At 48.3% G+C, this 264,540-nt stretch overlaps 3 protein-coding genes and 1 long non-coding RNA gene across 9 annotated transcripts; 3 read left to right on the top strand and 1 right to left on the bottom strand.

Annotated features, from left to right (window-relative positions):
- The first annotated feature begins 36,595 nt into the window (after positions 1–36,595).
- HSF5 (heat shock transcription factor 5) lies at positions 36,596–105,795 on the top strand. 3 transcript variants are annotated; one of them, XR_006574459.1, is made up of 7 exons: positions 36,596–37,277; positions 41,663–42,037; positions 44,391–44,488; positions 60,625–61,152; positions 65,169–65,346; positions 65,957–66,052; positions 81,889–81,903. XR_006574459.1 is itself a non-coding variant. In XM_044994335.1 (6 exons), exons 1-6 carry the CDS (start codon positions 36,647–36,649, stop codon positions 105,730–105,732), a joined length of 1,815 nt encoding a protein of 604 aa, XP_044850270.1. In that variant the 5' UTR covers positions 36,596–36,646; the 3' UTR covers positions 105,733–105,795. The 3 variants fall into 3 exon arrangements, 2 of the variants coding, with proteins under 2 accessions (XP_044850270.1, XP_044850269.1); XM_044994335.1 differs by lacking the exons at positions 65,957–66,052; positions 81,889–81,903 and adding an exon at positions 105,665–105,795 and having other exon boundaries at positions 36,596–37,214; XM_044994334.1 differs by lacking the exons at positions 65,957–66,052; positions 81,889–81,903 and adding an exon at positions 105,665–105,795.
- A 3,226-nt stretch (positions 105,796–109,021) lies between these two features.
- RNF43 (ring finger protein 43) lies at positions 109,022–225,122 on the top strand. Of its 4 annotated transcripts, XR_006574457.1 has the most exons (10): positions 109,022–111,237; positions 173,559–173,681; positions 193,137–193,211; positions 195,138–195,269; positions 195,745–195,846; positions 200,722–200,877; positions 202,093–202,195; positions 204,034–205,536; positions 220,369–220,518; positions 220,661–225,122. XR_006574457.1 is itself a non-coding variant. In XM_044994331.1 (9 exons), the coding sequence occupies exons 1-9, from the start codon at positions 111,007–111,009 to the stop codon at positions 220,410–220,412; spliced, it is 2,469 nt and encodes an 822-aa protein (XP_044850266.1). In that variant the 5' UTR covers positions 109,022–111,006; the 3' UTR covers positions 220,413–225,122. The 4 variants fall into 4 exon arrangements, 3 of the variants coding, with proteins under 3 accessions (XP_044850266.1, XP_044850267.1, XP_044850268.1); XM_044994331.1 differs by having other exon boundaries at positions 220,369–225,122; XM_044994332.1 differs by lacking the exons at positions 220,369–220,518; positions 220,661–225,122 and adding an exon at positions 208,584–210,023.
- On the bottom strand, positions 223,407–230,929 carry LOC123353316. Its single transcript, XR_006574460.1, has 3 exons — positions 230,419–230,929; positions 229,880–229,977; positions 223,407–223,540 (listed from the first exon to the last, which is right to left on the bottom strand). It is a non-coding gene; the product is annotated as an uncharacterized LOC123353316 (long non-coding RNA).
- A 189-nt stretch (positions 230,930–231,118) lies between these two features.
- Positions 231,119–239,780, top strand: SUPT4H1 (SPT4 homolog, DSIF elongation factor subunit). The gene is made up of 5 exons (XM_044994336.1): positions 231,119–231,528; positions 232,098–232,204; positions 236,971–237,026; positions 237,387–237,440; positions 239,253–239,780. Exons 1-5 carry the CDS (start codon positions 231,460–231,462, stop codon positions 239,318–239,320), a joined length of 354 nt encoding a protein of 117 aa, XP_044850271.1. The 5' UTR covers positions 231,119–231,459; the 3' UTR covers positions 239,321–239,780.
- Positions 239,781–264,540: the final 24,760 nt, after the last annotated feature.

The raw sequence follows: 264,540 nt of genomic DNA, 5'->3' as shown, positions 1-264,540 counted from the left end.
CCGGAGAAAGAATGAGACTCACTCTATAGTCTGGGGGTTATGGCACTCATCTGAGAGGTGGGAAAATCCCTTCTCATCAGGCAGAAGGGGCAATGGAAGTGGGGTACCTAACCACGGGCTCAAGGGCTCATCTCCCCTTCCTCAGCCATTGGGTGCAGGCCTAAGCTATTCTCTGAAGAAGACACCTCATCTGCCTGACTCCAGGAGAGGGGATCCTGGATGCGGGGCTCAATCAATCAGACATTGGTGCTTCTTGGCAGCCTGATGTGAAGAACTGAACTGTGAGAAGAGTGGGGCTTAGGACACACCCCTCTTGGCAGCATCTCCCATGGGTGAGCTTAGATGGCATCCCACCTAGTAGGCTGGCTTTTGTGGATCCCTTCCTCAGATGCCCTTCTCCCCCATGCACTGTGTAGGGAGCCTAGTTACCTAATTTAGGCTTTGTGGATTCCAGGGGTTAGGTGTTGACACAGCATCACAATGCCAAAGTCCATTGGTGGATCTGAGCCTTAGGCTTTGCAAAACATGACTTAGGGGCCCTGCTGCCCATTGGAATTCACAGCCCAGGCTCCCTATACAGTGCACGTGGAGAGTTAGGTACCTAAGAACTGGATTATCACAAGCCAATACGATGAGCAGAAAGCAGCTTAAGGTAGCTAGTAGGAAATGCTGATGAGAGGAGCCCCTCTCTCCAGTCAGGATCCACCCTTTCCTGGGTTTAGGTGCCTAAGTCAGGTCAGCCCTTTCTCACAGGGGCAGACACACCCACATCTGGCCCATCTAACATTTCTGGCCAGCCTCCTCTGCCCCCTCGCAATCTTCGACTCCAAGCTGCTAAAAGTCCTGCAGCGCAGCGGGGCACTCAGGCAGGCTGCCTGCCTGCTGTGGCTTCATGCTGCTCCTGGAAGTGGCTGGCTGCTGCTGGCACATCTCTGCGCACCCCTGGTGGTGGGGAGGCGCCTCCATGTGCTGCCCCTGCCCTCAGCACCATCCTCATGCTTGTGGGCATGGGCAGTGCACTGAGACCTGCTGTCCCCCTTCCCCAAAGGGGCATGCAGAAACATGCCAGCCACTTCTGGAAACAGCGTGGGGCCATAGCATGCAGGCAGCCTGCCTGAGCCCTGCCGGCCAGCAGCCACCTGTGATGAACCTCTCCCAGCCAGAGCCTGCATCTTGTACCTCTTCCTGCACCAGAACACCCTCCTGCACCCAAACTCCCTCCCAGACCCTGCACCCCCTCCTGCCCCAGCCCAGAGCCCCCTCCTGCACCAAACATCTTCCCAGACCCCTCACCCTCTCCTGCACCCCAATGCACTGCATCAGCCCGGAGCCCCCTCCTGCACCAAACTCCCTCCCAGACCCTGCACCCCCGCCATTAATATAATAGAAATATGCGGCCCGTGATGACTTACCAAAATTCATGGAGTAGCCCCCCTGTGAAAATTATTGCCCACCCCTGGGTTAGAGCATTTTAAATCCCTACTCTGGAGCAGGGACTTGAGTCTGCTACCTGCCAGGTGTATGCCCTAGCCCTGGGGCTACAGAGTCCGTCTCACTAGCCCTCTGAATATTTAGTTCTTTAGACCAAGTGGAACAGCTTTCACAGGTGAGAGAGATAGACCCACCTCCATATGTCCCAGGGGTTAGGGCTCAAGTGGGATGTGGGAAACCTGGGTTTCAACTTCCTGATCCATATCAGTCAGCGTGAGGATTTGAAAAAGGGGGACACACATCTTAGCCGAGTGCCTCAAATCACTGGGTTATAGGCTATTCTAGGACGCACACTCTCCCAATCTCGTGTGTGACACCTAATCTGAGAGGCATGATCAGAGCATGTCTATCAGATCAGGCAAGATCAGTGGGGGAATGCTTAGTTGGACAATTCCACCAGGGCTTAGATGTGAGTGAGGGCACTGAGCAGTTCAGGGTGATAGGACTTAGGTGAGAGTTAGGCAACAGCGGTGCAGAGGTTTTGAGGCTCTCAGTAGTACCTAAATGTCAGCACCCAAAGTGTCAATTATGCACTTATGTGGCTTTCTGGCTCTAGCTTGATGTGATTATGGGGAGTTCTTCAAGTGCTTGCTCATATCAATTCCGGTTAGGAGTGTGCATGCGGCATATACACACCTATTGGAAACTTTTCCCTAGCAGCTACCCGTCGGGCTGGCTGTGGAGGCCCCTGGAGTGGCGCCGGCATGGCACTCTATATACAACCCTGCTGGCCTGACCCCACTTCATTTCCTTCTTACCACCAGTGACGGTTGTTGAAACAGTCGTCTCTTGATTGCAAGTGTCCCACTAATCCCTAGCTCTTCTGCTTATCTTTGTTTATAGTTATCCATTGTTAGTTCTCTATGTGTTAATTGTAGTCTTTAGTGGTTGGGTAGATTTCGCCTCTGAGTGCCCCATGGGGCATGCCATCCCAGGGCTTCAAACCCTGTAGCTCCTGTGCCAAACCTATGCCCATAGGCGACCCCCATAACTCCTGCCTCCGGTGTCTGGGAGAAGCCCATCAGTTGGATAAGTGCATGATCTGCAAGGCCTTCAAGCCTTGCACCAGAAAAGAGAGGGACATTCGATTAAAACAACTCCTCATGGAGTCTGCCCTCCATCTGCAGCAGGACCCGGCCCTGAGCGCCTCATTGCGGAGCGCTCCTCCAGCGGTGCTGTCCGCGGTACCGAAAAAGGACTCAGCACACCTACCCAGGGGCTGGCGGTCTCCCAGGCCCCAGAAGCATTCCCCTTGGCACCGCACCCACTCACCAGCTGCCCACAAGAAGCAGGCTAAGGGCAAGTCTCCCCTATGTCCTGTCATGGACACTGCACCCCTGGCAGGGGACGGTGCGGAATAAAGGCCTACGGCCAGCAGATGCTCGGGACGAACTCAACCCTCGCGGGCCCCTGTGTCCCCAGGAAGGCCCATGCTCCTGGGCTCACCGCGGCTGCAGGTGGGGGAGGTCATGTTGCCTTCCATGCCAGACACTGTCAAGACTGCTAGGGGGCTCATTGAGATGATGGTACCCAAGTCTCCAGTCTCGAGACCTCCACTACTTCGAGGTCTGGCCATGTTCAGACAGTCTGCTCCACAACCCGGATCTCTGCACCGCTCTGAGTCCCTGCATTGCACCTATGCCCCATGCTGGTCTGACTCACGGCACCGGTCCGACTCATGGTACTGGCCTCGCAGCCCTGACTCTTGGAGCCGTTCCTGCTCAAGGTGGTTATCGGTGGATAGGTCGTGGTCCCGCTTGACGTCCAGGTCCCACTCTGTGACCTCACGGCACCACTCGTAGCATCGACCTCAGCCTGCACTTTCCCGTCATTACTCAACAGACCTGCACCACTCTATGCATCGGTATCACTCTACGTTGCGGCACCAGACCCCATTTCGGCACCGCTCCCTGGCATGGCACCGGTCCTGCTTGCGGCACTGCTCCCAATCCCCTCCAGGCACCGGCCTCCATCGCAGCACCACTCCCAACCAAGGCAAAGCTCCACGTCGCAGCGCTGCTCGACTTCCCGGCACCGCTCCGCATCTCGCCGTTGCTCCCTGCAGCAGCACCGCCCTGCATCGTGCCACCGGTCACTGTCCAAACCTCACTACCCTTCTTGGCATCCATCCCGTCCGTTGGAGGAGGCAGCCTCCCTGGTGCAGTCTCGCACCACTCCCCCTTGGCCATCACACTCGAGATCACCCTCCCTCAGATCAGGCAGGGGATCAGGAGCGCCCAGATCAGGGGCGCCCAGATCAGGGCCGTGGAGTCTTAGGAAGGATGCTTCAGCACCCCATTGGCAGCCCCAGTGGCAATTTTGGACCCTTTGAATGTACCATCAGGCCCAAGGTGCCCCTCCCCCTCCCGGTGTACCGCCACTGTCCCATTCAGGGTCTCGCCTCCCTGAGGCAACCCTCAGCCACCCATCTCAGGACCCATCACAAAACCTGGATCCAACCCCACCCCCGATGGAGGCTACACCCGGTGTTCGGGAGGAACCGGTTCCGGAGGATCAAGAGACCGTCACGGAACCGGTCCTGCCGGTGGCTTCATCCTCGTCATCCCGACGAGGCGGTGGCAGGTACCTCCGCATCCAGACCACAACCCAGGGACTATAGGGCCCTGCAGGAACTCCTGGGTGGCCCTGAATATGAACCTCCAGGTGGAGGAGGTGGTTGAGGAGAAGGACCCTATGGTGGACATCCTTGCACCAGAGGGGCCCTCTCAGGTGGCCTTACCCATGCTAAAAACCATCCAGTCTAATGTTAAGACTATTTGGCAAACGCCTGCCTCCATTCCCCTTACGGCCAAAGGGTCTGAACAAAAATACTTTGTCCCCACTAAAGGGAGGAGTATCTCTTCACCCACCCTTCCCCGTTCTCCTTTGTGGTGGAGGCAGTGAATGAGAAAGAGAGGCAGGGTCAGCAGGGCCCTGCACGCAAATCAAGAGATGCTAAATGCCTTGATTTGTTTGGAAGAAAAGTTTATTCTACGGGGGGGCCTCTCTCAGGATTGCTAATCAACTCGCGATCCTGAACAGGTATAGTTACAACTGCTATTCAAAAATTCAAAGAGCTGCTTCCATTGGAGTCACAGGCAGAATTGGAGGCCACTGCCGAAGAGGGCAGAGTCGTAGCCCGGACTTCCCTCTAGGGCTCTTTAGATACCCTGGACTCAGCAGCACATACTCTAGTGTCTGGAATCACAATGAGACGCAAAGCCTGGCTCCAATCCTTGGGTCTCACTCTGGAGGTTCAGCACACAATTCAAGACCTTCCGTTCGATGGCCAGGGCCTGTTTGCTGAACATACAAACTCCAGATTGCATAGCCTGAAGGACTCCCGGAACACGATTAAGTCCCTTGGCATGCATACTCCAGCAACCCAAAGGAAGTCCTTCAAACCGCAGACCACCCAGCAGCAGTCTTTCCCCTCTAGGCCCAGACAGGACTTCTCCCGTAGGAGAAACAGATATAGTCAGCATAGGCCATCGCACCCTCCTCCTGGGCAGGGCCAGGGACAGTCCAAGCCCCCTCTGGGCCCTAAGACCCCTTTTGAAGGTGCACATGAGGATGGATTACCAGTCCACAACCTGGCCAATTATCCTCCCTTCCTGAACCATCTATCCTGCTTCTACTGTGCATGGTCCCTTATTACATCGGACCAGTGGGTATTCCGCACAGTAGAGACGGGATATTCTATCCACTTTTGCTCCCTCTCATGAGCAACTTCTCATCCAGGAGGTTCAGACCCTCCTCACTCTAGGAGAGAACATAAGAAAGGCCGTACTGGGTCAGACCAAAGGTCCATCTAGCCCAGTATCTGTCTACCGACAGTGGCCAATGCCAGGTGCCCCAGAGAGAGTGAACCTAACAGGCAATGATCAAGTGATCTCTCTCCTGCCATCCATCTCCATCCTCTGACGAACAGAGGCTAGGGACACCATTCTTACCCATCCTGGCTAATATCCATTTATGGACTTAGCCACCATGAATTTATCCAGTTCTCTTTTAAACATTGTTATAGTCCTAGCCTTCACAACCTCCTCAGGTAAGGAGTTCCACAAATTGACTGTGCGCTGCGTGAAGAAGAACTTCCTTTTATTTGTTTTAAACCTGCTGCCTATTAATTTCATTTGGTGACCCCTAGTTCTTGTATTATGGGAATAAGTAAATAACTTTTCCTTATCCACTTTCTCAACATCACTCATGATTTTATATACCTCTATCATGTCCCCCCTTAGTCTTCTCTTTTCCAAGCTGAAGAGTCCTAGCCTCTTTAATCTTTCCTCGTATGGGACCCTCTCTAAACCCTTAATCATTTTAGTTGCCCTTTTCTGAACCTTTTCTAGTGCTAGTATATCTTTTTTGAGGTGAGGAGACCACATCTGTACACAGTATTCGAGATGCGGGCGTACCATGGATTTATATAAGGGCAATAATATATTCTCAGTCCTATTCTCTGTCCCCTTTTTAATGATTCCTAACATCCTGTTTGCTTTTTTGACCGCCTCTGCACACTGCGTGGACATCTTCAGAGAACTATCCACGATGACGCCAAGATCTTTTTCCTGACTCGTTGTAGCTAAATTAGCCCCCATCATGTTGTATGTATAGTTGGGGTTATTTTTTCCAATGTGCATTACTTTACATTTATCCACATTAAATTTCATTTGCCATTTTGTTGCCCAATCACTTAGTTTTGTGAGATCTTTTTGAAGTTCTTCACAATCTGCTTTGGTCTTAACTATCTTGAGTAGTTTAGTATCATCTGCAAACTTTGCCACCTCACTGTTTACCCCTTTCTCCAGATCATTTATAAATAAATTGAATAGGATTGGTCCGAGGACTGACCCTTGGGGAACACCACTAGTTACCCCTCTCCATTCTGAGAATTTACCATTAATTCCTACCCTTTGTTCCCTGTCCTTTAACTAGTTCTCAATCCATGAAAGGACCTTCCCTTTTATCCCATGACAGCTTAATTTACGTAAGAGCCTTTGGTGAGGGACCTTGTCAAAGGCTTTCTGGAAATCTAAGTACACTATGTCCACATGTTTGTTGACCCCTTCAAAGAACTCTAATAGATTAGTAAGACACAATTTCCCTTTACAGAAACCATGTTGACTATTGCTCAACAGTTTATGTTTTTCTATGTGTCTGACAATTTTATTCTTTACTATTGTTTCAACTAATTTGCCCGGTACCGACGTTAGACTTACCGGTCTGTAATTGCCGGGATCACCCCTAGAGCCCTTTTTAAATATTGGCGTCACATTAGCTAACTTCCAGTCATTGGGTACCGAAGCAGATTTAAAGGACAGGTTACAAACCTTAGTTAATAGTTCCGCAATTTCACATTTGAGTTCTTTCAGAACTCTTGGGTGAATGCCATCTGGTCCCGGTGACTTGTTAATGTTGAGGTGGAGGAGTTTCCCCAGGAACTCAAAGGCAAAGGTTTCTACTCCTGTTACTTCTTCATCCCCAAAGCAAAGGGGGGGGAGGCACTAAGACCCATTCTTGACCTGAGGGAACTCAACAAATTCATCATCAGCTTGAAGTTCGACATGGTCTCCCTGAGCATAATCATCCCTTCCCTGGATCCGGGAGACTGGTATGCTGCCCTCAATATGAAGGACGCCTATTTCCACATATCTATCACCCTGTCTCACAGACGGTTCGTCCCTCCACTTTGTAGTGAAAAAGGTGCATTATCAGTTCACGGCCCTCCCATTCTGGCTGTGCACAGCTCCTCACATCTTCACTAAATGCATGGCGGTCGCCACCACCACATGCATGTTTATCCTTACCTGGACGACTGGCTCCTTCGAGGTCACTCTCTCCAGCAGGTGGAGTAGCAGGTGCAAATGATCAGAGACACGTTTGAATGCTTAGGTATCATTCTTAACGTCAGCAAATCTGTCCTCACCCCGACTCAAAGAAGAGTTCATCGGGGCAGTCCTGGATGCGAATCAAGCGAGAGCGTTCCTCCCAGAGACGCGGTGCCTGGCCCTCTCGCAGATAATCAGCGGCCTTTGCAGCTTTCCCACCACCACAGTGAGGCAGTGTCTCAGGCTGCTGGGCCATATGGCATCCTGCACTTACATGGTTCAGCATGCCAGGCTACGACTCAGGCCTCGGCAAGCGTGTACTGCCCAAGCTGCGACAGTCTGGACATGGTGCTGACCATTCCGAGGCACATCCTTGATTCCCTACAGTGGAGGCTGGATCCCCACGATAGGTGCCGGGGTTCCTTTCCATCCTCCCCAGCCCACTTTGACTCTGGTAATGGATGCATCCACGCTGGGCTGGGGAGCGCATCTCGGGAGCCTGATGACTCAGGGCTTGTGGCAGGTAGAGAAACTGGCTTTGAATATCAAAATCAAAGAACTCAGGGCGGTCTGCCTCGCCTGCCAAGCGTTTCTGTTCCACTTGCATTGCCACTGCGTAGCGGTACTGATGGACAATACCATGGCCATATTTTTATATATACAGGTAAGGCAGAGCCTGATCGTCTCCTCTCTGTCAGGAAGCCCTCCTACTGTGGGAATTTTGTCTAGCCCACTCCATCCTTCTCTAGGCTTCATACCTGCTGGGTATTCAGAACATGCTGCTGGACAGCTTGAGCAGACGGTTCCTCACGCACGAGTGGTCAATTTGTTCAGACATCATCCACTCCATCTTCTGCAGCTGGGGGTTTCCCCAAATCGATCTGTTCACCGTGTGGGCCAACAGGAAGTGGCTAACTTTCTGCTCCTTCAGGGGCCACAGTCCAGGCTCGATTGCAGATGCATTCATGATTCCATGGTCCAGTCAACTGCTATACGCCTTCCTGCCATTTCCGCTCATCCACAAGGTGCTCCTCAAGATCCGCAGGGACAAAGCAGACATCATACTGATGGCTCCAGCTTGGCCTTGCCAGTGCTAGTACCTCACCCTCATGGACCTATTGGTTCAGTCACTGGTACGTCTACCTCTCACTCCCGACCTCATCTTGCAGAATCATGGTCATCTCCTTCACCCGGACCTTCCATCGCTCCACCTCATGGCCTTGAGGATCCGTGGCTGAACCAGGCAGAGTTTGCCTGTTCAGACCCGGAGAGGCGGGTGCTTCTGGAAAGCCGCAAGCCGTCTACTAGGGCCACATAGAGAGCGAAATGGAAAAGGTTCTCTATCTGGTGTGCCCAAAGGCAGGTGCTTCCACTCCAGGCTTCCATTCCTTGTATCCTGGATTATCTTCTGTACCTGAAGGACCAGCATCTGGCATTCAGTTCTCTCAAGATCCACCTTTAGGCCATCTTGGTGTTTCCAGGTGCTCGGTGTTCGCGCACCCCATCATGGGACGTTTCCTAAAAGGTTTGGAAAAGATACATCCCCCAGTGAAGCCCCCTGTTCTGGCCTGGGACCTAAACCTAGTCCTCTCCCACTTCATGGGACCTCCTTTTCTGGTGGCTATCACCTTGGCATGACACGTGTCTGAACTGCAGGCCCTCACGTCTGAACCTCCATACACTATCTTTCATAAGGTCAAGGTGCAACTTAGGCCTCACCTGACCTTCCTTCCTAAAGTGGTGTCCTGCTTCCATGTTAACTGGGACATCTTTCTGCCAGTTTTCTACCCAAAACTGCATGCCAGCTCTTGTGAACAGTAGTTGCATTCGCTGGATGTCAGGAGGGCACTCACTTTTATGCTGACCACACAAAGCCGTTCTGCAAGACAACCCAGTTGTTTGTTGCCTTCGCAGAGAGGATGAAAGGGTTGCCAGTCTCTTCCCAGCAGATCTCCTCCTGGACTACAGTCTGTATCCACACTTGTTATGACTTGGTGAAGATTCCTCCGCCTGCCATCACGGCTCACTCCACGAGGGCGCAGGCCTCGTCAACAGCCTTCCTGGCCCACATACCGGTACTTCTCCAGGAAATCTGCAGGGCTGCCACATGGTCTTCAGTGCATACTTTCACATCGCACTACGCCATCGTCCACCAATCTCAGGATGATGCAGCCTTCGGCAGAGTGGTACTTCAGTCAGCGATACCTTGACTCCGACCCCACCTCTGAGGTAAGGCTTGGAAGTCACCTAACTGGAATTGATATGAGCAAGCATTCAAAGAAGAAAAAATGGTTACTCACCCTTTTTGTTACTGTTGTTCTTCGAGATGTGTTGCTCATATCTATTCCATTCCCCCCCCCCCCGGTCGGAGTTGCTGGCAAGAAGGAACTGAATGAGGGTTGGGTCGGCAGGGTAGTATATAGAGCGCCATATTGATGCCACTCCAGGGGGCTCCACAGCCAGCCCGACGGGCAGCTACTAGGGAAAAGTTTCCGACAGCCATGCACGCGGCGCACACGCACACCTAAATGGAATAGATATGAGAAACAACAGTTACAAAAAGGGTGAGTAATGTTTTTTTTTCTGTTTTGTTTTAAGAGATGGCTGGGATGGGAATGCCATGAACCTGGTACTACCCCAGCCCCAGAAAGTCCATGTGGGTAACTAAAGAACCTGACATAATACAGGCTGTGAAGCCCATAATATGACCAAACAGCTCCTCCACTACCTCCTCTGTACTTTCCAAAACCCCATACAGCTTGCCTCCCTCACAGCCTTGAACTGTGCCTCCAGAAGTTCTGCTTTAAGTGACCTTTTCAACATTACAAAGCAAGAAAGAGTCCTGTGGCACCTTATAGACTAACAGACATATTGGAGCATGAGCTTTCGTGGGTGAATACTCACTTCATCAGACACGTGGTGGAAATTTCCAGAGATAGGTATAAATATACAGGCAAGAATCAGTCCAGAAATAACAAGGTTAGTTCAATTAGGGAGGATTCAATCAGTGGGGGAGGTCTAGTTTGGATATTAGGAAAAACTTTTTCACTAGGAGGGCGGTGAAACACTGGAATGGGTTACCTAGGGAGGTGGTGGAATCTCCTTCCTTAGAGGTTTTAAGGTCAGGCTTGACAAAGCCCTGGCTGGGATGATTTAGTTGGGGTTGGTCCTGCTTTGAGCAGAGGGTTGGACTAGATGACCTCTTGAGGTCCCTTCCAACCCTGATATTCTATGATTCTTTGATCTGAAGAAGTGGGTTTTTTACCCATAAAAGCTTATGCCCAAATAAATCTGTTAGTCTTTAAGGTGGCATTGAACGCCTCATTGTTTTTGTGAATTCAGACTAACACAGCTACTCCTCTGATAAGGTACTTATATAGCTCCCACCACCATGGTATCTGAATAGCTCACAATCTTTAATGTACTGAGCATCACAATACTCCTGAGGTAGGAAATACAATTATCCCCATTTTACACTTGGGGAACTGAGCTCCAAAGAGGCCAAGTGACTTGCCGAAGATCACAAAGGAAGTTGGTAGCAGAGCACGGAACAGAACCCAGGTTTCCTAACTCCTAGGCTACTGCAGAGATGCCAACCTTGCTCTGAGATTTTTAGTGATGTTTATGCAAATAAATGGAGAGGTTACTGGAACCTCTCTTCCTCCCCTCTCCAGGTCAAAGGGGGCCTGAGCTCGCTGTGCTGCGCCCCGCCCCCCCCAACACATGGTATCAAACTATCATCACCAAGGGCGAAAGGGAGGATCTGCCCCAGGAAAGTTGCCCTCATGCCCCCTAAGGCCCTTAATCACCTTGAAAAGTCCTGGGCCTGGACCTCCTTCCCGGGATGATCCTCCCACTCTGCCACTGCTGCCTCCTCTTCCCCAGAGACTGTGCAGGTAGGGTCTGATAGGAAGCAAGCTGCAGTGATTATCAGTGAGGTTTGGGGCATTCAATTCACCACTCAAGCCACAGGCTGCATGCTGCACTTTACCTACCCTGTGTGAACCCTGATGGTATGCTCTAGGTATGCAGAGCACATTAACATAGTCCAGCAGGGCCCACACAGAGCAGTGAAGCTCTGGGAGACATGGGTTTGTCAATCTAGCCAAGATAAGGTACCCAGTTTTGAGTGTGCGACTCTGGATGAGGTAACTATATTTTCAAAATAAAAAATATGGACACTTTTGAGGCAACTTTTTAGGGTCATGAAATACTTAGGTGCTCTAGATTCTGGCTCCTTTTTTTGATCTGCTCTGCCTGGACCCTATCCTTTGCATCTCTCTGTCCTTTATCATAGAATCATAGAACTTAAGATCAGAAGGGACCATTATGATCATCTAGTCTGACCTCCCGCAAGATGCAGGCCACAAAAGCTGACCCACCCACTCCTGAAATAATTCTCTCCCTTGACTCAGCTGTTGAAGTCCCCAAATCCTGATTTAAAGACTTCAAGTAGCAGATAATCCTCCAGCAAGCGACCCCTGCCCCATGCTGCGGAGGAAGGCGAAAAACCTCCAGGGCCACTGCCAATCTACCCTGGAGGAAAATTCCTTCCCAACCCCAAATATGGCGATCAGCTGAACCCCGAGCATGCGGGCAAGACTCTCCAGCCAGACACTCAGGAAAAAGACTTTCAATATCCCAACATTGACCCTCGGTACTAATTACCAGTGGTCGCACGTTATTGACCTATTGACTAAATCACGTTATCCTATCAAACCATTCCCTCCATAAACTTATCAAGCTTAAATAAACTTATCAAGCTTTATTGGTGACTATAGAGTCAAGGGAAGCAAAGGACAGAGAGATGAACCATCAGATCCCCAACTCCTCCTCCCTCTCCATCTTTTCCTCCTTTGGGGCCACAGGAGGAGTTCTGCACTGACTAGACAAGGTCATTGAACCATCAGTCTTACATTGCAATATTGTTGCCTGACACGTTATGACAAAAGGTGGCCTTGAACAATGGTTAGCACAGAACTCAATCTTGTTAGGTGATAAGCATGTGTAGAGCATTTTATATCAGGGCAGAAACACACCTGGAACAAACACTTTACAGTTACTGAAAACACGAACATTTTAATTTATAACAAAACTAGATACTTAAGGCTTTTTGAAAGCAGCTCTTTGAAGGGTGGAACAGCATATAAGAACGGGATCTGTGGTCACTTTACTTCTGGGGTACATGTTAGTGATATTGGATGGCACAGAATTACAGAAATATAAGGCTAGAAAGTACCTCAAGAGGTCATCTAGTTCATCCCCAGCACTGTCTAATATACCTAGACCATGCCTGAAAGATGTTTGTCTAACCTTTTCTTAAAGCCTCAGATGACAGGGATTCCACAACCTTCCTTGATAACCTAGTCCCGTACTGAACTCTCTTTACAGTTAAAGTTTTTCTAGTATCTAACCTAAATCTCCTTTGCTGCACATTAAGCCCATGAATTCTTGTCCTACCTTCAGTAGATATGGAGAACAATTAATCACCATCCTCTTTATAACAGCCTGTGATGCTGTATGGAATGTGGATGATCATTTATATTATTGATACCAATATTACAAAATTGCACTAACTCTTATACATGCCATGTGAGGTATCAGTGGAAAAGACATGATTTGCTAAATATGATAAGCGTGTTTATATGTATCATCTTTGCATTGTGAGTGATAAGTATGTGTGGTATATTGATATCTCAAACTTGTGCTGTGGGTCACACCCCCAGACAGATTGGTATCAGCATTACCCAGCCTACTTGATGGCCCATCAAAGAGAATTAGCTGTACAATGAACCCACTGAAAGAAGCCATGGGCTATGCCTATGAGTCAGCAGGATATGTCTATGGACAGCGGACTCCAAATACATTTCCATGCCTATGTGCTGTGAGCTTGTGTTTGGGACAAAGGATGTACAAGCCACATGGCAGAGAATGCAGGAAGCTGCATCACCTCCATGTTGTCTTCAATCCTGCTTCTCACCTCTGAAGTAACTTCTCTACAACCTGAAGCTTTGAACAAAGGACTGATAGATCAATCCAAGCTTTGGATGTATTCCAGAGAGACTTTACAAGCCAGCAACCTCACCAATGTTTCTAATAACCTGATGTATGGACTCTGAAGTCATATGGATGTATCTGATTGCTTTGACAATTTAACAACTCTCTTCTCATTCTTTTCTTTTCTAATAAACGTTTGGTTTTAGATATTAAAGGGTTGGCTGGCAGCTCACAATCAGCCATAAGCATGTAAGTCACTCCCAGATGTGTATAACTGCAGCACACCAGTCCCAACCTTGCTCTCACCAGCCTCGGTTATACTGCAGGTGCCCCCAACACACTCCTAGTCACGGACTTTCCCCCAGAATTGTATATTTTGTATTGCCCAATCCTTTCCTGGACAGTCTAAACATATTAAGTCTGTATTCCTTTAATGGGATAAGGGATAACTACCCTGTTATCAGAAACAGAATTATCCAGATTCATCTAATCCAGTATGTTTAAATGGTTGTAAGTAGTAATTAACTTGATAGTATTCATCACCATGCAATTTTGACAGGTTTCCACGCCCCTTTTAGGACTTATGTTCCGCCTTCCCACCCCGTTTCCATTGGCGCCGAAGTGTGGCGCCGACAGCCATTTTGAAAAAATGTGTGTGTGTGTATGTGTTTGACTAGGGGAAGTGTTGTGTATGTTTGTGCTTGGGTACATGGAGAGAAAAAGGTTGAAAGAAGAGTGTGAGAGAGTGTAAAGATGAAAAAAAAGTTTGAGTAAGGTTTAGAGGAGAAAAAGGAAATTTGAAAGAAGAGAGGTAAGTTATTGAAGAAAAGAGGCTGGTAAAGGCAGGTTATGAAAGAATAGAAAGATTTTTGTTTTTAAAGGGTTAGTTTGAAAGAAGAGATTTTTAGTGAGTTTGAGTAGGGAGAGATGATGGTAAAGGCTTAGTTTAGTAGGCTATTAAAGAATAGAAAATTTTGAGATAAATGTAAAAGGTGTATTTAAATATCAGGGTGGGTTGAGAAAAAAAAGTTAAATAATATTGAAAACTAGGTTTAAAAAGGGAATTTACTAAGGCAAAACCTGTTTAGTAAGCCCCTGGTAAAAACTATAAAGAGTGGCTAAGAAAAATACAATTAAACTATTAAATACCAGTGTAGGGTAAGAGAAAAGCTTTTAAAAACATTAATACTAGGTTTATAAAGGGAATTTACTAAGGCAGAGCCTGTTTGGTAAGCACAGGGTAAAAAAGTGAATACAAATGCATTGAAACTATTCAATACCAGTGTAGGTTAAAAAAAAGAGCCCCTTTGCAAAGGGCAATGATAGACAGCACATGGTGGAATCAAAAAGAGAGAGAGAGAAAAAATGATGTTGGCACCAAAGTTTGGCGCTGTCGGTCATTTTGAAAAAAATGTGTGTGTATTTGAATAGGGGATGTGTTGTGTGTGCTTGTGCTTGGTTACATGGAGAGAAAAAGGTTGAAAGAAGAGAGTGAGAGTGTAAAGATGAAAAAAGAAGGCTTGAGTAAGGTTTAGAGAAAAAAGGAAAGAAAGGTTATTGGATGTGATTGAGTAAGGAGAGAGGCTGGTAAAGGCAGGTTATTCAAAAATAGAAAGATAGAACTTAAAGAAAAAAAAGGAAATATTTGTTTTTAAAGGCTTAGTTTAAGAAAAAAGTTAAATAATATTGAAAACTAGGTTTAAAAAGGGAAAGACAAAACCTGTTTAGTAAGCCCCTGGTAAAAAAAAGTGAATAAAAATGCATTTAAACTATTCAATACCAATGTAGGTTAAGAAAAAAGCATTAAAAACATTAAAAACTAGGTTTTAAAAGGGAATTTACTAAGGCAGAGCCTGTTTGGTAAGCACATGGCCAAAAACTATAAAGGAGTACTAAGAAAAAAGCATTTAAAATTATTAAAAACTAAGTTTAAAAGGGGAATTTACAAAGGCAGAGCCTGTTTGGTAAGCACAGAGTAAAAAAGTGAATAAAAAAGGCATTTAAACTATTCAATACCACTGTAGGTTAAGAAAAAAAAAGAGAGGTTAAAAGAAAGAACAGGACAAGAAAAGAGAGCCCTCTTTGCAAAGAGCAAAGATAGAGAGCACATGGTGGAATCAGAATGAGAGAGAGAGAGAAGCAGGCAGAGCCTGTTTAGTAAGCACAGGGTAAAAAAGTTAATAGAAAAGCATTCAGAATCAGGGTAGGTTAAGAAAAAAAGAGATTAAAAGAAAGAACAGGGCAAGAAAAGAGCCCCCTTTGCAAAGGGCAAAGATACACAGCACACGGTGGAATCAGAAAGAGAGAGAAAACGAGAGAAAGAGAATTCTCACCTTTTAAGTCTTTCTGTCCCTGGTTCAGACCCTCTTGTTATCACTGCCCTTGGATCGGCCCAATCAGAGGTTGTTTTACAGCAGCATCATAGAATTCATTTTCCTGAACCAATCCTAGAGTCCCAAGATTTTAAACAAGAGCCAACTCCCTCCTTTCCCCCGTCCCTTTTAACTGTTTTTAGTCTTGAAACAGACCCCCAGCATTTTCCCGTCATGTAGCCCTTTTACAGAGGGGTTTTTATAAAAGTTAAATCCATAAGCTTTTAGTAACACACCATTTTTTAAAGTTTTCCCCCTAGGTTTTAGACTAACAGGTGTTATTTTTTTAGTAAGCACAATGTGAAGCTGCAGCAAAGCTCCTGTTAGCAAAGCAGCCTCTGTGAGTGAGTGGATCACAGAGAAGGAGTTTGCTTCTTTACCTGCTTTTTAACAAACACAGGCTAAAGTTACATTACGTTTTGCAAAGGGATAATGACTTTAAAAGACAAACCTAAAACACATCCCTTTTGTATGTGTTGTAATAAAAAAAGAGCAGGCAGAAGCACCCTAGGCTTAAAACCCCAGGTTTTTTAGTAAAAGACAGTTTATATACCCCTTATTTTGTAAACCAGTGGATTAGAAAGACAAAGAAGGAAAAAGCAGCCTCTGTGAGTCAGTGGATCAGAGATAAGAAGGCTGCTTCTTTCCCAAACTTTTAAACAAACAAGTTAAAGTTACATTGAAAAGACAAACCTAAGACACATCCCTTTTGTATGTGTTGTAATAAAAAATTATGCAGAAGCACCCTAGGTTTAAAACCCCAGGTTTTTAGTGACAGACAGTTTATATTCCCTTTATTTTGTAAACCAGTGGATTAGAGAGAAGATTGCTTCTTTACCAGCTTTTTAACAAAGAGGGGTGAAAGGCTTGTAAAGGAATAAACAATTGAAAAGACAAGCCTACCTGAAGACCCATAACCTTCATTTAGTCCCTTAGGCATAGGTGTTTCAATAACATGTAAGTCTGCAAAAACAACCCAGGCTTAAAAACACAAAGCCTGTTTATAAAAGTTTTCCCCTAGGTTTTAGGCTAGCACTGGTCATTTTTTTAGTAAGGACAGCAGGCTTTTGCAGCAAAGCAGCTGTCAGCAAAAACAGCATCTGTGAGTCAGTGGATCACAGAGAAGGAGTTTGCTTCTTTACCTCCTTTTTAACAAACACATGTTAAAGTTACATTAAGTTTTGCAAAGGGATAATGACTTGAAAAGACAAACCTAAAACACATCCCTTTTGTATGTGTTGTAATAAAAAAAGAGCAGGCAGAAGCACCCTAGGCTTAAAACCCCAGGTTCTTCTTCGAGTGGTTGTTCATGTCCATTCAAAGTAGGTGTGTGTGCGCCGTGTGCACACCAGCCGGAAGATTTTCCCCTAGCAGCGTCCGTAGGGTCGGCCCTGGCGCCCCCTGGAGTGGCGCCACTATGGCACCCTATAAAGGGGCCCGCCGACCCTCCACCCTCTCAGTTCCTTCTTACCACTGGTGATGGCTAGCTGGAACTTCGCTTGCTGATAGCAAGTTTAGCAGTGTCCATAAACCTTGTGTATATAGTTAGTCTATCTAAATTAGTTGTACATAGTTCTTTGCTGTTGGGGGTTCCTGCCCCCCCTACTTGTCGCCCCGCCGGGGCATGCCCGGGTCTCCCGGGTTTAAACTCTGTAAGGACTGCGGAAAGTTCATGCCAAAGAGTGATCCGCACTCCACTTGTCTGCGGTGCCTCGGGGAGAGCCACCAAAGGGACCGGTGCACTATTTGCAGGGGCTTCCATCCCAGAACTCTCAAAGACAGAGCTCAAAGTCTTAGAGTTCTTCTGATGGAGGCTGCTTTGCGGCCACCTTCAGACCCGGAGCCGGCCGACGCGGTGCCCAGCACGTCATCTTCAGTGCGGAGCGCCCCGGCACCGGCATCAGGACTTAGAACCCAGCCCAAATCCTCCAAAACCCGGCACCGGAGGGAGTCGGGTCATAAGAAGTCGGCCTCAGTGCGGCACCGCTCGTCCTCCCCGGTGCCCGCTAAGAAGAAGAGGTCGGAGAGGGAGTGATCGCCCCACCAGGACCTCCACAGGCCGACGCCGTCCGCTGGTACAAGTGGACAGGCTGGGCTACAGCCCACGGCTGCTCCGTCGACTCCCGCACCGGAGAGTGACGGTTGAGTCCGGAGCGACCATCATCCCTGGGCCTTAGCAGAGACGTGCGTCCCCCCTCGACGCCAGAGGCATTCGAGGCGGCCTCAGACCTGCTGAGACTCCCGGTACCGGCCTCCCCGCATTGGGGCAGGGAGTTGCCGACCATAGCTCGTCCCCCAGTACAGTCTAGGGGCAAGCCGGCCATGCTGTCGCCTCCCTCTCTGTCCCGCGCCACCTGGGCGGCATCGGACTAGAGAGACAGCTCCCCGCCTCTGCGACGCTCCCCGGTGACTATGGGTGCCGCTCCCCCTAGGTCCTCTTATTCAGACTCAGAGGCGGACTCCTATCGCTCCAGCCGGTTGCTGAGCGGGAGATCGACTTCGGGGGTGAGCCATCAATGGCACCCACCACAGTGGCAGCAGCAATGGCAACCGCCCTCCCAGTGGCCGTTTTGGACCCCCTGGGCCTACCACCAGTCGGTGAGCCAGGCGTTTGGTCCTCACTCCAGGTCGGCCTCGATCTCCTCAGCATCGATGGCCCCGGCACAGTTGCCTTCTCCACCGTCGCCGGGCAGGGGTGTGCCGCATCTAAGTTCAGCACCCCCTAGCCAGACATCGGCACCGGCGGCGACCACGGTTCATGCTCATCAGGTGCCACCAGACACGCCAAGCCGTTCGTTGGCGACCCTGGTACCGGCCAGGGTGCCGCATTGGGAGCCGGCACCGGCACCGCAACCTCGGTACCGTGTGCCGCCGGACCCCGAAGGGCTGGCAACGCCGGAGGACGGGCCGATCCAAGTCATTTCCTCCTCTTCTTCCCCAGATGAGGCTGTCGCGGGCACAGGCACGGCCATGGCACCGGCCCTGGAAGACATTAGGGTCCTTCAGCAACTGCTCAGGCGAGCGGCTCAGAACCTCTCAATCCAAGCTGAGGAAATTGAGGTGGACGTAGATCCGGTAGTGGACATCCTGCCCCCATCGGGACCATCCAGGGTGGCCCTACCATTGATCAAGACCATAGAGAACACGTCCCGCACCTTATGGCAAACGCCAGCCTCATTGGCCCCTACCGCCAAGAAAACAAGAGGCGTTATTTCGTGCCCTCGAAGGGGCATGAGCATTTGTATACCCACCCTTCCCCAGACTCCCTGGTGGTAGATGCGGCCAACCAAAGGGCGCGTCAGGGGTTTCAAGGGTCGACGCCAAAGAACTGGGACGCCAAAAGGCTCGACCTCTTTGGTAGAAAGGTGTACTCCATGGCAGGCCTTCAACTACGAATAGCCAACCAACAGGCCGATATGGTCATAACACATGTTCTGCCATGTCGAAGTTTACCGAGCTCCTTCCCCAGGATTCGAGGGCAGAGTTTTCAGCCTTGGTGGAGGAGGGGAAGCTCATCTCCCGAGCCTCCCTTCAGGCTGCCCTAGATGCTGTGGACTCAGCCTCACGCTCCATGGCAACAGGTCTGGTCATGAGGCGGGGAGCCTGGCTCCAGGTCTCGGGCCTCCCCTATGAGGTCCAGGAGACTATCCAGGACCTCCCTTTCGAGGGGCAGATGCTGTTTTCGGACAAAATGGATAAGCGTCTGCATAGTCTAAAGGACTCGAAGGCCACGCTTCGCTCGCTAGGCCTGCATACCCCAGCAACCCAACGTAGGCAGTTTAGGCCACAAGCAGCCCCGCACCCTTACCAGCCTCAGAATCGTCCAGAGGTTGGGCACAGACGGGGTAGGAACGGGCGGAGGCACCACAAGCACCACCCCACCGGCCAGACATCTGGCCAACCGAGACCGCCGTCGGGGCCTAGGCCCCCTATTTTATGGTACGGTCGAGGTCGACCTACCGATCAGGAATCCGGATCCTTCTTTCCCTACCTTTGGGTCATGTCTCTCCCACTTCTACCATGCCTGGTCCCGAATCACGTCGGACAGTTGGGTGCTTCGCACGGTAGAGAGGGGATATTCTATCCAGTTCTCCTCCCTCCCGCCCCACCAGCCCCTCTCCCCTTCCCTCTTCAGGGACCCCTCTCACGAGCAACTTCTAATTCAGGAAGTGCGGTCCCTCCTCGCAGCGGGGGCGGTGGAGGAAGTTCCTCAGGAGCAGAGGTTTTTACTCCCGGTATTTTCTAATACCGAAGGCAAAAGGGGGCCTCAGACCCATTCTGGACTTGTGGTGGCTGAACAAGTTTGTGAAAATGCTCAGGTTCTGCATGGTCTCCCTGTCTTCGAACATTCCCTCCTTGGATCCAGGAGATAGGTATGCCGCCCTCAACTTAAAGGACGCATATTGCCATAATCCCCCGACACCGTCGGTACCTCAGGTTTGTCGTGGCCGATGCCCATCTGCAGTTCATAGTGCTCCCGTTTGGCCTATTGGCGGCACCAAGGTTCTTCACGAAGTGCATGGCAGTCATGGCGGCCTTTCTACGCAAGTGGGGTATCCAGGTATTCCCCTACTTGGACAACTGGCTTATAAAAGGCTGCTCCAAGGAGCAGGTGGAAGCTCAGGTGCTTTTCATCAGGCGGACCTTCCTCGAGCTCGGCCTCCTCTTAAACGAGGCCAAGTCCACCCTGTCTCCTACCCAAAGGATAGAATTCATAGGGGCGGTTCTGGACTCAACATACGCCAGAGCGTATCTTCCGGAGTCCAGGTTCCGGTCCATGTCCAAAATCATTCTCGATCTGCACCGCGCCCCAACCACCACGGCAAGAAACTGCCTCAAGCTGTTGGGCCACGTGGCGGCGTGCACCTATGTGATGAGCCATGCCAGACTCCAGCTCCGCCCACTACAATCCTGGCTGGCAACGGTATACCGCCTGGCCAGGGATCCCCATGACTCAGTGGTGACTCTTCCCCAGGTGGTGCTGGGCTCTCTCCAATGGTGGCTTGACCTACAGAAGGTGTGCTTGTGTGTTCCCTTCACCACCCCTCAACCCTCCCTCTCCCTGGTGACGGATGCCTCGGATCGGGGATGGGGAGCACACTTGGGAGATCTCAGGACACAGGGCTTGTGCTCGCCGAAGGACCTCAAGTTACATATCAATGTCAGGGAGCTGAGAGCTGTTCGCCTGGCTTGTCTTACCTTCCAATCCCACCTGGCCGGCAGATGTGTCTCAGTCCTTACGGACAACACGTCAGCGGTCTTCTATATCAACAAACTGGGCTGTGCACGCTCCTCTCCCCTGTGCAGGGAAGCCCTCGCGCTGTGGGACTTTTGCGTTCAGAATGCTACCCACCTGATGGCGTTCTACCTCCCGGGGGAACAGAACGGCCTGGCGGACACCCTCAGCCGCTCTTTCCAGGGCCACGAGTGGTCCCTCCGTCAGGACGTAGAGCGCTCAATCTTCTGGCTCTGGGGTCATCCCCAGTTAGACTTGTTTGCTTCAAAGGAAAACAAGAAGTGTCGTGGTTTTGCTCCCTCCGGGGCCACAGCCCGGGGTCTCTGTCGGACGCCTTCCTCCTGTCGTGGAAGGAAGGGCTGCTCTTTGCCTTTCCTCCATTTCCCTTGATACACAGGGTAATTCTCAAGATCTGCAGGGATCACGCCCATGTAATCCTGATAGCACCGGCGTGGCCGCGCCAACATTGGTACACGTCGCTCTTGCACATATCCACCCGAGCGCCTGCTGCCGGACCGGATCAGGCAGGACCAGGGCTGCATTCGCCACCCAAACTTACAATCTCTCCACCTTACAGCCTGGTTGCTCCATGGTTGAACCCGGTGGAGATGCAATGCTCCCAACAGGTCAGACAAGTGCTGCTTGGTAGCAGGAAACCCTCGACCAAGGCCACCTACCTGGCCAAATGGAAACACTTCTCCATCTGGTCCGGTCAGCGAGGGCAGGAACCGTTGCGGGCCCCGATTCCCGTTATCTTAGACTATCTGCTCCACGGGAGACACTTGGGCCTTTCCCTCTCCTCAGTTCGAGTTCACTTAGTGGCCATCTCAGCTTTCCACCCGGGAGAAGGGGGCACCTCGGTATTCGCAAACCCGCTGGTTGGTCGTTTCCTTAAGGGCATGGACAGGCTATTCCCGCATGTCCGTCAACCAGCTCCTACCTGGGACCTGAACCTGGTCCTCTCCGCCCTCACGGGTCCTCCTTTTGAGCCCCTGGCTTCATGCTCACTGCTGTACCTGTCATACAAGGTCGCTTTTCTTGTAGCGATCACATCGGCAAAGAGGGTATCAGAGCTCAGGACGCTGACATCCAAACCCCTGTACACCATCTTCTATAAGGACAAGGTCCAACTCAGACCTCACCCGGCTTTCCTTCCCAAGGTCGTCTCCCAATTCCACATGGGTCAAGATATCTTCCTACCGGTGTTTTATCCAAAGCCACACTCTTCCATTAAGGAGCGGAGGCTGCATTCCCTGTTGTCCGCAGGGCCCTAGCCTTTTATGTTGAACGGACAAAGCCGTTTAGACGATCGACCCAACTCTTCACTGCGGTGGTAGATAGCATGAAGGGGCTTCTGGTCTCCTCTCAGAGGATCTCTTCGTGGATCGCAGCCTGCATACGGGAGTGCTATCGTATAGCCAAAACCCCTACTCCTTGTGGATTCCTCTGTGCTAACCCCAGGTGCCTTTGTTTTGCTTGTAACCTTTAAGCTGGACCTCAAGAAAGCTATTTTTGGTGATTAATCCTTGTAGTTGCTCTTTTAAAATCTAGCAATAGGCTGACTTTCCAGATGTATTTTCTTTCTATTAATAAAATGTACCTTTTTTAAGAACAGAATTGGATTTTTGTGTCTTAAAAAATTTGTGCACGTTGTTTAATTAGCTGGTGGCAACAGCTGATTTCCTTCCCCCTCCCTTTCTCAGCTCTTGGGGGGGGGGTTTGAAAGGCTTGAGGGTACCCCCCAGGAAGGAATTCCCAAGTGCGCCTTCCTGGGCTCTCAAAGGGGTTCTGCACTTGGGTGGTGGTAGCGTTTACCAAGCCAAGGTCAGAGAAAAGCTGTAACCTTGGGAGTAGCCTGGAGTGGCAAGTACTAATTGTTAGAATCCTTGTGGGTACCCACCTTCTGCACTCTTAGTGCCAGAGTGGGGAAATCAGCCTTGACATGGCGGCAGAGCGGTGGGATTATTTTGAACCATAAGCAGAGACCGCAGGATTTTAAAAGGACACATTTTTCCTTTCGGCTGCTTGAAAGCCAGGGAGGTTTTTTTTCCTTTCTTTTCTTTGCTGCCTGAGGGGGAACAGGCACGCCAAAGGATTAGCCTGCAAAGCCAGGGAGTCCAACAAGCAGTTTATTTTGTTTTTTCTTTTCTAGCTTTGTGGCAACAAAATAGGCTACAGTAGGGCAGCCCTGTGCATAAGGTTTCAGTTGGGCGCTGAAACCCTAGAGAAACCAATCTTCCCAAAGCGGCACGCCACGGAGAAGACAGACCCAGATCAAGCCCAGACATCCAGCTCCATGACAGAAATGCAGGGAGGGGATTGGGGACCAGAGATTTCCTCAAAGGGAATGGTCAGCCCTCCCCAACCCAAGATCCAGGTGCCAAGATGGAGGGATGATGCCCTTAACCCAGACCAAGTTCTAATGGCAGAAGTCAGGAATTTCTTCCTACAGATGAAGCACTTGGAGGCAGAGGAGAGGAGAGAGGCAAAGCACTTGGAGGCAGAAATGGAGGCGAAGTGCTTAGAAGTGGAGCCAGAGCTGAAGCGCTTAGAGCTGGAAAGGGCTAACCTGGGTCAGTCACATAGCCCTAACAGTCCTCCTCCAGGTATCGCTCCCCATTCCAAGAAATTCCCCACATACAAGGTAGGCGATGATACAGAGGCCTTCTTAGAAAATTTCAAAAGGGCCTGCCTTGGGCACAACACCCCTACAGACCAGTATATGGTGGAGCTGAGGCCACAGCTCAGTGGACCCTTAGCAGAGGTGGCAGCTGAAATGCCTAAAGAACACAAACAAGTACAAACTTTTTAAACAAAAGGCCAGAATTAGAATGGGGCTAACTTCTGAACATGCCCGTCAGCGGTTCAGCGCCTAAGGTGGAAACCAGACGTGGCATTTTCCCAACATGCCTACCACATTGTAAAAAATTGGGATGCCTGGATATCAGGAGCAAGTGTTACATCTCTGGAAGATCTGTCTCTCCTAATGCAAATGTAGCAGTTCTTAGAGGGTGTTCCTGAGGAAATAGAAAGGTATATCCTAGATGGGAAGCCTGAAACTGTAAATGAGGTGGGGGAGACTAAAACTAAATGGGTGGAGGTGGCAGAGAAGAAGAAAGCTAGTAGCAGTTGGAGCGGATACCAGAAGGGGCAATCTGAGATGACACCCCACCATTGGGGTCAGCCCAAAGCCCCACCTCGCAAGGAGGAGCCCTCCACACAGCCAAGGAGACCCCAGATGCCCTCTTGTCCCACCATTCCACTCTCCAACCACCAGCCTCGCCCCAGCCCACAATCAGCTGGGCGATGCTTCAAATGTAATGAGCTGGGGCATGTGAAGGCCAACTGTCCCAAGAGCACCAGCTGACTAGAACTAATCACCAAGAGCCCTCAGGGCCAGATGTCTCGCAAATACCCCCAGAGAGAAGGGAAACTGTAAGTGTGGGCGGAAGGAAGATTACTGCGTGGAGACACTGGTGCACAGGTGTCAGCTATCCACCAATCCCTGGTGGACCCCAAATTCGTCGACCCAGAGGCACAAGTGATGGTGCAACCCTTTAAGTCCAACTCTTCTAACTTGCCTACAGCCAAGTTGCCTGTCCAATACAAGGGTTGGTAAGGACTATGGACTTTTGCAGTCTATGACGATTATCCGATTCCCATGCTGCTGGGAGAAGACTTAGCCAACCTTGTGAGGCTAACAAAAAGGGTGGGGATGGTAACCCACAGCTAGGCTAAACAGGACTCCACACTTAACTCCATTCCTGAGCCTCCTACAAGGACCCAGTCTGTGTCCCCTGATACCACAGTTCTGGGGACCCAGTCAGAGTCTATGGCAGCGGTTGTAAATCCAGTTCCTGAAACCCAGCCAGAACCAGCCCAAGAGTCAGAACTGGTGGAGCGGTCAGCATCAAAGCCTGTGCTTGCAACCCCCCTTCCAGAGTCAGGGGAGCCAGCACTAAAGGGCGCCACAGAGCCTGCACCTGCAGCTCAACCGGAGCCTGAAATACCACCTCTCAGCTCTTCTAATAGGTCCAGGTTTGTTATAGAAGGAGGACTCTGTCACGGAGTCCCTGGGCGATGCTCTGGAACTGCTCCCCACAAAGCCAGGCAGGACTTTGGGGAGCCTCCTCTCCCTTGGAGCAGACTTTTTCAGGGCAAGAAGCTCACATGTCTTCACCTCCCGGGTCTCTCCTGAGAGTATTCAGCATCCTCTGCCCCTCCGTGTGCTTCCCACAGCGAGCCCGCTCCAGCGAGGTCCTGGGGAAGCCACAGGGTCCTGCACCCCCACTTTGCAGTCAGACGTGACTCTCAGCCAGCCAGTAAAACAGAGGTTTATTTGATGACAGGAACACTGTCTAAAACAGAGCTTGTAGGTACCGTGAACCGGACCCCTCGGCCGGGTCCATTCTCGGGGGCAGTGAGCCAGACCCCCACATCTGCCCTCACTCCTTGTCCCCAGCCAGCTCCAGACTAACAACCCCCTCAAGCCCAACAACCCCCTCCAGCCCCTCCTCCTCTGCTCAGTTCCTTTCCTGGGCCAGGATGTCACCTGGTCTCTTTGTCTCCAACACCTTCAGTTGGCACCTTTGCAGAGGAGGGGCCCAGGCCATCAGTTGCTAGAAGACAGGGTCAGGCATTTAGGTGCACTGGCCCTTTGCTCTGCAGCAATCACACCCCCTTATTCCACCACCTAGATACTTAAGAACTGCAGAGGGGACACTGAGGCACCAACACCATATTCAGAGAAAACATTAAGAACATTCCCAGTTCATCACAGACTCATATACAAGACGACCCTTTCTGGTGGGCACAAGGAAGACTGGCACCCTCAGAGACAGTTGGTAGTTCCAACTAAGTATAGGGAAAAGCTCTTGAGCTTAGCCCATGATCACCCTAGTGGCCATGCTGGGCTGAACAGGATCAAGGACCGTTTGGGGAGGTCATTCCACTGGGAGGGGATGGGCAAGGACATTTCTACCTATGTCCAGTTTTGTGAGGTGTTTCAGAGAGTTGGAAAGCCCCAAGACAAGGTCATGGCCCCTCTCCAGCCACTCCCCATCACTGAGGTTCCATTTCAGCATGTAGCTGTGGATATTCTGGGTCCTGTCCCTAAGACACCAGGAGGAAAGCTGTACATACTGACTTTCATGGATTTTGCCACCCAATGGCCAGAAGCAGTAGTTCTAAACAACACCAGGGCTAAAAGCGTGAGCCAGGCATCGGCAGACATTTCTGCCAGGGTAGGTTGGCCCTCTAACATCCTTATGGATTTGGGGACTAACTTCCTGGCAGGGACCATGAAACGTCTTTGGGAAGCTCATGGGTTGAACCACTTGGTTGCCACCCCTTACCACCACCAAACAAATGGCCTAGTGGAGAAGTTTAATGGGACTTTGGGGGCCATGATATGTACATTTGTGAATGATTCACTCCAATGATTGCGACCTAGTGTTGCAGCAGTTGCTCTTTACCTACAGAGCTGAACCACATCCGTTTGGGGTTTTCACCCTTTGAACTTGTTTATGGCCACGAAGCTAAGGGGCCATTACAGTTGGTGAAGCAGCAACGGGAGGGGGTTATAGCTTCTCCAGGAACTAACATTTTGGACTTTGTAGCCAACCTGCAAAACACTCTCAAAGACTCTCTAGCCCTTGCTCAAGAAAACCTACAGGATGCTCAACAAGAGCAAAAGGCCTGGTATGATAAACATGCCAGAGAGCATTCCTTCAGAGTAGGATACCAAGTCATGGTCCTGAAAGCACTCCAGGCCAGTAAGATGGAAGTGTCGTGGGAAGGGCCATTTATGGTCCAAGAGTGCCTGGGAGCTGTTAGTTACCTCATAGCATTCCCAGACCTTAACCTAAACCTACAGTATACCATGGTAATTCTCTAAAGCCCTTTTATTCCTGAGAAATCAAGGTTCCCCAGTTTACAGCCCAGGAGAGAGACGATGCTAAGTGGCCTGAAGGAGTCTACTATGACGCAAAAAGCAACAGTGGCATGGAAGAGGTGAGCCTTTCCATGACCCCTGGGCACAAGCAGTGACAGCAAATCCAGGAGCTGCGTACCAGCTTTGTGCCAATGTTTTCAGCCACCCCAGGATGGACAGAACGGGCGTACCACTCCATTGACACACGAGATGCTCGCCCAATTAGAGCCCAACCCTACCGAATGGCTCCTCAAGCCAAAACCGCAATAAAAAGGGAGATCAAGGACATGTTACAGATGGGTGTAATCCGCCCCTCTGAGAGTGCATGGGCCTCTCCAGAGGTTCTGGTTCCCAAACCAGATGGGGAAATCTGCTTTTGGGTGGACTACCATAAACTAAATGTCATTAACTAGCCCAGAAAAACTATCCAATGCCATGCACAGATGCACTATTGGAGAAACTGGGACATGACCAATTCATCTCCACCTTAGACTTAACTAAGGGGTACTGGCAACAAGTTCTGCTACATGACCCCACTAAGGAAAGATCGGCCGGGTCATTTAGTGGTACTTGCCAGTACCCCTTAGTTAAGCCCAAATTAATGGTGTTAAATCTGCAAATGAATTGTAGCTCTGCAGTTTCTCTTTGAACTCTGTTTTTAAAAATTTTTTTGTTGAAGTTGGCTACTTTTCAATCTGTTATAGAATGTCCAGGGAGACTGAAGTGTTTTCCTGCTGGCTTTTGTATGTTACCGTTCCTAACGTCTGATTTGTGTCCATTTATTCTTTTACATAGAGAGGACTTGAATAGGGACTGGCTCACTACAAAAGCAATTTTCCCTCTCTTGGTATTGACACCCCCTCATCAATTATTGGGAGTGAACCACATCCACCCTGACTGAATTGGCCCTGTCAACACTGGTTCTCCACTTGTAAGGTAACTCCCTTCTTTTCATGTGTCAGTATATTTATGCCTGCATCTGTAATTTTCACTCCATGCATCTGAAGAAGTGGGTTTTTTACCCACGAAAGCTTACGCCCAAATAAATCTGTTCGTCTTTAAGGTGCCATCGGACGCCTTGTTGTTTTTATGGATACAGACTAACACGGCTACCCCTCTGATACTTGACATGCATGTGAAATACAGATACATAGTCAATATTCATAACTTCAGATACAAAAATGATACATGCATACAAATATGAGCATATTCAGCAAATCATAACTTTTCCAATGACACCTTACATGACCCATCTTGTATAAAATGTATAATTGTCATATCATAATCATACAACTATGAAGAATATGGGGTGCAGTGTCATAGTATACATTTACCCATATTAAAATGCATATTGTTTGCTTGTGCACCATTTACCAAGTAATCCAGACCTCTGACCTGTCCTCTTCATTCTTTACAACTCCCCCATTTTTTCTGTCCTCTTACTCCAGGGGGAATTCTGTGACAGTATGCAACGCAGAATTTGTACAGAACATTAATTCTACTGAAGAACATTTTTCCCTGGAGAATTGGTGCTATAGAGCTGCTGGCCTCCAGTAGGGGCCGCTGGAACCAGCAGTGCCTACCTCCCCAGCTCACAAATAGAGGACACTGCCAGGGGGAAGGGGAGGGAGAGCTGGAGGGTTCCCAGCAGCTGCAGTTCTCAGCACATCCTGAAGTAAGGAGGTGGCATTCAGGAAACGCCATACAAGCCGAGTCTGACCAGCATCAGGCTGTTTCTCCCTCTGGATCCCTGGGAGGGAGGGCAGGCGGGGGTGGATGGGGGTCTGGCACCATGGCTGGGCTCTGAGGGGTGGGGGTGTCTGGCACCGCAGCTGGGCTCTGGGAGAGCAGGGTGGAGGGTGTCTGGGCCAGGGGATGCCCCACGGCTGGGGTCTGGAGGCAAGGGGGTGGGGGTGTCTGGGCTGGGCAGCTCCAAACAACTCCCTCCAGTACCCCCCAAATACCCTCTCCCAGTACATACACGCCCCACCAGCACCCCTTCAACTGCATCCCTCTCCTCCAGTTCCCTCTCCCCAGCCGTGTCCCCTATTAGGAACCTCTGTATAGTAACCCTACGGGTGCAGGGCAAAAAAAGAGAATCAACTAAGAGACCAGAGGTGCAGATTTTTCCCTCAAGATGTGCCCAGCTGGCATGTGTGACACACCCAGATGGAGGTGCCTAACAACAGCATAACAGAAACAGGAACTAGGTGGTCATAGCGGTTTCTTTAACTCTCTACTCCTGGGGGAATCTTTTTTTTTGTCTGTATTGATACAGACATATTTGCTGACAGTATTTTGAAATAAATTACCAAAATAACTGAAACTAGCAATTATATTGTATTATTTTGCAAAAAAATAAAATATTGTGCACAGAATTTTTAATTTTCTGGCAAATAATTTCCCCAGTTGTTGTCATCTGCAAACTTTATCAGTGATGTCCTCCAAACTGCGTGCAACCCCTCCCTGTTTCGTGTCATCCATGTATTTTATAACCATACTGTCCACACCATCATCCAAATCATTAATGAAAATACTAAATTGTAGTGGAGTCAGAACAAACCCTACTAGATACATCCTCCCAGTTTGACAGCACACAATTGATAACTACTCTTTGAGTATGGTTTTTCAACCAGTTGTGCCTCCATTTAACAATATTTTTATCTAGTCCACATTACTCTAATTTGCTTAACAGAATGTTGTGTGGGACTGTGTCAAGAGCTTTACTAAAATCAAGATATACTTTGTCTACTGCTCCCCTCCATCCACTAGGCCAGTGTTTTTCAAACTTCGGGTTGCGGTGGCATGTCAGGCACTGGGATGCTCTGGTAAGCACCGCCGACCGGGACGTTAGAAGTCCCGTTGGTGGTGCTGCCCAGCTAAGGCAGGCTAGTGCCTACCTGTTTCAACACCACGCTGCGCCCCAGAAGCAGCCAGTAGCGGGTCCGACTTCTAGGCAGGGGGGCCACAGGACTCCGCGCGCTGCCCCCCGCCCTGAGCACCGGCTCAGCACTTCCATTGGGCAATGGGAACGGGGGTGGGGTGTGTGTGCCTGCGGGCTAGAGTCGCGTGCCTCTGCCTAGGAGCTGGACCTGCTGCTGGCCACTTCCAGGGCGCAGTGCAGTCCGCGGTGCCAGGACAGGCAGGAAGCCTGCCTCTGCACCCCGGCTGCACCACTGACCGGGAGCCACCTGAGGTAAGTCTGTGCCACAATCCCCTGCCCCAGCCCTGAGGCCCCCCCCAACCTGGAACCCATTTCTGTACCCCAAACTCCTTATCTCCAGCCTAACCCCAGAGCATGCACCCCAAGACAGAGCCCTGAGCCCCCTCCAACCTGGAACCCCTTCCTGTACCCCAAATCCCTTATCCCCATTCCAACACCAGAGCCTGTGCCTCCAGCCAGAGCCCTGCCCCCTCCCACACCCCAACCTCCTGCTCCAACCCTGAGCCCCCCCAAGCCTCTTCCTGCACCCCAAACCCCTCATCCCCAGCCCCACCCCGTGGCCCCACCCCATAGCCTGTACTCCCAGCCCTGACCCCTTCCCGCACCCCAACCCTCTGCTCCAGCCAAGCCCTCCCCCCAAAGCCCCTCATCCCCAGCCCCACCCCAGAGCCTGCACCCCCAGCCCAGATCCCTGACCCCCATCACATCCCAAACCCCTGCCCCAGCCCCTCAAGCCCAGAGCCCCTCTTGCATCCCAAACCCCTCATCCTCATTCCCACCCCAGAGCCTGCACCCCCAACCCAGAGTCCTGACCCGCTCCCATACCCCATCCCCCTGCGTCAGCCCAGAGTCCTCTCCCACACCCTGAGCCCCTCATTCCCAGCCCCACCCCAACCCTGAGACCCCCCCCCACACCCTAAACGCCTCATCCCCACCTATACTGGGTTGCGGGCATCAACAATTTTCTTCCCCAGAAAAAAAGTTTGAAAACCACTGCACTAGGCCAGTAACCCTGTAAAAAAATTTTTTTGAATTGGCATGATTTGTTCTTGACAAATTCATGTTAGCTACTGTTTATCACTATTATTCACTAAGTACTTACCTTTTTTTTTTTTTTGCTTAATAATTCGTTCCAGTACTTTTCAAGGTCTCAAAGTTAGGCTGACTGGTTTTTAAATCTCTGGATCCTCTTTATTCCCCTTTTTAAAAGCAGGTACTATGTTTGTCCTTCTCCAACCCTCTGGGACCTCCCCCATCCTCTTGAAGATAATCACTAATACCTCCAAGGCTGATTCAGCTGTTCCTTAAATATCTCAGGATGAATTTTGTCAGGGCTTGTTGAGTACAATGCATCTAATTATCTAAATATTCTTTAACCTGTTCTCTCCCCCTTGTTAATAATTATGTTAAGCGTCTCATCACAATTAACTCTCTTAGGGTATGTCTACACTACAAGAGTAGTTCGATTTAACTTAGGTCGAATTTGTGGATTCGACCTGATGAATTCGAATTTGTGTATCCACACTAAGGACACTAATTCGACTTTGTGAGTCCACACTAACGGGGCAAGCGTCGACATTGGAAGCGGTGCATTCTGGGCAGCTATCCCACAGTTCCCGCAGTCCCCGCTTCCCATTGGAATACTGGGTAGAGCCCCCAATGCCTTCTGGGGGAAAAATGTGTCGAGGGTGGTTTTGGGTAACTGTCATCATTCAACCGTCACTCCCGCCCTCTCTCCTTGAAAGCGCCGGCGGGAACTCTGTTCGCGCACTTTTCTGGTCAGTGACAGCGCGGACGCCACAGCACTGTGAGCATGGAGCCCGCTGCGATCATCGCTGCACTTATGGCCGTTGTCAACTCCTCGCACCTTATCGAACACCTCTTCCAAAGTCAGCTGCTGAGAAATCGGGCGAGGAGACTCCGGCAGCGCGGTGAGGACGTGAAGTGTGAGAGTGGCACAGACCTCTCACAAAGCACGGTACGCCGCGCCGTGGAGATTATGGTGGCAATGGGTCACGTTCATGCTATGGGACGGCGATTCTGGGCCCGGGAAACAAGCACGGACTGGTGGGACCGCATAGTGCTGCAGGTCTGGGATGAATCACAGTGGCTGCGAAACTTCAGGATGCGTAAGGGCACTTTCCTTGAACTGTGTGACTTGCTGGCCCCTGCCCTGAAGCACCAGGACACCCGGATGCGAGCAGCCCTGAGTGTGCAGAAGCGAGCGGCCATAGCCCTCTGGAAACTTGCAACGCCAGACAGCTACCGGTCAGTAGCGAACCACTTTGGCGTGGGCAAATCTACCGTGGGGGTTGCTGTGATGCAAGTAGCCCATGCAATCGTTGACCTACTGCTCTCAAAGGTGGTGACCCTGGGAAACGTCCAGGTCGTCATAGATGGCTTCGCCGCGATGGGATTCCCAAACTGCGGTGGGGCTATAGATGGCACTCACATCCCTATCCTGGGACCGGCCCACCAGGCCAGCCAGAATATTAACCAAAAGGGCTACTTTTCAATGGTGCTGCAAGCACTGGTGGACCATAGGGGACGTTTTACCAACATCTACGTCGGGTGGCCGGGCAAGGTTCATGACGCACGTGTGTTCAGGAACTCTGGTCTGTTTAGACGCCTGCAGGAAGGTAGTTTCTTCCCGGACCACAAAGTAAGTGTTGGGGATGTGGAGATGCCTACAGTGATCCTCGGGGACCCAGCCTACCCGCTAATGCCCTGGCTCATGAAGCCCTATACAGGCGCCATGGACAGTGACAAGGAGCTCTTCAACTACCGGCTGAGCAAGTGCAGAATGGTGGTGGAGTGTGCTTTCGGACGTCTCAAGGGGAGATGGAGGAGCTTACTCACTCGCTCGGATCACAGCGAAACCAATATCCCCATTGTTATTGCAGCTTGCTGTGTGCTCCACAATCTCTGTGAGAGCAAGGGGGAGACCTTTATGGCGGGATGGGAGGTTGAGGCAAATCGCATGGCTGCTGATTACACTCAGCCAGACACCCGTGCGATTAGAAGAGCTCAGCGGGAAGCGCTGTGCATCCGGGAGGCTTTGAAAGCTAGGTTCCTCAGAGAGCAGGGTAACCTATGACTGTCCAGTCTCTTTACAGAGAAGCTGAACCTGCCCCTGTTTCAGTTACTATTGACTTTTTTCAGCGGTTACATACCCCGTTCACCAGGTTTCCCCCCTTCCAACAGACGTTTAAAAATAAAGTTATTGGAACATTTTTAATTAACAAAGTTTTCTTTACTAACGAATTCTCGTTCAAGGGTTCCAACAGGGACGCAGACTGTGGTGGGTACGGTGTGCAGTGATGTACAGACCGCTTCTACACTCGAGGACTGACAGGCTCCTGCTCCTACAGCGGTCTCTGGGGGGAGGACGGTTACCGGAGGGTGTACAGGAAGGGGTGGGTTTGCAGGAAGGGGTGAGGGGTGTGTGGGAAGGGTGAGTAGGTGTGGGGGGATGATGGCTCTGGCTGGGGCTCAGGGCATCGGAGAGGTTCATGGCTAGGGTGGAAGGGCATGGTAAGGGCAGCCTGCCTTGCCATTTGTGGATGCCAGGCGCTCGGACCCTGGGGCAACATACACCTCCCAGACTGACCTGGGGCAGCAGACACCTCGCAGAGTGACCCGGGTGCCTAGTGACTGCACTCTGTGTGTGTGACCTGCTGTTGATCCTGCCCCCATGTCTGTACCCTGTTAATGGTGGCTGTCCTATGCAATTAACAAACCCCTCCCCCCCCCCTTCACACAAAGTCTTCTGCAAAGAAACATGACGGAAACAGTAATGAACAGCAAACTATTTTTAATACTCAACTACACAGTTGGGGGATGAAACTGGGATTTGGGATCGGGTGAGCCAGGAAGGGAAGCACTTCTCATACTTTAGGGAATGAGAGCTGTTTGGTACATGAGCGCTCTGCTGGGGTGGAGTGACAGTTTTCACGGCCCCTAGCGCCCCTCCTTCTTGTGATTTTGGGTGAGGGGGGGACAGGACTGTGTGGCGGGGGAGGGCGGTTGCAGATACAGTTCAGGGGGGCTCTCTGCTCCTTCCTGCGGTCCTGCAGAACATCCACAAGGCGCCGGAGCGTGTCCGTTTGCTCCCTCATTAGTCCAAGCAGCGTTTGAGTCGCCTGCTGGTCTTCCTGCCGCCACCTGTCCTCCTGTTCGCTGTGTGAGCGCTGCTGTTGAGAGAGGGTCTCCCTCCACTGGCTCTGCTGGGCCGCCTCGGCTCTGGAGCAGGCCATCAGTTCAGCGAACATCTCGTCCCGAGTCTTTTTCTTTCGCCGCCTAATCTGCGCCAGCCTCTGTGAGGGGGATGCCGGGGCAGTTCGGGAAAGAGCCGCAGCTGTGTGATGGGAAAAAGGAAGTGATTTCCTTCCAAAGATACATGTTTGCGAACACTGAACACAGTCTACTCAGTTTCTGTGAACAAGACCATACAGGGCACCTAATCTCATGTGCTCTCAGGACAAGTTCGAATTTTCGGCATTCGCTTTCATTGCCTGGGGTCTTGCACTGGAGATCGGACAAGCGGGGCAGGACAGCAGAATCCGTGTAGCAGCCAGGCCTGGTAAGCCGTAAACTTTAGGCTGCTTAACAGTTAATGGATAGCAGTGCCCTCCTGCTGCAGGCAATCTGGAAAGCATAAAGTCTGACCCTGTTCCAGCCCCTCGCGGCTGTCCCCGTGAAAGATCCCTGTATGCTTTTCCTCTGCAGCCTACAACACGTGGCTGTTAAACGACGGTCATTGTTATGCAAAGGAAAAGTCAAGCATTCACAATAGTAACATTAAAGTAATTCCCCTAATTAGATGCAGCAGTCGCCGAGCGAGATCACCCTGAGGCGGGTCTCCAGGAGAAACAGAGAGCGCATGCTGCGTGAATCCCTGCACAGACCAGGGCCCTATGCTGCCATGCTGGTCGAGGCGATGCTCCCATTATACCTCCTGATGGCCTGGCGCGGAAGAGTGTGCTTCCACGGAGCACCCAACAAGGCACCTCTCCCCAGGAACCTCCTGCGGAGGCTTTTCGAGTACCTCTCAGAGAGCTTCGTTGAACTGTCCCAAGAGGATTTTTGTTCGATCCCTATATGCATTGACCTTCTTTTTATATAGTTTTTATTCCTGTTTTGTTAAGAAATAAATGTTTACATGTTTATAGCACTTACCGACTGATCCTTCCCCTGATTCGGAGTCCGGGTTAACGGCCGGGGAGGGTTGGTAGGGGATCTCTGTGAGGGTGATGAAGAGATCCTGGCTGTTGGGGAAAGCAGTATTGTAACCGCTGTCGCCTGCCTCGTCCTCCACAAACCCTTCCTCATCTTCCCCATCGGCGAACATCGCCGAGAAACTGCCCCTCGACACTATCCCATCCTCAGAGTCCACGGTCACTGGTGGGGCAGTGGTGGCAGACCCACCGAGAATGGCATGCAGTACCTCGTAGAAGCGGCATGTCTGGGGCTGGGCTCCGGAGCGTCCGTTTGCCGCTTTGATTTTTTGGTAGCCTTGTCTCAGGTCCTTGATTTTCACATGACACTGCGTTGCATCCCGGCTGTATCCTCTGAGTGCCATGGCTTTGGAGACCTTCTCGAAGGTCTTTGCATTCCGCTTGTTGGAGCGCAGCTCCGACAGCACAGACTCCTCGCCCCACACAGCGATCAGATCCAAGACTTCCCGGTCAGTCCATGCTGGGGCCCTCTTTCTACTCTGAGATTGCATGGACTCCTCTGCTGGAGAGCTCTGCATCGCTGCCAGTGCTGCTGAGCTCGCCACGACGTCCACACAGGAAATGAGATTCAAACTGGCCAGACAGGAAAAGGAATTCAAATTTTCCCGGTGCTTTTCCTGTATGGCTGATCAGAACATCTGAGCTCGGACTGCTGTCCAGAGCGTCAACAGAGAGGTGCACTGTGGGATAGCTCCCGGAGCTAGTAAGTTCGATTTGCATCCACACCTAGCCTAATTCGAGCTAGCCATGTCGAATTTAGCGCTACTCCCCTCGTCGGGGTGGAGTACCGAATTCGAACTAAAGAGCCCTCTAGGTCGAATTAAATGGCTTCCTGGTGTGGACGGGTGCACGGTTAATTCGAATTAACGCTGCTAAATTCGAATTAAAGTCCTAGTGTGGACCAGGCCTTAGCAAATCAGCATTAAACAGTTTACCCATCTTGGTGGTGCTGTTAGCTCTTTGCCCACCGGGTAGTGGGCCTACACCTTCCTTCAGCCTTCTCTTGCTCCGAACCTATTTTAGAACCTCTTCTTATTGCCTTTTATGTCAACTGCTAGGTGCAACCCAGGTTGTGCCCTGGCAAGAACAGGGTGCTGATACTACAGCAATTTGGGCCCCAAAGTTGTGAAAGCTCAGGGGCCCTGAGTCCCTACAGCACCCAGCCACGCTCCAACCCAGCACACAACCCCACTGCCTGGGCAGGGGACGCCCCAGCAGCACCTCAAATCCACCAAGCCCCCCCAGCCAGCCCCCAGCTCTCCCACTACCGGCTCAGGGCCGTCAGCTCTGCCTCCCCACCCGCCCGGCGCTCCGGCTCCCCCTCACCTTTTCCCGGTGAGTGTGCGGGGCTCGGGGAGCCCGCCGGCGGAGCGCGCTGCAGAGCCGGCTCCCCGCGGCCCGGCGCCGCTAGCTGTGGCCGGCACACGGCCCGGCGAGTGGCGCGCTGAGGGCCGGCACACGGCCCGGCGAGTGGCGCGAGGCCGGCGCGTGCCGAGGGCTGCTGGGCCTCGCGGCCGGCGCTGATTGGCGGCCGCCACGGTTGGCCGCTGAGCTCGCGCGGCGGCGGTTGGGTGTGATGTGACGCGCCCCTCGGCCCCTGCCCGCCATGGAGGAGCCTCTGCTGGTCGCCCCCATCAACCCCAACAACTTCCCGGCCAAGCTGTGGCGCCTGGTGAACAGCCCGCGGTTCCGCTCCATCCGCTGGGACACCCGCGGCGAGGGGCTGCTCATCGACCAGCCGCTCTTCGAGGCCGAGTTGCTGGGCGCCGGGCCGGGCCTTGGGGCGGGGCCGGGGGGCGACGGGGGCGCGGCCGCCTCGGCCGAGCTCTTCAAGACCACCAACTTCACCAGCTTCATCCGGCAGCTCAACCTGTACGGCTTCCGCAAGGTGGTGCTGGGCCCGCCGGGCGGCTCCTCGGCCGCGCCCGGGCCAGCGGGCGGCGGCGGCGGCTCCTCCGGGCCCCTGCACCACTTCCACAGCCCGCACTTCCGCCGCGACCGCCCCGACCTGCTCGTCCACCTCAAGAGACTCACCAGTGCCAACAAGGCCAAGCTCGCGGCCGGCCTGGAGGTGACCAGCCGCCCGCCCAACCGCTTCCAGCGGCTGCTCAGCACCTCGCTGCACGGGGACCCGCTCGTGTCGCCGCCGGGGCCCGGCAAGGCCGAGAAGCCCGGTGAGGCTGGGGGCGGTGCATGGAGAATGTCAGCTCAGCAACCGGGAACATGGGGAGGGCCAGGTGGGTCAAGATATTTACACTGGGGCAGTGCAGGGCCTGATGGTAGCAACATCCGTTTGGCCTCCCTCATCCCGAGGGTTGTTTAGACGGCTAGTTAGTTACCTGCATGAAGGTGGGAGAACCTGTGCAAAGAGAGGTGATGGTTTTGAGGGAATAGTGAATTGGGCAATCTGAACAGATTTAGAGTTCTCCAGTGTGTTTCTGTGCTGACCATAAAAATTGTACTTTACCAATTGGTATTTCTGTGTATTCAAACACCTGTCTACAGACTAAAACCCTTATCATATCCATAAGCATGAGTAGCTTTATGCACATGACGTTGGGTTCAGGATTGTTTCTCATGTACATAAAGTTACTTGTATGCAGGGCCGCTGCAACCATTTAGGCGACGACCGGCACTAGGATTTGGGGGCACCATTTTCTTCCGCAGCTACAGCGACGGCAGGATCTTCGGCTGCCCCGGTCGCCGCGGGCATTTAGGCGGAGGGAGCTGGGGCAGGGGAGCACGGGGAGGGCCATCTGCAGCAAGTAAGGGGTGGGGGAGGCACGCAGGGGAACTCCCCGCCCCAGCTCACCCCTGCCCAGCCTCCTTCCCGAGCACGCCATGGCTGCTTCACTTCTCCCATCTCCCAGGCTTGTGGCGCCAATCAACTTAGGCGCTGCAAGCCTGGGAGGCGGGAGAAGTGAAGCAGCGAGGGCGTGCTCGGGGTGCTCATGCTCGTGCGTGGAGCAGGGATGAGTTGAGGGGGGTGCCTCAGGGTGGGGGGTGGGGAGCTGCCGCAAAGGGGGACGCCTCAGGGCGGAGGGGGGTAGCTGCCGGGGGGGGGGCTCAGGGTGAGGGCGAGGGGGGGAGGGCGCAAGGTGGAAGTTTCGCCTAGGGAAAGTTTTGAACTCCAAGCGAAGTTTTGACGAGCTCCCCAATTCTTGCTTTTTCCACCCCCCCAAAGATGACAGGCAAAAGTGAAAAAAATGGGTGGTTTTGATGTGTAAAGAAGGCTTGAATTTCTTTTGGTTGAAGTTTTTTGTTGTTGTTTTGGGTGGGGTTTTGTGTTTTTTTTGGTTGGTTGGTTTACAATATCAATTGAAAACTTGTTCATTCTGTGTTTTCTGGAAGACTCAATGGACGACTGGAAAACTATTAGGATTACAATACCTTAGATACCCAGGAAGTAAAACTTGAGAAGGGAAGGAACTCCTAAATCAAACTTCTTGTTTATTTTTTTGTTTTGTTTAACATAAAAGATCTTTGTTAAAGATTTAAAAGATAGAAGGAACCATTGTAATAATCTAATCTGACCTCCTCTATAATACATCATAGAATTTCACATCATAATTCCTGCATCAAGCCCATGACTTCTGGGCTGAGTGCTCTTATCCTTTCAACTAAGGACTGAGAGAGCTCCCACTCCAGATCTCTGGTTCTCCAAGAGCACCTCCAGAAAAAACAGGGAAGACAAAGCTGGATAGTCTTGATTTTTCCCCCCCTAAGATAATAAATAAGCAAGATAAATACTACTTGAGTTTTCTTTGTACTTCATAAAGAAATAATAAAAGGGCACAGACAATCGCTAAAATCCTCCCATTCTTTTCTATCCTTATTGCTAAAATATTTTTTCCAAGCTGTTTTATAATTCTTATAATGTCTTATAATTCTGCAAGTCTGGGTGGATTTTCATAGAGGCAACAAAAAACAACTGTCTTACCTCAAGGTGTTTCCCCACCTGGATAAATTTCAAGTTCCTAAATTAAAGCCTGGGTATGCTAGAAGCTCTAAACAAAAAAACTTGCTTTGCTTGAATTAAGATTCTTAGAACATTTTTGTAAATGACTTAGAGGAGGTTTTGGAACAAATTGATAAACTAAATAGTAATAAGTCACCAGGACCAGATGGTATTCACCCAAGAGTTGTGAAGGAACTCAGATGTGAAACTGCAGAACTACTAGCTGTAGTTTGTAATCAGTTTCTGTACCAAATGACTGGAGGATAGCTAATGTGACACCCGTTTTTAAAAAGAGCTCCAGAGGTGATCCGAGTAATTACAGGCCGGTAAGCCTGACTTCAGTACCAGGCAAACTGGTTGAAAATATAGTAAAGAACAAAATTGTCAGACACATAGCTGAACCTAATTTGTTAGGGAAGAGTCAACATGGTTTTTGTAAAGGGAAATCATGCCTCACCAATCTACTAGAATTCTTTGAGGGGGTCAACAAGCATGTGGACAAGGGGGATTCAGTGGATATAATGTGTTTAGATTTTCAGAAAGCCTTTGACAAGGTCCCTCACCAAAGGCTCTCAAGTAAGGTAAGCTGTCATGGGATAACAGGGAAGGTCTTCTTATGGATTGGTAACTGGTTAAAATATAGGAAACAAAAGGTAGAAATAAAGGGTCAGTTTTCAGAATGGAGAGAGGTAAATATTGTTATTCACCAGGGGTCTGTGCAGGGCCCAGTCCTATTCAATATATTCATAAATGATCTGGAAAAAGGAACAGTGAGGTGGCAAAATTTGCAGATGATACAAAACTACTCAAGATAGTTAAGTCGCAGACAGACTGTGAAGAGCTACAAAAGGATCTCTCAAAAGTAGGTGACTGGGCAACACAATGGCAGATGAATTTCAGTGTTGATAAATGCAAAGTAATGCACATTGGAAAACATAATCCCAACTATACATATAAAATGATGGGGTCTAAATTAGCTGTTACCACTCAAGAAAGGGATCTTGGAGTCATTGTGGATAGTTCTTTGAAAACATCCACTCAATGTGCAGTGGCAGTCAAAAAACCGAACAGAATCTTGGGAATCATTAAGAAAGGGGTAGATAATAAGACATAAAATATCATATTGCCTCTATATAAATCTATGGTACACCCACATCTTGAATACTGCATGCAGATGTGGTCGCCCCATCTCAAAAAAGATATATTGGAATTAGAAAAGGCAATAAAAATGATTAGGGATACGGAATGGCTGCCATATGAGGAGAGATTAATAAGACTGGAACTTTTCAGCTTGGAAAAGAGATGACTAAGGGGGGATATGATAGAGGTTTCTAAAATCATGACTGGTGTGGAGAAAGTAAATAAGGAAGTGTTATTTACTCCTCATAACACAAGAACTAGGGGTCACCAAATGAAATTAATAGGCAGCGGTTTAAAACAAACCAATTTTTTTCACACAACACACAGTCAACCTGTGGAACTCCTTGCCAGAGGATGTTGTGAAGGCCAATACTATAACAGGGTTCAAAAAGGGACTGATAAGTTCATGGAGGATAGGTCCATCAATTAATATTAGCTGGGATGGACAGGGATGGCGTCACTAGCCTCTGTTTGCCAGAAGCTGGGAATGGGTGATGGGATGGATCACTTGATGATTACCTGTTCTGTTCATTCCCTCTGGGGCACCTGGCATTGGCCACCGTCAGAAGACAGGATAGACCTTTGGTCTGCCCTGTATGGCTGTTCTTATGTAACTGTTTTTGTGGAAACTTTCTACAAAAAATTCAGCCTGGGGCAGACTCCCACCATTGAAAATTTCCACCTAAATGGTTAAATTCAGCAAAGTTTAAAAAAAAATTAAAACAAGGTTTTGTAGTGGGAAGAGTTGGACAACCGTAGCTGTAGTCGCATTGCTGCCAGCTCTGCCTGTTATAAAATAAACATCTCTTTTGCAGGTCACGTTTAACACCTATTCCCTGTATCACTATCACCACCTCCTATCTACAGTCTATTCCTTAGATTGGTTGAGTGATTTGCAGCTCTCCCTTTCTACAGTGCTGATTGTGCTTCCAAACCTTACTTCCAGAGAGCAAAAGGCTGGTACCGAGAGTCCTGGGATGTCAGACATGGAAGCAGAGTGTTGTATTCTCTAAAGCCCAGTGTTTAGAGTTTATTATTAACTCTTCCATCTTTGGATTTTTCTCTGTTCTTTCCATCAGAAAGTTTGTGATAAAGCAATTAAGGTAAGATTGTCAAAGCCGACTAGAGGATTTGGACACCCAGTTTCCAATGGCCTCTTTTAGATGGCTTTGAAAATCTCATCCTAGGAATCTTGTACTCCATCTTGTCTGACATATTACTTCATGCTTGTCTGCTATACCATATGGCTTACCAAAATTCAGATTCTAAGTAACTCCGATTTGGTTTGCTGACTTACTGTGCAAAAAACTACTTTCCAAGTAATGGGGCTGAGAACTGGCTACTGAATGATTTTTTTTTTTAAACAAGGGATTGAAATGCTGCATTGGCAACATTAAGAGCCAGATATTACTTTATCTTCATATGGTGAAATACAATCTGTGTGTGGATTGAGTGCTATATTTTATGATCCTTTATTTATTTCATAACCATGTAATCCTAGTAAACATTTTCTTTTTAATGCAGGAGCACTGACAATAGGACAGTTTCATCGGTCTTTTCGGCGAGACAGTTTATCTCCTTACTCCTATGTATCTGCTTCATCCCACAACCACAGCACTTTATCATCGAAAGGTTCAGATCGGACTCCAATCCCTCCCAGAACATGGCAGAACTCCCTTGGGATGCTTCCAGGGCAGGTGGAGACTTCCCCAACATTTTCAGACAAAGGGGTTCCATTTCCTGTACTCCAGAGGTTTCCAACAGAGGTCACGTACACTCTCCAACCCAGTGCCACGTCTATGCACATACAACAAGGACCTCAGACAATGGCCACTTCTTCCCAGAAATATAGCAACTACACACCTTCAGCACAGTACTCCCAAACCTACTACCCAACAGGTATGGTAAGGGTCTAGCATTTGCTTTTCATCAAGATATTTTAAATCAACAAATTATTTTTCTGCAATGCACTTTAATGTATACATATTAAACAAGACTTAGAATTGAAAGAAGAGTATCAAACCTAAAGGATCTCATAACAATCACTGATAGGATATTTCATCCTGCTTGAAAATCTGTGCCACCATTTTTGCATTTTCTCAAATTCTTTCCTATTGAGCCATTCATATTGTAATCTCTGTTTACCTCCATATGGAAAGTGACATCTATCTCTCCATCTTTCTTGTAGTACCATAGTTAAGGTTGCATGCATTCCATTCTAAGTTTTATTTTTAACTTCTTTCTTCTTCCCTCTTCCCCCGCCCCAAAAGTATTGCCTCAAAAATTCTATATGTATCTTCAGACAAGAGCAGATGTTTTGTCCAGACAATTTGAAGCAAATTGTCTAAGACCCTTGTTTGAATTATAGGAAAAGAGAAAATTTCATTTTTGTAAATGTTACAAATAGAGGTATTCCATTTTGGAGCGTATGTAACTCAGACTTCTGGGTTTTAAGAGTTCCAATTTCTTGTGCTTTCATAGCCTTTTAGTTAATTGGGGTGCAAAATGCCCAAGCTACTGATCCCTGGTTCAGTCTCTTAGGTGGCTGCTTAAGGAATCGTTTCAGATATTTGAAATTGGTGAGGCACTCAGAGAGAGATACTGATCTGGGCTTTAATAAAAAATCTTCCTAAGTATAATCACAACACAGTTAAGGCATCCAAAGTATAAAAGAATGACTGCATATGCATACTCACAAAACTAATATGGAACACCTGTGTCAAGTAGAGGATTCCCAGGGTTGGGGAAGTGGTCCCAGGTTCCACACACGCACCTCTAAGCAAACATCAGACCTCCCTCTTAGGGGAGGCCAGAGTTAATCCCTGGATCAAGCACCACAGTAACAATAGAAAAACACTTTTATTTAACCGAGGCAAAGCCAGAAGTAGACTGAGGTCTGGATTTCTAGCAGGAGTTATGCAGACTTCCTTGCCCTCTTACAGCATGTAGCACATAACCCGTGCCCCCACACTTGGCTAGACTCTCTGCCCCATGCCAATGCAACCCTCTCTTTCTCCTCCCCACTCAGGTCACTCCAACCTGTCTGTGCACTCTCGTGCTTGTATACATTGTTCAGCTCAGACTGGTATATACAGACTTGCTGTATAGTCCCAGCCGAATTTTCAGCTCCAGGCTGTGCATCTATAAGAGTTGCAAGCACCAGTGCAGCAGCTGGCTCTCAAGCAGCTCCTCATTCACACACTGCACCCTGGTGTCTCTCTGCCCCAGCTCAGTGCTGCTGCTTCTCAGCTCTTTTTTTGTTCTCTCTACATCTTCCTGGGCTTGTTTCCTGTCCCGTCCCATCTGTTCATTGGCTCAGACCATCCCAGAAGGTCCACAGTTAATTCTGCGTCCTTGTTTTGGAGTGGCACTCTCCTACCAATCAGGTTTGTGAAGAGTAGCGGGGAGAGAGGGAAAGGGGCTCTCTACTCAGTCCCATGTCTGCGACGAGGAAAGGAAGAAGGAGCCTATCTTCCCTGGGGTTAGTATTAAGCTTTCCACAGTGCAACCTTCCCAACTAAGTTGGGAATACACCTTTCCCTTACACCCTCGTGTGTCTGGGACCATAATTTATTAAGTGTCAGCCCTCTGCCCATGTTTGCTATTCCAGGGACCGATTTTAAGGTTTTTGCCTCTTGTATGGCCAATTTGCATCAATGCATTTAACAATGGTTTCAACATGTCAATGTAATTTCAGGTGTATCCGGAAAGTACATAAAATATGCTATTTTAAGCCCAGACTATTGTTATTGTGTCTTATGTGTTTATAACATGATACATATTGCTAAATCTTACGACCTTTGTATCAACCACTCATGCAACTATTCAGGCCTTCTGTTAAATGCCTCAAGTGTATTTCTAAGCCTGTTTTAAGACAGTCCTTTACTTTGTGTACTCCTAATTGCTTAAAGGCTATAATGATTATTCATTACTGATTTCTTAAGCATCTTAACTTTTCCTAAAGGTATAGTCCATTGCCCACATGTGATTGACTTCTCAGGAGACACACATCAGACATAGACCCAAAGCAATAGATTCTGGATAGCCTAAATACATAGAATAAGCATTATTATTAAGATAATAGAAGTGAATCTTGTATATTTTAAATCCCTTAAGGAGGTAATACTAGATTTCGGGAAGTGAGCTGGCAGTGCCAATATTGAAATGTTTTTGTCAGGGTAGGATGTAGAACTCTTTACATTGAACAGAGGTTCTAGAAATTTGATAACTTTTCTGTTTGGATTCTTTCCAGCTGTGTTACAGTGCTGCTCACCTACGGCTCACCTAGATCCTCTTAGTGGCTGTGGCAGTCCTACAGCCTCAACCTACGCACACTGCAGCTATTTCCAGGTAAGTGCACTAAGTTGAAACAAGAGGAAGTCATGTGACCTAACTTCCCTCTAAGCCATGCGGCTGCGCAGCAGGCTATCAAGTGCCGTGCCCCTTCCCTAGCCCAGCCAGAGCTGCCGCAGCCATGGAGAGGCGCCTCTCCCTCAGCTTGGCCCAGCCCAGCGCAGATGGTTGCAGCTATTGAGGGGTGCTCCTCACCCGGCCCCAAGCTGCTGTGGTGACAGAGGGCTGGGGAACCCCAGAGAGAGGGCACCCCCAGCCAGAGCCTTCACCACCCCAACCCTCTGCCCCAGCCCTGAGCCCCGTCCTGCACCCTGAACTCCTCATCTCCAGCCCCACCCCAGAGCCCTCACCGCCCCTATACCCCCTACCCTCTGTCTTAGCCCTGAGCCCCCTCCTGCACCCTGGCCCCATCGTCCCCGTCCCCACCCCAGAGTCCACACTCCCAGCCAGAGCCCTCATCCCCTGCACCTCTGCCCTCAGCCCCCTCCCACACTCCAAACCCCTTGGCCCCACCGCCACCGCACATCACCTCCATATTGGTGCACATAACAAAATTCATTCCACGCATGGACATAAAAAAATTATAGGGAACACTGCATGTGACCACGGAGTACAGTACTATGAACTCTTGGGGAAGGGGATATAGAATTGAAAGAGGATGACTTTGAGAATACATAAGATTAACTTGACTGTAAAAATACCTGCAAGGATAGCTGTATATAAATGTGTGGTTTTTGTAACTCTCTGAATAGTCCTCGGGTAAACACCATGTCAGGGGTTCCACTCTGTGGAGCTACTTGCTCTGAGGCAACCACAATATAAAAGAAAACATAGTTGACTTCTCCAAAGTTTCTATTTGTCTTTGTTAGTGAACCTCAATATTTCAGATTTCAATATTAATCTTGATAAATCTGGAGTATTAGCAGTCCTCCAGGGATTTCCTAGGTTGGACAATGAGTTTTTCATAACACTGTGAAATCTCTTTAGTCTGCATACCAAGTGGGTTTCTGATTTGCATTTCTGCAACTTTATCTCATGCTTAGCAAAATCAAAGATGACTTATCAAGTTCCTTTCTTCCCCAAATTAAAATGTCAATATTACCTAAAATACTATATTTACTGAAAATGCCCCATCTGATTCTAACAAAGAGGGAAGCATCTGACTTGGAGGGCCTGTGCTTATTGGATATCAAAAGGTCTAAAATGGAAGGAGACCTTGTACTTTTTCGTATGAGACTAGCGAAGTGAGTTGTATATGCCTCTGTGTTCTGAAAAGGGGTTGGCTTCTCCAAATCTGATTATCTGGTTGTCTTTTTTGCCATATACACAAATCCCCATATATATCAATTCTAATCCTCCAGTCAAGGGCCTTTATATGGTCTTCATGGGTGGTGTGAATGCAGCCCCCCTTGCCCCCCTCCCAAGAGCCGGACGAGCGGCGTGGCCATAGTCCCGGAGCACCGGGAGGGCAGGCGGTGTGGCCCCAGCTCCAAAGCCGCGCTGAACAGAAGTGTGTGTGGGGGGGGGGGAGGGGGTGGCTAGGGGTGGAGCATGGGCGGAGTTACACTTGGCTGTTTGGGGAGGCACAGCCTCCCCCAGCCTATGATACCCGCCACCGCCACCCATGATGGTCTTACAGAAATTTATGTAAATTTAAGGCCAAATTGTGGTCTGATTAATGTAGTGGTGGAGGAGTATAAAGAGACACTGATTAATCACATCATGGGTAGCAATGCAGAAGTAGGCCTGGACTACACTGTGAGGTTAGGTCAAATTTAGCTGCGTTAGCTAACCAACCCCGTTCTGCCGACCTAAAGATCTCTTAAAGTCGACTGCTGTACTCCTCCCTGACGACGGGAGTAGCGCTAAAATCGACCTTTCTGGGTTGAATTTGGGGTAGTGGAGACGCAGCGCTGTGCAATTTGATAGTATTGGCCTCTGGGAGCTATCCCAGAGTGCTCCAATATGACAGCTCTGGACAGCACTTTCAACTCTGATACACTAGCCAGGTCCATAGGAAAAGCACCGGGAACTTTTGAATTTCATTTCCTGTTTGGTCAGCGTGGCAAGCTCAGCAGAACAGGTGACCACGCAGTCCCAGAATCGCAAACGAGCTCCAGCATGGAGCAAATGGGAGACACTGGATCTGATTGCTGTATGGGGAGAAGAATCTGTGCAGGCAGAACTCTGATCCAGCAGAAGAAATGCTGATATTCATGCCAAAATTACACAGGGTATGGTGGAGAGAGGCTACACCAGGGATTCACAGCAGTGCCACGTGAAAATTAAGGAGCTCAGGCAAGCCTACCAAAAGACAAAGGAGGAAAACAGTCACTCTGGGTCAGAGCCCCAGACATGCCAATTCTGTGATCAGCTGCATGGCATTCTAGGGGAGGACCCTACCAGTACCAACACTCTCATAGACTCAGACTTTAAGGTCAGAAGGGACCATTATGATCATCTAGTCTGACCTCCTGCACAATGCAGGCCACAGAATCTCACCCACCCACTCCTGTAACAAACCCCTAACCTATGTCTGAGTTATTGAAGTCCTCAAATTGTGGTTTGAAGACCTCAAGCTGCAGAGAATCCTCCAGCAAGTGACCCATGCCCCAGGCTGCAAGAGGAAGGCGAAAAACCGCCAGGGCCTCTGCCAATCTGCCCTGGAGGAAAATTCCTTCCCGACCCCAAATATGGCGATCAGCTAAACCCTGAGCATGTGGGCAAGACTCACCAGCCAGCACCCAAGAAAGAATTCTCTATAGTAACTCAGATCCCACCCCATCTAACATCCCATCACAGACCACTGGACATACTTACCTGCTGATAATCAAAGATCAATTGCCAAATTAATTGCCAAAATTAGGCTATCCCATCATAGCATCCCCTCCATAAACTTATCAAGCTTAGTCTTGAAGCCAGATATGTCTTTTGCCCTCACTACTCCCCTGCTGTTCCAGAACTTCACTCCTCTAATGGTTAGAAACTTTCATCTAATTTCAAGTCTAAACTTCCTAGTGTCCAGTTTATATCCATTTGTTCTTGTGTCCACATTGGTACTAAGCTTAAATAATTCCTCTCCCTCCCTAGTATCTCCCTCTGATATATTTATAAAGAACAATCATATCCCCCTTCAACCTTCTTTTGGTTAGGCTAAACAAGCCAAGCTCTTTCAGTCTTCTTTCATAAGATAGGTTTTCCATTCCTCGGATCATCCTAGTAGCCCGTCTCTGTACCTGTCCCAGTTTGAATTCATCCTTCTTAAACATGGGAGACCAGAACTGCATGCAGTATTCCAGATGAGGTCTCACCGGTGCCTTATATAATGGTACTAACACCTCCTTATCTTTGCTGGAAATACCTCGCCTGATGCATCCTAAAACTGCATTAGCCTTTTTAATGGCCATATCACATTGGCGGCACATAGTCATCCTGTGATCAACCAATACTCCGAGGTCCTTCTCTGCCTCTGTTACTTCCAACTGATGTGTCTCCAGTTTACAAGGTCATCCAGATCTTCCTGTATGATATCCCGATCCTTCTCTGTATTGGCAATACCTCCCAGCTTTGTGTCATCCGCAAACTTTATTAGCACATTCCCACTTTTTGTGCCAAGGTCAGTAATAAAAAGGTTAAATAAGATTGGTCCCAAAACTGATCCCTGAGGAACTCCACTAGTAACCTCCTTCCAGCCTGACAGTTCACCTTTCAGTACGACCCATTGTAGTCTCCCCTTTAACCAGTTCCTTATCCACCTTTCAATTTTCATATTGATCCCCATCTTTTCCAATTTAACTAATAATTCCCCATGTGGAACCGTATCAAATGCCTTACTGAAATCGAGGTAAATTAGATCCACTGCGTTTCCTCTGTCTAAAAAAATCTGTTACCTTCTCAAAGAAGGAGATCAGGTTGGTTTGGCACGATCTACCTTTTGTAAAACCATGTTGTATTTTTGTCCCAGTTACCATTGACCTCAATGTCCTTAACTACTTTCTCCTTCAAAATTTTTTCCAAGACCTTACATACTACACATGTCAAACTAACAGGCTTTTAGTTACTCATATCACTCTTTTTCCCTTTCTTAAAAATAGGAACTATGTTAGCAATTCTCCAGTCGTGCGGTACAACCCCTGAGTTTACTGATTCATTAAAAATTCTTGCTAATGGGCTTGCAATTTCATGTGCCAGTTCCTTTAATATTCTTGGATGAAGATTATTTGGGCCCTCCGATTTTGTCTCTGTGGACACCTGCAAGGTGGCAGCCTCAGGCAACACGGATGAGGATTTTGTGCATGAGGAGAAGGAGAATGCGCAGCAGGCAAGCAGAGAATTCGTTCTCCTGGCAGCCAGTACCTTTTCCTCACCCTGGAGCCAATACCCTCCCAGTGCCTATTGTTCCCGGACCCTGATGGCGGAGAAGGTGAGTGCACATTTGTAATGACACTACAGGGGTTAAAAGCAATTGTGTTTAATGTTTGATTTGCCCTAAACAATTGGGAGGCATTCGCAGCCAGTACAGCTGAATGGAAAAGTCTGTTGACGTGTCTGAGGATGGAGCGGGAATCCTCCGGGGCATCTCCATGAAGCTCTCCTGGAGGTACTCTGAAAGCCTTTGCAGAAGGTTTCTGGGGAGATCTCCTCCATGGTACCACACCAAGACAGTAGCAAGTGGTCTGGAATCATTGCAGCACAAAGCATGGCAGCGAATGGTCCTGGGTTTTGGTTGCATTCATGCAACATTCAGTCGTTTATCTTTCTGTGTCAGTCTCAGGAGAGTGATATCATTCATGGTCACCTGGTTGAAATAGGGGAAGTTTTTTGTAAGGGAACAGTAATCCCCTCTGTTTGGTGATCCCCGACACATTAGACCCCAGGCATGCTGGGCTGCTTGCGCTTGGCTAAAAGGGATCATCCTGGAGAATAACTACACTGGGGGGGAGGGGTGTGCTGCACATCCACCCCAAAACCAGAGCCCCACCTTTTAAGCGGCAACCACAGCCCCTCCTTTTAAATGGCAAACACAACTGACATTGGCTGCTATGGGAAAGGAGGGTTCTGCAGTTTGAAATCATTCTCATATGTTATGAACGCGGAAGAAGCAGACCCCACGTACCCTTTTGCTTACCATGGCTGCTTGCAAACTGAATTCTGTTGCCCAGCTGTGTGTGATGTCATCATACCAGCAGGCGCTCAATATAAAAGGCAAAATGTGACCTTGTACCTAAAACACATGTGCTGTCTGCTGTGAATTGCTTGCTTCATTGTGAAAGTCTCCCTTTTGTTCTCAGAAATGTATCTTCTGTAAAGTCTGCTCTCCCTTTTTTTCCCCCCTGCAGCTGCAAATGTTTCTGTGCTCTCTGAAGGTGAAAAAAACGCACTCGTGATGACATGTTTTCAGAGCTCATGCAATCCTCCCGCACTGATAGGGCACAGCTGAATGTATGGAGGCATTCAGTGGCAGAGGCCAGGAAAGCAAACAATGAGCGTGATTGTAACACACAGGAGGAGATGCTGAGTCTAATGGGAGAGCAAACGGACATGATGAGGTGTCTGGAGGAGTTGCAGGAAAGGCAACTAGACTACAGACCCTTGCTGCAGCCATTGTGTAACCGCCTGCCCTCCTCACCCAAACGCCCAAGAACGGGGGGGGAGGGGCGGGGGCGGGGGGAGGTGCTCCGGGCATCCTGCCACTCAACTCCAGGGGATGGCCCAAGCAACAGAAGGCTGTCATTCAAACAGCTTTGATTTGTAGTGTGGCTACAATAAGCAATGTGGCCCTGTCCTTCCCTCCTCTCCAACCCCACCCCGTTATGAAACTCTTTGTACACTCGGGCTTCCTTTTACTAGTCAGCATTGCCAGTGATCTCAGCTTTTTTTGAATGAATGAATGAATGGATTCAGAACAACAGGGACTTTATTTCCTGTGCCAGCTATGGTCAAATGGGGGATGGGGGAAAACCTATAATGGCAACAGGCCGTAAAAGAGACCCAGTTTGGGAATATTGTAATGAAGTTCCTCTAACTGTGGGTAAGACAGGCATGCATGCAAAATGCAAACAGTGCAACAAAGAAATGCAAGGTCTGGTAGCCTGAATGAAACAACATCATGAGAAGTGTTCCTTCTCAGGAGGAAGCTGCGTTGAAGATGATGAAAGGAACATGTCGGCACATGCAGAATCTTCAGGTTGGTAAACTTTTTTTTTTTATTTCATACTTCTGTCTTCCTTCTGGACTATTCTTGAATTCTCATGTTTGAGCAAAAAATATAGTTGTTACTCTATGGTACTATCATTTTAGATGCAGCTGTGATAAAAAATTAATAGCTGAAATAGGCAGATCTTCCTTTTACAGTTTCACCTTTAAAGTAGTACTGAGTATCAATGAATGCAATGAGTAATACTAAATGAGCAGTATGGTAATAATAACTGAATAACTGCATTGATTTATTTTGTTTAGGAGAATCCATCCTCAACATACAGGATTCTGAAGACTATCCACCTTCAAGATCACCATCATTTTCTATAGTTTCAGAGTTATCTGCCAATGATAGTGTTTGTCACATCATGTATGTCACATAGCCACAGTATATCACCTGTAGCAAAAAGGAAAAAAAAATCTCCATCATCCAGAAACAACCATAGATAAGTTTTTGTGCTAAGAACCAGCAGATTACAAAAAGAGGTAATTGATGAAAAAATTTGCCTGGTTTGGTTACGCAACAAACTCTCCTTTCTGTATGATTGAGAACCCACACTTCATTAACATGGTTCAGTCATTAAGACCAGGATACAGTCTGCCCAACAGAGCAGATATCACAGGCAAATTGCTGGATAAAGTGTATGAAAGAGAAATTGAGCAGCGTGCAAAAGGTCTACAGGGTAAAATTGTTAACCCTGACTCTTGATGGGTGGAGCAATGTCCACAGTGATCCTGTTATATGTGCTTGTGTGACAACAGACAAAGGGAATGTCTTCCTTACAGAAACAATTGATGCATCAGAAAATGCACACACAACAGAATACTTACAAGAAGTAGCAGTAAAAGCTATAACAAACTGAAAAAAAATTCAAATGTCTAATATGCAGCTTGGTCACAGACAATGCTGCAAATGTATCCAAGATAAGAAGAAATTTAGAAGAGTCCCAAGCTAATAACATACAGTTTCAGTACTCATTTGAGGCACCTCCTAGCCAAAGACTTCAGTGTTCCAGAAATAAAGGCCAATGTTGTTGAAATTGCAAAATACAACCATTTTGCAGCAGCTGCTCTGAAAAAAGTGGGAGGAACCAAGCTAACTCTCTCACAAGACGTGCAATGGAACTCAGTAGCTGTTTTATTGCTGATGCTGTTGAAATTTGGAAGGAATTGAGTGAGAACTTAAAAAGAGAAATATGCAATGACAGAGTTAAATTACAAGCATTAAAAAATGAATGGGACAAGCACTGTCTCCAGGTCATTTTCTTGCAAATATTTTCAATATTCAGTACCAGAGTCAAACCTTAATTGCTGAAGAAGAGGAGTTGGCTATGACATGGACATCCAGCAATCATCCCTCGATAATGCCAACCATAATAAACTTCAGAGCTAAGGGTGAACCATTCAAGAAATATATGTTTGCTGCTGATGTTTTAAAGCAAGCTCTTGGATTCAGAGACTATTGAAGTGATAATCTCACTTTTAACAGCAGCAGTTTCTTCTGCCAGTGTAGAAAGAATATTTTCTTCCTTTGGACTAATTCATTAAAAAATTGAGAAATCATTTGGGACCTGAAAAAGCAGGAAAGCTTGTTTTTCTTTTCCAGTTTATGAACAAACGGGAAAATGAAGGTGAAGACAACTGAGTTAGCTGCAGAAGCCAATATTTTAAGTTTCTCATGTTGACCTAATCAATTTAATTTTTGTTTTTTAAAAAAGACTATTTCATTTAACTATTTTAGTTAAAAACAATTTTAACAAAAACATTTAAAAAAACTTGAATGTTTAACTAAATTCAAAAATTCATATGCTTGTTTTGTTAAAATATTATGTTTCCTGTTGAAGAAAAAAATTCCAGAATACCTAACTTTGTTGTTTTAGTTAAATAAAACATTTTAAATGTCTGTCTGGTGGTGATCTCCTCCTAATACAGCATGGCAAGAAAATCCTCCAAATATTAATGATTAACCTGTTGAATTGGAATGATTAACCTCCCAATGACTTCATAAATATCTGCTTCAGTTACCTTTGGTAAATGAAATAACCAAACAATCATTCATTTTCTGATATAGCTATAAAACTAATTTGAAAAGTTTTTTTCAAAAAAAATCACTTTAAAAATGTATAGTGTGTACCTTCTAAAAATGAAACCTACATCTATCTCTGAGTTGGGAAGAATATGTATTAAGGTTATAACCACCAACAAGAATGCACTTTTATGTAGAAATCCATGATTAAATCGAGTCTTCCTGACTAGTGATTTAATCATGATTAAATCAATTTAATTTAAATGGATAGTGTTATGCACCGTAAATATAGGAGTTACTACCAGCTACTGCTAATGTTTATGCACACATGGTGGTGGTATAGCTGTGGGGGCCAGGTTTTCCAAAGGTATTCAGGTGCCTACTGGGATGTTTGAAAAGTGATTAAGCAGGTTATGCACTTAACCCGTTTAGGTGTTTTTAAAAATCCCACTAGGCACCTATCTGCATCTTTAGGTTCCTAAATACTTTGAAATCTGGCTTATAGTGCCTAGTAACAGATAGAATTATGATTGCCTGCGCATCTCCATTCCAAAAGTCCTGTTTTCGATTTCTTACAACTTTGTCTGACTTACCTAGAAAATTTTAGCCTGAAAAGTGTTTTTCTCTACCTGGAGGAGAATATTCCTGTGGCGTTTAAGCAAAAACAGTTTTAATGGTTCTTGGTTTTTATTTCCTTCTTTAGAAGGAAGTGAGTGACAAAAATTGTTGGTTGTAGGTTTTTTCCCTTAAAAAACAAACAAAAAACAACGTCTACCATCTCATAGAGAAAGTAGAAACTTGAAATTTGGTACAGTGGTAGTCCATAGATTGGATATATGCCTTTCAGTGGTCTAGTAAAAATCTCTGATTTGGCTGACTAGAAGGACCTGTTGGACACAGACACACACAGTTAAGTTTTTTTTTAAATAATAAGGGTCTTTTTAATAATGATATCCTAATATTCTGTTCACACTTCGTGTATAATGATGCTATGTGGAATTTTGTATCTCCTATCTGTACTCAAGTACCCCTGTTTCCAAAAACTCTCAGAATGTGATAAGGACAGCTTCAGTGCTCAAGGTTTGACACTGTTTGTCCAATATTTCCTGTCTTGCATATTACTTGTGCAAGACAATACCTTGTTTTTTCTGAGGTTATATTATGCCTGGAATGCTGGATCAAGTTTCTCTCATTTTATGTATTAGAAGTCTTTCTTTTTCAAAAATATAAGAGCCTATGCTCTCCTTTGTATTTTTCCACTGATGCTGAAACAGGGTTGTAAAAGTCTTCAAAAGACCAAGAACAATGACTGGTGCTTGAAAAATATATCTGACACCTCCAGTTAGACTTATGGTGACTGAATCTTTGGGCCATTCTAAAATTTAAAAGAAAGAAGCTATTTCATCCCATACTGATCGCTTTGGCTTTAGGGTGGATAGAGAGTAAGAGAACCTTAGCTTACCCATTGTTGGTCAAGCCTAAGTTGTAAGTATGGTGCATTCTTTCCAGAGCAAGACCTTGGAGTTCACTGACCACAAGGATTCAAAGATCTGAGATCTTGGTTCTACAGCTTTTCAGAGTGGACCTTTACACTTCCGGAGGGGAAAAGGGTGATAAGGATAAGTAGGAAGACTGTAGGTCCGGGTTACATATTGTCAGTTGTCAATTTTTGTATTAGTGAGGATGGCATCTAGTACTTGAATTAAACCAAGATACCCTAAAATAGCTTTAAAAATATTAAATTTTCTTATAGGGGTCCACATTGCCTTCAAAGGACTTTTGAGATTTCCCCCTCTTAGAAAAACGTACAGAATGAAAAAATATGATAACATGGGTCAGGATGATGATATCCTTCACTGGTAGAATCACAATGGTAAAAATGATCCTTTTTCCTAGGATTACATTTTTACTGCAAACAGTTCTAAAATAAATCCTTATCTAATTACTATTTATGATCTTACAATTTATTTGGGGCAAACAAAATTCCTAGGTTTAATGTAATAAAAGATAGGGCTTTGGATTCTTTGACCATGGGATGTTGTTCCGGGAAGAAGGATTGCTAGGAAGAGATGTGATCCACCTAACGAAGAGAGGGAAGAGCATCTTAGCAGGCAAGCTGGCTAACCTATTGAGGAGGGCTTTAAACTCGGTTCGCCGGGGTATGATGACCTAAGCCAAGTGGGATACTGGGAGGAAACACAAAGACGAGGGTACAAGACGGGAAGCATCCTGATTCATACTGATAAAGTAGGGCAATTGGCTAGTTATCTTAGGTGCATGTACACGAACGCAAGAAGCCTGGGAAACAAGCAGGAAGAATTGGAAGTCCTGGCACAATCAAGGAACTATGATGTGATTGGAATAACAGAAACTTTATCGAGCAGTTCACATGACTGGAGCACTGTCATGGATGGATATAAACTATTCAGGAAGGACAGATATGGGAGGAAAGGTGGAGGAGTTGCATTGTATGTAAGAGAGCGGTATGATTGCTCACAGCTCCAGTATGAAACTGGAGAAAAGCCTGTTGAGAGTCTTTGGGTTAAGTTTAGAGGAGAAAACAACAAGGGTGATGTCATGGTGGGCGTGTGCTATAGACAACCGGATCAGAATGATGAGGTAGACAAGGCTTTCTTTGGACAACTAACTGAAGTTTCCAGATCACAGACCCTGGTTCTAATGGGGGACTTCAATCACCCTGACATATGCTGGGAGAGCAATACAGCAATGCACAGACAATCCAGGAAGCTTGTGGAGAGTGTTGGGGACAACTTCTTAGTACAGGTTCTGGAGGAACCAACTAGGGGCTGTGCTCCCCTTGACCCGCTGCTTACAAACAGAGAAGAATTGGTAGGGGAAGTAGAAGTGGGTTGCAACATAGGCAGCAGTGACCATGAGACGGTTGAGTTCAGGATCCTGACAAAAGGAAGAAAGGAGAGTAGCAAAATATGGACCTTGGACTTCAGAAAAGCAGACTTTGACTCCCTTAGGGAACTGATGAGCAGGATCCCCTAGGAGGCTAATATGAGGGGGAAAAGCAGCAAAGATCCAGACTAACAGGGCTACCCCTCTGATACATGAGGGGGAAAGGAGTCCAGGAGAGCTGGTTGTATTTTAAAGAAGTCTTATTGAAGGCATAGGACCAAATTGGGGGGAGGGATAGCTCAGGGTTGTGAGTTCAATCCTTGAGGGGGCTATTTGGGCATTGGTCCTGCTTTGAGCAGGGGGTTGGACTCAATGATCTCCTGAGGTCCCTTCCACCCTAATAATCTATGATTCAAATATCCCAAAGTGCAGAAAGAATAGCAAATATGGCAGGCGACCAACTTGGCTTAACAGAGAAATCTTCAGTGAGATTAACTCAAAAAGGAAGCTTACAAGAAGTGGAAATTTGGACAGCTGACTAGGGAGGAGTATCAAAATATTGCTTGAGCATGCAGGGGTGTAATCAGGAAGGCCAAGGCACAATTGGAGTTGCAGCTAGCAAGAGATGTGAAGGGTAACAAGAAGGGTTTCTACAGATATGTTAGCAACAAGGTCAGGGAAAGTGTGGGGCCCTTACTGAATGGGGGAGGCCATCTAGTGACAGATGATGTGGAAAAAGCTGAAGTACCCAATGTTTTTTTTTTCCTCAGTCTTCACAGACAAGGTCAGCTCCCAGACTGCTGTACTGGGCAACACAGTATGGGGAGGAGGTGAACAGCCCTCAGTGGTGAAAGAACAGGTTAAGGACTATTTAGAAAAGATGGACGTGCACAAGTCCAGGGGTCCAGATCTAATGTATCCAAGGGTGCTGAGGGAATTGGCTGATGTGATTGCAGAGCCATTGGCCATTATCTTTGAAAATTCATGGCCATCAGGGGAGGTCCCAGATGATTGGAAAAAGGCAAATATAGTGCCCATATTTTAAAAAGGGAAGAAAGAGAACCTGGGGAGCTACAGCCTCACTTCAGTCCTCGGCAAAATCATGGAGCAGGTCCTCAAGGAATCCATTTTGAAGCACTTGGAGGAGAGGAAGGTGATCAGGAACAGTCAACATGGTTTCACCAAGGGCAAGTCATGCCTGACCAACCTGATTGCCTTCTATGATGTGATAATTGGCTCCGTGGATATGGGGAAAGCGGTGGATGTGGTATATCTTGACTTTAGCAAAGATTTTGATATGGTCTCCCACAGTATTCTTTCCAGCAAGTTAAAGAAGTATGGATTGGATGAATGGACTATAAGGTGGATAGAAAGCTGGCTAGATTGTCAGGCTCAATGGGTAGTGATCAATGGCTCGATGTCTAGTTGGCAGCCGTTATCAAGTGGAGTGCCCAAGGGGTTGGTCCTGTGGCCAGTTTTGTTTAACATCTTTATTAATGATTTGGATGATGGGATGAATTGCACCATCAGCAAGTTCGCAGATTACACAAAGCTGACGGGAGAGGTAGATCGCTGGAGGGTAGGGATAGGGTCCAGAGTGACTTAGAAAAATTGGAGGATTGGGCTAAAAGAAATCTGTTGAGTTTCAACAAGGACAAGTGCAGAGTCCTGCACTTAGGAAGGAAGAATCCCACTACAGGCAGGGGACCGACTGGCTAAGCAGCAGTTCTGCAGAAAAGGACCTGGGGATTACAGTGGACGAGAAGCTGGATATGAGTCAGCAGTGTGCCCTTGTTGCCAAGAAGGCCAACAGCATATTGGGCTGTATTAGTAGGAGCATTGCCAACAGATTGAGGGAAGTGATTATTCTCCTCTATTTGGCACTGGCGATGTCACACCTGGAGTATTGTGTCCAGTTTTGGTCCCCTCACTGAAGAAGGGAGAAATTGGAGAGTCCAGCAGAGGGCAATGAAAATGATCAGGGGGCTGGGGCACGTGACTTACGAGAAGAGACTGAGGGAACTGGGGTTATTTAGTCTGCCAAAGAGAAGAGTGAGGGTGGATTTGATAGCAGCCTTCAACTACCTGAAAGGGAATTCCAAAGAGGATGGAGCTAGGCTGTTCTCTATGGTGGCAGATGATAGAACAAGGAGCAATGGTCTCAAGTTGCAGTGGGGGAGGTCTAGATTGGATATTAGGAAAAACTTTCATGAGGAGGGTGGTGAAGCGCTGGAATGGGTTACCTAGGGAGGTGGTGGAATCTCCATCCTTAGAGGTTTTTAAGGCCTGGCTTGCCAAAGCCCTGGCTGGGATGATTTAGTTGGGGTTGGCCCTGCTTTGAGCAGGGGGTTGGACTAGATGACCTCCTGAGGTCTCTTCCAACCCTGATATTCTATGATATACTATAGGCCAGTACTGGAAAGAGGATTAGCAGCCCCAGATATTGGGAGTGGTGGGAACATTGGACATCACAAGTATGGCCTCAAGTATCAGGGGGTAGCCGTGTTAGTCTGAATCCACAAAAAGAACAAGGAGTCCAGTGGCACCTAAAAATCTGTTAGTCTTTAAGGTGCCACAGGACTCCTTGTTACAATTATGGTCTTCATTCTATGGTGTTAAGAAGTTTTCTCTCCCCTTTAGTGACAATAATTTTCTTCTCAAATTATCTGAGATTTGCTTAAATTTCTTTTGCCTTACTTAGAGAGAGAGAGAGAGTGCATGCTAGCCCTACCCCTTCACTAACCAAAATGAGATGCTGTCCAGACTTGTCTCCAGGCAGAGATACAAATGGGGCAAAAGTGGACCTGCAAAGTGTAAGGCAGGTGTTTAAGGGGAAGTAATTGATAGACCTGAGACACTACTAAGAACTTGATGAGATCACAGGTTTGGCTGATAAAGATGATAGTGTTTATGTAATAGACTACGAGTAAGGCATAAGGATAATAGTGTTGATGTAATAGACTAAAACTAAGAGTAAGGCATTTTGCTTGGTACTGCATGAGAAGAAAGATGCAAAATTAACATGGCACACATTAAATGGATTAAAAACTGGCTAACTAATAGGTCTCAAAATAATTTTAAATGGGGACTCATACTTGAACAGGTGTGTGTCTAGTGGGATCCTGTAGGGATCAGTTCTTGGCCCTATACAATTTAACATTTTATTAATGATCTGGAAGAAAACAAAAAATCAATAGTTACAAAGTTTGCAGATGACACAAATTAGGGGAGTAGTAGACAATGAAGAGGACAGGTCACTGATTCGTAGCTCTCTAGATTGCTTGGTAAACTGGGTTCAAGCAAACACTGTTCATTTTTATACGGTTAAGTGTACATTTATACATATAGGAACAAAGAATGTAGATGTACTTACACAATGAGGGACTCTGGAAAGCAGTGACTGAAAAAGATTTGGGGGTTGAGGTGGATAGTCAGCTGAACATGAGCTCCAAGTTTTGTGCTGCAGCCAAAAGGGCTAAAGCTTTCCTTGAATGTGTAAACAGGGAAATCTCAGGTAGGAGTTAAGAGTTATTTTACCTCTGAATCTGGCACTGGTGAGACTGCTGATAGAGAACTGTGTCCAGTTTTCAGAGGGGTAGCCGTGTTAGTCTGGATCTGTAAAAGCAGCAAAGAGTCCTGTGGCACCTTATAGACTAACAGACGTTTTGGAGCATGAGCTTTCGTGGGTGAATACCCACTTTGTCGGATGCATGTAGTGGAAATTTCCAGGGGCAGGTATATATATGCAAGCAAGGTATATATATACCTTGTTTGCATATATATACCTGCCCCTGGAAATTTCCACTACATGCATCCGACGAAGTGGGTATTCACCCACGAAAGCTCATGCTCCATAACGTCTGTTAGTCTATAAGGTGCCACAGGACTCTTTGCTGTGTCCAGTTTTGTTGTCCACAATTCAAGAAGAATGTTGATTGATTGGTGATGGTTCAAATAAGAGCCAGAGAATGGTTAAAGGATTAGAAAACATGGCTTATTATAGTGAAAGAGTCAAGGAGCTCAACCTATTTAGCTTAATAAGGAGAGGGTGAAGGGATGAGTTGATTAGTCTATAAGTACCTACATGGGGAGCAAATATTTGATAATGGGCTCTTCACTCTAGCAAAGAAAGATATAACATGATCTAATGTCTTGAAGCTAGACCTATTCAGACTGGATATAAAGTGTACATTTTTATCAGCAAAAGTAATTAAGCATTGGAACAACTTTCCAAGGGTCATGGTGGTTTCTCCATCACTGACAATTTTTAAATAAAAGATTGGATGTTATTCTAAATAATAATTGGAGATACACCTATCTCCTAGAACTGGAAGGGCCCTTGGAAGGTCATTGAGTCTAGCCCCCTGCCTTCACTAGCAGGACCAAGTACTGATTTCTGCCCCAGATCCCCAAGTGGCCCTGTTAAGGATTGAACTCACAACCCTGGGTTTAAGCAGGCCAATGCTCAAACCACTGAGCTATCCCTCCCCCCTTAAAAAGCGAAGCTGTGCTCTAGGAATTATTTTGAGGAAGCTCTGTTCATAGAATCATAGAATCTCAGGGTTGGAAGGGACCTCAGGAGGTCATCTAGTCCAACCCCCTGCTCAAAACAGGACCAAACCCAACTAAATCATCCCAGCCAGGGCTTTGTCAAGCCTGACCTTAAAAACCTCTAAGGAAGGAGATTCCACTACCTCCCTAGGTAACCCATTCCAGTTCTTCACCACCCTACTAGTGAAAAAGTTTTTCCTAATATCCAGCCTAAACCTCCCCCTCTGCAACTTGAGACCATTACTCCTTGTTCTGTCATCTTCTACCACTGAGAACAGTCTAGATCCATCCTCTTTGGAACCCCCTTTCAGGTAGTTGAAAGCAGCTATCAAATCCCCCCTCATTCTTCTCTTCTGCAGACTAAACAATCCCAGTTCCCTCAGCACTGTTGTCCCTTCTGGCCTTGGAACTGATGAATCTAAGAAACCTTAAATATATCTAATATTGCAGTCACATTTTCCTGATTACAGTCCACTGCATTTTGTTTTCCCAGAATCCTCCAATGCAGTCATCATACCCAGTTGAATTTTTGCCATCTAACTGGCCATGCAATACATCTGATGAAAACAAGAAGACAGAAGTAAACCTAGAGGCTGTCTTTCAGATTGTAGATGAGATGCATTCATCCCCCAAGCTAGAGATGGTGAAGGTGGAACCTGTGGAGAACCAGTGTCCAACCCCACAGCCTAATGCAGGCCAGCAATTGATAGTTAATCCTGGGAATAATGATGCACCTTCCTCGAGTCATGCCAGCCAGCTGGAGCCTCTTACACCTGTAGGTTCTGATATTACATTTATGGTGGGAACAGATCAAGCAATAGCCTGTTCTCTGCCACAGTCTTCTGAATTTATTTATACTATCCACACCACCGAGCCTGTAGAGAATACTGCTGCACAAATGGTGCGAGAACCTGCAGCCACACAGGAAGAACATGCAAAACTGAAAGAACAGATGAGCCATGCTTCAGCTCAGTCTTCAGTGGTGTTTCTTCAGGAGGGACTGCCATTCAGTCCACAGCAGGTATGGGGTAAAGGAACACTGCAATATGTGTTCCTGTACTACAGGATATTCTGCTGTGATAACTACACTATACCACAGTGAGGGCCTGGTCCTACAAACTTCTTGTGTGAGTAGTCCCATTGAAGTAACTTACATAAAACTGTAAGAAACTAAAGGGTTGGCTGGATTGGACTTCTAGGGCCAGATTCCCTGTTAATGTAAATCCGCATCACTCCAGTGTGATCTGACCTGTAGTATTTACTATGTCTTATGTCACTTAGGTCTACGCTACGGAGTTAAGTCGACCTAAGTTAGGCAACTCCAGCTACATGAATAACGTAGCTGGAGTCGCCGTACCTTAGGTCAACTTATTGTGTTGTCTACACGATGCTGGGTCGATGGGAGAAACACTCCCATCGACTCCCCCCCCCACCCCCTTCCGAACGACAAAAGTTTTACTGATGAAAAGCGCTAGTGTGAACAGCACTTTGTCAGCAGGAGTACTCCTGCCGACAAAGCCGCTGCTGCTTGTGGTGCGGGGTGGTGGTGGACGTTTTTTGTCGGCAGGAGAGCTTTCTCCTGCTGACAAACAGCAGCTATACTGCACGTCTTTTAGTGGCATGGCTGTGGCAGCACAGCCGTGTCACTAAAAGGAAGGGCCTGTACACAAACCCAGTGCCGGGTTTACAATGGCTCCATGGAGCCGGGCCCACGCTCAGAAGGACCACCGGTCTGCTCCGCTTACACTGTGCCCTGAGACCCTGCTGGCTTCCCCTGCCCACCACTTGCTTCTCTTGGCCTGTCCCCCACGTGGCTGAGGGCTCCTCTCTGCCCCCTGCTCCTCTCAGCCTCCTGGCTGGACCCCAGTGCACTTCCAGTTCCAGGCACTTTCTGCTTCCCACCACCTGAGTGGCTCTGCCTATCTTCCCGGAGCTGAGCCGCCTGGGACTGGTGCAGAACCCTGGCCAGTCTCAGCCAGGTGGAGGGGGAGACAGTGCGGAGGGCTTGGCTGGGCCCCTCCAGGCAAGTGCATCTTGAGGGACCCCGGCCGGGGCAGGCCCTGGCCTGGCTGATCGCGTTGCTCCCAAGGGGCCAGAGCGATTCCTGGCCCTGGGACTGGCTCTGGCTACACAGCCTGGCAGACACAGTTGCCTCCCAGCAGGCCGGTGAGTGTGGCCAGGAGGCAGGGTGTGGGGGAGTGGGCCTCTTGGAGGATTGAGGGAGGGGATGGGCTGTGAGGGAGTGGGGAAGGTGTGTGTTGGGGCACTAGGGAGTGTGGGTTCTGGGGGGAGGGTTTGGCAATCGTGGTGGGGCTGTGGGCAGGGGTGGTGTTGTGCAGGGCACTGTGCATTTGTGGGTGGGGCTTGGGGGGCACTGGGCATAGTGGGCCCGGGAGGGCTCTGGCTATATGGAGTCAGGGGGTGTTGGGTGGGGGGGCTCTGTGGCACGGCATAGGCCCACCCCCGAGGGGAAGGGGCAGGCTGGCAGCACAGGGCCGGGCAGGCCACTGTGTGTCTGGCAACTGCTGGTTTGTAAATAGTGTCCTTGCATTGGGTGGAGCAGGGCCTCCCCTGTCATGCCCCATTGCCCCTGGCTGGCCCCTCGCTCTGGGGACTGACCTCCCCTCACCATGCTCCATTATCTCCATGGGCGCCCACAAATATGTTTGGTGCCGGGCCCACAAAAGGTTAATCCAGCCCTGCACAAAGCCTTAGTGTTGTTGCAAAAGACTGAGCAATTAATTGGAGAGATGGTTAGTATTCTTAATTTATGCACACTATTTAATTCAATTTTTTTGTTTAATTGAGGAGAGATTTCTCTGAACCTTGTGTATTATAATATCCCATACTTGATTTGATTGTTCTTTCTAGACATACAAAGTAAAAAAGATGAGCAGGACAGGATGTGCAGGGGACATGTATCCTGTATTAATGAGAGCACGGGTCTATGGCTACCAAGTTATTTCCGCATAGAAGTGAGGCCTCAAATGTGAGAGATAGGGTTAAACACCAGTTTATCATGGCATTGTGACTAAATCCAGGTCTTCCCAGACATGCCCACTCTGTCTACTTCCATCTTTTACACATTACACGGGAGAGAAAGGGATGAGTGCTTAGGGAGCTAACAGTCAAAGCAAAGATTCATACCTAGCATTTAACCATAGCTGGTCAAAAGCTTTAATCTAAACTGTTTTTGATGGGAAATTGGGTTTTTGATTAAATGGATTTTTTTTGTGTAAAAATAAATAAATAAATAAATCTGTTTACTTTCCATGGAAAACTTAGATTATTTCACAAAAAAACTGAAACATTTTGATACAGCTATCTTACTGTGCTATCTCATGGAAGTCCCCATTCTCCTCTATGGGCTGAGCTTCCCAGCTCAGCTACATCTCCCATGATGCACCATGACTAGACTCCCCTGGTGCAGCTGCCTCCCTTCACCAGGAGAGGAGAGGTGTATCATGTGGGATGTCCGACCAGGGAGCCCTTGGAGGAGAATTGGAGCACAGCAGCACTTCCAAAATCAAAATATTTTGGATTTCAGATTTTCCCCAGAATCTTACTTTCCATGGAAAAGTTTGCTCAAACAATTGTCTTTAAAAGTTTATGCAACATTTTTAGCAGGGGGAAAAGCCTATATCTGACTAGTTCTACATTTAATTACTTGGACCATGCATCTGCTTCTATTTATGCTTGCACTGCAGAGCAACATCTATTCACATTTTTGCAGCATTTATAGAATCACAGAATATCAGGGTTAGAAGAGACCTCAGGAGGTATCTAGTCCAACCCCTGCTCAAAGCAGGACCAACCCCAACTAAATCATCCCAGCCAGGGCTTTGGCAAGCTGGGCCTTAAAAACCTCTAAGGATGGAGATTCCACTACCTCCCTAGGTAACCCATTCCAGTGCCTCACCACCCTCCTCGTGAAATAGTTTTTCCTAATATCCAACCTAAACCTCCCCCACTGCAACTTGAGACCATTACTCCTTGTTCTGTCATCTGCCACCACTGAGAACAGTCTAGTTCCATCTGCTTAGCCAGTCAGTCCCCAGCCTGTAGTGGTGCATGGGATTCTTTTATCCTACGTGTAGGACTCTGCACTTGACCTCATCAGATTTCTTTTGGCCCAATCCTCCAATTTGTCTAGGTTACTCTGGAGCCTATAGGTTCAAGGCCATTTTAGCATTACATTAAGTGTTATAATTGTTGTTAAAGAAACAACCCCTCTAGTTTTGGTAATTATTAACCTTCAGAAAAACTTGTTTTCAAGCTGAAATTTTTCATGAGTGTTCTCAACACAAAGGTATACCTAAATATCAACAAACAGTTTTGGCCAAACATCCTGTCCCCTTATTGCATATGCTCTCATCCCAGTTTATTTTAATGTATTAATAGATGGGACAAGTTCTGGCACTTTGAGACTGCAGCTGACAACTATCTTGCTAAATGGTAACATAATTTGATATATGAGTATATGCTGATACAGTGAAAAAAATCTGAAAACTAGTTTTTATTTCATAATATTTACTTAAACAGAATAATGTTACTGGGTGAAATATCACTGATTAAATATTAGACTTAGAGACATTTTTAGGAATGCACATAGAATTGTGGCAGTTGTGCATGCAAGTGGCTACTTAGATGCCTTACTAGTCATTGGAGTATGCAGTTACACCTTTTTAGCACTAGTCTCAAAATCTCACCTGGAAAATATTTTTTTTGTTAAATATTATATTAGGATGGGGGTCAAATTGCTGAAGTCATAAGTGATATTACAAATCAGCAAGATGCTCAGAAATGCCAATTTTTAAAAAAGAGAGCTTTTATTTTTACATTTATTTTACACAGTTTATACCTTACGAAAATTCAAACCAGTTTTCTTTTATGGCATCTAAGTTCCAAGTAGTGTTTTCTGTTTGGGGAATGTCCCTTGAAGTGGACATTCCATGAGAGAAAGAGATATTTATCTGCATTAAATCCCCTAAAGTGATTACAGAAAGTATTGAGTGGGTTTTGATTTTTTTTTAAAAGGTGGATCCCAGTATTAAGTGTCAAACCAGTCCATCGGAGTCAGTTGTGTCTTCGGAGCAGGTAGGATTCCTTATTTCAGATGTGGAACCTGTGAGCAGATCTGTCAAAGACACAGCTTCATCCATACAAACCAGGTGCAGAGAGAGAAGAAGCAGTTCACAGAAGGGCAAGTCTCCTGGTAAGAATTGGGCCCATAGCTGTTCCAGCGTTTACTGTGCCTGGTGACTAAGGAGCCATGTAGTCAAGACTGAGAGAATGATGAACAGTCTAAGGCTTGGTCTACACTTGAATGTTATACCAGTATACCTATTTTGGTTAGTTGTATACTGGTTTTTTTACTGAAATAATTATACCAGTACAACCACTGAAGTTGCCACAGTATGAAGGTGCCTTATACCAGTATAGTTGATTTTCTTTCCATACAGGAATAAACCAGAAGCACTTTATACTGGTATAACTCGTTCATGCTAGGTGGGTTATACTGCTTTAGCAATATGATATAGTCAAACTATGCTGATTCGGTTAATTCAGAACAATTTTTATCTGTAAACAAGCCCTAAATAGTTTCAATGTGTACTTTCAAGTGACTTTTTTAGAATTTCTTGTTGAGATGGAATAATTAGCTCAATCTTAATTTCATGCAAATTATCACACAAACTTTTAAAAAGTGACATTATCAGTAATATTAATGCCTTTCAAGGATATTCAGAGTTGGTTTGTTTTTTTAATTTAATGTAAACCCCAAAAATTTAGAGTTCAAGTGCTTGCATACGTGTGCTCCGCTCCAGGTATATGTGCGACCAGTGCATTGGGGCTGGAGAGTCTTCCCTAGTGTTATCAGCCCTGCGTTTCCTCCGACTTGAGCTGCAATATAAAGAATGCAGGTGCGCTGCCGCTCCCTCGGTTTCTTCTTATTGTCTGTGGCTGGTAGTCAGAGTGGAGCATTCACTGTGCTTTGCATACAGTTTACCCTTTTAGAATTTTGCTAGTGTATAGAGTAGGTCTGTCAAGTGATTAAAAAAATTAGTTGTGCAATTAATCACACTGTTAAACAATAACATAAATTTCCAATACATGCGTCTGACGAAGTGGGTATTCACCCACGAAAGCTTATGCTCCAATACATCTGTTAGTCTGTATGGTGCCACAGGACTCTTTGTTGCTTTAAACAATAACAGAATACCATTTATTTAAATATTTTTGAATGTTTTCTACATTTTCAAATATTGATTTCAATTACAAAACAGAATACATAGTGTATAGTGCTCACTTTATATTTATTTTTATTACAAATATTTGCACTGTAAAAAAACAAAAGAAATAGCATTTTTCAATTCACTTAAGACAAGTACTGTAGTGCAATCTCTTTATCATGAAAGTTGAATGTACAAATGTAGAATTATGTACAAAAAAATAAAAATGCATTCAAAAGTAAAATAGTATAAAACTTTAGCACCTACAAGTCCACTCAATCCTATTCTTCTTTGAGTGATTGCTCATGTATATTCCACAGTAGGTGTGCATGCTCTCCACGTGCACCGGTTCCGGAAGTTTTTCCCTTAGCAGTATCCGTACTGGGAGAGCACCATGGCGACCCCTGGGGTGGCGCCTGTATATCGTGCTATAAAGGGATCCACGGGCTCCCCTCACCCTCAGTTCCTTCTTGCCACCAGTGAAGGTAGTTGGAACTTTGTGCTCCAGCTCTGCTGCAGCCTTTTCTTCTCGACCTTAGTGGTACCGTTCGGGGATCGTTTCTTCAATTGTTAGAGTGGGCTCGGGGCATGCCTAGGAGTGACCTGCGCGCTGAGTGTCTCTGCTGCCTGTGACCATTGTAAGATCTGCAGGTTGTTCAAGCCAAGGACTAAGAAGGAGAGAGACATTAGACTTTGAGCTCTCCTGATGGAGTCGGCACTGGCCCCAACGCCAGCACTCTGATCAGACTCGGCACCGGCCGCCGTGTCATTGGTGCGTAGCGAGGCCCCTTCGACCAGTCGGCACCGCTCTCCCTGCAAAAAGCGAGGGAAGCGCCCTGCCTCGCAGCGGTGCTGTGACAAGGAAAAGGGGGAGGCTGGTCCAGCGTTGGGCAGCCCTCGGTCCCCCCCGAGCTCAAGGCTTCCGACTCGTGTGGAGCAGAGCAGCCTGGCACCATCGGCCCATGCATCCCCACCGTCAACACCGGAGGCGATGAAGGCTGAGAAGGACATTATGAGCCTGCCAGTCCCAAGCACGCAGCCATATTTTCGAGAGGGACAGGTCCTTCCTCCACTTTCTGGTGGGGATGGACCACAATCAGTTTGCGGTCCTCCCGTTTGGCCTATCCATGGCACCCAGGGTCTTTACGAAATGTATGTTTGTGGTAGCAGCCTGTCTCAGGCGGGAGGGGGTACAGATCTTTCCTTACCTGGATGACTGGCTCCTCAAGGGGGAGTCCCGCTCCGAGGTAAAGACCCACGTGGAGCTGCTCCTATCGACATTCACTGGTCTCGGCCTAGTGATGAACGAGACCAAATCAACATTAAGAACATAAGAACGGCCGTACCGGGTCAGACCAAAGGTCCATCCAGCCCAGTATCCTGTCTACCGACAGTGGCCAGTGCCAGGTGCCCCAGAGGGAGTGAACCTAACAGACAATGATCAAGTGATCTCTCTCCTGCCATCCATCTCCACCCTCTGACAAACAGAGGCTAGGGACACCATTCTTATCCATCCTAGCTAATAGCCATTAATGGACTTAACCTCCATGAATTTATCCAGTTCTCTTTTAAATGCTGTTATAGTCCTAGCCTTCACAACCTCCTCAGGTAAGGAGTTCCATAGGTTGACTGTGCGCTGGGTGAAGAACAACTTCCTTTTATTTGTTTTAAACCTGCTGCCTATTAATTTCATTTGGTGCCCCCCAGTTCTTGTATTATGGGAATAAGTAAATAACTTTTCCTTATCCACTTTCTCTACATCACTCATGATTTTATATACCCCTATCATATCCCCCCTTATTCTCCTCTTTTCCAAGCTGAAAAGTCCTAGCCTCTTTAATCTTTCCTCATATGGGACCCTCTCCAAACCCCTAATCATTTTAGTTGCCCTTTTCTGAACCTTTTCTAGTGCCAGTATATTTTTTTTGAGGTGAGGAGACCACATCTGTACACAGTATTCGAGATGTGGGCATACCATGGATTTATATAAGGGTAATATTATATTCTCTAATATAGTCTTATTTTCTATCCCCTTTTTAATGATTCCTAATACCCTGTTTGCTTTTTTGACCGCCTCTGCACACTGAGTGGACATCTTCAGAGAAGTATCCACGATGACTCCAAGATCTTTTTCCTGACTCGTTGTAGCTAAATTAGCCCCCATCATATTGTATGTATAGTTGGGGTTATTTTTTGCAATGTGCATTATTTTGCATTTATCCACATTAAATTTCATTTGCCATTTTGTTGCCCAATCACTTAGTTTTGTGAGATCTTTTTAAAATTCTTCACAGTCTGCTTTGGTCTTAACTATCTTGAGCAGTTTAGTATCATCTGCAAACTTTGCCACCTCACTGTTTACCCCTTTCTCCAGACCATTTTTGAATAAATTGAATAGGATTGGTCCTAGGACTGACCCTTGGGGAACACCACTAGTTACCCCCCCCCCCATTCTGAGAATTTACCATTAATTCCTACCCTTTGTTCCCTGTCTTTTAACCAGTTCTCAATCCATGAAAGGACCTTCCCTTTTATCCCATGGCAGCTTAATTTACGTAACAGCCTTTGGTGAGGGACCTTGTCAAAGACGTTCTGGAAATTGTCCACATGTTTGTTGACCCCTTCAAAGAACTCTAATAGATTAGTAAAACACGATTTCCCTTTACAGAAACCATGTTGACTATTGCTCAACAGTTTGTTTTTCTATGTGTCTGACAATTTTATTCTTAACTATTGTTTCGACTAATTTGCCCAGTACCGACGTTAGACTTACCGGTCTGTAATCGCCGGGATCACCTCTAGAGCCCTTTTTAAATATTGGCATTACATTAGCTAACTTCCAGTCATTGGGTACCGAAGCCGATTTAAAGGACAGGTTACAAATCTTAGTTAATAATTCCTCAACTTCACATTTGAGTTCTTTCAGAACTCTTGGGTGAATGCCATCTGGTCCCGGTGACATGTTGAGTTTATCAATTCCAAAACCTCCTCTAGTGACACTTTAATCTGTGACAGTTCCTCAGATTTGTCACCTACAAAAGCCAGCTCAGGTTTGGGAATCTCCCTAACATCCTCAGCCGTGAAGACTGAAGCAAAGAATCTATTTAGTTTCTCCGCAATGACTTTATCATCTTTAAACGCTCCTTTTGTATCTCGATCATCAAGGGGCCCCACTGGTTGTTTAGCAGGCTTCCTGCTTCTGATGTACTTAAAAACATTTTGTTATTACCTTTGGAGTTTTTGGATAGCCTTTCTTCAAACTCCTCTTTGGCTTTTCTTATTATACTCTTGCACTTAATTTGGCAGTGTTTATGCTCCTTTCTATTTGCCTCACTAGGATTTGACTTCCACTTTTTAAAGGAAGTCTTTTTATCTCTCACTGCTTCTTTTACATGGTTGTTAAAACACAGTGGCTCTGTTTTAGTTCTTTTACTGTGTTTCTTAATTTGGGATATACATTGAAGTTGGGCCTCTATTATGGTGTCTTTAAAAAGCACCCATGCAGCTTGCAGGGATTTCACTTTAGTCACTATACCTTTTAACTTCTGTTTAACTAACCCCCTCATTGCTGTTCAGCGCATAGAGTTCATTGGGGCCCTGCTGAACTCCTCGTGGGCCACAGCCTCTCTCCCCTTGAACAGGTTCGAGACCCTAAGGGATCTCATCACCTCAGTCATGGCTTTCCCCGTGACCATGGCGAGGGCATGCCTTCGAATTCTGGGCCACATGGTGGCGTGTACGTACGTGGTCCGCCATGCCAGACTCCGAATGAGGCCCCTCCAGATCTGCTAGCCTCCCAATTCTCTCAAGCTCGGGATGGCCTAGACAAGGTGCTCACGGTTCCATCCCCGATACTGGCTTCCCTTCAATGGTGGTCTTGCCCGAGCGATATGCTGCAAGGAGTTCCCTTTCGGGATGCCAGCCCATCCATAGACCTGGTGTCCGACGCTTCAGACCTCAGCTGGGGAGCCCAGACAGGGAACGTGCAGACCTAGGGAACGTGGTCGACCCTGGACTTGTCCCTTCACATAAATGTCAGAGCTCAGGGCAGTGCAGCTGGCGTGCGTGGCTTTCCACACACACCTCCGCTGCAGAGTGGTCAGGGTCCTCACAGATCACGCTGCCACCATGTACTACATCAATAGGCAAGGTGGGACTCGCTCCCTGGCCCCCTGAGGGAGGCCCACCTCCCGGGCATCCGCAATACGCAAGTGGACCGTCTCAGCAGGGTCTTCTTCCCCCAGTATGAGTGGTCGCTTCACTCAGAGGTCACTCACCGGCTCTTCCAAGAGGGGGAAGTTCCCCATATCGACCTGTTTGCAACCCGTCAGAACTGGCATTGCCCCCGGTTCTGCTCCAGGGGAGGTGTGGGGAAGGGCGCAGTCTCTGATGCGTTCCTCCTACTGTGGTTGGGTCAGCTCCTCTACGCCTTCCCCCCATTCCCCCTCATCACCAAGGTCCTTCAGGAGGTGAAAGCAGACAAGGCGAGAGTCATTCTCATAGCCCCGGCGTGGGCCAGTCAGCACTAGTACGGGCCCCTCCTACGCCTCTTGGCGGCCCCCTCGAGGGCTCTGCCGCCCCACCTGGACTTCCTCTCCCAGGACGAGGGCCGCCTCCTCCATCCCAATCTGGCTGCGCGCCACCTGACAGCATGGCTTCTCCATGGCTAAACGAGGAGAACAGTTGTTCAGAGCAGGTAAGGCGAGTCCTCCTGGAAAGCAGGAAGCTGTCCACATGTCAGACGTACGTGGCGAAGTGGTCCAGGTTCGCCAGGTGGGTGAGTGAGCAGGGAGTCTCCCCCTCCGCCGCGCCTCTCCATCTTATCCTGGACTACCTCCTATTCCTTAGGGCCCAAGGACTGGCACCTACCTCGGTCAGGGTGCATCTGGCAGCCATATTGGCCTTCCACCCACCGGTGCAAGGACATTCGGTCTTCTCCCACTCAATGACCTCCCATTTCTTGAAGGGCCTTGACCATTCGTTCCCATACACTAGACCCCCCCATGGCACAATGAGACCTAAACCTGGTCTTGTCCCAACTCATGGGACCTCCCTTTGAACCCCTGGCCACGTGTTCCTGGTCTCACCTCTCATGGAAGGTGGCCTTCCTCATAGCGATCACGTTGGCCCGACGTGTCTTGGAACTTAGGGCCCTAACCTTGGAACCCCCCTATACGGTCTTCCACAGGGATAAAGTCCAGCTGCGCCCACACCTGGCGTTCCTCCCAAAGGTGGTCTCCGTCTTCCATATGGAACAGAGCATCTTTCTTCCTGTGCTCTGTCCTAAGCCCATTCTTCTAACGAGGAACGCTGCCTACGCACATTCGATGTGCATAGGGCGCTGGCTTTTTATCTGGATCGGACCAAGCCGTTCCGGAAATCCTCGCAACTCTTTATTCCCTCAGCCAAGCGGGTGAAGGGGCAGCCTATCTCCACCCAGCGGCTTTCCCACTGGATCACTTCGTGCATACGCACGTGCTATGATCAGGCAGGGGTGCCCCCGCCACTGATCATTAGGGCACACTCTACAAGGGCTCAGGCCTCATCAGCGGCCTATGTAGCCCATATCCCTATCCAAGACATTTGTAGGGCGGCCACTTGGGCCTCAGTTCACACATTTTCTTCGCATTATGCGATCGTCTCCCAGTCTAGGGATGACGCTGGGTTCAGCAGGGCGGAACTTCATCCCGAACTATCATGAACTCCTACTCACCTCCAACAGATATAGCTTGGAATCACCTACTGCGGAATACACATAAGCAGTCACTCTAAGAAGAAAGGACAGTTACCTGTGCCGTAACTGGCATTCTTTGAGATGTGTTGCTCATGTCTATTCCACACCCCGCCCTCCTTCCCCTCTTTCGGAGTTGTCTGGCAAGAAGGAACCAAGGGTGGGGGGAGCCCATGGCTCCCCTTATAGTGCGATATATAGGCACCACTCCAGGGGTCGCCGCGGTGCTCCCCCAGTACGGATACTGCTAAGGGAAAAACTTCCGGCACCAGTGCACGTGGCGAGCATGCACACCTACTGTGGAATAGACATGAGAAACACATCTCAAAGAACGCCAGTTACGGAACAGGTAACGGTCCTTGTTCAGCCAATTGCTCAGACAAACAAGTTTGTTTACATTTGCAGGAGCTAATGCTGCCTGCTTCTTGTTCACAATGTCACCTGAAAGTGAGAACAGGTATTCTCATGGCACTGTTGTAGCTGGCGTTGCAAGCTGGCGTTTACATGCCAGATGCGCTAAAGATTCATATGTCCCTTCATGCTTCAACCACCATTTCAGAGGACGTGCATCCATGCTGATGACAGATTCTTCTTGATAACAATCCAAAGTGGTGTGGACCGACGCATGTTCATTTTCATCATCTAAGTCAGTTGCCACCAGCAGAAGGTTGATTTTCTTTTTCGGTGGTTTGGGTTCTGTAGTTTCCACATAGAAGTGTTGCTCTTTTAAGACTTCTAAAAGTATGCTCCATACCTCATCCCTCTCAGATTTTGGAAGGCACTTCAGATTCTTAAACCTTGGGTTGAGTGCTGTAGCTATCTTTAGAAATCTCACATTGGTACTTTCTTTGCGTTTTGTCAAATCTGCAGTGAAAGTGTTCTTAAAATGAACAACTTGCTGAGTCATCAGCCGAGACTACTATAACATGAAATGTATGGCAGAATGCGGGTAAAACTGAGCCAGAGACACAGTTCTCCTCCAAGGAGTTCAGTCACAAATTTAATTAACACCGTTTTTTAACGAGCATCATCAGCATGGAAGCATGTCCTTTGGAAAGGCCGAAGCATGAAGGGTCATATGAATGTTTATTATATTTATGTTTGTTATATCTGGCATGTAAAAACCTTGCAATGCTGGTTACAAAAGTCCCATGCAAACGCCTGTTCTCATTTTCTGGTGACATTGTAAATAAGAAGAGGGCAGCATTATCTCCCGTAAATGTAAACAAACTTGTTTGTCTTAGCGATTGGCTGAATGAGAAGTAGGATCAAGTGGACTTGCAAGCTCTAAAGTTTTGCATTGTATTGTTTTTGAGTGCAGTTATGTAACAAAAAAAAATCTACATTTGTAAGTTGCACTTTCACGATAAAGAAATTGTACTACAATACTTGTATGAAGTGAATTGAAAAATTCTGTTTCTTTTGTTTATCATTTTTACAATGCAAATATATGTAATAAAATATCAAGTGAGCACTGTACACTTTGTATTCTGTGTTGTAATTGAAATCAATATATTTGAAAATGTAGGGAAAAAATCAAAAAATATTTAATAAATTTCATTTGGTATTCTATTGTTTAACAATATGATTAAAACTGTGATTAATCACGATTTTTTTTAGTTAATCGTGTGAGTTAACTGCAATTACTCAACAGCCCTAGAATAGAGTTATTGATGCTCTTTAATTTTTAGTTCAGAACACTTTTTTTCTCTTTATTTTCTTACTTTTTATGTAGTTGATTTATTTTTTATTTTTTGGGCTCTGCTTGGTACTGGGAGTGCTTATGCCAAAGTCTCCTGGATTTAAATACTGCTTAGAGTGTTGGGTGTTGATGTCCATTAATGACCTTCATTCTTGTTGTTTAGGAGCATGTCACATTAGAGATAGATGTTCTATTTCCAGAGGTTTTAAGAAAAGGACACAGAAGTTGAGGGACATGCACCTCGGGATTACCTAATGCAGTGGTTCTCTACCTTTTCCTTTCAACCTAATTTTAAATAGACAAACCTGTGGATCCCCAACTTCCTCCTCATTATGTTGTTGCACATAATTTGTTTTTCATGTTACTTTAATAGTTATTACACATATTACTGTAGAGAAATTATTATTTGAACAGATCAACAAAAAACATAGCTAATTAAAATATTGACAGCTTACCTGATACTAATACATTATAGCATTGCTAGGTGATATTTGGGTGGGTGCTGGAGTGTGTGTTTGTGTGTGTGTGTGTGTGTGTGTGTGTGTGTGTACTGGGAGGGGTTCCTGAGTAGGTGCTTGAGGAGGGACCAGAGGGCACTGCAGAGGGACATTTGGGGGGCTGGGGCTGGGTGAGCTCTGTGTGGCCAGACTCAGGGAGGGAGTGCCATCTCCAACCCCAGCTCACCTCAGCGGGCAGTCTGCAAAGCAGGTATCGAGAAGTGCTGGGACTCCAGCAGCAGGGAAGGAGAAGCAGCCCCATGTAGCAGGGAGAGAGGGGGCTCAGCCCACAGTCAGCCTCCCTGCTGCTTCCTCCTTCCTTGCATGGACACATGATGAGTGTGGCTGCTGCCTCCTCTCTGCTGGGTCTCTTTTGGAAGGCAGAAATCTGGGGGGGGACACGTGACCCTGTGTGCCCCTTATTCATCATCTTTGGGAGGGACCAATCTGTTCGCAGACCCCCTTGATTATACTGATGGACCCCTGAGGGTCAAGAATCATTGACCTAATGGACACTGCACTTCAACTAGCACTAGAGCTCACTACATCGGTGCAGGGGAGTTCATGCACAACTCTGTTGGTAGTGCCTTGCATCTTATTGTTCTGACTATGGAAGAAACAGAAATCCCCTTCTGTGGGCTTTCTGAATAAGAAACGCAAGCATCTGGAGCACTCTGGGGCTCCAAAGCCTAAGAAGAGTACTACTTCTGTCTGCAGTGCGGGACTTGATGTCAGCCAGCACAGCACTGAGGTTAGAGTGCAAGCATCAGCTCCGCCACTCCCCAGTACAGTCCCATAGTGGCACTCACCATCTGGAACCATTGACTCCAATACCTTCTGTGGAGCTGTTGAGACCAGCTACATCCACTGAGACTGTGGTGGATTCAGGACCACTACTGAGTGGAGTACACCAGAGGCATACGCAGCTGCAAAGGATCTTCTGTGTCTGTCAAAACTGAGTCTCCACTTACCGACACTGTGAAGTAATCACTTCAGTACCATCACTATCAATAGTTCAGAGATGAGCATCTCCTGCGGTACTGATATCAGCTACCCTACTTCCATCATCGGCACCAGCAATCGTAGAAATGTAAGGCTAGAATGGACCTTGAGAGATCATCTAGCATTTCCCCCACCACCACCACCCTCGAGGCAGTATCAAGTATACCTGGACCATCCCTGAAAGGTGTTTGTCTAATCTGTTCTTAAAAATTTCCAATGACGGGGATTCCACAACCTCCATTGGTAAGCTATCCTAGTACTTAACTATCCCTACAGTTAGAAAGTATTTCCTAATATCTAACCTAAATCTCCCTTGTTACAGATTAAGCCCATTACTACTTGTCCTACCTTCAGTGGATGTGAAGAACAATTGATCACTGTCTTCTTTATAAGAGCCCTTAATATATTTGAAAACTCTGATCAGGTCCCATTTCCCCCTTTCTTTTTCTCAAGATTAAACATGCCCAGTTATTTTTTAACCTTTTCTCATAGGTCAGGTATTCTAAAACTTTTATCATTTTTGTAGCTCTCCTCTATTCTCTCTAATGTATCCACATCTTTCCTAAAGTGTGGCACCCAGAACTGGACAGAGTACTGGGCAACAAAATGGCAGATGAATTTGAATGTTGATAAATGCAAAAGTAATGCACATGGAAAACATAATCCCAACTACATGTACAAAATGACGGGTCTAAATTAGCTGTAACTATTCAAGAAAGAGGTCTTGGAGTCATTGTGGATAGTTCTTTGACAACATCTGCTGCAGCAGCAGTTAAAAAAGTTAATGGAATGTTATGAACCATTAGGAAAGGAATAGATAACAAGACAGTAAATTTTGTAATGCCACTATATAAATCCATAGTATGCCCACAGCTTGAATATTGCATACAGTTCTGGTTGCTCCATCTCAAAAAAGATATAATTGGAAAAGGTACAGAGAAGGACAACAAAAATGATTAAGGGTATGGAACAGCTTCCATATGAGGAGAGATCAAAAAGACTGGAACTGTTCATCTTAGAAAAGAGATGACTAAGGGGAGATATGATAGAGGTCTATAAAATCATGAATAGTGTGAAGAACATGAATAAGAAAGTGTTATTTACTCCTTCACATAACAAGAACCAGGGATTACCCCATGAAATTAATAGACAGCAGGTTTGAAACAAACAAAAAGAAGTACTTCAGACAATGGACAGTCAGCCCGTGGAACTCATTGCCAGGGGATTTTGTTAGCCAAGATGGTCAGGGATGCAACCCCATGCTCTGGGTGTCCCCAGGTTCTGACCTCCAGAAGCTGGGAGTGGACAACGGGATAGGTCACTCAATGATTTCCTGTTCTGTGGAATGGAAACTGAATTTGCAATAGATGTTGTTCTGTGTGGTAACTCATAACCCCCAGCCCCCCCCGCTCCCTGTCCCCTGACTACCCCCTCCTGGGACCCCTGCCCCTAACTGCCCCCCAGGACCCCATCCCCTATCTAAGCTGTGCCTGTTTCCTGGGAGCCCTTGCAATCTTTGTAGCTGAAGGTACAGGAGGTGGGGCCAGGCACCCTCTGGTGTCTCTTAGTTTCTCCTTTCTGCCAGTGGTTGTGAGACAACCCTACAGTATCCGTCTCCACTTAGATTAGTAGGCCTATTGTTATTCCAGTAGTTAGGGTTTTTTTAAACCAATAGATTAAAAAATTGAGTTCTTTATTGTAGTTTTAATAAGATCCAGAGAATTGATATGTTTCCTTGCTCCCGCTATGCCTTCTGTATGCAGCCTAAAATACCTGAAAGTAACTGTCCAGGGTTTAAGATCTGCCCCCTCATGCGATACCACACTGCCCATCAACCAGGAATCCAAGTATACACTTCTCGGGATAACTGGCTTATACAGGGCTCAACCCATCAACAGGTCACAAAACTCCAGACCTCTTTGCCTCCCTTGGCTGTAAGGGTCACAAGGACAAATCCATGGTATCCCACACAATGCATCAAATTCAAAGAGGCAGTGTTAGATTCAAAACTGGTGAGAGCATGCCTACTTCATCAGAGGTTCTGCTCTGTAACAGACATCATACAACATCTTAAAAGAACCTGTCTGCAGCTTCTGTGTCACATGTTGGTGTGCAAGTACGTCACATAGTGTGCTAGACTTCACTTCTGACCACTGCAGAGGAGGTTGAAATCAGCTTTCTACCCAACAGAAACAATATAGTCAAGACACTCTCTCTTCCTGGAGAGATCCTGTCATCATTAGACTGGTGGATGTAACCAGATGTGGTATGCAACGAAGTCCAGTTTTCCACATCCCTTCTATCAAAGGCTAATTACAGACAGCTCCACCCAATGGTGGGGAATACTCCTGAACCACTTACAAATCTGAGGGAAATGGTTGGCCCCCAAAACCTCCCTTCATATTAATGTGCTAGAACTCGATCAATTTGGCTGGCATGCAAGGCGTTCCTGCCCCTTTGAGATATCACTGTGCAGGGGCTTACAGACAACACCTTGGTGATGTATTACATTAACAGGCAATAGAGGAGCACAATGATCTCCCTTGTGCCAGGAGGTCATGTGTCTGTTGGATTTGGAGTATTCAACATCTTGTCATCCTATAGCTCTTCATCTCCTGGGCTTTGAAAACACTTGTGCAGATCAAGTCAGCAGGGATCTTTCAGGGGACAGCACATAGTCTCTTAAATCCTTGGTCCTCCACAGAATCTTCTTCAGGTGGGGGATATCTGATGACAGATCTATTTGCAACATGCTACAAGTTTCTTTGAAGTTTAAGAGATTCTGTTTCAGAGGAGGCAGGCAACTGGGTTCCCTCACATACTTCTTCCTTATGCCTTAAATTTAGGTAGGTCTGATGTAAGCTTTTCTGCTGATACCCATGCTCATCAAGGAGGAGGTCTGCTCGAGCCTAATCTAACAGCCTGACCTGAACCTGACTAGACCACAGCTAATCCAGAAACTGGGATTGGGTGACAGGGCATGGATCACTTGATGATAACCTGTCTGTTCGTTCCCTTTGGGGCACCTGCTATTGGCCACTGTCAGAGGACAGGATACTGGGCTTGATGGACCTTTGGTCTGACCCAGTATGGCTGTTCTGATGTTCTTATGTAATCCCAAACTCAACCTGAGCCCAAGTGCCTGGAGTTGTTTCACACCTAACCCAAAAACCTTCTCAAATATGATAATCCCAAAATACATGCTTCAAACTAAAGGGATATCTACATAGTTGGTTTGCAGCAAGCTGTGGTGTGAAACTAGCCTGCCGCAGACTAACTGGCTGTGTGCACCCTGCAGAAGCCACATTTACAGTTTAACACTTTTTGATATAGGGAGGGCGTGCTTGTGTGAGTGGATTGTCTTGACTAGAATAAAAAGTCTCCCCACATCCCATATGGCAAAGGAGGGCAGGAGCGCTGTGTAGGTTTTGACACCCTCTAGGGTAGGTGCAGCATACTCAGGGTGGGGAGAAGAGATGTGAACCTCTGTGAGAATGTGGGGGGATTGAGGGAGGGGAAGACCTTGGGGGAGGTTGTGTAAGTGGACGTGACCCACTTGCTGGGGGTGAGGAGGTTATGTGTGTGGGTCTAAAAATCGTCCCAGGAGCTGTGGCAGAGGCTGGCTGAATGGCTGTTCTGGTGAGTGGCAGATTGACAGGAGGTTGTAGGAATGGATCTGAATGTGCATCGAACAGTGTCTTTGTCCCTGATCCCACCTATGAGGCTGCTTCACCTTGACTTCCTGCGAGCTTTCCGTGGCTGCTGTGTGACTGTTCGAATCAGTTGGGCCAGGTTTTATTTGTAATATCATGGAACCATCAAAGTGTATGTATCACTGGCCCATGTAAGCACCTTTGGAGGAGGGGGGTATAGCTTAGTGGTTTGAGCATTGGCCTGCTAAACCCAGGGTTGTGAATTCAATCATTGAAGGGGCCATTTAGGGATCAGGGGCAAAAATCTGACTGGGGTTTGGTCCTGCTTTGAGCAGGGGGTTGGACTAGATGACCTCTGAGGTCCCTTCCAACCCTGAGATTCTATGATTCACCTATGATATAGGTCCATTTCATTTCAAAGAAGACTAGTTCAAAGCATATTAACTAACTTAATGCACATCAGTGGTGCCCAGGTGAACAGTTATTCCATGGCAGGCTAGTGTGAGGTAGAGTCACACCTCAGTTTGTAGCAAACTAACATCCTTGTAGACAGCACTAAGGTACACACTGTGTTGACACTAACTGAGAAGTGCAACACACTTATAGCTAGAATGAGCTTGTAATTACAGGATGGCACCCTTGTTAGCTGTGCTATCATTAAGGGTTACCTACCTTATGGTGATATTGTCCTCTTGGTTTCCAGCTCCAAAAAGAAAGTCCTTCTCTAAGACATGTCTTAGCACAAATTAGCAAAATTCTTAGCCTTTTTTGGGGGGGTGGGATTTGGGGGGGAAGCAATACAGATAAAAGCAAAGCCAGAAGAAAACACAAATATATCCTGATCATAATCATCTCAGTAAGATGTTTCACCATCTTTATATTTACTGAGGTTAAAAAAAAGACACTGAAGTGTCTTGTATACAATGTTGTTGTTGTCATGTGGGTCCATGGATATTGGAGAGACAAGGTGGATGAGGTAATATCTTTTATTGGACCAACTTCTGATGGTGAGAGAGACAAGCTTTCAAGCTACACAGAGCTGAGGAAGAATTCTGTGTAGCTTGAAAGCTTCTCTCTTTCACCAACAGAAGTTGGTCCAGGAAAAGGTTTTACCTTGTCACTGAAGAGTCTTGGTATTAAAATTTTGAGATTCATGTAACATTCAAAGAACAAAGTTAATATTCAATAAAAAACATACCACATCTGTAGCTTTTAAATACCATTTTTTGCCATAAACTAGGAGTTATGCTGTGTCCATCTACTTTCAGTAATTAAGTAATCCAAAAGGTCTTTACTGATGTATGATAAATATAATCTTAGCCTTGGGCAAGGTAGACTGGATAGGTAAAGTTATTAAATTCCTCCGAACAGAAAACAAGGCAAAATAATTAATGGAAAAAGCTGGTTTATAAAATGTCATTTAAGAAAATAGTCAATGGCTGATGGCTTGAGGATAGTCCTCTGCTGATCAGTCATCTTTCTATCTACAGTGAAGTTCCTCTCCCTGCTGCTACTGCTGCCTGGAATATGTAGCATATTTCTAGCCAATATTATTAATTTTGCATACACCACACTGTGTTCCTTCCACTAGTTCAACACATCCTGTTCATTTTCCATTATGGCCTTTTATGTTGTATACTGCTTCACTTCATCATCCATCATCATGTAAATTCTCCCGTTCTCCAAAGTCAGACAGTGCTTTTTCAGCAGCTGTTGGTAGATTATCAGTAATGTTGCATTGCTTTACAGGGTCTGTTCCATCTCCTTTCAAGTTTTTAATTAGCCTGCGCACTTGGAATTAACTTTTTCATGTTCATGGTCAGACAGCATTTGGTGCTGATTAAAATTAGGCAAGGGAAATACTCCTATCTTGTGTAGGTCCTGTATTTCCATTTATTTTTACAAGCAACTTGCGATGACGTTGCCTGACGTATCCTAAGAAAAGAGGCTGACAATGTCATTTAAGTTTCTCAAACTATAGCATTACTAAGTTCAGTGTAGAATACTTGTCTCCTTCCAGTTCCCTCTGAGCTTCATAAAATGGTTAGAGGAATGACACCACTTCCCCTTGGGGGCTGTTTTCCAGCTTGTAGCTTTCCCCTCACTCTTTTAGATTCTCTTGCAGCTCATGGTAAATCTCCTTAATTGAATTTAGTGTCAGATACACCATGCTGAAACTTCTTTCTGCCATTTTAATCACAGTTTAGACAACGGTGCTGTGATGCCAGATTATTTCACCAAAGACATTGCATTATGCACAGTCTGTACAATGTTGGGAGCTTCGCATGGTCTTGACAATTTAGGTATTTGTGTGGTCTTAGAGAAAGCACTATATTAGCTCTCTGATCTGTCACTCACATTACTGTATATAAATTAGCTGGATCAAATCCACGTGTTTTCACCAGCCACTTTATAAGTTCACACCTAATGTTTTCACTTTTTTTTCTTCTAAAGAAGTGGTCCCCAAACTTTTTACCTTGCCCCCGCCTCCCCAGGGACAGGAGTGGGGCCACGGCTCTGGAAGGGGGGACATGGATGGGGAAGGGGGCCGAGGCTGGTGCCATAGCTAGAGGTGAGGGTGGGAGCATAGCCTCCACCAGGAACTGAGGCCGGCAGCCAGATCCTGGACAAGGACTGGCAGCCGCGGCCAGAAGCGGAGCCCCAGGAGTGGGGCCAGCAACTGGGAACCTGGGAAGCTGGGGCTGGAGCTAGGAGTGGAGTTGGGTGGCGCACCCTCCCTGCCCCCTGTGGGGGCTGGCCTGGGCCCCAACCATGCCCCCCCCCAAACATTCCTCTCCTACAAGGGCACATCACTCAGATTGGGGACCTTTGTACTAAAGGAAACATAGCAGTAGCTGAACTCTGGCTTTAAGTGTAAAGTCTGGTATGGCATAATGGCAAGTTATTGTAATATATATTTTACAGTAGTTGTCTGTCTGCAGGCATATTTCAACTGCTACAATGATCAATACCCCACTCAACACACCTTTCAAGATACATGGGTCCTATAATGCCTATCACAACGTGTGGTGTACCTCTTCCAGCGTATCAGATGCCCAGGTACCAGCTGTGTGTGGGAAACCAGACAACCACTATGCTCTGGAACTCTCAGAAAAATGAGAAAAGACAAAAACATCCTGTCACCCATGGGCAAACAGTTTTCATGAAGCAGTCATGCCATATCTGACCTATCAGTCCTCATCCTCTAAGGACACCTGCACAACACATTCAAAAGATGAGCTTGGGAACTTAAATTCAAAACTCTCTGGATACCAAAAAATCATGCCAGTTCTTCATGAGTGCTTTCTCATGTTGATTCCATTCTAGGTGTGCGCGCGCCCACGTGCACGGTTGTCGGAGATTTTTGCCTTAGTGATATCCGTTGTGTCAGCTGTAGCGCTCTCTGGAGTGCCGTGCTCATGCATTGGTATATTAGGCGCTGCCGACCCTACGCTCTCTCTGTTCCTTACCTCCAGTGATGGTTGGATGGAGAGCCTTGTCTTGCATCGCAAGAGCGTTCTTACAGTCCATTGTTCTGTCTTCTTTGTTGTTAGTTGATAGGTTCTTAGACCTTTAAGTTAAGTGTTAGAAGAGTAGTTTAGGAGTTAGAGTCCCAGCTGGGACTTCTCCTCAGAGGGGGCATGCCCCGTTCACCAGACTTTAAGCCACATTAATCATGCAGCCGGTTGATGCCCATTAGTGACCTCCACAAGAGGTGTTTAAAGTGTTTGGGGGAATCCCACAGAAATGATAAGTGCAGGATCTGCAAAAACTTTCACCCTCGAACTCAGAAGGAGTGTGATATCCACTTGAGGGCCCTCCTCATGGACGCTGTACTTTATCCTATCTCGGAGCCTTCTCAATTGCACTCCACGCCCAGCACCTCAGCATCGGCACGCAGTGCACCACCAGCATCGGAATACACCTGGCACCGTTCCCCTTCACCGGTGCCTAAGAAGCAGTCAAAGTTGACAGGCCCGGCAGCATCGCAGAAGAAGGGAGCTTCGGGCAAAGGACCTGTGTCAGGCCACATGGCCTTGCCAGAAGTGCTTGGGGGTACCGCTGCAGTTGGACCCCTTAGCCCAGCCAGGGACCCGTCTCCTAATCCTGGGAGTGGCAGGGGGTCCCGGCTCCTCGTAGTGTCATCTGTGTCCGAAGTGGGCCCAACAGCCAAAGAGCAAGTAGGCCAACTGGCACCGCAGACCCCAAGTCAGGCAACGGAGCCGGCCAAGGCCCCAGCATCTCTGGGCAAGCTGGTTATCAGACCTCCCCCTAAAGCAGTGGAGCATTCCCAATCCTCGGACCACAAGTGGCCGTCCCCATCACCATGGCCTCAGACCCTGGCACTGCTGCCTCAGTCCCCAGTTAGAAGACACAGGTCCCTGATGCCTGAGTCCCAACGCAGATCCCTGTAGCCATGGTACTGTCGGGCCTTCTGCCAGAGTTCCCCACGGTGCAGATCACCATCGTCTAAGCGGTCTCCCAGGAGTTGATCCCTCTGGTGCAGGATCGTTCCCAGTCACAGCACCGGTCTCCGGCTCCCCGTTACTGCTCTTTGGGCAGGCACCAGTCCTTGCCCTCTCCTTACCGGTCACCGATGAGGATCAGTCGGCAGACTCATGCATGTATGTCTTCCCCTCTGTTGAGGTCCTGGGGTGTCCCCCCATCCAGCTCCTTCAGGAAGAAGGACAGAGATAAAGGATTTAAACGGCGTCATCCTTCATCTTCCTATTCCTCTGCCCAACCTGGTTCTTCCAGAAGCAGGCATTTTGAGGATGCTCGTGAGGACGGCGCCCCAGTCACTTCCCAGGATCCCCCCCCTGCCGCCCCGCTCTTTACTCAACCGCCTGCTCCCCTCCACTTGGCCTGATTGTGGTTGACCTCAGAGCATTGGGTGCTCGATATATCTTCGGGCTACCATTGCGGCGCCGGTCGTACTCGCGGCACCGTTCTACCTCATGCACGCCCTCCCGGTACGGTTGGTACCGATCCGGGTCCCGGCACCGATCCCGGCACCGGTCGCCTCGCAGCCGATCCCGACGCCGCAGATTCTCGTCGAGATCTAGGTCGGCCTCCCAGTACCATTATAGCCGTCGGTCCCGATCTCGATCACGGTACTGCCGAAGATCCCGGCACCGGTCTCCAGCCCCAACCCGTGACCTAACAGCGTGGGACGGCGCAGACGCTCATGGGCACTTGGTCCCCCCCTTGGCCTTCGACACACAACTTGTCATTGTCTCAGGCGGGGAGAGGCTACTATATCCAGGGCCATGACGTAGAGGGCGCTAGTCAAGCCCAATATGAGAGTCAAGGCCCTGATCAGGGACCACCACAATGGTCTTTCTGGACGCCTTGGGCATACCATCAAGCCCAAGGTGCCCCCTCAGGCGCCTCTCGGTCAGCCCATTCCAACCATCGGATGCCTGAGGCCACTGTGAGCCATCCTCCCCCGCTGGACACAGATGAGGCTGCTGTCCCGCCAGTCCGCACTCAGGCCCCGGCTGTATCGGACCTCGATCACCAGGATTCTCCACAGCCAGAACTTCCTCAGGATCCACTGGTACCTGGGCTTTCCTCCTCCTCCCCAGATGAGGCAGTGGCAGGCACATCCTCTTCTGGTCCCCCGCCAATAGATCTCCGAGCTCACCAAGATCTCCTACGCAGGGTGGCGCAGAATATGAACCTACAGGTGGAGGAGGTACCAGAAGTAGAGGACCCTGTGGTTGACATTTTGTCAGCAGATGCACCTACAAGGGTCGCCCTGCCTTTCATTAGGACCATACAGGCCAATGCACATATGATCTGGCAGTCCCCAGCATCTATTCCTCCCACTGCCAGAGGGGTGGAGAGGAAATATATGGTACCATCCAAGGGCTATGAGTATCTCTATGTGCACCCTCACCCTTGTTCTCTGGTGGTACAGTCGGTGAATGAGAGGGAGCGGCATGGCCAGCAAGCTCCTGCCCCTAAGTCCAAGGAGGCTAGGCGCCTGGACTTATTTGGACACAAGGTCTACTCAGCTGGAGGCCTACAGCTTAGGGTAGCTAATTAGCAAGCTCTCCTGAGCTGCTATAACTATAACACGTGGACCTCCATGGGGAAGTTTAAAGAACTTGTTCCCCAAGAGTCCAGACGAGAGTTTGCTGCCTTACTGGAAGAAGGCAAAAAAGTGGCAAGGACATCCCTTCAGGCGTCCTTAGATGCGGCGGACTCGGCGGCCAGAACTCTAGCCTCGGGAGTGGCCATGCGATGCATCTCCTGGCTACAGGTGTCCGGCCTTCCACCAGAACTTCAACAGACAATTCAGGACTTGCCCTTCGAGGGCCAAGACTTGTTCTTGGTTAAAACAGATCCCAGGCTTCAGAGCCTCAAGGACAACCGAGTCATAATGCGCTCACTGGGGATGCATACCCCAGTAACTCAATGCAGACCTTTCTGCCCTCAGCCTCAACACACCTACCCTAACCCTCGGCTGCGGCAGGACTTCACTAGAAGGCGTGGCTGGGGTAACCATAGGAGACAATCTGACCCCAAGGAGGCCAGAATCAGGGCCCCCCAAAGCCACCGGCGGGGCCCAAGTAAAACTTCTGAAGGTGCGCTTGAGGACGGAGCACCAGTCTCCTTCCAGATCCTTTCCCACCCTTCCGCAACCGTCTCTCCTATTTCTTCCCTGCATGGTCCCATGTGACCTCAGATCGTTGGGTCCTACGCACGGTGGAATTTGGATACCATCTTCAGTTTGTTTCGCCCACCCCGCTCCCCGTCCCTCTTCAGGGACCCCTTTCACGAGCAAATCCTCTTACAGGAAGTGCAGATGCTCCTAGACATCAGAGCAGTAGAAGAGGTCCTGAAGGACCTGAGGGGCAAGGGGTTTTACTCCCGCTACTTCCTAATTCCCAGGCAAAGGGGGGTCTGCAGCCCATCCTGGACCTGCGCGGACTCAACAAATTCATGGTAAAGTTGAAGTTCCGCAAGGTATCCCTGAGAACCATTATCCCTTCCCTGGATCCTGGAGACTGGTATGCCGCCCTCGATATGAAGGACGCGTACTTCCACATAGCGATTTACCCGGTGATACCTTCGCTTTGTGGTCAACCAGCAGCATTTCCAATTTGCAGTCCTTCCATTTGGCCTCTCCACGGCGCCAAGAGTCTTCATGAAGTGTATGGCTGTTTTCGCGGCCTCACTCCATCGACGTCGCATACAAGTCTTCCCATACCTCAACGATTGGCTTATTCGAGGTCCATCCGAGACGCAAGTGCGGCATCACCTGCATCTCGTCAGAGAACTGTTCGAGCAACTTGGCCTTATGCTCAACACCAAAAAGTCCACTCTGGTGCCCACACAGAGAATAGACTTCATTGGAGCGATCCTAGACTCAAATCTCGCCAGGGCGTGCTTACCGCAGCCCCGCTTTCAGGCAATGGTAGCAATAATTCAAGGCCTCCACAGCTTCCCGATCTCGACAGTTCGCACGTGTCTCGGTCTCCTAGGCCACATGGCCTCCTGCACTTTCGTGACCAAACATGCCAGACTATGCCTCCGTCCACTTCAGACCTGGCTTTTCTCAGTGTACCGGCCGGGCCGAGACAGCCTGGACACGATTCTCACTGTGCCGAAGGACATCTTAACCTTGCTGACTTGGTGGATGAACCCCTCCCTGGTCTGTGCAGGGATGCCATTCCATGCCCCACAGCCTTCACTAGCCCTGACCACAGACGCGTCATCTCTAGGCTGGGGTGCCCACCTTGCGGGGCTCCGTACGCAAGGCCTTTGGTCTGCGCAGGAAGAAATCCTGCACATCAACGTGAGGGAACTGAGGGCAGTACGCCTTGCATCTCAGGTGTTCCGCGAACTTCTCCAGGGCCGTTGTGTTACAGTCTTCACAGATAACACAACGGCCATGTTTTACATCAACAAGCAAGGTGGAGCACGGTCCTCCCTTCTTTGTCAGGAAGCCATACATCTCTGGGAGTTTTGTATAGCCCATTCAATCAATCTGGTGGCGTCCTTTCTCCCAGGAGCCCAGAACACCTTGGCAGATCACCTCAGCATATCCTTCCTAGCTCATGAGTCGTCAATTCGTCCGGACGTTATCCATTTTGTTTTCCAGAAGTGGGGGTTTCCCCACATAAACCCCTTCGCCTCTCGCGAGAATTGGAAGTGCCATGTGTTCTGCTCCCTCCAGTGGCGCTCCCCGGGCTTCCTGTCAGACGCATTCCTGATAACTTGGAAAGACCATCTGTTTTATGCCTTTCCTCCATTCCCACTGGTCCACAAGGTCCTCCTCAAGCTACAAAGAGACAAGGCTCACTTAATCCTGATCGCTCCAGCGTGGCCGAGGTAGCATTGGTACACCATGCTCCTCGACCTGTCGGTGACTGAACCACTTCCCCTACCGCTGTGGCCGGACCTCATAACTCTGGAGCACGGCAGACTACGCCACTCACACCTGCAGTCCCTCCATCTCATGGCATGGATGCTGCATGATTAACTCACTCTGAGCTGCGTTGTTCTGCCTCTGTACAACAGGTGCTCCTGAGCAGCAGGAAACCCTCCACTAGGTCCACATACCTGGCCAAGTGGAAGCGTTTTTCCTGCTGGTGTGCCCAGAACAATGCTGTCCCCATGCAGGTACCAGTTCCCACCATCCTGGAGTATCTCTGGTCCCTGAAGCAGCATGGTCTAGCGGTCTCATCCATCAAGGTACACCTGGCAACCATTTCAGCCTTCCATCCAGGAGAGAATGGACCCTCAGTCTTTTCTAACCCTATGGTCACCAGGTTCCTCAAAGGCCTAGAGCGTTTGTACCCGTAGGTCCGTCGTCCGGCCCCTACGTGGGATCTCAACCTAGTTCTATCTAGGCTCATGAATGCTCCCTTTGAGCCAATGCTCCCTGCTGTACCTTTCCTGGAAGACAGCCTTCCTCATCGCTATCACATTGGCAAGGCAAGTGTCGGAACTTCGGGCCCTCACAGCGGATCCCCCGTATATGGTGTTCCACAAGGATAAGGTACAGCTCCCTAAGGTGGTGTCTGCCTTCCACATCAACCAGGACATCTTCCTCACGGTCTTCTTTCCGAAACCGCACTCCTCACGTCGAGAGCAACAGCTGCACTCTCTGGATGTTCGTAGGGCTCTCGCTTTTTACATCGAGTGAACAAAGCCTTTTCGAAAGACACCTCAGCTGTTTGTAGTGGTGGCAGACTGGATGAAGGGTCTCCTCACAGCGAATTTCATCTTGGGTGAGCTCATGCATCCGTGCCTGCTATGACTTGGCTCACGTTTCAACTAGCCACCTCACAGCCCACTCCACTCGGGCTCAAGCTTCATGTGCCGCCTTCCTGGCTCATGTACCCATCCAGGAGATCTGTAGAGCAGCGACCTGGTCATCTGTGCATACCTTCGCTTCCCACTATGCACTAGTACAGCAGTCCAGAGATGACGCGGCATTTGGTTCAGCGGTACTTCATTCCGCGACATCTCACTCCGACCCCACCGCCTAGGTAAGGCTTGGGAGTCCTAATCGGAATTGATATGAGCAAGCACTCAAAGAAGAAAAGACGGTTCTCCCCTTTGTAACTGTTGTTCCTCGAGATGTGTTGCTCCTATCCATTCCAAACCCGCCCTCCTTCCCCACTGTCGGAGTAGCCGGCAAGAAGGAACTGAGGGGCGGATGGGTCGGCAGGGGTATATATCCGGCACCACTCCAGGGGGCGCCTCAGCCGACCCACCAAGTGTTGCTAGGGTAAAAATCTTCCGACGAACGTGCACGCAGCGCGCACACACCTAATTGGAATGGATATGAGCAACACATCTTGAAGAACAACAGTTACAAAGGTGAGTAACCGTCTTTTCTTCAAGATGTGTTGCTCATGTCCCACCCTTCTACCCCTCTGTCGGAGCTGCAAACCAGAAGGAACTGAGAGGGCGTAGGGTCAGCAGCATCTAATATACCAACACATGAGCGTGGCACTCCAGGGGGCGCTACAGCCAATCCTACAGATACTGCTAAGGCAAAAATCTCCGACTGTGCATGTGGGTGTGCAAATACCTAGGATGGAATGGACATGAGCAACACATCTCGAAGAACAACAGTTATGAAAAGGTAGGTAACCATTTTTTTCAACAAAGGCACTGTTTTTATGGCTCATTACAATTAGTAACCCACGAACCCTCATTTGTGCTATGACTGCAGAGGTATTAATTGGCCACTTCATTTTAAATGGTTTCTTGCAACATGTGTTAATGCTGTATTCTTAACAGTCTGTCCCACAGATTAGCTGTGATACTATGGTTACTTTTTCCAGACCTGAAGAAGAGCTCTGTGAAGCTCATAAGCTTGCCTCTGCAACCAACAAAAGTTGATCCAATAACAGATATTATCTCACCCACTTACCTCTCACATATCAGTGGTCATACCCACCACAATCACATCTTTCGGTATGTCATCTGATAAATTTGTTCTTTCCTATTCAGCTAGATCATGGCATCTCCTTGAAACTGTACTTGGGAGTGGTAACACACTACTGGCTGATACTCAGCTGTAGGTATCATCCACATTAATCAGCTTTTGCACTAGTTCGATGAACCCACGGTCCAAAGATGCTCTGAGAAGGTCAAATGTCCTTGCAATTGAGACTCAAATATTTGCCTGTAATTTCTGTTTCTTCTTCCCTATGGGTGCTCCTCTTCAGGTGTGCATGCACCCTGTCCCACTGTTTTGAGCCTGTGATCAGAAATTTTTTGGTAATAGTGCCCATTCGGCCCATAAATGTGCTTTACTTGTGCCCAATAGCAAGGATGTATAGGACTGCAGAGGTGAACAGCTCTCAGTTCCTTCTCTTCGGCCTGAGACAGAGCATCAAACATGCCTGCTTTTACAGAGTGTTTTAGTGTGTTGGGATTCCCCCTGAGACTTCCTTCCACTCTGCTTCCCAAGAAATCAGTTCAGCTCCAGACTTTGACACTCACATATCTTTATTTGGCATACAACAATGCTACGCTTAGTTGATTAGACTCAAATGTAGGAGGTGTGGATGCAGATGACACTAAACTGGGAGCATACGCTGGAGGGTAGGGATCGGATACAGAGAGACCTAGACAAATTAGACAATTGGGCCGAAAGAAATCTGATGAGGTTCAACAAGGACAAGTGCAGATTCCTGCATTTAGGAAGGAAGAATCTCATGCACTGCTACCGACTAGGGACCGAGTGGCTAGGCAGCAGTTCTGCAGAAAAGGACCTAGGGATTATGGTGGACAAGAAGCTGAATATGAGTCAACAGTGTGCCCTTGTTGCCAAGAAGGCTAACGGCATTTGGGGCTGTATAAGTGGGAGCATTGCCAGCAGATCAAGGGACGTGATCATTCCCCTCTATTCGGCATTGGTGAGGCCTCATCTGGAGTACTGTGTCCAGTTTTGGGCCCCACACTACAAGAAGGATGTGGGAAAATTGGAAATGGTCCAGCGGAGGGCAACAAAAATGATTAGGGGTCTGGAGCACATGACTTATGAGGAGAGGCTGAGGGAACTGGGATTGTTTAGTCTGCAGAAGAGAAGAATGAGGGGGGATTTGATGGCTGCTTTCATCTACCTGAAATGGGGTTCCAAAGAGGATGGATCTAGACTGTTCTCAGTGATACCAGATGATAGAACAAGGAGTAATAGTCTCAAGTTGCAGTGGGGGAGGTTTAGGTTGGATATTAGGAAAAACTTTTTCACTAGGAGGGTGGTGAAGCACTGGAATGAGTTACCTAGGGAGGTGGTGGAATCTCCTTCCTTGGAGGTTTTTACGGTCAGGCTTGACAAAGCCCTGGCTGGGGTGATTTATTTGGGGATTGGTCCTGCTTTGAGCAGGGGGTTAGACTAGATGACCTCCTGAGGTCCCTTCCAACCCTGATAGTCTATGATTCTATGATACATCACAGCTCTAAAATTACACAGAAACCCTCTCCCTTAATATACATGACACAGCTCTTTGCATTTACTAAGAATTGAATCACACATTTTTGGATTGGATTGGTTATTTTGCAGGAACCAATCCCTGTGCAACATGCTCTGTCCATGCATTGTCCACGCTCAATGTACTCTTTACCTCATCTCTAGATTTCTAACCGATCTTGTCCATTGTTATCTTGTTGGTAGTAAATGATTGCCTTGGTGTTCTCCCTCTTATTTTGGATGGCTCAGATATTCTGTCTGTTTAGTCTATAGATCTATTTACTTACTTTATTTAGCACAAACGTCCTGTTTTCAGCCTGAAGATTCATTTACCTCGCTATACTATCTTCCAAAGAATGAGGCCTCTCCTGTGTGTTTAATGACTCAGGCAAGGCCTACCTATAAAATGTTAGGTTAGTTAGTATATAGTTGTAGATAGTTTATTTGGGTGTTTGTCTGTTTTCTTGTACTTGTGTTTCCCCAGTTACAGAGTCATTTTGGACTTTTGTTTTCTGGGCTATGCCAAGATCTCCAGTCTTTAAATATTGTCTTTCCTGATGGGAGGTGATCCTAGTTAGTGGCAGATGCTCTCAGAGTCTGAAGTGTTTGGGGGATACCTGTATTCTCTCAAAGTGGAAGATATATACTTAATTTAAAATCAGATCTCATAAGAACAGGGAGAGTAGAGAAATCCTTAAAACTGGCTTCAGACCAATGCTCTGAGGACACCCCTGAATGCCCTGTCTACCCCAGGATCCTGGTCACTGAGAGCTTCAAGGAGTCTATCCCTTCTACCTTAGGATCTCAGTCACTGAGACCTGCAAGGGAGAAGACAGCTGCTACTCTGGCCACCTCAAGATGCCAGTCACTGAAAGCCCTGGGGGCTGAGACATCTTCATCCATGCTAAAAGTACCGAGAGCCTCACATTATAAATTGGTGGATAACCAACCAAGGGGAGCAGGAGTGTTAGATCTCCTTCAAAGAAGCCTTGGTCACCTGAGACCCCAAGAGGAGTGTTATTGAGGCTCTGAGTGTTTCTGGTACTGTGAATATGTCTAAGGCTGCTTCTAAGAGTCATGCTTCTACCAAGGAGAACCTGACACCAAAGTCATCCTCCTGCTTCCATTGGTAATGTCTCCTGTTTGGAGATCAGTGCCATCAGACTCTTTGGTACTCTTGGGACTATTACATCAGAGTCTGTGCCTGGGCATGTTCATCCTTCAATTCAGACTAGACAGGTACCTACCTCAGTACCAATACTGACCTCCAACATACCCCAGTACCACAGGAATTCAGATACTCAACGGACTTCTTTGTCTCCAATGAACCAGAGTCTCTACTGCCTACTCGTACTGTGCACTTCTTGGTACCAAGGTCTTCTGGGTCAACAATTACTCATTTTTCATTGAGACCTTCTACTTTTCTGACTTCCGTCATCCAGGGAGAATAGGTATCATCTATGTGGAAGAGGACTCTGATTCGGACTCATAGCTTTCTGTTCAAGAGTTTTATTTATTCGAAGACACATTACTCTCCTCTGCACACAGAGAGAAGGGAGGCTAAGCGACCTCCACCTTCAAACAGCTGAGATGACCAATGGTAGCTATCTCCTCTTATACCCTACGGTCCTCCTCAATGGTCTTACTGCAATCCATGGGCCCTATACCACCAACAATTTTTATGGGCCCTGAGTCCCTCTCATAGGGAGCATAGGCAGCCTCATTCTCCTGTGCCCCGCTCCCTCCTCACTAATCAGAACCGCTATAGTAGACCTTTAAAGAACAGAAGGCAAGGACTGACAAGGAAAGTAACATTTCACACAAATATTTCATCATCACCACCAGATGAGGCTGTAGTGCCTCCACCACTTTCCATGGTGGATGACTTTTGATAGTTCCATGAGCTGATGAAGTGAATCCTGGATACACCTCATATTCCTATTTAGGAAATCCAGGACTCCCATCATAAACTCCTGGAGATTTTACATGCTTCAGCTTCAAGACATATGGCACTTCCAATTAATGAGGCACTTTTAGAGCCAGCCAAGATGATCTGGCGAACTCCTGCAACAGCACTCCCTACATGCAAGTGTGCCAATAGAAATACTATGTCCTGGTCCAGGAGACAGAATTTTTATTCTCACATCTTAAATAGAATTCCTTGGTTCTGCAGTTAATAAACATGGGAGGCAGTACAACACCAAAGACACTGTATACCAAGGACCAGAAACATCTTGATTTTTTTGGTCACAAAAGGTACATTGTGCACAAAAGAAGCACTGTGAAGGCCATCATAAATGAAGGTCAGATCTTGGCCAAGACACATTTACAGGCCTCCTTAGACTCAGCTAAGACTGCATCCCAGTCCATTTCTACTGCAATCATGATGTGATGACCATCTTGGCTCCAGCTGTCCAGATACCTTAGGAGGTACAATCTATTGTAGAGGACTTTCCTTTTGACAGTCACAAGTTTTTTGTTTTTGAATTCTACTGACAATTCCCATCACAGTTTGAAGGATTTGAGGGCAACACTTTGATCTCTTGGGATCTATACACCTGTGAATAAAAGAAAATTTAGCCGGTGTCATACAGCCCAGAGATCTCTCCCAGCTCACTTTTTTCTACTTTCTGTAGACCTCCTGAACCTCCAACTAAGAAACCAAAATATTCCAAGAAGCCAGCTACTGCCACAGCTACTTCATCCCAGCCATCCAATTTTGATGACTTGGTTGAGAGTCTGACCCACCCACTCCACAGGGATGACTGCACTATTCCATCCTCTCTCATCCCCCATTTGGATACCATCTCTCCCAATTTCAACCTGCATGTCAGGCCATAGCATCCAACAAGTGGGTTTTGGATGTCATAAGGTCCAGTTACTCCATCCCCTTCACTTCCATCCCTTCCTCCTACCACTGCTTCTCCATCCCTTTTCGGGGACCCATCTCATGATCAATTGCTTAGACAGGTTGCCTCTCTTCTACGCTTAGGAGCTACAGAACTCATTCCAGTATAGCTCAGGGGAAAAGGGGATTTAGTCCAACTACATTCTGGTTTCCAAAAAGAACAGGGGATGGAGGCCAATATTAGATCTCAGATGTCTTAACAAATATGTGAAACAGCTGAAATTCAGGATGGGGACTCTTGCAGCTATAATTCCCTCCATTGATTCTGGGAGTTAGTTTCTGACTGTCAACCTTGAAGACATTTATTTTCATGTCACGATTCATCCCTCTCACACGAGATTTCTTCACTTTGTAGTCAACTGCGACCACTACCAGTATTGCACTGTCCCTTTTGGCCTCACCTCTGCCCCAGGGGTATTCTTAAAGATCATGGTAATTGTAGCTGCCCACCTATGTCTTATGGGGATAATCGTTATCCCTTATCTCAACGATTGGTTGCTCAGAAGTCCCTCTTATCAGGAGGTATTGTCAGCAGTAAAAGTGACAAGGTCACTATTCCACAGTTTAGACCTCCAACTCAATCTTGAGAAATCCACTTTGACACCAGTACAGCAGATCTTTTCATGATTCCTGCAATTTAAGATCCTCCTACTATCGTCATACCATCAGACCCATCCTTCTTGGGATAGGGTGTGCATCTGAGGTCAGACACAATCCAGGACAAATAGTCATCACAAGAGAGGCTTCTTCATCACAAGAGAGGGATAGCTCAGTGGTTTGAGCATTGGCCTGCGAAACCCAGGGTTGTGAGTTCAATCTTTGAGGGGGCCACTTGGGGATCTGGGGCAAAAATTGGCTCTGCTGGTGAAGTAGGGGGCTGGACTTGATGACCTTTCAAGGTCCCTTCCAGTTCTAGGAGATTGGTATATCTCCAATTATTACCTTCTAGAGTTGAGAGCAGTGAGAAGTGCTTGTATTCACCTTCTTTCTCTGATCAAAGTCAAATCCTTCAAGAACATGACAGGCAGGGCTGGTGCAAGGATGTTTCACGCCCTAGGCGAAACTTCCACCTTCCACCCCCCGCACCTCCACCCTGAGGTGCCCCCCTGCCCCCGTGGCAGCTCCCCCCCTCCGTCCTGAGGTGCCCCTCTCCCCCCCACAGTAGCTCTTCACCCTGAGGCACCCCCCCAGCTCACCCCTGCTCCGGGCATGAGCACAAGCATGCCTTCACTTTTCCCGCCTCCCAGGCTTGCAGCACCAATCAGCTTAGGCGCCGCAAGCCTGGGAGGCGGGAGAAGTGAAGCAGCCACGGCGTGCTCGAGGAGGAGGCGGAGCTGGGGTGGGGAGTTCCCCTGCGTGCCGCTCCCCCCCCACTTACTTGCTGCAGGGGGCCCTCCCCACGCTCCCTTGCCCCAGCTCCCTCCGCCTAAATGCCGGCGGCGACCGGGGCAATCGAAGATCCGGCCTCTGCGGTCGCTGCCAAAGAAAATGGCACCCCCCCCAAATCCTAGTGCCCTAGGCAACCGCCTAGGTTGCCTAAATGGTTGCACCGGCCCTGATGACAGGCCATGTGGCCTGCATGTTTTACATCAATGGTCAGACAGGGCGTGTTCCCTCTCACTTGTGCTGGAGCAGTAAACTGCTGGAATTGGTGCATAGACAACCAAATAGTGATCTCAGTTTCTTACCTCCCTACTATACAGAATACCACAGCGATGACCTCAGCAGGTAGTTCTCCAATAATTACAAATGGGGCATTATGAGTCCTCAGCACCATATTTTTACCTTGGGGGTTTCCAGAGTGGGTTTAGGAAATGTTTTCCTTATTTCCTGGGCAGAGAGCCTACTTTACAAGTATCCACCAACACCGTTGTTCTTCCAAGTTTTGAACAAGATAAAGAAGCACAAAGCCATAGTCATTTTGATTGCACTGACGTGGCCAAGACAAGTTTGGTATCCTGACCTGATTTGACTCACTTCTTGTCCACTGCTGAGACATTACCTGTTGTCTCAGGAGACTAGTTTGTTACTTTATCCCGGATTAGAAATTCTGCGACTTCAGGTGTGACTCCTTGATGCTTCTTGGGGATAGAGACTTCCTGTTCAACAGAGGTGCAACAAATATTGTTACATAGTAGAAAGACATTTACATGAAATACTTCAGAAATGGAAGAGTCTTCACCACTGGTATTCCCATCATCAAGATTCTCCTGTTCACTCTCCTCTTCCCACAGTTTTAGTTTACCTGTTGGAATTGAAAAGATCTGGTCTCCTTAAGAGTTTTCTTAAGGTCCTCTTGGTGGCGCTATACCTTTCACTCACTGGTAGAAGGTTTTTCAGTTTTTTCTTACCCCTGGGACCGTAAGGTTTCTGAAAGGACTGATGAACCTCTTTCTACAGATTGGAGAACCTGATCCACTATGGGACTTGAACCTCGTTCTTAATTGCCTTATGAAACACCCCTTTGAACCATTGGCTACATGTTTGCTGCTTCTCCTAGCTATTTAAACAGTTTTCTTGGTAGCCATAACTTCTGCTTGGAGGGTTGGAGAATTGGAGGCTTTAGTAGCAGATCCCTCCCCTCCACTGCCGCCGCCTTTTACAGTGTTTTAAAGGACAAAGTATTGTGACTACATACCAAGTTCTGACCCAAGGTGTCTTCTCAATTTCATATAAACAAGACCATCCATATCCCAATTTTTCCCCTCAAAACTACATCAGACTTGGCAGTCCATATGTTAGTTGTCAGATGGTCATTAGCCTTTTATGTGAACAGAACTAAAACTTTCTGAAAGTCTACTAGGCTGTTTGTTTCAATTGTGGACAGTTCATGGGGATCCACAGTCCCCACCCAGAGGCTCCCCACTCAATCTGCACTTTAGGGCAATGTTTCACTTACATGGGATGATTAATAGGCAAACAAGGAATTCGGTTGAGGGCTTTAGAAACCATGTGACAGAAGAAAAAGTGCACTAGTAAGGAAAGACTCGCTGGCTTAAAATTGCAAGCAGTAGTCAGATTTTGTAGCAGCATGAACAGGGCTTGCCTACATGAACATTTATCTTAGAGGCAAGCTGGGGTGTGAATCTACTCTGCCAGCACTAACTTGCTGGGGACTATCTGTTGGTGTGGACCCTGCTGACACACACAGAGTTTTTTAATACACTTTGATCAAGTCCCATTTCAAAGAGAATTAGATCAAAGTGTATTAACAAACTGTTAATAGGCGCACCAGCAGAGTGCACATGGACAGTTAGTCCATGGCAGGCTAGTGCTGTCAGGCTAGATTCACACTCCAACTTGTCACAAACTAAGGCTTTGGCTACACTACGTGCCTTTTAGCGACATGCCTGAACTAGTGAGACTCCATTTGGAAGCTAATAACCCTACCGGCTCCACTCACTGCTACTGTCTCAGAGCAACAGCCCAGTTCTTCAGCTAGAGCCAGAGTGTCTACAACTGATAGCCTGGATGTTATCTGGCTGACCACTACTGAAAAGGACCGCTCTGTGGCAGTCCTAGATATTCTGTACCAAAGTAGAAAGCCCACAATGAGATGAACTTATTGAGCCAAATGGAAAATATTCTTTATTTGTTTTTGCATGACAAAATTATGCTCCTCTGCAAGCGACAATCCACAGTATTTTGGATCACTCATTCTCTCTCAAGCAGTGAATAGCCTCTGCTACAGGCCCACATATTTTCTCACCCTACTGTGACAATATTTCTCAAAGAACTTGCCTATGCCTTTCTTCCAATCAAAGAACGCCTCCTCTTTGGATCTCAATCTAGTGCTAACTGATTGATGGGCCCTCCCTCTGAGCCCATGGCCACCAGCTCTCTTGTGTTGCAGTGTAAACCCAGGGGTTAGTGGGACTTGAGTAGGCCGACCCATGTTAGGGAACCTTGGGCTTGAGCGCCTACACTGTTTTTTAATCCTACATTAAGAATTTTCTAACTCGTGCTCAAACTTGGGGGCTCTGGCATTCACACTGCAGCGCGCAGACCTGAGACAAATCAACCATATCCCAAAGTCCTTAGCTCCTTCCAAAACTGTGGCCACTCTAGCCCCATGATCGTGATGCACTGTGAGAAAACTGTACTGCCTACCCTGCAGACTACAGGAAGTTTGAACAGCCTACCAATACAGTCCGTTGAGCAGTCATTTTGGTCTGTGCGCTCCCAGCTACTGGAGCTAGCAACATGGAGGCACCTTTTGAAGAACTTCTCTTGCTTGCGCTTTCACTCCTGTGTCAGGAAACGGGCAGAGCATTTGTTAGGTGCTGGTGGACATTTCAGTAGTGTTTTCTGTCCCACCCAAGATACCTGATGGATTTCCTGATGGAGAAGGAGGAGTACCACCCTGGCATGGCAGACTCGCACTGGCAGATGCTGCTCAGTACAATTGGTATAGTCGCTGGTGCCCCCTATGTAGAAGCACAGACTGGTGGGTCACATTTTCCTGTAGATCTGGATTGAACAGCAGTGAGACCAGAACTTTCGCATGAAGAAAGCTAAATTTCTGGAGCTTTGTGAACAGCTTGCTCCCACCCTCTAGTGTAGAGACACAACTGAGGCCACCGTTGCTGGTTCAGAAGTGTGTTGCCGTAACCATCTGGAAGCTGGCTACCCTGAACTGCTACAGATCCATTGTCAACCAGTTTAGAGTTGGAAAGTCAACTGTGGGTAAAGTGGTGATGGAGGTATCTGAGACAGTCAGGTGTGTGGTTTACCCCGTGTGTGATGGGCAGTAAAGATATTCCAGAGGTAATTGCTGGCTGAAAGAATAGGGTTTCCTTACTGCTCCAGGGCAATTGACGGGACTCATGGACCCATAATTTGCCCTCCTCAAGGAGAACATGAGTACATAAACCGCAAAGGATACTACTTCATTGTTATGTGGGCCCTCTTAGACCACAGAGGCCAATTTACGAGCATCAGCTTGGGCTGTACTGGAAAAGTTAACAATGCCAGAGTTTTTTGCTTCTCAGGAGTCTACATTCATGGACAGGCTGGAACACTATTCCCACTAAATGACATTGACATAAATGGAGTTACTTTCTCCACCATTATTCTGAGGGACCCTGAGTATTCCCTTTTGCCTTGGCTTATGAAACCATACCCTGGTTTCAGAGGCCCTGGCAAAAGAAGGTTTAATAGAATTCCTTCTCAGGTTGTCTCAGAGTTTCACATTAGCCAGTCTATTCATCCTCCTGTTTTTTTCCCCCAAACCCCTTTCTTCCATAGCCAAAGTAAAACTCCAAACACTAGGTGTGCTTAGAGCAGTGTCCGTTTACATGTACTGGACTATCAGGGCCAGCTCCAGGCACCAGCCGAGCAAGCTCGTGCTTGGGGCGGCAGATTCTAAGGGGCAGCATTCCCTCAAATACTTTTTTTTTTTTGGCTTGGCCGCTTCGGCCACCCTGCAGGTTTTTTTGTTTTTGTTTTCTTTTTGGTTCGCTGCTCCGGACGCCCTGTAGGGGGCAGCGGCGCCGAGGAGGGGAACACCCTGATGGAAGCAGGCTGCGCCCTCCGTCTGCCCCAGCTGGTGCTAGGTCTGTAGCAAGCCTGGCAGGGCAGCCCGCAACCTTCCCTCCCCACCGACTGCAGCGGCGCAGCGCCCTCCCAGCAGGCGGCACGGTGGAAGCTCCGGCTGCCCCCCTCTCTCTTCCCGCCCACTCCTTCCCCCTCCCCCTCGCTGCCCGGGACATGTCTGCAGCACTGGGAGTCCCCCTGCACTTGCTCTCCGGCCGCCCTGCACGGTTTTTTTTGCTCTGCTGCTCCGGACGCCCCGCAGGTTTGCTGCTTTTTTTTTTTTTTGCTTGGGGCGGCAAAAAAGCCATAGCCGGCCCTGTGGACTACATCACTTAGAGCCTCACCAAGACTCTTAGCGAAATAGATAACAGGACAACCAATGCCTTCACAGTGGCCAAGTGGGTTTTGGACTGTATACATACCTGCTATGTGCTAACAGAGATCCTCCTGAACACTTGACTTGAACCCACATAGTTTTCATCACCTCCCTCAATAATGTGCCATTGACTGAGACTTTTAGGGAGTCATAGCATGCAAGTCACGGGAGGTAACAGTACCGCTCTACTCTGTGCTGGTTAGGCCTCAGCTGGAGTACTGTGTCCAGTTTTGTTCACCAACGTATAGAAAGGATGTAGAGAAACTGGAAAGGATCCAGAGGCGAGCAACAAAGATAATCAAAGGAATGGAATGCAAGCCATATAAACAAAGGCTAAAGGAACTGGCTATGTTTAGTTTGGAAAAGAGGAGATTAAAGGAGTGGGTGAATATGATAGCGATCTTCAAATACTTGAAAGGCTGCCATAAAAAAGATGGAGAAAATTTCTCTCTTGCCACAGAGGGCAGGACAAGAGGCAATGGATTCTAACTACTGCATAGCAGATTTAGATTAAATCTCAAGAATAACTTCCTAACTGCAAGAACAGTAGGATGATGGAACAAACTTGTAGAAGCTCCTTCACTGGAAGTTTTCCAAAAGATGCTGGAGAGCCATCTGTCTTGGATGGTTTTTCCTCCAGATCAGATTGGCAGAGACCCTGGGGTTTTTGGCCTTCCTCTGCAGCATAGGGTATGGGTCACTTGCAGGTTTGAACTAGTGTAAATGGTGGCTTCTCTGTAACTTGAAGTCTTTAAATCATGATTTGAAGACCTTAGTAACTCATCCAGAGACTAGGGGTTTATTATAGGAGTGGGTGTATAAAGTGTTTCACTTTATAATTTTGCAAGCAATTCAGTTTTGTATATTATTTTCTCCAGAACTTCTTGTCGCTTACAATGCACACAAGGATGCACAGATCAGGGGCATAGTGGTTCACATACTCACCGAAAACACCACAGCAATGTATTATGTGAACAAACAGGGGAGACCACTCCTATCAGCTTTGTCAGGAGGCAGTAAATTTCTGCCAATTCTGCATTGAAGAGAACTTCATTCTCACAGCCGTTCATTTACCAAGTGCCCAGAATCACGTGGCTGATCATCTCAGCAGGAATTTCTCTCAGAATCACGAATGATCTCTGAAGAGCAGTGTGCTGAGGTACATATTCAGAGAATGGTGTATTCCTGCTGTTAACCTGTTTGCAATGAAGGACTACAAAAAGTGCCATCTGTTTGCTCTCAGTCTGGATTCCATGACAGACACATTTCATCTGAGTTGGGGATCAGCTCAGATGTATACTTTGCTCCCATTCCTTAGGTAATGCTCAGGCTAAGGATGGATCATGCCAGACTGATTCTCATTGCATCAGTTTGGCTGAGACAGTGTTGGTTTTCCAATCTCCTCAGTCTTTCTGTTCTTCCATCCATTCCTCTTCCTTGTCCCGATCTATTGATTTCATACCGTGGTCAGATTTCACATCCTGCGCTGAACAGTCTACACTTCCCAGCATGGATGCTGTGTGGCTAGACAAGAGAAGCCCTGTTCTGAAGCTGTTTGACAATTTCTACTGAACAGTAGAAAGCCCTCTATTAGGACTCCCTATGTGGCAAAATGGAATCATTTTTCCATCTGGTCCCTTGTCTGGGGGACTCAACAATGCAGTTGTGTGTTCAGAACATTGTGGAATACTTGTTATACCTCCAGTCATCTGGTTTGTCATTCAGTTTTGGTTTTACATCCTCCAGTTCAAGGGAAAATCAATCTTCTTGAACTCTTTGGTAGTCAGATTTCTGAAAGGGCTCACTTGTCTCTTTCCACCAGTGAAGGAATTGATTCTCAGTGGGACCATAACCCTGTTTTGGCCAGGGCTCTACCAAATTCATGGTCAATTTTGGTCAAGTTCACAGTCATAGGATTTTAAAAATAATAAATTTCATGATTTCAGAGACTTAAATCTGAAATTTTATAGTGTTGTAATCATGGGGGTCCCAACCCAAAAGGATGTAATGTGGAGGGGAGTTTGCGATATTGCCACCCTTACTTTTGTGCTGTTGCTGGTGGCAGAGCTGCCTTCAGAGCTGGGCGCCTGGCCAACAGCCACTGCTCTCTTGCCGCCTCCAGCAGCAGCACAGAAGTGAGGGTGGCATAGTATGGAGGGGGCTTCACTTTGTGGAGGGGACAGGGCTGGCCTTACAGGTGGGCGATGTTGTGGGGGGGTCCTATGGTCACCTCCCCCACCCACACAGCTAGCCCAAGGCCTCTTTAACCCCTGAGCGCTGGGGCATTGGGCTCGGGGAGGGGCAGGGCTCAGGGCACCCTGGCTGAAAGCTCCTACTGTATGCCGGGCTCCAGCTGCTGGTCCTAACCAGGCTGGTGAGTGACAGGACTTCCTCTTCCCCTGCAGGGCCCATTCCCAGGGCTGGGTCAGACTCACCTCCAGGAACCTCCCTCAGCTGCAGGAAGTTCTGTGGCCGCTGGCTGGGAGCCCAGTTCTGAAGGCAGCGCAACTGCCAGCAGCAGTGTAGAAATAAGGGTGTCATGACAGGATATTGCCACCTTTACTTCTGTGCTGCTGCAGGGTGCATCGCTACCTTCAGAGCTGGGCAGCTGGCCAGCAACGTGCTCTCTAGCCGCCCAGCTCTGAAGGCACCACAGAAATAAAGGTAGCAATAACACAATCCCCCCTTCAGTGACCTTGACCCCTCCCCACAACCCTCTTTTGGGTTGGGACCCCCAGTTTAAGAAACACTGGTCTCCCTTGTGAAATCTGTATAATATAGGGTAAAAGTACACAAAAGACCAGATTTCACAGTCTGTGATATGTTTTTCACGGCTGTTCATATGGAAGGACCCTACTCATGGTACTTCCATTGGAGCCCTTGGCAACTTGTTCTATGTCTCTACTATGCCAAAATAAAGCATTTCTTGTGGCCATAACTTCTGTGAGAAAAGTTAGTGAGCTGCAGGCCCTAATGACAAACCCTCCATATACGTAGTTTTTACTGGACAAGATTGCTTTGAGACTTCATCCTGAGTTTTTGTGTAAGGTGGCATCACAATTTCATCTTAACCAGACTAGTCACTTACCTGTATTTTTTCCCAAACCTCATTCAAGTGCTGACAAACAATGTCTTCATTCCTTGGATGTGAGACAATGTTTAGCATTTTACTTGGAAAGAAGTAAGCCATTCCATTCATCTTTTTGTTTCTTTTGTGGATTGTATGATGGGTCAAGTGGTTTTGGTGCAGATGATTTCCTGGTAGATAACATCCTGTATTACAACGACTTATGTGGTGGCTTGGTTTTCACCTCTGCACAGGTTAAGAACTCATTTGAAGAGGTCAGAAACAGCTTCAATCACATTTCTCAGCGATATTACAATATTGGACATATGCAGGGCTGCTACTTGGTTTTCCATACATACGTTTACCAAACAATTATGCTATTATGACTGCATCCAGATCAGCTGTGCTCAGGAGGGGGAGGGATAGCTCAGTGGTTTGAGCATTGGCCTGCTAAACCCAGGGTTGTGAGTTCAGTCCTTGAGGAGACCACTTCAGGATCTGGGGCAAAAAATTGGTCCTCCTAGTGAAGGCAGGGGGTTGGACTCAAGGTCCTTTCCAGTTCTAGGAGATTGGTATATCTCCAATTATTACCTTTAGATGTGAATTTTGGGAAGACAGTGTTGCAGGCACTTCTTAATTAAACTCCGAGTCCATCTCCTTCTGATACTGTTTGTGAGCCACCTCAGTGGAATACATCTGCAACCACTTGAAAAAGAAAAAAACGGTTACTTACCTGTATTGTAACAATTGTTCTTTGAGATGTGGGAGCAGCTGTGTGTGATAGAGTGGGAATTTTCTGTAATATTTTTATGAATCTCTGTGTGCCTCAGTTTCCCTTATATTTTGCATGACCCGGTGGGGAAAAAAGGACCATGTTTGCTCTGAGGGCAGGCTAAGAGACATAGGGGTGTGTGTGTGTGTGTGTGTGTGTGTGTGTGTGTGTGTGTGTGTGTGTGTGTGTGTGTGTGTGTGTGTGTGTGTGTGTGTGTGTGTGTGTGTGTGTGTGAGTGAGATATCTAGCTTTCTGAGCCTGAATGGGTCATTAAAAAGGACTGGCTGAGGAGACAGTGGAAAACCCAATCACCAGGCCATTGATCCATAGCAACCAATGACCCAGAGAAAGATGGATTTCCCTGCCTCTAAACAGGGATGCTGAGGAAAGACCCCAGCTCAAGGACAAAGAATTGGAAGTGGAGGATAAAGTGTTGGCTTCTGGAGGAAGCTGAGGGGCTCTCTCATCTGGGAACTGATTAAGGAGGTCAGACTGAGGCTATATCTACAGCCTGTGTTAGCATAATTTATGTTGCTCAGGGTTGTGAATAAACCACCCTCCTGAGCAACATACTTACACTTACATAAGTGTTTGTGTGCACAGTGCTATGTACAGCGCTCGAGCGGGCACAGCTGTACCGATACAGCTGAAGTGCATCTGGTGAAGACGCTCTGTGCTGGAGAGTGTCTTCACCAGATGCGCTGTACATATAGACATTTCCTGAGAGAGACAGACAGAACCTGAAAATTGAGTTTTAGTACAGCTTGGCTAGGACTTGGGGCTAACCAGAATGCTTTAACCTTTATTTCTCTGTGTTGACCTAAGGGTTTTCTATGCTGTATTCCAGTTGACTTAATAAGCCCTACTGTTTGGAAAATACTGCTTGAGTGTCACTGTAAATGCTTGGTGAGGTGCATTAATTCCTGAAGAGAGTACAAGTTTCTACCAGGAATCTATCTGAGTTGGACTTGCTGAGCAGAGCTCACCGTGTGAAGCAGGAGTGCTAAAGCTCAGAGGTTCAGTCTCAGGAAGTGGTGAGGCTGCGTGGCCTACCCTGAAGGAAGCTTAGGACCCCCTGTGAGTTGGGCACATCAAAGGGGCTCCTCCAAATGATTGTGCCAAAGTTGAGGACATAGCACTGATCCTGTGGATCCATGGCAATGGGTATTCCACGATCCACTCTCCGGCCCCTCAGCATTGGAGTCTAAATTCTTGATGTTTGGTGTGGAGGAACCGAGGGAGGGTCAGCGTGGTGCTGCCCTTAAATAGCCTGGGGAGTAGCTCAGGACCAGAGCATGCATGCCACCCCTACAGATACTGCTAAGGAAGTTCTTTGACTTTAATGCCCTTTCGCACGCACACCTGAGTGGAATACATTTCTGCACCCTCATCTTAAAGAACAGCAATTACAGTACAGGTAAGTCTTGTCTGTTGACTTCACTGCATCAATACATTTGAATCATATTTTCAAGTTTTTCTTTCCTACTTTGAGGGCTAGGAAACTCTTTCATTTTTTAAAGATGAATTTCTGATGTAATCACATGACTCCAGGAGCTGGGGCCCATGGCATTTACAGAGCCTATGCCTTAATCTAGCCCAAGGGTACATCCAGAATATCTTCACTCTGCTTAAGAAATGTAAGTTTCGGAGAGGAACATTGGTCCATGTTTTTCCGAAGTTATCTTCATTTGAGGACAGTATATGGTTGATTTTGAACTCTGCTTATGCTTTTCCTAACTGACCTCTGTGTACAGGATGGTTGTGGACACTTCATTTGTATTGTAGGAGAGAGCAGGAAACAGTAGATGCCTAAGGACTAAAATTCTGGCATGTGGCAGCACAAATAAACTAACAATCAGCTGTGAAATGTTTCACCTCAGTCTAGATAGGTGTATGTCAGATAAAAATTGTTTAGAAAGGTGCAGGTGCCCAAAGTCTGAGCACTTGGTATTCCTAGACAATGGCCAGCAAACTCTTGAGGTTTATGCTGGCTGTGGCTACATTTTATACCAGCTCCCAGAACGTAGATGAGAAGAGACTTGAGAACCCTGCCCTAGATGTAGTTAGGTGAGAAGCCTAATGTGTACTGTATAACTGCTCCTTTTTTTCCTCCTAGATCTCCATCTACTGGTGGATGTAGCTTGCAAACAGGAACACTTTCCAAAAGAAGAATTAAGAGAGTGAGAAGTGGGTGACAAGCATGTGAAAATGTGCAGTAACTGCCAACTGGGTTCTCCATATCAGACCCCAGAGGCAGTGCTTTGCACACAATATGCACTTTGGAACTTTTCAACTGTTTAAAAAAAAATCTCTTTCCTTTTGCTTTTGTTGTGAGTTTTATGGGGAACTAGTCACTTCATTGTTTACTGAATCTCTTTTGTTACATTTTCTACTTTGACAGATTGTAAAACATCTAGCGGCCAGAGTGTTTAATATGTAGTAATTGTTTACCTGCCTAAAATTGCTTAGAAACAAAAAGCTTGGATTCTCTGTAAACAGGAAACCTTAAAGGCCTCCGCAAGACTTTCTTACTGGGGAGCAAGCTGTTTCTCACGTTGTATTTGGAATCTCTCTACTTCACTTTGTTGGGGAGTATAGTCAGCACAGCCCCAGTTTTGTGCTAACAGTGCATCTCCTTGGAGTTACTGCAGCCCTTTAAAGGGAATTGTATGAGAAACAAAAACATTGGGAGGTCACAAGATTCCAGGTCTGAGTGAGTCAGGGATTCCAGGAGAGAAAAGTGAGCTCATTTTCTAAGTGATTACTCAGGAAATGCTCTTCCTTCCAAGCACAGTGCTCTGTTTCATCAGCAAGTGTGTCCGACTGATGAGCATCCACCACACACAACAGCCGCTGGATCTTTTACATAAATGAAACATTCTTCTGTTTTAATAATTTCATTTGATTCTAGCGATATCTATAATGGTAAGTCATCTCTTTGTTTACTGTATTGCTTATTTTAAGTAGGTCTTCACAAGACACTTGTTTAATATAATTTTATTTATATTGACAGTAGAGTTAAGGTTTTTAACAGCTATGTATTTGTATTAATATTTATTGTTGAAATACTGACAGAGGGATAAAGGATGCATGTGCAATATTTGTTGTGTTAGGATAATATATGTGAATGAGGCAGCATTGAAAAATGTAACTCTAATTGTTTCCTGCCTGTTCATGTATCTTTATAGTCAGTGAGACTCAGTCCAATATAATTGGGAAAATGCACAAGGAAGAAACAGAGTGAATAGGCCTTTATTTGTCAGAAACCAAGTTATGGCCTCTAAATCTTTCTACAGCTTACAGCTATGTTCAGGACCTCACAGAAAAACTCTGGATGGTAGGATGAACCAAGATCAGACCTTTTAAACCCCTACCAAGGCTCCAGACTAGAAAGTTGGAAGCTGGGGGATGCTCTTGGTCATGGCACACTAGCAGGAGTACTGCTATACTGACCTTCCTCAGAGCTGCCATTTTACATCTTTTGTTGTATGCATACAGTAAGTTTTCAGAGGCCTTGAATGTTTTAGGGGGTTGCATCTTCTCAGGCCCTGCAGTCAAATTAGAATATGTGGAAACCCAATAGGAAAAAGTGGACTTTATACATTCAAATAGTTAAAGGGAAAAGGAGTTCAGCAATACAGCAGGAACACTGAAATCTGAGTTTGGTTTGTTGCACCCCAGGCTGGAAGGGCTTGGGGCTACTGCAGAGGATGCTGTTGGAATAGGGGAGAGCCTCATTACCCTCTAGCAGTTTCTGCCATTAAGGGAGTGATGGCAGGTTTTGAAGAGAGTCCTGTGTAGTTCAGCTGCCCTGACTAAGAAGTGAATATGAAGTTATAGGGATCACTGGAATTCTGCATTGCCAGACTGGAGGTGTTACATATGAAGTAAGGAAGCTTCCTGTCTTAACTTTCTCAGTCCTGTCTACACCAAAAGATGTGATGTTCTTTTGGAGAGGCGAGTCAAGGAGTCTTGGCATGGTTTAAGGTTCTATTGTTTTAATGATTAATTACGAAATCCTAGTATTTATTACCTTTCTGAATTAAAAAAGGCCATGGAGCTGGATCTCCTGCCATACTTTACATGCACAGTACTATCAGCTGTAGCTTTCCTTATCCTTCATTAACTCTCAGGCACATTGTGAGAGGGCAGAAGAGAAAGGACATTCACTGTGTAAAGAAATCCGTTTAGTATTGCACAAAACAAACAAGTCTTGGGTAACCTGGCAGACTGGACATCTCAATATTTCGGCACTTTTAGCATGGATGTATTTCAGTCAGTAAATAATAAAGTGTGACTGCTCCAACCAGGCACATTGTTTTCTATTTTCTTGTTAATGGGAACGGTGTGAAGTTTGGTTACACTGAGATGTAAAATTACAGCAGCACATACAGATCATGGTTGCAGTTATCTGCAACCAAAGTTGTTAAAGTGAAATAGATGTTGCATTTATATTCTCAATATGTGTGTTAAATTTTAAAATGTAGATATTTAAAAATAAATATTTTAACCAATAGTTCCTGATAGCACCTTTATAAATTTAAAAAAATCATTGCCGCACTGATAGGCTTCTTAAAAGTATAATCTACCAGATTTCCCCCTTGTGTAACTCCATTGACTTCTGTGGAGTTCACCAGGGATGAATTTGGCTCCAAAGGGTCATTAATCGGTCATGTTTTTGAGTGCAATTTCTTTTTCATAAGCAACATGTTTTATAGAGATTCTCTCCTAACTAGCTTAATGAGAGGCTGGATGGATAGGATAGCATATTTTCTGTATGGTATATACTTGGAGGGGTTTGTATATACTTGGAGGGGTTTCCGAGATTCCTCCTCAACACAGATCCATCACATGCCTAGTTACAAACTTCCACTTGCAACCTAACTTTGAGGTTATAGGTCTGACCTATAGTATTATTCACCTCCCAGTGATGTCAGAGGAGAATAACAGTTGAATTCCAGACCTCTGACATCAGCCTGACCTGAAACGTTCTTGCAGTAGCAACTAGAAAAGGGCTACTGAATCTAAATTAGCAAGAGCTGAAGAAAAGCTGTGCGTGAAATGGACAGAGTCCTTCCCAGGGCCGAAGACATAAGGCTGCAATAAATCAGAACATTCTACAGAGGGGAGTTGCTTCAGATACTGGCTTGATGCCATTCAGAGTGTCACGGGAAGGCTGGGAAAGAGCCTGCCATCCCACTGATAAATTCCCTACTTCATTTGTTTATTGATCTGACTTTGCATTTTAATTTATTTATTTTTATCTTTGCTATGTTGGTCACAGACTTTGCTTTAATGTCAGTTTGAAGGACCAGTCAATGACCCTGATTTATATGTGATAGCTTTATCGTTAGTAAGTTAGTAAGGGATGTGTTGAATGCAGTTTAGCTGTGGATCAGGAGAGGGAGTCCAGGAGCATTGAGAACCAGACATCAAGGGGGTGGGGTTGTTGCCTATGACTGCTCCACCCTCACTTTGTGTCAGCAGGTAGAGAGAAAGCTTGCAGTCCCAGGGGAGGGAGGCAGAGAGCTGAGGAACACAAACTGCAAACCACAGGCTTCCTCCTCCAGGGAGTCGATCCAGAAGTGCTTTTCTGGAAGGAAAGCTCTTCCCCGACATCTACATCACTTTCCAAGTCCACCTCAGGATTCAGAGTCCTTGCTTCTGGGATTTGTTGCCTACTTTATACTGATAGCAGTCTGCCTAGGTTTGCTGCTGGATTGTTGCTGATATTTCCAAACTTTTTCTTTCTCGCTCCCCACATTTCAAGCTGATCATTGTATGTGCTGTAACGAGAAGAGAGAGACTTTTTTATTTGAACGGAGTATTCAGAAATGCTTTTGGATTCATTCTAAGCTCTTTCGATTGCGTTTGGACACTTAACTTTCAGCCATGTCTGGCCCAGGAACTTTCAGCCTGGAGTAAATTTCTACCTTTGATCTTATTGGATTGTCTTTTGGGCTGTGGAATTCCATTCCTATCTACCTGCATTTTGTGCGCGCGCACGTGTGTGTGTGTGAGAGAGAATTATTTTTTTCTAAGTAACAGGTTGGTAAAGTAAGAGACAGTTTTTGCTAAGCTGTTAAAAGTTGGTTTTGGCCAGGATTTATAGAAACATTTCCATCTGTTTCAGCCCCTGGAGATTCCTGCAGGCAGACTACTCAGCAGGTTTGCAGATCTCTCTTAAAAATCCATATCTCCCTTCTCAGGAGAATGATCAGTGTCCCAAGTCATTTTAGTTGCTGAATTTCTCTATCGTGTCTACAATTATGAAGACTCTTCAGTACTTTTTGTGTGACCTTTGGGTAGCCTGTATGGATTTTTTTTTGGTGGTGCTTTTATTTACGATTGTATTAACATGTGCTTGAAAGCAATTACAGCAGTTCCTGAGCGTGCACAGGAATAGCATAAAACAAGGACATGTTGGTAACTTTTTTCTCAAAGCCTGTGCCTAAACTTTTAAAATGTTTTGGGGGCCTTTTTACCTCCTGGGAATTTGAAAATAGGTTGAGAAGCCTCTTGTTCATCTAATGAATTTTGGGAACTGAAGATCAGAAGATATGTGCTTTAAAACAGACTCCAAACACAGATTACTAGTGATTTCCTATCCTTATGCTGAACCAGGAGAATAAATCTTGATCCCTGAGCCCAAGTGAGAGGCATTTCTAACAGAACAGGGATGTCAGGGATCAAATAAATTTGGAGGACAGCCCAAAAGCAAACACTTATTATTTATACTGAACTTTAAAAATACTGCTGTAATTATCGAAGGGGAATATCCGCTCTCCTCCAACATTATTCTTTAATATGTGGAGTTGATGGAGGGCACTGATACTTGTAATTAACGTTAAATCGGAAGAGCTTGTGCTTTTGGGAATGAGATATGTGGAGAAGATAACTAGCTGGAGAAAAGGCCAAGCGCATCTAAGATTGATGTGTTCGACCTGCTGATCATCCTGAAATGTACTCCTGAAAGGGCAGGAGCTGTAGAGACACTTCTTGCATGGCAGAGACTCGCTTTGTGATTAGCTCAGGCAGGACTGAAATGCTACATAGTATTGTTGTATGCCCTGGCTGGGTTTTTTTAATGCCCGTTTGTTCAGTTTATATTGATCTTTCTGGATTTATCCATTGGAGGAGAAGGAGAAACGCTTGATTTAGATTGTTGGTGTTTTGTTTTTAATTTTGTTAAGGCTCCACAGGCCTTTGGGCACGTGGCACCAAGGAAGAGAAACCTTTATGGTGAGAAACAGAAGAGGAACCCTATAAGGAGTGCCAGGAGTAAGGGGCTGTAGGTTACTGAACCCCTTTCCCCTCCTTCCCATATGCCCCACTGACTGGAAACACACAAAAGCCCTATACTTAACCAGCTCTGTCAACTGTTGGAACCTGCTGGTGGGGTGAGGACGCATTCCTGAGCGATATGTGTGGCCGAAGTGCACTGCTGCAGCTGGTAGCATGAGTGCTGGCCCCCAGCTGCAGCTGGCTGTCCTCTGGCCTTGGCTGCTAGTGGCTACACTGCAGGTTGGACTTGGCCATACTGGGCTGGCACTGGCAGTGGAGTCAGAGAGGTCAGCAGCACAGAAGGCTATTATTAGGGTGATCCCCTTAAAAGTGGAGCCAATCACATTGGAAGGAGTGTTTGCTAATGTTGCTGAGGTTACTCCAGCAGAAGGAAAATTGCTGCAGGTAAGAGAAACTTTATTCTGTCCCATTCCATTGGCCTTATGCTCCTAGTGCTGTATCCTCCCCCCATCCCACCCCCTTACTGCCCCTAGTGCAGTGGAATTGTTTTTATTTCCCAAGTGTACATTTGTAACCAGAGGAACCATGCCCACCTGTTTGCTTTGTAGTATAGTATCCTACTGCTCTTTAACCTTTCACACTGTGTCTCTTAAGATAATTTCTTTTCTAACTGTTTTTCGTCCTGTCATCAACTGCAGTTGTATACTAATGCTGCTAGTGTCCTAATGCTGAATGTATGGACATGTTCAGTTGCTCCTATGGGGTTTATTACTTTCTGTCATAGTTGGTGATACAATACAAAGTCTGGTGAGCTACTTTCCATGTTGGGCAAACACCACTCAAAGAGGATGGGCTTTCTGCTGAAATCCTGAGAGATTCCCCTACCTCTCCCCTTACTTTTATATTTCTAATGGAGCTGAGGGATACAGGTGGATTCTGCCCTCCATAATTATCAATCCAGGATCTGAGTGTTGGCTCAGCTAAGGAGGCAAATTATCCTCAATTCGCAGGTTCCCACAGCGTCAGTACCTTACCTGTTATAAGTGTAATCAATATCTGTTTCTAACATCTTCATCCAAAGAGAGAGGAGAGCCTCTGAACAGATTATAGCAGCCGAGGCTGTGACAGAAGCACAATTGTGCTGGTCAGTGAGCAGGCTGATTGCTCACATAATGTATCTGTAGAGTTCGGTTCATTGTAGCAGCGCATAGTGTGCTACTGGAGTACCTTCATGTGCCATCTTGTCTGTCAGTGACTTGCCTTGTGTGTCTCTCACACACAACTGAGATCCATGTTCAAGAATCAGATACTACAAAGCTCATGAAGACAGATAGTTTTTATTAATTTCAATTTTGAAGTTGTATTTAATTCTGAAAAGTGGTTCCCTGTGGTGACTTTCCAAATGTGACACTGACTCTTTTCAGTAACTAAAACATTAAATTGTATATAACAGTGGGAGAACAGAAAGATCTTTGAGCCAGTCTTGCAATATATGGTCCTCTGCTAACAAATCGGAAATGGACAGTAATACAAGATAGAGGCACTGAGGCATTTTGAAGCTTAATTCAGGTTTGTAAAGCAATTTGCTCTGCTCTAGCACTTTCAGTCCCAGTTCAAAGTATTATTATATTAAACTATATTCCCATTATCCTCGACAAATATACTTGAGGACGAGTTCTGTCCTCAGGCAACACCCATGAAGTCAATATTCATGCCATACCAAAATCTACAGTTGTGCAGTATATAAGTGCTGCATTTGAGCATACAGGTCTTCAGATGTTCACCCACAAAATATAGAATATTGACAGGTTTAAAAAAAAAAGAGGATATCCTATGTTGCATGGAAGTTTGAACATTTTAACCTAATGCAGCTTTTTTCAAATTGTTATCCTTTTACTATTAGAAGGAAGCTGAACCCATTCTAAGGCACCATAGAATGAACTATTTCGAGAACTAAACATTGGAGTGTTAAATCTATGGGAGAATAAAAATGTCCACAAAATGAAAAGATTGGAGAAACTCTCACTAATCTTATTTAATGTATCTAATGTATGTAAACATATACTGAACTGTATTGTGTGTCTGATTTTAGGCACTGATTCTGTAACTAGCTTTGTACAGGTGGACATTTCCCAATCTCAGAGTCCCACTGAAGTCAGTGGTATTTCACTGGTTTGCAAAGGTCCAAGCACGTGTAGCTAGTTTCCGGATTAGGGCCTAAGATTAAATTTATGGGGTCAGAGACTATCTTCATTTACAGGATGTTTATACCACGCCAGGCAATGGCCAGAAAAGCATAGTCAATTTTAGCTCTGACCTCGTGTGTGTATGTATAATGTCTTTAATTATGTTATAACATACTGATACTCAGGTAATACAATACAGTGCCATTTAAAAAAAAGTTGGTCGGATCCTGCTGTAGGATCCATGTGGTAAGGCCCCTGTGTGCACATGGATCCCATTGAAAGCGTTGAAATCTAGATACACAGTTGTAGCTTGTTGTAAGAGTAAGAGCAAATTCACTTTATTTCCTCAAAGTACACAATGAAAAGGGTTTAAGTAACTCAAATATAAGAAACTAATAGGATGGCCTATATATGGGTTTACATTTAAACAGGGAAATACATCTTAATTATAGTATATTGGAATATCTTACTGTCCTTGTATTAATAACATCCCTGTCCTGCATGTGCTTAACTTTGGCATCAATAGGACTACTCATGTGAATAAAGTTAAGCATGTGTGCAAGTATCTACAGGTTCAAGTCCTTATATATGATTTAGATACTAAACACAACATTATATTTCCATCAGCTAACGAGAAAAGCTGTTTTTTGTTTTTGTTTTTTTAAAAACACCCTTCAAGTTTAGATCTAAAGTTGTGATGACATGGTTACATTTCAAAATCAGTAATGTACAACCAGTCAGTCGTCCTAAACACAACTGTACATAAACTATCAGTGTTACCACTGAAGAGAAAAATGTCTGAACAGTCCTTTGTGAAGATTTTTAGTTCTACTAATAAAGCTAAAGGCTATATAACAGCCTTTTATGGATAAATGAAGTTAACTAGAGAGCTACATGCTGAAAACAAAATATTGGAAAATATAAATTGTTAATACAATGATACAAGAATCCGGCTTCAGAATTAATGTAGTAAAATGTTAATCACTTATGGGCATATCCTACAGCCCTTTCTTCCATAGGTATTGCCTTTCACTGCTGTAGGATTCCTCATGTATAAGGGGCCAAGGGCTGCAAAATTAGGCCTCATACGTTAAAAGAAAATTCTCTATCTAGGGTACACTTAGATTGACCAAAATAATTACTGTTACAGAGCCAATTTATTATATAAGGAATTTAGTGTCACCAAACATGTAAATATCACTATCAGAATATTTTTTTTATTTTCAGTGTATATATCATATTCTTTAGGTGCATTAAAATGTTTAAAAATCAACATTAATCCTAATGTATCAGACTTTATAAATATGACTTCATAAATAAAACCCTCCCAAACTCAGACCAAATTCAGTCCCATTCCCCCCGCCCCCTCCGAAACATCCTTTCTGTTTATACCAGAAAAAGCCTGGGAAAACACTGAATTTTGCAGTATGTCCCAAAGGTCACCAAATCCAGGCTCCTGTGACTAGGGAGGGTATAGGGGATTGAGATAATTCCAAAGCAAAGGATCCCTCACTAAGAAGTCCCTGCCATCAGCCCCCTCCAGTCTAAACCAGGGGACAGTTAGCTCTGGCACTCCAGAGGTAATATGTCACAAAGAGAGAATAATCTCTCAAATACACAGGACCACTTGAGACATTATATAGGTCAAAACCAACACCTTATACTTCAAATGGAAATAATATGCTCTCAGCATGAACCATTGCTTAGTAAGTGAGCAGCAGTATTCTACACTAGCTGCAATGTTCAAACAGTGTCAAGGTGCAGCCCCATGTAAAGCACCTTGCTGTAATCTATCTTTGATATGAAAAAGTCTGGATAATTGCAGGAAGTATCCCTACATTAAAAAGGAAAGGACACAACCTTCTAGATAAGCACATTATAAAAAGCACTTTTGACCTTTGCTGTTAATTGGAGATCCAGAAGCATCTGAGATCCAAAATGGCCCCCAATTTCAAACCTTAGAAATGTTTGGCAGATGAACTGCCTCAATTGTGGTTACTAATAACATTTCTATCACTACTTCTCCTTTTCTCTATTTTGTAATTATCTGTCTCTGTGCTGACTTGAGTCTCAGCCAGTTTGCTTTTTCATCCATGCCCCAATCTCCATTAGATGTTGGGTAAATCATTTAGTTTCACTTGTAGTGTTTGAAAAAAATAGAAATATCAGATTTCCCAGAAAAAAAAGGGATAGAGCCATACTTCAGATTGACTCTGCCTTCTTCCATTAGAGATTTAGGGATAATGAAACTTATTTGAGGAAATATGTGATCATATAACTAAAGACTGTATTGAAATGCGTATGTGCATGGGGTTCAGAATTAAAAATTAAACATTAATTATAATTTATTTTTGGGATGTATAACTGTTCAAACTCATGTAGAAGTAGAAACATGGTATTGCCATTGTATATGATATTAATGAGATCAGTATTAAGAATTCTGTATCCAGTTCTGGTGTCCACATTTTAAAAAGAATGTTGATAGATTAGAAAGGGTTAAAAAAAAAGAGAGAGAGAGAGATCCAAGGTCTGAAAAACCTGCCAGATAGCAAGACCTTTAAGAAACTCAAATTATAGCTATAATTTTATCCAAGAGACAGTTAAGAGGTGATTGATCATAGTCTGTAGAAACCAACATGGGAAGATTTCTGATAGTTGCGAGCTCTTGTAATTTAGCAGACAAAGATGTCAGTGTTAGCAACTCTTGTGATTTGACTACAAGTCTCACAATATTTGGTGTTTTTCTTAAAATCACAGTTGCTAGAATCAGGAGATAGCATGAGAAACTCAGTTCTTTAAAAAAATAAATAACAAAAATAAAATATGCTTCTAGTTCTGATGGTTGCAGAGAAAAACCTGAAAACATAAAGCAAAACATCCTAAAGGCTCAGAAGGCAAAGAAAAAACTCAACTTTTTATTAAAAAAAACTTAATTTTAAATCAATGACATGATTTGGGGATCTGACTCATGATTTTTGAACACCTAGAATTAGCAATACTAAATAAGATCCAATGGCTGGAAGCTGAAACTAGATCAATTCAGATTACAAGTAAGGTTGAATTTAACAGTGAGATTAATTAACCAGTGTAGCAAGTTATCCACAGATGAACAGAATCCAACATTAGCCCCAGATTACAAAGTTTAGAAATGGAGAGGGTTCCCAGTATTGGAGTTGATAGTGCAGTTGGGAGATGATAGTTCTGAGTGAACTCAGTTAAATGTATATGGATACAAATCCCAAACTTTAAAAATGTAAATATATTAGTAGGACTATATGGTTGATCTCTGGATCAACAAAAGGATATGGAGTGCACAATGTTGAGAGAAATCAGAGACAGCGAAGTCTAACAAAATTATGATAAAGGGTGACTTCCACTACCCACATATAAACAGGTTGTATGGTACAATGGAATGAAGTTCAAAGAAACAATTTCTTGACACTTAAATGTTGATTGCTTCTTGGAACATCTAGGTCTATCTAGAGCACACAAGAGGAGCTTAGGCTATGTCTACACGAACACTTTTGTTGGTATAATTTATGTCATTCAGGGATGTGAAAAAAACCACCCCTCTGAGCAACATAAGTTACACCAGCAGATGCACCAGTGTGGACTGCGCTATGTTTGCAGGAGACCCTCTCCTGCCAATGCCACTCGATGTAGGTGGTTTAATTATGTCGACAGGAGACATAATTCTTCCGTTGGCATAGAATGGCTACGAGTGATCTTACAGCGGCACAGCTGCATTGGTACAGTTGTGCCTCTGTAAACTCACTATTGTAGACATGGCCGTAGTCTAAAGTAAGTAACATACAAGATCCAGTTCAAGAATTAACAGTAGTTGAGTGACTAATAGTGACCATGGTATAGGTTCAACATCCTAAGCAAAGTATCAAAAAAGGACATGGTGACACTAAACTTTAGAAAGAGAGACTTCAATAAAGTCTAGTCAAAAAGACCTTGAAGGAAAAAGGTAAAGAAAAAAGTCCTTGGATGTGACATGGATGCTACTTAAACTAAAGGTAGAATCACAGAAGGCTGAACAAAAAGGAGAACGAGAAAGTAAATATGATTGTGGGTACATCTACGCAGAAAAAAAAATCCACAGCAGTGAGTCTTCTTAGAGCCTGGGTCTTAGCTCATGGGTCTTGTGCTGTGGGGCATAAAATAGCAGTGTAGATGTTCGAGTTTTAGAACCCAGGCCCAATCTTGAGCCTGAACATCTACACTGCTGTTTTTAGCCCTGAAGCATGAGCCCTGCAAGCCTGAGTCCATTGACCTGGGCTCTGAGACTCATTGCTGCGGGGCATTTTTTCCTGTTTAGTCTTACCCTCTGTTGGCAAGGTTCAAGAGGTTACCTGAGCCAAAGAGATTTTTCAAAATGTATAACAGCAACCCTAGTTATGCCAAGATGCAGGAACATAAATTACAGTAAGCAATATGTAAGAGGGAAGTTCAGAGGGCTGAGATGAATTTCAAGGAACAAATTGCTCAAAGCACTAAATAAAAAATGCAAAAAGACATTTTTTAACTACATCAGAAACAGGAAAACTGCAAAAGAATTTCGGTCTGCTGGATCATCAGAAGTTGAAGGGAGCAATTAATGATAACGAAATTGCTCAGAAACTAAATTATTTCTTTGCATCAGTCTTCACTGCAGAAGATTTGGGGGAGGTACCTGCTCTTTTTTTGGTATTAAAAAGAGGTACTACCAGAGATTGAGAGAGGTGCTGGAACAAAATGATGATTGAACAAAGCCCAGATGATAGATCCAAGAGTTATGAAAGAGCTCCGGTATGAAGTGGCTGAGCTTTTAGCAAAAATAAGAACTTGTTAAAAACAGCTATTGTTCTGGACTATTGCAGGATGAAAAATGCTTTACCTGTATTTTAAAAAGACTTTAGGGCTGATTGGGGGAATTACTGACCAATAAGCATTACATCTGCACATGGTAAATTGGTTGAAATGATAATTAAAAATAGAATAATAAATAATAAAACACCTGGAAGATTATGGTATGATAGGGACTAATCATTATGGTTTCTGCAAAGGAAAATGATATCCCATTAATCTATTAGAATTAATTGAATGTGTGGATAAAGTAGTGGATAAAGGAGAACTGGTTGACATTTATATAGACTTCCAAGGCCCTTTGTCAAAAGTTCTTAACAAGAGGCTACTAAAGAAACTAAGTAGTCATGAGGTAGATACAAAAAATGGCAATGGGACTGTGACAAAGTTCCTCCTCTACCTTGGTGGGTCCTGTGCTTATTGGCAGATTTGCTCACCTCACAGATTCACCCTGTGGGTCAGGAAACAACACAGAGACCTTCCCCTCTGGTAGAAGCCACAGTCCAGGTCAATTCCTCCTGTGTTTGATCAGGAGTTGGGAGGTTTTGGGGGGGAACCCCGGGCCCACCCTCTACTCTGGGTTCCAGCCCAGGGCCCTGTGGACTGCAGCTGTCTAGAGTGCCTCCTGGTACAGTTGCACAACAGCTACAACTCCCTGGTCTGCTTCCCCATGGCCTCCTCCCAACACCTTCTTTGTCCTCACCACCAGACCTTCCTCCTGATGTCTGATAACACTTGTACTTCTCAGTCCTCCAGCAGGATGCCTACTCACTCTCAGCTTCTTGCACGCCTCTTGCTCCCAGTTCCTCGCTCGCACACACTTCCTCTCCTCTGGCTCCCTGGCTTCCTTTGGCCTGACTGAAGTGAGTCCTTTTATAGTATCAGCGGGGCCTTAATTAGAGTCAGGTGCTTAACAGCCTCACCCTGACTCTTAGCAGGTTAATTAGAGTCAGGTGTTCTCATTAGCCTGGAGCAGCCCCTGCTCTGGTCACTCAGGGAACACAAAACTGCTTATCCAGTGGCCAGTATATCTCCCTTCTAGTACTCTGCTGTTCCCAACTGGCCTGGGTCTATTTCAGGGATAAAAAGCAAAGAGTGGAATTAAATAGTTCATTTTCATCATGGCTAAAGTGGTGTGCTTCCAGGTTCTGTATTAGATCGGGTGTTTGATATAGTAATCTGAAAACAGGAGTGAACTATGCAGGATGACATAAGATTATTTAGGTTAGTCAAAACTAGAAAGGACTGTGAGGCACTTTAGAGAGACCTAGGCTGTCTACATTGTGGAATCTACACCACATGGCCCCCTAGTGTAGATTCAGCCTGCACCAGCAGATGTTTTTCTGTCAGTTTAGGGACAACACCTCCCTGCATGACATTAGCTACATCAACAGAGGCACTTTCATCAATAGCTGTGTCTACACTGGGGGTTTTGTCACCATAGCTGTGTCAGTCAAGGGTGTGGTTTTTCACATCCCTGGTTGACGTAGCTATGCCAGTACAACTTTGAAGAGTAGACCTAACCCTAACCAAGGTAGGTGAATGGGCAAAATAATGGTAGATTAGTCCTGGTCTACATTAGAAAATTAGGTCAGTTTCACTATGTCGGTCAGGAGTGTGAAAAATCCACACCCCGGAGTGGCATTGTTAAACTGACCTACGTCCCAGTGTAGACAGTGCTAGGTCAACCTAGCTATTGCCTCTTGGGGAGGTGCATTACCTATGCCAGTGTGAGAACCTCTCCTGTTGGCATAGGTATTCTCTACACTGAAGCCTAACAGTGATGCCACTGCAACATTTTAAGTACCCAAAAATTCTATGTTGATAAATGCAAAGTAATGCACATTGCAGGGGGGGAATTTGAACTAGTCCTACACCTTACAGGGTTCTAAATTAGCTATCATCTCATCACTGTGACCAACTCAATGAAAATTTTTACTCAATATGCAATTATCGTCAAAAAAGCAAACAAAGGAATGGGATGGAAAATACAAAAGACAACATAATACCATTATATAAGTAATGATGTGGTCACACCTAAAATATTATATGCAGCACTCTCAGAAAGGATATTGCAGAATTATAGGAGGTTCAGGAAAAGGCAATTAGAGACTTTTAAAAACTGTGATATGATTGGATTATCTTTAGAAAGGAGAGAAAGGAGGACATGATAAAAGTATGTAAAATAATAGTTTAGAGAAGATTGTTATAGTTCAGAGGAACTGCACTTGTATTTCTCCTATCATGGTCCCTCAGGGCATCCACTCCAGGCTCCCAGCTCCTCAGCCATCACCTCTCTTGGGCAAAGACCCACATCTCTCTCTTTCCTAACCAGAGATTGTCAGACTGTGCAGGTCCCTTATTGTGTGCCCACAATAATACATTTATTTAATACAATGGACCCCAAAGATACTAAAACTTAATTCAGTAACGTCTCCCAAGGATATGACAAGAAATTGCCATATGTATCACCAAGATAAATCAGGAGTCTTTGTTCTCTCTGTCCTATGACACATGAACAAGGAGACATTCAATGAAACTGAAAGGTTATAAATTCAAAACTGATTAAAGGAAATACTTTTTCTCGCAACATGTAATTAAGCTGTGGAACTCTTTGCCACATGATGTCACTGAAGTCAATAGTTTAACAAGCTTCAAAATGGGTTGGGATATTTATCTGAATAACAACTATTTCCAGAGTTGTTATGATAATGATAAAAAACCTCCTGCTTCAGGGTTTCAGCTGATCTCTACTAGGAATTGGGATGAGCCCTGCAAGGGGACAGATTATCCTTCATCTGCCTCTTGTGGGGTTTCTTGCACCTTCCTGGGAAACATCTGAGGCTGGCCACTGTCAGAGACAGGATATTGAACTAGATGGACCATGGGTCTGATCCATTGTGGCAAGTCCCATGTGCTGATGACTGTTACTGGAAATTTGGTAGAAATTTCATAAAACAGTATGTACGAAATCCAATTTTGAATCAAGTATAATTTATCTGTTATAATTTTTAGTTATTCAAGTTTTCCAAAGTAGCAAAGAAACTATTTAAGATCTAGCCACCTGCAAAGTTTGAAGTTGTAAAGTCAGCTGAGTATACTTTTATACAAAATTATTTGTAACTGTACTGTTTATAAATAAATAATATACATTTAGTTTACCCACTTTTATGACTCAAAAAGTGTTTATAAGATTTTATTCAAACTTTCCTGAAAAATCCCTTTCCTTTGGGTTGAAACAAAAAAAAAATCAACCTAAATAGGAGAAAGTGATGTGTGAATGAAAGTAGAGATATATAATTAATTATGTTGCAGCCTTAACTGTAGTTTTCACTACCATGAAACTTGGTATAACTATACAGTAGCCTAGAATCAATTGGGTTTTTTAAAAAGCAAAACAGTAGACAGACTAGCATTGCATTTTAAGGAATCTCCCAGACTGTAAGAGTTTAGATTACTTTTTCTGGTAGTTGATCTGTAACAAAGTCCTAATCCCTGGAGAGGGATGTGAAATTATTTCCAGCAGGGATTGATGCAAAAAGTCCCAAGGTGTGTGTATCAGCAGCAGAATGGAGGTCAACTTCAGGTAGAATCTAATGCATTTATGAGTCACAAAATAAGTGCAAGTCAGGAATCATCTGATATTTTTGCATCTGCGGCCCAGAATGTAAGTATCTGAATGTAGATACAGTAAGGGTGTAGCCCACACACTATCGCCAGTTACATGAGAAACAAATCACGCATTAAAAATGCAAGTTTGTCTCCAGAGGCGATGTTAAGGATCCCACACTTTCCTTTGTGCATTGGTCTGAGTCAAGAATTGAGTACCAAAGTACATATTTTAATGAGTTTTTTTTACCAAGCTGACATGTTTATTTAGTCTTAAACTCTTCTTTGAGGTCATGCCCCAAACATCACTTTCCTGGTGGGCTCAGCAGGGCGCCACACAGGGATGAGAAGTGAGGATTTTGTAATGGCTAAATTCATTACAAAATCCTTAGTGCTCCAAGTATCTTTGATGATTTGTATGTGAACTAAAGCCTGTTCTAGTCCTGGAAAGGTGATAAGGAAGTGAGCAATCAGAAAATATGCAGCTGGGATGGCAGTAGGAAATTCCTGTCCTAAAGCTGTTGGAAAGGAATGAGCCCATTCATGTCGTTATGGACTTGGATACAAAAAAATACTTTTACTCTCAGACTCCAAACTTAGTTCATGGAAGTCAGGATTATCTCTGAACAAGAGGATTGAAGTGGGGGGATGTTTTCCGTGTGAGGTGCTTGTGTGCAAATAGTGATATTGATGCTTCATGAATAACGTTCAAAGGAACAAGAAAGTGTTGCAGGTAAATAACTGAACAGGGCTGAGCAAAAGTGATGAGTGTTGAAGGGAAGGAGCTAAGTGTGACTATGAAACTGCAAAAAGAGAATAGGAAGGAGCTGGATCTGTGAGATGAGAAGAGGGAAGAAATGTATCATTTGTATTATGGTAGTACCTAGAGGGCTCAGTCAGGATTGGGGCCACATTGTGCTCTAAGCACTGAACACATCATTGCTTACATTCTAATTAGTAAAAGTAATCACGATACCACAATGGACCAATAGTCTCTCCAGTCTAGTATTTCTGGCTCCAGCAGTAGGCTGCAAGTAAAGGCAAAAACCACGATAAGATTCATCAGTTCCAAGGCCAGAAGGGTCCACTGTGATCATCTCATCTTATCTCATGTATAACACCAGCCAGAGAACCTGGCCTCCTGTATAACAGAAGGGGAAGGAGAGCTAAAACATCAGAAAAACTAAGAGGACCTAGGTAGGTTGGTTACAAAGCCAGTACAAAGACAGCTCAATCAGTGTTGAAAAGTGTACAAAATTGTACATTGGAGGGAACAACTTAAATATTTAGACAGAGACAGACTTCAAGTTAACTGTAGGATTATTTAGTTTGGTAAGAGAAGTATGTGAAGTAATCAGTGATAGAGGAGGCAATTTGAGGTCTTCTGTTCCCCCAGATATGAGAGTGAATTCCTTCATTCCAAGTGTTCAAGTCCGCTCCTTCTATTTACCTCAATCCTCCACTATTCAATCAAATCCATGTGTGGAAAAATAGACTAAGGGCTTGTGCAAAATCACACCAGTCTTGTATTCTGGTTTGGAAAGATAGACATAAGCATGGCAGAAACCCATTAAATAACTGTTGTTCACATAAAATCTTTGACCCAAAGAATTTATTTGTCTGTTAGAGCATAACAATGCTTCCCAAGAAATTGGGAGCTATACGTGAACGTTAAAATTCAAGTTTTAGAATTCTCTTGTCCCAATTGAAATCCAGTGAGGCATCAAAGGTAGGAGAGGGACCTTTCTCATCTGGGATCTGGCCTTTCTCAGCCTATCCATTTTCTGTAAAGGAAGAAGAAGAACAATGATAGGCAAGTAAGAGATCAGGTGTATGAAGTAAACAAATCCCTTTAGATACTAGAATCTAAATTTACAGCCCTCGGTCACTGGGGCAAGAAGCAGGGCAGTCTGACGCTTGTAGAAAGAGCTTTGGCTATTTGTGCTACAAGTTGCAAATTGTTCTTAGGACTGTGTTACTGCTACAGTTTGTGCTTCATCTTTTCCTATAAAGAGCAAAATAACCAAATAATGGAGCAGTGTAGAGATGATGAGCACTGGGGCTGAATAAGGATTTTGGAAGACTTGTTATATGGTAAGATAGAGAAGGAAATCTAATAGTATGGTGAGTAGATAGACAGCATCGGTCCTTTACTTAGTGTGGTGTTGTGCACAACCATCAGTAGCTCACTTACATTGCTTTATGGGGTTTTGAACTAGGAATAGGGACAGATGTTGATCCCAACAGGCCAGCCCTATTCTTATCAGATATCTTAAGGATCTGGAAGAAAACCAAATAAACCACATTTAAGGTGCAGTATAGTGATCCCTATAATTCTGGGACTAAAACCTGAATCAGAAATTCATGCCTAAAAATTAATCATAATATCTCTTGGGGAAATCACCCAAAGAAATATGAGATAACTAACCTTTTATCAGTCATTTGCTGAAGATGGAAATGATGACGTGTATGTATATACCTTATTGCTTCAGTCTGCCTATTTGTCTAAGTCTGGAGAAGAGAAGAGGGAGGAAAAGGAAATAAACTAATACCTCATCAAATGTCAAGGCAATATTAAATAATCTTTATTAAGTGATCTCACATCTCACTTATCATTCAGCTTACATTTGACCAAGACAGCAAAAAATACCCTGAAACTTGCTTATATGCATATTTCAAGAGAAAGTAAACTTTCACACTGCTGGTTATCAGACCTGGAAACTGAACAGTTAAATAATGGAACCCCTTCCAGTGCTGGTGCTGCAGGCTTCTATGCTCTCCTCTTTTAAACTCTTCCTTAAAATGCACACCTGTAAATCCATTGTCTAGTCACCTGGCATTTTGTGTGTGCATCATGGTATATATTTTGGAGTTTTTAAAATAGATTTTAAGCTTCAGGGAGTAGGGACCATGTTCTTTCTGTGGTACAGTGTAGCACTGAACACACCATGCTCAGCAAATGATAGTAATTCTATGGAAGTAATAATACTAAACATTGTTGGTAATATCTACATCATTGGTTCTCAGCCTGCGGGCCACTTGTGGCCTAATCAACACAAAGCCGTGGCTCATGTGAGATCCTCCAGGCCATAACTAGAGCGGGGTGGGAGGGACACCTGCCCTGGACGCAGAGTTGGCGGGGAGGTGCAGTGAAGGGGGTGGTGCAGGATTGGATCCAGCCCCAGCACCACCACCCCCGCAGGATCAGGCCCAGTGGCATTGGCAGGAAGCCAGGGTACTGAATCACCACCACCCTGTTGAGTGCAGGAGAGGGCAGTCCTGGGGGAGGGGTTTTCTGCCCTGTACAGGACATCATAGAATCATAGAATATCAGGGATGGAAGAGACCTCAGAAGGTCATCTAGTCCAACCCCCTGCTCAAAGCAGAACCAACACCAACTAAATCATCTCAGCCAGGGCTTTGTCAAGCCTGACCTTAAAAACCTCTAAGGATGGAGGTTCCACCACCTCCCTAGAGAACCCATTCCAGTGTTTCACCACTCTCCTAGTGAAATAGTATTTCCTAATATCCAATCTAACCTCCCCCATTGCAACTTGAGACCACTGCTTCTTGTTCTGTCATCCTGCCTCTGCAGGGCATCCCGTGTGCCAGCCCGATGTTGGGGGGTGGTCTGGATGCTGGGGGACTGTCCTGGGGGGCGGGGTTGGGTGATGGGGGGTATTCCCTGGCTGGGTGTCAGTCCCTGGGTGGGAGGGCCTGGGTACATGAGGAACAGTGCCTGGCTGGGGATGGGTGTGCCCCATCTTTGCAGGCAGGCTCCATAGCTGTGCTCTCTGGGTGCTCAGCCCAGCTATGCCACCAGCAGCAGCATAGAAGTGAAGGTGGCAATACACCATGCCATGCCACCCTTACTGTAAATTAATTCATTTTAACAGTTACTGATTTTATTTTGCTAATTTAAAATGCTCTTGGTAGACATTTGCCAGTGTTGAAATGAAAAGTACTATGTCGATTTGAATCATATGCTGTCATATAACAAATACTAAACCTTATTTTTTTTGTAGATGTGCAGGTAGTATATATGTTATGTGGATGTGGCCCACATAACACATAGAGAGCTGCATATGTGGGCCACGATGGTAAATAGGTTGAGAACCACTGATCTACACAGTACTGCTGAACCCCGCAATTTTATCAGAGTAGAGTGAACTTGGACTTTCTCTGCCCCTGTAGAACTTGACATGAGTCACAAATCTTAGGGAAACAGGAAATGGGGGGAGAGTGACGGAAGACAGAATGTAACTTTCTGAATGCTCTGGAAGGTCGACCTTGAATTATTTGTCAGCCTTTCCAGAAAAAACATCAAATATTCCATACTGTGTAAGTGTCCAGAATTTTCTCATTCATTTAAAATTCTACTTGGCATTTTCTGTACCCAGATTAGCCCAGTATTATGTTTAAATTCTTCATCTGTGGCTGTATTCTGTGGTCTCACTTTTATCAGCCAACCAAAACCAATCCCACATCCAAAATGTATAATTCGCTGTTTGAGAACTATGTAGAGTTTAGGAGACCACAAAAGAGCTGCATTTCCATGTCCATGCACAAATGAGTGGCTTTAATTTCCAGACAGAATTGTGTTTAAGGTAATTAAAATTATAAATTTATGTCAATAACATGCAGGAAACACATGATAGATATGTATTTTGGAAAGCAGTGACTTAAAAACACTTAGGCATCCTGGTGGATAATCAAGTGATTGTGAATTCCTAGTGCAGTATGGTAGCTCAAAGAACTATCATGATCTTTGCATGTATAAGCAGGTGAATATCAGGCAAAAAGTAGGGAGGTGTTATTACCACTATAAATGGCATTAAATGAGGCTATTACTGGATACTGTGTCCGGTTCTGATATCAACACTTTAAAAAGAATGTTGAAAAACTGAATCATTGTAGCTCTTTTCTGAACCATTTCCAAAGTCTGGAAAATCTGTTACCGTGAGACTAAAGAAGCATAATCTATTTAGTTTAAGAAAGAGATGGTTAAGTGACTTGATCTGCAAGAATTTACACAAGGAAAAGATTTCTGTTAGTAGAGGGCTCTTTAATCTAGCAAACAAAGGCAGAATAATGGCAGGAAGCTGAAACTAGACAAATTCAGATTAGAAATAAAGTGCACGTTTTAAACGAGGATGATTAACCATTGGAACAATTTAGTTCTGGATGTGGTGGATTCTCCGTCATTTGAAATCTTTAAATCAAATTTGGCTGTCTTTCTGAAAGATGTGCTGTACTTCAACCAGACATTGTAGGCTTAATGCAAAAATCAAATAGTAAAATTCTCTGTGTTACACAGGAGTTTAGAATAGATTATCATAATGGCTATTTGGGCCTTAAAATCTTGGAATCTATGAACAAAACATAAAAGTAAAGTGGCGTTCTAAAGAAACAAACATTGGCAACTCTGGGAATATTCAGTTAAATGAAAAGAAATCCAAGGCTAGAAAATGTGGGGAAGTCCCTGAAGCAATTCTTACTCTGTATATGTGATCATGCCACCCAATGCACCCACAAGGGAAGGCAGATTCATGTCTGTCAGAAGCAGAGTTACACTTTGGGGAATTTGAATTGTGCATTTCCAAATTAATAAACCGTGCAGGAATAAGTGTATTACCATGGCTTTGGGTGGATGGGACATGCAGTTGTGTGATCAGTGAAGTTGTGTATGTATGTTTGGTAATGGAGTTTTTGTGAATTGGGGGCAGAGAGATTGCAAAGTCTATGCAGGGCTTAGAAAGTCCAGTAGAGCCAATGTGGAACATATAACCACCACAAGAGTCCTTGTGTGGTTTGAGAGTTCTGCAGACATGAGTGCATTAACCCAGATTTGAGAGGGAATCAAGGGGGATTATGCATGAATTTGGTGGTTGTGTGTGTGTGTATCGTGGTGGGAAGGTCCAATCCTTGCCCCATTCTGTCCCGTTATAAAAGTCTACCAGACCTTAAGGCAAGTTTTAAAAAATTCTCTGATCATCTGTGGACCATAAAGTCAGTCGTCACCTTGGCAAATGTCAGCTGCTGAAAAGATTTTTTTAAAAGGAAAAATGGCATGACTAATACTAGCGATCATTTTCCATTTTGAAGACTTTTCACAAGGGAAATGGCTACAGACTTACTTGTTTAAATGAAAAAGTTTCATTCTCCTCCAATCATTTGGTAAAGATTTAGAGTCTACTGTAGCCCAAGAGATTGTTCTGACATTCCTGATTTACAATTAATACATTCCAGTCCTCAGTTCTTGTGGCTTTTCTCTGAATTCTCTCAGTTTTTCCACATCCTTTCTGAAGTGTGGACACAAGCACTGAACACAATATTCTAATCACCACAGGGATGTTAAATTTAATTATATTATGGTCACTATTACCAAGCGGTCCAGCTATATTCACTTCTTGGACCAGATCCTGTGCTGAGTTTATATGGCCTATATTCTCATCCTACTTGATAGTCTCCCATTGTTACAGCAAAGGATTACATTGGTCCTTTTGGCCATGGTATCACACTGAGAGTGCATATTCAGTTGTTTATCCACCATGACTCCAAATCCTTTGCATAGTCCCTTCTTTCCAAGAAAAAAATTCCCCATCGCGCCAGTGTAGAGAAAGCACTGACCTGTCATGCTGACCAATACAGTCTCACTGTTTCCTTGTACTCCCCACTTGGTCTGTCTGTATCCCTCTGTTATCTCTTGCTTTATATTGGATTGGAAGTTCTTTGGGGCAGATACTGTTTTTGTTCCATGTTTGTATAGTGCCTAGGACAATGAGGTCGTGGTCCATGACTACAGGTCCTACTATGCACTACAGTTATACAAATGTGTGGTCTACAGTCTTCGTTCCTATATATAGGACTTTGCATTTGGCCGTACTAAAATGCATGTTTGTTTGTGTCCAGTGTGATGGTGCAGTCTATATGATTTTATAAAAAAATTGATAATAAGTGAATATAATGTAACTGGACTATGCTTCATGCAAAAGGTCTCGTGTAAGGTATCATTACAAAGCTTATTGTCTACTGAGTGTGGTCATCCTATTTGTATAAAGGTATCACTCTTGTATCTGAAACTAGAAATATGATATAACTCTGAGGGCCTATTGTAATTATGCTAAGTGTGGGCCATTAATGGTGGTTTGGAATCTTAATGGCTCCCATCAACCAGGACAATTGACTGGATGGTTCTGTTTGCAGGCAGCCTTCCTGTGAGTCAGGCTGGGAGGAATGAAGGCGTGGGGTCTTACTTACTGAAGTATCTCTGAGGGTGAGATTATCTGCATTCAGTTTGATTAGACATAGATTTGCGCATTTTATTTTATTTTGCTTGGTGACTTACTTTGTTCTGTCTATTACTACTTGGAACCACTTAAATCCTACTTTCTGTATTTAATAAAATCACTTTTTTATTATTAATTAACTCAGAGTATGTATTAATACCTGGGGGAGCAAACAGCTGTGCATATCTCTCTATCAGTGTTATAGAGGGCGAACAATTTATGAGTTTACCCTGTATAAGCTTTATACAGGGTAAAATGGATTTATTTGGGTTTAGACCCCACTGGGAGTTGGGCATCTGAGTGTTAAAGATGGGAACACTTCTGTTAGCTGCTTTCAGGTAAACCTGCAGCTTTGGGGCAAGTAATTCAGCCCCTGGGTCTGTGTTGGAGCAGACGGGTGTGTCTGGCTCAGCAAGACAGGGTGCTGGAATCCTGAGCTGGCAGGGAAAGCAGGGGTAGAAGTAGTCTGGGCACATTGGGTGATCCAACCTGTCACATCCAGTTTACCAGAGATTACTCAGGATCTGTGCCCTGTCTTCAACTTTTATCACTTCACCCATCCCTGTCATCTGCTGACTGTATCAGCAGTGATTTACTTTCTTTGAGAACTGATAATAATGGTTATACTGAACTTTTGAGGAAGTTTTTATCTTGTAGTGGTAGATCTACAGAAGCAATCTAAACATCCCCATTTCATTGACTTCTACATTTAGTTTGGTAATTGTAGACTACAGCATCTCAGTTTTCCATTTTAATGATTATATTCTGCTGAGAAGACCAGAGCTGGGTGAATACTACATTACCCATTCTGTGAATATTCACAATCAGATTCTGAACAGCTGTTCATCTTGTTGTGCCTGAAGCACCTGGGCCATCCCTTGAGAGCAACTCCTCCCTAGTTGCTTGTATGAAACAATGGCTGCATCAGCAGAATCGTCTTTGTCCTTCTACCATGTGCTGTGATGTGGAGGATGTGGTATAGTCACATTTTGCAGTAAGTTGTGCAAATACCCATCTGACACATTGAGATCCATGATATCTTAAATTTCATACCACCATGATTTCTTGACACCTTAAATGGCTGCTTCTTGAAGCAGCTAGGCCTGGAACCCACAGGAGGAGAGGCAATTTTTGATTTAGTCCTAAGTGCAGCACAGGATCTGGTCCAAGAAGTGAATATAGCTGGACCGCTTGGTAATAGTGGACGATCAAGATACTAAAGGAGCACTCAAGGACAATAAATCTAAGGAACTGTCCCAGATTGAGGTGTCATTAGAGGAGGTTTGGAACAAATTGATAAACTAAACAGTAATAAGTCACTAGGACCAGATGGTATTCACCCAAGAGTTCTGAAGGAACCCAAATGTGAAGTTGCAGAACTACCAACTGTAGTCTATAACCAATCATTTAAATCACTTTCTGTACCAAATAACTGGAGGCTAGCTAATGTAATGCCAATTTTTAAAAAAGGCTCCAGAGGTGATCCTGGCAATTATAGGCCGGTAAACCTGACTTAAGTACCGGGCAGACTGGTTGAAACTATAGTAAAGAACAAAATTGTGAAACACATAGATGAACATAATTTGTTGGGGAAGAGTCAACAGAACAAGGAGTAATGGTCTCAAGTTGCAGTGGGAGAGGTTTAGGTTGGATATTAGGAAAAAACTTTTTCACTAGGAAGGTGGTGAAGCACTGGAATGGGTTACCTAGGGAGGTGGTGGAATCTCCTTCCTTAGAGGTTTTTAAGGTCAGGCTTGACAAAGCCCTGGCTGGGATGATTTAGTTGGGGATTGGTCCTGCTTTGAGCAGGGGGTGGGACTAGATGACCTCTTGAGCTCCTTCCAACCCTGATATTCTATGATTCTATGTTTTTTGTAAAGGAAAATCATTCCTCACCAATCTACTAGAATTCTTTGAGGGGGTCAACAAGCATGTGGACAAGGGGGATCCAGTGGATACAACGTACTTAGATTTTCAGAAAGCCTTTGACAAGTTCCCTCACTAAAGGCTCTTTAGCAAAGTAAACTGTCATGGGATAAGAGGGAAGGTCCTCTCGTGGATTGGTAACTGGTTAAAAGATAGGAAACAAAGGGTAGGAATAAAGGGTCAGTCTTCAGAATGGAGAGAGATAAATAGTGTTCACCAGGGGTCTGTACTGGGCTCAGTCCTATTTAACATATTCATAAATGATCTGGAAAAAGGAACAGTGAGGTGGCAAAATTTGCAGATGATAGAAAACTACTCAGGATAGTTAAGTCCCAGGCAGACTGCGAAGAGCTACAAAGGGATCTCACAAAACTAGGTGACTGGGCAAAAAAATGGCAGATGAACTTCAGTGTTGATAAATGCAAAGTAATGCACATTGGAAAACATAATTCCAACTATATATATAAAATGCTGGGGTCTAAATTAGCTGTTACCACTCAAGAAAGAGATCTTGGAGTCATTGTGGATAATTCTTTGAAAACATCCACTCACTGTGCAGCGGCAGTCAAAAAAATGAACAGAATCTTGGGAATCATTAAGAAAGGGGTAGATAATAAGACATAAAATTTCATATTGCCTCCATATAAATCTATGGTACACCCACATCTTGAATACTGCATGCAGATGTGGTCGCTCCATCTTAAAAAAAGATACATTGGAACTGGAAAGGGTTCAGAAAAGGACAACAAAAATAACTAGTGGTATGGAATGGCTGCCATATGCGGAGAGATTAATAAGACTGGGACTTTTCAGCTTGGAAAAGAGACGACAAAGGGGGGGGATATGATAGAGGTTTCTAAAATCATGACTGGTGTAGAGAAAGTAAATAAGGAAGTGTTATTTACTCCTTCTCATAACACAAGAACTAGGGGTCACCAAATGAAATTAATGGGCAGCAGGTTTAAGGCAAACAAAAGGAAGTATTTCTTCACACAATGCACAGTCAACCTGTGGAACTCTGTGCGAGAAGATGTTGTGAAGGCCAAGATTATAACGGAGTTCAAAAAAGAACTAGATAAGTTCATGGAGGATAGGTCCATCAATGGCTATTAGCCAGGATGGGCAGGGATGGTGTCCCTCATCTCTGTTTGCCAGAAGCTGGGAATGGGTGAGAAGGGATGGATCACTTGAGACTTACTTGTTCTGTTCATTCCCTCTGGGGCACCTGGCATTGGCCAGTGTCGGAAGACAGGATATTGGGCTAGATGGACCTTTGGTCTGGCCCAGTATTGCCGTTCTGGTTCACCCAGCTCTAGAGAAGCCTGTCCATTTTTGCTGTGTTCAAACTGGGGAGAAAAGAAGTAGACTTCCCTAGAGCACTGCCCATAAAACAAACTCCTACTTGAAATGTCAGAGTGAGATTCAGCTCCTGAGAGAGCCTCATCATATCATCTTCCCTGTTCTTTCTTTCTTGCTTTGACCAGGAATGGAAGAGTGAACAGTACTGCCCTTCTGAATTATCATCATTAGACTTTAGCATGATCATCCCTTGAAATGAATAAGGACACTTCATAGGTCTCAGAGCTATTATTTCAGGCTGTCTGAAGACTGCAGCAGATATCACTGTATTGGTTACATTCATTGCACATGTGCAGTGTTTTGATGGCAATCCTAAGGACTGGAGACTTCGGGTTTGTCTATTTTCTGGCTAAATCAGCACTGCTGTGATCGATGCAGCGGTGTTGATTTAGCAGGTCTGGTGAAGACAAGCTACGTCGATGGCAGAGCACTCTACTGTCGATGTCTGTACTCCACCTCCCTAAGAGGCGGAAGGTAAGTCGGCGGGAGAGCATCTCCCATCGACATAACGCAGTGTAGACATTGCTGTAAGTCGACCTAAGTTATGTTGACTTCAGTTACAGAATTTACATTCTCACTTGACTTGCCAATGTACAGAATTTAGGATACTGCTGGGTACGGGGAAACAATGAGAGGAAAGAGCAGCAGTATCATCTCACTCTTATCTGAACAGACTTCAACCAGATAGCTTTTATATAAGCCCCAATCCTGCCTAACATTGGCAAGTCAAGTGAGCAAGCTGTCTTATTAATTTTCACAGCATGTCTGTGTGATAGGCTTGTAGGTGTTATGCCCATTTTATAGGTGCAGAATTTGAAGCACAAAAAATTTACAGCCAAATTTCAACCATCGGAGTGTAAAGTCAAGCACTTAGATCTACATTTGGAATCTAAAAGAGTGGTTTGATTTTCAGAAGTGCTGAGCAAGCAGTGGGAGCTGTGGGTGTTCTGCATTGCCTTTGACTATCTAATGTGGATTGAAAAATGTTGACGTCAGTGACTAGCCCAGGGCCAGGCATAGAGGCAGGGTTAGAATCAGGTATGCTGGTATAGAATAAGACACTGATCAGATGTCTCTAGCTCCTAATCTCTGCAAATGTTAATAAAAGTATTAAGCAAGCAACATGTTTCCTCTTGTTTTTGTTATGGTTGAATTTCACATGCAAACAGCATGCCATCTACCCAGTTTCCCCTTGCTGTCCTTTCACACCAGTAACCACGTTCCTGAGCCCTAGATATCATGAGCTCTGACTCTTACTCAATCCTTCCCCAGGGAAACTCCCCAGAGTCTTGCGCCTATTACCCAAAACACCGCTTCTCCTCCATGCTTCTCCAGGCCCTGCACTTTATTCCGTTTCTGTCATGCTCTAATCAGGCCTTTTCTGTCCTCTCTTTGCATGTCCCCGTCCTCTCTCCAGTCCTTAACAGTGCTGAGCCAATCCCTTACATATCCTGCTTCGCTCCCTCAAAGTCCTGAACTGCTTCAGCTGAACCCACCTGCCTCTAATCTACACACACAGACACAAATAGGCTGTTGTGTAGGTCCAACCTACAAAGCAAGGCAGCAACTGGAGTTCTGAAAGAGAAGCTGAAGAGTATTAATGTACTGAAGAGTCTGTACATAAATTCCAGGAGTGACGGGAACAAGCAAGAACTAGGGACTGCTCCTCAGCAACAACTGCAAAGCATTCAGTATACAATCCCGGGCCATCTGGCTGCTGTGCTGGTTCCTGGCAGGAAGTAGAGTAGCTTGAAGCTGCCCTGATTTGCTGTATGCACCAGCGACCAAAGGTGAAAGGGGCTGTTGTGGTATTGATCGCTTGAGTGCAGGGGCACTGTGACACCCTGATTTTTCCTTGGCCAGGAGAGGGTTGGCATAGAAACAGTTTTATCAGGTGATACAGATGCATATGGTGCCTCTATGGTTGCTTTGTGCTGCCAGAGAGAACTGGGCCCATGATGAAGTCATAATGAGTGACAAAAATTATGGTCTAGTGGACAAAACAGACACATCGCAAGAGGATTCTCAGAAGTGGACTGTCACTGCAGATGAGAATGAGCTACACAGCATGGATAGAAAAAGTGATGGAGAGGCGCAGGGCTTGTGCTGTGTGCCGGCTGTATCTGCGGTGCCAGTGAGATACCGTTAAAACAAAGAGTCTGGGGGTGGCACTCTGGGTTAGGATGTAAGGGGTGGAAAACAAAGATGTTCCAGTGCAATTGGCTTCAACCCCCTGGGCTGTGGGCAAAAGCAAAGAACTCCTGGGCCAGGTCTCAGCATGCTTGAAACTGGGATACAGGGAGAGTTCAGTAATTACTTGGAGAACTGTGGGCTGATGAATACAGCCAAGCATGCCTCACCAAAGAGGTTGCTCAGGTACACAGATGTCAAGGGAAGGCGTTCTCTCCCCCTAGCCTAGCCCTGTATGCTGTGCAGTGGCACCATAAAGGGACCATAAAATCCCCTTAGTTGGTGGGGGAGAACTGCATAACATACTTTGGCGTAGGGAGAGCTGTATAGGGGTGGGTGGGGACACAGCACATGGCACTACGGAGATTTTAGGCAGTGCTGTAACAACAGGCAGCCAGGGATCATCTTCTGTAACTTAGAAAGCCCTGCAGAGCTCCCCAATTTCCATTGGCGGCCACACCAACTCCTGGAATAACTCAGAATCAGGGGGAACAAAGATGGCTTAAAGCCTCTGGGCTGCACCTCCAAGAGGCATAGCACATGCTTGCACCCACTGCTATGATGCAGAAACAGCATCTAACCTAAGAAAGCAGCCCCCTGGATCTGTGTTTGCTTCTTACTGGCAGGTGGGAAACTGAGACTAGCAGAACAATGGGGAAGGTTGGGCCCAGGGAATATGTACTATTATGGCACAGCGAGGCAGGAGATCGCAGAACTTATCGGTTAAGGGCGGGGGCTGATTTAATGGGAGCCCATTTTGGGGACTTCCATTTAGTGCATAAGACTGAAGGGGGCATACAGGGCCTGGAATTCGTGTCATGCTACAGTTACCCATAACTCAGGACACTCAATCCTCACATGCAGAATTTCCATGCACTCAAAAGATTTGTTTTGCTGTTGGATTTTTTTTTTTTTAGTCTAATATTTTCTGTGACATATGCTTTCATTTAAAACACTTGTTTCTAGCCTTTCTGGTTGTGATGAAAACCTTCTGAATGTGAGCTGAATTAGTGCTGTCTGAATCTGCAAACTGAAACGAGCTCTGAAAGGTGTGTGAACGGCACCGTTCTTCTCAGTGTGTTAATTCTGATGCCTAATGAAAACTTTTTTTTCATTGCTGATTATTTGAGCAGAAACATCATTCTAACGTTCTTATTCAGTGTGGTTTGGCATTCATTTGGAAGGATCTTCCATGGGAAGAAGGTTGCAAGTGATAAAGTTGCAAATAAAATCTATCAACCGTTTGATTTTGATTTTTCAGTCCTCAATTTTAGGAGTCTGTGAGGGAGACGGAAGATCTAGGTGGGGAATAGGTAGGTCTGGGGAGTTGGAATGTTTCTGGTGATGGCACATACAGCACAGTGCCCCTATCATGTTTCTGGGCCCTAGGTTCAAGACTGGTTCAAAGGGAAATGTGTTAACTAGTGGATCACCAGCATCGCTGCCTGTAGGTTGCTCGAAGGGCTATAAAAGCGTTGACCTTGCCCATCACTGTTTAGCTTGTGAGGTCTCCCAGAGTGGCCATGCTATGTGGTATCAGGCTTCCCTCTCTTTAGCTGGTCTGAGGGGTTCCCTGGTCAGCACAGTTGTGCAAAGTTGAACCCAACAGGCTGAGGAGCAGGCACACCAGGCAGCTATGGGAGGATGTAGGGCAAGATATTGGCTGGACAAGTGTGGTGCTGCAGGAGGCAGATTTCTCCTTGGGGACATGCTCAGGGCTGAGGTGCTCTTGGGGGCAGGCATGAAAAGCTGTGTGGGACAGGTGTGTGCAGTGGGGGGAGGGGTTTGTCAGGAGCACGCCTGAGAGCTTGGGTGTGGGGATAGTTCTCTGTGGGCTATGGAAATGGGGCCATTTGATGTGCTCTGATTAGAAGCGGCATGTTGTTAATAAATCCTGTACATCCTGCGATGTCTCCATTGGCAAGGAAAAGGCAAGAGGCTGATGTGCTGTTGCCGTCAGCCATGCACACAAACAGCTCTCCCAGGCCTGCTGCTCCAGCAGCCTGTACGGACAGGCCTACTCCTTTCAAAGACAAGGGATCAGATTCTTTCCCCCAGGGGGTTTCCAACTAGCTTGCCGCTCAGAAAAGTCCTTTCTTTCTCCTGCTGTTCACGCCCTGCAAAGAATTTTTTATTAATAAAAGAAATTGTTTTCTAACCAACTGCTGTTCATCCCCAGTCCTGGGGTATAAATGGAGTTTAAAGGGACTGGAGAAATATGTGGGTCCTAGAATGGAATGTGAAGAAGGCATGAAAGGCAAAGCACTAACACTCTGTGCAGGGCTCCATCACTACAGCCCTCAAAGCCCTGCAAACCTATCACTATCAACACAGAAAACAGCAACAACCAGACAAGGAGGCAAGAAAGGGAAGGTCCCTATGGAGACAGGAGGCAGGACTGGGTATATACCCCTTTTTCCTTCTGTTCTCATCAGGCTGGGGGGTGTCTCTGCTGGACATTCCTTTGTATGGGCCATCCCATTGCATGGTGATGCTGGTAATCCTGCTGCAGGCTGACAGTTTTATTAGTATGGAATGTCCTTGGACTAGCCCCCAGTGTCACTGGAGCGATGTTGAGCACACAGCTCCTCATTAGAACAGCATGGGTTAGTGCTCCGGGGGCAAAAGCTTAGCAAGCTGAATCCAATGGAGGGAGCTTGCCCCCGAGGACTGGCTGCTACCCACGGACAAAGGTGCAGAAGCAGCATATCCTGAGCAGCACATGAACTCCGATCTGCAGGAAGGAGCATAGCTGCCTGAGATCAGAGAGCTGGAAGAACATGCTCTGGAGAAACTGCTGTAGGCCTTGCTGTGCAACGCAGTCAGTACTTGCATCGCTGCAGTACATGGATGTGAGTGATCACAGGACTCCTGGCTGCCTCCTAAATGGAGACATTACCGCAATCTTCCACCTGCAGCCATGACTAAGGGAGTCTGGCAGAGTTTTAAGGCAGGGTTTGCCTTTTGTGGCCTGGCAGCCATGGATGTAAGCCCTGTCCAGCCTCTCACTGGGGTGGGACATGCTCTGGTCTGTACAGTGGGCTCCACCTGGGTCAGAAATGGAGACCAGAGCTATGCATCTTGTGGGACAGTCACCTGTTTAGCAGCTCAGTCAGAGAGAGAGAGAGAGAGGAACAGCCTTGTTCTACACACCATAGCCTCAGGCTAGGAGACTGTGAGTTCTAATCCCAGCTATTACTATTTTCATGCACTTTACAGCCATTATTATTAGTCAAGGCCTCAGCCCCCTCCCTTAAGGCAGGCAGCTGCCATCCACTAGTTTGCATTTCTAGGAGGCAGTTAAATATATCTTCCAGCGCCCCAGGGCCCTTTAAACAACAATATGCCAGGTCCCAGCGGAGAATTTGGGACTCGGACAAGAGTGCAGTTGTTGCCACAGATTGGAGCTGTGATTGTGGCTGTAAGTGGTGCTCACCCAAATGGTCTCGCTGCCTCTGGAAGGTATGTTTCTCCTGGTGCAGCTGAGGGAACGGTAGGTGGCAACACAAGACTTTGCTCCTCAAGTTCAGAACTTTTTGGCCATAAGTCAACTAGAGTCCAACATCGCCTTAGCATGAAGCCAAAGCCACTCCAGCAAGGCCTGATACAGAAAGTGCTCGAGGTGATGATGGACAATGTGAAAGCCCCCCCGCCCCCTAGTTATGGTGCCAAGTGATGGCATCCAGGCGCTGACTAAATTAAATAACTACTAAGGGACTTTCCTGCTTCCCCAGCAGAGCTGGAACACTGATCCAGTGGAGTCTCTCCATTGACTTCAGTGCTGGCTGGATCTAGCCTGTAGTGCCTCCTATCATCATCGGGATGTGCTGCCATGACAGCTCCAGATCCCACAGTCGGACTGTTGCAAGGCAGCTTTCACTTGCGTTTGGGCTACAACTGGCTTCCATTAGATCTCTCATGATGCAGCCAGCACTTGTGCGAGATGAGTGGGTTCTTTTATTTAAGAGTTGGACTTACCTGGCTGATTTTGTTGGCTTCCGTAAGTGTCCCAAGCAGCAGGCAAGTTTGAAAAGGACCTTACTCTTCTCAGGAAAGCTGGCTTCAAAAGCCAGGCAGCAGTAAATGACATTTTTCCTAGCAGAAAGCTAGACCCAGAATCCCAAACAGAGGAAATTGGTGAGCTGGATGATAATGCTGCCATCTGAGACACTTGGATGATTTGTAAGCATTTGGATTTTGCAGAAAGACCGGCCTCAGTGTTTGTCCTTCTACTTGGGGATTTTCTATACAATGAGCAGAATACACCTTTAAGGTGTCAAGTCAGAATTGTGTACTCGTGTAGTTGTAAAATGACCCCATTCATAAATCCAAGGGTCGCCACATGTGATGTTCTGGAAGTGCCACTTGGTGTTCGATTTATAACAGTGAGACAGCATCAGAGCTGGTCAATTGAATGTAGAAGCAGGAAATTAAATGCCAACAATAATAAATACTCAGCCACAGCACTAGAATGTCTGGCAGTGCAGAAACTCTTAAAACACTATCAACGCTATTAATTGGTATACAGAGAGTACCAAGCATTGCTCTGGCTCTCAGAGAGTCACCAGAATATGGCTCTCAGAGAGTCACTGTAGAGATGGCTGCGTAACCTATCAGAATATGAATCCATAAATCCAGCATGGTGCACCCAGATGCAGGCACCTTGCGTTGCATTGCCGCTGTACCACTAGGAAATGGGAGGTGTGTTTGGGATGAATGGATGGAACAAATGTGACTCTGCAGGGGCCCACATCCTGAGAAACAACCACTTCTGGACAGTACAGCCAGCCCGCTAGTGCTGTCTGTGATGTAAGTGATCCATGTGATGATGCAGTTGGTAAATGAATGTTTTTCTGGGTAGGCAGGGAGGAAGATATTTGTGCTTTCACTTTACTTCCACGGCCGGGGGTGCACTTTATTATGATTGTTTATTGTGTAGTTGGTGCCCAAAGTTTGCTGGGCACTTTACAGACCTATAAGAAAATAGTCCTTTCCCCAGAGAGATCACAGTCTAAGGAAGAAAGTAGACAGAGCCTGGGGAGGGGAGAACTGGATGTGACACCAGTTCACATATATTGGACTGGGTAGGGAAGCATGCTTCCAGACTGTTATTTTTAAGGGACCAGACAAGAATCTGAATGCTCCTCTGGGGAAAAAGCCACCCCCACTAAACCGTAACAGTTTGTCCAAGTTGACCTCAATGGTCTATTGCCAGAAATACCTGGGAACAATAAGTGGTTGTTAATGATTTATCCCTGCGTTCCCAAGTGCTGCACCAATTTCTGACAACAGAATGGAAACTGGCAGCAGTGCTTTGAGGCACCAGGCCTTAGCTACACAGCTAAGCTGGTCTTGACTGCGTGGGGTAAACCCAGAGCAGGGTGTGCTGAGTGGTGTAAATGCACATTAGATGAGGCCCCTTTTGGAGAACGGTTGATAGGATAAGCCAGCTGAATTGGGATGAAAACGTTCCCTTCCTAGTGTTTGTGGTTAACAGTATCAAACAGGTGACAACAAACTTTTCCGTAGGTATTTCATTGACTGGATGTTGCTCTTGATACCATTTTCCAGGAAATGGCTGGAAAGTCAGACATCACAGATGTCGCTTGCATGTGAACTGAGCTCTGTGCACCTTTCCATAGGATTGGGGGTGGGTGAGAATCTCTAACCAGCACAGGCTCCCAGGCACAACCATAGACTCTGATAATGTTGGAGGGGCCCAGGTACAACACAAAACAAGCTCAGCAATGTTCCCTGTTCAGCAGGAGACCCTCTGTGGAGCATCACAGGCTGCTGAACTGGGCCACAAGAAAGAATTTCAGATGAAGATAGCTACCAGCAGTGGGGCCTCTTACAGCTGCAGCATCCTTTCCCTGGGGAGACTCAGCCATGTACAGGGCTCAAATGGAACAAGAAAAAGTGGTGATGATGCTCTTCCAAGCACCATCCACAAGCCAAGCTTCACCCACTGGAGAAGCCAAAATGGGACGCTGCTCACAGTGGATTGTGCAGATGTTGTGCTGATAGGTCTAAAAATGTAATTATAAATTGAGAATCATCATTGAACCAGTATGTTTCGAATGGGGTCCCACAGAGATTGGTTCTTGGCCCTGTGCTTTTTAACATTTTTATTAATCACCTGGAAGAAAACAAAATAGTCACTAGTAGGGTTTGCAGATGACAAACACTGGGAGAGTGATAAGTAATGAAGAGGACAGGTAATTGATTCAAAGCAATCTGGATCGCTTGCTAAGCTGGGTGCAAGCAAAGAATGTGCATTTTAATATGGCTAAATATAAATGTATACATCCTGAAACAAAGAATGTCAGCCATATTTACAGGATGGAGGACTCTATCCTGGGAAGCAGTGACTGAAAAATATTTGGATGTCAAGGTGGATAATAAGCTGAACATGAGCTTCCAGTGCAACACTGTGGCCAAAAGGGCTAATGCGACCCTTGGATGCATAGAGGAATGTCGAGCAGTAGTAGTTATTTTACCTCTGTATTTGGCACTGACATGACTGCTTCTGGAATATGGTGTCCAGTTCTGGTGTCCATAATTCATGAAGGATGTTGATAAATTGAAAAGGGTTCAGAGGAGAGCCACGAGAGTGATGAAAGGATTAGAAAACCTGCCTTATAGTGATAGACTAAACAACCAGTGGGGCCCCTGGACGATCGAGATACAAAAGGAGCACTTAAAGACAATAAAGTCATTGCAGAGAAACTAAATGAATTCTTTGCTTCAGTCTTCACGGCTGAGGATGTTAGGGAGATTCCCCAACCTGAGCCATCCTTTGTAGGTGACCAATCTGAGGAATTGTCACAGACTGAAGTGTCACTAGAGGAGGTTTTGGAATTAATTGATAAACTTAACAGTAACAAGTCACCGGGACCAGATGGCATTCACCCAAGAGTTCTGAAAGAACTCAAATGTGAAATTGCGGAACTATTAACTATGGTTTGTAACCTGTCCTTTAAATCGGCTTCTGTACCCAGTGACTGGAAGTTAGCTAATGTAACACCACTATTTAAAAAGGGCTCTAGAGGTGATCCCGGCAATTACAGACCGGTAAGTCTCACGTCAGTACCGGGCAAATTAGTTGAAACAATAGTAAAGAATAAAATTGTCAGACACGTAGAAGAACATAATTTGTTGGGCGAAAGTCAACATGGTTTCTGTAAAGGGAAATCATGTCTTACTAATCTATTAGAGTTCTTTGAAGGGGTCAACAAACATGTGGACAAGAGGGATCCAGTGGACATAGTGTACTTAGATTTCCAGAAAACCTTTGACAAGGTCCCTCACCAAAGGCTCTTATGTAAATTAAGTTGTCATGAGATAAGAGGGAAGATCCTTTCATGGATTGAGAACTGGTTAAAAGACAGGGAACAAAGGGTAGGAATAAATGGTAAATGTTCAGAATGGAGAGGGGTAACTAGTGGTGTTCCCCAAGGGTCAGTCCTAGGACCAATCCTATTCAACATGTTCATAAATGATCTGGAGAAAGGGGTGAACAGTGAGGTGGCAAAGTTTGCAGACGATACTAAACTGCTCAAGATAGTTAAGACCAAAGCAGACTGTGAAGAACTTCAAAAAGATCTCACAAAACTAAATGATTGGGCAACAAAATGGCAAATGAAATTTAATGTGGATAAATGTAAAGTAATGCACATTGGAAAAAATAACCCCAACTATACATACAATATGATGGGGGCTAATTTAGTTACAACTAATCAGGAAAGAGATCTTGGAGTCATCGTGGATAGTTCTCTGAAGACGTCCACGCAGTGTGCAGCAGCAGTCAAAAAAGCAAACAGGATGTTAGGACTCAACAAAAAAGGGATAGAGAATAAGATGGAGAATATCTTATTGCCCTTATATAAATCCATGGTACACCCACATCTTGAATACTACATTCAGATGTGGTCTCCTCATCTCAAAAAAGATTTACTGGCATTAGAAAAAGTTCAGAGAAGGGCAACTAAAATGATTAGGGGTTTGGAATGGGTCCCATATGAAGAGAGATTAAAGAGGCTAGGATTTTTCAGCTTGGAAAAGAGGAGACTAAGGGGGAATATGATAGAGGTATATAAAATCATGAGTGGTGTGGAGAAAGTGAATAAGGAAAAGTTATTTACTTGTTCCCACAATATAAGAACTAGGGGCCACCAAATGAAATTAAGGGGCAGCAGGTTTAAAACAAATAAAAGGAAGTTGTTCTTCACCCAGCACACAGTCAACCTGTGGAACTCCTTACCTGAGGAGGTTGTGAAGGCTAGGACTATAACAGCGTTTAAAAGAGAACTGGATAAATTCATGGAGGTTAAGTCCATTAATGGCTATTATCCAGGATGAGTAAGGAATGGTGTCCCAAGCCTCTGTTTGTCAGAGGGTGGAGATGGATGGCAGGAGAGAGATCACTTGATCATTACCCGTTAAGTTCACTCCCTCTGGGGCACCCGGCACTGGCCACTGTCAGTAGACAGGATACTGGGCTGGATGGACCTTTGGTCTGACCCAGTATGGCCGTTCTTATGTTCTAAATCCTTAACAAACATCACATCCAGCACAATCTCTCCACCACCAAGAGGACAGCTATACAGTCTCTGAAATCCAACCACCAGATAGTGAACAAAACAGCAGACAAGGGATGCCATCGTAGTTCTCAACTGTGATAACTGTCAGTGAGACCAACTGACAACTATCCAACGTCACCTACTATAAAGAACTCAAAGAACACCCCACACCACAATTCACCCAGGAGTTTAAGGATATTGTCAAATACTTCCCCAAATGACTGCAAGAGAAATTCTACATCCTCATCCCCCATGAACCCTCCCCAGGGATCTTCTACATGCTTCCTGAGATATACAGACAAGGGAACCCAGGCAAACCCATCATATCTAGTCATGGCACTCTTACTGAAGGAATATCGGAACTCATAGAAACCATTTTCAAACCACTAACCACACAAAGGGCCAGCTTCTGCCACCACACAATCGGCTTCTTCCAGTAGCTCTGCTGCAAAAACAACCTTCCTCAGAACACCATCCTTGCCACTATGGATGTCACTTCCCTATATTCCAACATCTCTCACAATGATGGAATTGCTGCCTGCCTGAAATATCCACAAGACAATGGACAACACTCAGATATCCACCCCAAACATATCACCAAATTCATCCATTTCCTCCTAACCCACAACAATTTACATTTAATAATAAACACTTTATCCAAGCCATAAGAACAGCCATAGATAATAGAATGCTTCCCACTACTCCATCCTCTTCATGGGCCACCTTGAAGAAGAATTTCTGGGCAAATGCAACAGGAAACCAATGATATACCTGAGATACATTGATGATATTTTCATCTTCTGGACAGGCAACCATAACTACCTTCTAGATTTCCACCGCAACTTCAACAATCACCACTCATCCATCCAGGGCTGGTTCTGGATTTTTTGCCACTCCAAGCAAAAAACAAACACCCCCACCCCCCGTGGGCCGGAGTGGCAAAGCAGGGGAAAAAAAAAACCCTGCAGGGCAGTCGGAGCCAGGGTGCAGGGGGACTCCCTGTGCTGCAGATGTGCAGCGGAGTGTGCGCCCAGTCTAGCGGGGGGAGGAGGAGAGAGAGAAAGGGGGCGGCCAGGGCTTCAGCGGGGCGCTCACCACATGGCCCCTCCCGCCGCGCCGCCTGCTGGGAGGGCTCTGCGCCACTCCGGTCGGCTGGGAGGGAAGGACGCGGGCTGCCCTGCCAAGTTTGCTGCAGGGCGCTCCCCTCCTCTGTGCCGCCGCCCCCTACAGGGTGGCCAGAGTGGCAAATCAAAAAGAAAAAGAAAAAAAAAAGGTGGCCGGAATGCCGCCCCTTGGAATCTGCCGCCCCAAGCACGAGCTTGCTCGGCTGGTGCCTGGAGCCGGCCCTGCATCCATCAAACTCATTCTAGAAAACTCCTGTACCAGCATCAACTTCATGGACACCACAATCAGCTTCAACAATGGAACCCTACAGACAACTATATACAAGAAACCCACAGGTCATCACACTTACCTTCACAGATCCAGTAACCACCCCAATCACACCAAGACATCTGTTATCCACAGCCAGGCACTCAGATACCATAGAATATGCTGAGGAGAGAGTCTGGCATATACACCTTCACACACTTGAAATCTCATTAAATGAATAAGGATGCTCCACCAGAGAAGTAAACTGCATCATGGAACAGGCCACCCAAATACTCTGAGAGAATTGCTTCAATACAGGAAAAAAACTCCAACTGCACGCTCCTATTTGTGACCTACTACTCCGCCCTGGGACCCATACGGGGTGTCATTAAACAACTACAAACCATACTCATTGGAGACCACATCCTGAAAGAAATCTTCCCAACCCCCCCTCTCCTGGCCTTCAAATGCCCTCCCAACCTCACCCAACTCATGAGAAGCAAGCTCCCACAGACCCTGACCCACCACTCAAAGTGGCAACAGATGCAAAACCTGCAGACATATCTCCACTGCTGCGAGGATCAATACCCAGTACGACACATCTTTCAAGATCCATGGGTCCTACACATCACAGCATGTGCACTAAACATCCAGTGCACTAAATGCTCCAAAAACAATTACGTGGGTGAAACCAGACAATCACTACACTCTTGAATGAACTCTCAGAAAAATGATAAAAGACAAAAACACCCTATCACCTATGGGCAAACACTTTTCCACAAATGACCACTCCATATCTGACCTCTCAGTCCTCATTCTCAAAGGAAACCTGCACAACACCTTCAAAAGATGAGCTTAAATTCATAATTTGGCCAAACACTAAAAATCATGGTCAGAATAAAGACACTAGATTATGGTTTATTACAACAATCTGTAACCCACTAAACCCCCTTTTTGTCCTATGACTGGAGCGATGTTAACGGGATATTCATCTTGAATGGTCTCTTAGAATATGTGTTAATTACTTATGCTGAACAATCTGTTCCATCTTGTATTTAGCTGTGACACTCGGAGGACCTTTCCCAGACCCGAAGAAGATCTCTGTGTAGCTTGAAAGCTCGTCTTTCAGTAACAGAAAGATACTCCCTTACCCACCCTGTCCACAGTCACAGGAGTCTGCAGCCGGTAACAAAAACACTTTTATTTAAATTGGTGCGACTTTGTTTGGGGACATGGCCTTCAAAGCAGTGAAGGGAGTGAAAGGCGTCTGCTGAGCCAGGACTGGAGCCCAGGCCCTTGGTTGTGTGTGTCTCCTGCTGTAGCCGATGAGCTCAACACCTAAGGGAGCCAGGAGCTGCATTCCCTTCATTCCTTCAGCTTCTTAGGTGTCAATGATGTCATCGACAGCAGTGAGGGAAACGCAGAACCCGAGGGCCTGAACTCAGGTCTTGGCAGGTTAGTGTAGGAGGAACTGATTTTATATTTCAAATAGTTTTATTGAGTCAAATCACAGTGAAATGCCCTTTGCATCCACATTTCTATCTCCCTATATCCAGCAAGACATCCACTCCTTCCTATGGGCCATTTCAGCCATCTCCCCCCTCATTCCCGTCCCAGGAAAAACAAATGCATCAGAAAAACCAAACACTGGGAAACTGAGGATAAATGTGCAATTGAAAATCAATTGACTTGTTCCTGTGCCTGCTCAGAAATCTCAGCCGTCAGAGCCTGACTCCAGCTGGTATGGGCCATGATACCTGGACAGCAATGGCAGCATGTGCCCAACAGCCCTTATCAGCAGATTGCAAGAAATGCCCAACAGCATTTCTTGCAATCTGCAATGCCTGTGTCCTAGGAACCAACACCTTTTGCTCAGTCTCACAGCTCAAGGCAACTGCACCTGTATTTCCCCTTGGTGGTCGGCCAAGGGAACCCCACTAGGCTTCTGGCTCCTCAGCTGTCACCGCTCTTGGGTAGGGACCTGTGTTTCTCACTCTCTTCTGACTGATTTTTTTCCCAGGATGCAGTTACCTGCCTACATCGTGATATTCCCAGCAAGCCAGACTGCCTATTCAGGCCAGCATCTGCACTTTGTTCTCTCTTGGAAGACTAAGAACAGCTGTAATTGGCAGCAGTCACAAGTTACCATACAGCTCCATCTAAGCAAGCACATTTATTCTTATAGTGACAGCATTACAGAGAAAAGAATAAAAGAACTTATCTGCATGCTGATCAGCTCACCAGAGATCATTCCCCAGCTCCAATCAGGGCTCTTGTAGGAGTTAGCCCTTCTAACCCCACCTAGGGGTTAGTTCTGTGGTTGCACAGTCATAACACCCTTCGCTTAGAACATCCCGTGCATAGGTTAGTCTTTCCTTGATATTGCTCAAGCCTTTAGTGTTGAGACTCCATGAACAGGTGATCAGCAGACAGTCGTCCTCCCCTCATGATGTAACTTCAAACGGCTGGGTTTTTGCATAACCAGATGTGGAGAATTTGCATTCACTTCACCCTAGGGGCAAACCACTTGACACTGTTTATCCCAAAAGTCCATTGTGTCTAGCACATTGTTCAGTGTAGTCATTTGAGGTTTATAACATGTCCCAGGATTTATATCATATCTCCCCTCTAGGGAGGCGACGTACAATCCCAGCCCACGATAATACATAACTTTTGCATTTAATACAATGGATTCCAAGGATACTTAAACCTAATTCAATAAGGTTTTTCATTGATATTGCAGGAAATTGACATATCTGTCACATTCAGTTTGTGCAGGTAAAATATGTACCCACATTTTCTGTTCCTAGGGATGAACTGTGGGTTCAGATCTGGATACTTGCATCCCTAAAGGCTTGACTGCATGGGAGTTTTAGGTAGAGACATAGCTGCACTAGTACAAATCCCTAGTGGAGACATGCTGCTCCAGCATAAACTCTAACTTGTACTCTGCGGCTTGCCCAAGTTTCATGCCAGAGTCAAGTGCACTGGAGTGAGGGCTTGTCTAGATCAGAGGAATTCCCACCAGTGTAGCTGCACTGATGTAGTTCCACTGCTGTAGCCCCCACTGGAGACCATGCACTGTACAAATTACATAAATAATTGACCAGAATAAACCACACCATTGCAAGCGCCATTTACACTGGAGCCATGTGTCTACACTAGAGGTTTGCACCAGGGGAGCACGGCCAACTCTAGGCGTTTACACTGGAGCAGCATGGGGACTCTAAGGCCTGGCCTATACTACGAGTTTAGTTCGAATTTAGCAGCGTTAAATCGAATTAACCTTGCACCCGTCCACACAACGAAGCCCTTTATTTCAATATAAAGGGCTCTTAATATCGATATCTGTACTCCACCCCGACGAGAGGAGTAGCGCTGAAATTGGTATTGCCATTCATGGATAAATTCATGGTGGCTAAGTCCATAAATGGCTATTAGCCAGGATGGGTAAGAATGGTGTCCCTAGCCTCTGTTCGTCAGAGGATGGAGATGGATGGCAGGAGAGAGATCACTTGATCATTGCCTGTTAGGTACACTCCCTCAGGGGCACCTGGCATTGGCCACTGTCGGTAGACAGATACTGGGCTAGATGGACCTTTGGTCTGACCCGGTACGGCCTTTCTTATGTTCTTATGTTCATTTTGAAGTAGGGTTAGTGTGGCCGCAATTCGACGGTATTGGTCTCCGGGAGCTATCTCACAGTGCACCATTGTGACCGCTCTGGACAGCAATCTGAACTCGGATGCACTGGCCAGGTAGACAGGAAAAGCCCCGCGAACTTTTGAATTTTATTTCTTGTTTGCCCAGTGTGGAGCGCTGATCAGCACAGGTGACCATGCAGTCCCAGAATCAAAAAAGAGCTCCAGCATGGACCGTACAGGAGATACTGAATCTGATCTCTGTATGGGGAGATTAATCTGTTCTATCAGAACTCTGTTCCAATAGACGAAATGCCAAAACATTTGAAAAAATCTCCAAGGCCATGGTGGACAGAGGCCACAACAGGGACTCAACACAGTGCTGCGTGAAACTTAAGGAGCTGAGACAAGAGTACCAGAAAGCCACGCACTCTCCAAAAACCATTTGAATTCTGGGCTGAGTTCCCAAAGCCTGAAGGGTCAAAAACATTGTCGCAGATGGTTCAGGGTATATGTCGTCAGTCCCCCCCCCCCCCCGCCACCCTGTGATAGCAAAGTGGAAAAAATAATTTCTCACCTTTTTCAATGTCACCGTATGTCTACTGGATGCTGCTGGCAGATGCTGTGCTGCAGCACTACACAGCAGCATCCCCTTCCCTTCCCTTGTGGACGGCAGCCAGTACAGTAGGACTGGTATCCGTCGTCATCGTCCCGTGGGTGCTCCTGGCTGGCCTCGGTGAGGTCGGCCGGGGGCACCTGGGCAAAAATGGGAATGACTCCAGGTCATTCTCTTCTTTAAGTTTTGTCTAATGGAGATTCAGTCCTGCCTGGAGTATCATGCCAGCTGGAGGCTTCTGCCTCAGGCTGCTCTCCCAGTCAGCAGCACCGCGTGGTCGCGCCTACCCCAGTCTACCCCTTGCTACCAGGGCTCACAATCAGATACTTAGACCTCTACATTTTGCTGCAAATAAAAAAATTAAGCTGCCGTTTAGAACGGTCCCCCAACATACATATCCTGGGACATTTTGTATTTTACCAGTGTCAACCAAAGGCCCACACACAAATGGAGATTCAGTCCTGCCTGTGCTTCTATCCTAGTGCTTATCACAGATTCCCATTTTCAGCTATAGGCTGAGCAAGTGCAGAATGGTGGTTCACTCTACTTCGCTGTAAGCCAACCGCCCTCCCCTCCCCCCTTTGATCTCTGCTTGCAGAGGCAATAAAGTCAGTGTTGTTTCTTATTCATGCATTCTTTATTACTTCATCACACAAATGGGGGGATAACTGCCATGGTAGCCCAGGAGGGCTGGGGGAGGAGGGAAGCAACGGGTGGCGTTGTTGCAGGGGCACTCCCTAGAATGGCATGCAGCTCATCATTTCTGCGAGATGTCTGGGGCTCTGACCCGGAGCGGCCGTTTGCCTCTCTGGTTCTTTAGTAGGCTTGCCTGATATTCTAGGCAGGACTGACTCTCCATTAGACAAAATAAAGAAGAGAATGACCTGGGGAGTCATTCCTATTGTTGTCCAGGCGCCCCCGACCGACCTCACCAAGGCCGGCCAGGAGCACCCATGACAGCAGCAGATGGTACAGTATGACTGGTAACCGTCTTTGTCAACTTGCAAAGCAGCAGATGGTACAGTAGGGCTGGTAACTGTCTTTGCTAACTTGCAAAGGCAAGGGGATGCTGCTGTGTAGAGCTGCAGTACCGCGTCTGTCAGCAGCACCCAGTAGACATACAGTGACAGTGAAAAAAGGCTAAACGGGATCCATGGTTGCCGTGCTATGGCAATCCAGGGAAAAGAGCACAAAATGATTGTCTACTGTTGCTTTCACAGAGGGAGGATTGACTGACGACATTTACCCATAACCACCTGTGACAAATTTTTGGCCCCATCAGGCATTGGGATCTCAACCCAGAATTCCAATGGGTGGGGGAGACTGTGGGAACTATGGGATAGCTACCCACAGTGCAACGCTCCAGAAGTCGACGCTCGCCTTGGTACATGGACGCACACCGCCGAATTAATGTGCTTAGTGTGGCCGCAAGCACTCAACTTTATACAATCTGTTTCCAAAAATTGATTTCTGCAAAATCGGAATAATCCCGTAGTGTAGACATACCCACTGGAGCAGCATGAGCACTCTAGGGGTTTGCACCAGGGTGGCACAACTGACTGTAGGGGTTTGCACTGGGTCAGCACAAGGGCTCATTTGCACCAGGGTGGCACGAAGACTGCGGGCCCAGCTCTGCAGGCAGCAGCACAGAGGTAAAAGTGTCAATACCATACCATGCAGATGCTGCTGGCAATGGCTCTGCCTTCAGAGCTGGGCTCCCGGCCAGCAGCTGCTGCTCTCTGGCCACTCAGTTTTGAAGGCAGCACCGCCTCCAGCAGCAGTGAAGAAGTAAGGGTAGCGGTATCACAATCCTCCTCTCCCCCCAAAACCTTTCAACCCCCACACAACTCCTTTTGGGATCTGGACGTCTACAATTACAACATTGTGAAATTTCAGATTGACAGTGAAATTGACTGGGGAGGCACAAGGACTTTAGGGGTTTCCACTGGGGCAGCATGAGGACTTGTTTGCACCAGGGTGGCACAAAGACTCTAGGGGTTTGCATTGTGTCTTCTATGAGTTTAGCTGGAGTACAGGGAGTGACACAAATGCATTACAAGATGCTACATGTTTGTATCTAAGTTGGAGAAGCATTGTATCCAACATTAGTATTTGAGTAATTGTCAGTGCTCCTGGCTGTGTGCAGTAATGCCTAAGCACAAGGGGCTGATACCTCTCAACAGAGTAAGTGGCAAAACTCCTACGGCTTTCAGTGGGTGAAGGAATGGGCCCTATGGTTGAACATTCAATCTTAGTTTTGGCATTGGTGTTTCCTGTGCTGTTCACTGTGTGGCCTCAGTATTGCCTAAATGTGGCTCTGTGTTATTCAGCTGTGTCAGGTCCTTGCTTCCACCCCTGCAATTCGGCAGAATATTTCTAGAGTTTGCCCCAGAGACTGAGGGCCTGTTTTTTAACCCAGACTAAACTAGTTTGTAGATGCAAGTAATGATCGAGACAGTTTTGCCTAATCTCCCATAGGTAGGGCCCTACCAAATTCACAGCCATGAAAAACGCGTCACGGACTGTGAAATCTGGTCTCTCCCCGTGAAATCTGGTCTTTTGTGTGCTTTTACCCTATTCTATACCACTTTCCTGGGGGAGACCAGAGTTTCTCAAGTTGGGGGTCCTGACCCAAAAGGGAGTTGCAGGGGGGTCACAGTATTGCCACCCTTACTTCTGCGTGGCCTTCAGAGCTGGGTGGCCAGAGAGTGGCGGCTGTTGGGGGTGGGCACCCAGCTCTGTAGGCTGCGCCCTGCCAGCAGCAGCGCAAAAGTAAGGGTGGCAGTACCATACCATGCCATCCTTACTTCTGCACTGCTGCCTTGAGAGCAGGAGAGAGGAGGCTGCTGACTGCGGGCCCAGCTCTGCAGGCAGCAGCACAGAGGTAAAAGTGTCAATACCATACCATGCAGATGCTGCTGGCAATGGCTCTGCCTTCAGAGCTGGGCTCCCGGCCAGCAGCTGCTGCTCTCTGGCCACTCAGTTTTGAAGGCAGCACCGCCTCCAGCAGCAGTGAAGAAGTAAGGGTAGCGGTATCACAATCCCCCTCTCCCCCCAAAACCTTTCAACCCCCACACAACTCCTTTTGGGATCTGGACGTCTACAATTACAACATTGTGAAATTTCAGATTGACAGTGAAATTGACCAAAATGGACTGTGAATTTGGTAGGGCCCTACCCATAGGCCTGGCCACACAGCCAGGCATAAGGGTGATGAAAACATGTTAGGCAGGAATGGCTTTCAGCTATGTAACCACTTCTGCTAACGCAGCAGCCCTGCCAGTGTAGCTGGGATGTAAAGAACGGACAATGCACAGCAGTCCAATTGCTGGGGCAGGACACTGCTTGCGAATGGGTCAGCTCCAGAGGGGAGAGGAATTCCTGAGGCTGGTAACAGAGGGTAGGAGTGGGAGCAATGAGTTTACACTGAGAAAGGGGAAGCTTAGGCTGAATGCGCGGGAAATCCTGTCACTGAGAGCTTCTCCTGCAGTAAGTGGAGCCCAGGGTGGGCAGCTCGAGGTAATGGCCTGTCAGACGAGTCCCTGCTGGCTGACTTCACTGGTGTTTCCATCTGTCCTGAGCTAGTGATTCAGGCAGCCAGGCTCAGACCCCCGGCCCCGGCCAGAGCTGACACTGTAACTTTTTAGCTTGGGCCTCCGAGTGCCCACTGAACACTCCTCCTTTTGTGTCGGCATCTCTGTGCGGTGCTTTGGAAGGGCTCCAAGCAGGCAGTGAAGGGCTCTTTGATAGTATCTGATGGGCGGGTAGGAATTTTGGGCAGCCAGCCAAGATACACATTGCCTGTAATCGTTAACTCGGTCTGTAAACAGTTCAAACGGCACTGAAGAGGCCGTCAGTTATTACATTAGAAAAAGCCTTTCATCTCTCCGCTCGAAGGCAGCCGGACTGTAATGGCCCCCGCTGTGCAGATTGCAGCTCCAGCTCTGCTGCAGTGCTTGGCGGTACAATGGAGCCTGCTCTGAACAACTGACCTTCAAACCTTCTGTGCAGGAGCAATAACTAAATCATCCGTTTCCTTTTGTTCTGCACCTGGCTTAGGCCGAGGAAAGCAGGCCTGGGTGGTGGGGGTGGATGTGATGCTGGAGTCAGACAATGCGTTCCCCCTCCCCCTCCACAGCCACCACCTGGCAGCTTCAGCAGAGGTTACCCCTGGCCCAGACTCCCGCCTGCAGCAAGCCAAGGTGCCGGCCCCTCCCAGCCGCCCATGTTTCTCTGGTGACCCCTGGAGGCTCCCTGTGCCATTCCCTGTATTTTTCCACATGCTGCCTGAAATGACTCCTTCCCCTCACAGCCTTGCTGGGTCCTCCGGGTGGCTTGGCCGGGGCACAGCGCTGGCTGGGGGTGACTGCAGAGGCAGCTAGCACTGATACAAGGAGAGTTACCCAGGCGCATAGGAATTCCCAGACCCATTAAACCAGGGGCTCCTGTAGCCCGGCATCCTGTCTCCAATTGTTGGCACCACCAGGTGCATTAGAGGCAGATGCATGAGACCCCACAGGTGGGGAGTTGGGATAACCTGCCCCAGGGGAAGTTTCCTTCTAAGACTGTGGTTGGAACAGTGAAGCACACAAACAAATACCTCAGAAACACCATTGCTCCTCTGCGCACTCAAATCCCCCAGGTGCCATTATGGTACAAGTGTCCTGATTTGTGCTAAGATGGGGGCGAGCACTTTTTGGCCCAAGGGCCACATTGAGGTTGCAAAACTGTATGGAGGGCCGGATAGGGAAGGCTGTGCCTCCCCAAAGAGCCTGGCCCCCACCCCCTCCCACTTCCCGCCCCCTGACTTCCCCTCTCAGAACCCCCAACCCATCGAACCCCCCCTGCTCCTTGTCCCCTAATCACCCCTTCCTGGGACCCCTGCCTCCCTGTCCCCTGACTGCCCCCTCCTGGGACCCTCTACCCCTAACCACCACCCCCGGGACCCTACCCTCTATCCAACTGTTCCCCGTCCCCTGACCGCCCCCCTCCCAACCTCCACCCCATCCAACCGCTCCCTGTCCCCTGAAATGCCCCCCTGGGACTCCCATGCTTATCAAACTGCCCCCTGCTCCCCATCCCCTGACCACCACCCCCAAACCTCTGCCCCATCCAACCGCCCCCAGTCCCCTGACTGCCTCCAGGGACCCCCGCCCCTTATCCAACTCCCCCCCTCCCTTACCATGCCACTCAGAGTGGCAAGACTGGCTTATTGGAAAGCCTGGGAGGTGGGTGGGCGCAAGCTGCACTGCCCGCACAGCAGCGTGGCTGCAGCAGAGCGGGGACAGCAGGGGAGGGGCCGGGGGCTAGCTTCCCTGGCTGGGAGCTCAAGGGCTGGGCAGGATGGTCCCACGGGCCAGATATGGCCCATGGGCTGTAGTTTGCCCACCTCTGTGCTAAGAGCTTCTCCCCCTATTGTTCACAGGCCTTTGCCAGCAAAGAGAAAAGGAGCAGCATTTATCAGCTTGGGGGTTGATTGTCAAATGAAACCCTCTGCAACTCCTGCCCCCTTGGAAGCACCAAAGTGCGTACGTGTGCGTGTGCGTGCACATCCCTGGGCTGTCACAGCAGCAGAGTGGAACGTTTTCACTCCCCAAGCCACCCCGCAGGTGCAGGGGATGTCTGAAGGCAGATGTTTCAGTCTTTCTCTCTCACTTGCCCTGGGAGGTAGAACTTCAGCATTTCTCTCTAAGAATAATGTCCCTGTTATCTGAGTGCATGTTTGTCAGTGACTCAGATGTGGGTAAGGTGTGTTTGTTATTACATCAAGCCTTGAAACCTGATGCATGTAACTTACAAACCCCCATACCCTGTGAGCTGAGCTCCATGCCCAACAGTAGCAGGAAGCAGCAATTTGTCTTGCGTTTCAGATGAAAACTCTGCCATGTCAACTTCCGTTCTTCCTAAAACTGACAGGCAGCTCAAACCTCTTCGCAATTCATGCCTTTTCCTTCTTTTTTACAGTTAGTGCTGACCCCTTGCTCACTCTGTTCCTGCTCATCTGTCCCTGCCCTAACTTCCCTGGCCCCAGTGCTTTGGCCACCATCCCACAGCACCTCATAGCAACACTGCCACGAGCCTGCTTCCTGGCAGCATGTCCCACACCTCTTCCCCTGGGCTCTCTTCTGCCCCCCTCTTCTGGAATAGTCCCTCACCCCTGCCCCCTTCTAGCTGCCCTTCAGGGCAGAGTGACACATGACAGTTACTGACAGTGGGCAGAGGAGGAAAAATGGCCCATTGGTGAGGATGCAGCCTCCCTTGGGTTTCTTTCCCTCCCCTGACCCGATGCCACCGGTCACTCAGATCCTGGCTGGGGCGAGAGGTTTTTTCTACAGAGTGACTTTAGACCAATAAGGCCATGCTGTTATAGCTCCTGTGTGGTCATGTTTACGCTGGTATAAGAGGCCTTTTTTCAGTTGGGCAGGGGGTACCCACACCGAAAAGAGAAATTCTGACATCAGACTTAGCCTGCCCGCATGCGGGGGGTGTCTCTGGGATAGCCAGGCCTGTATAATTAGTATTACTGGGCAGAGGGTCCCTAGAGACAAGGCTTATTTCTTTCTGGGCCTGTAAAGTGCGGCTAACAGCCTGGCCCTGCCCTGCAGATGGGGTGAGGCCTAACCCCAGAATACTGTGGGACACTCAGCTACATGGGAGCAGGAGCTGTACAAACACCTGAGGTAGAGACTGGGCAGTGGACAACCACTGCCTAGGGTTGCCAACTTTTTGATTGCTCAAACACCCTTACTCCACCCCCATCCCGCTCCTTCCCCAAGGCCCCATCCCTGCTCACTCCATCCCCCCTCCCTCCATTGCTTGCTATCCCCCACCCTCGCTCACTCGCTCATTTTCACCTGGCTGGGGCAGGGGGTTGGGGTACCAGAGGGGGTGAGGGCTGGGGATGCAGGCTCTGGGGTGGGGCCGGGGATGAGAGGTTTGGGGTGTAGGAGGGACCGAGGGGTTTGCAGTGTGGGAGGGGGCTCTTGGCAGGGCTGCCCAGAGGATTCAGGGGGCCTGGGGTCTTCAGCGGTGGGGGGCCCCGAAGACCCAGCACTTTGGCGGCGGGTCCCGGAGCGGAAGCACCCCCCGCTGCGGGTCTTCAGGGCACTTCGGCGGTGGGTCCTAGAACGGAAGGACCCCCCGTCGCCGAATTGCCACCGAAGACCCGGAGTGGAAGAAGCTCTGGGGGCCCCGGCCCTGTGAGAGTTTTCCGGGGCGCCTGGAGTGAGTGAAGGACCCCACTCCAGGGGCCCTGAAAATCTCTCATGGGGGCCCCTGTGGGGCCCGGGGCCTGGGGCAAATTGCCACACTTGCTCCCCCCCCCCCAGGTGGCCCTGGCTGTGGGCTGGGCAGGAGGTTAGAGTGTGGGAGAGGGTAAGAGCTCTGGCTGGGGGTGTGGGCTCTGGGGTGGGACCAGAAATGAGGGGTTTGGAGTGTGGGAGCTTTGGGCTAGGGCAGAGGGTTGGCGTGTGGGAGAGGATGATGAGGAGTTTGGGGTGCAGGAAGGGGCTCAGGGCAGGAGTTTGGGGTACAGGGCACAAACTCTGGGAGGGAGTTTGGGTGCAGGAGGGAGCTCAGGGCTGGGGCAGGGGTTGGGGTGTGGGAGAGGATGTGGGGCATGGGTTGCAGGGAGCACTTACCTCAGGTGGCTTCCGGAAGCGGTGGCATGTTTCCGCTCTGGCTCCTAGGTGGAAGCGTCTGCAGTTCCCAGCCAATGGGAGCTGTGGAGCCGGCGCTTAGGGCGGGGGCGGCGGGTGGAGCTCGCTGGGTGCCCTTGAGCCTATCAGTCGGAGATGGGACATGCAGCCACTTCCAGGAGCCATGCAGAGCCAGGGAAGGCAGGGAGCCTGCCTTAGTCCTGTTGCGCTGCCAACCAGACTTTTAGCAGCCTGGTGGGTGGTGCTGACTGGAGCTGCCAGGGTCCCTTTTCAACCAGGCGTCCCGGTCGAAAACCGGGATACATGGCAACCCTGCCCTGAAACACACACACACCTCTACACATGCACTAAATCAAACACCCCAACACAGCAAAAAGAAAAAGGCTGGAGTTTTGCCACTTAGGGTTCATCTACATGGCTATAAAAGTCACAGCACAGCCACAATTAGCCTGGGTCAGCTGCCTCGGGCTCCTACTATGGCGCTAGAAATTGCCGTGTAGGTCTGGGGCCCTCCCCCCTCGAAGAGTCCTAGAGCCTGGGCTCTAAGCCAAGCCCAAATGTCTCCAGCACAATTAAACTGCCCATTAGCCAGAGCCCCAGTGCCCACACCCCACAAACCTGAGTCAGCTCACCTGGGCCGGCCACGGGGCTGTAGACTTACCCGAGAGGTCCCACAGACTGGAGGGATGTCCAGCCCCCTCTCCCCAGGCCCATGCCCCGAGTCAGTATTCACAGTAGCTTTACTGGCCTGGCACATCACATGCAGGTGCACACTGCAGTTGTGTCGCCAGTTGGGCACTCAGTTGTCTCGTAGACCAGCAGCATGGCTCTGTGGCCATGTAGTTCTGCTGTACGTTTCCTGCCATGGACTTGTGGTGGGCTTGAGATGGCCAGTGTGAGCTCCCTGCTGGAAGGGAGCCTGAGGAGCATTCACCTGCCTTTTGGAAAGCTGAGTCATAGTCCTATTTACAGCACAGCCAAGTGAGAGCCCTCTGTCAGGGCTCAGGCTTCACTGACCTGGGTGCTGCATGCACATAAGCAGGGACGTTCTCTGTCGGCTCCAGGGATCTCATAATCTGGGTTAGTGACAAGACACAACAGGTGGTGGAAATAAATGAGTCAGGTGGGGCTGAGGTATTTCTAAAGTGCCTGACAGCGGTGTCTCAGCCCTGAAGCTTAGCTGCTCAGTGCACCTCTGGCAAGCTGCCTGGACTTTCTGCTTAGGGCCCTCTGGCGTTGGCAGGATGCTTTCTGCGTTTGTTGTCCCAAGGTTCCCCTGCCCCAGCAACTCCTCTGCCCCAGCCTGGCATTTTCAATTGCTGTCCCCTACTGCCACTGAGACACAAGCAGATCCCCTATCAGCCAGAGCCTTGGCAGGGCAGCAGACAATGCCATTCGCACTAAGCGGCTGTAACTGCTGGCACAGGAGAGGCTCTCAGGTGCAGTCCACCTGGGCGTGCAGAATTGCTGCAATGCCTTGGACATGGGCTGGAATAAAGGGGAGGGATGGCTGAGTGCTGGCATGTCCATGAGGAAGGGATCATGGGGGAAGCCCTGGTCAGTGAACTGGCACTCAGACTCTAGGACGAGGTCCCTCAGTTCTGTGACCTCTGGTGGAAATTCTGCAGCAGCTTCAGCTAAACTGATGAAGGCAGAGCATGGAGCATACAGCGTCCGCTGCCCGTGGGTGGAAGGATGCTCTTCTATCTGAATGGCGTCCGCATCGGGAGGCACTCAGCTTTGTTACATTCTTTGCTACCGTCTTTCCTTTGTAGCCCTTTGTGCTGTGAAGAAAGCCAGCAAATGGCAACTGAGTGTGAGTGGCACAGTGACATCTGCCTGAGCCTTCCAACAGCTCCCCTAGTGCCTCCTCGCTGACTCAGCTTTCCACACTGTGGCAGACTGGACATAGACCAGAGTCATGTCTGGTTTCACTGCTGCTGTTCAGAGCCCTGTGGGCTTCCCTGAAGCAGACAAGACTCAAGTGCTGGTGTGGAGGGCTCTGAGCAGCAGTGGAGGCTGTGGAGCTAGTCTCTGAGGAGCCAAGCTCAAAACCCGATACTGAGGGAGGCGTCCTTAGCAGAGACCCTCCACCCAGCCTCAGAGGCCAGGAGGTTGTGGGGCAAGAGCTGGAGCAGAGAGGAAATGCTCCTTCTCCCTCCCAGCTGCCAGAAAGGGAGTGGGATGATGGGGCAGGGGACATGCTTATCGGACACCTCATATTGACCAGGTGGAGACTGGCATGATAAATGGAACCCCCAAGCAGGGCTGAGGCACAGCACCCTTGCAGGAATCCCAGCACCCTCCCCTGCAGCTGAGTTTGGCCTCTCTCTTGGGCATTGGCCTGGCCACTGGGGCCTCCTGGTTCACATCAGTCTCTGTAGGTACAGCCTTCTGGCAGTTAAACTCCAAGGCCCACTGGGTGACTGGGTTAGTTTGACGAGATGTATGAAAATGGGGGGGGGATAGTGGGAGGGAGAGATTGTGGGGGCTAAGTTATACGAAATTGGCAGGACACAGTTGGTTTGGTCTTCTGAAATGCAGGGGGCATGGCTTTGGCGGGGGTGGAGGGTGTGTTTCACCGTGGTGAACAGGCTTAGTTTTTGGACTAGAAGGTGTCAGGTATTGTCCAAAAACTCGGGGTGCCCCGGAGCCCTTTGGCGAATCTGTGCCTCTCTGCACGGAGCAGCGTGAGAGTGTGGGAAGGGAAATGCTGGCAGGAAGGCTGTGAGGGACTGGGCTGGAGCATGGCTTTGCCCACACCAACCACAGAACCAATCAGCCACCTCCCTGCCAACCCACACGGCTTGAGTCTCACAATACTCCCTGTGTGGGGGTGCCAAGGAAGAGCTCCTTGAGGCACTGCCTGGATGGGGAGTCAGAGGGGTCACCTGCCTGGAGACAAATCTGGGTGAGGTTCAGAGTGTTCAGACAGGAAATCCCCAGCTAGAGCATCAAGGCTGCAGAGCACATTCCTACTTTTGTGCCAAGGCCATTACTGAAAAGATTAAGTAAGCTCGATCCCAAGACCAGCCCCTGAGGAACTCCACTGGCAACCTCCTTCTGGCCTGGTAATTTAACTCAGTGCCCTCTCTTTTTCAGCCTGCTCCTTACCCTCCATACAGTTCCTGTCCCAATTCCCATTTTCTTCAGTGTAATTAATAATTTCCCATTTGGTACCTTGTTGCATGTTTTAATGAAGTCCAGCTATATTAGATCTACTGCACTTCCATTATCTAGAGAATCAGTTATCTTATCAAAGCAAGAGCTCATGTTAGTCTGGCACAATCTACCTTTGAGAAAGCCATGTTGCATTTTCTCCCATTTTCCATGTACCTCCATGTCTTTGATTAGTCTTTCATCCACAATTTGCTCTAAATCCTTGCATACTCCTGAGACCCCAAAAGCAAAGTCCAGTTTCAAGACAGGAAGGATGCTGGAGTCAAGGTGAATTTGGCAGAACTGGAAATAAGGAGGTGGAACCCTGTGGGAGCCCTCTCCTCTCTGCCACCCAACCCCAGCGCCAGCCTTAGCTGAAGGAATTACAACCCCAATGACTGATGCGTGTCTCTCTTAGTTACTCTTCTGCTTACACCACCTGAAGAAACACTGCAGCAGGTCCATCTTGGGACTGGAGGTCTCCTTCTCAGTACGTTTCACCCTGCTGTGTCCACGGGAACAGTTCTCTGAGCTGTGGCCACAATTGCAGTCTGCCCCAGGAGACACGTGCAAAGCACCTAGGTCAGGTGCCTAACTCTCACTAAGCACTTATCTGCATTGTTAGGTGCCTAAATCCCTTAAGGAGTCAACCGTGTGTCATTCAGGCCCTTTGTTGGGTTTTGCCTCAGCCTTCAGTAAGGATGGTGACATAGCCCATGCGGGCAGAAGTAGGCTGGGTGGTGGGAATGAGTGTATGGAAATGGAAATTACCACATCAAAAGTGGAAGCAAAGCTCAAAGAGACGTATGCACTCAAATCCGGGGCACCGGATAATCTCCATCCCAGAGCACTGAAAGAACTGGCACATGAGATTGTAAATCCTGTGGCAAGGAATTTTAATCAATCTATCAAATTAGGAATGGTAACGTGGGCGGAAAATAGCAAAGGTAGTATAGGGAAAAAATGTGATCCAGGCATTTACAGGTCCTGGGTCCTCTCTCCATTCTGCCCCTCTCAACTTGCTTTGCCTTAAGAGGACACGGCCATGATTATTACTACTGCCTTAGACAGCTGCCAAGAACTCGCTTAGGCCTTGTCTGCACAGAAGTTTTGCCCCTATTTCACTGGTATGGTTTTGCTACTATACAATTAAATTGGTGCAGAACCTGAGTGCAAACAATGGGGAGGGGGAGAGATAGCTCAGTGGTTTGAGCATTGGCCTGCTAAACCCAGGGTTGTGAGTTCAGTCCTTGAGGGGGCCACTTAGGGATCTGGGGCAGAAATTTGTCTGGGGATTGGTCCTGCTTTGAGCAGGGGGTTGGACTAGAAGCCCTCCTGAGATCCCTTCCAACCCTATGATTCTATGAATGCTTTATAAGAACATGTAAGTTACACAAGGGAATTATAAAGTTGTGTTTAGAATACCTGAAAGCTGCAGTGCTATGACCTGGTCAGCTCTGTAATCCTTGGGTGCTGTGACTTTGATCACTCTAAAAAGAAAGCACCAAGTATTATGGCATCACAGCAGGAAGACCAGAGAGACGTGAGCCTGCAGTCAGAGTTACTGGGGACAGTGACAGGAGATTGCCACAGCTCTGTATCTGACAATGTAAATAGTCCCTGGCTGTACACACTGAGCCAACCCTCTGCTCCTGATAAAATACAAATCTCCCTTCCAAAGATGTGTGGAAATCTGCTGCTGTTCCTGGTGGTGCTGCCTCCAGCTCTGCTTTCCCCACTGCGTGCGGATGAAAGAGTTCTGGCTGGCGGTACGGCGGCTTCCTGAGTCCCTATTTCGTATTTAAATAGTTTCCAGATAGGGCACATACAAGAATGAATTACAAGAGCTTTAGCCATGTCTGAAGTGGGAATAAGTGAGGAGAAACTGCTTGTATGCCATTACATTTCCCTTTCCAAAGGCGGTGTCCCTAAGCCTTCTCTGGCCACAGCCAGGGGACGTACCCCTGTCCAGCCTAGAAAGTTCCCTGGCTAGTTTTCACTAAGATGGTGCGGGGTCCTGAGCCTGGGGCCAAGCTTTTCCCCTGCGAGTGGATTCCGGGGCTCACTAGACAAGAACTGGCTCTGCCCAGTTTTTGTCTCACTCAAGTTTATAAGGGGACCAGATTTTCAGAAGTGTCCGAGACCCAACAGCCACCCGACCCTGACATGCTGAGCTCTGTGGAAAAACCTGCTTCTAAAAGAAAAGCATAGGCTCTGCCTGAGATGGGGGATGGGCCTGTCAGCCACATCTCTGCTCCTTCAGTCCTGAGGGGTGGCCATTGCTTGCTCAGAGAGCGAGGCAGAGGGGTGGTCAGAAAAGGTGCAAGTTACGTTCTGAGATTCTGCACCAGTGGCCACCTGGCAGCAAGTTTAGCCTCTGCTAATTTCATTTGGGGATTTGGCTAGTTCCATTCCACCCGTGAGCCAATCAGTCCATTTAGGGTCAGCTGTAGATTTTCTGACACACATCAGTGAGTAGGTACTCACATGAATAGGCTTCAGTGGGAATAGGGGGCTCTGAACTTGGCCAATACTCCTGCTGCTTTGCTGCTGTTGGTGCTGTCATGTTAACCTGCTCTGGCTAGTGAGCAAGGCGCACTCTCTGTGCCAGCAGCCACCCAGCAGGACAGGGACAGGCCGACAGCAGAAATTTTCTGTGCAAAGCACCTTTGCTTGGCAAGGGAGCTTAGCCAGACCACAGGGACAAACAGACCCACAACTGGCCCCTCACAATATAGAATAAATATGAGGGTCTCTGCATTATCCTAACCATGAATCCCACAACAACTGCCCTCTTGGCTTCCTGGCTAGATTCTTACATCACCCCTCTCACTCCACTGCTAGGATTTCACTCACACACCCAGCCCCTTTGGGAGCTGGTGAAGCAACTTGCAATTATTATTGTTATTTATTACAGGTATTGTGGTAAGCCAAGGAGGCCCAGACAGGCTCAGGGCCCCATTGTGCTGAGCATTAGACACACACAGAACAAAGAGACAGACCCTGCCCCAAAGAGCTTCCAAGCAGCCCTGCCAGCTGATACCCAATAAGAGTACGTCACATCTCCTGTGCAATCCCAGAAATGTGCTCACCTCTCAGGAATTCAGCATAGCCTGAGGTGGAACCAGCCCTCTAACCTTGCCCCCAGGGTCTGTCTACACTGTGTAGTAAACCTGAGTCCATGTGACCCACACTTGCAAACCTGTTCTTTGTAAGGCTCACCTGTGAGTACCCACAATGTATTGCTATGCACGCCTCATACCTGTGCCAGCACATCCATACTGTAGTATGCAGACGTGTCAGAAGCTTTGGCTTCTGGGGAGCGTATCCCAGGATTCTTAGCACCCTTACTAGCTCCAGAGCTTGATTTGTGATGTATTGTGGGAGAACTTGTCTGTCCCTCCCGCGGCACTTGCCTGAAGTTCTCTTAGCCCACCAACACTTCCAGCTGAGCCATTTTGCATATTCCCTGCAACAGGAGTCAGCAACGTGGCTCCAGCACTGGTGGACGACCTTTTCCTGGTCACCAGTTCCCTGCTATTTCCGGATTCAGGCAGAGCATCTGCGAGGTGCTGGTGGAGATTTCAGTGGCAGTATTTGTCCTGTTGAAGGCAGCTCTGAGAGGAGAGTACAGCCATGGCATCCGCAGCCCAGTTGATGCAGCTGATGCCTGCTGCCAGTGCTGCAGACTCTCCATAGGTAGCAGCTCCTGGAGCAGGGCCGCAAGCACAGACTGGTGGGATCACATTGTTCTGTGGACCTGGGATGACCAACAGATGCTCCAGAACTTTTGCATGAAGAAGCAGATGTTCCTGGACCTGTGCGAGCACCATGCACTGACCTTTCAGCACCAGGACACACATGAGGGAAGCCATACCAGTCCATAAGCAGGTTGCTATAGCCATCTGGAAGCTGGCTATTCCAGACTGCTACCGGTCCATGGCAGACTAGTATGTTGTTGGCAAGTCAACTGTGGGGGTTCAGGAATTGGAAGTTTGCAAGGAGGTCAGGATTGTGGTTTACCCGAAAGTGATGGGCATAAACAATACTACTGAAATAAGTGCCAGCTTTGAGAGACTGGGCTTTCAAAACTGCACTGGGGTTATTGATGGGACTTATGTGCCCATAACTTTTTCTCCAAAAGGAACAAATGAGTACAAACTCTAAAGGGTAATACTCCATCATTATGTAGGCTTTGGTCAACCTCAGAGGCGGGTTCAGGGGCACCAATGTGGGATGTACTGGCAAGGTGCATGACGAACAGAAAATATCATGTTGCCTCTATATAAATCCATGGTACGCCCACATCTTGAATACTATGTGCAGATGTGGTCACCCCATTTCAAAAAAAGATATATTGGAATTGGAAAAGGGCAACAAAAATGATATATTGGAATTCAGAAAAGGGCAACAAAAATGATTAGGGGTATGGAAGGGCTGCCATATGAGGCGAGATTAATAAGACTGGGACTTTCCAGCTTGGAAAAGAGACAGCTAAGGGGAGATATGATTGAGGTCTATAAAATCATGACTGGTGTAGAGAAAGTAGATAAGGAAGTGTTGTTTACTACGTCTCATAACACAAGAACTAGAGGTCATCAAATTAAATTTATAGGCAGCAGGTTTAAAACAAATAAAAGGAAGTTCTTCTTCACACAGCGCACAGTCAACTTGTGGAACTCCTTGCCTGAGGATGTTGTGAAGGCCAAGACCATAACAGGGTTCATAAAAGAACTAGATAAATTCATGGAGGATAGGTCCATCAATGGCTATTAGCCAGGATGGGCAGGAATGGTGTCCCTAGCCTCTGTTTGCCAGGAGCTGGGAATGAGCAATGGGATGGATCACTTGCTGATTCCCTGTTCTGTTCATTTCCTCTGGGGCACCTGGCATTGGCCACTGTCGGTAGACAGGACACTGGGCTGGATGGACCTTTGGTCTGACCCAGTAGGGCCATTCTTATGTTCTTATGTTATGTTCTTATGTCAGGGTTTTTTTAAAGATCAGGACTTCACCTCCATGAACAAGCAGGGACCTTCCTCCCTCTTGATGACATTGTTACACATGGAATCTGTCTCCACTGTTATTCTAGGGCAGTGGCTCTCAGCCTTTACAGACTGATTATTGATTTAGTTGGGTTTGATCCTGCTTTGAGCAGGGGGTTGGACTAGATGACCTCCTGAGGTCCCTTCCAACCCTGAGATTCTATGATTCTATGAGATTCTATGACTACTGTGCCGCTTCAGGAGTCTGATTTGTCTTGCGTACCCTCTAGTTTCACCTCACTTAAAAACTACTTACTTATAAAATCAGACATAAACATACAAAAGTGTCACAGCACACTGTTACTGAAAAAATGCTGACTTTCTCATTTTTACCATATAATTAATAAATAAATCACTTGGAATATAAATATTGTACTTACATTTTATAGAGCAGTATAAACAAGTCATTGTATGGAATTTTAGTTTGTACTGACTTTGCTAGTGCTTTTTATATAGCCTGTTGTAAAACTAGGCAAATATCTAGATGAGCTGATGCTGGAAGACCTCTGAGTATCCCTGGGTTACGCATAACCCTGGTTGAGAGCCACTGTTCTAGGGGACCTCACATATCCCCTTCTGCCATGGTGTGATGGGGTGTACAACCCCCACACTGGGTAACAAGGGGTAAAGGAACTGCTCTGGGCCCAGCCAGCCCCAACCCGCCACACTGTAGGAAATGCACCAACTGGAAGAGGAGTTAAAAGGCAGGGGAGCAGCTCACTTGGGGCAGACCAGGGAAGAGAGCAGACCTGCAACCTGCAGCTCCGGCAGAGCTGAGGGAAGACAGAATCCATCCCTTAGATAACTGCTGTGATGGAGCAAGGCCAGATGGCTATAGTAAAGTAGCGAGGAACAGGTATGTTAGCCCCAGGCTAAACAAATCCCTGGTACCATGGTAACCAAATGGCAGTTGCTCCAGGTTAATCAAGACACCTGAGGCCAATTAAGATCCTTCCAGAAAGCAGTGGAGACAGCTAGGTTGATTGGGACACCTGAAGCCAATCCGGGCTGGCTGAAACTAGTTAAAAGCCTCCCAGTTAGTCAGCTAGGTGTGCTGTGCTGTGGCACAAAGAAGAAGGCCCTGAGGTAAGGGGAAAGTAGCCCAGGGAATTGTACTTGTCCTGTTTCTAAAAGATCAGCTACCAGAGCTGATACTATTAGGGTCCCTGGGCTGGAGCAGAGGGTGGGCCTGGGCTCCCCTGTTTATCCCCCTGATTACCGGTAATCACTGAAACTGAGGGACAACAGACACTGTGCGAGGGAGGATAGCTTCTCCTCACCTCCCTTGCTGGCTTATGATGAAAGTGGCTCAGGCTGTGACCCCTGCCTCTAGAGAGACAAGGGCTATGTGGAGGGGCACAGTGAGCCTCTGCCAGGAAACATGGGCCCCATGGAGACAAGGACAGAGCTTTGTCACACTGCCCAAAGGTCCTTTCCTGAGGAAAGGGAGGGCCTGCTGCAGGGGCAGCCTGAGAGAGAAGCAGGGGAAAGCCCTAGGATTGAGCTGGCCCAGGAGGGGGGCCATGCCATGGGGGCGGGGGGGGAGAGAGAGAGAGCACTACCCTGGTACAGGCAGCAGCCAGAAGGTGCTTTGTGGTGAGCAGACACCTTTCATGCTGCCTAGACCCAGACGGTGATGTTGGGACAATCGCAGGATGGGGAGAGTGATAGGAAGTTGTCCTGGGAGAGTGGCCTCAAGCAACCCTGTGATCTGACAGCCCTCAAAGGGCCCTGGGTCAAAGTCTGGTGGAGCGGGAGAGCTCACGCTCCCCTACCAACAACCCCCCAGCAAGTCCTGGGTCTAAGCCCTGACCACTAGGTGATGCTCCCCTATCAGCTACCCATCAAGTGAGGATCGTTACACATGGTTTGTGAAACCATTCACTGACTTCAGAGGCCTGGCAAAGAAGGTTCAGTTACATGCTCAGTAGGTGTACAATGGTGGTAGAATGCGCATTTGGAAGGTTGAAGTCAAGGTGCTGCTGCCTTCAGAAACTATTTGGATGCCAGTGTTATGAATGCCAGCTGCATTATTGTGCTCTGCTGTGCACTGCACAATGTGTGCGAGATGAAAGGTGACCCGATTCACCGGGAGCGGTCTTAAGGCACTGTTGGATTGCAGGAATGTTACATGCAATCAGGAAAATGCACCTCTCACTATGAGGGTAGGCTCCAGGGACAGCAGTGATGGTCTGTGCACCCACATGATGTATTTGCAGGGTGCTAAGGATGATGGAAAATGAATTAGTATAGTTCCTCTACACTTATCCTCTTGATATTTAAGGCAATCTCATAATTTTTTGGGGACCTAATGTATGATTTTTGAATTCTTGAGGTTGGCCATACTCTTATTCATACAAATTAGGACAGGTTTTCTATTGCAATATTCATTGCAACAGGCTTCATGGGCACAGCAAAGCACGGGACAAAAGAACTGGCCATCACAGGCCTCTTCCAAGACTGGGGGCTGGCATTCCAAAATAAAGGGGGAAAGATTTTATCATTCTTACCATGGAGGCTGGACTAAGAACAATAGCTACTTGTTAATTTTCTCAGTTCCCCAAACCCCTCCACCTAAAGTACACTCACTCGCAAGGAGAGTCTCTCGTAGATTCGTGCATAGAAATTCATTCATTACGTTTTATTTATGACTATAACCATATGATCAAAGGGACAAGCTCCCACTTTGGTGACCCTAGTGGGGAAATGTATTTCAGTGGGGGGCACTAGATTCACACTTGGGTGACAGAGCAGAAAGTTGCCCTTATTCTCAAAGGTTTAGAGGAATGATAAGGGAGCCTTTGAGCTTCAGCAGGGAACTTTATGCTCCAAGTGTGGCAGCTCTGAGCAGGGAGCGATAATACAGGAGTGACTAGGCTCGTTTAACCCAGTGCCAGATGCTGCCGCACTCCTGATCTCGCTTCCTTCTCGTTCTCCTCCCAGGGTCCCATACACAATTACACAAGCCACACAGAGCAAAGAAGCACTTGTACAGGAAGTGAATCTCCCCTGGAGTTCTCTCTAGCTCGCACATAAACTGCATCAGCCCCCAGGCCCAGGGATGGACATGGCGACTCAGTTTACAGGGCCCCTCGTGTTCCATTAGGTTCCAGAGAATGGGCCAGATAAGTGCAATGGTTTCAGTGACCAGATCTGAGCATGTCCAGGATAGCTGGGATCCTGCTAATAGCGCCACCTGGTGGTGGAACTGCCCAGTGGTTTTTTGCTGCACTGGTAACAAAGCAGCCATGTGGCTCTTGGCCCAGGCGGGTTATGGAAACACCTGCATGCTACAGCACCCAGGAGCTAGGGGCTGGAAGAACAGATCAGGCCTGGTGGGGACAGGGAACACTATTGGAAGGGCTCCGGGGGTGAAAGCGCAATCCCCTCGTGCTCCAGTCAAAGGCACATGGTGCAAGGGCCCAGGGGACCCCCATAACAATGGGCCATACAAGCGCTGCAGTGACAGTCACTGACCCACACAGCAGAGTGCTAGGCTCCAGCTGCCCCCTCCCCCCCGCCCTGGAAGCCAGGTCGCGGCTGTCCCTGAGGGGCTGAGTCAGTCAAGGGGATGGCTGCTTGCCCTCAGGGAAGAGAGGAACTCCAGGCCTCTCCCCCCAGCATTCTGTTCCCAGGGCCCCACCAGCCCCGGGGACGATCCTCTGCATTTCCTAGGGTCATAGTTGGTTTCCTGGCCCTTGCCAGCATCACCAGGCCCAGTGCAGCTGGGCCCCTCCTGGCCTGAACAGGGTATCACAGAGGCCTGAAGGGCTTGTGCTCCCTACCTCCCAAAAGAAACAGAGTGCGGCCCAGCGCTGCTGGGCCGGCGTTCTGGGGAAAGGCCCAGCCCCATCTAGTCTGGGGTGGGGGTGATTAGTGCCATGTGGAGCTTACGGAGTTCAGCACCAAGCGGGGAACCCTCACTGCACAGTAGCCCAGTGCAAAGGGACTGTAGGCCTCCCCGGCAGTGCTCCTGCTCAGGGAGTCCCCCCCACAGCCACCTCTGTCAAGGGCAAGAGACAGTTTGGCCTGGCTCTTACTAAGCCTGTGCTGTTCCTCCCCCGGGGCTGGGCCCATCCAGGCCAAGGCAGGTTGGGACACAAACAAGCCTCTGGGCTTCCTGAATCAGTGCTGGCAGCCCAGCAGGTTTAGGAGCTGGGAGGCCCAAGGCCCTGTTCTGAATGCTGAGGTGAGTCAGGGGGTGGAGGTGTAACTCCCTCCCTGCCCCCCATGGGAGCTGGCCACGGCTCCACCGTGTGAGCCTGGCACGAGCCCCCTGGCATCGCCGCTCGCCCCCCCCCCGAATGTTCCTCCACGGCCCCGTAAGGGGACATGCCCCACAGGTTGAAACCCTCGGCTGCAGGTATTTTACCTCTCATAGCTGGTTCACGTACCCCATCACCACAGTGCCCGTGGCACCCTACCCCCCGCCAGTCTCAAAGTCGCCTAGAAATGAAGGTAGCTTGTTTAAATCATCAATAAAAATTGTACAATGGGCCTGTCTCAATACTGAGCCCTATGAAACGCCCCTTCTCCTGAGCCTGTCGGAGGGGCACCCCACATTCCAGCCCTTTACCTGTCTGAGTGCTGTAGCCTCGCGTCCAGGGGTACTGGCTGTGTGCGGCTTTAGGGAATTCTCTGGGCAGCCCAGATGACTGACACTTCCTATTATTTTATTTTATTAGCTGAGGGAAGCTGTCAGAGTGGGACCGTCATACTGGGTGCAGTACAGACACAGCCCCTCCGGCGAGCTCAGGGCCTGGCGTAAGGAAACGTGACAAATGGGCATTCCAGGCTGGCAGAGGGGGCAGGTGAAAAGAGAGCAAAGCCAGTGAGTCGATAGAGCCGGTGTTCTGCAGGGCTTTGAGTGGGGGCCAAAGAGCCTCGTGGTGGAGGAGGGGGAGGATGCCAGGAGGAGGATGACGTGGAGAGGAGGAATGAGGAGTCAGGTGGCAGCACGTGGAACCAATCGAATGCATTGGCAAGTTTTCTAGGAGCAAATAATTAAATTGTCAGTCAAAAATGTAGTTGGATGTTTGTACCCTTAACATGGGTGGGAGAGGAAGGCAAAGCCCTAGGGGAGTGAACTAGCCCTGGTTGGGATAGGAGGTCTCGGGGAGGGAGGGAATTGAGAGATCTCCATTGGGAGAAGTGTAAGTTAGGGGCCTGGGTGACTGTCATTTATTTCCTTTTCATTATATGGTTGGCTTTCATCATGTCCTTCCAGAGTTTGGGGTGGCAGGGATGCTGGTTTCATTCTGTTGTGATCCATGAGCACAGCAGGGATTGCTGCACTGGGTGAGCTGGTGCAGGTTGGCTTTGTTCTTTCTCCGCCAGTTTTGTGGGTTGCAGCAGATGCTCACAGTTGTTTCTCTTTTATTTTTCATTCCTTGTTTCCTTACTCTAGGAATTTTCCCCACTACACTCTCCACTGGCAAAGTCTCACTCCCATTTTGTAGGAACATAGGAATTCCAAGCCTAGCTCACAACTGAGGTCCATCTAATCCAGTGCCTTTGGCTGGCAATGGCCAGCACCGTGCTTCAGAGGAAGCAGCAGAAACCCCACAGTATCAGCTGCGGAATACTCTGTACCCATGACTGTGCCATCCTGATCCCTCAAAGTCAGAGATCGGCATCAGCCCTGAACCAGAAGGGTGTATCTCCTGGGGTTCTCTTTCTTCCAAAACGCTTCTTTTAGCATTAACTATTTTGACTCCGGATGCTCTTGTAATACAGATACACGTCTAGTCCTTTGAATCTTGCTAAATTCTTGGCTTCAATAACTTCCTGTGGCAGTGAGTTCCACAGTTTAACTATGTATTGTGTGAAAAAGTATTTCCTTTTCTCAGTTTTGAATTTGCTGCCTTTCAATATTATCGAATGTCCCCCTTGTTCTCGTTATGTGCTCTTAATCTATCATCTCTACACCATTAATTATTACATCTTTTTATTATGTCCCCAGTGTTGCCAACTCCAGTGACTTTTTTTTTTTGTGAGTCTCACAGTATTTGGTATTCTTAAAGGCCCAAGATCTAGAGTTGGTTAATTATGTGGGAATCTCAGCTTTCATTAAAAAGTACATTTCTAGCAGCCCTCCTGGTTGCCGAGAAAAGCTTGACAATGATCTTGGTGTAACCTAAAGCAGCGTCTTTCAAACTTCAGGTTGTGACCCCATACTGGGGTGCAGCATGTCAGGCACTGGGTCGCTCTGGTCAGCACCGCTGACCAGGACGTTAGATGTCCCGTTGGTGGTGCTGCCCAGCTAAGGCAGGCTAGTGCCTACCTGTTTCGACACCGCGCTGTACCCCGGAAGTGGCCAGCAGCTGGTCCAGCTTCTAGGCAGGGGGGCCACAGGGCTCCACACGCTGCCCCCGACTCGAGCACCGGCTCTGGGGAACTGGGGGGGGAGGAGGGCTGTGCCTGTAGGTGAGAGTTGTGCAAAGCCGCTTGCACGACTCTGCCTAGGAGCCGGACCTGCTGCCGGCCACTTCCAGGGCGCAGTGCAGTCCGTGGTGCCAGGACAGGCCGGAAGCCTGCCTCTGCGCCCCGGTTGTGCCGCTGACCAGGAGCCGCTGGAGGTAAATCCGCACCCCAATCCCTTGCCCCAGCTTTGAGCCCTCCAACCCAGAACCCCTTCCTGCACCCCAAACCCCTCATCCCTGGCCCCAGCCCAGAGCCTGCACTCCCAGCCCAGAGCCCCTCCTGCACCCCAAACCCCTCATCCCCAGCCCAGAACCTGTACCCCCAGCCCAGAGCCCTCACCCCCTCCTGCACCCCACCCTCTGCCCCAGTACTGAGCCTTCCCAACCCAGAACCCCTTCCTGTACCCCAAACCCCTCATCCCCGGCCCCACCCCGGAGCCTGAACCCCCAGCCCAGAGCCCCCTCCCACACTCTGAACCCCTCACCCCCAGCTACATTGCGTCGTGGGCATCAACAATTTTCTTCAACTGGGTCCCCAGAAAAAAAGTTTGAAAACCACTGATCTAAAGGCTCAGAAATCAACGGCTGTCAGGCAGGTTGCAAGTTATGGCAACTTCTCTGGCCAGAGTAGAGCCTGTACTGTCTATGCCTCTAGCTCCACCCCCAATATGCCCCCGGCATGAGGGCTTGTATCTTGCATGGGGGAGAGGCAGTGTCTGTGCTGGGGCACCCTCCCCCAGCTGGCTGGTTGCAGCAGCGTACGGGGCCAGGATTCATCCTCCTACTTTTAAGTTTGCAGAAGCTGCAGCCCTGAATGCCACAGAAGGCAAGGCCCTTGCAGCAGAACTTGCTGTGGATCACACAAGCCGCCTTTGCATGCAGCTATATTGACACTCCAAGTAGGGTTGCCAATTTTGGTTGGATGTATTCCTGGAGGTTTTATCACATGACATAATCTTTAATTAAAGATGAATCTTTTTAATTCCTGGACACTCCAGGACAATCCTGGAGGGTTGGCAACCCTCCCTCAGGTATGAGACTCTTGCCCAAATTCATAATCATCCTCATTCTTTGTGGTTCATTCACTGAACTGTCCCACTTATTTCCCTTACTCCGATGCCTTAGTGTGCTAAAAAAGCTTTTATTCTCCAGTGTCCTATGTATTTAGACATTTTTCTTGTTTCATAACATCTAAGCACCTCTCACACAATAATTTACCCACACCACACCGGGGGCGGGCAGGACGCACAGACAGGGAGCTGAGGTGCAGAGAGAGAGGATTACTTGACCAAGGTCACAGGAAGGCTGTAGTAAAGCCAAGGATTGAATTTAGCCAATTTCTTTACCACAAGACCATCCGTCCTTTCTACTCTCGGCAACGCAGTGACCTGAGAAGAGCCCTCCTGGGATGTCATTATGAGGAAAAATGGCTTAATTCACTGGTGGCCAGACACGAACCTGAGAGCCCTGGGTGGCCTGGCTGGATACCAGACACACACAGGGTGGTTCAGCGAGTTTGAGGTGGGAAACAGGCCCCTGTCGCGTATAACTCTGGCCAGGCAAGAGGCAGGATGTACATCTCGGACAATAGGCTGTTGTGCATTGGCCCCAGAACACATGCAGCTGTGCCTGCCCCAGAAGTTCCAGCGGTGCCCTTCTGTTCCTTACACCCCCTTCGTGTCCCTGCTCCTCCCCAGCTGGATAACAAACACTGGGGTTCTGTGGCCACAATGCAGGTGGGAGCCCACAAGCCACGGAGGTACCAGTGCTGCACCGGGGAGTTGTCTGTAGCTGCAGTTCGCATATCAGGGATGGAGTTGGTCCTAGTGGGTCTCTAGTGGTTTTGCCTCAGTGACTGACGTGGTTGCAAGCTCAAAGGCAATTTGGCTTTATACATGTGCTCTGTGTGGCCTTGGGCCCAGGAACCTGGGGAGGGAGGGAGGCCGCCTCTTAGATTAACTGCTTTTAACTGTCCTGGAGCACGTGACTAAAATCGCATGGAGGCAGAGTGGTTTAGTGGTCAAAGTAGGGGGAACCAGCCGTCAGGACTCCTGGGATCTACCCTTGGCTCTGCCAGTGACTCTGACTTTGGACAAGCCCCTACCTGGCTCTGTAACATGGGGGTGATGATAGCGACCTGGGTGGTTGGAAGAACTGAGAGTGGCAAAGCATGTTGGGACCTTTGGATGAACGGTTCCGATCGGAGCATGTGCTGCCTGTAGGGGATTGAGCCAGATGTTCCAGTTCCTGCTGGGACCCCTTGAGCTGACTCACCAGGGCATGGTAACTTGTGCTTTTCTACTCATCCCCCACCATCACTGCCGCTCTTGGGCACTCACCCCACTTAAGAAGCGTTGCCTCCAACTCCAGCCAAACAGCAAAGGCTGGTTAGCGAGTGCAAAGCTTAAAGAGCAGCAGGCTCCTGCCCTACCTCAGGCTTCATTAGCCCAGCTCTTGCTGTACTGGGCAATGCACTAGAGTTTGCTGCTTTGTGAAGGAGTTTCTAAGTGAGACCTGACCTGCAAAGGCACCTGCCCCGTCCCTGGGCTTGGCTCCTGCTGATGGAGACTCTCTCCCCATATGCTGTCTCGATGGCTGAGATCAGCAGGCATGGCCTGGTGCACTGGTTGTGGGCTGGGGGACGGCATTCTCGGGGCAGACCTGCCTGAGCCTGCTGGCCAGTGGTGTAAATCCCACCTGGTCACTGGACCAATAGCCTGACCCTGCTCAGCTCCTTGCATGTCGGCTCAGGGATCCCGCACATACCTAGACACTAGCAGGATGGACACTGGTTACAATAAAAACTGACACACCCATTGTGCTCAATGAGATCTGAGTTCCCTCCTCCTTTGTGCCCACAGTTCCACCCGCTGTCTCTGTGTAACACCAGTGAGGACGAGCACACCGGCTCCGGCTTTGTCACGATTGTCAAACTCGAGCGGCCCGATCGAGATCTGCACCCCTGTCTGTCATTGGCCAACAAGGTATGTGCATGAACACGCTGAACGGAAATGGCCTGGGCCATGGGGACTGAAGGGACAGGCAGAAATAAAGAGGAATGCAGGAGGGGTCTCTGTTCCCTTGGCAGGAGGACTGACCTGGTTTCTGTTCCCATCGGAGGGGCTCTGAGCCAGTGTGTTCCTGCACGTGGGAGCCCGGGTGGCCCTGGTATCCAAACTTCATAGCACATGGGACCGAACAGCCTTGTAAACGGTGTAACGTTTTCATAATCTGAGCCTTGGTTCTTCGGGACAGGTGACCCTTAGCCAGCATCACAAGAACCCCGCTGCTATCCACAGCTTACCCCTCCCCACCCGCTGCTGCCCTTCCACACATGCTGTGTGCTCTCCTGCCTGCTCCAGTCAGGTATATGTGCCCAACAGACGTCAGCCACAGCCACTAGGGCCACACTTCGCAGCTCAAGGGTTGTATTTTGCACCATTTATCCTGTGCACTGAATGAGGCAAGATCCCCCCCGGAAAACATAATCTGTGGCCCTGTAATGAAAGCTGGTATTGGGATTCTTTAGCAGAGAAAGGCAGAGCAAGACTCAGGCTGGAAGTTAAAGACAGACAAATCCAAGTTGGAAATAAGGCACATTGAGGGGGATTAACCTTTGGAACCAACTCGGGAAGGAAGTGGTGGATTCTGTTTGTTGGTGTCTTCAAATCCAAACTGGGCGCCTTTCTGGAAGATGCTTCAGCCAAACACAAACGATTGGGCCCTATCCAGGGGCAAGGGGGTGAAACGTGATGGCCTGTGCTAGATAGGAGGTCAGACCACATGCACTAGTGGTCCCCTCTGGCTTTAAACTCTGTGAATCCAGCATGCGCACGAGAGGGCAGCGTTAAGGCAGAACACAGAGCTTTATGGCAGCAGTGTCAGTGGTTCTGTCTGGAACCTTGACAGCCTCCTCACTTCGTTTTTTATACGGAATTTATTCTAATTTCACACTTGTGCGCGGCATCGCAGGCGAGCTTTCCAAGGTGAGTGAAAGGAAGGGCTGGCACAGAGAGCTTGCAATGTAGAGACGCCCTATTTTGACAAGTGTCTTTTGCAACCTCAGAATGGACTGTTTCCGTTCTGGGAGGGGCTCTGCTTAGCAACTTATTTCTCAGCCATTATGGGCCTAGCCCTGTCTCCCTTCCCCCCCCGCATGAGGCTGTACCATAGTCACCGAGGCGTCCCTCTGATTTCACTGGAGTAAGATACTGTCAGCAGCACTGGGCCTCTGATGTTTATAGCCTGTTTTCTGTAGTTTTTTTTACTCTCTCCTCAATGATTAGTGTCTGTTATGATGTTCTCCACTGTGAGAGGGGGAATTACACGTTTCTGCTCCTCACATGCTCAGCTGAGGAGTTGGGTGCTGCCCCTTTTCTTTCCTGCTTGGCCTCTTTCAGTGGGTCCTTTGCCACTAGGCACCGAGTATCTTGTAGCCATGCAGAGAACACCTCTTGGCTTCAGTGGGACTGAGCAGGCATCTCAGCGCTCGGAGGGGTCAGGCCCAATGCTCCCTGAGTCTGGCCAGGCAGGGCTCAGAGCTTTGGTCATGGAACCTATCTAGGGGTACGTCTACACTACGGGATTATACCGATTTTACAGAAACTGGTTTTTTAAACAGATTGTATAAAGTCGAGTGCGCGCGGCCACACTAAGCACATTAATTCGGCGGTGTGCGTCCATGTACCGAGGCTAGCGTCGATTTCCAGAGCGTTGCACTGTGGGTAGCTATCCCATAGCTATCCCATAGTTCCCGCAGTGTCCCCTGCCCCTTGGAATTCTGGGTTGAGATCCCAGTGCCTGATGGGGCAAAAAACATTGTCGCGGGTGGTTCTGGGTACAGCCTCACCCCTCCCTCCGTGAAAGCAGCAGCAGCCAACCGTTTCGCGCCTTTTTTCCTGGGTGAACTGTGCAGACGCCATAGCACAGCAAGCATGGACCCTGCTCAGCTCAAGACAGCAATCATGGACGTTGTAAACACCTCGCGCATTCTCGTGCACTCAATGCTGAACCGGGACCTGCAAAGCCAGGCGAGGAGGCGGCAGCTACGGCAGCGCGGCGAGGAGAGTGATGAGGACATGGACACAGAATTCTCTCAAACCGTGGGCCCCTGCGCTTTGGAGATCCTGCTGGTAATGGGGCAGGTTCTAGCCATTGAACGCCGATTTTGGGCCCGGGAAACAAGCACAGACTGGTGGGACCGCATAGTTTTGCAGGTTTGGGACGATTCGCAGTGGCTGCGAAACTTTCGCATGCAGAAGGGTACTTTCATGGAACTTTGTGACTTGCTTTCCCCTGCCCTGAAGTGCCAGAATACAAAGATGAGAGCAGCCCTCACAGTTGAGAAGCGAGTGGCAATAGCTCTCTGGAAGCTTGCAACGCCAGACAGCTACCGGTCAGTCGGGAATCAATTTGGAGTGGGCAAATCTACTGTGGGGGCTGCTGTGATGCAAGTAGCCAAAGCAATCACTAAGCTGCTGCTACGAAAGGTAGTGACTCTGGGAAATGTGCAGGTCATAGTGGATGGCGTTGCTGCAATGGGATTCCCTAACTGTGGTGGGGCGATAGATGGAACCCATATCCCTATCTTGGCACTGGAGCACCAGGCCACCCAGTATGTAAACCGCAAGGGATACTTTTCAATGGTGCTGCAAGCACTGGTGGATCACAAGAGACGTTTCACCACGTGGGATGGCCAGGAAGGGTTCATGACGCTCACGTCTTCAGGAACACTACTCTGTTTAAACGGCTGCAGCAAGGGAATTACTTCCCAGACCAGAAAATAACAGTTGGGGATGTTGAAATGCCTGTCGTTATCCTGGGGGACCCAGCCTACCCCTTAATGGCATGGCTCATGAAGCCATACACAGGCAGCCTGGACAGTAGTCAGGAGCTGTTCAACTACAGGCTGAGCAAGTGCAGAATGGTGGTAGAATGTGCATTTGGCCATTTAAAGGCGCGCTGGAGCACATTACTGACTTGCTCATACCTCAGCCAAACCAATGTCCCCTTTGTTATTGCTGCTTGCTGTGTGCTCCACAATCTCTGTGAGAGTAAGGGGGAGACCTTTATGGCGGGGTGGGAGGCTGAGGCAAATCACCTGGCTGCTGATTACGCGCAGCCAGACTCCAGGGCGATTAGAAGAGCACACCAGGAAGGGGTGCGCATCAGAGAAACTTTGAAAACGAGTTTCATCACCGGCCAGGGTAGGGTGTGACTGCTGTGTTTGTTTCCCCTTGATGAACCCCCACCCCCCTTGATTGACTCATTCCCTGTAAGCAACCCACCCTCCCCCTTCGATTACAGCTTGCTTAAGGAAATAAAGTCACTATCGTTTAAAAATCATGTATTCTTTATTAATTCATTATAAAAAGAGGGAGAGAACTGACAAGGTAGCCCGGATGTGGTTTGGGAGGAGGATAGGAGGGAAGGAAAAGGCCACTAAAAAAATTTCACAATAATGACAGCCTTTTGGTTGGGCTGTCCACGGGGGTGGAGTGGGTGGGTGCACGGAGCCTCCCCCCACGCGTTCTTACACGTCTGGGTGAGGAGGATGTGGAACATGGTGAGGGTGGTTATACAGGGGCTACAGCGGCACTCTGTGATCCTGCTGCTGTTCCTGAAGCTCCACCAGATGCCGGAGCATGTCAGTTTGATCACGCAGCAGCCCCAGCGTTGCATCATGCCTCCTCTGATCTTCCTGCCACCACCTCTCATCTCGAGCGTCCCTCCTGTCCTCACGTTCACTGGCATCTTTCCTGTAATTTGATACGACGTCCTTCCACTCATTCAGATGAGCTCTTTCATTGCGGGTCACTTCCATGATTTCTGAGAACATTTTGTCTTGCGTCTCTTTTTTCCGCCGCCTTATCTGAGCTAGCCTTCGGGATGGAGTAGGGAGGCTTGAAAAATTTGCAGCTGCATGAGGGAGGGAAAAAAGGGAGAGAAGTATTTAAAAAGATACATTTTACAGAACAATGCTTACACTCTTTCACGGTGAACAACACAATTCACCTTACATACCACATGTGATTTCACTACAAGGTCGCATTTTACATCTTCATATTGAGTGCCTGCGCCTCTGGTATTGGAGATCTCACAGACGCAGGTCCGGGCAGCAGAATTCGGCTTGCATGCAGTCATGGTAAGCCATTGTCTTTCGGCTTCTGCAGCCTTCATATATCCAGCGCCCTCCTTTACCAAATAGCAAGCAAAGCCTGTTCAGTGCTGCTTCGTTTCTGTTAACATGCAGCAGCAGCAGAAACCACCCCCCTCATCCAATTCTCTGGGATGATCGCTTTACCCCTCCCCCCACCGCGTGGCTGGTAGCAAGGAAGATCCCTGCTAGCAGAACGCGAAAAAGCTCAGCGCCAATCCCTCCCCGCCCCTGCTTGGCTACCTGCAAGGAAGGATTTCTTTTAAGCAACAGGCAAACAGCCCAGTAGGAATGCCCATCTCTGTCCCCTTAATTAAATTCCTGAATTTCAACCAGGTTACCATGAACGATATCACTCTCCTGAGGATAACACAGCGAGATAAAGAGCGGATGTTGCTTGAATACCAGCAAACACCGGGACCATACGCTGCCCGGCTTTGTCATGCAATGACACCAGATTACTTGCTACATGCATGGCGTGGTCAAGTGTCCTACCATGGAGGACGGAATAAGGCTGCCCTGCCCAGAAACCTTCTGCAAAGGCTTTTGGAGTACCTCCAGGAGAGCTTCATGGAGATGTCCCTGGAGGATTTCCGCTCCATCCCCAGACATGTTAACAGACTTTTCCAATAACTCTACTGGCCACGAATACATCCCAAGTCCTCAGGGCAAATTAATCATTAAAAACGCTTGCTTTTAAACCATGTCTTATATTTACAAGGTACACTCACCAGAGGTCCCTTCCATGGCTTCATTGTGTGGGATAGTGGCTTGGGAGGGCTGGGAGGCTAATTCCGTCAGGGTGAGAAAAAGCTCCTGGCTGTTGGGGAGAACGGAGTGCTGTGTGCTCTCTGCAAGCTCATCCTCCTCTTCCTCCTCATCTTCCCTGTCCGCAGAATCCTCAGGCATGGCTGCGATTACCACCCCCACCTCGGAATCCACGGACAGGGGTGGGGTAGTGGTGGCGGACCCCCCGAGAATTGCATGCAGCTCAGCGTAGAAGTGGCATGTTTTCGGCCCTGCCCCGGACCTTCCGTTTGCTTCTTTGGTTTTCTGGTAGGCTTGTCTGAGCTCTTTACCTTTCACACGGCACTGTACTGAGTCCCTGGTGTGGCCTCTCTGCATCATGGCCTTGGAAATTTTTTCAAATGTTTTTTCATTTCGTCTTTTGGAACGGAGTTCTGTTAGCACGGAATCCTCTCCCCATACAGCGATCAGATCCAGTACCTCCCATGCAGTCCATGCTGGAGCTCTTTTTCGATTCTCAGGAGACTGCATTGTTACCTGTGCTGATGAGTTCTCCACACCGGCCAAACAGGAAATGAAATTCAAAAGTTTGCGGGGCTTCTCCTGTCTACCTGGCCAGTGCATCTGAGTTCAGATTGCTGTCCAGAGCAGTCACAATGGTGCACTGTGGGATACCGCCCGGAGGCCAAAACTGTCGAATTGCCACCACACTAACCCTAATCCGACATGGCAATACCGATTTCAGCGCTACTCCTCTCGTCGGGGAGGAGTACAGAAACCGGTTTAAAGAGCCCTTTATATCGATATAAGGGGCCTCGTTGTGTGGACGGGTGCAGCGTTAAATCGGTTTAACGCTGCTAAAATCGGTTTAAACGCGTAGTGTAGACCAGGCCTAGGATAGAAGGAAGACCCACACTGGTAAGTGATGCAAGCTGTGGCAGCCAAGTCCTATGTCCAGTTAGTGCAACTAATGTGATGGATCTTTGCAACAGAGGAGAATGTAACAGATTTTTTTCTGCCCCCAGTTTACCCAGGGCAAATGTCCATCATCCTGGATCCCTCTTCTGCTAGTGAGCAGTGTGCCTCCCCCCTGATGTTTGTCTATATTTTCATATATATTGTATTCTGTGGTGTAACTGCAATCGAAGTGTATATTTTTTATTATACATATTTGCACTGTAAAAATGATAAACACAAGAAATAGTATTTTTAATTCACCTCACACAAGTATTGTAGTGCAATCTCTTTATCGTGAAAGTGCAACTTACAAATGTAGATTTTTTTTTTGTTACATAACTGCACTCAAAACCAAAACAATTTAAAACTTCAGAGCCTACAAGTCCACTCAGTCCTACTTCTTGTTCAGCCAATTGCTCAAACAAGTTTGTTTACATTTACAGTAGATGCTGCTGCCCTCTTCTTACTTACAGTGTCGCCAGAAAGTGAGAACAGGTGTTCTCAGGGCACTTTTGTAGCCAGCATTGCAAGGTATTTACGTGCGAGATGCTAAACATTCATATGCCCCTTCATGCTTCGGACACCATTCCAGAGGACATGCTTCCATGCTGGTGATGCTTGTTTTAAAAAAAAAAAATGTGTTAATTAAATTTGTGACTGAACCCCTTGGGGGAAAATTGTATGTACCCTGCTCTGTTTTACCTGCATTCTGCCATATATTTCATGTTATAGCAGTCTTCGATGATGACTCAGCATGTTGTTCATTTTAAGAACACTTTCACTGCAGATTTGACAAAACGCAAAGAAAGTACCAATGTGAGATTTCTAAAGATAGCTACAGCACTCAACCCAAGGATTAAGAATCTGAAGTGCCTTCCAAAATCTGAGAGGGACGAGGTGTGGAGCATGCTTTCAGAAGTCTTAAAAGAGCAACAGTCAGTCCAATGTGGGAACTACAGAACCCAAACCACCAAAAAAGAAAATCAACCTTTTGCTGGTGGCATCTGACTCAGAAGATGAAAATGAACTTGTGTTGGTCTGCGCTGCTTTGGATTGTTATTGAGCCGAACCTGTCATCAGCATGGACACCTGTCCCCTAGAATGGTGGTTGAAGCATGAAAGGAGATGAATCTTTAGTGTATCTGGTATGTAAATATCTTGCAATGCTGGCTACAGCAGTGCCATGAGAATGCTTGTTCTCACTTTCAGGTGACATTGTAAACAAGAAGTGGGCAGCTTTATCTCCTGTAAATGTAAACAAACTTGTTTGTCTGAGTGATTGGCTGAACAAGAAGTAGAACTGAGTGGACTTGTACGCTCTAAATTTTTACATTGTTTTATTTTTGAGTGCAGTTTTTTCTGTACATAATTCTACATTTGTAAGTTCAACTTTCATGATAAAGAGATTGCACGACTGTACTTGTCTTAGGTGAATTGAAAAATACTATTTCTTTTGTTTTTTACAGTGCAAATAGTTGTAATAAAAAAATATAAAGTGAGCACTGTACACTTTGTATTCTGTGTTGTAACTGAAATCAATATATTTGAAAATGTAGAAAACATCCAAAACTATTTACATAAATGGAATTCTATTATTGTTTAACCGTGCAATTAATCGCGATTAATTTTTTCAATCGCTTGCCAGCCTTAGCAACAGATCAGCGTTCTGTTGCTGGCTCTGGCATAGCCTGTCTGTGGGACTTTGGGGAAGTTGCATGGGGCTGCATTTTAAATGCATTTAGAGCCAGATTGAAGTGGTCAGCACCCACGGCCAGACCTGGAATGTCAAGTGCCCAGCTCCCATTTAGGCACCTAAATAAAAGGATTTTAAAGTGTTCAACACCCAGCAGCTCCCGTTGTGATACTTGTGAAAATTTTGCCTTAAGAGAACGACGGGCTGAGCCTTTGTGAAAATCTGTCCCTGTTGTGGGTGCGGAGCACTTCTGACCATTCTGGCCGTAATCCTCCGTGCCTTAGTTCCCATCTGTGTAAGGGGGTCAGAGCAGCGGCGGGAGGCTGAGCTGGGCAATGTTTGCAAGGCACAGAGAATGAAAGCTGCAGTCCAGTCTCTCCCATCAGATGAACACTTCCTTTGGAAGCTGAAATCCCTTCCCCTAGGTAAGGGCTGTGCCCACAGCGCTGGCTTTTGCTGAGCCTTTGGACGGGAACAGTAGTTGTGGCGCTCAGCGATCAGGTGGGGAATGACTGCACAGGCAAATTGAGCAATGTGGCACTGCCCAGTAATGTACTCATTCTTCCTGTCCCGTTACTGAGCCTTTCTGTCTGTGTCATGGTGATAACATTCCTGAAGCAACTGCAACTCTGCTTTCTTTACCATTACTAGGACTCGGTAAGTGCAGTGCCCAGCGTAGAGTCACTCGCATCTGTTGCAAACACTGTTTTTGTAAGTCCCCTTGTGGCGCTGGCTTAGTACCTGGCTGATGGGAAAACAGGAGCGGGGACCTCCAGTCGTTTCTGTCGCCTGGGCTCATCTCATGGTGCTGCTGGGAGGTGCCCGACTCCTCCTCCTCCTCCTCCTGGGGTGCTAAGAATAAAGCTGCTTAGCTGGGCCTACAGTGAGACAAGGGGCTACCCACAGTAAGGCCGTGACTACCACACCTGACTCACAAATAATTCAAACTCACACAAGCAAACAGGTTAAAGACATTAACTAGGAACGATATAGGAGGCTCTGATTACAGAGAAATAGCCAGTCAGTACAATATTAATGGATTTAACTGATGAGCTGTCTCAATAATGCTTGTTAATTACTGAACGCGATGCTGGCAAGGGCGCTAGGTCATGTGACCACACCCTCCCCAGTGTTCCTATCCACCAGTGTCTCCCCCTCTGCTCTGTCTGACCCCCACGTCCCAGGTACCTGGGGGTGCACATGGGGACTTGCTGTAGGCCTGGGAGGAGATGCTGTTAGAACAGGGCCCGTGCAACCACTTAGGTAAACTAGGCGGCCAGTGAGGGCACCTAAAAGCCCGCTCAGGCGAGGAGGTGGAGTGGAGTGGAGGTGAGCTGGGGGGGAGGGCGTGGGGAGGGCCACCCGCAGTAACGGGGGGGGGGCGCACAGGGGAACCGCTCCCCGCCCCAGATCACCTCCACTCTGCCTCCTCCGCTGAGCACACAGCCCAGCTCTAAGTCTGCTCAAGCCTGGGAGGGGAGGAGAATTAGAGCGGCGCCGGCGTGCTCAGCGGAGGAGAGCTGGGGTGGGGTCCCCGGGCCGGGTTAGCTGCCGTGGAGGGGAGACTCCGTGGGGGTGGGGGTTAGCTGCCGTGGGGGGTTGGGGAGCTCCTCAGGAGGGTGGGGCAGGTGGACGGGGTTAGCTGCTATGGGGGGGTGGCGGGGGTTAGCTGGGGGGGGGGGGGGGTTGCGCAAGGTGGAAGTTTCGCCTAGGGCGCAAAACTTCCTTGCACCGGCCCTGCGTTAGAAACACACTTGATCATCCAGGGACCTGGCAGTGCAGGTCTTGTCCTGTTGCAGATGCCATGTACTGCCGGGTGCAAGATTAAGCCCTAACGACCAATCTAACTGTACTCCAGGGGACTCCCGCAGGTGCCTTTTCTGGCTGAGCGGTCAGGAGAGCGGTGCAGGCCAGAATGCCCTCCCCGGGGATCGCTGGAGAGGGACTAGCCGCCCACTCCCTCCCTGAACGGTGCTGACAGTCTGTAAAGCTTGGAACTCGTGGGCTCAGTTGCAGGCAGGTCTGGTCTCTGGATCCAAATCCCGAGCCGCTGTGGCTGCAGGCGGTGGCCGGAGAGCTGGGCCGTGTCCTGGGGCTGGTAGGCTGTGGCAGGAGAAGCGGATTGTCCCGCCTGAGGCCGGTCTGCAGGCCGGTGTTACAGACAGGCCAGGTGCGGGGCCTGGAGCGCTGTGCTGGCCCGCGGCCGGGAGACCCCCTATAATGCCGAGCCATTCGCGCCTCCTTTGGCTTTCCCGGCACCTGTCTGCCTGGCTGGCTTCTGCCCTCTCGTTGGCTGCTGGGGATTGCTGTGGTCTCCCCTCCTCCCATTGGTTGGGGGGGGGCTGCCAGGGTGACTGGGGGGGTCATAGCCCCCTCCCCTTCCCTCCTGCTGCCAGGGGACGTCAGCCATGCTGGGCTCTGTCAGAGCCCACAGGGGCCACAGGGAATGACTCTTCTCGTGAGGCACCGCTCCATTTGGGGGCTACATTTTGCTTTCAGGACTGGATTTGACTAGGGCTGGACTTTGCCTGAGATGCTGCTTGACCAGTTAACACGACTGTCACAAACGTCATCCCACTCTCCCTGTGCAGGTCTGAAACCTCACTCCTGGCACTTGTCAGTGACAAGGGCTCTCACAACGTGGGGCCCTGAACCAAAGAAGCCCAACGACGAGTGTAGCTCAGCCCTGTAGTATGGGCAGATACACAGCAGCGCTCAGTAAATGAGGTTTTAGTTCCTCACCCCTTTCACTCTGCTGGCAGGGGTCACGTCTCTGTGCACCACTCAGGCTGTGCCTCCTCAGCTCCCTCAGGCCCTTCGCTGGCTTCCAAGTCAGGGCCGAGCACTCAGCCAGCAGCCAGCAGGCTCTGCCCAACTCCACCCCACAGCGCTGTCCACACATCTCCCTGCTCTACAGTCCTCCCAAGCTTCAGTCTTGATCGCTCTCTTCCCCTTCATCCCAGATGTAGAGTCCCTGCATGCCGCTGATGGAGCCGCCTCCTGCTCTGTATTCAACACACCTCCTCTCGCTCCACAGGACTCCTTGTGCTGGGACGTGGGAAGCATCGAGTCGGTGCTGGGGTGCTGCTGTCTGAGGAAGGGGCTCTCGCTTTTGTTTCCTGTGGTGGCGCATTGCAGATATAATTGCAGCACTATATAAATGATGATAAGAATAGCCCTTTGTAAAATGTTATCATAACCTCCACCCTCGCTGTCACCAAGCCAAGCAATACACAATCAGCCCTTTCAGTCTGGCCCTGTGAGTCACTCCTTCCAGCCACCTGATCCCTCCCGCTGCTCTTCTCTGAACTCCTTCCAGTAATGAGGCATCCAAACCTGAAAATCAATAGCCAGGGTGATTAAGATGCACAGGGAGAGTTAATTGAAGAGTTGAGCAGATACTGTGAGGAATTATTTACCTGCCCCTTTGCTGCACTTGTGTTTGCAGCCGGTCTTGTGTGTTTCTTTTCTGTGATGGTGGGTGAGTTTTTGTTCCAAGGATGGCTGCAGAAAGCCAGAAGTTCAGGACTATTCCTGCCAGTATGGATTTGCATCCAAAGTGACTAGAAATCAGGCCATTCCGTCATGGAAACCAGCAATGGAATGTGGCCGCAGGGACCAATCACATGGCCTGGCTAACAAACTGCCAGCACTCCAACAGTAAGCTGCAGCCAATGATTTGTGAGAAGCCCGTTGACCTAAGAGTTTGCAGCAAAGATTTGTCAAATGATTTTGAATAACAAACAAATGCCCAACAATCACCTTTGCCAGAGAAGCTATTTGTCAAGAATCATTTGCCCAGCTCCGGTTGCTTCTTCCAGCTCCTCTGTCTTTAACAGGAGAAAATCCTTGTAAAAGCGATTGCTATCCAGCGCATGCTGACTGGTTCCCACTGGGTGACATTCACTACCTGAAAGTCCTGTTTGTCCTCAGGTCCTGGCAAACTTTGAGGCTCCTTTGATGACTCCGCTCCCTGATCCTGCTCTGAGCCTCTTATTCCACCGCCCAGTTTCCCAATCTGGTTCTACCAAACCCTAGAGCTCCCAGTCCCTTCTCTGATCCTCAACCCTAATCCCCTGGCCTCTGATTTGCCACCTTAGTTCCCAACCTTTCGCCTAGCCCTGCTCTCCAGAGTCCCTGCAGCCCAAGCAGGAGAGAAGGGAGGGACGTGTGTGCCTGGCAGGAGGAAGAGGGAGCTGAACATGCACACTCTCTGTAACATCCCCTTTTGGGTTGGGGAATGCCTCTTACTTCGGGCAGCCACGGGGCAGGAGTGCTGCCTTTGATCTTACAGCTGGGAAGCTCTGGCTCTGACCTCTGGCCCCTCAGCTAGAGGCACACACTGTAATTGTGAAGCCTGTTGTAGCAATTCTGGCAGATACGTGCTTGCACACGCTCTCCCAAGGACGCTCAGATCAAAGCACCCCGCGTGAGTAAGATCATCCCCGCTCTGCACTTTGTTCACCTTCCTTCCTTCCTCCTTCCTTCCTTCCTTCCACAAGAGGCAGCCATTAACTACTTCTCTGCCAAAAACCGCTCCGAGGCTGGCAGGGAACAGCTCCAAGGGGTGTCAAAGGCCCTGGGACAATGGCCTCTAATTGCTGAGGCTGGTGGCCTGGCTCTGTCAGTCCTGGGGGAAGTGCAGCCTGCGTGCAGTGAGCAGAGAGGCTGGTGCAGCAGTGCTCAAAGTGTTTTGGGACAAGCGGCAGGTCTAGCATACTCTGGCAGCAGCCGCTTTGTAAGACTGTGCCGAGAGCATGCCCCTTACTGACCTGACTTGAGTTTTAAATGATATTTTTGCCAGATCTGCAATCCCAGTGTCTCCTTCCCCCGCACACACTTTAAGTCCTGCTGTGCAGTCTGTGTAGCAAGCACTCACCAACCCACAAAGCACCAGAGGACCAAAGCTTGCATCCCAATGGGAGCCCTGTCCCTCCTGTAGCATCACCTACAACTCCACCCTCCTGGCCAGTGGACAAACCACCCACCCAAAGCCCAGAAATGTTCAAGACATCAGAGCAAAACCTATAAACCTACAATACCTGGGGAATTCCACATCCCAACCCCCCGCAAGCTGATTGGTACAGCTCCCTGCACAGAACTATTGCGATAATAGAGCCCTCACCAGAGTGACATATGCGAAGTTAAAGCCAACTCTCACCAGGTGACCACAAACTAGATCTGGAAACTGGGAGACACAAAGCAGTGTCAGAACCGTGTAGACGGTCACATTGGAGCCAGCACGTTGTGAGAGATGATTTTGCCCTTAGCACGGATAAGGACGGGCTGGTTTGAAAATATGCTAGATGGTCTAGGCTAACCCTTGGGGGTAAAGCGACAGCAGAGATGACATCACATTATGAGGCAACGTCCCATTTGGTCAGCAATGCACGCTCCAGGCAATGGAGGCAGGGAACCACATCTCAAGTGCAGGGTGAAGCCTTGGTCTAGGCAGAGCCTACCCACTGCAGGCAGAGCCTAGCAAGGTCTGTGTCTGTTACTCTTTGGTGACACATTGTCATGCAATAGAACCCTATTGAACTCAGTGCTAGGACCACCCAACAGGGTTAATGTATGTGTGTGAGACCTTCCCACACCTTCACACATGTCTGAATTCTCCCTGCCCCCTCCAAGTTGTGTGTGTTGCATCCCCCCATGTGTGCATGCCCCATTTGTAAGGGCTGGAGCAGAGGGTGTCCTTTAGCCCCTGACTAGTGACACGTTGCTGGGGTATTTACCAGGAATCTAGATTGGCAAAGCAATTTGGACTCTATCAGTTTCAAGAAAACTGAAGTGCTTTACCAGCTTGCTCTAGCAAAAATGTATTCTGCTCCCGAAATCACAATGGCTGACACACTGCTTAATGCTGTAGAAAAGTTTTGCTATCTTGGCAGCACTTTATCCGATACTGCTATGATCAATGATGAAATGACGCAGTGCATTTCTAAAGCCAGTTCTGCCTATGGTCGACTTAGTCTCCACCTGTGGCATGTGAGAGGCATTCAACTTTACATCAAGATGAGTGTCTATTGTGCAGTTGTGTTAAGCTCTCTTCTCTATGGCTGTGAAACATGGACACTCTAAAGCAGGAGCGACTAGAGAGTTTTCATATGCACTGTTTGCATCTCATCTGTAACATGAAGTGGTTGGACAGGATACCATGCATCAAAGTCCTGGACCAGTGCTGTGTCACTAGCGTTGAATCTCTAATCGTACAGACACAACTTTGCTGGGTTGGTCACCTCATATGTATGGACGATACACAACTCCCCAAAGCCAGATCTTATGGACAGTTGTGAACGGGAGCACATATGCTGGGAGGCCAACAAAAATGATATATGGACCCTCTTAAAGCTGGTTAAGTTGACCCGAATACATGGGAAGCTGCTGCTGCTGCTGACAGATCAGAATGGCGGCAGACCTCTTGGTCTGTGGTTAAAGCCATCGAGAACAGCAGAACAGAAAGAGCCAAAGAGAAGCGTCAGTGAAGAAAGCAGGCTGTGGCAAAAACACATGGCCATGTCTGCCCTGTGTGTGGACACATCTTGGATTCCTCATTGTTTTACATTTGCACAGGAAGAACCATTGAAACAAACTGACTCTCATATAACGAGGAGTCCTTGTGGCACCTTAGAGACTAACACATTTATTCGGGCATCAGCTTTTGTGGGCTAAAACCCACTTCATCAGATGCATGGAGTGGAAAATACAGAGGCAGGTATAAATACACAGCACATGAAAAGATGGGAGTTGCCTTACCAAGTGGGGGGTTAGTGCTAACGAGGCAATACAATTAAGGCGGAAGTGGGCTATTCTCAACAGTTGACAAGAAGGGGTGAATATCAAGGGGGGGAGTCACTTTTGTAGTGCTAATGAGGCCAGTGTAATCAAGGTGGCTCATTTCAAACAGTTGACAAGAAGGTGTATCAGCAGGGGGAAATTAGTTCTTGTAGTGACCCATCCACTCCCAGTCTTTACTCAGGCCTAATTTGATGCTGTCCAGTTTGCAAATTAATTCCAGTTCTGCAGTTTCTCATTGGAGTCTGTTTTTGAAGCTATTTTGTTGAAGAATTGCCACTTTTAGGTCTGTTATTGAGTGACCAGAGAGACTGAAGTGTTCTCCTACTGGTATTTGAATGTTATGATTCCTGATGTCAGATTTGTGTCCATTTATTCTTTTGCGTAGAGACTGTCCGGTTTGGCCAATGTACATGCCAGAGGGGCATTGCTGGCACATGATGGCATATATCAGAGACTCCAACACCACCTTTTGCCAGGGATCCCACTTGGTTTGCTCAGGTGCTCAGAGCCAGAGGCCCACGTTGCACTCAGCCAGGGTTCAGTTCCCAGGAGGCTGGAGATCTCATTCTGTGCTTCAAAATACAGCATGGAGAAGCCTAGTGCAGGGTAATGCAGGAGCCAGAGACACTCAGCTGTCTGGGTGGGAGAAAGGTTAGTGAGCGGTGGCTGACGACAGCACAAGGTGGTGGAACAAGATGCGGGAGAGAGTGAGATTGGACCTACCAGTAGGCATGAGGGGGTCATTAGCAGGATAGTATTTTTTCAGCTGCCAGGTCACTGGCTAAAGTAACCTCACTCCGTTCAGTCTCAAAGGGGGGAGAGGTGTGACAAAGTGGGGTTCTCCTCCTTATTATGTTGTATGTGAGCTTATGTGAGTCTTACTGTTTTGCATGGATACTGTGTGTGCCTCAGTTCCCCTGTGTGTTACACCAGTGCTTAGGTGGTGGGAATAGGGGTGTGACTTTTGCTGAGACCCTTGGGGGCAGGTGAGGTGGCTCCAGCTGCGATGGCGGATGCCCTTCGTAACCTGAGAACCAGGAGCGGGGGTGCGACCAGGTGACACTTTGCCCAGGAAGTGAGACAAAAGACTGGAGGAGAGGCAACGGGTGTGTCGGGGGCTGGACAGCCAGAAGTAAGTCACTCTGGGCTGGCTTCAGGCCCAGGGGGAAGGCCAGAGCACTGGCTCTGGGCTCCCCTCCCCCAAAGATGGACGTCACTGAATGCTCCTGCTTTCTGTGCTAACAAATCCTGTTCTATGCTGTCTTCCTGTCGACTAATAAACCTTCTGTTTTACACGCTGGCTGAGAGTCACAGCTGACTGTGAAGTTGGGGTGCAGGCCCCTTTGGCTTCCCCAGAGTCCCGTCCAGGCCGGCTCGCTGCGGGAAGCGCACAGTGAGAACAGGGCGGCTGAATGCTCCAAGGTCAGATGCAGGAAGGCCCAAGCCATATAGGCTTCTTGTCCTGGCGACAGCTCAGGGAGAGGAGGCATGTTACCCCACAGTCCTGACTGGCTTCATTCAGAGCATTGCTCCGGAGCCTCCGTGACAACGGGTGTGGGTGGGCAATCGTGTCACACACTGCGAGGGTAAGTTATGGGGGTCTCTGTAACGCTGCATTGGGCAGAGTCAAGGCCACAATGCCCTCCACAGGCCAGTGTCAGTGGTGCTTCTCCGGAAAGTAGGGGAGAGCGGTTCTGAGGGGCAGGGAATGACCAGTTACCACATCGCCTTAGGCCTGTGTGCACTGAGACAGACGCCTCCTGCCTGCTGCTGAGAAGGACTCTGGAGCCAAGTGTTGGGGAAGGAGCTCAGTGAGAAACCAGAGGCGATATCTAGTCCCTTCTGCGATCTCCCCCGCCCCGAAATCAGCAACCTCTGCACTGCGACACTCCTCCAAACCAGCAACCGCTGCACTGCGACACTCCTCCGAACCAGCAACCTCTGCACTGCAACACTCCTCTGAACCAGCAACCTCTGCACTGCAACCCCCCAAACCAGCAACCTCTGCACTGCGACACTCCACCAAACCAGCAACATTTGCACTGCGACACTCCTCCAAACCAGCAACCTCTGCACTGCGATCCCCCCAAAACCAGCAACCACTGCACTGCAATCCCCCCAAATCAGCAACCTCTGTGCTGCAACACTTCTCTGAACCAGCAACCTCTGCACTGCAACCCCCCAAACCAGCAACCTCTGCACTGCGATCCCCCCAAATCACCAACCTCTGCACTGCAACCCCCCAAACCAGCAACCTCTGCACTGCGATCCCCCCAAATCACCAACCTCTGCACTGCAACCCCCCAAACCAGCAATCTCTGCACTGCGACACTCCTCTGAACCAGCAACCTCTGCACTGCGACACTCCTCCAAACCAGCAACCTCTGCACTGCAATCCCCCCCAAACCAGCAACCTCTGCACTGCGACACTCCTCTGAACCAGCAACCTCTGCACTGCAATCCCCCCCAAACCAGCAACCACTGCACTGCGACACTCCTCTGAACCAGCAACCTCTGCACTGCAACCCTCCAAACCAGCAACCTCTGCACTGCGACACTCCTCTGAACCAGCAACCTCTGCCCTGCGATCTCCTCCTGCCCTGCGATCCCCCCAAAACAGCAAGTGCCTGACTGCCCTCCCCCCAATCAGAAATCTCTGCACTGGAATCCCCCCAAACCAACAGCCTCCCACACTATGACCCTCCACAACCAGCAACGTCTGCACTTTGCTCCTGCCCCTGCCCCTCAATCCAGCACAGCTTAACCTCCCCATTGTCCCTCGCCCCCCAGCTGTGTCCCAGGCGATGCCACTCGGTGCTTTGTGACTGTGAGGCACTACTGGGCTCCCAAGGCAGGGCCCCTCCTTCCATTCCAGGGGTGCTATTGGGCAGTGCCTGGAGACATCAGAGGGAGCCACTGAAACCTCAGCGCCTTGCTCCGTCTCCCGCTCTCTAGCTCGGCCCTGCAGCCGCCTGGGAGTGAGCTCGCCATGTAGGCGGAGTGAGACCTTACACCCAGCTACAACCAGCCAAACTGACTGAGCACCTTGAGTTACAGTTCTTGGGTAACATTCCCATTCCAAGAGCGCAGCCAGTAACACCACCTCTTAGCTGCCGGGAAATGCAGGGAGGGGACCCTGAAGAGCTCTCAATGCCTCTGTACCAGATCCCGCTGGCTAGTCCAAAGCAGCCTCCCTCCACTCTGCCATATGGACACTGCTCCCTGATGGTGTCTTGCTGCTCTCCTTCCTCGTGCTCGGCACCACACTCTCCCCGCGCGCTCGGAGATGGAGCCCTCGCTGGGGCTTTCCTTCCTGCTCCCTCGGGGGTAGGGCAGTTCCCTATTCCTCCAGCTCACCTGGTCCCCTCTCAGGCACAGCGGGCAGGAGGTGGACGTGTCTGAGAGTCTCTTTTCTTCTCTTTCTCCTGTCTAGGGTACGACCCCCATCACCACAGTACACGAGTGCTTCACCGGCTTTAGTGAGTGTATCCAGCTGGCCCCTGGGAGCAGGGCAAAGCTGGTACCTGCTGCACAGCTAGCCACTAAGGCCCAGAGCAGCTAGTGACTTGCTCAAGGTCACACACGGCCTCTATGGCAGAGTCAGAGCTTGAACCCAGGTCCTGGGCTAGTGCCCTAACCACTGCACCATCCTGCCTCCCGTCTGTCGCTCTTTGGAAGCTGAAACGCCCCATTGATCTTTTCATTTGCAATAACCCTGATCCAGTTCCCCTTTGTTTTGTGGGATAAATGAGGCTTTCTATATAGAAGAGGGGAAAGCAAGTGGATTCACATCCTATCACTATATTTGCACCATGTAAGCCTGCAGGATGTAAACCCAGCTCAGCACTGAGGGGGGTGGGGATGTGCTGGACTGAAAGTGTGTGTGATGAGACTCAGTGTGCAAGGAAACATGTGTCTGTGCATGCAGACGTGTGTGTAAGTGTAGGTGTATACATGTATATGTGTGTGTGCATGTGTACAGACACAGGCATGTCTTTGTGTGTGTGCATGCCTGCCGATGTGTGTGTATATGTGTAAGTGTATGTGTGTACATGCACATGTGTACAGACACAGGCATGGCTGTGTGTGCGTGTGTGTGTGAGTGAGTGGGTGTCGTGAGCACGGTTCTAAGTATTAACGAATGAATGTGTGCATGGATACGTAAACATGACAATGTCTGGGTACATGTACATGTGTGTTTCACGTGTTTGCACACGTGCTGTGATGATGCCTAAGTGAGTGTGTTTGTGTGTATAATTGTGTGTGCATTGGACACTGTGTACTGTAGTGTAATGGTACATTTTGTGTTGATGCAAACGTGGGACTGGGCACGAAGGAGACCTAGGAACTAACGGGTGTATGTAACCCAGGGTATGTCTACACTGCAGCTGGGCAGGTGCTTCCCAGTGTGGGTAGACAGACACATGCTGGCTCTGCTGGCACCAGCATGCTAGAAATATCCGTGTAGCCGAGGGTGGCATAGGCGACAGCTCAGGCTAGCTGCCGGGGGACAAACCCGCCTGGCCCCCCGGCCAGCTAGCCCAAGCTGCCATCTATGCAAGCCCAGCTACACTGCTGTTTTAACGCACTACCTCAAGCAGAGCCAGCATGTGTCCATCTCCTCGGGCTGGGAAGCCCCCGCCCAGCTGCAGTGTAGCCAAACACGCTGAGAGATCGTGCTGTAGCCACACTCTGTACAAAGTCTCCTGCGGTAACCATCATAGATGTGAAGGCCACTGATTGTCCATTGAGAGCTCCTGCGTGGCACAGGCCAGAGACCGTCCCCCAGCAAGCCCTGCATTGGGCCCTCACTTGTGGGCCAGCTGGAGTGGATCTTTTAGAGACAGCCAATCTCAACCTCAAGGCTCCAAGGGATGGAAAATCCTCCACACCTGGGAAGCTACTCCAACCGGTCATTGCTTCATGGTTAAAATATCATGTCTTGTTTCTAGCTGGACTTTGCTGACTTCAGCTTCTAACCTCTGGATCTTGTTGTGCGTTGGCTGCTAGACTAGCGAGCCTTGCAAAACACAGAAGTGCAGCATGAAGTATCCACTCAAGTTCTTGGTCTGTTTTTTTGGACAGGCGAAGCTAGCAGGGGAGCGGGGGGCTCGTGCCATCCTCTTCGACATCACAGATGATGAAAGCGCCGCTGACCAGGTACAAACGCTATTGATACCTTCAGGAAAACTTCAGTGGTACCATCCTGTCCTGAAATACACACAGCTCCAGTCCAGGCTCCCGCTTCTCCATAGTAGCCAGGACCTGCAGAAATGGAGGGACAGAGCTGGGGTTGAGGCAAGGGGTGATGGTGCAGGTTGGCTCCTCCATTCAGTACCATAGAACAGAGACCTTTCCCCAGCTCATCCCGAACACAGAGAACCCACTTCGCACAAAGCCTTTCCCTAATGGGGTAGCTACATCGCACAACTAGATGTTCAAGCAGGCATTTATGCACATAACCCCTGCTTTGTGCAGCCAAACTGTTCAGGCATCGAGTTTGCCAAGTGCAGTCCCTCCAGAGTCCTAATGCTAGCAGCCGAACCTTTACCCATGAGGGAGCCATCTAGACTATCACAACTGGTAAAACATCTACAACACTGACATTACACAGGGTCGCTGAGGAGCATCTGTTCCCTAAGGAGAAATGAGGGAGGACATTTGGTCCCTAGAGAGAGTCAGGGCACAAGGAGGTACACTGGGCGTTTAGAGAGCGAGCATGGTTGGTAGGGAGAGATCTGGAGAGAGCTGGTGGTGAAGGATGGTGGGAGTGGGAGGGTGTGGGACAATCCAGTCTCAGGAAAGATTGCTGCTCTTCAGAATTAGTCCAAGTAAACTTCTGAACTCCAGCTGTGTGCAAAGAGCTCAGGGTTCGCCGGCTCTTTTCTCTGCCGGTGATAAACTGTGTTGGTCTCACACAAAGGGGGCTGCTTCCTCCCACCCCATGTGACACAATAATGGAACAGAGCGAGTCTCAGGCCTGTGTGGAGTAGCTGTTATTGTTGTGTAAGTGGGTGGTCAATGCTGCTTGCTAGTGTCTTGTCACCAGGCTAAGCGGAACGAGACCTGCAGCCTATAGGTACAAATAGGCTCCACTTCCTGTGGTGCTAGATTCACGGGAAGTGAGTATAAAATAAAGTGGCTGTTGGCTACAAGAACACTTTGCTCTAGTGAGAAGAACACTAGACCCTTTCCCACTCACACTGTGTCAGGGTGTAACAAATTCAAGTACATTGCATTCTAAGACCAGCCTCAACTAGTTCCATGGGAGGAAGCAGTCCTGGCTTTTGCTGAAATGGGCGTGAGGCAAGCAGCATTAGTTCTGTCAAATAACGACTGACCAGAATATAGTACTAATCAAATGTAGGTGAGTGAGCGAAGAAAGCTCAGATGTGGGCTAGGAGACTGTGCCCAGATCCGTGCTGCAGTATCAGTGTGCACAAGAAGGAATGCGGCACTGATCATGGGCACTGGCCCCATCACTTTTCATGGCTGATTCATTCACTCATTCCTTAGGCCCAGCATCGTGCTAGGCACTTTACTAGCAGGAACAGTATAAAGAAAAAGGCCCCACACCAAACAGCTTACAATCGAGACAGACAACGTACGGTGCAGGAGACAGGAGGCAGGGCCGGGGTAAAGGCCATGAACCACACCAGGGTGTTTATTGTTTTTTTGCCAGGGTTATGAAGCATCGTCCCCGCTCGGAGGTGAAGCCTGTCGGCTTTGGGGAAGGGGTGGACAGAGGAAAGCAAGAGACATGGTCAAGCGGTGCCTGTAGAGGAGGCAGGGACAAGGACAGGGAAGGGGCAGGCAGGGGAGCAGCAGAGGCAAGAGCAGAGAGAGGTGGGCAGGAGCCAGGGGGTGGGGGGATGAGGCGCTTCCCTCTGGTGCAGACTGAGGACAGAAGGTCAATAATAAATATACCATGTCATGGGTTCTGGGCAGCGACTGTAGCACTTGTCCTGGGCAGCAGTGCTCATTCCCTCACCCCGTATGTGATCGTGGGTGTTGGTAAATCTCCATCACACCCATGTCTCAGGCTGTGCTCTGGGCCAGCTCATGAACAAGCTTGTTTCTTTGCAGCTGAGGAAACCCAGGGGCCTGAGTCAGCCTGTGGTTCTGATCCGGGGCCACGATGCTGAGCTTCTGATGGGCGTCGTGAACAAGAATCGAGAAGCACATGTGAAGATTGAGGTTAAAGAGCAGCCAGCCTGGGTGAGGAACATGTCGTATCCACCTTCTCCTTTCCACTCTAGGTCAATCTTCCCAGCACTGGAGCAACGCTGTGCCTCCCTTCCATGGGAGGTGACACCCTGGCCCTCTTCCTCCTCTGTGGCTCAGGCCGCCCACGGCTAGTGAAGGTTGTAAAGCCCCTTCGGCTCATTGGCAATTTCTCTGTGAAACCTCCCAAGTCATCTAAGGATATTTCTTGTCTCTTTATCTGGTACCAGGCCCAGGCCCTTCGCTCTGCAGAGCAAAGCCTAGCGAGCTGAGGCACCAAGAGGGGCTGGCTGAGGTTTGCAGAGAGGACATCAGACCGGTTTTCTTTTCCCTGTGAAGCACAGGGAGGGTGGGTCTACCCTTATATGTCTGAAGGGTAATGATCATGAAGAGATCAGGAGCCTGGCCTGCTCTCATTCCTATCAGGCACAGACACCAGGGTAACGGATCCTCTGTCTCTCGCCAACAGCCAGACTATGATGTGTGGATTCTTCTCACGGTGCTGAGCACTGTCATCGTGATCATCCTGATTTTTGTCGCTCGCACCAAGTGTCACTGGAACAGGACTCAGGTAAGACTGTGTGGAGACAGCTCAGAACCTGGTTGTTCTGCCAGCAAAAGGGGAGCAGTGGGGGCTCCTTCTGCACACAGCTAGTCTAAGAAAGGGCGTGATGGGAAAAGTGTGTGTGTGTTTGAGAAAGAGGAGACCTGTCTACACAAGCCGAGCGTCCCATTGCAGCTCAAACAATGTGAGCAGTTTGGGTTCCTGTAGTGATTCAGTGCAGCCACACTCCAGCCCTGGGTTTTGGTGACCAGTCGTGTCATATGCGGTTTGCACTCACCCCAGACATTGCTGTACCTGTGCATTGCAGCACCTTCCCAGCCAGGTGTCATTTACACACAAATGTTGGCAAAGTGCCCTGACTTCCCCAGCTCACTAACTGACCCTGTCCTCGGTGCCAGTGGAAGTCACTGGCCTGTTCTAACATTAGAGAGATTAAAATACTTTAGTGTTTGGGATGAAAACCAATACATTACATAAAAGACCTTCCAAGTACAGAAATATTTCCAAATTTGGAAAGCCCCCTTTTTCTACAGGATAACACAGTCACTCCTGACAGCCCATTTCCTGACTACCTTGTTGGCCAAGTGATCCAGAAGTGACATGCGACTAGAGACACCTGAAATGGGCCTGGATTTCAGTGTGGGCTAAGCAGCTACCTCTGTGCCCCAGGCCTGTTTAAGGCATCTGAGCTTGGGCACCCAAAGTCCTGAGTCACTTTCTTGGCCACGACCACAACTCAGATAAAAATAGCTACATTTTAGTGTAATCCACTAGCAAATGGAAAGAACAAAGAACACCGCACGCCCTTGCCCAGAGATTCAGCACTTCCCCATTTCTGACAGAACCAGTTTTTTCAGCCTCAATGGAAAGATAAGCTGGCATGTCTTCTAGTGAAATGACACATAGCAGCAAAGCTAAGCAGAAGAACGGAAAGCTCAGTACCCAGGAAGGTAAGTCCCAGAGGAGTTGAGATTTGGGGTATGATACAATTATTGCAGGTGGAGCAGCAGCGACGCCTAGAGCTGAGGTAGCCCAACACTCACCTCAGGCAGAAATTCCTCACGTCTGGGCTCTCCCTCAGGTTGGACGTTTTTGAAAGTTGGAACGGAAACAGGGCAGTTGTTTTCCATAAAAGAACCAGGAGCTTTTCCCAATGTCAAAACTTTTGGACCCATATTTGGAATGTTCTACCTGCACTGAGCCTGCGCCTCACTCAGCCTCCTCTAACACGTGCCAGGGCCGAAGCTAGTGCTCCAGGTGGGGCTTGGGCAAACCAGAGTCTCCTCCTCCTCCTTGCACAGGGAAGATGCAGGCAGCCAAGATCCTATGAGTTCCAGTCTCTTTTCTTCCAGCAACTGGCATTAGTAATTCTAGTGCCATTAATTCTTTGCACTTATAGCCCTTCTGTACCCCTACCCTACGACAGTGGTTTTCAAACTGCGGGTTGCGACCCAGAACCAGGTCATGGAATGTCAGGCACTGGGTCATGGTGGCTCTGGTCAGCACCACCGACCGGGCCGTTAAAAGTCCCGTCGGCGGTGCTGCCCGGCTAAGGTAGGCTAGTCCCTGTCTGTTCTGACACCACGCTGTGCCCCGGAAGCAGCCAGCAGCAGGTTTGGCTCCTAGGCGGGGGGGCCATGGGACTCTGTGTGCTGCCCCCGCCCTGAGCACCGGCTCCGCACTCCCATTGGCCAGTTCCCGGACAATGGGAGCTGGGGGGGTGGTGCCTGCGGGCGAGAGCCGTGCGGAGCTGCTTGCACCCTTCTGCCTAGGAGCTGGATCTGCTGCTGGCTGCTTCTGGGGTGCAGTGCGGTCCACGGTGCCAGGACAGGCAGGAAGCCTGCCTCTGTACCCCCACTGCGCCGCTGACTGGGAGCCACCCGATGTAAGCCTGTGCCCCAACCCTGCGCTCCAATCCCCTGCCCCAGCCCTGAGCCCCCGCACCCAGAGCTCCCTCCTGCACCCCAAGCCCCTCATCCCCAGCCCCATCCCACAACCTGCACCCCCAGCCCAGAGCCCTCACCCCCTCCCGCACCCCAACCCCCTGCCCCAGCTATAGCCCCCTCCTACACCGTGAACCCCTCATTCCTGGCTCCACCCCACAGACCTCACCCCCACACCCCAACCCTCTGCCTCAGCCCTGGGCCCCTCCCACACCCCAAACCCCTCATCCCCAGCTCCGTTGGGTCACGGGCATCAACAGTTTTCTTCAGAATACGGACCCTGGACTTCAGAAAAGCAGATTTTGACTCCCTCAGGGAACTGATGGGCAGGATCCCCTGGGAGAATAACATGAGGGGGAAAGGAGTCCAGGAGAGCTGGTGTATTTTAAAGAATCCTTATTGAGGTTGCAGGAACAAACCATCCCGATGTGTAGGAAGAACAGTAAATACGGCAGGCGACCAGCTTGGCTTAACAGTGAAATCCTTGATGATCTTAAACACAAAAAAGAAGCTTACAAGAAGTGGAAGATTGGACAAATGACCAGGAAGGAGTATAAAAATATTGCTCAGGCATGCAGGAGTGAAATCAGGAAGGCCAAATCACACTTGGAGTTGCAGCTAGCAAGAGATGTTAAGAGTAACAAGAAGGGTTTCTACAGGTATGTTAGCAAGAAGAAGAAGGTCAAGAAAAGTGGGGGTCCCTTACTGAATGAGGGAGGCAACCTAGTGACAGAGGACGTGGAAAAAGCCAACGTACCCAATGCTTTTTTTGCCTCTGTCTTCACAAACAAGGTCAACTCTCAGACTGCTGCACTGGGCAGCACAGCCTGGGGAGGAGGTGACCAGCCCTCTGTGGAGAAAGAAGTGGTTCAGGACTATTTAGAAAAGCTGGACGAGCACAAGTCCATGGGGCCGGATGTGCTGCATCCGAGGGTGCTAAAGGAGTTGGCGGATGTGATTGCAGAGCCATTGGCCATTATCTTTGAAAACTCATGGCGATTGGGGGAGGTCCTGGATGACTGGAAAAAGGCTAATTTAGTGCCCATCTTTAAAAGAGGGAAGAAGGAGGATCCAGGGAACTACAGGCCAGTCAACCTCACCTCGGTCCATGGAAAAATCATGGAGCAGGTTGTCAAGGAATCAATTTTGAAGCACTCAGAGGAGAGGAAATGATCAGGAACAGTCAGCATGGATTTACCAAGGGCAAGTCATGCCTGACTAACCTAATTGCTTTCTATGATGAGATAACTGGCTCGGTGGATTTGGGGAAAGCAGTGGATGTGATATACCTTGACTTCAGCAAAGCCTTTGATATGGTCTCCCACAGTATTCTTGCCAGCAAGATAAAGAAGTATGGGCTGGATGAGTGGACTATAAGGTGGCTAGAAAGCTGGCTAGATCGTCGGGCTCAATGGGTAGTGATCAACGGCTCCATGTCTAGTTGGCAGCTGGTATCAAGTGGAGTGCCCCAAGGGTCGGCCCTGGGGCCGGTTTTGTTCAGTATCTTCATTAATGATCTGGAGGATCATAGAATATCAGGGTTGGAAGGGACCTCAGGAGGTATCTAGTCCAACCCCCTGCTCAAAGCAGAACCAATTCTCAACTAAATCATCCCAGCCAGGGCTTTGTCAAGCCTGACCTTAAAAACCTCTAAGGAAGGAGAGTCCACCACCTCCCTAGGTAACCCATTACAGTGTTTCACCACTCTCTGAGTGAACAAGTTTTTCCTAATATCCAACCTAAACCTCTCCCACTGCAACTTGAGACCATTACTCCTTGTTCTGTCATCTTCTACCACTGAGAAAAGTCTAGATCCATCCTCTTTGGAACCCCCTTTCAGGTAGTTGAAAGCAGCTATCAAATCCCCCCTCATTCTTCTCTTCTGCAGACTAAACAATCCCAGTTCCCTCAGCCTCTCCTCATAAGTCATGTGCTCCAGACCCCTAATCATTTTTGTTGCCCTCCGCTGGACTCTTTCCAATTTTTCCACATCCTTCTTGTAGTGTGGGGCCCAAAGCTAGACACAGTACTCCAGATGAGGTCTTACCAATGTCAAATAGAGGGGAATGATCACATCCCTCGATCTGCTGACAATGCCCCCACTTATACAGCCCAAAATGCCATTAGCCTTCTTGGCAACAAGGGCACACTGTTGACTCATATCCAGCTTCTCGTCCACTGTAACCCCTAGGTCCTTTTCTGAAGAACTGCTGCCTAGCCATTCGGTCCCCAGCCTGTAGCAGTGCATGGGATTCTTCCATCCTAAGTGCAGGACTCTGCACTTGTCCTTGTTGAACCTCATCAGATTTCTTTTGGCCCAATCCTGTAATTTATCTAGGTCCCTCTGTATCCTATCCCTACCCTTCCAGCTTAGTGTCATCTGCAAACTTGCTGAGGGTGCAGTCCACGCCATCCTCCAGATATTGAACAAAACCGGCCCCAGGATCGACCCTTAGGATGGCGTGGATTGCACCCTCAGCAAGTTTGCAGATTTCACTAAACTGGGAGGAGTGGTAGATATGCTGGAGGGCAGGGATAGGATACAGAGAGACACAGACAAATTAGAGGACTGGGTGCGTGGCATCAGGCATTCAGAATTAGTGGGCGTGTTTGGAGGGTTGGGCCCAGATTACAACCTGAGTCAGGGGAGTTGGGAATAGAAGCCAGGTCTCCTGAAGGCCAGTGACCTGCTCTGACAACTAGGTCATGCTGCCTCACGGTTTGCCTTGACCAGCTGCCAGGTCTCTGTCTGTCGCAGCTGCCTTTATTGCCAGCCTGGTGCTGCAGGCTGCAGCGTGGCTGGTGAAAGGAGAGCCCTCGCTTTTCACATCTGGCAATTTGTGGAACATGTGTCTCTTCGTCCTAGCTATGCAGGAGGGGCCAGTCCTCTCTTCACTCTGCCACTTCTTCAGTCGAGCTCTCTTTTCCTTTCTCCCAGGACTCCTTGCAGCAGCAGACCATGCAGGCCATCAGCCAGCTGGCCATCCGGAAGTACCAGGCCCGGTGCCGACAGGCCGCCCTGAGGGATTCGGCCAGCAGCTGCAGCTCAGCCCCCGTCTGCGCTATCTGTCTGGAGGAGTTCAGCGAGGGCCAGGTAGGACGAGCTCATGCTGGAGTGGAAGCCAGATAGCGAGTCTGGCCAATCACGGCTCTGAACTCTCTGGGCAGGGGGGCTGCACAGCTGGCAGGACTCTGTGTAAATGGCACAAGGAGCAGTGTGCTCTGTGGGGCAGGGCATTTCCTGGTCTGTGCTTTGGAGCAAGCCTGCCCAGGCACAGCACTGGGAGAGGGGGCCTGGGAGGGCTTTAAACCCAGAGCCTCACAGAGATTTAGGCACCCAACTCCCATTGAAATCCGGAATTAGGTGCCTGCGTCCTTTGGGGGTCTGTCCTAGGCTGCTCCAGGATGCTCAGGTGATGCCTAATGCCAAGAGCACCCTCTTGCTGGGTGTGTGAACCTGGCTGCTCTCCAGGCATCCTGGCCGTTGTCACTTCCAGAGCAGATTACTGCTACAGCCTGCCACTGACATGACACTGGCCCAGAACGTGGCTCCCCTGCTGGCAGTCAGTTAACACAGGGAGGGCTAAGGGGTGACGATCACAGGGATCTGGGGCTCTTCATGCTAACAGAGAACAGTGACACCATCCAATGGCTGGGCGCTGACGCTAGATTGGAAATAAGGCATGTGTTTTTAACAGCGAGAGCAATGAACCACTGGAACAACTTACCCAGTTGTGGTGCATTCTGATGATTTTTATATCAAGTTGGGAGGTTTTTCTCCAAGATCTGCTCTAGGAATTATTGCGGGGAAGTTCTCTGGCCTGTCTTGTGGAGGGGTGAGCCTAGATGATCACAGTGGTCCCTTCTGGCCTTGGAATCGATGGATCAGTTGTATCTCTCCAGGACCAGGTGCCTCCGGAGCTCCATGGCCCGGCCTGGCTGCCAGGACATTTGCATGGAGAGCTGTGGGTGTAGGGAAAGCTTCTAATGGGTTGGGGCCTGGTTCCCTGAGCAATGCCTCTCCCCAAGGGGTGCTGCACCAGTGGAGCCCGGGTTGCTGACAGGGCATTGCTCCAGAGGGCTTTGCAGTGTGTGCCCCACTCAGACCCCAGAGCTTGGACACTGCAGAGGCATGGGCTGGTATGCTCGGAGCCAGATGCTTCGGTGCTCTTGTTTTATACATTGGGAAGCGTCCAGAGTGCAGGATCAGGGCTGATCCATGGAGCAGGGAGACGCCTCCCCACCCACATCCAGCTCCCTCCAGGGACCTTGCTTTGCCCACTCAAACCTCCTCTCTGTCTCTGTCTAGGAGCTGCGGATTATTTCCTGTTCCCATGAATTCCACAGAGAGTGTGTCGACCCCTGGCTGCAGCAGCACCACACCTGCCCGCTCTGCATGTTCAATATCATCGGTAGGGCGTTATGGTGTGGTTTGGTGTTATGTGGGGGGGTTGTAGTGTTATGTGTGGGGGGAGGTGTGGTGTGTGAGTGGCTGTTTGGGTATGGGAGAGGGGGATTGTGGTGTGTGTGGGGTGTGTGGAGTGGATGTAGGGGTGGATGTTGGGAGTGTGGGGGTGGGTGGTGTTATATGTCTGGGGGGGAGAGTGTTTGTGGTGTGGGAGGAGGGGGGTTGTGGTGTGCATGCGAGGGAACTTGTGTGTGAGGGAGACGTGTGGCTGTGAACCAGCACTGAGGAGGTTTTCTTGCACCCACCCCTGCGTGTGCAGCTCTCTGAAGGTCTCCAGGGGCACTGGTTATGGGGAAGGCTCATCAGGCTGTATGGGAAGCAGTAAAAGAGTCCCCATGTGCTGGTGGGGACAAGGAATGGTTGGGTATCAGGCACAGAAGAGAGGTGGGGTCAGGGCAGGTGGGCGAGTGGGCAGGGTCTGGGGAGGGGTTGCCAGGCACTGGGTGAGTGGGGAGGGGCACCGGGGAGAGGTTGCCAGTCACTGGGTGAGTTGGGCAGGGCACTGGGGAGGGGTTGCTAGGCACTGGGTGAGTGGGGCGGGGCACTGGAGAGGGGTAGCCAGGCACTGGGTGAGTGGGGCTGGGCACTGGGGAGGGGTTGCTAGGCACTGGGTGAGTGGGGCTGGGCACTGGGGAGGGGTTGCCAGGCACTGGATGAGTGAGGCTGGGCACTGAGGAGGGGTTGCCAGGCACTGGGTGAGTGGGGCTGGGCACTGGGGAGGGGTTGCCAGGCACTGGGTGAGTGGGGCTGGGCACTGGAGAGGGGTAGCCAGGCACTGGGTGAGTGGGGCTGGGCACTGGGGAGGGGTTGCCAGGCACTGGGTGAGTGGGGCTGGGCACTGGGGAGGGGTTGCCAGGCACTGGATGAGTGAGGCTGGGCACTGGGGAGGGGTTGCCAGGCACTGGGTGAGTGGGGCTGGGCACTGGGGAGGGGTTGCCAGGCACTGGGTGAGTGGGGCTGGGCACTGGGGAGGGATTGCCAGGCACTGGGTGAGTGGGGCTGGGCACTGGGGAGGGGTTGCCAGGCACTGGATGAGTGGGGCTGGGCACTGGGGAGGGGTTGCCAGGCACTGGATGAGTGAGGCTGGGCACTGGGGAGGGTTTGCCAGGCACTGGGTGAGTGGGGCTGGGCACTGGGGAGGGGTTGCCAGGCACTGGGTGAGTGGGGCTGGGCACTGGGGAGGGGTTGCCAGGCACTGGGTGAGTGGGGCTGGGCACTGGGGAGGGGTTGCCAGGCACTGGGTGAGTGGGGCTGGGCACTGGGGAGGGGTTGCCAGGCACTGGGTGAGTGGGGCTGGGCACTGGGGAGGGGTTGCCAGGCACTGGGTGAGTGGGGCTGGGCACTGGGGAGGGGTTGCCAGGCACTGGGTGAGTGGGGCTGGGCACTGGGGAGGGGTTGCCAGGCACTGGGTGAGTGGGGCTGGGCACTGGGGAGGGGTTGCCAGGCACTGGGTGAGTGGGGATGGGCACTGGGGAGGGGTTGCCAGGCACTGGATGAGTGAGGCTGGGCACTGGGGAGGGGTTGCCAGGCACTGGATGAGTGAGGCTGGGCACTGGGGAGGGGTTGCCAGGCACTGGGTGAGTGGGGAGGGGTTGCCAGGCACTGAGTGAGGGGGGGGAAGGGCACTGCGGAGGGGTAGCCAGGCATGGGGTGAGTGGGGGCAGGCACTGGAGATTAATTGCCAGGCATTGGGTGTGTGGGCGGGGTTCTGGGCAGAGGTTGCCAGGTTACCGTGGGATGGGATGCAGACACGTAGTGGATATGCCCTTTCTATCTCTCTAGAGGGGGCTGCCTTTGCCCAGCCTGCACATTTGAGGCAGAATTCCCAGGATCTGGAACCTGGGCAGCGGCTTCACCTCTTCCGGCAACACCCAGGATACGCCCTGTATCACCTCCCAGAGGCCCACCCCCAGCGGCGGCTCAGGACCTTTGCTTCGCAGCTCCCCCATGGCAACCCCTTCTTCCATTCCCCAGAGCTCTCCCAATTGGATTTCAGCACCATGCACTATTTGCCATACAGGCCAGTGGGCTCCATGGCCACATGCAGCCATCAACCCTCTCTAGCCCAAGGCCTAGGGAATGAGCAGCACCGAAAATCTCCAGCATGTGGGCAGATGCCATCTTCTCACAGGACTTGCCCACTTCAACACCAGGCCCATTGCCTGGGATTCAGGACTGCGGCAGTACCGAGACAGCACCATGCTGCCCCTCTTCGTCGGGGAACCAGTCATGGGAGGCAGCACATCAGCAGTGGCTCAGGGGAGAGCTATCTCACAGAGCACAGTGGGTACCTGGCTGATGGTCCAGGCAGTGACTCCAGCTCCGGACCCTGTCATGGCTCCTCCAGTGATTCTATGTTGAATTGCACAGATGTCAGCCTCCAGGGCATCCACGGCAGCTGCTCCACCTTCCGCAGCTCCCTGAGCAGTGACTATGACCCCTGGGTGTACTGTAGCTCCACTGACAATGGCCAGGAGCAGCTGCAGCCTCCCGGAGAGCCAAGGACAAGGTCTTTGGACTTGAAGGAGACTGGCAGCACTGCATTAGCCAAGAGTCAGATACTGAGTCATGTCCATTATCACCACCACAGGCATCATCACTACAGGAAAGACCTCGAGTGTCCATCTGGGAGATCAGGCCAGGAACCCAGCCAGCGTAGGCCCCGGTTTGCTGGAGCTGTGCCTGGTGCTCGGACACAAAAGAGGACTGAGAAAACTCGTCACTGCAAACAGCCTCTTGAAAGCAGCCCAGGGTCCCAGGATGCATCTCTGTCAGGACAGCCCTCCTGTGAGCATCAGGGACCTGACCTCTCAAAGCACCTCTCCTCTTCTGCAGACAGGTCTGACTTCAGCAGGGTGGCCAGTAGGCAAGCTGGAGCAGCTGGTCCATTGCCTTTCCCGCTGTCACAGAAACATGGCTTACAAAGCCGTCACCACAGAAGGAAACGGAAGTGCCGCCCGGAGCCTGTCCTGGCTCACCTTTCAGAGGACTCAGACGTGCACAAAGACTGCAATGTTCACATTCACTATGGCCACTCCCCTGGCTACTGCTGCTCCCCAGAAGTTCAGTCACTGTTGCCAACGGCCCCTATGCCCTATTGCTCAGGCTCTCAGGTGGTTTGGAAGTGCCGAGTCCCACCCTCCAACTTGGAGTCCCAGCAGCAGGACAAGGACCTATCAGAACGGGAGGGGAAACCCACGTATCCAGGTGATTTCTCAGGGACAGGCACCGCAGAAGACAACACAAGTCTTTACCTCCCCTGCCAAACTCTGCAACACAATCAGGGTAAGTTTGTTAGTCACCTCTGCTTTTAGCAAACTTCTGAACAGTGGATTGTACAATTAAGGGTTCATACATAGATATGTGCGTGTGTGTGTGCGCATGCATATAAACACCACACATTGCTCCAAGCTACTGACAACAACTGAGAATGGATGTTTTCAGAGTTCAGACATTAGAATAATAGAAGATTAGGGTTGGAAGAGACCTCAGGTGGTCATCTAGTCCAACCCCCTGCTCAAAGCAGGACCAAACCCAACTAAATCATCCCAGTCAGGGCTTTGTCAAGCCGGACCTTAAAAATCTCTAAGGATGGAGATTCCACCACCTCCCTAGGGAACCCATCCCAGTGCTTCACCACCTTCCTAGTGAAATAGTGTTTCATAACATCCAACCTAGACCTTCCCCACTGCAACTTGAGACCATTGCTCCTTGTTCTGTCATCTGCCACCACTGAGAACAGCCGAGCTCCATCCTCTTTGGAACCCCACTTCAGGTAGTTGAAGGCTGCTATCAAATCCCCCCTCATTCTTCTCTTCTGCAGACTAAATGAGCCCAGTTCTCTCAGCCTCTCCTCAGAAGTCATGTGCCCCAGCACCCTAATCATTTTGTTGCCCTCCGTTGGATTCTCTCCAATTTGTCCACATCCCTTCTGTATTGGGGGACCAAAACTGGATGCAATACTCCAAATGTGGCCTCACCAGTGCCGATTAGAGGTGAATAATCACTTCCCTCAATCTGCTGGCAACGCTCCTACTATTGCAGCCCAATATGCCGTTAGGTTTCTTGGCAATTAGGGCACACTGCTGACTCATATCCAACTTCTCATCCACTGTAATCCCCAGGTCCTTTTCTGCAGAACTGCCGCTTAGCCAGCCGGTCCCCAGCCTATAGCAGTGCATGGGATTCTTCCGTCCTAAATGAAGGACTCTGCACTTGTTCTTGTTAAACCTCATCAGATTTCTTTTGGCCCAATTCTCTAATTTGTCTAGGTCCCTCTGTATCCTATCCCTACCCTCCAGTGTATCTACCTCTCCACCGCAACTTAGTGTCATCCGCAAACTTGCTGAGGGTGCAGTCCATCCCATCATCCAGATCATTAATGAAGATGTTGAACAAAACTAGCCCCGAGACTGACCCTTGGGGCACTCTGCTTGATACCGGCTGCTAACTAGACATCGAGCTGTTGATCACTACCCACTGCACCTGACAATCTAGCCAGCTTTCTATCCACCTTATAGTCCATTCATCTAATCCATACTTTTTTAACTTGCTGGCAAGAATACTGTGGGAGACCGTATCAAAAGCTTTGCTGAAGTCAAGGTATATCACGTCCACTGCTTTCCCCTCATCCACAGAGCCAGTTATCTCATCATAGAAGGCAATCAGGTTGGTCAGGCATGACTTGCCCTTGGTGAATCCATGTTGACTGTTCCTGAACACCTTCCTCTCCTCCAAGTGCTTCAAAATGGATTCCTTGAGGACCTGCTCCATGATTTTGCCAGGGACTGAGGTGAGGTCTGTAGTTCCACAGATTCTCCTTCTTCCCTTTTTTAAAGATGGGCACCATATTTGCTTTTTTCCAATCATCTGAGACCTCCCCTGATCGCCATGAGTTTTCAAAGATAATGGCCAATAGCATTACAATATTAAAGCTCTAATTAATAGCATATATGATTAATAAATCCTTTGCTTGTCTTATAAATCAGCTGACAGCATCTGAGCTTTTAGAAGCTGAATGCAGACAAATTCAAATTGAAATAGGGCATAATATTTAACAGTGAGGGTGATTAATCATTGGGAAAAAACTGCCTGGTTGGTGGATTCTCTGTCTTTTTGTGTCTTCAAATCAAGACTGGATGCCTTTCTGGAAGAGATGCTTCCGACAAACACAAGTTGTTGGGCTCAAGATAGGGGTAATGGTGTGAAATTCTTTGGCCTGAGTTATGCAGATGATGTAATGGTCCTGGCCTTAAACTCTCTGAGTCTATAAATTACATTCCTCCTGACCTAGATTGTGCAGAGGCTGCTTCGTGGAGTCTCTCTGGCGACACATTCAGATGATTAATAAAAGGCTCACATTTAGCCTGATTGATGTGTGTCAATTGTGAATGTACTTGAGAATGTGTAAATACACTCTTAGGTTGTGTCTACACTACAAAGTTTGGTCAATATAAATTATGTTGGCTTAGAGCCACCGACTTTTGTATTGCACTCGGACATGTGCACACTTGGCTGCTTGCGTCAGTGCTGCATGTCCTCACCAGATGTGGTTGCATCACTAGGTAGGTATCACAGCATGCCCCACGCTGCCATCCGACGCAATGCCTTGTGGGACATTTTCACAGTGGTTTGTGGGATACCAGCTATTCATCCAGGGATTTCTGGGAACTAGGGCTCACGTTCCCACAATCCCACTCTCTCCAATACAGAATGCTTATTCCAGCCCATAACTTTCATGCCATTTTAAAAATTCCTACAGTTCTGCACACCACGTTTGAGTCTCTGACATCTCTCTGGCAGAAGCATGCACCCTGCACAGCTCAGCGCAATTTTCATGAGCATTGCTAATACAGGACGCATTCTGCTCTATCTGCAGGACCTCAGCAGTTACTGCTACAACTGGTGGCATTGTGAGGAAAATGAGATGCTTGAGGCCAATGGCAGGATGACAGATACAGTAAATCAGAATGTCAGGTTGTGGCTGGGGTTCATGGAGCAGCTCTACATAGTAGATAGGCACTTCTGGGCCGGAGAACCAAGTCCTGACTGGTGGGGTGGCATTGTCACGTAGGTTTGGGATGATGAGCAGTGGTGGCAGGACCTTGGGATATGAAAGGCCACATTGCTGGGTCTGTGCGCTGAGCTTGCTCCAGCTCTCCGGCACAGGGACTCCACAATAAGAGCTGCACTGACAAGCGGCGGTGCTGCTCGGGAAGCTTACAATGCCAGATTACTATTCTGCAGTGGGCAATCAGATCAGATTTGGAAACTCCACAGGAGGCTGTTGTCATCCAAATGTGCAAGGTCATTAACTGTCTCCTGCTGTGCAGGCCTGTGACTCTCGACAATGTGCAGGGAATAGTAAGCAGATGGATTTGCAGCAACGGTGTTTCTGAACTGTGGTGGGATGACAGGCAGCACACAGATCCATATTCGGGTACCACCCCACCTGGCCAGGGACTATGTAAACGGAAAAGATTACTTTTGCATGATTACACAAGTGTTAGTGGATCACCGGGAATGCTTCATTGATGTCCATGTGGGCTAGTCAGGGAAGGTGCCTGACATTGAAGAACATAAGACTGTTCAGAAACTTGCAAGCAGGGACATTCTTCCTCAACTGATTCATTCACATTAGTAATGTTGAAATACCCATAGTGATTCTGGAGGACTAAGCATATCCCTTGCTCCCCCTGACTCATGAAACTATACACTTGCCACCTCAACAGAACCAAGGAAAGATTCGACTCCTGGCTGAGCAGGTGCAGGATGACCACTGGATATGCATTTGGGAGACTCCAAACTCACTGGTGATGTTTAATGGCTAGATTGGATCTCAGCAAGGCAAACATTCCTATTATTGTTGCAGCACGCTGTGCATTATATAATACTATCATGAGGTAAAGGGGGAAAGGCTCCTGGCAGGGCGGTGTGCGGTGGACCAGCTGTCTGCTGAATTTGAACAGCCAGACACAAGGGCTAGTAGAAAAGCCAACTATGGAGCCATAAGGTTGAGGGAGGCCTTAAAAGAACAGTCAGCCATAGAACTGTTGTGTGATGCTTTTGGGAAATGTTGTGCCTTCGTGTGTATAGATCTTAAATAGGGGTGGGATCTTGACTCCTGTTGTGAATTCTGTAATGTGGCACATCTGCTTGGTGTAAACTGGACTCTGAGTTTCAGAGAATAAAACTTTATTGTGTGCAAATAAACAGAAAACAAAGCTGACGTGCAAATAAATGTTAGAAACATTGAAACAGTAACGTAAGAGGGTGACCCATATTTATAAAAGCTTAGTAATACATATTTACATGTTAAAAACATTTTAAAATGTTTCATTCATGGTAAACACACGTACTGCACTGTTCTTGTTGGCCGATCCTGCAGTTGTCACAGGTCAGCATTGGTATAGTCATGGTTCTCCTAGTTCCGCCTTGCATGGAGTGCTGGGGGTATGGATTCACTCTGCTGCCACCCGTTATGCTTGGGGCTATACAGAGCAATGCCATGGAGTTTCCATGGATTGGAGGGGGTCTTTGGACAGACTGTTGCTTGGGAGGTTTAGATGCTGGGTGTCCCTGGGGTATGAGAATACAGAACGTGCAAGGTGGTTGGCGTTGACATCTCTTGCTCCTGAGGAGGACAAAGTCCTAGAGAACACAGCGGCTACTGGCGTCCCAAGGCTGCACTGGCCCATATACCACTATACTGTTTATTGCTCTGTTGCCAGCTGAATTCATCGCAGAGTGGCATGGGGATGTCTCCTATCCCGGGGAAGAAACAAGGCTGCCATCCCTAGAAACCTTCCAGAGAGGATTGCAGAGTATCTCCATGAGCGTTTCACTGAGGTTGTTCAAGTGGATAAAAGGGACAAAGTACCGAGCATGAGGAGCACTGTATCCGCCTGCTAGCTCAGCCAGCCAAAGTGAACACCACCTTTTCCTTTCTTCTACCACTAACCGAGCACAGGGCCCTGATCTGTGCGGACTGTGGAATTTGGCCTGCCGCACTGATCCATTTGAATTTATTGCCTAACATGCAGTAGTTGATTAGAGTGGCAAGTTGATGATTCTATGAACTAGATATTGATTCCAAAGCATTAACTTGAATTGGATTCCCAGTGCTGGTTTTAAAAGTAAAGTGAGGAATCCAAAGTCTCTCTTTGCTCTCTAAACATGTGGATGGGGTGGGCACCACTTTAAAACAGGGAAGAAGAGAGGGGAGGTTTTGGACAATGAATAGGGAAACAAACATGCCTGTGAGGAATAGATTTTACATTTTTATTAAAGCTAATGTTAAAATTATATAATACACAGGTTGAGAAAAGAGTGTCTGTACATCTGGGTATAGTGCTTAGATTATCCACAAAAACAGAGTTTGTTTTTAAAAGTCATAAGATACATATAGTACATAATCAGCAATAACCCAGATTTAGGTGAATAAATTTAAGAATACAGTTTATATATTAGCATCCAAGTATTCGGGTCCATCACTCATGAAAAGTTGTTCAGAGATGTGGTTGTGGGAAGCAAAATATAGCAATGAGTGAAGATTGTCCCTCAGTAACTGAGAATTTAGGGTAGGTTGTCCATTTAGAAAATACAATCTATCAAGGAAGTATTTCAGTTACTTTCCTGCCTCTGCTTCTCATCGGCACTCCAGCTCATCCCTCCTGGTATTGCCAATGTCTGGTGATGTATTCTATGTAGATGTCCCTCGACCACCTGATGCTGTCTGACACCATGAGTTGCCGCATCAGCCAAGCATAGCATTGACTGATTCTGCATTCTTTCAACACTCACTCATTACTGGGGTCCCATGTGCCCAAGACTATGACAATCAGCATGTGTGTCTCAACCTGGTAACCCCTAGATCTCAAGGTGTCTGCCAGAAGGGCGTATTTCTCCACCTTTCAAGCTCGGGCATCATGGAAGGCCGGGGTCCTGTTCTCGAAGGGCACTGTGACAGCCACCATGATGATCTTCTTCCGGTCCTCGTTGGTGATGACGATGTCCGGTTGCAGTTGGCTGACCGTTCTGGGGATGGTGGAGTTCATAGCAACCTTTCCGCATGGGTGGCGAGATGGCTCTGGCCAGGCGATCATGGATGGTGTTGTGTTGCAGCTGCCAGGCTCTGGAATGGGGCTTGCAGCTACACAGGACGTTGGGTAGTGTCTCGTTGGCGTAGCCGCACTTCCTCCATCGCTTGTCCCGATTCCCATGGTGGATGGCTCCGTTCAGTGAAACGCAGTTGAGCCAGGCCCTGTGGATGAACCTCCAGTCGGCAAATCGGGTGAAGCTGCCCCCGGGGAGGAAGTGGTTGTTGGCGTCCCACTTGCACATCACCTCGAACACCTTGCCCTGGTCCGGATTCCACTTCAGTTTTTCCACATACTGGCAGCAGATGGCATCCTTCAGGGTCCTCTCTAGCATGATTCTGGCTCTTGGAGTGATGATTGTGTGGTCTGTGTTCTTCATCTGTGGCACCAGGACTCCCAGATCCTTGCGTTCCTTGCACCATGTCCAGTGGCAGCCGATATGCTTCTCCAGTCGTCGTGTAGCGTTGTGGGCACAAGTCCAGAGTGAAGCAAAATCTCCCCATCTCTTCCAAATTTGCCTTCCAGGGAGCTGCTAAGGTAGGTGGCAACATCTTGGTTGGTGGGGGGAGGGATAGCTCAGTGGTTTGAGCATTGGCCTGCTAAACCTAGGGTTGTGAGTTCAATGCTTGAGGGGGCCACTTAGGGATCTGGGGCAAAAATCTGTGTGGGGATTGGTCCTGCTTTGAGCAGGGGGTTGGACTAGATACCTCCTGAGGTCCCTTCCAACCCTGATATTCTGAGGAGGTCCTGGCAATTTTCTTCTTGATGACATCCTGCATGGCACTTTCTGCAATGTTCCTCACCATGGTGCCTGGGCAAGGCAGAAGGCAGAAGTGATCACTGCACCATCACACAGATCACCTATTTGAGGGACACTGGCACCGCCCTGCCTGTGCAAGATGTACACCAGTTTATTGCTGGGTCTCTGGGGAAGAAACATCCACTTCTTCACTAGCTGCCTGGTGGTGTTGTCTGCGTTGTTCAGAGGTACCTTCGGCACAGCTGATCCCCTCAGGACAAATAAAATACAGGAATCAGGAAGGTGTTCAAGGCATTGATCTTCTGCCATGGTGCCAGTAGGGAGGAGTCGATCCTGGCCACATCTTGTAGGATCTCCGCAATGGTATCCTCAGGTGTCAGCTGGACACGGAAACCCATGGGTGTGCCAAGATGTTGGTATGCTTGCCCATCCTTGAGGAAGATCATGAGTTCACCCTGGATATGAAACAGCATCACCTGGACTGAGTCCCTTCTACTGCCATCGATATGCAGGGTTGCGCACTTCATACACTCAGCTGAGTTCCCTTTCCCTTCCTCACCTGGCTCCTCTGTTCTTGCCTGGTGGGATTGGCTTGATTTCGGTGGAGTTTTGAATAGCTCCTTACTTGCAGCATGGTTTGCATCCCCTTCTGTGCCCCCTCCCGCCTCCTCCTCACTGGGCATTGAAGGCTTTTCTGCGCCCAGTTCTAACAATGCATCCACAATCACATTCAGGGTGCTGGTAGGGTCCTCGCCAAGTACGGCATACTGTTCAGAGTGGCCCCAGATTTGTTGTTGCCCTTCCTTGCTTTCTGATATGCCTGCTGAAGTTTCTTGGCTTTCACCAGGCACTGCTGCTCATTCCTTTTGTGCCAAGTCTGGCATCCCCTGTGCAATGTGCATACAGATGTCTATATTCCTTTGGCTGTTCCTTAAGTGGCTTACCCAGCCTCTTCTCCCCACAGGCCAAGGAGATCCAGGACTTGTAGGCAGGAACATGTCTATGTATAGCTCTGTCTGTGCTGAGCTGGCATGGTGAGATGCTTGCAAATGTGGGCTAGTAGGTGTGCTTTCCAAGGCAGGCAACCAGAAAAAGGCATTTCGAAACATGCTGAGGTTTTTAAACGGGGAAGGTGAGGCTCTGGTATTTGAGGTCCCTGGGCAGTCAAGTGCAAAACTGTGACTATAGTGACCACTCTTGTGGGGACAGGAGCATTGTGGGACAGCTACTGGAGCACTGTTAGGATCAACACAGGTAGTGCAGTGTCTACACTAGCACGTTGTCAACGGAAGTAGGTAGACTTTGGCTCTGAGTCCTTTGGGGAGGTGATGGTATCGCATCAGTGAAATGGGGTGCTTGCACTGGTGGGCTCTGCATTGTTTGAGGAGGTGGTGATAGTGTGTCAAGGAAACGGGGTGCTTACATTGTGGGGAGACAAATGTAGATCCAATGGCGAAAGAAGTTGACATAAGTCGCTCTAACTTTGTAGTATAGATGAGGCTGTAGACTAGGATTTCCAAAGGAGCCTAAAAGAGTTAGGTTGCCCAACTGTCAATGAGTTTGGGGCCTTGCTCCCTTAGGGCTGGTCTACACTGAAACCTCACCTTGGCATAGCTTTGTCTCTCAGGGGTATTACAAACCCTTAGCAACGTAGTTAAGCCAACCTAACCTCTGGTGAAGACAGCGTTAAGTCGATGGGATAATTCTTCTGTCCCCACCTAGCTATTGCCCCTTGGGGAGGTGTAGTCCCTTCGCCAGTGGGAGAATCCTGCCATTGCCATAGTGGGTGGTTACACTGAAGCACCTGGGCCATCCCTTGAGGGCAACTGCTCCCTAGTTGCTCGTAGGAAACAATGGCTGCATCAGCAGAATCGTCCTTGTCCTTCTATCATGTATGCTGTGATGTGGAGGATGTGGTATAGTCACATTTTGCAGTAAATTGTGCAAATACCCATCTGACACATTGAGATCCATGATATCTTAAATTTCATGATACCATGATTTCTTGACACCTTAAAATCTGCTTCTTGGAGCAGCTAGGGCTGGAACCCACAAGAGGAGAGGCAAATCTTGATATAGTCCTAAGTGCAGCACAGCAGCTGGTCCAAGAGGTGAATATAGCTGGACTACTTGGTAATAGTGACCATAATATAATTAAATCTAACAATCCTGTGGCGGGGAAAATACCACAGTGGCCCAACACTGTAGCATTTAATTTCAGAAAGGGGGCCTACACAAAAATGAGGAATTTCGTTAAACAGAAATTAAAAGGTACAGCGCAAAAAGTGAAATCCCTGAAAGCTGCATGGAAACTTTTTAAAAACACAATAATAGAAACTCAACTTAAATGTATACCCCAAATTAAAAAAACATCGTAAAAAACCCAAAAAAGTGCTACCAAGGCTAAACAAAGTAAAAGAAGCAGTGAGAGGCAAAAAGGCATCCTTTAAAAAGTGGAAGTTAAATCCCAGTGAGGAAAATAGAAAGGAGCATAAACTCTGGCAAATGAAGTGTAAAAATATAATTAGGAAGGCCAAAAACGAATTTGAAGAACAGTTAGCCAAAGACTCAAAATTGTTGGAATTTCTAAACATTACAGATGACAATTTCTTTACTCAAAAAGTGTTGCAGACAACATGGGGGAATTCTTTATTAGATCTTGTCGTAACAAATAAAGAGGAACTGATCACAGAACTTAAAATTAATGGTAGCTTAGGTACACGTGATCATGACTTGATCACATTTATAATGTGCAAACAGAATAAAGTCCAGACCAGTAAGTATAGATACTTGGTGCTTGAATAGGGCTAATTTCACAAAGCAGAAAATAATTATGAGCCAACTCAGGTGGGAGGAAGAATTTAATCAAAAAACTGTGAATGATAATTGGGAATCCTTTAAGAACACCTTCTTAGATGCTCACAAAGCCACAATTCCGCTACTGAGGAAGAAGGCTGCTTAAACATTTTAAAAGCCTTATTTACTTTACATACAACAACAGTTTAGTTATATATTATAGACTTATAGAAAGAGACCGTCTAAAAACATTAAAATGTATTACTGGCACGCGAAAGCTTAAATTAGAGTGAATAAATGAAGATTCGGCACACCACTTCTGAAAGGTTGCCGACCCCTGCAATAACATCTGCAATGAGGTAGGTGAACTAGGTGCTCAGGCCAGTTCACCTACACAGTCACACAAAAGCAGGCCAGTCACACAAAGCACAAGGCCAGTGGTCCGCATCAGAGATGCACCTACACATAAATCTCTTAGAGCTCAGAGCAGTGAGATGAGCGTGCCTTCACTTTCTTCCCCTCATAAGGAACAAATCTATTCTGGTCTTAACAGACAACATAGCAACAGACAAGGGGGAGCCCGATCACATTCCCTTTGCATGGAAGCCATCAGACTATGGAATTGGTGTATACAACATCAAATACAGATCACCGCTTCCTACCTACCAGGCTGCCACAACACTACTGCCGACACACTCAGCAGGCACTTCTCGACAGAAGACGAATGGGAACTGCACCCCACAATACTTCAACAGCTCTTCTCCCTCTGGGGCACCCCGTCAATAGATCTCTTTGCCACAACCCAGAATTGAAAATGTCCCCGGTTTTGCTCCAGAGCGGGACTCGGAACTGAATCCCTAGGAGACGCGTTCCTCATCCCATGGAACAACTCTCTCCTGTATGTCTTCCCACCAATCCCGCTGCTACACAGGGTTCTTCGGAAGATTGTAGATGACAAGGCCCAGGTCATACTTATTGCCCTGGCTTGGCTGAGACAGATGTGGTATCCCTACCTACTCCGCATGTCCTCCCGTCACCCATAGGCTCTCCCCAACAGGCCAGATCTCCTTTCTCAGGACAACGGACGGGTTCTTCACCCCCAGCTCCAAAAGCTCCACCTCACGGCGTGGTTCCTTCATGGTTCCAAACCCATGAACTAGCCTGTTCCGAGCAAGTCCGATATGTCCTCCTGCACAGTACGAAAGACTCCACTCGTAAAACCCACCTGCAGAAGTGGAAGCGTTTCGCCCTCTGGTGCTCACGTAATCACTTAGCGCCCAATACGGTGACCCTCCCTAACATTCTAGACTACCTCCTGAAACTAAAACAAGATGCTCAGCTCCATCAAACTGCTCCTGGCGGCGCTTACCACCTTCCATGACCTCTTAGAAGGTTATTCACTCTTTACCCACCCCACCATAAAACGATTTCTCATGGGCCTGCAAAATCTCTACCCTGAAATTTACCCAACAGCTGCTTCATGGAATCTTAACCTCGTTCTACACGCTCTCATGAAACCTCCATTCGAGCCCTTGGCTACCTCCTCTCATCTCCATATGTCCATGAAGGTGGCTTTCTTAGTTGTCATAACATCGGCAAGGAGAGTAGGTGAAATGAGTGCCCTGATGGCCCACCCTCCCTACACAATCTTCTCCAAAGACAGTCACTTTGAGACCACACCCTAAATTTCTTCCTAAGGTGGTATCTACCTTCCACCTCAACCAATCTATATACTTACCTACTTTCTATCCCAAATCTCACAAGACTCCTCCGCAAGAGGCAACCCTGCATACTCTCGACGTCAGGCAAGCAATCGCCTTTTATTTAGACAGGACTAAACCATTTCTTAAGTCCCCACAACTCTTTGTTTCCATTACCGAAAGATCCAAGGGTATGGCTATCTCTAAACAACGTCTGTCCAAGTGGATCTCTGACTGCATCAGATCCTGTTACCGCACGCAAAAACTTCAACCACCCGAAGGCATTAGAACTCATTCCACTCGAGCTATGTCAATATCCGTTGCCTTCCTACACAATGTTCCCATTCCTGACATCTGCAAAGCGGCTACATGGTCATCTGAACGCACATTTGCAAAACACTATGCTCTCACACAAGACACCACGGCAGACACCATAGTAGGCCATACAGTACTATCTACAGTACTCACTGCCGCATCTCCAAAGTCCCACCAACCATAGTGGGTACTGCTACACATTCACCTAGCGTGGAGCACCCACAGGGACAGCACTCGAAGAAGAAAAGAACTGAAGTTCTTCGGGATGTGTCCCCCTGTGGGTGCTCCACTCCCTGCCCTCCTCCCCTCTACTTTGGAGTACTAGTAAAATTGCTTCACGGTAGAGAAGAAACTGAGGGGGGTGCGGGACGCAGGTGCTCAGGAAGATTCCAATGAGACAGGAGATACCATCTGAGCGCCTGCGTCCCAACCAGGCACTGCTACCGAAAATCTCCGATCAAGGACACTGGGACGCACCGACACCTAGAGTGGAGCACCCACAGGAACACACATCTCGAAAAACTTCAGTTAGTGCAAGGTGAGTAACCTTTTCTTCTAAGTATCTCCAATATTCCCGAATACTAAAGAGCACCACGTCTTCCTTCTGATCCGGACAGTCTGGATGGCCATTTCCCAAACTGCCTGAGGTGTCTCCAGTCTGGTTTTCAGCTCTCTGCTGTTCAAAGGTGTCTGGATGTGGCACAGCTGGCAGGCACAGACTCACTTTTTATTACTCCGTTTCAGGCTCACTAGAAATTCTCTGCGGAATAGCGCAATCAGGACACGATTGTGCTCAGCATTAGCCTCTGCAAGGGTGTCTCCACAACCAATCCTCTACAGTCAAAATAGTCCTGCTTGAAACAGGACGACGGTAATGCAAACAAGGTACATTTTAGTTCATGCTAGCAGCGTCTACATGGGGCAGTTACGGCACAACATTTTAGTGTGCACTGCAATTCACACCCCCATAGTCCACACTGTGGGGCTGTGTAGAAAAGCCCTTATACGCCATTTGCAATTACATCAACTCCCTGAGTCCCTCTAGCACTTCGTGGTGACATCCCTGGTGCTCTTCTGCAGACAGAGAAATGCCAAATGGCCTTCCCAGCCGTCTATATCTGCCTAAAGGAGTCCAGATGTTTGTCACATGTTTCACCTGCCAGAAGCCACCTGTGGTGTCTGACTAGAACAGCTCCATTGTGAGGCTGGGCAGAATCCCTCCAGTGGCTGAGAAAGTTCAATGGGAGTGTTCTGGAGCTTCACTGAGGTGTATGGGGTGAATACCAGAGTTTGTCTAGTGTTTTAATAGCTACTGGACTGCTGTCCAGTCTGTCAATCTTTTAACTTTCTTTTAGACTCCTCTCTCCACAAAGTTGTCACGCTGGTTTTTAAGTTCTTCCTTCATAGGAACTGCTACTCTGTGTGATGCATGTAGCAGTTTCATTTTAGGGCTGATTTCCAAGTGATATTCTCCAGGAAGGAATCCAAGACCTTTACAAAAATCCCCATATTGATTATTTGCTCCTTTGTTACAGGCTGGAACTGTCTGATACCTTGTAGATCATTACATCGTCTGTCACTTCCAAAAGCCGCAGCTTGTCACTTGATTCTGACCAAAGCAGAAGCACTTAGTGTCTCAGTTATTTCCTGGTCTGGTTTGTGAAGCTGGACTGTGTGTGGACACTTCACTGTCCTGGGGCGACCCGGGAGAATGTTAGCCTTGCAGCTGCTTCAGCGTTTGTCCACGAGGCCGTAGAATGCTTGCTTCACACACAGACCCATGCACTGGCATTGCAGATGGGCGCGGAATGCCAAAGTGACTCAGGGCCTCTGCTCAGCCACAAAGTAGAATTCGATAAGTAAAATCTCTGACTCCACACTGCGAACTGCATTTAAATATTGCATATGAGAAACAATCTGCAGTGCTTAGCAACAGGTTTTATTGGTCCTGCAAAACCCAGGAACACTGCTGCATATACTTGAGCACTACCTACTGGCACCTCATCTATTATCTATTTATGTACATATATGCAGAGACAGAGCACTTCTTTTGCATTGCAGCTGTTTGTGATTAATTTTCCCGAATCTAGTCGCTGCTTTTTTCAAGCTAAATTTATTTGCTTATTTTCTGCCTGTATTTCTAATCTGTCTGGTCCCATTTCCAAAGCAGTGAAGTATCTGCAGACACTGAATTTGCTGTGACAGGTTTCACAACCTTTTGTATTTACGTTCCACAAATATTCAGACAAGCAACTGTTTCCTTTCATTCTCAATAAATGTGGGGTAAGGAGAATGTTGTAAAGACTCGGACAGTTGTGCACTTGTTCTGGACATACTTGTGTATCCATTGTGAGAGCACCTTGTGGGACGGTCTAGGTTGGATATTAGGAAACACTATTTCACTAGGAGGGTGGTGAAGCACTGGAATGGGTTCCCTAGGGAGGGGGTGGAATCTCCTTCCTTAGAGGTTGACCTGGCCTGGCTTGACAAAGCCCTGGCTGGGATGATTTAGTTGGAGTTGGTCCTGCTTTGAGCAGGGGGTTGGACTAGATGATCTCTTGAGGTCTCTTCCAACCCTAATCTATGATTCTATGATTTGTGAGTCACTCAGTGACGGGGAGAAACAATCCCATGTGATTTATGTGCCTAGTGACACAGCAGAGAAGTGAATATTTGAAGCAATAGTCCTGGCAAATAGTCTGTGAGCAGACCATAGGCTGAAACATGTCTATGTAAACCATGCAGTACCTGGATAATTCAGAGAGAAATGGACACTTGTCAGGCCCTACCACTACCTCAGCAGAGCACCCAAGCCTGGAGTTCATGCTCAAACTCTGCCTCTGCTGGGGCTTGACTTAATTGTCAACTCAGAAACAATTACACAACTTCCCATGTAGCTTTCCCCCAGTACATTCTTGACACACAACACACCCGTGTGCATCCACACCCAAAGAACTTGTGTGCTCCTTGTACTGCAGTCGAGTTTACTCTGCTGTAAGGCCCAGGGCATGGAGGGTGTGGTCAGGGGCACCCTGGGTATACAAATAATTGTTATTGTCAATCACTAATAATTAAAAAACGGCTCAATGTATTTTACTCCAAATTAAAACAAACTCAGCCTCCCTAAAACACCAACAACCGAAACCCCTCTGGTGCTGGCGCAAAGCCTGGAAAGTGTCACATCCATGGTAAGTGGTTTCAGAAAGTTCTGAGCGAACCAGCTACTTACAAGAGCAGTTTAGTTTTATCCTTAGCTGTAGCTTGGACTGTTCCTTACCTGGGAAGGTTAGACTGACTATGCATGTGAGGACAGGAAGGTTCCCCCAGGACATGCTGGCAGGAAGCTAGGGGCATGTTGTTCTCCATATTATTGCTGGATCAAGGCCCCGTTGGAGTTGGGCTTTGGGGGCTGGGATACCTGTAACTTACATTTTTTTTTTGAATGCAGGATCCAAGGAGGAGATCCAAGATGTGTACGAACATTCTGTTTAATGAAAGATGAACTCATCTGCATACTACAGAGAGCCAGAGTGGACAAAACATTCAGGAAACGAACAAGAACTGGAATCAGTGATTTATTTCCTGTTTCTCTGAGCAGGTAGTGTAGTAACAGTCCTAGTCTGCCCCACACTGAGAAACAAAATGTGCTGGTAACCTCCATGATGCCCCCTTCTGCCTGCTCCCTGCCCACTTTACTGTATTGTGGTCACACAAACCCACCACTCCTCTCTCTTTTTAAGGCATGGACAGCGCACACTGATCAGAAGACACTCTGGGGGCATGGACTTACTCATTCCAACCCTGTGTCCAGTGTTCGTTATCTGGAGAGCCTGCTGGGTAGACATAAACCGGTATTTTGGCATGGTCATAAACATGGGGGAGATTGGAGGCTTTTGGAAATGTTTTGGAAATGGGCAGACCTGTGAGACTAAAAGCTGCAGAGATGACATTAGAGAGCCAAATAGCTCCTGCCTTTTTCATTTCCTCACTTAGGTCAAAGTCAGGCCAGCCTACTTCACTAACCCTGAATACTCTTATTTCTCTAACTTAAGCACAAGATGCTCTCTTCCATTTCTACATTGCAGGAGCTCTCTTAGGTCCTGAGTCCGCAAGATGCTTCCATTGACTGCAGTGGGAATTGAGGGTCCCTGCCACTTGGCAATTAACTGTCCTTCAGCTGAGGCCAGGGTGGGGACAACTTATATTTTTGCCCATACTAGGATCCACCTGGAGGAGCAGTGAGGACATTCAGGATTCTGCTAGCATTTCCAGGAAAGAGCTGGGGCTGAGAATCTTCTCAGAATCCATTACGTTACCTGGAAGTGTTATTGGATTCCTCATTCATCACTTAAGTCTTTGATTAATTATCAAAGTAGTTATAAAGGCCAGGCCTGTAACTGTGCTGAGTAGATCACTTGCAGTGCATGTTTCAAAGCCTCTCTAAGCATCTTTCTGGAAAGCTTGGGAATCATGGAGAAATGAGAGACTATGCTCTTAATCCATGAGCCAGCATGGGTCTTCCTTCTCTGCCTTCCTCATCGTGATAATTGCCATCATCATCACATGACACAATAAGATGCACACTGAAGTCCTGGGAAAGCATCTGGGACAGTAAATGCTCAGTAGCGCCCCATCCCAACTAACATTTCTGGAATCTTAAACTCTTTTCAGTGACCTGCAAAAGAATTCTTCAAAATCAGCTGTGTCCTTTTCTAGCTTCTTTCTGAGGGAGACAGAAGGCTGGAAAAATTGGGGAGGGGTTTTTGTTGTTGCTTGTATTTACTTTAGAAATCCAGGAATTCATGGATTCACAAGTGTTAAGGCCAGAAGGGAGCATTACGATCATCTAATCTGAGCTCCTGTAATAACACAAGCCAGAGAACGTCACTCAGTGAGCCCTGCATCAAATCCATGATTTCTTATTGCAACATAAGAACACAGAACATAGGACTGGAAAGGACCTTCTAGGTCTTTGACTCCAGTCCCCTGCTATCGCAGCCAACCCTGTCAGATAATCCCATTCATAACTGTATCAATCTGCATTTTAAAACCAGTGATGTTGTTTGGCCCCACTAACCCCCTTGGAAGGCTGTTCCAGAATCACACTGCTCTAGAGCTGAGCTAGAGCAGATCTGTTAGAAAGAGACGCATATTAAATTTGACCTCAGTTCAGTGTGCAGCTGTGGTCAAAAAAGCAAAGACGGTGCATGCAGAATGGCACTGAGAATAATAAGGAAGCTATTATAATGCCATTATAGAACTCAGTGGTGCAGCCTCCCCTGGACATGGCACAGCTCTAATCAGCCCTCTCAGGAAGGATAGTGTGGACATGAAGGGTTTCAGAGGGCGAGGGTGATGAGAATGATCAGGGACTGGAAAAACTCATGTGGAAAGATTGGGATTGTTACCTTAGAGAGGAGACAGATCACACTAATGAATGGTCTCGAGAAGAGAGCTGCCACAGGGGTGGCGCCTTAGGGCGGAGGGTTGCCACAGGGCTCGGGGGGGCGGGGAGGCACAAGGTGGAAGTTTTGCCTAGGGCGCGAAACATCCTTGCACCCGCCCTGACTGTAGGAGAGACCAGGCTGAGACTTAATGTGGGGACAGATTTTCCCACAGCTGCTACAATGAGGTGTTTGCACTCAGGGGCAATAGGTCTGTATAATTTTTGGTGGTGCCCAGAATGGGTCCAAGTCCCACCCCACCCCGCACACCTGCCTAAGGCTCTGGGAGGGAGTTTGGGTGCAGGGTGCGGGCTCTGGGCTGGAGCAGGGGGTTGGGGTGCGGGAGAGGGTGAGAGGTGCGGCGCTTATCTCAGGTGGCTCCCCAAAGCAACCCGCACACCCCTCTGACAGCGGCACCTAGGCAGGGAGCTGAGAGTTTTCGTGCGCCAGTGCCCACAGGCACTGTTCCCGCATCTCCCATTGGCTGCAGTTCCCAGCCAATGGGAGCTGTGGAGTCAGTGATCAGGGTGGGGGTAGCACAGGGAGACCCCCCCCCGACCCCCAGGGACATGCCAGCCGCTTCCGGGAGTGGTGTGGAGTGAAGGTGGGCAGGAAAGCTGCCTTTTATAAATCGCCCGGGGGCAGCAGGCGGGGCCAGAAGACGCTCAGGGGGAGGCACGAGGCGGTGACAGGGGGGGCCAGGAGAGAGACCCGGCCCTGAACATTGGTGGAGCCGGGACCCTGGGCCCTGAATATTCCTGGAGCACAGGCCCCACAGACCCATATAACTCGCCGCCCCTGTTTGCACCTTTCTCTGAGGCACCTGGGGCTGGCCCCTGTCAGAGACAGGGCCTTGGCCTGGATGGATCTTGGTCTAACTCTTATGTTTTGTCCTGGCTTTGATGTGGGACCTTTGGGGGGGGCAGTTCCAGGGAAGTTTACTGTGAATTCTGAACCCCTTAATCAGTAACAATGGCTTTCTGTCTCCCAAGTGTCCACTGCCATTGAAATTAGCCAGGTGTTAACAGCAGCTAACCAATACCACTGTTGTAAATAGTCTAACCAAAAGCTCTTCTCCCAGTTGGTCTGCTCTCATTCTGTTGGCTCCTGTGATATCACCATTTCACTAGTTCTCCAGCCAACTGCAGTCTTTCAGCATGGAGAGGGGCTGGATTTCTAAGGTCAAAAACAGATTTGTATCTTAAACCTTTCAGGTTTCTTTCTCAATCAGAAAGAAGAAAGAAAAGGACACAAACCCAATCCCCCCTTCCCCCCAAGCAGGTCACCTTTAAACTAGAAGTAAAAGCAAGAGCTGGCCTAGATTCCCCAGATTCTGCTTATGGACAGTGCATGCTGGCCTATGGCTCTTCTTATGCAGGTCATCACATGCCCCAGCCAAATGCTGTTCATTTGTCTTAACAAAGAGGAGGCTCCTGAACTCCAAGCTGCTTTCAGACCAAGGGCAGGATCCTGCACTTCCACCCCAGAGCTAAATCCCCATTGAGAAGCCCACTCGGCCCCTTGAAAGACTAGGCCTCTCCTTCGCAGTTTAACAGTATTCATCTCTTTCCCTTAGGACAGCAGTGCTCAAACATTTGTCCTGGCGACCCCTTTCACACAGCAAGCCTCTGAGTGCGACCCCCCCCTTATACATTAAAAACACTTTTTTACATATTTAACACCATTATAAATGCTGGAGGCAATGCGGGGTTTGGGGTGGAGGCTGACAGCTCGCGACCCCCCACATAAGGACCTTGTGACCCCGAGGGGTCCTGACCCCCGGTTTGAGAAGCCCTGCCTTAGGAGGACTCTGGCTGGCATAGGCCCCAAGCTCAGTGGAATGTGTGCTCCGTAGTAAAGGACCCCTGCTGCTCTGTACTGCAGTATTAGGTGGGCTGCATTGGGCAGCTCCCACTTTAAAGTGTTTTTATTTCCTGGCCTTATGCTGCTACTTTTCTTTCACAAAACCAACCTATCAAGGCCTCAGGATCCCTCTGGGCATGAAGAGCAGATCTAGGAAGTAGTTTAGATGGGGGAGGGGTTGCTGTTCTGTCCATATGGGTTATCAAATGGGAAGAGCTCTGTCTGGAAGAGTTAATCCAAGGCACTATTCAATAAAAGGAGGAGTAGATTCCTTAGCCATCTAAGAGGGGAGGTGATGTAAGAATCAATGACAAATAATCCTGACATGTGCTGAACACTTGCACCTCCAAATGGACTTGTAACTTCAAGGAGACTCCCAGGAGCTCAGCAGTACTCAGGATCAGGCACTGCATGTCAGTAGTGTTTGTCCAAGGCAGGAGTTCAGGGTTAAGCTCTCGTCCTTGCCCTATAGAGCGGAGGCCTCCGCTGGGAATAGAAGTGAAAGCCAGAGCTTCTCAAATGAGGATTATCAGCACTTCCCCAGAGCCCCCGGCAGCTGAGTTACAGCCTCTTCCGAGGACAGCCAGCGGCACTGAGAGGAGCCCAAAGCGGGCACAGCTCCCGGAGCTGTCTATAGCCTCCTTCATTCACGCAAACAGCCCTCTGTTCCTTCGTCTTGTAAAGCTCAGATCCTTTTGAAATGTGAACATGGTTTTTAGTTTTTGCTGAGTCTGTTCTGCAAGGCTCTTGGGTGTTTTGGGTAAATTACAAACCAAAAAGGAAGAATAGGTTTTTTTATATATATGCAAATCTGTATATTTATGTCTGAGATGGAAACAAAGATGTTTGAATATGGTGATGTGCTCAGAAATATATTTATTTACTAATATATTTATCCACGTATCAGGTCTGTTCTTGTGTTTTTGTTCTGTATACAGTCAGCAGAGGCTTGTGTTCTAAGAAGGTTCCTCCTTCCAATTCCACAGAAATAAATTATTTCAAATGATCTCATGTTGGCCTCTGATGTTCATGAGAAGGACACTCCCAAGCTCCTAGCTGTAGGTGGGAGCAGGAGGTACAGTCCAATGCATGTGTAAAGTCAAGTACTTGGAAGTTGGTTGCCTCTGCAACTTTAATTCTGTCCTCTTGTGCACCCAACTTGTGCACTGAATGAGGCAGAGGTCTCATAGGAAAAATAATATGTGACCAAGTAATTAAAAACTCTATCTCAATACACACGCACAAAGAAGGTAAATTAAGGTTGCATGGGCAACCCTAAATTAGGCATTTCCTAACTTTCAAGTGCTAGACTTTGCAACTTAAATAAGCAACAAAGAGTCCTGTGGCACCTTATAGAATCATAGGGTTGGAAGGGACCTCAGGAGGTCATCTAGTCCAACCCCCTGCTCAAAGCAGGACCAAACCCAACTAAATCATCCCAGCCAGGGCTTTGTCAAGCCTGACCTTAAAAACCTCTAAGGAAGGAGATTCCACTACCTCCCTAGGTAACCCATTCCAGTGCTTCACCACCCTACTAGTGAAAAAGTTTTTCCTAATATCCAACCTAAACCTCCCCCTCTGCAACTTGAGACCATTACTCCTTGTTCTGTCATCTTCTACCACTGAGAACAGTCTAGATCCATCCTCTTTGGAACCCCCTTTCAGGTAGTTGAAAGCAGCTATCAAATCCCCCCTCATTCTTCTCTTCTGCAGACTAAACAATCCCAGTTCCCTCAGCCTCTCCTCATAAGTCATGTGCTCCAGCCCCCTAATCATTTTTGTTGCCCTCCGCTGGACTCTCTCCAATTTATCCACATCCTTCTTGTAGTGTGGGGCCCAAAACTGGACACAGTACTCCAAATGAGGCCTCACCAGTGCTGAGTAGAGGGGGATGATCACATTCCTTGATCTGCTGGAAATGCCCCTACTTATACAACCCAAAATGCCATTAGCCTTCTTGGCAACAAGGGCACACTGTTGACTCATATTCAGCTTTTCGTCCACCGTAACCCCTAGGTCCTTTTCTGCAGAACTGCTACCCAGCCATTCGGTCCCTAGTCTGTAGCAGTGCATGGGATTCTTCCGTCCTAAGTGCAGGACTCTGCACTTGTCCTTGTTGAACCTCATCATATTTCTTTTGGCCCAATCCTCTAATTTGTCTAGGTCCCTCTGTATCCTATCCCTACCCTCCAGCGTATCAACCACTCCTCCCAGTTTAGTGTCATCTGCAAACTTGCTAAGGGTGCAGTCCACACCATCCTCCAGATCGTTAATGAAGATATTGAAGAAAACCGGCCCCAGCACCGACCCTTGGGGCACTCCACTTGATACCGGCTGCCATCTAGACATGGAACCATTGATCACTACCCGCTGAGCCCGACCATCTAGCCAGTTTTCTATCCACCTTACCGTCCATTCATCCAGCCCAGACTTCTTTAACTTGCTGGCAAGAATACTGTGGGAGACTGTATCAAAAGCTTTGCTAAAATCCAGAAATAGTACATCCACTGCTTTTCCCTCATCCACAGAGCCGGTTATCTCGTCATAGAAGGCAATTAGGTTAGTCAGGCATGACTTGCCCTTGGTGAATCCATGCTGACTGTTCCTGATCACTTTCCCCTCCCTTAAGTGGTTCAGGATTGATTCCTTGAGGACCTGTTCCATGATTTTTCCAGGGACTGAGGTGAGACTGACTGGCCTGTAGTTCCCTGGATCTTCCTTCTTCCCTTTTTTAAAGATGGGCACTACATTAGCTTTTTTCCAGTCATCCGGGACCTCCCCCGATCGCCATGATTTTTCAAAGATAATGGCCAATGGCTCTGCAATCTCATCGGCCAACTCCTTTAGCACCCTCGGATGCAGCGCATCCGGCCCCATGGACTTGTGCTCGTCCAGCTTTCCTAAGCTTTCCATGCGTCTGACGAAGTGAGAAGTCACCCACAGAAGCTTATGCTTCAATACGTCTATTAGTCTATAAGGTGCCACAGGACTCTGTCACTTTTTACAGATCCAGACTAACATGGCTACCCCTCTGATACTCAACTTAAATAATGTTCTTTCAATGTAGTTTTCTTCTAGGTAATCTAGTTGTTTTAAAAAAAATAAAAACAAATGCTATTGTGTACAAATGTAACAACCCAACACACATCAGCAGTAGGAACTGAACCTGTAGTACTGCCTGCTAGCACTTATCTGGTAAGAGAAGAACTTGGTTAGCCCATCGGGGAGAGGGACTGCTGACTCTGAAGGTGTGGATGGCGTGAAAACCACCCTGGCTCACTTCCTCTCCCTTCTCCCCCACAACCAGAATGTGGGGGACCTACTCCCACATGTAGTGTTTCAAGGGGGGATGGGCCATCCTCAGGTTTGGAGGATGGTCATTGGGAGCCTGTCCATGAGTAACTACTGTACTTACCCTCCCCCCACCCCTCGGGCAGCCAGCATTGTGAAGATAGCACAGTAGACAGGATTGCTTCTGCCTCCTGACAAGCCCAAGTGTAGTTCTGTGTCAGCTGCCTGTGCAATCTGCTGATTTCAGGAATTCCAGGAGCCTGAGAAAAGCACTGCACAAACAATGTCACAAACCCCTCATTCCTTGCAATGAGTAGGAGCTGGAATCAGACACAACAGAGACACCCCTCTTCAGGTACAAGTATCAGAGGGGTAGCCGTGTTAGTCTGCAGCAAAGAGTCCTGTGGCACCTTATAGACTAACAGACGTTTTGGAGCATGAGCTTTCGTGGGTGAATACCCACTTTGTCGGATGCAAGTAGTGGAAATTTCCAGGGGCAGGTATATCAAGAAGCAAGCTAGAGATAATGAGGTTAGTTCAATCAGGGACGATGAGGCCCTGTTCTAGCAGTTGAGGTGTGAAAACCAAGGGAGGAGAAACTGGTTCTGTAGTTGGCAAGCCATTCACAGTCTTTGTTTAATCCTGAGCTGATGGTGTCAAATTTGCAGATGAACTGAAGCTCAGCAGTTTCTCTTTGAAGTCTGGTCCTGAAGTTTTTTTGCTGCAGGGTGGCCACCTTAAGATCTGCTATTGTGTGGCCAGGGAGGTTGAAGTGTTCTCCTACAGGTTTTTGTATATTGCCATTCCTAATATCTGATTTGTGTCCATTTATCCTTTTCCGTAGAGACTGTCCAGTTTGGCCGATGTACATAGCAGAGGGGCATTGCTGGCATATGATGGCGTATATTACATTGGTGGACGTGCAGGTGAATGAACCGGTAATGGTGTGGCTGATCTGGTTAGGTCCTGTGATGGCGTCGCTCTGCCCACATATCTACACCAGCGACACCATCACAGGACCTAACCAGATCAGCCACACCATTACTGGTTCATTCACCTGCACATCCACCATAAGAACATAAGAAAGGCCGTACCGGGTCAGACCAAAGGTCCATCTAGCCCAGTATCTGTCTACCGACAGTGGCCAATGCCAGGTGCCCCTGAGGGAGTGAACCTAACAGGCAATGATCAAGTGATCTCTCTCCTGCCATCCATCTCCATCCTCTGACGAACAGAGGCTAGGGACACCCTTCTTACCCATCCTGGCTAATAGCCATTTATGGACTTAGCCACCATGAATTTATCCAGTCCCCTTTTAAACATTGTTATAGTCCTAGCCTTCACAACCTCCTCAGGTAAGGAGTTCCACAAGTTGACTGTGCGCTGCGTGAAGAAGAACTTCCTTTTATTTGTTTTAAACCTGCTGCCTATTAATTTCATTTGGTGACCCCTAGTTCTTGTATTATGGGAATAAGTAAATAACTTTTCCTTATCCACTTTCTCAACATCACTGATGATTTTATATACCTCTATCTTGTCCCCCCTTAGTCTTCTCTTTTCCAAACTGAAGAGTCCTAGCCTCTTTAATCTTTCCTCATATGGGACCCTCTCTAAACCCCTAATCATTTTAGTTGCTCTTTTCTGAACCTTTTCTAGTGCTAGAATATCTTTTTTGAGGTGAGGAGACCACATCTGTACACAGTATTCGAGATGTGGGCGTACCATGGATTTATATAAGGGCAATAATATATTCTCAGTCTTATTCTCTATCCCCTTTTTAATGATTCCTAACATCCTGTTTGCTTTTTTGACCGCCTCTGCACACTGCGTGGACATCTTCAGAGAACTATCCACGATAACTCCAAGATCTTTTTCCTGACTCGTTGTAGCTAAATTAGCCCCCACCAATGTAATATACGCCATCATATGCCAGCAATGCCCCTCTCCTGACCTCTGGTGTGTCCCCCCTGCTCTATGGAAGCTGGGGTAAGGGGGGGAGAAGGGGGAAACCCTGACATTAGCCCCCCTTTTCCTTCCCTCCCCCCTGCACAGCAAGCAGGAGTCTTGGGGAGCAGCTCCAAGGCGGAGGGCGGGAGCAGCACATGGCAGTGGGGGGAGGGGCAGCTGCTGCACAGGGAACTTAGGGTAGTGGGGAGCTGATAGGGGGGCTGCCGGTCCACCCTGGTTCCAAGCCCCCACCAGCTAGCTGCAATAGGCTGCTCTTCCTGCAAGCAGGCGGCTGCCAAATGATGTTAAAAGGGAGCATTGCACAACTTTAAACGAGCATGTTCCCTAATTGATCAGCAACGTAACAACGAAACAATGTTAACTGGGACAACTTTAAGTGAGGAGTTACTGTACCTTTGGTGGCTTCCCATCCCCTTCCTGGGAGAAAAGACAGGACAAGTCACATTCCTGGGGCAACAAAATGGCTTCCTCATCTCTCCCCTCCTGATACTCTAAAGTGAGGAGGTGAAGAAAGGGCATTAGATGAGTGTGTGGGAGGATGGGAGAGTTAAACAGAGAAAAGGGAAAGAAAAATGAATCAAATAAAAAACTGAAAAGTAAAGGAAAAGAGGCAGGAAGATAGAAAAAGGAGAGAATTAGATGGACTGAGGCTTTGAGCAGTATGGCAATTTACTTTTTATTGTGCATCACCCACACAAACACAGAGTGGTTCTGTATCTTCCTGTGGCTGGATTACATAGAGGATTATGAACCAGCTACAACCCATGTGCTAACATAGCACAGGCCAAAGAGGCTCATGGTACATACCCAGGCTCTCTAGTGGGTTTGTGCTTGAGCAGCTAGTCTGTGCTGCCACAGCTTAATTACTATTGGTACCTGAACTAGCTAGATTAAAACTAGCTCAGGTATGTCTACACATGCTGCAATCACACCTCCAATTGCAGTGCAGGCGTACTCCAAAAGAGCCAGAGGAAAGAAGCCAGATTCATTTCAGCAGAAACCAGTCACTCCTGCACTGTTCCCCTTCCTTCAGGCAAGGGTATTTCTGTCTTGCTGCCAGAAGAATGAACTGGAGACCTGTCTTCTCTTCTCCAGCCACACACAGTTTCCAGAGCCAGTATCAGACTCCAAAATTCCTGGTCACTAAAGCCCAGATCCCCAAAGGTATTTAGGGCCCTAACTTCCATGGAGGCTCTGGGCCCAATAATCTGCTATTGACTAATAAACAGTTGAGTCACTCGCTGGGAAAATGCCTGTCAAGTCCTACTCCAGGGGCTGGTCTACACCAGTGTCCGTAGCTCGATTAGCAAGAGTCCTTCCAAAGCAGCTAAAGAGCAAGGGGCAGAGCCCTGCGGCCCCGTACAGAGCAGGCTGAGAGCCGCACTGGAGCCTGCGCTTCGGGGGGGATGGGACGCTCCAGGGGTTCGGCCCCCGCGGCGGGTCGGGCTGGGGAGGGGGCGGGCTGCACACGCCGCTTCTTACACAGGACGCGCTGCGCCCGGCCGGAACCCGCCCAGTCTGCGGCGGGTCACGTGTCCCGAGGCCCGGCCAATGAGCGGGGGTTGCGCGCCCGGCCCGGCCCGAGAGGCGGAGCGGAGCCCGGGGGCCGCGCCCGGCTGCCAGCTGGGTCGGGCCGGGCCGGGGCGCGCCGCGCCGCCATGGCTCAGTCCCGCCCCCGGGGCCCGGCCGGCAGGTGAAGCGAGGCCAGGCGGCGCGGCGTCAGCACTAAGCCGGGCCCGGTTGCTAAGTGACGTCAGGCCCGTTGCCAAGCCCCGCCTGCGCGGAGCAGGGGCCGTTCTCTCGCTCGCGCTTCTCCTACCCGGGAACGAAGCGTTCTGCGCTTGCGCCTGGCGCCGGGAGTGGCGCGGGACCGGAAGTCCGCCTGTCCGGCACAGGAAGTGACCGAGCCGTTCTGTTGTGTATCTCTATGGGCCGCGGGGGCTTCTGGTCTTCCGGTGCGGGTGGGGCGAGTGATGGCGCTGGAGACGGTGCCTAAGGATCTGCGGCATCTGCGGGCCTGTCTGCTCTGCTCCTTGGTCAAGGTGCCAGGACGTGGGGGAAGGGGGGACTCGCGCGGGTCGAGGCGCGTGGGCGGAGAGGGGACACGCGGGGGGGGCGAGCGCGTGGGAGAGGAGAGTGGACACGCGGGGGGGGACTGGACACGCGTGGGCGGAGAGGGGACACGCGTGGGCGGAGAGGGGACACGCGGGGGGTCGGGCGCGTGGGAGAGGAGAGTGGACACGCGGGGGGGAACTGGACACGCGGGGGCGGAGAGGGGACACGCGGGGGGTCGGGCGCGTGGGAGAGGAGAGTGGACACGCGGGGGGGGAACTGGACACGCGGGGGGGACTGGACACGCGTGGGCGGAGAGGGGACACGTGGGGGGTCGGGCGCGTGGGAGAGGAGAGGGGACACGCGGGGAGAGGAGAGGGGACACGCGGGGAGAGGGGACACGCGGGGGGGAACTGGACACGCGGGGGCGGAGAGGGGACACGCGGGGGGTCGGGCGCGTGGGAGAGGAGAGGGGACACGCGGGGGGGGGAACTGGACACGCGGGGTGTGGACACGCGCGGGGATACCAGGCTCTGATCTCTCTCCTCCTGCCACACAGACGATCGACCAGTTCGAGTACGACGGGTGCGATAACTGCGACGCCTACCTGCAGATGAAGGGCAACCGTGAGATGGTCTATGACTGCACCAGCTCCTCCTTTGATGGGTGAGCCCCGGGGCGAGGCAGCTTGCGGGCCACGGTGACTTTCTGGGAACTTGGGTGCTACTAGACACCAGCTCTAGCACTTCCTGGCCTGGCTGCTCCCCCAGGGGCTCCCTCTTGGGCTTGGCCCAGCATGTGTGAGGCCGAGGGTATGGTCTAGGCACAGTCATGACTGGCCTGGGTCAGCTGACTCGGGCTTGTGGCGCTCAAGCTGCAAGGGTGTAAAATTGCAGAGTAGATGCTTGAGCTAGAGCCCAGGTTCTGAGACCTTGTGATGGTGAAGCCTGGACTCCAGCCTGACCCTGAATGTCTACACTGCAGTTTTTAGCCTCGCAGACCGAGTCAGCTGATCCAGGCTAAGAGCCTTGGTGATTCAAGTTTTTTTATCACAGTGTGGATGTACCTTGAGGCTTCCTAGTGGTCTAGCCATAGGCTAAGGTGCCTGCCAGTGGGCGTGGAAGCCAGAGCTGTTGGACTGGGGCTCTGTAATGAGGCTCATGGCCGTAGCCCACTGTTGCTTACAGAAGGAGAACAGCATCCTCCAGCTGGGGAGCCCCCACATGAACAAGTGTCACAGCTGAGGGAGGTTAAACAAACCAAGGATAACTTTAAGGACCTGAGAAGAGAACTGAGGATGGAGTTGCCTCTAGTCATCTTAAGGATGCTTCCAAGGCTGAGCATGAACAAAGACAGGAGACTATATAACAGGGGTGGCCAAACTTACTGACCATATGAGCCACTTGTGATAGTCTTCGGAAATTTGAGAGTCAGGTGCACCTGCCAGGGCTCGTGGCTTCTGCCCTGCAGCAGGGTGGAGGGGCTAGGGGCTTGAAGGTTCACCAAGAGTGGGGCTGAAGCCACCAAACCCCAGCATGCACCTCCCGCAGGGCTGAAACTCCTCAACCTCTCTCTCCTCTGGGCAGATGCCCCTAGCCCAGCCATCCTGGTGCAGGGCAGAAGTCCTGAGCTCCCCCCGTCCAGCCTGGTAGGTGGAGAATGGGAGGGTATGGGGGGCTCTGCGAGCTGCACTCTAACTGTAAAAGAGCTACATGTGGCTCGCGAGCCACAGTTTGGCCACCCCACTGTATAATACAGATTCATGACCTCCAAGGCCAGAAGGAATCATTGTGACCATGTAGTAGTCTGACCCGTAGGACACAAGCCAGAACACTTCATTAAAGCGATTCCTGAAGCAGAACTTTCAGAAAAACATGCAATCTTGATTTAAAAATTGTTAGTGATGGAGAATCCACCAATATCCTTGGTAAATTGTTCTAATGGTTTAATTACGCTCATTGTTCAGAAATTACGCCTTATTTCTCGTCTGAATTTGTCTAGCATCTACTTCCAGCCATTGGATTGTGTCATAGCTTTCTCTGGTAGATTGAAGAGTTCATTATTAAATATTGGTTCCCCCTGTAGATACTTAGACTAATCAAGTCACACTTTAACCTTCTTTTTGGTTAGCTAAATAGATTTAGCTCTTTGAGTCTATCACTATAAGGCAGGCTTTCTAATCTTTGAATCCTTCTCATAGCTTTCTCTGAACCCTCTCCAATTTATCAACAGCCTTCTTGAATTGTGGGCACCAGAACTGGACACAGTGTTTCGACAGTGGTCGCACCAGGGCTGAATACAGATGTAAAATAACCTTTCTACCCCTACTCAAGATTCTTCTGTTTATGCATCCCAGGATCGCATTATCACTTTTTGCTACAGCTTCCCACAAATCTTTTTCAGAGTCACTGCTTTCCAAGATGGAGTCCCCCATTGTGTAAATATGGCCTACATTCTTTGTTCCTAGTTCTACTGCAGTTAAATGAAAATGCATACAACACATATTGTACTCTGAATCTGTAACCTGTTTCATTATTTATCACTTCCCTTATTTTTCTGTCATCTGCGAACTTTATCAGTGATGATTTCATATTTCCTTCCAGGTCACTGGGAAAAATGTTAATTAGCATAGGGCCAAGAATCTGTGTGACCCTGCTGGAAACACGCCCAATAGGATGACAATTCCCTGTTTACAGTTACATTTTGAGATCTATTAGTTAGCCAGTTGGTAATCAGTTTAATGTATGCCATGTTAATATGCAGTCCCTTGGATTCTCATGCTGTATTGGAGGATAGCAAATGTACTTGTAGTTAAAAAATACATTGGGAATGATCTGGAATATCGCAAACCAGTGAGCCTTACTTTGCATCTGTTAAACTGGTTGAAATAATTAATATCAGCTAGTTGTACTAGAATTCTAAGTGTTGTCAGTTCTCTTAAATTAATTATCAGCAATGTAATTAATTATCATCAATCCCCCTGCTGCAGGAACTTTTGTGAAAATGCAACAAGTTCTTGCCTTCATATGGCTGGCGGATGGGGGAAGAGCCCCACACTGTGCATTGTAGTTTAGGGGAGGATGCATTGAGAGGTGAGTGAGGGGGGCATGAGTTCTAGTCCCCCCTCTTCCACTGACAGCTGCTAATATTTCTGTTCCTTTAACCAAAGTCTCTGACTGTTACCTTGGGGGAGGTAACTATCGTATGTGCCTTTCACAGATGAGCTAACGCTTGCACAGATTCACTTCAAGCAAAACTGGTAACAGAATCCATGTCTCTAATATAGTAGAGCCAAGTCTGTAAAATTTTGCCATACAGCCTTCAGTAGGAACAACCGGAACCATGTGTAGGCCTTGTTTGTTATGTCTAGGGCTCCAACAGTATGAACCAGAGTAGGCCGTGGCAGTACAGTGACACACCTGGTATTGGCTAACCAAGTAAGCCCATTTCTGACCGGAGAGGATGGTACAAGAACACGCAAAGGTTTCAAATAACTATGTAAACAAATTTTCAAAAGGTGGTACAGGACCGCACCGACCCCTCATAAGATAAGGAGGGGATGATAGGATAATGGATGAGGGTATTTTGTTGGAACTAAAAGGTACAAGGAGAAGGGCAGTAACTAACAACACCTGGAGTGTCAGACATAACTTGTTTGTATCTGTGTATAAAAGGAGAAACTATAGAAGGGGCCACTTTGTAATGGCTGAGGGGACAGCATCCTGTTATGCTGACTGAGGTGTTATCTTGTCATGTGTGTCGGTGTCCCTGTGACCCATTGGCCAGGCGCTTGTACTGTGCTTTGCTGACAATAAACCTGGCCAAGCACCTTCACCACAGAGCTGAGCCTGTGGCCTTTCTTTATGAACGGCATTGTCTGCTGACTCGGCAAGCTGCACTCTCTGCTAGGGCCACTAACCCCAGAGCTCCAAGAACAGCAGCATTAACAACTCTGCAGCACAGCAATGCCCTGTAGCACTAACACCTCCATGTGCTTGTGTAGCCCATGCTTACACAATGTGGTGAAGTCTCTTGCTGCTGCTGCTACATCCAGAGGTCCACGGTTCAGTTCTCTCGCTGGTCAGACACAGGGGTGCTGTTCTGTTATATCAGGCCATGCTGTCTGTAACACTAGCCCACACTCTGCTCTCCGAGTCAGGGATAGAAATCCAGAATCCTCCTTCCCAGTGTTCCACTGCTGCGCCACTGGCAAATTGTGTTGTCCCTCTATGGGCCAGACCATATAGAGAATAACGTTCTCCATCTGTCCTGTGTGTGTTTGTTTTTTCCTCCCCATCCTCCCCTCCATTTGCTCCTGTAGCTGAAGGGAAAGAGGTCTGTACTGTTGTTGGGAGGCTAATATGAGGGGGCAAGGAGTCCAGGAGAGCTGGCTGTATTTTAAAGAAGCCTTGTTGAGGGTGCAGGAATAAACCATCCCGATGTGCAGAAAGAATAGCAAATATAGCAGGTGACCAGCTTGGCTTAACAGAGAAATCTTCGGTGAGCTTAAACACAAAAAGGAAGCTTATAAGAAGTGGAAACTTGGACAGATGACCAGGGAGGAGTATATAAATATTTCTTGAGCATGCAGGGGTGTAATCAGGAAGGCCAAAGCCCTCCATATACCCCACCCCATTGAAACTCAGACCCTGCTTCTGGAGCCACCTTGCACCCAGTCTTCTGCCTCCAGACCCCCACTCCTGCACCTCCACCGAGCTCCCTGCACTCAAACCCCCATCTGATGCCCCACCCTGAGCCCTCACTCCCCCAGCACCCAGACCTCCCCAGTGCAACCGCCACACCCAGACCCCCAGGCCTTGTGCTGTCAGGGTTGAGTGCAGCATCACTGCTGAGTCCGTATCCCAGGGAGGGGGGTGCAGGGTGATCTCCCACCTTCATGCAGCCAGTGGCCTGTGCTGCCCACTGCCATGCTGGAGCCGCTGCATTTATTTACTGACAAATAAAACTTGCAGAATTTTAAAATACTGTGCACAGAACTATTAATTTTTGGGTGCAGAATGCCCTCTAGAGTATACGGTAACCCATCTTTGACTTCTAGGCAGCAGTGCCAACCATGTGTATAGATAGTGGAGTCTCAAGTGTCTGATCTGACTGGTCAAGGCAGACATGTCTCTGTCAACTTGAGGAGCTGGTACCTTCCCATGGGTTAATGGGAGTCTCCTGTTTCCACACTTCCCCCTCCTCCCTTTTATCTTTTGCCAGAGGGAGCTCTGACATGGTGACACCATAGAAGAGGGCTTCATTTTTGCTGCTAGTATCCATGACCCTGCTGCTGCCAGGTGCTGGGGAATGTAGGAGGAGGGGGTCTTAACTTGCTCTTCATCCAACCTCTAGTTAGTCTGGGTTGTGCTGTGTGGTGGGACTTGCAGTCAGAAACATGCCTTGTGCACTAATCCGCTTCTCTTCTGCAGGATTATTGCTATGATGAGCCCTGAGGACAGCTGGGTCTCCAAGTGGCAGCGAGTCAGTGAGTGTCTCTCTCCTCTTATACTTTAGCTTGTTTTCCTCTGAATGTTCAGGTAGCAGCAATAGCTTTCCTCACCACCCCCGCAGCGCCAGGGAGGTTGGATAAGTTTCAGGTGGGGCTGTGGAGTCCTGGCTGGTGCCCTGTTGTTGAGCAGGTGTCCTTTAAAGACACGGTGATTTACTCTTCATGGGAAAAGTGCTTTCTCACTCCCTTCTAGTGTATTCCTCCCTTATTACCACTGAATTGGGGGCGGAGGTGGGGGGAATTCAACACACCAAATTACCAAGGGCTGAGTTCTCTTGCCTGGATGGTGATGTGCAGAATAAGCCAGTGTGTGTGCTGTCTGTCTCTCTCTTGCAGGTAATTTCAAGCCTGGTGTGTATGCAGTGTCTGTAACTGGTCGTCTGCCCCAAGGTAATCTGGCTGATTTTTTTTTCTCCTGATTTTTAAAAGGGTGGTGGGATGGTGTCTCCCCATGTAGGGGGACTCACCTGAATGCGCACATGGTGGAGGGAGGATCAGAATTCTATTCTCAGCTCTGCCGTGTGCTCTCTGTATGATCTAGGCAAGCTTTGTACCTCTCTCCCTGATTTCATTTTGAGATTACATGTTTGCTTAATAAAAGTGCAGAGATATAATTTACCTTATAAGGCATTTGATTTAGTACTACACACCATTCTGATCTTTGTTTTTAAAAAGAGAACTATACAGTATCACAGCATGTGTTAAGCTGAATACAAACTGGCTAACTGACCATCTCAAAAAGTAGCTGTTGATGGGGCATCATCAAATGCAGATGTTACTGGTGGGGTTCCACTGAAATGGTAGGTGGTGGGCCCAATGCTGCAACATTTCCATCAGTGATCTGGATGTAAACATAAAATCATTACTGATCAATTTTGCGGGTGAGACAGAGGCGGCGTGGTAAATGACGAAGACTGGGCAGACAGTGTTTTAGCCATGTGGGTCCCAGGCTATTAGCGAGACAGGGTGGGTGAGGTAATATCTTTTTATTGGACCACCTTCTGTGGGTGAGAGAGACAAATTGTTGAGCTTACACACAGCTCTGTAAGCTTCAGTGTTTGTCCGTGCTGCTAGAGTAACCCCCTGCCGACTGCCTAAAATTCTTCTCTATGGAAAAGTGCATGGAGAGAGAAACTGTGGATGGTCAGGGAGCTAGGAGGTGAAGCCATCCAGGCAACCTGCCAACAGACTCAGATGGCAGCGCAGAACTGACATGGTTGGCATCTGCTCAAACCTTGGCCCTACCCAGTGTTGGCATTTGGAAAAAAGGAGGAGATGATGCAATGCAGTGTTACATATCTAGGAAGAAGTGGTGCAGGCTGTACCTACCGAATGGGAGCAGTGAGCCTTTAAAGGATTTAAGGGTCAAAGTGGACAAGCAAATCATCCTGAGTTCCCAGTGTGACGCCGGGGCAGATAGAGCTAATGTGAGCTGTGATACAGAAACAGGAGTAGTGACTAGAAAGGCGATGTTCACCTCCGTATACAGCATTGATGAGACAATACTGGAAGACTGTGCAGTTGTTGAATCAACACTTTTTAAAAGATGTTGGAAAAATTGGAAAGTGCAGAGAAGTCCAGGGAAATGGAGTGAGGGCTGATGAAAATGTCTTGCAGCGAGAGACTTCAAGAGCTCAACCTGTTTAACTGGTCAAAGAGAAGGTTCAGGGGAATTAATTACATGGGGAGAAAATACTGGATGCCAAAGGGCTCTTTAATCTAGTGCAGAAAGGCTGAGCAAGACCCAGTGGCTGGATGTTAAAGCCACACAAATGCAAAGTAGAAATAGATACAAATATTTAACAGTGATGGCACTGAGCCCCTGAAACAACCTGCCAAAGGGATCAGTGAATTCTTGGTCTCAGTGTTCTCAAATGCAGACTGGATGCCTTTCTGCAAGGTGCTTTAGTCAAAGACAAGTTACTGGGTCCAACCCAGGGATAACTGGGTGGCATGTAACGGTCTGTGTTATACAGGCAGTCAGACTGGATGATCTAATGGGCCCTTTGAGCTGCCCAGCTCTAAAATGGGGCTGAGACTTGCCCACCTCGCAAGGAGTGTGAACAGAGTAATTAGTGAGGCTTTGGGCATTATGGGAACGGGGACAGGGTGAGGGGCTAGCATGAGTAGGGGCATAGCCACCAGATTTCCCAAGTCTCCCTCTTCCCAATTACACTGAAGTTCTTGTTTGTCTTGTTGCAGGGATTGTGCGGGAGCTGAAGAGCCGAGGTGTGGCCTACAAATCCCGAGACACAGCCATTAAAACCTAAGCCGTCATTGCACCACATGGAGGAGTCTCCAGCACGTGGCCAGTGTTCCTTTGCTGCAGAGCGGCTGGGGTACCGAGACTGCTCTAGAAAATAGCTCTGGTGCTTTTCAGTCCTGGGAGGGGATTGGGGGGGGGGGAAGGAGGTGAGCAGGAACTTCTAATTTCATGGTGGTGGTAGTGGAGGCTTGGATCAGACCCAGCTGCTCAAGCGTTATCTGGATTCTTATGGTGCCTCTCTCTTCACCCAGCAGATGGAGAATCTTTGAGGCCAGGGATGGGGGAAGCAGTGGGCTGGCAGGAACCCATCTGTGTATGATGAAGGGTTTCTCTAAGAGCATTATACAGACTCCCCCACCCCAAGTTTCTCAGAAGCAGCAGGTCAACCAGACATTGTGGGGGGGAGGGGTCATGGGAGGGGGGTTGTTTTGTGTAAATATTCCCAATAAAAATATGGTCACAGGCGTCTGTTTTCTTTTCCTAGTCACCTATTGCACCAGCTTCCTAGCAGCCTGTCTGAGGAGGGCTGGGGCCCCATGCAGGGACTCACCATGGGAGTTGGTCTGATTGGTTGCTGCCCTTTGCATGCTGGAATTGGGCTTGGACTCTGCAACTGCCAGCCCTTTCTCTGCACCTTGGGCCCGATTGGAATCCTTGTGCTCACTGGGATTGGGCCTCGTTTCTGCACTACCGAGCAGAGTCTTAACGGCTGAAGCTCCAGTGCCAGGTGCTGAAGGAAGGAGAGAGCCAGAGAGGAGGACGACGTTAGGAGTTACTTGCACTATTCAGTGCTCAGTAACGGTCCCAAGCAGGCTTTCCCTGTGTGCTTGTGTAGCACCTAGCACAAGCTGGAGGCAGGAGGTGAAGCTGAGGATTTTGTGGCATGTCGAGCAAGAAAAAGGCCCGTAGATGGGGCTGTGTGGAGGGGTACTGGGACTCCCGTTGGCTTGGGGGAGAGGTGAGGGGTGTGTGCACACATTACACCCCGCACTCCATGTGGCTTGGACTCCAGAGTCCCCTGTGCTCTCACCGGTGCCCTGCCCTCTAGGCAGATGGAACTTCCCTACTCCTCTTCCCCTGTTTGTCTCCTGTGAAAATGCTGCTCATGTCACTTCTGTATTTGCTCCTCTTCATTCCATGCTTGTCCAGCAAGAGCTGCTGGCCATTGGGGATGGGCTGGTCTCTAACTTATAAACATCAGAGCTGACAAAGCACTTGGCAGCTCATAAAAATTAGCCATGTGAATCATATTTTCCTTCCCCTCTGGAACTAACCTTGCAATCAATCTCTGTTTTAGTGCCCTATTTTTGCACCCTATCAGTTGAGCATGGAAAACTTGCTTTGCCCAAAAGTTGCTGCATTTAAACTGAGGAGAATATTTTTGTAAGTGTGAAGAAAAATGTAGGTCTGAGGGTGGGATTTTTCCAAAGTGATTAGGGGTACGTGGCCTTGTGACTTCAGGGGTACTTCTCGTGCTGAGTCATTAAGGCCTTTAGCTCATTGCTCAGAGAGATTCTTCACAGCTCCCTGATTTGAAACTTTGCCTCTTGGTGTTTGTCTCGGCAGTTCGGTGATGGTTTCTTACTCTCCCTCCAGACTTCCTGTGAGTTAAAACTCCTTGAAAATGAACATGTTGACTTCATTTGAAGAGAGGCTATCACAAGGCAAAGTTATTAACAGTATCTGTGGCTAGGTAGGGCCTTATACAAAGCAAGGGTGGCAGGATGGGAGGTGTTTTTTCTTTGGCTCCAGGGTAGGGCAGCGTGTGCCTGTGTATGTACACCTACCTGTGTGGGAGCATGTGGCCCTCTACTGGCTGGTTGCAGCTTAGAAAGAACTTGGATGTTTTCACCTGAGGCCAAGGCCTATATGCTTTTAGAGGACCAAGGTTCCAATCTCAACTCAGCCTCTGCCTAATGACGGCTGCATTCACAATTCAGTTCTAAGTCTCAACTGTAACTCTCTGAATGTCAATCCTTGTGCTTTCTGAGGTTGTCACATTGTTCTGTGTATATTCCTGCCCATGAGATTTAAAAAGCCTCCTTTCTGACATGCCCAGTGCCAACTGTTTCTGGGGTTTTGCTGGTGATTTCACATCCCATCACAAAACTCGGATGAAAGTTGGGTTCTGAATTGATATGACCCTGGTGCTTTGGGGATTAAGTGTCTCCTAAGGCCTCCCCCACAGGAAAATGAAATGTGTTGGGCACCCTTCAATCCTAATGTGGAGGGTTAAAAACCTCTTCATTTTAATGTTTCCATCTGGCCCAAGACTAGTCTGGCCACACGCTGGGAGATACTTAACTAACTGATGGTGATTAGGAAAAACCTTCCTGGGGCCCGATTACCCTAAAACAACCTACTGTGGGGTTCTTGCATTGTTTTCTGGAGCGTCGGGTTCTGGCCATCATTGGAGTCTGGACCTCAGGTCTGATCCAGCCTGGCAATTCCTGCACAAGGGACAACTCTCAATGAATAGTGAAATTGTAAGAAATTCAGTTTAATTGCAACTGTGGTGTGAAAAGCATCCGTGGAGAATGTTTTGCATCAGTGACTGCTGGGCTGAGCTGCTTTATAGAAAAGGCTGATCCTGGGACACCTGGTCCTGGTTAAACCTTGGAGCTTGGGGAGAGCTAGTGATGGTTTCTGGGCAGCATGAGTTAGGTGATCCTCCACACCCAATTGTGGTTTAGTCTGAGCTGAGGGGGCTTGTGGGGCAGGGTTCAGGCTAGCCAGAGTCAGTTGTGCCTGGGGTAGGATTTGGGGCTTACCAGCATTTGTATCATCTTGTGGGGAAGCTTGTGTGGGGAGAGTGTTCAAGGTTCATAGTGTACATGCAGGTGGTTTGTAGAGGGCTTGAGTTGTCCGAGTGTGGGGAGGGGATTCTGGCGAGTTGGCTTTCAGATGGGGAGGTGGGCTCTGTGCTTGGGGGCTGTTCCCATGTTGCCTTGGCCCTAGCCCTGCTGGCTGAGGGCCTCACTGCTGACCCTTTTTAGCTGCCACATGGGGGTGCCACAACCTTGTTGTGGCCCTTGCTGAGCCCTGGTGGGGGCAGGCAAGAGGTGGTGGGGGCAGGCAGACTGCATGGTCTCCGCTTCCCTCTTACTTGCCAATTACACTTCACCCTTCCCAGCTTTCTGGCGCTGTGCTGGAGGCTCCCCCTGCACCCAGCCCTCCCCAGGTGCTCAACAGCCGAGCCCTTTGGGTGCTGCTTACTGACAGGGAGACTCGCTCCTCCCAAGGGGCTGGGGTGGCTGGCCCGGGCTGTTGTCCCATGAGAGGGAAGATCGTTGGCTGCCTGGGAGTAGGGCCAGGCTAGGGGGCTTGCCGCCCTCCCCAGGTCTGTCTGTCTGCCCTGCCCTGCTGCTGGGAGCATGGAGCAGAGTGAAGCTGGCTGGGGCCCTGGTGGATCTGTGTGTGGAGTAGGCTGGCAAGTGCTGGGCATAGGGGCAGGCTGGAGTGTTCAGGGTGGAATGGGCAAGGGAAGGGGCTGGCTGGCAAGTGGAGGAGAGGCAGGAAGAGCCTTTTCTCCATTGTTGGTTGTGTGGGCTGTAGCCCAGCAATGGGCTATACAGTATATGGGAGTGGGGAACTTCGCTAACCCAGCACAGGAATCTCTCCTCCTCCCACCAGTGCAATGCAGCCACCTCTGGAGTGATACCTGGCAGCTGTTTAATGGCATAGCAATGCAGCGTGTCAGGACACGAAGAAGCAACTTGGATCTAGGGTGAGACAGCAAGGGGAATGGAGGAGAGTGAAGTTTGACAGCCAGTGTTGGCATTTGGCTAAGAGGCTCAGGCAAATGTCTTGAGTACCAGGGGATCTCAAAGTGGCTGGCACTGGCTTTTTCTGTCTGGGGCTTCCAGCAGTAGCGTGCCCTCTACTGCTATGCTGGGCATTAGGAGATACTGACCGAGTGTGGCATCTCCCAGCGTGCTCGCTCCACTGCCTGCAGCTCAGCTCCCTAGCCCATGCTGGGGCAGCACTGGCTGCCTACTGCCTCGCTAGCCTCTGGGTAGTTCTAGGGAAGTGGGGGCCCCTGCACAGCTATTCAAATGGCCACCCGATTGCAAAGGCCAAACTAATCTCTCTTCCCAGCAGCCTCCCTTCAAACCTGCTCTGCCTGTACAGCCAAGGGCTGGGGAATTGTCTCCTGCTTGGGGGTTAGAGACATACCCAGAGCTGGTCTGCAGAGGGGATTAGGGTGGCAGTGGATGGAGGTTTCCCATCACACAGGCAGAGGGAAGAGCCTGTAACATATCCCAGCCAGGGACAGGAGACAGGAAAGAGGGATCCCAGTTGTTTGGGGGGACTCCAGAGCTTGCAGTCAGCCGACAGAAGCTCCTGCTCTGCTCTTGCATGGAGTGCTGCTGGATTATTTCAGCCAAGCCTGGGGGTATGGGTGTGTCAGCCTTGTCTGCCGGGCTGTTCTCTGGGTAGCCTGAGCCTGTGTGGCGTGAGAGTGCTGACCCAGGGACTGGGCTGGGGGCGGACTGCAGCTAGGACGTGCTGAGGCAGGAAGTGTGAGTGAGTTGATTTTGCTGCACAGGTTTCAAGAACTGATACCCAGCTCTGCCTCAGGTCATGAAAAGCGAGTTTCCAAAACTACAAAGTGCAGAATGTCTCTTCCGAAAGCAGCTGCCTGCAGCTCTGGGGAACGCCCAGCCAAGCAGCCACCACCTGCACTTGCTACAGAGCAGGGGGCCGCCTTTCGCCCACTTTCACACAGCCTGTGCGTTATTTGGCCACCCACATACTTTTGCTCCTCACAAGTTCCAGCTCCGTGCAGCATCAGGGCTGTAGCTGCACGCACCGAGTGCCTGTAAGGAGAGATTCATATCTTGGGTTGGTCTGCAGGCCATTGGGAGTCCTCTGCGCGCTCACAGCCCCCTCTGGCTGGGGTTTAGGAGGGGAGGATCCGTGTATGGAAGTGACTGCACTCAGTGAACTGAACAGGACAGGGCTAAGCACGGCCCTGTGTTCTCCACACTCTGACATCTTCCTCCTAGACGTAGCCCTTGCAAATGCTTTCCTGGCTGTGGGGATCCTACAGCATTAGCTGTGTGCTCACATCCAGTCGGTGTAACCAATCATCACACGCTCTTCTCCTGCTTTGCTCTCATCTTCCTTGTTTGCTTCTCCTCTCACCGCCCAGCTCGCGTATGCTGCGGGTTTCTCCCTTCGTCACCTGTGGGTTGTTGAGTGGTAAGAAGTTCCCCCTTGTCCCGGCCGAGTGGCCAGGTGCTGAGCAGTAAGATGCAAGCTTATTAGCATTCACTAGCACCTCGTGCCCCAGCCAGGAATCAGGGCCCTATTGTGCTGGACGCACATGTACCAAAGCAGCAGGAATTTACAGTCTTGTAGATGACAACAGGTGGGTAAAACAGCTGGGGGCGTGGGGCAGTGATCAGCTTTACAAACAGCTGTCCCAGCCTGCCACGGCCTAGCCGAAGAAGGGTGCTGCATAGGCACTGGGGCAAGGTGAGTGTAAGGAGGACAACGCAGAAGTGTTAGATCATTACGGGAAGCTTTGCCCAGGCAGAAAGTGCAGCATAGGAGAAAGCACAAAGGTGCTTGCTGGGGAATTGGCCGAATGGGCCATGAAGGCTGGCATTGCTGGCGGACGGGAGGGGGCTCGGGCTTGGTCATGTCAGAGGTGACAGGATGGGTAGGCTAGGTCCTAAATGGCCTGAAAGTAGCATGTTTAATGTGGTGGGGAAGAGGGACCGGGGGAGAGGCAAAGAAGCTGATCTTAGCAGCAGTGGTCGTGTGGGCATGGTGGTGAAGGGGTCTGGCCGTTGGTGAGGCCAAGAGGAGACAGTTGCAGTAGTCAAGATATGAGATGACAAATGTCTGGACAAGGGTTTTGGTGGGGGGGGGGGGTAGACGAGACAGGTCGGGCCTTTGAAATGTGTAGGAGGAAGCTGCAAGATTTTGACAGAGCCTGCATGTGCTGAGCCAAAGGTGATGCCCAGGTGATGGTCCTGAGCTGCAGGGAGGTGGGAGGGACTCACCAATGTAACAGAGGCGGGTGCATGTGGGGGACTTTCGGAGCTCCACTTGCACATGTTTGCTGGCTGGCCGTGCGTAAGACGATGATGTGGGGGGAAGGAGAGAATTCAGTTTGGATGGAAGGGGGCAGGTCCTGAGTAAAGAGGTGGCTCTGGGAGTGGAGCTGGGCAAATCAATGACTTTTTAGTTCAGTAAGCAAACCAAATACTCAGGGAAAATGTTCGGCTTGGTTCTGAAAATGTTTGGAATTCACTGACACCTGGGGAAAGGCCATTTCAGGCAGCAAACCGCTTGGGTCTGTGTTTGCCCATGTGTTAGGCATGTGCCTGGGATGCTCAGGGACTGGAACTCAGCTCCACTCTGTGAGCACCTTAACCAGCAGGCTATTCTAGGGTGGATGGCTCACACTCTTCTGTTCGAACTCTGCTGCTTGGTATAAACATTTAACTCTCTTTTGGGCCAAAGAGCGCGAGGAGGACTGTGTAGCCTGATGGTTAAGGCACTCACGGGGGAGGTAGGAGCTGTGGATTCCAGTTTTCTCTCTGCCTGAATCAGAGCGAGGATTTGACTCCATATCTCCCATGCGTGTGCCTTAATCACCAAGCTCCAGTGTCCTCCTTGGTCTCTCTGGCCCAACACATGGTTACGTATTTATACAAAGTAGAACAGCTTTACAGGAGCAGTGACAGCAGAACAGCTTACAGCCTGGGGGTTGGGCTGTTCATGTGGGTGGGGGAGTCCCGTCCCCAAGTCCTTTTCCCCAGCCTGGGGATTCAAACTTGGATTTCCCACCTTCTAGGCAAATGGCCTAAACACTCTTATCACTAAGAGTGATAAAGGGGACAGATAGACAAGCCCACTCTGGCTCTGAAACACACTTCCTTGGTTGACATGAGCAGCTCAAATTTGCAAATAGTTTCAGGTTGACCAAAACTGCATTTTTTTTGGTGAATAAACTGAACAATTTAGACTCAAAGGCCAGAAGGGATGATCGTGATCATCTAGTCTGACCTCCTGAACATTGCAGGCCCCAGAACCTGGGAGTAGCTCTCTCCATGAGTCACCAGTGACAATGGCTGAAGCCACACTTTTAAGTAACATCAGCTAGATATCGGTTTCAGGGTGAGAACATGGTGGGTCCCCCACTAAACAGGGTGGTGGTGGTGGAGGAGGACCCAGTGTGTGAGATGCTGATGTTAGAGGCTGGAGGAGAACCAGGGCGAGGGGACTCACTCCTTTCAGAGGTAAAATCACACACAAGGCTGAAATGCCTCTGCTCTGCTGGCAGCCCCATCCTCCACCTTGCAAGTCCTGGCTATACTGGGTCAAAACTTCCAGCATAGGCCATTGATTCTCGGTGTCTTTGCTTCTGGGTGCTGAAGTGGAGACACCTTAGAAGGGCCTGATCTTCCCGGATGCTGGGTACTCACAACTCTTCACAGCCAATGTGAGTGAGCTGCTTATGCTTAGCATGGTCCAGAAATGAAGTCTAAGGTGGCTCAGGTGCCTTGGTGGTTAAGATGTGCAGAGGGGGAGAGAAGGGGTCCTGTTCTCTTCTTTTGCAGAAGTCCCTAGCAATCCTAGGGTTGGCTCTGCCCACGTTCTTCTGTGAAAACTTCACAATAGTGGATACCTACGTCCAACAGCTGCTGGCATGCCACGGGGCAGTACTGTATGCAGAATGGACCATGAACTGGTGCAGTTCTCTGAGGGGCCCCTAGAGGGTGCACTTCCTTGAAACAAATATACTAGAGCAGGAGTTCTCAAACTTCATTACACTGCAACCCCCTTCTGACAGCAAAAATTACTACATGACCCCTGGAGGGTTATATAGAAGACTGAGCCCACCCAAGCCCCTCGGCTCAAGCGGGGAGGCCAAAACCAAAGGTTGGGGTTCCAGCCCCAGACCCCAGCAAGTCTAATGCCAGCCCTGATGACCCCATTAAAATGGGGTCCTGACCCACAGTTTGAGAACCCCTGCACGAGAGCAGTGGTTTTCAACCTTTTTTTTTTCATTTGTGGACTCCTAAAAAACTTCAAATGGAGGTGTGGACCCCTTTGGAAATCTTAGACGTACTCTGCGGTGCCCCAGGTTGAAAACCTCTGTCTTACAGTAACAACTCTCCTCATTATAGAATCATATGACTGGAAGGGACCTTGAGAGGTCATCTAGTCCGCTCCCCAGCACTCATGGCAGGACTAAGTATTATCTAGACCATCCCTGACAGGTGTTTGTCCAACCTGCTCTTAAAAATCCCCAATGATGGAGATTCCACAACCTCCCTGGGCAATTTATTCCAGTGCTTAACTACTCTGACAGTTAGGAAGTTTTTCCTAATATCCAACCTAAACCTCCCTTGCTGCAATTTAAGCCCATTGCTTCTTGTCCTATCCTCAGAGGTTAAGAAGAACAATTCTTTTCCCTCCTGCTTGTAACAACCTTTTGTGTACTTGAAAACTGTTATCATGTCTCCTCTCAGTCGTCTCTTCTCCAGACTAAACAAACCCAATTTTTTCAATCTTCCCTCATAGGTCATGTTTTCTAGATCTTTTAATCAATTTTTTTTTGCTCTTCTCTGGACTCTCTCCAATTTGTCCACATCTTTCCTGAAATGTGCCACCCAGAACTGGACACAATACTCCAGTTGAGGCCTAATCAGCACGGAGCGGAGCAGAATAATTGCTTCGCAAGTCTTGCTTACAACACTCCTGCTAATACATCCCAGAATGATGTTCACTTTCTTTCTTTTTTCTTTTCTTCTTTTTGTAACAGTGTTACACTGTTGATTCATATTTAGCTTGTGATCCACTATAACCCCTTGATCCCTTTCTGCAATATTCCTTCCTAGGCAGTCGTTTCCCATTTTGTATGTGTGCAACTGAGTGTTCCTTCCTAAGTGGAGTACCTTGCATTTGTCCTTATTGAATTTCATCCTAGTTACTTCAGACCATTTCTCCAGTTTGTCCAGATCATTTTAAATTTTAATCCTATCCTCCAAAGCACTTGCAACCCCTCCCAGCTTGGTATCGTCCGCCAACTTTATAAGTGTACCCGCTATGCCGTTATCTAAATCACTGATGAAGATATTGAACAGAACTGGACCCAGAACTGATCCCATGCGGGACCCCACTTGTTATGCCCTTCCAGCATGACTGTGTACCACTGATAACTACTTTCTGGGAACGATTTTCCAACCAGTTATGCTCTATCTAGGTTGCATTTCCCTGGTTCGTGTATGAGAAGGTCATGTGAGACAGTATCAAAAGCTTTACTAAAGCCAAGATATACCACATCTACCGCTTCCCCACATCCACAAGGCTTGTTACCCTGTCAAAGAAAGGTATCAGGTTGGTGTGACATGATTTGTTATTGACAAATCCAGGCTGTTACTTGTCACCTTATTATCTTCTAGGTGTTTGCAAACCGATTGCTTAATTATTTGCTCCATTATCTATCCGGGTACAGAAGTTAAGATGACTGGTCTGTAATTCCCCACATTGTCCTTAATTCCCTTTTTATAGATGGGCACTCGATTTGCCCTTTTCCAGTCTTCTGGATCTCTCCCGTCTGCCCTGACTTCTCAAAGATAATTGCTAATGGCTCAGATATCTCCTCAGTCAGCTCCTTGAGTGTTCTAGGATGCATTTCATCAGACCCTGGTGACCTGAAGACATCTAATTTGTCTAAGTAATTTTTGACTTGTTCTTTTCCTATTTTAGCCTCAGATCCTACCTCATTTTCACTGGTATTCATTATGTTGAGATGTCCAATCACCACCAACTTTCTTGGTGAAAACCGAAACAAAGAAGTCATAAAGCACCTCTGCCATTTCCACATTTTCTGTTATTTCCCTCCTCCCCAACCCCCTGCTCATTGAGTAACAGGCCTACCCTGTCCTATGTCTTCCTCTTACTTCTGATGTATTTGTAGAATGTTTTCCTGTTGCTGTTTGTCTCTAGCTAGTTTGATCTCGTTTTCTGCCTTGGCCTTTCTAATTTTGTCCCTACATACTTGTGTTATTTGTTTATATTCATCATCATCATGTTCCCATTGCACCTCTGGCATTTAGGGCAGTGACGAAGTTCCTCTAGTCCTGTCTGTTTCTGGCAAGTCTTTCAGTAGTTCCCCAGCTGTGCTCCAGGTTTCCATAACACCCTACAGCTTTCAGCAGCCGCGGCCAGGGACACTGTCTCTTGACTCTTCCCTGAGGTCAGTGGAAAGGCTGGAATCCTTCCTGTGGCTTCTCCTGAGCAGCAGGGGTTAGAGCCCTCCCCTCCTCCAGCCAGGGCTCAGCAGAGCTGTAGGATGTGCCATGTGCATTGAGGTGCCATGGGAACTGGGGGGGGGCAGGGTGCACAGCTAAGCCCAAGGGAGAAACAGCACAGTCCTAGGAAAGCTAGTTGTGCCTATGGAGTGGTGGGCACAGGTGATGGTGCTGTGGAAGCAGTCGGGATTGACCCTTAATGTGCAAACGTGTAGGAGCCAGTCCCTGCTAACAGGGGAAAGGCCTGTTTTGAAATACCCTTGCAGAGAAAAGAGCCCTCCTTGGCCCTGCCTCCTCTCTGCTGCCCTCTCAAGCCACCTCTGCCCTGTCTCCCCTCCAGATGCCCGGCTCAGTCTGTTTACAGCAAGTGAAATGGAAAATGGCAGCACTGGATTTATGGCTTATGCTGACAATCTATAACCCACTGACACCTCCCAGCTGCTTCCCTGCCCCCAGGCCTTTCCTCCCTATGGCTGGAGGGGTCTTAACAGGCCACTTCGCCTTGACGGGTCCCTTGAAATATGTTAACTACTGTGCTAATCCATCTGCCCCCCCTGGCATTCGCTGTGAGGTGGGGATACCTGCCCGACTGAGGAAGAGCTCTGGCTGGCCCCAAAGCTCGGCTCTCACCTGCAGAAGCTGGTCCAGTAGCAGATCTTCCCTCCCCCACCTTGGGCACTGTCTGACTTGCTAGCTCCGAACACAGCCTGGCAGCTGCACCATTGGTGGAGAGTGTGTCAGTTTTGTCTATATATGGGCATGCCAGGGCTCCCGTATTAACCCTTTCCTTCCTTGAGGGGGGCCTGCTGCTGGGGTTTGTCACTTCGCTTTTTGAGGTTTTGTTTTACGCTCTTATTTGCCTTCAAAGCCCAGTGTGTTTCACTTGTCAGTTTCTAGTTGACTCACTTTTTAACGGACTAATTCTAAGCTCGGCAGCTGCTGGTTCAGGGGAGGGTCACAGGCGGCTCTGAGAAAGTCAGTTAGTGATTAGCGGAGCAGGAGCAGCAGAGCGGGGTTTCAGCCACGAGATGTTTCCATTGGAGGCACTTATTCAGAGGGCCGTGTTTATTAATTGCACTTGGATGTGGCGCTGGCAGCTGAACAGCACGAACGGCCTGGCGCGCTGCTGTGCCTGGCACCAACCGTGAAGTGAAAAAGAGCAAAATCCCCTGCATAGATTGTCCCCAAAGTCTGGCACCACTATTGCAATGTAAGGGAAATGCCGGCGGGGCCTACATGGCTGAGGACTGCAGCATCGTGTGAAGCAGGCCAGGCTGTGGGATCCTGCTGACAGTTTTAGCCCCTGCATAACACATGGCCGCTGCATTTGGGTGCCTCCATTTTTGGGGAGCCACCATGACACAATCTGGGCTGGGTTGTCAGAGGTGCTGGGTGCTCCCAGCTCTGAATGGTGCTTGACCCCTCTGCAAGGTGTTTGTAATGGGGCACTCAGCACTAGTCCTGATCAAAACCCCCATTGGAGCAGAGGGGAGTCTTCCCCTGACTTCAGGGAGCCTTTGGATTGGGCCTTACTGAGCGCTCCTGAGCAGGTAGGCTGTAGCTTTCTCTTGCAGCTGGTGTGATGTATACGAACGAACACACACACACACGTGCACACACACTCAACTAGCATCCTGTGCCAGGCTCAGCATGAGCGTAGATGCTCTTCTATCCCTCCCTCACCTCTCTCCCACCTTCCCACCACCTTTAAGACTGCCTAGCCAGCCCTACTAGTGCTTCACCCACATGCTGAAGCGGAGGTTAGCAGCAGTCACTTTCCACTGCAGAAGGCAGCTCCCTGCTGTGCTTGTTCAAATGCCTCCTCTCAGCAGGTGGCCTTCAGCCTTCTTTTCTTAGCTATCCCTTGGCAGCGGACGGCCCTCTGAGGAAATCACCTGGGCCAGCTCTCTGGTTTTCCCCAGTAGCATGGCTTGTGTCAGACTCCCTTGGATTCTTGGTAGCTGTTCTGTATCCCAGTTACCTGCCTTTTATTCAGGGGGCAAATTGGAAAAAAATCAGTTCCACAACCCAAGCTCAACCCACTCATAATGCTAACGTGAGCCATCACTCACAGGAGGTTGAACAGACCTTTGAGGTATGAAGTCTGTCTCCCTTCTTGCTTACTTTAACTATTTCACTCCTCGTCAATGGTAATGCAGTCATTAGGGTTTAGATTTAGCAAGTACCGTAGATAAATGCCCATCTCCTTCAGGCTCAGGCAGACACTGTTGCAGTGGGGTACATCTGGGAGATGTTGAAAGTTATTTTCACAACCACCAGGGCTAGACACTTTTATACACACAGGGATTCCGGAGCACACAATGGCAGCCTCTTCCCATTTGCTGCTGCCAGGTTTGTTTGGGGAAAGGTCTCTCTCCTGCCCTCTCCTACCCTTCCATAACTCACCCAGCCGTCATCCAGAGCCTCCAGAGAAAGACACAAGGGCTTCGAGATGCATAGGCCTACCAGTCAACTCTTGTTTCCAATTGCTCACTACTCAGAGTTTATAAAATCTTCCTACTGTATTTTCCACTGCATGCATCCAATGAAGTGGGCTGTAGCCCATGAAAGCTTATGCTCAAATAAATTTGTTAGTCTCTAAGGTGCCACAAGTACTCCTGTTCTTTCTGCGGATACAGACTAACATGGCTGCTACTCTGAAGACTAACACAGCTGCTACTCTGAAACCTACTCAGAGTTTGGCATCTACACATGCTTCAGAAACTGCCTCAAAATCTCTCTGGAGTGACCCTGGCTGCTGCTCTCATCCTTGTGGTGAGATGTCAGCTGGACAGTGGGATGTTATTATGGAACTGCTGAATGTGCTCTGCCTTTGCAACCTAATCAGAGAGCTGGCAATTGGATTTTCCCTGGAATTTTGCAAATCCCTGATTTTAAAGTGTCCCCTGATATGTTTGTATAATCAGCAATCAGTTGCCAGGAATATAGGGGTCAGACCAGTGGTCCATCTTAACCACTTCTTGTCTTAAGCACTGGCTACTTCGAGATACGTCAGAGGAAAATGAAAAGAAGTTTCTTCCTGAGTTTACAGAGTTAGTAGTTGGGTTATGCCATGATGCATGAATGTTGATACCCCTTATAATACTTTGTTCTACCTTGTGTAACACAGATGATATTCTTATTATTCATATACACATCTAATTCTTTTGGGATACTTTTTAAGATCTCTGACTCAGTGACATCTTGTGGTAGTGAGTTCCACAGGTCAGTCATGCATTCCATAAAAGAATATTTCCCTTAACTGGGGACCCTAATGTTTTAGTAGTCTGAGAGAGTAAATAAATGACTAAATAAGAACAATTGATTCCCTTTTCTTATGCCACTGACTATTTTACAACCCTGTCATGTCCCCTGCATTTGCCTCATCTCTAACAACATTATATAGCCTCTCTCCAGGTCTTTCCCCATTTCCGGCACTGGTCTCTTCTGCTTTTGCTGTGTGCTTTGTGCAATGGAATGACTAGCTCGGGACAAGCGATCAGAGCAAAGACAAGGCTGTGGCTGGAGCATGCAGGCTGGGGGTTAGGTTAGGTGTATGCTTTGGAACTATGTTGAATGTGGAGCATTGGTGGACACTGTCAACAGGTGCTGAGCTGGCTTTGGATAGTCCCAAGGCTCTGTTTGCCAGAAGCTGGGAATTGGCGACAGGGGATGGATCACTTGGTGATTACCTGTTCTGTTCGTTCCCTCTGGGGAACCTGGCAGGAAGACAGGATACTTGGCTAGATGGACCTTTGGTCTGACCCAGTATGGCCGCTCTTCTGTTTTTATGTTCTTATGAGTAAACAGCTGGGCAGTTGGCTGGCAGAGGCACCTCTGAATAAAAGTGAGATACTCTGAATAAAAGTGCCTACAGTGAGCTACTGATACTGAAATGGAGCAGGTTTCAGAGTAGCAGCCATGTTAGTCTGTATCCGCAAAAAGAACAGGAGTACTTGTGGCACCTTAAAGACAGTTAATAGTATCTAGTTTGCATATTAATTCAAGTTCAGCAGTTTCTCTTTGGAGTCTGTTAAACACTAACCCAGGAACCTATCCTTGCAACAAAGCCCGATGCCAGCTCTGTCCACATATCCATTCAAGTGACACCATCATAGGACCTAATCACATCAGACACGCCATCAGGGGCTCGTACACCTGCACATCTACCAACATGATATATGCCATCATGTGCCAGCAATGCCCCTCTGCCATGTACATTGGCCAAACCGGACAGTCTCTACGCAAAAGAATAAATGGACACAAATCTGACATCAGGAATCATAACATTCAAAAACCAGTGGGAGAACACTTCAACCTCTCTAACCACTCAGTGACAGACTTGAAGGTGGCAATTTTGCAACAAAAAAACTTCAAAAACTGTGGCCTAAACAAAGACTGGGAATGGTTGGGTCATTACACCAATTGAATCTATTTCCCTATGTTAAGTTCTCCTCACACCTTCTATGGGTCACCTTAATTATCACTTCAAAAAGTTTTTTTTCCTCCTGCTAACGATAGCTCATCTCAATTGATTAGACTCTGCCTGTTGGTACGGCTACTTCTACCTTTTCATGTTCTCTGTATGTATAAATATCCCCTGTCTGTGTGTTCCATTCTATGCATCCGAAGAAGTGAGCTGCAGCTCACGAAAGCTCATGCTAAAATAAATTTGATAGTCTTTAAGGTGCCACAAGTACTCCTGTTCTTTTTTTGAAATGGAGCAGTGTTTCTTTAAGACAGAGCAGAGTACAATTGGGCTAGGAGGCAGCTGGGCCAGGATCTCTACTTCCCCTGCGAGTGCAGGAGTGAGCTGTGACCACAGGCAAGGAGGGGAAGTTGCTGTAGGGAGAGATAAGAAATATCAGAGCTTTCTCGGCAACCTGTCTGCACAGGCTGACAAGAGCCCTTCCCCCTCGCTGACTAATCCTTTGGCCCCTGCATTGACACCAACAGCTTTGTGCTGCCCACTGCCCTTCTTGAGCCCTACCACTCACGTCCCCCTGAGCCCCATAGGAAGAGAGTGACTGGCCTGTGGCCCAGTCACATGTGCTAAGAGCCATGCCCTGCGTTCCCTACAGTTCAGAGGCTGCCGTGATATTTCATTTTAAAAATTGTCTCTAGTCCATATGCATGTGAAGAAAACTTCTGACTGGGACTGTGGTGACCTGATGCAGTGCCTGTTTGCCTGAGGCTGCAGCAAGCCTAAAGCAATACCGCAGAAAGCGGGGAACTGTTCCACTCATCTTAATGGGCTGGTAATTTTGGACTCTAACAAGGATAAAGGTACAAAGAACCCAGCTCACACTGAACCCACGAAAGCAGTGACTCTGAAAAGGATTTGGGGTGAAGATGGAAAGAGACTGAATGCATGCTTCCAGCAGGACACGGCTGTAGGTGTAGAGAGATGCAGCTGTACACAGCATTAGTGAGATCATAGCTGGATACTGTGTCCAGTTCTGGTGTCCAGACTTCAAAAAGGACATTGGACGACTGGAAAGGGTTCAGAGACAAGCGAAAGAATGATCTGGGGTCTGGAAAACCTGCCTCACTGTGCAACACTTAAGAAGCTTGGTCTATTTAACTTACTGAAGCCAAGGTTAAGTGGTGACTTGGTCACGGTGTACAAGTATCTCCATGGGGAAAAGATTTCTGATAGTAGAGGGCTCTTTAATCTAGCACATGAAGGCAAAAAGACAATTGCCAATTAGAAATGAAGCTCAGTTTTTTTTAACAGTGAGACTAACCATCCCTTTGAGCAGCTCACTAAGGGCTGTGGTAGAGTCCCCATAAATGGGAGTCTTTACGTCAGGATTGGGTGTCTTTTTCTAAAAGATATGCAGAATGTATGGGCTTGATGTAATCACTGGGTTACATTCTCTGGCCTGTGCTATGCAGGGAGTCAGACTAGATGATCAGAATGGTCCTTTCTGGCCTTAAATATATGAATTTAAATGTAAATGGCAACACTGTTAACTGTTTCAATACTTAAGCAACTAGCTGTCATAGAATCAGAGAATCATAGAAAATGAGGTTTGGAAGAGACCTCAGGAGCTCATCTACTCCAACCCTCTGCTCAAAGCAGGACCAACCTCAACGAAATCATCCCAGCCAGGGCTTTGTCAAGCCAGGCCTTAAAAACCTCTCAGGATGGAGATTCCACCACCTCCCTAGGGAACCCATTCCAGTGCTTCTCCACCCTCCTAGTGAAATAGTGTTTCCTAATATCCAACCTAGACCTCCCCCACTGCAACTTGAGACCATTGCTCCCTGTTCTGTCATCTGCCATCACCGAGAACATCCTGAGCTGCTGCTTTTGGGTACAGTGGTGAACATTGGGAAGGGAGCAGTGAGGCAGACTCACTGTCAAGGGCTGCTGGGGTGGGGAACTAGGAGCTGAAGACCCCCCAAAATTTCAAATCACCTCTAACTCTGCCCACTAGGGCATGGGAAAGAGGAGATGCAGCCCTCCCCCCGTTCTCTTCTTCCTGAAAATCCAAATCCACTCCCACACCCCTGTTTGCAGCGTTGTTCTAGCTGAGTGGGTCCCAGGATAGGAGAGAGACGAGGTGGGGGAGGGGACATCTTTTATTGGACCCACTTCTGTTGGGGGCAGAAACAAGCCTTCAGGCCTGAAGAAGAGCTCAGTGGAGCTCCAAAGCTTGTCCCTGTCCCCAACAGAAGTGGGTCCAGTAAAAGATGTCACCTCCCCCACATCTTTGCAAGTATGAAAAGGCCCACGTGTCTCCTCCTGGGGCACTCAGCTCTCCAGCTTCCTTTCTGGCAGTGCCTGCAGCGCTGGGTGGCAGCAGCACGGAGGGACAGTGAAAACTCAATGGGCTGTAATGCTGCCCTATCCTGCTGGCATCATTCAGCTGTAGTGAATGGCGCCATGTTTGGATGTACTTGCATCTGCTACTGACTGCCCAGTTTGGCACAGAAACCAGGAAGTCGGGAGTTGCCCTACTGGAGCTCCAGGGCCCTTAGGGCTTCTGCCCCTCTTTGCGGGGCTGCCTGCAGTCCTTGCTCCCATTTGCACACCCATCCAGTGCACTCTTCCTCCCCAGGTCATGGATACCTTGGGCCTCTTTGGTACAGAGCCTGCCCATCCCCAGGCTCTCCTGCCATGTGGCTTTGCCTGCCTATCAACCCCCTGGCTACACCACCAGGTTCAGTTCTGCTGCGGCTGTTTTTGATCTACCTTCTCCCTCCTGGCCATCACCCCAGTAACCTTCCTTTCTGCTCTCATCTGACCCTTTGACACCACCCTCTCTAGCCATCATCACCTTCAGGTGAACACCTCAGTAAGACTTGTCTCCAGGGCAAGAGGAGCATCAACAAGGACATCTCCAGCTCCCCATGTTCTAGCACCATCCATCACGTCTGACTCGGAATCCCCTTCTCCTTGTGCAGTAGCTCTGCCTTCCATCACCTTTGCACTATCACTTCGTTGTCACCAATGTGCTTGACTGTCTCTGGTTGGAGCCTCACTCATCTTCTCTGCCCCCAGGCTCCAGCAACTCACCAGCTCCCCAGCTGCCATATCGGCCAGCTCAGAGCCACCCTCCTGGAGTTTAAAACATCACATCTCCTTGGCTGTCTGCTTCACGTCCTGCTACCTTCACTACAGGCTCCCCTGGCTTCTTCCCTCATCCTAGACTGCTGCTGCCTCTCTCCCTCTTCTTTGAGCTCCAGGAGAGCTGTTCTGGATCATCTTGTGGATACTGTTCCAGGGAGTGGCCCCTTCCCCTACTCCAGATTCCCAGCTCTCTCCAGCTGACTCAGGCACCCTGGGGGCATTAGGGAGGGTAGCAAGCTGAGTGCTGCATGTCAGCAATCACTGTGTCCGGGTCCAAGAGACTGATGCTTGGATTCAGGGCAATTTTAAGAGAAAACTACTGGGAGAGATCAAAGTGAAGGGCAGGAGAGGGAGGGTGGCGGCAGCAACAACAAGTGGGTGGATTTCCCCATCGCTCAGTTCATTGTGTCACTCTATTTAACTCTTTCCCCACAATGGCTACCTCCAGCCCACTGCGGGTTAGTGTTGCTCTACCTAGACTCTCAGCATAAGAACGGCCATACTGGGCCAGACCAATGGTCCATCTAACCCAGTGTCCTGTCTTCTGACAGGGCCAGTGCCAGGTGCTTAAGCAGGAATGAACAGAACAGGGCAATTATCCAGTGATCCATCCCCTGTTGGTCAGTCCCAGCTTCTGGCAGTCAGAGGCTTAGTGACACCCAGAGCATGGGGTTGCATCCCTGCCCATCCTGGCTAATAGCCATTGATGCACCTAGGAACTTGTCTAATTCTTTCTGAACCCAGTTTTACTTTTGGCCTTCACAATATCCCCTGGCAATGAGTTCCACAGGTTGACTGGGCATTTGGCTTTCTGACCAGCAAAAGCGCAGGGGGCGGGAGTCCGCAGTTTATCCACAGCACCGGGACTTGGCTGTGTGTTGAATAATTATGAAACTCTCAGTTGGATTGTCTTAGCAAATGCTTCACTTTCACAAAAAGTCTCCAAGGAGTAAGACTGAATAAGCTAGCCAGCCAGGCTAGTGAGAGGGACTTCCATAGTTTGGCTGAGAAGAGCTATCTGTTTAAAAGCTGGCTTTTCAAAGTGCCCCAAAATGCATCTTAAGAGAACTGTCTTCACAGTGGTTAATTTTACACAGGTGCATGCTTGGTGCCAACATGTATCATGCCATGTGCAACAAATACAGATAATTAACTCTTTAGCTACTGGGCTAACATGCTGTTGAGAACACATAGCTAGCACTCATTGTCTCTGAATGACATCGTCTCTGAGTTACACGGAACAAAATGCTTTTAGGTTTCCAAGTAAGATTATAGTTATACTCTAAAAAGCCAGCGGTGCTGATCTGCTCCTTACTTGTACTCAGAGGCAGAACTGCTGATGTGAGTGACATCCATCAGTGAAGTTTTTTCCTCCTGCTATCCAATACAGCTACGGGTAGGGCCCTACCAAATTCTCAGCCATGAAAAATGTGTCACGGACCGTGAAATCTGGTCTCCCCCCGTGAAATCTGGTCTTTTGTGTGCTTTTACCCTATACTATACAGATTTCACAGGGGAGACCAGCATTTCTTAAATTGGGGGTCCTGAGCCAAAAGGGAGTTAAGGGTGTCAATACTCCCTTCACTTCTGCGCTGCTTTCAGAGCTGGCTGGCCAGAGAGCGGTGGCTGTTGGCCGGACACTCACCTCTGTAGGCAGCGCCTCACCAGCAGCAGTGCAGAAGTAACAGTGGCAATACCATACCATGCCACCCTACTTCTGAGTTGCTGCCTTCAGAGCTGGGCAGCCAGAGTGTCTTTCACTGTAAGGCCAGTTTTCCAGTTTTCCAATAATTTTTGTAGCTCTTCTCTGAACCCTTTCCAATTTTTCAACATCCTTTTTGGAAGTGTGGACACCAGAATTGGATGTAGTATCCAGTAATGGTCTTGTCAATGCCTTATACAGAGATAATACCACTTCCCTGCTCCTACGCAATACTTCTCTGTTTGCACATCCAGGAACCATTTATCCTGCCTAGACACTGCATTGCACTGGGAGCTCATCTTCAATTGGTTCCCACCATGACCCCTAAGCCCTTTCCAATGTCACTGCTTTCTAAGATACAGTCCCCATCATGAAAGTGTGACCTACATCTTTGGTTCCTAGATATAGAAATTTACTTTTGGCTGGGTTAAAATGCATATTGTTCAAATGAGCCAAGCTTACCAAGCAATTCTGATCACTCTGAAAAACTGACCTGTTCTTCTCTTTGTTTTCTACTTCACCAATTTTTGTGCCATCTGCAGTGCCATTTTACCAGTAACGATTCTACATTTTTTTCCAGATCTCAATACAAATATTGGATAGCACTGGGTCAAGCACAGATCCCTGTGGAACCCCACTAGAAATGTCCCTTTGGATGATGAGTTCTCATTTACAATTAATAGATTATAAAGCAAGAAGGGTCCAGTGATCACCTAATCTGACCCCCTGCATAGCATAGGCCGAAAACTCCCTTGAATGAATTCCTGTTTGAATAAAGCAGATCTTTAGAAAAAACATCCAATCTTGATTTTAAAATTGCCAGTGACGGAGAATCTACCACAATCCTTGGTAAATTGTTCTAAAGGTTAATTACTCACTGTTAAAATGTTGAACCTTATTTCCTGTCTGAATTTGTCTGACTTCAGCTTCAAGCCATTGGATCTTGTTATACCTTTGTTGGTTAGATTGAAGACCCCAGTATAAAATATTTGTTCCCCCCAGTAGGTACTTATAGACTGTGATTAAGTCACCCCTTAGTCTTCTTTTTTTAAATTAATAGATTGAGTTTCTTGAGTATATCACTGTAATCCACATTTTCTAATCCTTTAATCACTCCTGTGGGTCTTCTCTGAACCCTCTCCAATTTATCAACATCCTTCATGAATTGTGGGAACCAGAACTGGACACAGGATTCCAGCAGTGGTCGCACCAGTGGCAAATGCAGCGGTAAAATAACATTCCTATTCCTACTCAAGATTCCCTGGTTTATACATCTGAAGATCATATTAGCCCTTTTGGTCATGGCATCACACCGAGAGGTCATGTTCAGCTGATTATCCACCATGACCCCCAGATCTTTTTCAGAGTCCCTGTTTCCCAGAATAGAGCCCTCCATCCACAAAGTATGGCCTGCATTTTTTGTTGCTAGATGTTGGCTGTATTAAAAGGCATATTGTTTGCTTGTGCCCAGTTTACCAAGCACTCCAGATTGCTATGTATCAATGACCTCTCCTCATCATTATTTACCACTCATCCAGTCTTTATGCCATCTGCAAACTTTATCAGTGATGATTTTATGTTTCCTTCCAGGTCACTGATAAAATGTTAAATTGCATAGAGTCAAGAACTGATCCATGTGGAACCCCACTGGAAAGACACTTGCTAGATTACACTTCCCTATTTACAATTACATTTTGAGATCTATAAATTAGCCAGTTTTTAATCCATTTAATGTATGCCACATTGATTCTGTATCATGCTAGTTTATTAAGCAAAATGTATGGCACCGATCACACGCCTTACAGAAGTTTAAATATATTACATCAAGTTACCTCTATTACCCCTTTCAGTTACTTCTTGAGATCTATCAGTTAGCCAGTTTTTAATCCATTTAGTATGTGCTGATTTTTTTTAAAATCAGTATGTTGTGCAGTGTTTACAAAAGTCTGAATATATGATGTCAAAAATTACCTTTATCAAACTAGTTTTAGTACATTGCAACAATACTTTTTTTGTATACCCAAGCTCTTTTAATAGCCAGTAGGGACATAACCATCACTTTATGGCTTCAGTAACCCATGTGCATCAGACTCAAAGATAATTAACCCTTTAGTTACTGGTGCAAAGCACATATTTAATATACAGCACAGGCAATGACAATAAAAACTTCCCCACAATGCATTTTCAATGTGCCTCAACTTTGACTTAAACAGGCCTCCTCTGGGGAAGGAAGGGTAGCTAAGTCTCCACTCCCGTTCAGTCCTTGGCTTCTTTGCTGCAGATGTCAAGAAGGTTGCCAAATGGCACCAATTTTGTGATGTGGAATGTCCACTAAGATCTTAACTGAGATTATTAAACTGTCATGTGGGCCTCTCCCTATATGTCTGTCAGATGGTGACAGCTCTCAATCACTTCTAGCCTTGCATGGATTCAGACTGTGAAGTAGAAGGCTCTGTATCCCATTTCCAGTCCCTGAACTTCCAAGTCCCTTTGCAAATCCATATCTAATTTGCTTTGTCTACTGTTGGCCCCAGGTCATTGTTCGCCATTACGAGGTCCTGGATTTCATCCCTTTAGAATATCTGGGTTTTTCTATTTCCTCCTTGTTGTGTTGGTGAAAGCTCAGTCAGACAGTTTGGATCACTAGGAAATGCATTTAGGCCTTGCATTCTGCTGCTAGAAGTCTACTGATGTGCTTTCAGCTCCCTGCCTAAATGAATATTACAGTAATTCATGTAACTGAGAGCAACAGACTCCTCCCCTTTCCCAAACATCACTTCTGCCATGTGGCTCAGAAATTCAGGAGCCAGCATGGCCTTTTGGGTGCTGGAATACTCTTTCTGGTTCATCAATCATAGAACCATAGAATCACAGAAATGTAGGGTTGGAAGGGACATTAAGTGGCAGGACCAAGTATATCTAGACCAGCCCAGGCAGGTGTTTGGCCGACCTGTTCTTAAAAACCTCCAGTGACAGGGATTCTACAACCTCCCTTAGAAGCTACCTTTATAGTTGGAAAGTTTTTCCTAATATTGAACTTAAATCTCCCTTGCAGAAGATTAAGTGCACTACTTCTTGTTCTATCTTCAGTGGACATGGAGAACAATTGATCCCTTTTCTCTTTATAACAGCCCTTAACATATTGGAAGACTGTTATCAGGTCCCCTCCCCCACTTCAGTACTCTTTTCTAAAGAATAAACATGCCCAGTTTTTTTTAACCTTTCTCCATAGGTCATAGATTGTTAGGGACCTCAAGAGATCATCTAGTCCAACCCCCTGCTCAAAGGGGAACCAATCCCCAAATGGCCCCCTCAAGGATTGAGCTCACAATGCTGGTTTTAGCAGGCCAATGCTCAAACCACTGAACTATCCCTCCCCCCTCAAGGGTCAGGTTTCTAAACCTTTTATCTCCAGTCCACTTCTGCCTCGGGTCGCCTGAGTACCTTTGGACACATTCAATAGGGGTCCAGTGTTGTCACCCATACTCATACTGAGTAATATCTTACTCCAGAAGTACCCCATTGAAATCAGTGGAGTAAAGAATGGAGCCAGTGTGAGTGATAGACTGAGACCTCAGTGAGTGACATGCCATTGCTATCTACCTGCCCCATCTTCCTTGTACCCCTAAGTAATTCTGACCACCAGCAATGGTGCAACATCCCCTTTAAGGCTGCTAGTTTGTGTTCTGGAAGATTGGTGCTCTGGCCCTCTTGCTGGCATTGCAGCTCCTTCAGCTCTGTGCCAGGTGCACATGACTTGCAACAGGTGCATGTGCTTGAACTAGTGCTTCAAGTGCAAACTGATCTAAAGTTAACTCCAGCTCCTGGCTGGGAATGAGGAGAACTGGAGGCACCAGTGGAAAAAGGCCTTATCTCTAGCTTGCTGTGCTGCTGTCTTCGTCACTGGATGCCACACTGCAGGATCTGCACTGCTCACCTACCTATGGGCCATGCTGCTCTGGCTTGTCATCCAGCTGGTGATTCTGTTGGGACTTCATAGGTCAAGGAAGGAGAATGACTAGCTGGGGATACAAACCCAGAAGGAAGGGGGAGTCAATTACTAAGGGCCTGTGGAAAGCAGATGCTTGGAAAAAACATGTTTGTTGCTCCAAAAGGCAAAGTTCCGAAGAGCTTAAATGGCTGTGACTGCAACAGTGTTTCTTGCTTCCTGTGAGTCTTTCTGCAGTAGCAGCAGTTCTGCATAGTCGTCGCTTGAGAACACTCTGCGGTTAGACTGCTGGAGTGTCACTGGGTGGGACAGCTACACACGTTATCTTTCTAGCAGCTACGGCTCTTCCTGTGGTTGAACCCACGTGGGTAGGATGGGGTTAAAAGCAGGCTCACTCTTTGGTGGGGGTGTCCATTCCTCCTGAGACACCATGAGTGCAACATGCTGCACCCTGAGCAGCAGCAGCAGAGGCAGCGGGTAGACAATTGACAGTATTGTATTGTGGTTTTTACCCTGTACAGCTCATCATACACGAGGCGGAATTTGGTAATGTATTTAGAACTCTCCTGATGACCCTATCCACTCCCTGGGCAGTGATGCTGCAGCTTCACAGGGGAAGGTCTGCCTTTCTGGGTGCTGCTCAGAGTCCAGAGAATAGCCCTTGTAAGGGGCGTGTAAAGTGCGTGACTGTCTGTGTGTGCGGGAGTGTCCGTGTCTGTGCGTTTGCAGAGAGAATGAGCACACCAGAGAGTGGCGACTGGGGAGCACCAATCAAGTGCAGTGTCCGGGTTGCGTCTGCTCACTTACCCTTTAACTGTCAATTGTTCCCCCTGAAAGAGGCCACTTCAGTGCCCAGTTTCTGAGACCCAGATGTGAGGCAGTTGGACAGCACCTGACCAGGTAAGAAAGACCCCCCCCCAGAGGCAGAGGCTGGCAGACTCCCTGCCGAAGCTCCGAAAGGCTTTATTTAAGCGAATGCTGTGAGCAGGTGGAATGGGGCCTGCCTACGTGCTGCCAGGAGCAGGGGCCTGCCTGGGTTGCCATGTGCCCACCAGAAGCTGCCTGGGTAGATGTGTGCCACTGGGGACTGCCTGGATGGGCATGTGCTTGCCAGGAGCTGGGGCTGCCTCGTGGGCATGTGCCCGTTGGGTGCTGGGACTCAGGGGGCTCTTGGCTGCACTTATCCTAGGTGCCTTCTTTGGTCTCGTTTAGACCGTGGAAAGGGGAGGATGGGCCCAGGGAGCAGGCAGCGAGGGAGGAAGTGTCAAAAGCAGAAGTGCAGAGTTCTGTCAGTGACTGTTGGAGACAGGGGTCCTAGAACCAGGGCGGAGCTGGCAGCTGGGGCTAGCTAGCGCCCATGTCCCTGCCTAGGGCTCTTAATGCAGGTGCATCCGTGAGTGAGGCTCAGCAAGGGGGTTTCCCAGCAGCAGGGACCTGGTAACAAGCTCTTTGGAGGCAGGATATTTCCCCGGAATTGACAAGGCAGAGTCTGTAGTGAAGTTAGTTCTGTCCCACGTCCGTCGTTAGGAACCCGGAGTGGGGGAGGAGGAGGGAGGCTGTCTGGCTGCGTGTCCCCGGGTTAGGAACCCGGAGTGGGGGAGGAGGAGGGAGGCTGTCTGGCTGCGTGTCCCCGGGTTAGGAACCCGGAGTGGGAGAGGAGGAGGGAGGCTGTCTGGCTGCGTGTCCCAGGGTTAGGAACCCGGAGTGGGGGCGGAGG

This window comes from Mauremys mutica, chromosome 19 (assembly GCF_020497125.1).
Source record: "Mauremys mutica isolate MM-2020 ecotype Southern chromosome 19, ASM2049712v1, whole genome shotgun sequence".
In the NCBI taxonomy this organism is placed as follows: Eukaryota; Metazoa; Chordata; order Testudines; family Geoemydidae; genus Mauremys; species Mauremys mutica.
Note: the sequence above shows the minus strand (reverse complement) of the source record. Positions and strands in the feature narration are given on the sequence as shown.

Coding starts and splice junctions, on each gene's coding strand:
- HSF5 (XM_044994334.1), top strand. CDS start 36,647: ATGGAGGAGCCTCTGCTGGTCGCCCCCATCAACCCCAACAACTTCCCG. Junction 37,278..41,662: donor GGGAACATGGGGAGGGCCAG/GTGGGTCAAGAT, acceptor TTTTTAATGCAG/GAGCACTGACAATAGGACAG. Junction 61,153..65,168: donor TGCCATTCAGTCCACAGCAG/GTATGGGGTAAA, acceptor TTTTTTTAAAAG/GTGGATCCCAGTATTAAGTG.
- RNF43 (XM_044994331.1), top strand. CDS start 111,007: ATGAGTGCTGGCCCCCAGCTGCAGCTGGCTGTCCTCTGGCCTTGGCTG. Junction 193,212..195,137: donor ATGAAAGCGCCGCTGACCAG/GTACAAACGCTA, acceptor GTTTCTTTGCAG/CTGAGGAAACCCAGGGGCCT. Junction 205,537..220,368: donor AACTCTGCAACACAATCAGG/GTAAGTTTGTTA, acceptor TTTTGAATGCAG/GATCCAAGGAGGAGATCCAA.
- SUPT4H1 (XM_044994336.1), top strand. CDS start 231,460: ATGGCGCTGGAGACGGTGCCTAAGGATCTGCGGCATCTGCGGGCCTGT. Junction 232,205..236,970: donor ACCAGCTCCTCCTTTGATGG/GTGAGCCCCGGG, acceptor TCTCTTCTGCAG/GATTATTGCTATGATGAGCC. Junction 237,441..239,252: donor AACTGGTCGTCTGCCCCAAG/GTAATCTGGCTG, acceptor GTCTTGTTGCAG/GGATTGTGCGGGAGCTGAAG.